Raw genomic sequence first — 288,358 nt, 5'->3', positions numbered from 1 at the left:
TCATTACGTTATTTATTATTTCTGAAACCATAGATTTCTCAATGAGGTGTAAGTTATTTGACGGCAAACAAGTAACACATTTAGCCCTAAAGTTAATACACTTGTAACCCGTCAACCTGTTTATAAATGTATAATAAATTAGTTTTTAATATGACATAATAACTAGGTTTTATTAAAAAGTTCCCTCTATTAAAGAATGCGATGACGCGAACGTAAGTAGGTATCTAAGTGCTTTAAGGATCCGAGTATAATAAGTAAGTAGAGAGCCTTTTTCATAAGGAGAGTTTAATATTTGAAAGTTAATTTCGCGAGACGGGAAGCTGCTTCTGCGCTTGTTTTCTCTACCTAGTCAATATGCATTACTCTTTATATTAATAAAGAAGCTACGGGCGATCTTTAAGGCGTTTTCTACAATGTAATATATATTTATAAACTTATTATATATTAGTCGATCTAAAACTTTTACTAATTATTTAGCAATATTTATGGTGACTAATGGTATAAACATAGAACATAAAAAACATTTCATCGTCACCATCTCTTCAGGAGAAAGACGCGTATACAGGCCTCCTTCATAAATTTCTAATAGAATCGGTTAGAAGCGGCTTGCATTCAGCATCTTCTAAGTAAAGGTAGCAATTTATATTATCAGGTATATTGCCACTGTATTAATATCTGGATTATGACTTGCATACTCTCTTAACGACAGCGGATTCTATTCCAACCCGCTATTATTAAACGCATTACCTACTCCTTTTTTATGGAAACCATTTGAATGATATTTTTAGTGGGACATAGCGAAATTATAGCAAAATGTCTCAATAAATAATACAATAATAAGTTTTATGATTTTATTAAAAAGTAGAAATTGATAGCGTACTTATTTCATAGGTTTCCCAAAAAAAAAAAAAATACGTCTGTCATCGATAAATGTAGATTCGGCGGATCGCGAAATAAAAATCACTGAGGAGACGCCGAGAGGGCTGGCACGTTACGGGATTATCTCTCATTAGCACGCGACGCGGGGTGCACTCGTGCGTGACCCCTGACCCGTGGATAGGGGGCAGACGCCTCTAGTTTCGCGCATCAGTATTTTGCGCGCAAGCCATTTAGTAAAATTATGAAAGAACAGATTGATGAGTTAAATAAAAGAGTCAAAGTCCATTCTAACCGTTTCAAGGTTTAATTTAATAATTAAATTATTTATTAATCATTGCCGCAAGACGTTCACTTCCAACATAGACTTCCTTTACCATTAGTACCAGTCCGAGGCGGTTTTGAATCCAACGTCTTCTGACCACCTTAAGAAGGTCGTCTGCTCATTATAGATGGACATTCTACACAGCAATTGATGGTCTGTGGTTTTCACTCCAGAACCTCATGGCCCCGGCGGCTATTTGGCACGTTACGTAGCCTGCCCGCTATCAATTTAATATTTTCCTAAAATAAAAACTCTTTTTTACTTTACACTCCTTATTTATTTGTACATTAAGGCTTTTAAAAAAAATAATTGATAAAAAAATTTGGTTCACAAAATTTATTTTGTGTACATCGACGTTCAGCTGGCTTTAGTTAGTAATTAAAACAAAATAAGGATTTTTGCGACAGTTCAGCCGAGATAAGAAGCAGTCGGAATAACTCCCCACGTCCATTACACCGTACACTTGCGCACAATACGCTACTAATCGCTCGACAAAAGAACGGTTTAGATATAAATACAAATCGTGTTGTTTTCGGTCGGCTCCCCGGAGCGTGCCCTCTCTGATTTAAAGACCCTTGTACATTGAAATTTTGAGAATCAACTTTAACAACAGTGAGGTAATAATTCTGAAAATAAAACAGTATTCGCTCTATAATTTTATATTCTGGATTTCTCTACTAGGTAAAATCAGGAGCTAGAAGATCCATAGACGGACGAAAGTAACCGACATAGCCCTTCGGATTAATAAGTTGAAGCAGCAGCAAAACTTACAGGGAACAGAACAAATTTCCGTGAGACGTTCTGAACTGGAGACAATGGTAGGCAAGCATCTTTAACATTCTCCTACAAGGTGGTAAAATAACTTTGTTAAAGTGAAAAACTTGAGGCCACTTCAAATCGGACTTAATGAAAATCTATGGTAAAGCCCTTGGTCTGGTAGCAGAGGTCCGGCGGCTGAAATAATTATGTTGAATATTATTCAATATGTGTGGTAGCCTAGCTTTCGAAGATTGAGACTTGTGATCATACGTCGCGGGTTCGATTCCCGATTATATAATTAAGATTTTGTGCATTAATTATAAAGGATTGCCACTGCTTATAAACAAGTTTCGAGATGATGGGCAGCAACGTCCTCTGTGTATGATAATATCACACTGCAATCGCTAAACCGCATGCCAAGTGTAACGCTTATTGTTGCGGAACTAGCTCATTGAAATAAGTTGATTCAAGACAAGATGTTCCATATTCTCTGTACATCAAATCTAAAATTTTAACGAAATTCGCGTGATTTATAATAAATGTAAAATTGCGTCATGTAAAAGGACTCTTACAGAACTATAGAGCAGTGAGGGCGAGAGAGCCGAGATTTTTATTGTGCGCATTTGATCGGTCCGTGCGTCGGATTATTGCAGAGCGGCTGAATAAATTATTGCCGTTTTATTGGGGTGTTTTCGTTTAACACGTTTCGAGCGAGGGTGTGAACTTCACCATGTACACGAATTTTTCATTTGACTTAGTTTCTGACAAAAGTCTTGTATTGTGCACTTTTATATTGACAGTTGACGTGAAGTCAAGCCAAGCTCAGCGTTGAACGTCCTCGTACTAGGTAGATAGATGACTTTGTGAAGGTCTTTGGGAGACACTGAATGCAGGCCGCTTCCAATCGTTCCTATTAGAAATCTGGGGGTTGGTCTACCTCCAGCAGTTAACGTTCTACGACAGAAATGATAAACATGAGCCGGTAGACGAAGCATTGGCCATCCCCTAGTTGGACCTTCGACAAAATTAAGGTCGCAGGAAGTCGCTGGTTGCGATCAGCGTAAGACTGGACATCATGGCGATTTTAGGGCGAGGCTTAGTATATTATTATTTAGTATCTATATTTCTCCGATATATTTACAAATGATCATAAAGCGACAACACAAGCTCATTTTTTGTAAGTTCAAACGACTTGTGATTAACGGTTCAGTGACACCCTGAATTTTCATATATTTTATTAAGTTCGCTTTCGATGATATTTTTTTAGTAAGATACTGACTTGGCTCGTGTTGGCATATTTAATAGAGGTGGCTATATATGTTCGTGTGACATATATACAAACTGAAAGGTCTTCGAGTGATGACCACTAGCCAGTAGATGCTGCATGGGTACGCCTATACCTTGCAGTGGGCGTCTATGCTGCTATCATCATTTTATCAGCATCAGCAGATATGACGACGATGATCATCATATCTAGGCGAAATGTTGTAATGTACATAACAGCAGTATATAAAGAGTCTAAATTGTATGAATAGTAAAATATGGATGAATAAGCGCCTTTATTTTTAACATTTCTATTAAAATGTAATTATATAAATCTAAACAAGATTGTAATAATTGTGTTACGCTGTATGGTAAAAAATTTAAATTAGAGGCTTTTTTGGTGTTATGAATGATTTGTTAATATATTTTTGTGTATACTAACTACATTGTCCTTTAGTACAACAAAATAAAAATTATTAATAGTTACCGCGTACCAAATTTTGCTTGATATTTAACCCATCTTTATTACAGTTAATCGAAGCGCAAAAATCAAAATGCGCCGCGGAATTTTACGCATAACTGCATCTAGTATGATGTTTCACAACACTATGAAGCCACGGGCGCACATGGGCCGGGCCCATAACCAATAATGCCGCTAAACGGTAGGGCGGGAACAATGCACGTCACTACGCGCCTGAGGCCTTTCGGCTTACTGTTAACCCTAAGGGATGTACATCTATAAACAATTTATTATTTTGCTTTCTATTCTACAGACGAAAACATAGATTTTATTTATCGCTGCCACAGATTTGAGTCAGAATTTGTAATATATTTATATTCCTTTTTAATAACATCAAAAAACATGATAACAACCATATTTGGTGTGTATATTTTGTGACTAGAATTCATCGAGCTAGTAAATCTTTCTATGGGAAATACGTATGCTTTTATAATATGATTCTGGAAAACGTTCAGAAAACCTCTATTACTATTAAAAAATAATTGTCATAGAACGTTTGAGTGCTAATGGTTACTACACTGTACGTGTTCGCTTTCAGGTTATCATTTTGATGTTTATTAAATATATAATATAATATTTTTAAAAAAATTTATTCTGTTTGAGTTTCCTTCGCCAGTTTTTTTTTCAGTTTTATGGCATTTAGAAGTAATCTTTTTGTATGTAGAAAAAAAAATAATTTTTGTGATTAACAATTTAAAAATAGCTTTTTAGTTTTAACGGCAATTTAAATGGTCTATATATAGCAGTTTCTATTTTTTCGAGAAAGACGACTCATTATAATTGAATATTTTCTAAGCTTTTCCAAACTAAAAGAAAATTAACAGATGGTGTAAATAAAATATTTTTTTTAATAATTTTTAAGTCTATTAATAAAAGTATGAGTGACGTACAATTCAGTGGTGAATTTTTATTACAGTTCTAAGTCGAATTTGATCCCTCCGTACATATCAAAGCTAGCCCTCTGGGCGCGACCGACACAGCTAATACTCCAAATTGACTGACAGCCAGACTTAATAAAAGCAAGCTGTTATGTCAGACATATGGCGGGCCCTCCCAACGGACCGTTAATAAGATCTTTATTACTCTCTTGCATTGATTTGGAAAATGTCGCATTGTCAAAGCTTAGTCAACATTACTTGCACGAATATACCGCAAAACCTTTTAACAATTAATAAACATTTCATAGTAGTACTGACTGTTTGGCAGTATCTATTCAGTTATTTGCAGTTTTACCTGTTCTACTGTAGCTATGGGATGTAGTCAATCATGTAAGCTTAATGCGGAATTATATAAATATCACATATCATTGAAAATTTTGGCTAAGATAAACTAAGAAAATGTTTTCGTAACTACTAAACTCATTTACAATAAAAAATTGAATAACGATGTTATTTTAGCTTTATTTTGTACCATATAGTGTACGTGAATATAGATATATATGTACATATATGTTTATAATTAATATACCTTAACCTACTTTCTTACTTATTTGCATGATAAATATTGTACACGCTTTAAATAAGTAGCTGCATCAAAATTCTTAGTTGTTACGTTAGGTTAAATATATTTAATCGTAATATTTTAATTCATCTGACTTTTATGTGCATGAAATCTGTGATATGTATTTGTGATGCCAGTTACATAATACGTAATTTAGATATATACATGCGTATTGGTATTGGTGAAACGACGGATGTAGTATTTTTTTAAAAAAATGTGATTATAGTAACTCTGGACATCACTAACTTTACTTCGATAATTACTAGACGCTTCCAATACAACGCAGTTCCAGAAAATCCTTCCAACAAGCACCTATCTTATATTCTTGACAATGAGGTATTTGCAAATTATGTGTCTTCCTCTTCTTTTTAGCTAAAAGACACTGCAAGCTTCTCCCAAAGATCGCCACGATGACCGGTCTTGCGCTGCTTGCGTCCAGCGATTTTCCGCGACCTTAACTATATCGTGCGTCCATCTAGTACCTTTCTGTAATTCCGTTCCGCAGTTAGTAAGCGTCCGCAATTCGAGAACCTTTTGGCCCCAACTGCCATTGTGTCTTATATATGTGTCTACTCCACAACAAACAATTTTTAAAAAATTTACAACAGGCTTTTGTACGGTACATACACATTTTGAGTGTCTTCTGTAGACAAACCTTAAACAATAATTTTTTGTTTATCATCTACCTTCAATATAATCAAGAAAACATTATAATATAATAATGTAATTTATTCTTTTTACGTCGATGCAGTCAAAGTACACAAAGAATTCAATATAAACGTTCCTTTTTTAGGGCATTAAATAATTCAATATTCAATTTTATTGTAGAGGGCTCATGTAAGCGGCAACAACAAATTGTATACTCAGGGGCCCAACTGTACCGCTCCAGTCACGCCAGGGGCGCACGATTGTCTCTCGGGATCACTCGAGTCACCGCGAACTAGTTAAAAGAGTTGACATAAGCTTTAATTATTTTACTTGCTGACTACATGACTGGATTATTAATCAAAGGGTTACCAATGAAGTAAGACTTGTGACAATGAACTTTGTAGAATGTAGATATATAAACTATATGCAAACATATCATAAATAATATCCTCTTTATGATCTGTGTACATAAATAAAGGATAAACAAAATGTATTGAAAATAAGATACGACTCGATCATTGCGGCTGTTATTTTCATATTTTTATTAAGGGACGAGAAAGGTTGTCAGGAAGAGAATAAATAAATTAATATTGAGAAATGTTTTGCTCATTCCATACAGAGTAAATTAAATCACCAGTCAAGAATTAGAAAACTTATTTTTGTCTTTTCTATAACATTGCGTCAGGTTGGAAACGAGGTGTATCGTCCTATTACCTATCATCTTCCTATAACTTTAACAAGGAAGACCTAGTAGCGTTTTAAGCTGCGCTTGCCACTATGTGATCTCCACGTCAGAATCTTATACCGGCCATTTGTTCTGCGTAGTATGTATAGTTACATTCAAAACAGTTGAAGACATTTCTGGTCAAATCAAAAGGGGACAAAACAATTAGATTAGACATTGGTAAGGCACAAGTGGTGTGACTGCGAAAAATCGAGCCATGTTTTTGCACCAGGCTTCTACTTGGAGCTGTCAATTACTTTTCTCCCTTATAAGGCCAAGTAAAGCACGCACGCATTTATATAACGCGTTCGCTTTAGTTTAAGCAAGTACTAATAGCATAAGTCACGAAGAACCGATTAAACCTTTTTTATAAACATTAAAATATTTATTTACGAATAAAAACTCTGTAAACACTTGGTATACTGTTGAACATTGAACTTCGATTATTGATAACGAAGATTTTTTATAACGTTTGTTGGAAGCGGCTTGCATCCAGCATTTTCTACCGACCTTAGCAGACACCTACCGTCATTGTCATCAGATCCTTGAAGCAGCCGTCCTTTAGCGCGCTATGTTGACTGCCCATTGCCATTTCGCTAACTTGCCAATCCGCTAGGTTTTGTTGCTTTGTTTATTATAAAATATTGAGCTTTCGTTTAACATTTAAAAGCATTTAATTAGAAATTTTATAGGAAAACTAAAATTTACTATCGCATAGAGTTATTATCAACAGATTAAATTTGCTTATTTTATTACGTAACATGAATAACGTGAAATAGCGGTTGATGTAATTGAAGTGGTCACACTATAGACGAGGGTGCAAGCTCACGGTGCAAGTATTGGGCAAACGTCGCCAGATGGCGTAGTGTTTACTCGGTGTGTTTGAGTACAACTTTGAATTTTCAACTATTAGCCGTGGCTCGATTCCCCATGCCAACACCTGTCGATGTTTACCACCGCAATACTGGTCTAAATACTTCGCACAAGTAAATTGGAACAACAAACTATCGTTTTCGCAAAATTTTTGCTGCGAAAGTAAATTAAACATGTAAAGTCTTGTATATTTGAGTATTTTTAAAAACATTAGTAAACTACAGTAGATAGAAAATGGATGGACTAATTCAATAATTCGAAATCCTGAAATACATCCATCACTTAATGGCTCTATTCGTCACCATTAAGGAATGGACACATTTTTTTATTATGTAATCTAACGAAAATATCTATTAGCATAAAAACACCTGTCTGTAGCAAGCATGTGACGTAAAAAATAAAGACATCGGGTTGGAAATAAAAAAAATATACATTAATATTTTTTAAGTTCTCTAATGCTAAACTCAAAACCTTTAATATATGATAAATATTATAGAACATTCAAAAAAAATGAAGTGTTGTGTAAATGCAAAATTTATTTATACAACAAAAGGTATTACCAATTACATTAATGATGAAATAATTGAAAGATTCTTGCAGACCTACTTGTAACATGAACAATTTAAAGAATCTTTGTCTAATTTAGTTTTCATGTTTAATTAGTTACATACAGGAGATTAGTTAGGTTACAAGTGTAAAATTATTTAAAAAGTGAATGTATGGCATATATAATAACACATTACATATCATTTACCCTGAACAAAGTCATCACTCTAAAATATTATAACATTAATTTATGGTTTCTATTGGAATGCGACAGACCAATAAGTTCATCAGTTTGAAGTCTGCAGTGATAGATAGTAAACAATAATTAATTTTAATATGTAAAAATCTGAATTTTGAGTGCTTTTTTTACCATATTATCATTCCTTTATTATTGTTTCTAAAACCATTGATATTTAGAGAAAGTGTGCCATACGCTCCTGAGCTATGGATTTACACTAATAACAAATTACTTTGTTTAAAAAATTATAGTATTTTTATCCACCAAAAGTGTGTGCGCAAGCTACGCTCAAAATGAACAGCCGATTGTCTCGATTGTCAAAAGTGTTAAAAGTGTAAAAAGTGTTTACAGATTGTAAAAAATGGTTACAGATTTGGAACTAAGTTTTATTCATTTCTGTTGGCCAGAAAGACATTGGTGCAAGTAAAAAATTATATCATTTATTTTTTGTTTATCGAGTGTCCGCGTAAAGGATATAACGTTAAAAAATTAAATGAATTCCATGAATTAATCACTGTTATACACGACATTAGCCCCCATTTAACTTTACACAACCTTTGTAATTGTCTGTGCTATTAAGTCGTATTGAACGGTGTCCAAGTCAAAAGAACCTTGACTCTTTAGAATTAAGCACTGATTTTTATATTATAAAAGAATCCCAATCTTAAACGAGACGAATTGTGTTTTTGGACAGAAAGTATCAAACAACTGATGAATCATTATTATTAAATTATTTTTTAGAAATAAAAACTCGTTTAACAATAAACAATTTGTTAGTCAGTTAGTTCTAGTGTTTAACATGATTCTAAATTATTTCAATAATTTTGCTTTTTTAAATTAGTTAATCTGTCTTCAAATATCTTAAAGAGAGACATAAACATCAAACTAAAAGTACTATAATTAAAATAAGATTTTAGTCGTACGGAAAATAGATTGTTTATGCTGATTAATGTCTATTTAACAACACTTTAATGGTGATGATATTTCATTTACGTCTTGCGCTTGGTTTTAGAACATAGATACTTTTAAAAAGGAGTGATTTATATGATTGAAAAGAGATATTCAAGAAGTTCTAGCCATGTTTTACTTGAGTTTCTTTTAGCCACCAATATTATTTTTAACATAATTTTATTAGGAGTTAAAGGGAGTTACAGCGTTTGTTACATTTACTTTCGCGTTGCAGGTTGCACGCGATGCTCGAAATTGCCCGCGCACTGTCTAGATAACGATCACGTCACGTGGAAAACTTGTCAAAAGGACGTAATTTGTTCGTGACTTAATGTTTGCCAACTTCAGCTGCGCACAGGGCGTTCGTCGACCCATTATCGATATAAATGCGCTCCATTACCTCTAGGAGTTATTCAAAATATACTTCAGATTACGGATTTGATTAAAGGATTTTGTTACGTCATGATGCGTTGTATACTCAATGATATTAATTTAAAGAAGAATTGTATATATATTGTGTAAAGACAGTAAAAAAGACAATCAAAATATATCTTTTACAATATTCATCATCATTATCATGTCAGCTGATGGACGCCAACAGACCTTGAGCTGCACTCATTGTCTATTGTCTCATGTGAAGTTTTTGCTGTTAGCCTTACGGCTTTTACAGCTTCATAGGAAACGAGTTCACGGAACGGAGGGGTCCGTGAACTATATGAAATTAAAGGATTCGAGTTTCTGAACCCGTATCAGTACTCAACGGGGAGACGAGGAAGTCACAAAAGTAGTGGCCGCGAGATAGTAACAGCGGGGCTCACCCAGCCAGCCCTTGAGGACACAAACCCAGCGCGACCTAGCCGGCCGGCAGAAGCTGCTCTCATTCAGCGACTTCCTAATACCTTGACTATATTATTGGTACACTTAGTAGGGGACTTACCCATGCTGCTTCAGACGAGTTCCAAAAACATTTATGACTTCGTCTCTCCGCCTTAGGATGTACATCGGCCAACGTTGCTCGTATTTTGTATCTAGTCCCGAACCTTATAACCTTAGCGGCCAACAATTCTGCATGCATATACATATCGGATAATTAGTAAGTTGTGATAGTATTTATAAAAAGATTGGTGTCAGCTTTGCTGATATTACTTGTTAAAACAGTTAAACAGTTTGGGAGTTACCGCAAACTATCACATTAGTTTGTTGAGAATTTTCCTTTATTTAGCTTAAAGCATAACAATGTCTTGAGAGACTCAAACATACTGCAAGTTCTATTTTTTTATTAATTGTAATTTGTATCGCTAGTGTTTTATTTACAATTTTTTTTTTCGCTTTTACTAAACGTAGACAGTTGGGAGAGAGTTGCCGCTATTTGATATGGATCTTTCTTCTCCCAGCTGCAAGGCACGACAGCGTTTTATAATTTTTTACAATTTTTCTTACACAATTTTCTTTTAAGTGTAAATACAGTTAAAATTTATACATATTAACAATACAATTTGGAAGTTTTACTCAATTATATATTAGTTGGTACATTAGTTTATTTCAAGTCGCTGCCCAAGTGCTACCGACCGTTAAATGCCTTGTGACTTAGGACAATATGCCGGGCCAACTCATCAAAAGATTCTGCTGTAGATTTTTTTTCGAGAAGGTCCGGTAAGTTCTGGAAGTCAGGGGAACTTCTAGTGATAGCTCTGTCTGTACGGCCAGTACAGTTATAGTTTAGTATACTTTTTTAAAAAGTAAGGTTGGGCAAATATAGATTAAAATTGATATGGATAAAATTTCCATTACCACTTCGCGTACAAATGTTTCTTTTAAAAAACGTTAAATCACATTTGAACTACACACCACATAATTTAAATTCGACTGTATCTTTTAATGTAGCGCCACAGAAAATAATTCATACGTATTAAATCACATTATTGGAACAGACAAATAACAGCACATATTCGTAAATCAATAATATTATATAAAGGTAAATTTAATTTTCAATAAATTAATCACATATTATATCACGTTTTGCAAAAAATATTGTTATTGACACAATATCGTCGCTTCGGTACGTAGCCTGGTTTTTATTTACTACAGGAATAAGTCAATAAATTTTTATATATATCGGAGAAATAGTGCCGGTTGAGTTGTTGGAAAAAATGTCGTGAATTTTGCCGATGTTACTAATATAGTTTTTGTGATTACGAGAAATTTCCAATAAAGACATTCTTTAAATCTTCTTAAAAAGTTCGTAACAATATTTTCTCAAAGTTAATTTACATTTAACTACAGTATAAAGGTGCTGTTTCGTTCGATGTCTTTTTGCCACCTTGTAGAAAGTAATATGCCGCTACTGTAGGAATTTTGGTTAAGAAAACCCGATAAGTATTTTGGCAATCCTCTTGTGATATTAACCTGATATTGTCTAAAGGCTTCTGAATAGACTGAAACAGTTGTAAATCTGAAGGTACAAGGACAGATCGCTGTCCGTTGGTGTCTTGAAAGATCCGAACGCTCTGGAAGTTTATACGATAACTCCATGCCGCCGGTGACAAAACATAGACATTATAAAGACTTATAAGAAATTTTTGACAGTTAGTTGGTTACAAAATAACGAATTGCATTTTAAATAAGTACAGTGTACATTTAATACTAGGTTATGGTGCACCAGAAAAACCTTCCTAAAGCAGCAGATTGTTGAGAAGACATGATGAAGAGGCGTCCGCCATCTGAATCTCAATAATAGCTGTCGAGAGCTCTCCAACAGGCTCCGCGGTAACGTACACCACAGAGCAGCGCTTTACAGAGCATCCGAATATTGCATAACATTTTTTTATTTCGAATGAATATTAATTTATCTGTGAGAAATTTAGAATAGCGTTCTGATATTAATGTTCTATCATTAATATTTAATCTAGCTATAAGTTTTCAAATAATAATAAATGTAAAATATGATGAAATTGATACCTAATATTTATTATTATAAATTTTCATTTCAATCTCTCTTAAATATTTTTGATTAGTGAGGTAATCCAAAATTTGTATGTATTATAATTTTAATAGATCATTTATCGTCGTTGATTATTCATATTTTTATCATGCATATTTTTTTCTCACTATATTTTCATTACGTTATTTACTATACTTAAAATAATTTGCTTTTGGACAGGCTCAAGACTATATATATGTTACGTATATGTTATATATATATATATATATATATATATATATATATTATTTACTAAAATTTAACATAATATACAATACAGTTAATTTAATATAATATAATATTAATGTTAAATTACAAAGAGTATTGGTTTTATTTAATTTAAAAATTATATTTTACGTTACATTTGTTTTATTACAAGAAGAAAAAATATTTATTTTGAAGTACATTACTCTGTGGCTTAGATCGACCGCCGAGGGATTTAATATTAAAAATAAAATAAAAGAGAAGCGATTCCGTGTAGTGGCTCGCATTGTGTGCACTTTAATAAATGCCAAAATCGCCATGAGCACTTTGGTATTTGCTGTTATTGCAATATGGCGTTGTTTTCTCTACATTTTGTAGGTCCGTTTTAGAATGAAGTCATGAGTTAAAGTGATACGCTTGTTAAGTAAGAACAAAAAAAAATATATATATATATATATATGTATATATAAACAAATCAGCTATAAATAATCCGAAGACGTTTCGGGTTATTTATAGCTGATTTGTTAATAAAGTATAATACAGAGTGCTTAAACTATGGTTGGTGAAGAAGTTAATTATAGAGATCGTAAGAGTGGAAAGTTCTGGAAGAAATCGGGAAAGATGCAAGAGATATAAATAAATAACTGAAATAGTTGTTACCGAACAAAAGCTTTTTTCTTATTTATCTTTAACCTTTTCTACGTGTTGAAATGTATAATTGGCTTTAATACCCTTTTTCGTATACGTAGGCAATTTCTTCCAGGCAGCCATAGTATGAAAACAGTAGAAGCACGGGTATTCGACATTGATATCATAAGATAGTTTAGAATATGATTAATATATGATTACATACACGGGTCATTAGTTATAGATGTAAAAGCTTTAAAAGAGGTAAATGCATAAGTACATTGTTGTTAATTAATCTATGGTACATTCTATACCAAAGTCAATAGTTTCACAAATAATAAATGAGGTAAGAAAGAAAATTATTTATTGTTTACGATCTGTTCTAGAAGACTTTATATTTTTATATGACCCTGTTTTAGGGGGCCTGTCATTTCCCCTATCTTATAGCTATAAGGATTTTTTGTACAGTCATTTTTCTATATAATTGTTATAAGAATTCTCTCCTCACGCCCTACGAAATTTCTTCTATTCTATCATCTTCCACACATTACATTTTCTTACATTCTCTTTTCTTTCATTCACACATTATCTTTTTCACACAATGCCTCTCTTTTTTAGCCACTATGTTTAGTTTTATAATTTTCGGTTTTTAATTTTACATTTTTATTCTTATCTCTATTTCTATTCGTATCTCTATTATAGCATAACTTTTTGTATTAACATTAATTTCGTTTCCGATCTTTATAGTCTTGAATTTTATTTATAATTTCTTTTATTATTTTTTGCAAAATTTAAAAATATGTGCCGGCATGTTATGTCTTCTATTAGGATGCCTAGCAAACTTTATATTAGCTTTATTTTAAGAGAAGATATTGGTTTGTCGCAATCCAATAAAGAAAATTGAATAATGTTTTCATTTCAAAGTGATCTTTTTATAGAGTGAATGGGTATAAGGAAAAGGAATGAAAGAATAAGAAAGTTTTAAAGTTTTTTTTATACCATAACTAATCGTTCCGTATATATTGACTTTGAAATAGCTTTGTAAGTGTTACTCTTAGGTATTCAATTTAGTAGATACTCAAATGAATATGGTACATAGATATTAATTACATTTCATGTATCATACACAGTAAACACTCACGTTTAAACCGCAAAAAAGATGAACGGATAAAAGAAAACAAAAAGCGACGTTCGCCATGCGGAACCACTTCATGAATAATACATAAAAGCTTTAACATGAAAAGCCATGTTTCAGGCGAAACTGCACCGGAGACAATTTCATCAAAGAGGCAATGGCACAGTGTACGACGGCTCAGATCAAAGGGCGGTTTTGTTTGTGATGCCTCTTGATGATGCAAGCCTTTGGTTAAGGTATTGATTCATACCGGAGACCAGCCTACAGGCCCCAGTAAATCATTTACCTTGATTACGAACAACCTCACATACCTTTGTTTGCAGAAAACAGATTGTATTTTATCCAATCTTAAAGTATTTGTACAAAAACATTCTATTAAAAATTTTATGATTATCTTAAGCAGGCTTTCTCGGCCGACTTCGTACTTTACATTGTTATGACTATGTTTTGATCTCTCAGTCAGTTAAAAAAGTAAACATATTTCAGAGTGATCAATTTATATTTTGATTCAATGTATTAATAATATATAAGAATTATTTCGAGCACTGGAATAATTAAAATCTTAATAATGTGATTCATTGTATTCTAAAGCTCTTTTTAGTCTAATTGAAGTCGAATGTTTTATAGCTGGGCCCGGTGTTTAATTTATAGTTGCAGTTTATATTTACATCGCAGTTTTCTCTTCATAAGAGCCTTCTTAGCGCCTTAATGAAAATATGAATTAAATATCCAAATTGTTGGAGCTGCTAGTAACACATTTGACGATTAATTCTTATTAATATACAAAATAAAGTCGAATTGAAATCCTAGTCACTAGATCTAAAGACTTATTTGTTATTTATGACTTATTGTTGACGTATTTGTTATTAAAATAAATTGAAATAATCAAATAATATTATAGTAAACGAGATATCGTTTCGAAATATTTACTTTGATAGGTATTGTCAAAATTTTATTGTTAATATTATATTTATTACTTTATTACCTCATATATTAATGTTTATCTCATCCTTTTTTAATTTCGCATCTGTTATAATATGATCAGTAATCCTAAACAATATATCTACACGACTTTAAGTTATAATTACAGCTACTTCATAAAACTTTAATGAAAATGTACAAGATGATCTCGGAGTGGCCGTACGTAGCTGGCTTCTATTATGGAGCGTGTATATTTTCAAGACGGTGCAAGGACGTTATTACCTGCAAGGAAACGTGAAGACTGGCATCGTAAAAAGCATTATTGGAGTCCCGTAACCAAACAAAAGCATCGTGAGCGCCCGAGAGTGGAGCACTTCTGAGCACTTCCTTTGTGAGTGATTAGCATCGTCTCATTAGAGATGGCAAGTGGATTAGCACCTTGTTGCACTCACTTATTGAGAGAGCGTGAGCATGTGATAAAGGCTTAAGGACTTTAAAGCATGTCAAGGAGGAAAACTGTACGGGCTGTCACGTGTTTTCTTTATTTTTTCGCAACATTTTATACGCAATACCAAACGATAATTAAATCCTTCATTACGAAATAAAGCATTTAGTATTATAACTATAATATTGCTAAATATTTTGATTAAATTTAAATATATTGCAATTGTCCACCTGCGATGATTCTAACATAGCCTGGCTTTACATCACAAGGTTTTTCGTATTAATAACAAAAAAAGTCATAGACAAGCAATCTGTAAAGTACGCATGTTACCTAATATTAATTTTGGAAAAATATAACTTATCAGCATTCCATGAATTCGCCATCGAGTTACCAGGTCTATGGCGTTGTAGTACCAGGCTTAAGCAATCTTTATTGCAACCCTACGGCGTTTACTTCGCCCACCAAACTCCTCTTCATATCTAACCAAAATGTTAAATTATCCTAAGAATGCTTCTTTAAAAGAGCGTTCTAAAAATTAATTGTTTTTCGCTGAAAGATATTAAACTAAGATTTACGCATTACTTCGTACCTTTTAAGTAAATTTTTAATTTAAAAATAGCTCAATAGATATTCAAATATATAATTTATAATTTTAATATTATAATATATCCCGAAGAGACGGGAACGGAATTCAACTGTCAGTAAGTCACACGCTCTTCGAATAACCACACAGTGCATACGTTATTAAATACAAAGTTATTCTCTTTCGCTTTCCCTCCGTTACTTAAGATTTAATGTACATTTACAAAACTTGCTAGAGTCCTTTAAATCGAAACTTACTTATTTTAATACTTATTTTCAAGTGTCAGATGCCCACAGCAAGGTATAGGCCTCCCCCAAAAATCACCACGATGACTGATCCTGCGCTGCCCGCATCGTCAATACACCTAATAAGGAGTCTACCCACGCCGTGTCTAACTAACTTGAACTTAAAAAAGATCAAACGATTCGTAAAAAAATAATATAAAGATTTAATCATGGAAACGTTTGTTGTATATCCAATTGATTCTTCACTCACATTCTAAACAGAAACCATGTAAACCTTTATATGTATACGTGGAAGCGGGTAAACATCACCTATAAATGCAGGTGATTTTGTCACTAATATAAAACTCCTTTTGATTAAATTTGAGCCAGAAAGTCTTGTTCATTCTTTACTTAAATTTTTGATATTCATTATTTTATGAGAAACCTAGAGAACTAAGTTATATTTCTATATACACATACATGTATATAGAAAATATATAATTGTATTTATACACATAACGATCTTTACTCTTTGCATAAACAACAATTGTAGCCAGGCTCTCAATAGCAGAGCAATAGTGTCGCATGCTAACGGACAGGTCTCGTATCACCGCCCGTACAAACACAGAGATTACATGAGCTACGTCCAACAGACAAACACGACGCCGCATGGACCTTCGTTCGGAATTCTCAAAAACCGTGCCGTTGTCTCGCTTCCATAAATATTTGCTCCGGCCAGTTATTGGCAAGTACTGTCGCGTACGTAAAGCTAAACAATTTATAAAATGACTTTATTTAACACGTTATTTCTGTGACTGTACACTGTAAGGGTTTTCGATACGATTTTTTTTAAACCAAATTAAAACAAATCACTCAGACAAAACTTATAATTTTTTATCTAATATTGAATATATTAAAATCACAATTATAAAACAATTTTTTTAGGTAGAGCAGTGGTAGCCCAACGGTATGGGACTAATATGTTATATATTATAAAATTCACTTTGTACATTAATTTTATAGCATTACCACTTCCACATATAAGTTTCCAGATAGTGGGCAGCAGTACCGTCTGCATATCATAATACCATACTGCGATCGCCAACCCGCCTACCAAGCGTTGCGATTATTGTATATCCTCTTATCGATATATCTTTCGGGGAGACTTGCTTTACAAAGGGCGTCTATATATATGTTTCGTTAATTATGCCATTGATTTAAAGTTTAATTTTAACGTTTGTCAAACTTTACCTTATATGAATCCTATTTTAAACATCAGTTAAATAAAATCATTGGTGTTAAATCTTACAAATGAGGAGATCAGTAGACGAACGAAAGTATCTGACGTGGTCCAGCGGCTTGGCAAATTGAAGTGGTGGTAAATAGGACATATAGCGCGCTAAACGAATACCCACTCAGGCCTGAAGAAACCACACAAGCGCAGCGTAAGACGCCGCCCCACGAGGTGGACATACGAATCTTTTTTGGACATGTACAATTAAAAATCAATATAACGAATTTACTGAAATTAAGGTATCAAAATATTATTATTAGCTATAAATTTATTGTTTGAGTGGCTATATAACATCTTGATATCTGGAAAACCAAGTTTTAAAAGCTGGGTGTAAACCATAACAGTTCTTAAATCATAATTTAAACAACTTACAGATGATGCACATTTTGATAGATGACTCAAAATTTCATAATTATATTATCGCAATACATAACATCAAATTTATTTGATGACTTTTGATATAGCTTAAACTTCACAGTACGATATCCTCTTGCAATAATCAACAGAACAAAAACATTACGTAAAACTATTATTATTAAACAATATAGTTTATGATTAAGCTAAGACAGTGTAATCTTTTTGAATTTTCTCAAATAAACTTATCATATTTCTGAAGAGAACTGTACAACCAAAATCTTGTCTTATAATAAACTTGTCGGTTTTGGGATAATACTGAGAAATTGAATGAAGTAAATTTTCCATTTTCAGAAACCGGTTTTTAATCTATTTATGACAGATTAATATTCTAACCGCAAAGCTCGTTAAAAATAATTTTAGTGCTTATAATAATTGGTAAATATAATGCAAAAATGATACTGGACTACGCAACTACATAATTAGACTTTGCAGAAGGTATTGAGAACTATAATCGCGGGTTCGATTCTCACGTCACCATATTGTGCATTAATTATATAGGATTACCTCTGCTCCTAAACATGTTTTCAGAGGATGGGCAGCAGCGTCGCAATCGCTAACCCGCCTACAAGCGTGGTGATTATTATTTATCACTTCTAGATATCTTTGGGGGAGGCCAATGTCTTCGAGTAGACCTCTATAGACTGTAATGACGAAGACTTAAATTTAAAAGTAATTATTGAAGTTGTACTTATATTTCACAATTTTAGTATAGATAGTTGTTTATCCAGACTTACGTTACTTATGTCACGCTAAAAAGAAATAAATGTAAAATGCATTATCTTGAGAAATCTATGCAAAAATATATAACCGGTATCAGAATCGTTGAAAAATACATTTAAAACTTCAATTAACATTTGACTTTATCCTTTGTAATCATGTAAATATTAAATCAAGCTCACTACTTTATAAATAAAAAAAATAGTTATCTGTTATTTTATACGTAAAAATGTACAAAATTGAAAAACGTTATGATATTTAAAGAGATTTATCAACGATTCTTTCTCTATTTCAATTACTTAATTTAATTATATTAATACAAAATAAAGAATATAAGTTGGTAAAAAAACGAGAATGGGGTCAGATATGTGGAACGTGTAGTACATACGAGCATACTATTACATACATATTTCTCGTTATGCCCAAACATCGTAAAGTTGCGCGGGTTTCCTCGAAGTGTCACGTCGTTAGCGCCTGTGTGTGAAGCGGACTCGATGTGACAACGTCGAGCTTTTACTTAAAATCAGTCATCCTCGATAACACACGCAGAGTAAGGTACAATTGAAGTGGCCTGTGCCAGGCTATAAGCAATGTATAAATATTTTAGATATTTAACGAAAGTTCCATCAATTCACGATCCGGTTTCATTCACCAGGAGGCAGTACACGAAGTAAACATTGTGATAAAACCAGCATGCTCTACAATCAATACTTCGGAAAACCCGTACAAGATCCGTGTGATGATGGTCACCAATTTTTCTCTGGGAGAAGGATCATATTCAAGCAGCCGTCACATGAACGTGAAATTTGTGTTCGTTTTTGAAACAAATGTATGAAACAATCTAAACACAATCAGACATTCATTGACATTAGAATCCATAACAAAGAAACAAACCCAAGACAAAAAATTATGAAAAAAAAGATAATTTGAAAACGTAATAACAGAAACCGTCCACTATTTTTAAAAGATGTGCATTAGATTCCTTAATTTCTGACGTAGTTTATGTTCTCAAATTACGCTTTCAAAGAATTAATTTTTTTTTTTCACTACATGATTAAATAGGTTTTATAAATATCGTGGTTTGTAATTAAGGATCCTGCAGGACACATCAACGTAAAAGACAAAAAGAAACTATTTCATTTATACAAACTTATAATAAATGTAATATAAATAAAAGTGAACCAAATGACTTGCATCTAAATCATCAAATCATTAAAACCTAGTGAAATGAATCCTTTTTGAAATTTTCTAAAAGTTTCCAGAAATAGTTCCTGGTCAAGCGATGATCAGATGGATTTCGTTTTTAGGGAGATAACAAAGATTATTTTGGGTTATTTCTATGTGTGTTGATATTTGAGAAAGTTGGGTTAGCTACATTTTTTATTTTGTTCTAACTACGTTTATACTTTAATTATCCACGATATACTACTGCTTATATAGTGAAGTAAATTAATAAAAAGAACTTTTTAGAATTCGGAAAAATTAGACCGTTTATTCAGCAGTGGTATCCCAGAGGTTGAGGACTAAAACTCACTATCGTTGGTCACGAGTTCGATTCCCGCGATACTATCTTATATAATTCACACTTTGATTACATAAGATTGCCACTACTCACAAATAAGCTTCCAAAGGATGGGCAGCAGCTTCCTCTGCGTGCCAAATACCACACTGCGATCGGCAATCCACCCACTAAGCGTGGCAATTATATAACCCCCTTATAGGATACCTCTGGAGGAGGCCTATGCCTTGCAGAGGGCGACTAAGAGCTAAAACGACGATTGAGTAAAAAGAACCTTCAACAGTTTATATAATTTATATATAGTTTATATTTTTTGACAAATTTTGTGAAATTGATCTTGATAGCTATATCCAGAATGTTAACATGAGGTATGGTTATTCCGTAATAATGAACATATTCCTATTACACATATGTATTTTTTCTCCTTAAGGTATTCGAAAGTAAAGTCAAACAAAGACATCAGTAACTTTGACCATTGGCACGTGTAGGTTCCAAAGAAAATAGTACAAGATGTTTCTTGTTTGAAATATTGTTACAATTTACTTTGTTACTGAATTTAAATGCGAGTATATTGAATACATCGGTAATTAACGCCGGTTTTACTTGCCTTAATATTAAGAGCTATTGTGTAGAATGAGAACTTAAAGTAACACTTCCAGTAAAGTTAAATGAGAAAATGAGATACAAATAAGAACTGACGGGAAGTGAATATGCGTACAAGATTCTTTAAGCCCGTAGGAGACGTTCACAGAAACATTAGTGTGTCGAAAATTATGTTTTCTAAATAACATTACGAAGTCACGCCATGGCGTAGGCATATTTTAATTTTTAATTTATAACATAATTTTTTTTCCACGTAATATCAGAAAAATAAAGAGTAATGATAGCATAAAAAGTACAATAAGCTATCTTATCACTCGAGCTAATTTGTTACAGACTACCATACTATGAAAACAGAAGAATAATAAGGGTATTTGACGTCGATAACATAGTTTAGAACATTTATTTTATTTCATTTTATTCGTTTTACTTGAAAACCCAACATAATACAGAAAACTTAAAAACTAGTTACATTTTAAGACGACTTATACATCAAGGGGTCAAGTTTCTGCCTTTAGCGTTATTTACATTGTGAAGACGAGCAAAAGGATCATAGTCCTACATAGAAGAAAGTTACTCAATAAACTCTATAGCACATATAGGATGAACAACAGTCTTACAAGATACATATAAACATATACTCACACACACATGATAATATATACATATATGCATGTGCATGTATACACACAAAGGCATACAATGTATAATAAACAAAAACGTTACTATTTTAAATTCGACAACCAAATATAATATATAAGATGGACACTAAAAACGTCAAATTTTAATTCTTCGTTTATTTCATTAAACTTACGCGGAGCACGCAACAAAAATGAGTTATTTCGATAGTTACTGCGACAATTAGGAACAGAGAGTGTCTTAGGATTTCTCTGCTGATAAGATGTAACATGTATAAATAAGAATCAACAAATCAATAAATATGTTCACAAAAGGATAAATACAAAAATACGATTAGTAATATAAACATTATTTTTATGTATAAATCTTCTTATTAATCTTAATTGATTTATATATTAATCTTTTTTGTTAAACTTTGGTAAGGATCGAGAGAAAATTGATCGATGTTTTAAATAAAAATAGTAAAAGTTTAAAAATGGCAGATGAACTTCAAACAAAATATATACTCTCGAAGTTTCATCTTTCTCTCGTATCATTTAATAAGGTAATTTAAATGCTTCTTGACGTAACGGTTACCTACATAGTCGTTTCGGAAGAGGCAAATTCGCAACATATAAAGGAAGTCGAGATGAAAGTGTGATAAGGGACCTATTTTTGTGTGAGTGTGGTTGGCAGCCATTGCGAAATGAGGCTGGCTACGTTAATTCTTAGAGAAGCCACAAGCAGTCTGCCACAGATTATGTAGAATTGAGCCATCTAATATTCCCTGTGTCTCGACTCTGCGCTCTTGTTAGGAGGTATATTCTGATGTCAGTAGAATTACGTCACGACAATAAATACTAACTGATGCAAACGTCTACCATATGATCCATATTTTTTTTTTATATTTACGTAAAATGGTTTTTTGACGTAAAAAATCACTAAAAATATTTAAATTCAATTCTTTTTAATCCTTGTTTTGTACTTATATTTGTAAGATTTTAATATTACTCCAAATTGTTACATCTAGTTTCATTAAATTTTATTGAAATATCAAAGATGTTAGTTTTATAATGCACTTCAAATAATTTATTTTTAAATGATTTTAATTCTTTATTATTAATCAATAAGTTATTTTCTACGAAATTAAAATTTATTTTTACAGTCACACATTTGGATGTATGTATGTTTGTAATGATATAATACTCTACATACAAATTTATAGTAAATGTATTATGACTTGGTATCTATGTTTCTGTAGTTCCTTTCAATTGAGAACATTACAAAATATGCATAGCACCGACCTGATATAGGCGGGTCATATTAGTAAAAAATACAATAAACGTGTTACAAGACGTGTTGAAAATGAAATCACATAAGATTTGTTTACTCCGCAGACTTCGTTGCTAGGTGTAAACCTGTGTTATATCAAGGTCCTCCGTAAACAGTAATTTAACATAAATTTCATTTAGCAATCTCCCATTATTCGTAAGATTTACATATAATGACGTTAAATACATTTTTTACTATGTTTAGTAATATGAGCCACCTACAATAAATCTATGCAGAATTTTGAATACACTTTTTTTTAGTATACGTTATACGTAAGTTTCTTTTTATACGTAAAAAAAGATATACATTTATATTACTTAAATAAAATATATTTGTTAGTACGTTACCGGTTTATATTTACAGACCGATTTAAATTGTAAATTACGTGACACGGAACTATGAAGTAAGAAGGGATACCAGAATAAGCCCCGGTCTGCCTGCGGAGCGGCGTCTTTGATACGCCCTCTCCGCCCCCGCCTCTCTAGTTATATGAGTGCAACGCAGTCGACTTCCACTTAGAGGGAATTAAAATAACATGAGCCCTTGAACGTGACTAGTCCTCTCTTTGAACTATTTTATGATCGTCCAACAGCTCTTCTCAAATATTGTAAAACGGTATACTTTCTTTTAATTTTTTCCTGCTTTATAACATTTATCTATGGGGAGGCCGGTGAAACTATTACGATGTAGTCTTCATGTTCCGATATTGTTCCTAGTTAACGCATGGGTCATACTGACTTATTTAACTATTATTAGATTAGACTCCCACATTGTTGTCATCGGTAGCAAACTTAGGTAGGCTTAACTGGACTAAATTACTTTGAGACCCTGGGACCCTTATATCTCAGCAGTAGATTTTCCGGCAAATCTGAAAGATATGACTTTCTTAGCAAACGGCAGATTACCATGCTGGCATCAATTTTAAAATTATATTAATAAATGTTCATGTGACAACATGTGAAACCAAGTCTTATCGACAATACAAATAATCGCAGCACTGTAGGGAAAATCCCCATATTGGTAATCGGTTAAAAATATCTCAAGCATAATCTATTAAAATACTAATGTAAAAAGAGGCCAGTAATAATAGAAAAAAAACATGATTAGTTTTTTATCTATAATAATTTCCATAATTTAAATTTCAAAACTAAACTGAAAACTTTTTCCTCAAAACAACCTTTTTATGACGAAAAAAATTTTCAATTAATTTTAATTTATCCTTATGTGCTGATTAATAAATTACGATTTTGGACGCACGTGTGCTTGTATAGAATAACATTATGAAATTTTATATAACGTTAAGGAAAAAGTCATACATTACTAAATACACGGCGGAAGATTGAGAAATAATACTCGTCGCGCAGACAGTTCGATTATTATCGAAAGTTGTTGCGTAAACGTAACTTAGCAACTTGACTGAGCTTATTCAAACCTATCGACCTTTACACGCTTTCATTTTCCAATTATTTGATAGTTGAGATGCTGGAATTTCTTCCGCCTTTTCTCCTAATACTAATCGTAGCCGAGGTGAGATGATTACTTTTAGAACAAGCTCTTGCCTTCGCGGAGCGTTATTCCAATCTCCATACAAATTTGTTCAAATAAATAAGGTAACTTCCCGAAGCGAAGCTCCAGAGGGAGCCGCCGTGAAGCTTAACTATTGTACAGACATTTAGGCTAACTACTTATCATTTTGCCTATTACTAAAAAAAACACTTCAATTTTCTTTTTTTCTGTGGATCTTTTTTCTATACAAAAATAGCACTAGCTGTCTCACTCACCCTCAAATGGTGCAGGCCACATTGCCTTTTGTGGGTGTAATTTCGTAAAATCCTTTTTCAATATTTTTAACAAAAGCTTAACTAAATGACTTTTACAAATAAATCTATAAAAAATTACACAGTGACAAAGAGGATTGCTATTGTGAATGTTGATCTATTTGAATATTTTAAACTATGGTTGTTATATTTTTAAATTATCTATAATCTATGTTAAAAAGAGTATTTAATATTCAAATTTGATCTTTTGCTATCAACTTAATGTTCAATTGAAATATATTTACACTCTAAAACATTCATGTTGATTTTAAGAATAGTGCGCTATAAATTATATTACTGGAAGCCGCACAAATCTAATTTTCTTTTAACACATATTCAGCTATGCAAGCTTTCAGCCGACAGATACTGGTCCGTTGTCCTATCGGGCATCGAACCCGCACTATCGACAAGTTTACTATCAAGGTGCTCACTGCACTCGCAACGGCGGACGCAATCACTCTTGAAGTTTATCACGTCGAGCTTCTATCGATTTTACAGTTATACGGTACTTCAGATTATTGCAATCCGTTGACACAGGACAGACAAATATGTGTTTACAACGCCCTGATGAAGTCAAACTCGGCATTAAAGATGTTTAAATTTAAAAATAGAATCAATTTTATATATTTTTAAACATAAATAAAGTTTATGTTTTTTTGTCAAACAAATAAAGCATTGACCGACATAGTCTAGTAGTCTTGAGTTGGGGCCTTCTGGAGATCATCTGTCCACCTTATTAATGGACATATAACCTTATTAAGGTTGTTGGAAGACATTCGATATAGTCCGCGTATAACCGGTCCAAACAGATATCTATACGTGAGACCTATTAACAGCCTAGGACGTCTTAAAGCCAAAATTATGGTGACGGCAACCAGGATTTAAAACTAATGCCCTGGAAGGAACGAAGATTAAATAGTAAATCTTGTGCCCATTGCAAAATATGTATGCATTTAAATTATGTTTATATTGGAATTCTATTGCACTAGACGATGTGTACATCTATTAATATTGGTGATTAGTTAAAGGTATAAAAAAATTAAAACGGCAAATATATAGCTCATTTGTCAGCAAAAAGTTTTATAGCCTTTACGTCTCTACAACCGCAAATAAAGTGATTACTATGAAATAGTGTTATTTTCTATAGGAATGCTACAGATTAATAACTTCTAACAGTATAAAGTTGCACGTAGACATAGTAAGCAATATTTAATAATAATGTGTACTATATATCGGAATTCCGAAAATGCTTTTTCTTAATAATTACTATTTCTTAATATTATTATGTTATTTTTTATTTCTGAAACCATTCTTCTTCGAATTAAGTCTGTACATAGTAGAAAATTTGTTTAAAAAATGTATTTAGCAAAAATATATTTTCGAGTAATGCATGTATTCGTCTTACAAAATACATAGGTAAAACGCTATTTTCCTGAATTGGTGTTTCCTTGAAGCGTACACTTGTCTTTATTTGTTCAACTGAGATGGCAAGCGACGTGGAGACAAAAAACTTCGAAACCGGCTCGCGGACGATTTCGAAAATATTTGGTCTGATAAGCGCGGTAGCGTTGGAAGGCAACGTCATATTTTATTATTGTAAATTAAAATATAAAAACAGTTTTAAATTCTAGAATCGACTCTAGAAAAATATTCTCTATATTATGAGAATCTTTGTCATATATCAACAGTAAAGAGAACAATTTCATACATATAAATATCATATATACACGTACATCTTAAAAAGTATCAGTGGTGTTTTAATCAACTTGATACGTTTGCGTTGCATTTGCATTGAGAATGTTATATTTAACTAATACCGTAATAACGTTTTAAAGATGAAAGAGATAACACTTCTAGTTATTCAAATCCACGTACAAACAACTTATATTCGTCCACTTTCAATAAGTTATTTTTGAACAAAAACGCGATATGTAACAAGAAGTTTTCGTTTATATTTTGAATTAATAACAAATTATGGAGTTATATTGAAGAATAATTATACTATAGAAAAGGAGTTTCCGTTGAAGTTCTCTCACGAACGCATTTTCACTTTCTATCATAATCATCACCATTATGATGATGGAGAACTTGGCGGCATTAGTATGAAGAAATATGTAAAAGAAATTTATGAAAAATTATGTGTTGATTTGTTTTGCAGTCCGTATTCAGCTTGAGGCCTCCAAAAGATGGCGGCGGGCAATGGCGCGGAACGCTTCGCGATGAGGTACGACCTCAGCAGTGCGCCTTGCCTGCGTATACAGCAATATTATATCCTTATGTGTACATTATTATCATGCAGAACCGAGTCGAGTTTGCTCAACCATATATTTAAAATTTCGAAATATTCCTTTGAGCTAGTACGTTTCTGCTATGGTTTGTCGTTCGCTGCTCTATCATATTTTAATACAACACCGGATCAAAACATGCTTTTATTTAAAATCACTATAGGTTAACAGTATACTGCTAATTTTTGCCACCATATGCATGAACATTATTCTCCTGATTCGATTAGTAATCATCATTTGAAACTATGTAAACAGATATTCATTCTTTCTTTGCTAAACTCTTTGAAAAAGTCAAGACTTTGATATAAGGTAATTTTAAATATGTATTATAATACTACATTTTTTCGATGTACATCTTACTTATTTTATTCTTAAAATTTCCAGTACAATTATGTAAAATTTAAAGTTTTTTTTATTTACGTTTGATTAAAATTTCATATAATGGTTAATATTTTAATCAAACAATTTAGATTTACTTTGGTAATGTATTCGCAATAATATACATTTTTAATTGCAATATAATTTATGCTATTACTCTAGAATTATAAAATACATATTATAAAATGATATATGTAGATGGTTAGTCATTGTTAATTTGTTTTTCCATTGCGAACAATCGGTGTCTTACAGCTGGTAATGGAATTGATTCTTTTCTAATCATTTTTTATTGCAGTATATATGATTACCAAATAGTATAGAGCCATATATTGTTAACCACGATTACAATTATATCTCCAGTAGGTATCTAATTTTATTTAATAGTTTAATCGAAGAGTGTCGGATTCATTGTGTTGTAAAGAGAAGAGATTACGTTGCTCGGATATGATGACCGTCCTCGCAATATATTTGCGTCCACCAGCACCGAGTAATTCTCTCCCTACCTGATGAAATTTTAAATTATCATACTGCGAAGCTGATGTTCACTCTTAATAGCCATAAATCTTTCAGCATTTTATACCTCCCGATCCTATCTTCACCGCATACAAAGACGCTTCGAATTTATTCCTACTTCTTTCGTTGAAAGGTCCTAGCACCTGTTAACCTTAGTTGCGTGGTCTTTAAGTATATTTGTTTTTCAGAGAACAGTGACTACTATTAGTACTACACCTTTCAATGTTCTTAAGAAAAGAAATAAGTATGATCTAGACGTAATCACCGCCATATCGTCATGGATTATCTCTATTTGACTTAAAATATCAATGTAAAAATATACTAACTAATTACTCTATAGTATATAACAAAAAATGCCTTCATTTTTGTTATTTGTGGACGATCGAATGTAACCGATAAAGCTCAACGAATTGATAAGTTAAAGTGACAGTGGGTTGCATAGCGAATATATGGCAACTGAATACTTCACTTTACTTGACTTACTTATTGGAGATCACGAAACGGCAAACGCAGCGTAAGCCGTCCACTTATAAGGAATACAGACGACCTTGTTGGAAGACTGCATCCAAATGCAAACCGCTTCCAACCGACCGACTGTAGACATTGATGGTAACATATCAAACAGAGATTTTAAAATGCATTTTTCACATTTTGCCCATATCTTCTGAAAATAAGCAAATAAAGTATTTTAAGTGTCGAACAGAAAAATTATTTGAGAATAACTTTAACGCAGTCTAATTGAAGAAGTATTCGATACTCACGATCCTAATGTTTTTTTTTTTTAATTCATTTATACTAGAATAATTATTTATTTAGTAATATTTAACGTTTTAATCAAATTTAAAAATAAACTAATAATAACCAACTGCAGTTATATTACTTTTAAAATATTAATACAGAAACGATATTCTAGTAAGATCGGCTTAATTAAAAGCGTATATACAATCTTTCACATATTCTGCTGTCATATTGAGAGTCAGTCCGCCCGCCTTTTCCTCCAGATAAGAATATTTACTCGTCGGTTCCGGGATGTCGCCTACCTTATCTAATGGGAACTGATAACAAGGGACGCGATGGGTCTAATGTGACTTCTAGCACTTATTTTTCTTATAAATTATCAAGTGATAATACTCTGCTCTTGTGACATTATTGATGTCTTAAATCACCTCGACGTAGCTGCCATTTTTATGTAATGTTACCTATAAAAACCATTTTTTTAATAAGTAAAAATGAAATATAAGCTGATAAAACGTCACCACGTAGTATAAAAAACTATACATATATACGTACTACTAAATTCCATGTTTGCCTTATTTCCCTATTTATACAGAACGTCTAAGTGGCGGAATCTACAATTAAATTCAATGGAAATAGGCAATAAAATTAAATATTTTTAAGATAGAAGTTGCAGATCATGTAAAACGCATGTGAAGAGAAATGGGTTTGTCAAGCACATTGCATATACAGAAGATTGGTTAAAGGTGCGAAAGCTTTAAATGTTGCTGTCAAATGAACTATACATTCGCCTCTCTAAAGCTTTTACATTTATAACCAATCAACTTGAGTAGCGCAAAAATCACACGTGCACATTCGTGGCACGAAATACTATTATATGTTGACCGCTTTTTATTTATTTAGATCCTACAAAAATGACACAACAATATACATATGTTTACATGATTACTATCTTTACATTAGCTGTCACTGAATCTATAATTACGGTCAACAAAAAATATGATACATGATATGACTACATTTAAATAATTTTCGATTATGTCCTTCTTTTACTGCCGTATTTTTTTCTTCTCTTTTTACGCCGTGACTCTCCTGGATCACTTATTCTCATGATCTTCGCCCAGTGGTTGCCATTTTGGGCTGCGTGGATTCTCCCAGCTATTTGCTGAATAATCATTTTCAAAAATTTTAATGGCATCTTAATGATTAACTTCACAGGCGATTAACGGTCCATGGAAAGGGTTTTAACGAGGGATTTTCCGAGGAGGTCCGTTGACGAACTAAAGTAGTGGATAGGCCACAGTACGGAGGAATGGCCGCTAAAGATTCTGGAGAGGTGACCACAGGTTGTCCCAAGCCCAAGCGCAGAGTAGAATATCTATCCACAATCTTTTCTATTTTGTGGAAGTGGAACTAACTTTTAAGAGATTGTTGTGCTTTGGTAAATGTATATTATCTACTATGTTACAGACTCTCCAATAAATGTATACAATTTTAGGCAAGTCATTGAAATAATAAATAAATAATTGGCCTTGTTAAGGTCGTCGGAAAACGCTGAATGTAATTCATTTATAGCAGGTCTTGTTGGAAATAAATCAGCATAATAAAAGGAAGCTTATAAATTACAGTGGACTTCTAATAGCTGAAATTATGATGATGATGTGTGATAATATTTCATTGCTCCACTGTTAAAAGCGCGAACGTGATACTGTCTTCAAGAATGTACATTTCAAACGAATTATTAACGCATAAAACATGGCAAATAGGTACAAAAAAACAAATAATCATTATTTTGACATTTTGTTCCTGAATGTTAAAACTAATGCAAGAAAATGGAAATAAGATTAATTTAATTTAAAGTCTTACCTAGACCATTGAATGACGAACGCAGAATAAATATTAAGGCAGGTACTTTATTAAACGAACATCGGCCGGAAAATTTAAAAGAAAATTTGAACAAATTACCGATCAGCATGGAGTACCGTCCCGTTGTCTAGAGAGAATAAAAAAGGAAATTTTAAATTCGTCCTTAATTGTTAACAAAAACGGTGTATACGGGAGTGAAGCAAGAAAAGTATTTTTTTTAATTACCTTTTATTTTTATAAGAGTTAAAATTCCTGCTCTTTATAAAACTTCCCAGTGACACTTGACTTAGAGTGTAACTTATATTGCTTATGAAATACTCAAGTTCTGTCGAAAAACATATGAATAGATCGCACTAATATAAAATTGTTTGTTTTGATTTTAAGAAACAGACATTTTCAGAGAACAGATATTGGAGAATGTTAAATTGTAAATAAAATGGGCAAAAGATAAGTAAAGGCCATTTTACCCATAAAGCTAGCTTAAAATTCTAACATTATAACCTTTTCAAGCAACATATATTCTATAACATATAGAACAACAACATATAGAAATGTATTGTGCAATGTATAATACAACAAACAACAAAATTTTAATTTGGTATTATATTTTAAAAAATATACCTTTGTAAATAAAATCAAGGTACCAATTAAAAGAAAAAATTTCGGGGAAATAGTATATACAACATCATTTTTATATACAAACCACAGAATAAATTCACATGTTCTAGCTGTTAAACATTTGACGTCGATCGAAATAAAAAAATTTTGGTTGACATGTAATCAAACAATAATATTGTACATCATAAAACATAAAAATTAAATTACAATCACAATATTATGTAAGTCTTGCAGAAGACGAAATAAAGTAAAATAATTATTGCTATAAAGACAATAAATAAAGCGGTCATTCTGAAATATAGCGTTATTTATCTACTTTTTACGTTTCAACAGACCGACAACTTTTGTAATTTATCAAGTTATTAAGTAAGTACATCAAGATAAATCGATAATCGTAAAATAATTTGAAAATTTTGTCTAGAAAATTTTTATTATAGCTTAGAAATATTCTTATCATTCAGTTACCACCTGTAGTGTTTTAATTATTTTAATTTCTATATTGCTCTATTGCATGGTACTCTTTTGGATTATCCGGACCAAGACGCTCCGTGTCGTGATTAGTCCAGTCCGATTTTTCCGTTCAATTGAACTTATGAAAAGTCCGTCGCCGGTCCCCAACACGGTAATGACTGTTTGATCTCATTACTCAACCAAATCGGAACAAGTTTAATATTCTTGTTCATTCGATAACTAAGTAGAAAGCTAAATCTTGACAAAGGAAAAGTTTTAATATCCTTTTTAAGAATATGCCATGTAATCTTGCTATTATTTTCGCAAATATTTTATATATACTAATAATCCATCGTATAGCGTTCAAATTAAATTATTATGTTATTCTATTATAATTACAATGTGTTCCAAATTATTATCATATAAGGATTTGTAATTGGTGCAAAAGGGATGAATTAATTGTTCATTTCGTAGTCGTTGTCTCAACCAATAGACGCCCACTGCAAGGTCTCCCCTAAAGATACAAGGGGGGGATACCACAATCAAAGAGATATTGCAGAGGACGTTGCTGCCCATCCTCTGGAAACTTATAAACAGTGGCTATTCTGTATAATTAACGCACAAAAAGTTAATTATATAAGATTTGCATCTCGGGAAACAAACCCGCGACCTATGATCGCAAGTACCAGTCCTCTATCGCTTGGACACCACCACTGATTTACTGATAAATAATGTATATCCTATACTAAAATCAATGGTTTCAGAAATAATATATAAAATAATATAGAGTAAAAAAGCAGTCGTTCCTAATCCGGATTACCACATATTAAAAATAATTATTGTTTGCTATCAACCAGAAGTTACATGGCTGTCGCATTCCAATAGAAATAATAATGTGCCATGTTTCGAAGCGATCACCTTATACATGGTAATTTGTAGAAAAATTAGCTGTACATTCACCTTTTTTTTATTCCTATATTACAATACAATCACCCTTTTATTTTAATATTTATATCTATTACTGAAATTCTGACATGAAATAACGTATTTCTTATTAAATATATAAATATCAATTACCACAGTGAAAATAAATCAAGCTAAGTCATCAGATTGTATGTGTGCAAAACAATCTGCAAGATTTTTAAGTTTTCAGCACAGTTCACGCCGGCAGCTTCCAACAAGCATTCGCTGTATTGACCGAGTCTATTGCGCATGCTTGACTTAACAAAAGACATACAATCTGACTAGATGAGATATACATGTATACAACAAAAAAATTGAAAACGGTTATCATTTTTGCGTTATGTAGTATACCTTTTTCACAGCTACTACAAAAAGAATATTTATATTTCAGTTTTTAATCATATTCGTTACAATCTTAATACCGAAAAAATATAACATTGAAACAAAAGAAATTATGTTACTCTCAAAATCGTCTTTTTTCATAAATATGTTGGCTTTAATTCAACGTAGGGGTGTACATACGTATTCCATATATGTCGGAAAAAAGCTTTGAAGCTTTTTCACCAATTTCCATTATATTTAAAGTGATTGTTGTAAAGTATGTTACAATATTTATTTTTTATTTGGAATGCATCAAGCCAGTAACTTCTGGTAATACAAAGTTTGCAAGAACAGACTTTAACTAATAATTAATTTATATTGCTACATTGTCAAGACGTCATTTAATATTTCTGAGATCATTAACTTTTGGATAGGGTGTATCATACATTAATTGACAGTGAAGAAGCTTATTTTCATCTCTTTAAAGTTTTTTCGTTTTGTGTTAACGATGAATTGAGGGAAATATAATAAAATAAACGCACTAAATTCATATTCCTTTATTTAGAAAAACACTTTTAAGTTACATAATGATAAGCATGCAGACATATCTGTGAATATTAAATCTTCCTTAAAAATATTAAAATCATATTTTAACTATATTATACAGAAGAAAGTTTCTCGTACGTACAACGGCATATGATATCGTTTCTAAACGTTTCTATCAATAAATTCCCCCACCGTTACGTACGCATCAAGCACATGGAATTATTACTAAGCTAAACAGTAACAAAGTTGTTTAACGTCACTATATTCTTGATATAATTATCATATATTTACTTAATGACTTCAAAGACTAGTTGTATTATGTTCAAGCCTGTAACAAAATAATAAATAAAATCAATAGGCTATCATTGTTTTTGCAATTTATAACAGATGTGCTGATTCAGCCTAATCATCGTTTACACAACAGCAATCATTGAAATAGCAGCGCAACAGAAAAAGAAACAAAAACAACATATAAATCAAAATGAAGAACAATCCATTAACTGGATCCACAATAAAAAAGAAAGATGGCCGCCGCCGATTGGCGGTTCCGTTGACAGGAGAATCTGATTGGCCGCCGCGTCGACGCGCTGCGTTCAGAAATTCGATACTTTTTAATAATAGCTCCTTTAGCTAATGCGATCGCCTTTTATATTACATCGCCGTAGGTTAGTATTTTATTACATAGACAGCCCAAATACGGCCTTAAGTGGTCGGCTCCGACTGTGGGAAAGGGGATACCGCTTGTTTCGGATTTCTGTCTACGTGTGGTTCGATTAGGTTGGATTGCATGGGATAATCTAAGGGGAGAACTATGACGCTTTATTTCATAAGGTTATTTAAGATAATTATTGGTTTCATTTGGACCTTCTTGTTTGGATGTTCTTGTATATCTGATGTTACTAACGTTATTATAATAAATACATTTTTAGACTTATTTATATTGATTTTATTGTACAAACAATAACTTTAAAAGTTGTTTTAAAGTAGACAGGGTGAACATATAGCTTATTTGTAAGCGAAACACAAAAAAGTGAACACTGAAATAAGTTTACACCAAAAACCAATCACTCTTTATATTTAAAATATGTTCCTTAATTTTTTAACCTTACATTAGAATCTAACGCGTAAACCAGAACGTAAATGAATCTCAATCGAGACCTAATAGATAAAACAAAAAAATCACAAACACAATCTAAAGAGTGAAGCCTAATCACAGTGCAAGCACTGTAAAGCATTATCAAACAAGTTATTGCTTAAATACGCAACATACTCGAGACTCTCTCATTGATGGGTCTGTACAAACAAAAATATCGACTATTCGATAACTGATGCGTCAATCGATACTGACCCCGCACTGATACGACAATGAGCAAATACTAGGTGCGCGATAAAAAGTGAATGTGGTTCAAATTGAATTGGTTCGACTCTAGTGATGTTACATATCGAACACAAAATTGCTATGTAATATTTTATGACTTCGTAAAGCTTATACGTGAAACTGTAGATATAATTTAGCAGATATCTAAGTGAAATGTTGCTATGACCTTTATAAATATCACCGCAATTAAAAATATATTAATAGAACTGTTACCATGCAATATTTCATATGTATTTGTAATATTAAAATTTAGTCGCATGGCATTTGATATTGACTCCTTGATACACAAAACCGTGTCATATATCTGATTAAAAAATAATTTGTTTTTAAGTCGTTTTAATAAATTCTTGACCTAGCATGCATATTGTTATAGGCTCTAATAGACCAGGAAACTTGAGAAATAAAGTTGCAATTCTATTCTGGAGACATTCAAATTTCTAACTTAATTTGTTATCTGATTAGACGAGCTAGACTTCGTGACTTAGCTAACCGACTAAATTATATACTCATCCGGCTTTCTGACAGGCTTTCTTCTGCTGGTATGTCAACACGGCTTTCTAATTTAGTTGATAAAAAAGGGCTCGGGAGCTAAGCTAATGGGTTAAACTAAGTTCACTATTTTCTTGATGTTTTATACTTTGCTTTGTCTTGATTGAGTTTCGCGGTTCCTCTCGCTCGATGTCTATTGGCTAAACATGGAGTTGCAATTGTGCCAGTGGTAACGCGGTGCAAAGATCGTTTGTAATAGCTACGTTTATTTATTTGAGATTACCAACTGACTTGCTATTGCATCTTCAAACCAATAGAACGAGTGGCCAACTAATTTAACTTGTCCCGCTTAATTCGGAGTTCTATATGAGGTAAACGTTAGTTCTATCTAGACTAGATTCTCCAAGAATAAATGGCATCGTGTAGCGAAGACTTGGATCCATTGGCTAAGTTCTGCCATGTTTCCGTAATGACAATAATCTGTAGTAATTTTAATTGTTTTGACGCCCACGAATTAACTCACATTAGTTACAAACTATTTTTAGCATTAGATATAGCGACTACAGTCGTACATACCTAGACAAGCAAAATATTACACACGAGCGGCGATAGCCAAGGTTAAGAAGTAAGGCTTACGATCGAAGGTTGCGGTTATGATTACATGCGCATTCACGATGTGAATTATTAAAACATCGCCGCTATTCGCAATCGCTAAAAAAACGTCACAAATAAATTGAAATATTCAGAGATCAAAATAGTAACGATTTTAGTAACGTATATTATTTTATAATATTCTCGTACAATGTCATACATAGACCTTGATACATGTGTTATATATAAAGTCCAAGAACTACCAACTATAGCCCAGTTCTACAAAAAATATACAGGGGACAAACACCCCCAAAGGGTTTTTTCTGCCACTCCTTCTTCCGGCGCTATTGGTCTCAGCAGTGATAGTAATATTAACCAGGCAATAGCAACCGATTAAAAGAAGTTCTGGCCCTTTCCAGCGCTCTTAAGTTGGAATATTAAACGCGTAATAATAAAAAAATCAAACTTTCTCAAGAAGCTAAAGATCAAGCAATGATCTTAAGAAAACATTAACTTTTAACAACAGAACTCTCAAATTTTAAAATAGTTTCATCCCTTTGTAAGAACGAAAGACTCTATGAAGGGACTTGTTGTTAATAGTAGAGTCACCATCGTAGTGCCGAACAAGCTCGGCATTACGATGGGCGTATCATCAAGTGAGATCTACCTGTTATGAACATATTGCAAGGATAATAATGACACTATTCTTCAACTGGTTTGATATTAATTCAACATTGTATTTAAATGTGTGGACAAAGATAGATTTTGTGTTAGAAATGAATCATCAAAACTAATTAACGTACGCCATACAACTGTTACGTATCAAAGTATTCTTACATTGTAACTAAAGTAGCATAAGACCTAAAACAAACAGGTAATAAATTTCATGTTCTGCAGGTCAAGGACTGAGTTACCAATGTACCGTTAAACATTACAGTGATATGCCATCGAGTGAAGAAAACAATTGAAGTCACATCAAGCAAAACTTACTGTTAGATAAGATATTGCACAAAAACACTGTACACGTATGTACTAAAATATGCGATGTGCTTCCCACCTTAAAAATATCAATAACCAATGTTTATTTGCGGCAGTTATCGATTCAAATTTCGATATTGACTGTCAATAGAAAACGCTTTGTTTTGATGATTCGCTACATTTCGAGTAGACGTTTAATCAACACTAATCAACAGTACAAATATTGTTTTTGTTGAAACGATAGTTCTATTGAAAAGAACGCCGAAAACGATACAATATTTAGTCACGTCGATAAGGCGTACAGTACTCAACCAATTACTACTACGCATAAAGAGTAAACTCAAATATAAATTGCGGTAGGTTTGTTTACGAAAATAATAATTCATAAACAAATTTACTTTACAATAATCAAAATACAACTCAACTATCTATTTATTAATTACATTAACAATTATATCAAGTGTTTACTTTAAGAAACATTAGAGTAATTTTGAAACGCGGACACGGTATACATTTTTTTTTCAAATCCATTTCTAACTTCTTAGACTGTTCCATATACTTACTCTAAATTCCAATGAAATAATTTTTAAAGATTAACAAATTTATATAAAGATTGTGTGTTCGGCCCTCTCGGACGCAGTTGAGTCGGAATGATCAGTTCTTATTTAGTGACAGGTAAAGCCGTGATTCTCGCTCGGACATCCTTGCACTGTGTCTCCATGGAGTGCCTGCTTAGGCTATTTGAGAACTCGGCGTGTTGCAAAAGCCTGAGCCGAGGTTCCCAAAGAAGTCCTCGAGTGAGATAATCGTGTTTCAGGGTACGCGCCTTCTGTGCGCCGCCTCCACAAGCCAGCTGAATCTGTAAACGCTAATAAAGCAATAGTGTAGGTCCAGATCGAAAAATTTGTTAGTTTTTGTATTTGTCATCACAGTGTAGACAGCATGATGCAATCACTTTGATAGCCAATTTTTGTAAACATCTTAGTGGTAATATAATTTTTAAAAGTATACTGGAAACTAAATAAGAACAGATAGTTTTATATTTCTGTTCCTGTGCATTTATATTCTCCATTAGGACAGTACTTACCACTTATCCTGATAATATTTTCAAGCTACATTTTATAAGTATAATAACGATGCAACAGCCTCCATATTCTGCCCAGTTTTACAATTCATTTATTAGAAGAAATAAAAACATTAATTACTTGTTCACGGAACACGTGCTGTTATTGTTAACATAACTTAATATTATTACATTGTTTATTTTCCTTCTACGTATATTTAAAAAAACGATGAATTATAATAAAATTTAATTTTACTTTATTTAAGGAGAGATATGCAGAATGAATTTTTCTTGTTGGCAAAAATGGTCCAAAACAAATATAAGTGTAGTTAAATATATAAAGGTTTTTTTGCAATGTCATGTAAGATTTTCAAATAATAATAATACGAATAGTCTATATCACAATTAAAACAGCAAGTTCTTATGGAAGGCCACGTATCGAATACCATCATATTTTTAAATATAACCAAAATCTATATAATTTAAATTTCCACGATTTATACAATAAATCTTTCGCAGTTTCTTAACTTTACCTTTAAAATTCTTTATTTTTATTTATTAATTACGGTAATTGTAGCGAGTAAAATAAAATCTTAACCAAATTAATGTACTAAAAAAATATTTTTTTAATGTCATCCAATAAATGGTTCGATATCAACTTAACATTCAACAAAACAATAATAAAATGTTTTAATAATTTTAACTTTCGGAATATACATACGCTTCTAACCATTCAGAAATACCTACCCGTTCTGTAGTGATTAACGCCATCCATGATGTAATAATTAGAGGAATACAAAATGGCCGCTGCGAGGTCATTGCACCGAAAAGCGGCACTGCAAAGAGATGAATGCTACAACCAATTCTACACTTTATGAATCCCATGTTAATTAAAATAAATTGTTACGTATATAGATTACCTCTTTAGTAATACAGCTAAATGATTTACTTTACAATAACCATTAATACTGATTACTAAAGATATATACAACGTTTATTAGCTTGGAACATATAAGGCAATGTATAACTTTGTGCTTACAGAGCTTCAAACTTCGAATACTACACAAGTTTATGTACTTACTTTGTAGTTTGACAAGTACAAGAACGATTCAAATTCAAGCAATAAGAATTAGCAATATAATATGGCAATGCAAATTAATATATTAGCATTTTTAATACTTAAAAATGTTTTTTTTTAAAGAAACAAGTGTAGTTTTTTTTTTAAATAAAAACATCATAAGGCCGTAGATCACCAATGAACTTTACTATTTTGTAGCTTCAATTTTATAACTGAAAGCTTGAAATTTGTTTTTAATGTTACTTCTCCTCACCAATCCAGTTTTATGCCCTTCATTTAGCAATTAAAATAAAGGAAATATGACATCAAGTTACAAAATAAAATAAATGTTAGTAGATCTCTTCTTTTCCAGTTAATACTCACGTATATTATTTAATATTTGATAATACCAAAATAGTACAAAATGTAATAAAATATGTGTCTAAAAAACCTATTCTTAATGCTGGGCAGATTACCTGGTTATGGTCATCCGGAAGCACTGGATGCAGACCGACTCCTCTTCTTATTAGAAATCAATAGGGTAGGCCTGTGTCCAGCGGTGGACGGCTAAAATGATGATGATGATAATCTTGACATTCTTAAAAAGAAGGTAATTTCACATACATAAATTACACACAAAAGTAGAATTATAGTTAGTTTCAATATGATTTACAACAATGATATGTAGTTTATTTAATAACACAATTTTAAAATTATATATATAAGGAGAAGAATATCAATTACAGGTAGTGAAGAAGAGGGAAAATCAGTAATGCTCAAAGAATAAAAGTAGTCTTCGACTGAGCATCTACATACTACACAAAAGCTTATATGTAAGTGATCAAAACCAAGTAACAAGGTTCGGACCAAGGGCAGTCTTCGTTCCGGCAATACGGCTAAGTGCCGTCCCGCTGATGGATGGTGTTTGTTCAACAAATAGTTTTCAATTTTACGTCGCCGTCCCCCGGTCCCCCTTCTGACCCTCCCCCCTTCTGTTCAAAACCATCATGCCTAAGGATTTCACTCACGAAATTGATATAAGGGACGTAATCTCGAATATTCCATGCTCGTACTGTGGTCCTGACCAAATTTTATATCCTTTTTACTTTAACACTTACGTCATTTTACTAACTGTATTAAATTTATAATTATAATAAAATTATTTTAATTAAAACTTTAAATTAAAAAAGGGAATAATGGACAACAGAAACATTAATAATAAAACTGTACCTAAATATTATTATTAATAGCTTCCTCTGCTATAACACCACACTGCGATCGCCAACTCGCCCGACAAGCTTATCGATTATGGTATATACTCCTATATCTTTGGGAGAGTCCTTACAGTGGACATCTATGGGTTGAAATGACGACCACCTGATTATTACAATACCTCTTTAATGATTTTTAATATTATATCATCGAAGCATAACTTCTCAACATTTCATAAATTCACTATGTGAGTGCCGGCTCGATCGCGTTGTAGGAAGAAAAGCCAGGGATGAAGTTCAGGGCTAACGACGCTCATACTCTGGACTACATACCACAAAATTTTAAATATCTCCCGCTTCTACCTTCACCGTATACATACCGGCTAAAGAATTTCTTTCTATTTATTTCGTTAATTATGTCGTAGTACTTGTTAAAAAATAGGAATGAGCGCTGCCAAGATGACGCTATCGGGCTATCATCATGGATGCTATGTAGAGATTTCTAAACCTATTTATATATGCTTCGTAAATGTAAAGGAATATTGTACAGATAAAACTTATTACAATGTTTTAAATATTAAATCCCAGACAATATATCAGGTATAGCCGACATTTCATTTAGCACATCGTACAGAAGAGCTTTGTCTTTATGTTTATCTATTCTAACGGCTTGATATGTTTATAAAGTTGTTATTAAAATTTATTGTGCTAATAAAACATTATCATAACATATCCGGTGTGCCAAAAAAACGACGGTTATTTTAAAAGTCATCATTTTAGAAAAAAATCTTAGCATCCGAGGGCACACAGAGGTTCAAAAGTTATGCGAAAAAAACAATAATAAAGACAATATTTTTGAAACCTAGCATTTGTCTCGAGATCGGCTCATTCATCACTAAAATCGCCAACCCCTCTATCATTCTTAATAGAAGCGTTGCCGGAGTTTCTTCTGCACCATCTCCTAGCGCTTACCACTTTCGAAGGGATGACAGCTCAAGCGGAAATCCCATGAGGATAGTAACTCCATGTTGCATCCACCTTAGCGATCTAAGAGCTCTGCAGGTTGACCGATCCGGAGTAATTTTAGTATGTAGCGGGCCAAGCCTAAGGTTTTAGGCTAAACGGTCTTTGTGACTTGTTTTCTAGAAGCGTTGAAATCTTCAAATGCTACTTGAATACCAGTAAAACTAAAAATTTGTTTTGTTACAGTTTATGTTATGTACCAATATGAAACTGTTTGTATATATACCTCTGTGTAATTAAATCATGAACAAGATAACGCTATCCATTCATGTCTCATTTAGTCTGTGTTTGTTGGAACATTGTCACTTGTACTCTGTTAAAGTAAATTACACGCCGAGGTGATAGATTTGTTCATTGTCATTCGTTTCTTCCCTATCACTCGTTCTTTTGTCCAAGTCAGGGACACATTAATTATTGTTTCTCAATGTTTACAGTCTTAGGATACTATCTACATTTTTACGGAGGGTGAGGCAGTAAACATAGTTGTATTACAAAACTAGCCGTTTCTTCACTGGTTTTGCTTAATTTACATTTTTATTTATACAATTAATTTTTCATGTAAAATTTAAAAAAAAATAAAAGTAGGCGGTGTCGAAAATTATTTTGTAACGTTCACTTGCATTTTGATCCAAACACAATGGCAGTGACTGTAACACTAATGGCAACGGAATCCAAGCCCGCGTTCGAGTTAAAATTCTATCGCCTAAAAATAATTTAAATCTAAAGAGTATTATTATGATCGAAGTGGCTAGTAATACGGAATGATGTCACATGAACACAATTTTTAGGAATTAAATGAAAAACTTTTTAAAAATACATTAAATTTCTTTTTCAGTATTATCGTTTGCAATGAAGACAAGATCTTAGTTTGTCGTACAATTACTGACGTAATTTCTAACTTTGAAACATAAATCTCAAATAAATCAAGACCTGCTCACTTCTGTACAAGATTTTAGCTCAGACTGTATAAAGAAAAAAGACATTTCTCGTCAACTTTAACATGGTTTTTGGGGCTTAATAAATTGTTTTCAGATTTGTATTAGGTTTTTTAGCTTAGTTGTCAGTTCATATTACATAAGGAGTAAAAATACGATTAAGTGAAAACGAACAGACATATATTTTGATTTTTGCTATCGTAGCATTTTAATTTTCTATAGAACATAGCAATTCCTTAACACTATGAAAAGTCTGTGCCTGATTTTTAACATTTTCTCTGTTAAGTACATTTCTATTAGGAAAAAAAATACTTAAAACTTATTATTAAAACAAGCTTCCGGCTTAGAAGTATATATTTTAATTATTTCTAATGAAAATAATGGAAGAGGTAGGGATACCATCAAATGAACTTGAGAATGAGACATGATATGATATGAGAGAATCAAAAAGATGCATAAACTTTCTGATTCTCTCATATTCATCTCAACTCAGACATTTTGCAATAAACGTTATTATTCTAAAGATTAGTATTTACAGCCTTTGTAGTAGTATTAAGGAAGTTAAAATATTAAAAATTAGCTAACTTTTAACGTAACGTCACGTTTATTTTAAAAATTAATTTTACAAGTTCGTATCTTATTTATAAACTCAGTAGCTATTTGTAAACGTGTGACAAATGTAAAACAGAAAGAAAGAATCACAAAACCGTTACATCGGACAAAGAAAGTGTTTCGTTTTTATTATCACACGAAACACAAAGATCGACGCGGGGCCTCTGACATAATATCACACGCATCCACACAAGAAAAAATGTTACAACAAAACGAAAACACAGAACCGAATGCGGACAAGCGAAAAAAAAACATAAAAAACGTCAAGTGATTCACTATAAAACTCACAAATGAACCACTCGATCGATACGGGCCAATAAACGGAATAAACACAAAAGTAGTACTTATTAGCCGGTAATAAAGACGTGATCACTTAATTGTCATGTTACACACCAGCAGCGCAGCGACCGCCGAGGTATTTGATGACTTGTAAAGACTGTATGGTCGTTATCAATGTGTTTAGAGGAGGGACCAAGCCCAGTAGCTCGCCCGGTAACGAGCTGAATGGAGCGACACACAAAATCAATAAATGAATATAAAAAGTATCGCCCACACACTGTGAGATACGTTTCCATTGTATCATCTTAAACGAGACATGTTATACTATAGAGTTATTAATTAAAGTTTTTTTTATATCTTAAGGAAATCTAAATTGTACAGCCGTAGGACGTCCACTGCTGGGCATAACCTTCCCCAAAAGAGTTCCAAAAGAACTGGTCTGTATCCAGTGTCTTTCAACCATACCAAAACCGCCTGTCCACCATGTGAGTGAACTCTGCGCTGCCTGTTCGTAGTTCCTTCTCCAGAAACATAAGGTCCCAGCGGCCATTAATTCTGTGCGCTGGGACTTCTCCTCTTCCGCTTCAATTTGCAATCTGCTGAGCTATAACAGGTTATTTTTGTACATCTACGGATCTTCTCATATGCATTTTGAGCTTAGTCATTTCCATGGCTCATTAAGCTAGAGTGGGCTACCCAAAAATAAACCTTTGTAAATAATGAATTCTAATAAATTTTTCCAGTTATATATAGTAGTTTTAATATTAAATATCAACACTTAAAAAGAATGACTTTATCAATAGAAAATATATACACAGGCGAAGAGAATATGTAACGTATTATTTCAGAACAAAACTTTTACGAAAAAAAGGTTTGTTTATTTAAAAAAACCAATCATGTATTGTTTGTCTTAAGTTATATAACTTTATTATCTGTGAGATCATAACGACTACGCTTATATTGTAAATTGTCTTAGTCCTCCTAAGAAAAATAGCTGACAAGTAGACATTTACATAATGACCTTTTCAAGATCTGAAGTACAAATTCACCAGTATCATAAATTTCATTCAAAGACTAACATATTACTGTTAAATCACAAACACCCGTGTCAGGTTTGTCAACGGTCGTTTACATAATACAACTCTATCATTAAAATAACAAGACTGGCAGATGACACTAGTAGAAATGTTTTCTTATGTGTCATTTAGAGAGAAATAATTGAAACGTCATCTTAGTCTGAGTTCATTCGATTAGTTTTAAGTCGATCCTCATTTATTGTTCCATACATTTAACAGTTTTATATAAAAGAATAACACAAATAAAATACGGACTTACTGCCAGAAAGCATTCTAGTTCAATCTATCTTTTGGCCGATGTGTAAATTAATTAAAATTCAATGCCTCTGCACTATAAATACAGGGGGTGATTTGTTATAGGTGTAAGAACCTTAAAAGAGTGTAAGTAGTAGCCCATTTGCTGTCAATTAATGTACGATAAATACATTAATAGTTTTGGAAATAATAAATTACGAAATGATAAGAAAATGGGAAGCTAAGAAAAAGCGTTTTCAAAATTAGAACTACAATATAGTAAAATAATTTTCCCTGTAGGCTTTGAACTTCTAGAAGTTATTGGTCTATCGCATTCCAAAATAAAAAATAACTTTATATAACATTATTCAAAATAATAGCATTATACAGAGTGATTGAAAATAGGTGCTTTAAAGATTTTCTCTGACAAATAAGCTATACATTCACCACTTTAAGGCTTTTATATCAATTATCCTATAGATATTAATAATTCTTACTTAAACGCTTATAAATAGATGTTGTCACACGTTATCTATTTATATTTTAAACAGTGGTAGAAGATCACAGAACTGTTCATAAAATAATTTAATAAAAAGCCTGCAACTTTTTGAAAATATAACACAAATATAACAACGGTAAATTGATTATATATGTTGTAATCTTAAACGTACATCTAAATTTTGTTCTCAAAAAGTTAATAAATCTTTCATGAATTTGAGTTTAATTATAAAACGCTGATTATCATAGGTCGCGCGTTCGATTTCCGGAATACAATCTCATTTATTTCACTTTCTATGCATTTATTACATAGGATTGCCTCTGCTTACAAACAAATTTCCCGAGGATGGGCAGCAATGTCTTCTGCGTACCATAAAACTACACTGCGATTGCCAATCCACCTGCCAAGCGTGTTGATTATGATACACAAACATCTTTAGGTGAGGTTTAGATATCTTTAGCCTGAAACAACGACAACGGCGAAACATGAAATTGAAAGTATATTATTAAATAAATGATATCGTAGTATTCAAGAGTTTTCAGTTTATCGAAATATATGGAACTTGGTTTTGTTAACTTATTTGCTAAATTTATATTATAATGTATCCTTCAAATATTGTCAAATTTCATTTAGATAAACATACTGATGGGTTTTCGGCCAGCTCTTTTAAGCAGATCAGCATTTCGGGCCAGTGGTAGCTAATTGTAATGTTAAAATAATTGACGATCCATAGAACGTGTAAATACCTACTTAAATAAAGATTTTTTTTAGAGCAGTTGTTATAAAATGTTCCAAATCGTTTATAATTAAAATTTCTTAAATACTTACTCCTAGAAACGAATAATTTTCCTCCATTATATTGTCACACAATAGTATAGTAGTCACATCGGAAGGAAATCGTTCTAATCTATTTGGTTTTGGCTAATATTATTAAAGTTTTGATAATTATTGTTGTTATTATTTAGCTAGTTTATTTGATACCCATAGATTGACTAACAACAGATGAGTTATTAAAAAAGGAACATTTAACAATGAAAATACGCCATTCATACACGCGTAGAAAACGACAGTGGGTTTGCTATGGAGTGGTTAGTTTTATGATGGTTATAAACCACCCGCGGAGACACAAGTAAAAAAAAACTTAAAACCTCCTTGTAAAATTGTACTGTTCCCTTGCATCAAAATAAATCTAAATTTATGCAAACATTTATCTTTTAAGATTGATAATAGTTATATTTTCCGAATGTACAACAAACAATATTATTAAGATCATCATAGAAGAACCGATGAAGAAAATTTTTATTTTATTAAATTAGGATTACAAATAATAATGTTAAAATTTTGTAGAGTATATGTAGATGCATATGTAATATGATATGCCATATGACAGTGATTTGTTCACTAAAACAAGGAAACCAACGAATAAGAACAATAATAATTTTTTTAAAGTAAGACATAGTAGGCGTAGATATATTAAACAATTATTTGTGTTAAATTTTATATGTATATAAATTATTTTCAAGAAAAAAACATTCCCGTGTCATCTATTTATACTTTCGATATATTAATAAGTTTAAATAAATACAATATTAATGTAAAACAGTTTAAGATTAAGATCCGGCTCTCCACAATATGAATGAGTTCTAAGTTATTTTAGCCACATCGCCCGTACACAACCATTTAACTTCTATAACAAGCTGTAGGCTTCTATGTTACTGTAAGCAAAGTAAACGGTAAAAGACCACGCGATCAACTACCCGCTGATCTGATAAAAGCAACTCAATAACTAGACTCTGTATTGTTACTGCCTTGATGACAGAAGAGGATAGAAGAGTACGGATTGAGATTCATAAATTAAAAGGCAACCGAAAAGAAGCAGAAGAAAAATATTTATAAAGCAAAAATAATTTAGACGAAATGTTAACAAGGAAAATTAATGCTAATTGAACAAAAAGAATTGAAAATTAATTGAAAGATAAATCAGTGTTAGAACAAATTCCCTACTTACCGAAATTAATATTTTGATCTATAACAAAAATCACGTTCAACTATGTTACGTCTGGATATTAAAGATTTTCTGTTTCTCATTTTATTTATGCTTTTGTCTCTAAAATAGCAAATAAATAATCATTTCGATGATTTTCATATTTTATTTTGGTATTTTTAATGAACATCCTATCGGTTATTGTGTAAAGTAGTTAGAAAAGTTTAATTTTGTTACTAAAAGCATAAAAATTAAATTAATTGCAGATTCTTCGTTATTTCTTAATTGCAAAATTTTTTGAAATATCGATCGGATCTATATATAAGAGATCCTTTAGCAAGGATCGAAATAAGATTGCAGAGATGCATTCATATAACTGCCAAATTATTTTATTCTTCTTACAACTTCATAATATCAATGCTACACGAGTCTAGATAAAAGCTTCTGGTTACCAGAAGTAATTATAATTTATTTGTGGATAGAAGGTAAATCCAATGTACTAACTTTATTATCTAGGAGAAACAGATGTTCGATAACGAATTGTAAAGAAAAACTTAATTAGATTTATGGTACAACTGTGGTAGATCAACTTTGTACATTTTACTTGTTGGATGCAATAAAATATACAAAACCACCCGTTAAATATGTTTATCAACTACTTCTTTGTGAGATGTACTTAAATAATAAAATTTACTTAATATAACGTGATATTTCAGTTCCTTTTGGATAGCGTAAAGATAAGAAAACGTTGGCTAAGTCTTCTATCTGTTCAAGGCTATTCTTTACTACCCAGATACGTACGAGTAGCTACCTCTCGTCCATATTTAATCTCGAAACTTTAAATTTATCTTATTACGCTCTGGTGTTAAAATAACAAATTTGCATGAGTGTTTATTAGTGTCACCTAAAACGCCATTCCTACTTCTCGGCGATGCCGATTTCTACCGACAAATTAACACCCTGGTCCACGTGTTAACCCTTTTGTGTTGCTTTATAGTTTTATGAGCGTACACTGTCGTGATAAACCTTCGGCGCGGTCGACACTTACGCAACGTGAAGCCGACAAAAGTGAAAATGTCCGGCAGTAAAAGTTGCACAGATAAGCAATTTTTTTTTCTTTAATCTCAACGGCAAGCGCCGACAGGTATGCCCATGTTCGTTGTGAAAGGGTTAAAAACTTTTTGGTTTTGACAAATCTCTTTATAAGTGTTCTTTGTTGGTCACAATAAACGTTTCTTTGTGTACACCTAATAGTAGTTATTATTTTCAGTCCTAAACAATTTGAATCGTTTTCTTAACAAATAAAATTTTACTAGCGGTTGGAGCTCATTGAGGAAGTACATCTTTTAATACCGGATAGGTTTATGAATATTTTAACTTTAAAAACTTCTGCCTAATTTAAATATTTTTACATGAAAGTCTTTGACAAATAAATCAAAGACTTCTTTTAATTTTATAGTACCGAAGAAAAAAATACCATATATGATAACAGATAAAGAAAACAATGCATTTTTGGAAATACTTAATTTTATTAACTCTGTAACTAACAGATGATATATAAGTATCCTATCCAGATTCGAGTAATACGATATCAATATGTATTTATAACTACAAGAATGAATTTAGCATACTTTCTCTTACATACAACACATTAAGCATTTTGGCAAGCGTGCGAAGAGATATATTAACATATATTATATTAGTTTAAATCATTATTTATATGTTATTCGTATGTTTATGTATAATTAACATACAAAATTAATATTGTGTTTAATAAAAAAGTAATCAATTAGGCACTGTTCACTGAATTCAATGCGTAAATTAACGTATTGAAAAGATTATTTCATTGCAGTTTTTAATTGTTTCATGATTCATGTAGGCAACCAGAGACCTGGATGTGTTAGTAACATAGCTTAAATTTTAACAAGTCAACATCAATATAAAAGTGCAGTGGACTAAACGATTCTGTCTAAATTTATTTATAAGCAAATAGTCCGCACGCTCACCAAACAACATTCTGAATATTGAAAATGCTAAATTGAAACTTGCACATAAATATATATTTAAATGGAATGTGCGAAAGCGTAGATAGGAACCTATCTTACACCAAACACCATGTACTTAAAATTCATTAAATTTACCTTAAAGTCTATATATACAAAAGTTAGCTATACCTATGTGCGATGGTCGACAGAACTATTATTCCATTTCGCCTATCTAAATTATTAATTATATATATTTTACATATTTGTTATACACAACAACATTGCACTGTTAAACGGTCCGAAATGGGGACACCCTTCGCTCGTGTATACCAACTCCATAGGCTTTCTCAATCTTATTTATTTATGTATTTAATTTTCATGTTTACAACTAAATGTTATTTGTATACGTAATTAAATAAGAGACTGTATAATAACTTAAGTTTCACGATTATAGTAAATGGTAATCACTTATAATTTATCTTAAATAATTGTTAGTTTTGTGTTACATGAAAGATATTAAATAATTTAAAATTAGCATGTTTTTCACAAACTTGTCTTTGACTTAGGGTTTATTTTATTAATTTTTCTGCGTCAATTTTAGAACTTTACGATTAACGAGTTACTTATCAACAGTTTCGATTGTATATTGTAAACAATATTATGAAATCAATCATTGTTTACTGAATACAAAAGATTTCAACGCGTGCTATACAAATATGTTATCTGGACATCAATAGATAGTGACCGATAACCGTAACTTATTGATCGTATTACGGCTGATATTATGTCATATAGATGCTTTGGCTCGAGTTGTCTATAAGAGAAAGCTTTTGCCATTTATACAGAGTAAATGTGTTTTTGTATGTACCATCATTACAGTAATAAATAAACCAGATTTAGAAATAGTTAGAGTTGGTATACTAACGAATCGCCGGAGCAGGCCTCGAAGTGCACTTCCAGAAGTGCTAGACACAGTTTAGGCCTACCGCGCCGTCGACCGGGCGACCACCACGCCACTATACTTACCTACTAAGAGAATGCACAAAACGGACTTTGAAAAAATGATCGCAAATATTTACACAATATCTGTACAACGCCCCGGCTTGCTTCGTCCCGATATCACAAGAACACATCACGCTCACACTGAGTCAAAGGTTTGAGATTATCGCTTTCGTTTCGCCGGCGGACTTACCCCCGGCGCGGCCATAGGGCGCTCGGCGCCTACGCCAGCGGATACTGTCACAAGGGCGGCTGGGCGTGGGCGTGGGCGTGGTGGTGGTAGAGCGGCGACTGGTAGTAGTTGTCGGTTGGTGCGTGCCCGTAGCCGTAGTTGACATCGTACATCTTGAGGTCGCTCTTGGTGTCGGCGCCGGGTAGCAGTCGCGTGATGCTGAACGGATGCGGTGCCGGCGCGTATCCTGTAGGCTCCTGTTTCAGCTGCGCGTAGTGCTCCAGCGCCAGCGGCGTGTGTTCGGGCAGACACAGCTCAGGCGCGGCGTGCAACTGTGCCAGCAAGTCATCCCGCATCTCCTTCTCCTCCCCACCGCCCGCGCTCGTCTTCTCGTGCCCGTGATCTCTTTTCTCGTGTCCTGAACTGTGATGTCCATGTGTATGAGCTGCCTTCTGCGCTTGTCTTATAGACTCCTTCTTTTCATCTTTAAATCTCTTTTGCCGCCGCAAGAAACAGCCGTTTTCAAACATGTTCCCGCTGTCCGGATGCAACGTCCAGAAGGAGCCTTTACCCGGCTTGTCGGGCGTTCGCGGCACTTTCACAAAACAGTCATTGAACGAGAGCGAGTGCCTTATCGAGTTTTGCCACCGCTGCTGATTCTGTCTGTAGAAAGGGAACAGGTCCATGATGAACTGGTAGATTTCCGAGAGGGTGAGCATACGCGACGGGTTGTTTTGGATGGCCATGGTTATTAGAGATATGTACGAGTAGGGTGGCTTGGCGTGCGTGTAGGACCGACGGTACGTTTTGTCATTTCGCGCTCGTTGCAAAGCTGATGTTGGAGAAGCGGCCTCTTGCTCCCGAGGCAGGGCTCCGTAGGGCACGGCGCCGCCGCCGCCCATGCAGGAAGCCATGGTGCTGGGCGGCGAGTAGCCTACGCCGGGGGAGCCCATGCAGGAGCCGCCAGCGACCATGTTGTTGGAGTAGATGTTCGGATACGGCTGGGCCGGCATGCATCCCATCCCGTTGACGTAGGGCGGCGCGAGGCCCGGCGACAGGGAAGACAGCGACGCGGACGTCGGCACGTCGCCGTACGATAGCTTCTGCGAGATCATGGCTAGCGCATCACCCGCGCGTGTACGCCGGCCAGGGGCAAACACTCGCACTGATTGAAAGAGTAAATAGAGGACAGGGGCCCGGGCTCCCCTCCACTCGCCGGCCATGGGCGCAGAGGGCGTGGCTCGGCGCGGTCCTCCCGCTGTGCGCGCGCACTGCGCCCCCCTACTCACCTCCCCTCTCTCCACCCCTCCCCACCTCGCCCGTCCCCCTCGCGCAGAGCCTCGCGCCGCGAACCGTCGCTAATAATACCGCAGCTCGGAAAGATAAAAATATTGAATAATCATAAGTGAGTTAGCTGGAATGTGTACTTGTGTGAAGCTTTCAAACTCATTTGATGTCGTTAGATTTATCAGCGTAATTGTTTCTATTTCCTCGTAGTTTTAAATTAAATAAACATTTGACTGGCCTTCATTTTAGTGCGGTTTTTTCATATCAAGGGTTTTTTTTAATTCACCTTTAATGAATTAAAACACCGTTATTTATCAAGATAGTTTTATTACAGGATGATTGGCTATATAGGTGTAAAAGCTTCAAAGGGGTGTTTAAACTATAAAGTGATCACTTTCAAATACGTTACATGAATCTATTTTCTTCCATTAATACAGATTTTTAAAAATATTAAATTTTGATATCTTATAATACGAATTTAAAAAACGCTTTCTTATTACATTATCCTATATATATTATTTTTTTATAAGATTAGAATAAATAAATTTTTTTATACGTTAATAAACTTAAACTAAATAAGATTTCAAAGAGCTATAATTATTTAATTAACTTAATAAATAAAATAAAATAAAACGTGTATTATTTTCCAGTAATAAGTTCGTTTTTATACTAATGCAAATATTTTGTGATTTACAATGTAACAACTGTTAAAAAATTACAAAAAATATTTCCATTTATTGCAATTTCTGAACACTCTTTTTTTATTTTTCGTCATGATCATATATATCAGAGCACTATAAGATACGTGTTATCCTTCTATTCGTGATAAGCGTTCGTATGGAATAACCGTTATTCTATCTTAGAACATATATATATTTATATCACGTTACTAATATAAATAATGCGAATATAATACGAAAAATATTGTATGCTATAGTTAAATCATTATGAATTTGTTCAACAAAATATTTGAATTATTATTAAACTCATTAACAAACTCTCTCGTCTAAATATCCCTTAGTTACATCCGTACAAAGTCTAGTAGTTGGAACATGGTTTCCAAATCGTGTTATTTATTTATATAATAACTGTCTGTGATTAATAATAAATGACTTTAAAAGCTAAGAGATTTTTGAGTCACTAATGTTGGACATAGGGCTCCAACGACGTTTATAGTCCACGGCAGAACCTTAAGGCCTAAGCTGCCTTCTATTCTTCCCGTTTGAATGAACAACAATATCATTAGAACATATATAATGCAGTTACTTTTTAAATATCCTTTATTCTTTCGAGACATTTGTCATAGGTTACCTGTCTTATATTGTTCTTTTCTCTTTTAAAATATTAACTAGTTTCATCAACTTTCATTAATTTATCTCTCATTGCAATAATGGTTAACATACCAATGATTTAGGCATTAAGTTCGCCGTACATTGTATAAGAAATGAATAAATAAATATATTTATGATAAATATTTTTGAAATTCATAACACAGAGTTCCTACTCGCTATTTAGGCCTAATATTTTGACTACATGATATATTATGACAGCCCAATGTGGTTGGTTTTCTTTATATATATGTATGTTAAATATGCTTAGTTGAACGGTTTTGAACGATTTAAACGAAAAATGTAAATAAATGTATATAGATAAAAGATTCACTATTTTCCTTCGTCACGCCATAACTTGGGAACGGTTTTAATGCTTTCATTCTTTTTTTATACTTTCCTAATACTTTGTTGAAGGTTCTGTTTATATTTTTTATTTTTTGTCAATTGGTAATATAAAATAATCGATAAATAAATCGCATGCGTTGTCGACGATTAGGGCGGCTTTCTATCTTTAAAATCTAAGTTTTTTTAATAACCAATTTTATATTTCCTATTCCTGCATTGGAAACATCAACGTTATTTATTTACGCACCTAAAATAGCACGAACAGTGATATGTATCAAAAAGTATTATAATAAACAACTTATTTTTAAGTACATTTTTATTATAATCGATTGTCTTTTATTGATAAAAGACGTCTCACGGGCCATCCAGTACATACCTATATGTATATATAGTTAATGTATCAAAAAAATTATAATAATAAGATATCGACTGGTGATCACAAAAATTAAAAGTAATCATTCGCCATTCGACAGCGGGCGAAAAAATAAACTATTCTAGCGTTTTATAAATATTTTTTATAAATTGTTATTTGCGATTTTTTAACAATGGTCATCATTTCAGCCGTAGGATGTCCACAGCTGGACATAGGGCCTCTGCATACATTTTCAATAGGACCGGTTGGAAGCGGCCAGCATCGAGATACTTTTGACAACCTTAGCAAGATCGTCTTTCCACTTTTTGGGTGAACGTCCTGTGCTGCTCATACCCTGGTCTACATCACAAAAACTGATGTCCTTGGATGTCATCAGTTCTGCGCAATATGGCCTGTTCATTGCAACTTCAACTTGTCAATCCGCTTGACAATATCGTTTTCTTTTGTTCGTCTACCGATCTCCTTATTCTCTTCTCTCTCCATACCTCAAAAGGCGCGACGAACGATTGATTGATAAAGTTTTTTAGACAATCCGGGGCAGTTTAAAAATACTAAAGTACGTCACGCTGCATGTATCATTGTATGTAATTAAGCATATGTATTGTATTTATCGCGTTGTTAATTTTAGCAATAAGGAAGCTGCGGATAACGAACTGTAAACAAATAAAGTGCCACTTAGCTTAATAGCTTCCAGTAACTCGTCAATGCTTGGTACAAACAACATTAATGAGATATTCCTCCATTGTCCTTCGGATAACACGAGATCCTAAAATTAGCGAGGCAATCATCATAGAAATGTGCACTTGGAATCTACAGAATTACTATGTCATTAACGGTCTCGTCGCGTCTATTTTTAGTTGTTACATTTATTTATTCAGCTCCTTGTACTAGGTGAGAGAATTGGTCTGGGTGTATATCAAAATGTGTTATAGAATGTCGTTCAGCTCAATGTGTGAATTCACGAGCGTATTAAAGAGACACCAAGAGGGCTATTTCTCTACTAGATCGAATCTGAAATGAGGTAATGCGCAGACAAACGAATGTCACCGAAATAGCCTAGCAAATTAGCAAGTTGAAGTGACAGTGGACAGATTACTGCTGGAATCTTCAAGTTCTGGAGTGGAGACCACAAACAGACAGACACAAAGAACATCTTAAGCCAAAGACTTTCTTAAGCCGGTAGTTGCAGGCTGCTTCCATTAGGTTGGTCCCATTGAGAATTTATAAGGCTGATAACCTCTAATAACATAAGCAACACAATTCGCGTCAACAATAAAGTCGCGGTTTTAGTGAGTATTGAGTAGCAGTACATTTGCCGACAATTTATTAATATTACTTTAACGTTATTACATTTATAACTCAATTTAACAATCACTTTCTTAAATTGTATTAATTTTTTTACCACTATCAAAAATAAATACAATTGATATTTATATTTACGTAAATTATACCTATTCCTTATCATAGTAAGGAGACATATAAAACTATAGGAAAAATGAATACAATTTATTCAATCAGGTTACTAGCAAGAGCTGCTAGTTGTTGCATCATCCAGACGGAGATAAAAATTGTTCGGTCGTTATTTACTTAAAGTTAATTATCATAATTAACACGAATTAGTTAATTAAAATATGTAAATAAATTTTTAGTTACAGTTGAAGTGGTTTTTATTTATTTACATTGTATTTAATTTTATTAAATTATCTCAAAAAGAATCATAGCAATTTCATCAGAATATATTTCTGATGAAATTGCTATGATTCTTTTTACATTTATAATACATAAAACATGCTGTCAACCGCCCGCTTCGCAAACTTGGAAGTCCCTTCAACCCCCCTTGCGGATAAAGTTTAGTAAAATCCGTTCTTAACTGAGATTTACTTAGTGAAAGAAATATTCATACCAGATTGTCTCCAAATTTTTGGTACCAAGGATATCATGATGAGTCAGGAGATAAGTGAAAATGTTTTACATATATTTTATACAGGGTGTTTGGCAATAGGTATAAAAGAGTATTGGTAAATCGCTCGTTTGTCAGTATAAAGCCAATCACTCTATAAAAACTGATCACTTTGAAAAATTGCATTAATTTATTTTTTCTATTGGAATGCAACCGACCAATACCATCTGACAGTACGAAGTCTGCAGACAGATATTTAGTTTAACTGTAAATAATTCTCATTTTTCAAAATATTATTATCATATTATTTAATATTTTGTACTACTATTTACCATTGCTTTTTGGATAAGGTGTAACATACATTGATTGTTTGAAGTATACATTCAACTCTGAAATTTTTATATTTATGACCAATCAATCTTTATACAATAAAACAACTTCACGATTAGCGTTGTGAGTAAATGATTACATTCTTATCTGATTCTAATTATAAGGTGTAGTGTCAATGAATTATTATTCAAATATTTATTAATTCATTGTGTAAAAATTTAATGTATGCAAATTCCATGCGTATACATATAAGTATAATTAAGCGTTCTCCACTTTATAGATTTTATTCATGCCTCTACTAAAATATATGAATAAATGTAGACGCCTTATGGAGAATCCAGGCCTAAGGGACCTCTAGAATGACAACGGACTGGATTGTCACGTGTTTAGCATTTTTGGAGAACCAGGAAAGCCGAATTTCGGCTGGATCGGTTGCTATATTTGAACCTTTATAGGCAATGGTTAAGATTGTAGTGAATTTAATAATATTACAATAATAAATGGCTTTACTTTTGAAATTTTTTTTTTAGATTTTTTGGCACTTTAGATTGAATATTTTTTACATATTGGTTACACGTGAAGATGTGTCCCGAAGTCCGGTGACTGTTTCTTATCTTGTGAGTGTCTGCGACAGTGTCTCGCTTTTCCGGTAAATTCCCAAAAAGATATTTCTAAAGTATACTTTTAACTATAATCATGACATGATGATTTTTACTTAGTGGGGTACTACCGGCTTGTGGTTGTTAAATAACTTGTTAGTTTGACTACGAAATTCTCTAATATCCTATGCTAATATTTCAATATATGTTAAACTTATATAGTGGCATTCATAATGGTTAAACGGTGGAGGCCGCTTATCGTCTGTAACCCGACACCGGATCTCGGTTAATGGTATACGCTTGTCCCGCGCCCCCGCTGTAACTCGAACTCCATATTGGCTGCATGGAGGCGCTTGAGTTAATGTCCTCAATAGATATCATATAATACGAGAAATACGTTGCCGTGCTCACTCATATTATTAGGAATATTAATGTCTTACATACACTTGCGTCTACATTTAGGGATATAGTCTTTACTAAAATGAATGGAATTGCGACGTATATAAATCGTAAACTTCAATTCCTAAATCGAATTTCGATTTTCAAAAAAAATGTTTTATTCCAAAAAAACAAAGTTGCTTTATTCTAAATATTAAAAAATAACTATTGCGTGACAGTTTGTAATATTGTCTTCATCGTTAAAATTTAGTATTTTCACAATCAAGTGTTTAAACCTCCTTTGCTAAATGTTTTTTTTTCTTTTAACATTAATTATTATTGACAACGTATATGTTGAATTAAAAATGACATTGATTTTATGATTGTGTAATTTAATGACACAACCATGGTACTATTATTATTTACATACATATGTTATATATACATATATGTTATTATACATTAATTAAATCTTTTTTTTAATATAAATAAGTTGTTTTTAGAGCTATATTGATATGTAAACATTTGAAATGTCAGAGAGAGAATATGATACACGAAATAGCAAATTCGATTAAAAATGTTCAGAGTAAGTAAATTGTGTTGCAAGAACCATCTCCCTAAGCGAAATATGTTGTCGACTATTAGTAGTCAATTCGAGCTTTAAAGAGAACTGTCAAACGTGCGAATTTTTTACACAAGAACCTTTTACAAAATTACTTAAGTAAAAAATTAAATCAAATTAGTAAATACGTTCTTAAGTTGTGCCGTGACCAAGGTAAATTGAGATTGATTTTTATTTACAGGGTTACATGGTTATAGCAGTAAAAGCTTTAAAGGAATGTATCACCAAAATAACCATGTTATCATGTTATTACCATTTCACTCTGATTAATGAGATGAGGATATGCTGAAATGCGACAAGCATATAATTTCAAGCAATATATAGTCTGTAGGTACATATAGTAAATAATAATTAATTTTAAAGTGTAGTAAACCGAATTTTAGAAAGGTTTTTTTTATTATTTCTGAAGTTCACAACTTTTCGATAGGGTGTATCATATATAATTGGCGTAGATGAGCTGTACATTCATCCCTTTAAAGTTTTTCCGCCTACTTCTAATCGTCGTGTATTGAGTATAAAAATAAAACATAGAAATAAAAAATGCAGAAAACTCATATTCATTTATTTAAAACGCTTTTTATTACTGTGTTATCATTACGCTATTTACTATTATTCTTAAAACCATTGATTTTTGGTTGAAAGCAAATGAGCAATATAGTCGCCCCTTTAATATAAAAGTCAAAGTGTAAAAGACACTGTAACCAATCATTACGTATATTGATTTTCTTATTTGTTAAACAAAAGATATGATCTACCACAAAGAATAATTCAGAATCAATGGATTGATATTCCGACAGAATCGTTTCAACACGCTGATACTAGTATCTGCTCATTGGTACCTAATTACGTCATTAAAGAAGAACTTTAGTACATTGTTAATATCGCATTTGTTTGTGTGAGATTATAGGGGCGCACTAATTAACGCTGTTTGCTCACAATTTGAAGACATCGGGGCTAAATGCGAGTTCGCCTAATTAATTGTTTAGTTTATTGCTGATAAACGCTTCTTATCAATTGTCAGAAGCATTTATGATTTGAATAATGCTTTGTTGAGAGAATAAATCACAAATACTTGTGCTCAGGTCGTTTTATAAAATTATTTCTAGCATATGTCTTTTTTTTAGGTATTGTTATTTCAACTATGTGTTCCAATAGAAATAATCTTAATTAAAAGTAATGAATTGAAATTCAGAGATGGACAGACAACCTTATAAAAATCGTTGAAAGACGCAGGATATAGGCCGCATCCAACTGATTCTATTTGAAATCAATAGGGGAGGCATATGTTTAGTATTGAACCTCTTATGGCTAATATGATGATAAAGTGAAAATTTTTCCAATATTCTGCAGTGAGGCACTATCAAATCCAACTAAATAATCGTTAGGGAAACTAAGAAACTGCACGTCCAATATCCTTCAGTGCCTTAACACGAAGGTGTAGAACCAATATATGACAGTAGTAATGACAAAGTAGCGAAACTAGAAATAGGAGATTATCACTCGGACATCATTAGCAAGATCACAATCACTCTTCAAGCCATGGCAACACCATCCTCGGGATTTGTCTACGAGATCGAATCAGGGATAAAGAGAACTATAGACGAAAAAAAATTTACCAACAAAGCTATAGGCTAGACAAACAACATCCAACCAGTCCTATTGGAAATCTAATTTACTAGAATATAATAATGAAATGATTATGAATGTAAAATGTTATACAATAAGAGGTGTAGTATGCATCGCACATAGTGATCTCCATCTATATGTGTATATATAATAAAAAAAGAAACGACAATAAGATTTAAAAACAATCGCTAATCATATTTGCTCTTTTGTGGTGGATTACATATGACTTCCCTCTAAGGCGTGTTTTATTTCCTAGCAGGAATCTTGAACAATTCAGTTACTACAAAGTTAGAACAGAAATGACAATTCTATTTAACAATAATTACATTTCGTGAGGCGGCATTGTAAATAAAAATTAATTACATGTCTTGAAACTTCTGATTATTAAAAAATTAATCAATGGTGAACAAATACTAGTTGTTTCTTGGTGGTTATAAATAAAGACAAAACTACGGTACAATGGAAGAGAATTGTCTGAGGACATTGTTACACTGGAATGATGATGCATTGAAAATGTGTTGAAAAAACCGTAATAATGTCAATGACGTTATAGTTTCTGACCTTGCACTTTTTAAAATTAGTACTGTTGGTCTTTTTCCAACATATAAAGTATTTTTAAAATACGTTACTTAATTTGGTAAAACTTATTATATGCAAGCTAACGAACGTTCAGTGAAAAGAGCTTTCATCGAATTAATAAAAGAAATAAAATTATCAATCTGTCGCGTTTCAACATACGATACGAGTACTAATTTTTTGATCATCGTACTTCGTGTCATATAGTTTATAATAGACATTTTGTCGGAGTTCCAGAAAAGTCTTGGAAAATAAAATAGGAAAAATTAAAAGTTCATCAATCCTCTTCTAAATTGGTATAGTCTTGATCACTTTAATACTATGTTCATGTGTAAGCCACGCCCGTAGTCTCTTATCTCGCCTTTGAGATGATTCTATGCGGTCTTACCAGGACCGTTTTTTATCCAAGGAACAGCCACCTAGCTACCCACGCGACAAAACAATAAATAGATATGGGATGCTCAAAAAAGTCTTTAGTACAGCAAAGAACGATTATCGAAAAAGAAATCACAATTTTGCCAAATAATATTATTTCGCCATTCCGTTTGATGACAACAATTGTCCGGACATAGGTAACCGGCAGTCACAACAAATCACATAATTTCATTACCGCAGATAAGACAGGTAAGAGACGGTAAGCCGGCGACGCACAATAGCATCACGTAACACTCTAACCCTCTGCGGTGTTCATTCAACTGTCATTCATAATTTCGTTTTTGTATCAATTGTCCATTGTTGGAAGATCGAGCTGTATCTGACGTGAGAATTTGCAAAGACGAGCATCGGAACTTCGTAACTAATTCGGATGTAGCGTATTAGGAAACGGAAATTCTCCCGATAAGGAAATAACGGTGTTTTAAAGACCTTTAGACGATGAACCATGTCATAATTTCAACCGTAGGACATTTATTGCTACACGTAAGCCTCCTCTATAGATTTCGAACCAGTTCCAAGCAGCGTCAATCCAACCTCTTGGCGTCTTTCAATGCTGTCGATGTTTTTCGCTGCGTTTACCGATCCGTGGTATCCTCGACCACCTTAAGGCCCCAGCGGCCATCCGTTCTGCACGCTATATGGACTACACTCGATTGATGTCAATACGACCTGTAATCAAAGATGCGAAACATTGTTCGCTGGTGCTGTATGATGTAACCGGAGAGTATATTATATCAGGCAAATCAAGTCAAGTCTTATTACAACAGTTTTATTATCTAAGATCATTATAATCGTCAACTCAAAATTAAGTTTACGACAATTCGTAATGCGGCTTCTACTGAGAAATATTAACAAGACGCTGTGGGATTGGTAACTTTTTTGATGATTGTAGTAATATTATTAAAACTATGAATGCACACAGAACTTAATTAATGAGTTGGTGGCGAAATATTGATTATGATTCTTCTGTGGCCATACTGAGAGCATCATATGCGCTCTGTCTATTATTGTCTGTCTGTATTACGAAACTTTGGCTTTGCCTAATTCGGTTGTCCCAGCAAATTTGCGTAGTGAAATCCTATATATAGCCTTCTCCGTAGCGTCGAGCAACGGTGTGTTAGAAAGAATAAACAAAAGCTAATTTAATTAAAAAATCTTTGTATATGGAGCATATCTTTGTAAAATCATCTTATATCTTCTCTCTATTTAACCAATAGATGCCCACTGCAAGCCTAGGCCTCCTCCAAAGATATCTATGGGGGATATACCTTAATCACCACACTTGGCAGGTTGGTGACGAAAGTGTGGGATTTTGGTACGTAGAGGATGCTGCTACCCTAGTCTGGAAACTTTTGAGCAGTGAGAATCATATATAATTAATCCACAAAATATCAATTATATAAAATAATCCCGGGAATCAAACTCGCGACCCACCATCGCAAGTCTCAGCAGCTAGTCTACTGGTCCTATATGAGAACACTAATATATAAAAAAACAAGGTGGCATAACCACAATATCAAGCATACAGCATTATTTTCATGCTATACAATACTGTCCCGATAAACTTGGTACTGACAAAAGTTATTGGCCTTTAAATAGCATAGTTTGTTGGTTAAATATTAAATTAATTAATTAATTATGGTAGCTGTTATGCGATAATATACATAACTCTGCAACGCGTGAAATGTCTAACGTGCAAAGTTCATAGAATTGATGCACACAGTTCCAATAGTCATTATAATTTGTGTTTTATAAGTTTCTGTGTAATTGTTTTTTTATAAAACTTGAATTAGTGTTATTGGTTCGTTAATTTTAATACCATGTGCAGTTATTTAGTCGGTGTGCAAAGGTTCAGTCAAAACTAAAATTCTTTATTAGAAAGTTAAATTTCGCTTTTAGATATCAACGAAATATTTGGAAATAAAATACAACTTAAAGTAACAAATATTAATATTTAATTACTTCGCATTCATAATAAATATTAGTAAGTTTTGAAATCGAAATGTAAATGTATATCCTTTTTTATTGGGAAAAGGCGATTGTATTCATTATATACACACTTCGTATATAAATTTTAAGTAAAATGCATTAACACCGTCGTCTTATGTCCAAGAACATAAGGTATGTTGACTCGGTGACTTGAATTCGCACTCTCAAATCAACATTCAACTTCCATGCCTCTCATGCGATATTACTCAGATTCCTGAATAATTATTTTTAATGTAATACACTTTTTGAAATAGAAATAATTAATTGGCTTCATTATAAGGTTTATAAAATAGTGACATCAATAAAAATAAATACCTAAAGGTTTATTATCTAATTATAGTTTTAAATAAGTTAAAAGCATTACGAAAATAACTTTTTGTGTGTAACAAGTAAAACTTGATATTAAATGTTTGTGTAATCTCCGGGTCGTACGGATGTCACACACAAATTATCCTTCGCGATTTGTTGCAATAAACACAAAATATTTTCGTGTACCATAATCGACAGTCCTTAACTAACAGGATTTCACTGCTTCAAAAGAATAAAATCGGTAGTGGTCAAAATAATCCTTTGTATTTCAATTCGATTAATTTAATGTATTTATTTCTCTAAAGTAAATATTAAGTTAGAATTGATGGCATAATAATGTAATAAATATAATTAAAAGTGATGATCCTCATTAATTTATAATAGCGGTGAAACTAAATATTAAAAAAACAAAATTTGAATTTTATATAGGTATAAAAGCATTTTAAATACTTGTAAAAACAAACGTTGGCTTAGGTTTTTTTTCACAAAGTTAGGACTTATTCTATAAGCACGTTTTAACGTCGCTTAGTCAAAATGTTATTTCATTATCATCTAAAAAGGCAAAGGAAACAGGCTCTCGAGGCCAAGGAATAATGGAAGGAAAGGGAAGAGGGGACTTTCATCGCATACCTGTGCGCTTCATACCTGACCTAGGAAAACAAACATAACGCTTAGATTTATCATAGGGTGGATAAGACAAAAATATTGTTCAAAGAATTTTATTTCTTTTGATTGCAGAGTTTTCTAAGTCTAAAGATCTGAATAATAAATTAACGCAACAATTTTTTTAAAAAAAATCGTATTAATATATAAAATTATTAAGTTTTTTAATGATGTATCAATATTAGTATAAATACTGTTTTAAAAAAAGTTATCTACATTAATGTATACAAGATTATTGGTTACAGGTATAAAAAATTAAAGATGAATGTGAAGCTCATTTGCGAACAAAAATCTTTAAAGCTTTTACACGTATTACCAATAACCCTGTATAAAATGATTACTTTGAAATATGTTACATTCATTTTTTAATGCAATGTACGAATAACACGCTAATAACTTCTGGCAGTACAACGTCTGTAGGGACATATAGTGAACAATAATTTATTTTAATATTTAATAAATTTTAATATGATAACTGATTATCAAGTACAAACATACGGACGTGATGCTACAATTACCACGACAATATTAACATATAATTCATAACATATTAAGAAAATTTGCTAAGCGAAATACACAACCCTTATATAGATAAGTGTAAATTTTCTTTCTATACTAATGCATAAAGTATAAAGTGTTTATAAAGAAATCCGCTTAAGAATACGTCCTTGGCATATCCATAAAAGGTACAACGCTTTACGTGTAATATTTTCATATTTTTGGTAGTATTTTTTTCGTGACACGCTAAGTGGCATGATGCGGACCACCCACCAAGGACTCGCTTCGGAAAACCCGAATTGTTTATAATATTTTCCATTCAAAACAAATTGATTCTGCGTTGGTATAAATAGACTATAAAAATATAACATAAATCTTTTGCGAAATATTCAAACGAATTGGAAACTAACAATTATAACAATTAATAATTGCCACAAACGCTCACAGACATAAATATATATGTATATGTAATATTAACTATTTTTTTACGATTTGAATAAAATCTACGAGTGACTTAATTAATTGCTAATTATGCTTCCTGGCTCTATATCAACGTAAAACAAATATTTATTTGACTCAATTACGTCAAGTGTGAAATAGTTTCTCAATTTTCATTTTTTTTATTTTTCTATTTTTATTGTATTTTAACTTACAGTCTAAAGGATAATATAATTTGTGATTGATATTAGAGTTTTACGAATGTTGTGCATATAACATACAAATGCTAAATAATAATTAAAAATACTCTTTGTTAATAATATATATTTATTTTGTTTGCATGACTCCTAAACTATAAATACTCGTTTTAATTATTAAACATCGCAAGTGCCGTGATATCTCTCTAAAAATAAAATATTAATATTTTAAATGTAGTTGAAGTAACCATTGGCATCATATTATCAATAATATAAAAGTAAACAGTCTCTTTCACTCTCTAGACTTCCGTTACCAAATATAGGAAGATTTTTTCCAAGTTTGCCCCTTTGTGAAGCTGAGCATCAGTATTTAACTCAAGGACTCTTAGCACAATAGAGTTTTAGTATTTCTCATAGAAGCATCCCACAACCACCCTCGCATGCAGCGACAGTGTGCACGCACTTTATAAACAATTAAAGTTATGCCGGGACATAGTTTTAAGGAGGGTTCACATGACGCTATTGATATTTTTTACTTTTTGAATTATTTTATTTCTTACTTGATAAAATTTCACTCAATGCTGTAACTGTTACTGACAATAACGTGTAATAAAACATTGTAAACCTTAACTATTGCCAAAGTTACGAATTATGTATTGGTTGAAACATTTCATGTTTTGTCATTAAACTATTAGCAACGGTTAGATTTTGCAACATGGCAGCGGTTTCCTAGAGCCATAGGAACGGCGTCGGCGTTTACCATGTCACATCGACACGCAACAAGCTATAGTTCTGTTACTAAAGGAACAGTAGAGCTACTTGTTCGTTGTCTACATCTGTAATAAAAAAGTTTTGCATGTAAACCTTCCCTTAGCTCTCGATACCCGTCGCAAATTCTGGGCATAGTCCGCAAGCGCAGCGTAATCCTGGACAAGTGGCCGCCTCGGGGGATTCCTGGGAACTTTATTACCGTTGCTTGTTTAATTCCTGTGTATTGGCGGCTTAGGCCGGTACCGCGTTTAAAGGGTTCCCTCTGTGGGAGTCTGAGATTGGAATATTTAGAAGCTGTAATGCGAAATTAATTTGTGATCGCGCCGCGGGCAAAATGCTTCGCTAATCCGGTATATTAAGGTTATTGTGCGGCAAGTATTAGAACAGAAAATTGATATAGTAAGTTTACACATTATTTATATGGTATGTATTAGACTTTATAAAAACATGTATAATATTTTATTGTTTATAAAAATTTTGAAGGAATCAATATACACCTCATTTGTCAGCATAAAGCTTTAAAGCTTTAACATCTATTTCTAATCACCGGTACAAAGACATGTCTTCGCAACTCTATTAGAATGCTACAGATACAGAGAGTAAACAATAATTAATTTTAATATGTAGTAATCATGTAGTTATCATTATTTTATTTAATATTTATGAAACCATTGATTTTTTACTTAATGTGCTATTTATCCACCCTTTAAAGCTTTTAAGCCTATAACAAATCATCATGTATGTAAACTAACATTAATAAAATCATTTTTACATGATGACAGTTTTAAAATTTTTAAAGTCAGATAATCGTGTACCAGGGTGAATCAAAAAGTTCTTAGAAGTGCATATGTATGAAATCTTTTTGGATCAAGTACGATATTCAAAGTAAAGAGTGTCTATCACACTATATTTATGCAGACTGTCACTTGATTTTGTCAGTTCGTTCGCATGTATTAAATTTTTTTGTGCAACGAGTTGCTAAAAAGTCAAAAATATGGATAAAAGTGAGTTACGTGCGGTGATAAAATATCTCAGTTTGAAAAAAATGTCTACGAAGGAAATTTTTTTGGACATTCAGCAGACATTAGGGGGTGATGCTGTACCCTATTCTACGGTTGCGTACTGGGTGGCTGAATTTAAAAGAGGTAGATCAAGCTGTAAAGATGACCCGCGTTCTGGGCGGCCTTCAACCTCCGTTACAGAAGAAAATGTCAAAAAGGTTGAGAATCTGGTTTTGGAAGACAGAAGAATGACTATAAAACATATAGCTGAGATCCTAAAGATATCTCTTGGTAGCGTTCAATCTATTTTAATTGATTCACTGGGGTTCAAAAAAGTGTCTGCAAGATGGGTGCCACGAATGTTAACCGATGAAAACAAAAAGCGACGTTTGGAAATTTCCAAGCGTAATCTCGAAATGTTCCAGCGTGATTCGGATAATTTTTGCCGTCGTCTTGTCACCATGGATGAAACGTGGGTCCACCATTTTGATCCTGAAACTAAAAGACAAAGCATGTCTTGGAAACGACCATCCTCTCCATTTATTAAGAAATTTCGAGTTGCTCCTACCGCTGGCAAAGTTATGGCCTCTGTGTTCTGGGATAGTGAAGGAATCCTTTTTATTGATTACATGCCAAAAGGCCAGACGATTACTGGACCCTATTATGCAAATTTAATCCCGAAAGTGCGTGAAGCGATTAAAGAAAAACGTCGTGGAAAATTGTCGTTGGGCGTGTTGTTCCCTCAAGATAACGGTCCTCGATCGGAAGTTGCGCTCAACGCAATCCGCTGTGCTGGCTTCAATCTCCTTGACCACCCACCATATTCTCCGGACTTAGCCCCAAGTGATTTTCACTTATTTCCAAAATTAAAAGAGGAAATTCGTGGAACAAAATTTCACGGTAATGACGCGGTTATAGCTGCCGTAGAGGACTTTTTCGAGAGTCAAGAAAATAATTTTTTTTCACAAGGAATAAGGAAGTTAGAAACGCGTTATTCTAAATGCATTGCATTGGAGTGAGATTATGTAGAAAAATAAAATATTATTATTTAAATCATTGCATTATTTAATATTGATTCCAAGAATTTTTTGATTCACCCTCGTACGTCATTACGAATCCGTTAAATTCATATTCTTTACCAAACGAATGAAAAAAGAGTTCTGACCGAAATTACTTTCGAAGAGTAGATTAAAATCTTTTCATAAAAATTTTAATTATGTATATGTGACTAATAAATTACCTAAGCGAACTTGAAGCGATCTAAAAGGTCGGTCTCCGCGAAAATTGATGAAATTGTGGTGTACAGCGGCTGAGGCTTCTTGAGAAGCTCTGGAGCATCGCTACTTGAAAGAAGGTTTCAGGATAAGCGACCAGATTCTGCAAATAAAGAAAAGATAAAGAGACCAAAATCTCCATCAACCCCTGCATAATTGGAACGTTCCGAACTTCTTCGGAACTGAAGACTTGCCATCATTTAGACACGATCTTAATCCGCTTTATTATTATTTATAGTCAGTTGCAATGAATATGATATGTCCTAGAGGATGAATTTGAAGTCCTCGTAGCAACCTATTATATTGGCAATAAAGATTTATGTACGAAGTTCGGACATAACTCTATTGTTAACTGGCTTTAACGTTTTAGGACATCTTGAACAGACCCAACACAATAGAGATAACAAACCCAATGGAGATTATTTTTAATGAGCTTCATATATTTTAAATGGTATTATATTAATGTATAAACTAATGCACAAGAACAATGAAATTAATTGTTTTTAAAAGAGAATTTTTTTTGTGTCGCCTTTTAGGTGGATGCTTCTTGGGTCTTCGCTTGACATCACAAATTCGCGATGATCGGAGTGACGAACCAAGATACGATCGATTGATTTTATCGCATTATAAATGAAAAGAATAGTAAACATTATTCTATTATTGGGTCACAGTTTAATGCTGTTAATACGTTGCCATCTACAGTTTAATAGGGTTGAAGGTGGTTTTGCCAAGAATCACATATTTTAACTCTCTCTACAGTTGCTAGGCTTTATGGTCCTAATCAACGTCCTTATCGCTTGGGCCGACATTATTTACTACACCGTATTTAGAGACAATTAATCTCTTAGGTCACTTATTAGGCTCCGGGTCCCACCAGCAAATTTACTGACACTCAACGAGCCATGAAGAGATCTATGCTCGGGATTTCCCTATGAGATTTATACAGGAATAAGGAGATCCGTAGACGATCGAAATAAATCAAAGTAAACCACAGGATCACAAGCTATAACGTCCACCTTAATTGTATCCTTTCGTGTTTCCGGCCCACTAGACACTAGGACAGTTGACTTGGTTGAAGTTGTGTGAAGACGCTGAACGCAAGCATATTTCAGCAGTAGACATATTTCATCTGTGATAATGATAATAACTTTAATATATTACTACTAACTCACGACTGAAGTTATTACTGATTTTAACTTATGTTACTTAACTAAGCACGTAAGATGTAACTGTTACTCAAAAAGCGTTGTACATTCTAATTCGCTGGTACCAGAGATGGCGACACTCTATATCATGCATCTAAAGCGAGTGTTTGCCATATGTATCGCTGTATAAAATCACAACCCTGTATCTACTAACCACCAAAATGCACGCGGCGGGCACAGCGTCGCGGGGTGGATGCATCTAATTAACGGGCGGGGTGCGCGGCGAGAGGGGTTTTAGGTACACGGTAGCCGTGTCGGGCGTTAAGTGGCTCTCGCAGTAAAACCATCATAAACTTGTGTCTCGCTATAACGTGTACAGGCGGAGGAAATAGAGAACTTTACAATTCTGCCATCCTTACAGTTGTTATAGTAAACATGTAATCTTTATTGATAAAAGCTTGGAATTAGCGAATTTTATATTATCTTTGGCTACCACGAGCTGATCTGGTGGACCGACAAATTGATCAAGGTCGCGGGAAGTCTCTGGATACGGGCAACGCGTAACCGGTCATCATGGCGAGTCCTTTGACTGGCAGAGAGCGTCTACCGGGTGATATAATGATTATATTATGTTTCCAATCAAATAAATTTCAATCTTAACTCACTAAAAATAAAAGCCGAACGAACATGGAAATTAATAAAAATTATTTGAAAATTATAATGTAAAAGGAGACCACTCATGATAGGGGTTGAATGAGGTGCCCCAAAAACGGGGCTGCAAAAATAAAAAAAAACATCTTTACTTGGCAAATTGAAATTAGTTTCTGAGCTTTTCCTCAATGTTTAACAAATAAATAAAAATAATAATTTACATCTCTTCGTGTCCTCGACTCTTAGCTATAAACAAAAACATCTCGTTGACCCCTGGATTCAAGCAAATTAATTAGAGTCAATAAGATTTTATTGAACGTGTTATAGTGGGGTTGTGTAATTTATATTCTATTTTCTGATGAATTACTTTTTAATGTCAAAAGCAAATAACAATAAATTAAAACAAAAAACTCCACCTAATACAATAGCTAAAAAATATATTTAATAAATAGACCAAATTCTGACGCACAAACATTTCGTCTTTCTGTACCGGACCACCCGAGCTCAAGTGCTCTCAGTCTATCGACTTGTTATGCCTCCCAGATACTTTTGTCTGCATCAAGCTTCACCTGAAACTATGTGAAACCTTAAAATTACGGTCTTTTTAGATGGGACGCCACGGGTACAGCCTGAATTATATTTATTCTATATATTTCATTATGGACAACTAATGAAAATTAAAAATAATTATTTTTAAGAATTATAATATTATGTTTTTGCTTCATCGAAGACACTGGATGCCGGCCGCTTCCAGCTGGTCGTCTTATAAATCTATAGGGGAGCTTTATGTCAAACAGTGATCTTTTTATTGCTGAAATGATGGTGACAATGATGTAGGCACTTAGGGTGACGCTTGTCTGAAAACTTGTTAAAAATGTATACATTCATTGCTTACTCCATTCGCCCCGTCGTCTCAAGAGGAGTTTGCCATATTGTCGACAGTACCAGCGCTAGTCGTTGACAGTTTGTCTAGGAAGCTATATGTACAAGTAAAAAAATGCCTTCACAATTCATAAATCAAAAGTGTATTTATATTTTCATACCTTTGACCGACATTACTATCAAAGGTATAAAAAATCAAATCTTTCTAGAACAGTCGACTAAAAACCTCCCATATTTATGACCACGTAATCCACAACCCTTGGGCGTGTGATAAAGACCTGCCCCAACAAAACACGCGTAGGTCCAAGAAGAGGCGTACTAATAAATGTTTGCCTAGACAATTAAACGGCGGCGGAGCAAACACAACGTGGGTGGTCTACTCGTCCGGCCGGACAGCTCCGAGTTTGTTAAAATTCACATAAGTCTCTCCGAGGTGATGATTTTATATACGTCATAATTAGAAAGAATGTTTCGGCTTGGTTCTTTTTTTTGAGTAGTCGTGATTTTTATTTATGTGTGAAACCTTTCTGTTATACATATTATACAGATGTAATACCTTCTGAAGCTTTCGAAATAGAGCGAAACGTAAACCGGTTATTAGAAAATAAAATTAAAAACACAGTATTTTTTGATCTGGTATTACATTATCTAAAATATATAGCGTGATTGGTGACAGGAGTAACAGCTTTAAAGAGATAAATGCATAGCTCATTTGCCAGCAAAAAGTTTTAAATCTTTGACACATGTTTACAATCACCCTATTTAAAGTAATAAAGTAGTAGTAGTAGTAGTAGTAAACTCTGAAATAATTAACATTTTTATTGGAATGCGACAAACTATTAATTTTCGGTAGTACAAAGTCTGCTAGAAACATATACAATAGTAAACAGTAAATACTTTTATACAGTTACTCTCTTAAACTTTTTACACCTGTAACCAATTACGTCATGTGTATATATATACATATAAATTTGAAAATGGTTTTTACGTATCTATTTCGATTATTCATTTTGCTAATATTGACTTTAACAACCACAATTAAGATAAAATACATGATTAGTGAAACTTAATTAAATGTATACAAATAAAAGTACTTGTACTAATTGAAATAAAATAAAAATAGATCCGCGTGGCGGCGTTGGAGAGCCCTCCATCGGACACGGATGACCGATCACGGCGTCGCACGCGTTCTGTTTCCCGCGCAAAAATATTACAAAGTTATACAATGTTATTATTGCGTTCCATCAAATGATCCTGTGCTTTAAATGAGCCATTTTAAGGTCGAATATAGCGCGATAAGATATAAATCAAATGAAAGAGTATCTATTCTAATAAAGAGTACGATGCGCGTAAAAAAATAACCTCAAAAAGGGTCACACGGCCTATAATTGCACAGGGATTTGTTTATATTGGGGTCTCAGACAGATAATGGAAACTATTGAAACTCAAGTACGTGGTAAACAATTGCAATTAAGATTCTACTATATCATGAATTAAAATTCCCACATCGGATTAAGAAGATTAAAACAACATTATATTTTAACATGCTTTAATTGATTTTTACTTATTTCTTCAAAAAACAAACCTAAAGCGGATGCGTTAAAATGTACATTAAAGCATTACAACAATTAAAAATTCTGATGCACCTGCATGTTTAATATCTATATCATATTCACAGTCAAACGCGTAACCATATTTATTATATTATAAAACAAAACGAAAATATTATATATAAATCAACTTTAACAAATGCATCGATGCTTCTTTTCGGAAGCTGCATAGCGCATATACGAAAGATATCGTGACCGCGACTTATAGTTGAGATCATTGTACATTCTGCACATTCTAAATATAGGAAAATTTAAACCTGTATATGACCTGGACAAGCTCGTAGGTTCTTTTAAATAGGATATCTAAGCAATCCGCGTTGAACAACAGGTGGAACATCAGAGATATCAGTATGGTTAATAATGCGTCACTAATTTATAAAGAAACTTCAAATCATCTTCTAGTCAAGTATAAATACATAATTAATTTGAAAAAATATCGGCTTTGTTAATTGTTAGGAAATTACTTAATTTCAAATTATTAAACAATTTAATCCATTTTAAAATGAGTATAGATATATAATGAGTAAAAAAATTGTCGTCAAAAAACCAATTAAATAATTTTAAAAATTTACAACATATTTATAAATTAAAAAGTCAATGCACACCTGCCAAGCGCAATTTGGGTGTAATAATCACATTACAGTCTCATCCTATTACCACCGTCAGAACCCTACCTGGATTCTCTTCTACCCTCATTGCTCCCACAACGCCCTTATATTAGAATAATACTTGTAAAAATATAATTATAATCACATGCACACGTCATTACTTCCGTTCGTTGGTTCGCTATTTCATGATTAGAAGGGTGAATATAGTTACCATGCAATCAACTTTTACTGGATAATTTAGAACGCTTCTTTTGTTTTAAATTATATTATAATGCGGTTGAAAACTGTGACTTGCGAAGTAGGTCACTGGTTCAATTCCAGAAGTACAGTCGCATATAACTCACACGTTATGCATTAATGATGTAAGATAGGTTCTGCTCACAAACAAGTTTTTAAAGGATTGGTAGCAGCGTCTTCTGTGCACCACAATACCACACTGCGTTTGCCTACCCGCATGCCAAGCGTGGTGATTATAATATAACCCCCGAAGATATCTTTGGGGGAGACTTAAGCCTTATAGTAGGAATCTGTGAGATGAAACGGCGAAATCAATAATTAATAATACATATATACACACATACATACATATATATATACATATGTATATGTATTATATATATATATATATATATATGTAGGTATGTAAATATATGTGTGTGTGTATCTATTCAATAGGAATTATTTATTTGATTTTTCTTGGTATTTATCATCATCATTTCGGCCATATAACATGCTCAGCTGGTCATTAGCCTCCTCCATAGATCTGCAGCACTGGTAGGAAGCGGCCCGCAATCAGCGTCTTTTATCAACCTTAACCCTGCGCTCGCGGTCAGAGGTCTCCACTCTAGAACTGTTAGACCTCAGTGGCCCCACTGCCAATAGCTGGCAACTTACTAATCCGCCGGGCTATCTTTTACTTTCGTTCATCAATGGATATCCTTATACCTAATTCAATCTCGTAGATATTTTTTCTCATAGAAATCTCAAGTATAGCGTTATGGCTCCTTCGCACACTATGACTATTATAACATTATGATAATTTACCTTTTATCACAATTATTCTTTTTATTTTTGAGGGATGCATGAAAATTACCGAGTCTGAAATGCCGCATCAAAATACTGGTCAACGTAGCGGCGATCGACGGCTGTCAGTTTAGCAGCGCGCGTTTTTTAATGTTGCCAGTATTAATATGTAATTTGTCGGGATGGGCATTGTGATAAGCGTGTTCGGAGGGTGTTTGATTGATTAAATAAGCGTGTGCAAAACGGATAGATGGTGATTAGATCGTTTTGAGTGATACGCGATCTACGAGATGCGTTGGGGTAAGTAAATTTTAAATATCACTTATATCCGACGTTTTTTTTTACTTAATAAAATTACCTTATAATTCGCCTCAATTTCTATATACTTTTTCCTCTTCGGCTATAATTTACTTTTTGTAGATATCTTTTATGAGATTTCGGCTATATAACTGTCAACATAGCGCCTAAAGCTATTTTTCTCTAAGCCGCTCTAAGATGACAAAGAATCGTTGCGGATTCGAATATTGTTGCTGAATTTTGTCATATACCTCAAGATCTCTGAATATATCATCAGTCTTAAATTTACTATTATTGACTTTCTTTTATGATATTTAGTTATTTTACCTTCCTTCAGTAATTTATCTCTGCATTACAGTAATGGTTAACCGGTGGAGAATGCCTTAGATATTTATTATGTTCGTCGTTTAAATTTTATCAGTGTATAATTAAATAAATAATTCTGTAGCCTAACATTATATGTGTAAGCATTATTTATACTTGGGCAGCGTTGTTAAAGCTCCGTAACCCCTTCTTGTCCAAAATACTGCAATGTTTGAAGACGTAATTCTTTGACCACGTGTGTGTCGATGATAACATACGGATCCGAGATGTGATCGTGATGGGCCTCATAACAAGGCTCATGATAACCCAGAGAGCATTGGAGAAGACTGCTCGGAGTTTCGCTGCGAGATCGAATCAAAAATGAAGATATCCGCAGAAGAACCAAGATCACTGACGTAGCTCGAAGAATTGCTCATTTGAAGTGGCAATGGGCGGGGCATATCGCTTGTGCAATCGCTGGCCGTCGGGGCCGAAAAGTTCTCGAATGTCGAACACGAACCAGTAGACGCGGCGTGGATAGGCCCCTCCACTAGCTGGATTGACCACACTGTTAAAATCGCGGGAAGTAGCTGGATGTAGGCAGCGTAAGACTGCTCCTCGTGCCGATCCTTGTGGAAGGCGTAGACCTAGCAGTGGGCATCCATCGCCTGAAAAGAAGAAACATTATTTATAAGCTCTACGAAATTTTCTCAAATGGATTTTATCAATCGATTATTGGGTATGATTTCAAAAACAACATATTTTCTGCCTCATTATATGTTATGTCAAGATATAATGTGTAGATGAAAAGTTATCTCAAGGATTATTATTAATAATGTTGTTATTTAATCATTACATTTGAATAATGTAAAACAGACCACCCTGTTGTAGACGGATGTCGCTAAATGCAGACCTCTTCTAACAGTTTACTATGGAATTTTATAAGCATCAGTAGACATCTTACAACTGAAATGTTTATAATGAATGAAAAGGTTTTAAATATAATTTAATAAATTTTTATTTATTTTATTTATAGTATGTCCTCCAAATGATTCGCGAGAGACATTAATCTGATTCAGGTTAAGCTGCTATTTGCGCTAATTTTTCTTAATTTTTTTTCCATATCATCAACATAAAAGTAAGAAAGAAATCAAACCTCAATCTTAATTCCGTAAAACTTTGAACAGATATAGATAGAGTTCTCTTCATCATCCTGGTTGCTAAATAGTAATTGTAATTAATTTTACACAAGTGGGTACGTCTTGCCAAATGATGGCTGTTCACTAATAAAAAAGTACAAGTTAACAGATCAAGTAAATATATATGATAAAAGAAGGCTGAAGAATGGTATACCGATAATGAGGTGTGAAACGCGGTCTCTCACTTCGAGTCTCGTTGGCAAGCTCGCCGTCGCTCAACCAGCTACGAGGAGATCTATGTCCGGGATTTTCTACGTTATCTAATGAGAAATGAGATCTATAGATAAACGAAAGTAACCGATATAGCCTATTCGAAAGTTGATGTGGTAGTGAGCAGGCCACATGGCGCGCAGATGGCCGCTAGAACCTTTAGGTCCTGAAGTGGAGATTATAGCAAGCACAGAATAGGACGTCCCACAAAGTAGATGTGGAAGCTGTTTAGAAATCTATGAATGATCTTCAAATTAATGTCCATCAATGGACAGCCATAGACCGAAATGATAATGATGATAAACGATATTGGTTCATTGACTTCAACAACAAACTCAAAGCATGTTTCAATACAGATTAAAATAATTTACGATAAAAATTTAAAGGAGTAATTGTATATCTCATTTGATAGCAAAGGGTTTTAAAACTTTTACACCTATTTCCAATCAACCTGTATAAAGTGATCACTATGAAACTCTACTGGAATGCGACAGGCCAATAACTTCCCGCAGTAGTCTACTGGAACAGCCAGTGAATACTAATAATTCTATTGTATGTAATAATCCAAAATTTAACACTTTTCCTTGCAATATTATTTTTACATTTTTTTAAAGCTATTGTTTTTCTGATAGGTTGTACAATAGTTTAAGTGACAACTTATGCTATACATTTGTAGTTTAGAACGCTTACACCCATTTGCAATCACTCTGTATAATAACAAAGTAGTCTTGTAAAATAGATTCGTCACAGAAAAGTTTCGTTTATGTTTGAGGAATGGTCATCATTTGACGCGAGTACACAAAGTACGAGTTAGTTTGTATAGTCGCGAGCGTACGCCGCCCCTTTCCAAGCCACTCACACAGGTGGAACTTAATCAAATTACACAAATTGCAACGTACAATATTCATGGCGGTAGGGCTGCGCTACGTCGACACGATGTACAATATATGTTGATGCAAAATCAACTATTTAATAAAGGAGGTAACGAAGACCCTATACAAGCGTAGCGTAGTATCTCCGTTCACAAAGTGAATAGACGACCTTGTTCAGGTCGTCGAAAGACGCTGGATACAGGCCGTCTACAACCGATCAAAAATCAATAGAGTACATCTATGTCCATCACCGGCCATTATATGGTTGAAATATGATGATGAAACGGAATTTTATAAAATCTTTTGTTTGAAGATTATTTAAACTAATAATTTTACTTTTGGTTTGCATCTCTACTGACGAAATCAGACGCGCAGTCTTCCTATAATGGTATTAGCTGTGATTCTACAGTGGATAGGCACGCTTACGCTAACAATAATTATGCTTTCCCTGGTGATGATGTTACATCGTATGTACATAGTTATAGATAGTTTCTGTTGACGACCTCAAGGGTGACAGTCATCAATCAGTTTGAATGTACTTACTTTGTCGTACCTTAAGACAATCGGAACTAGACTTGTTTTCATAGGCATGGTACTATTTAAATACATGATAACATTTCTTTGTGGAGCAGTGGTAGCCCGGCGGCAAACTGAGGTTTGCGATTTTCGGTCACAGGTTGGTTTTCCCAGATACAAACTTATTCAATTCAAACTTTGTGCATTTATTATACAGGATTGCCACTGCTAACTAGACAAGTTTCCAAAGGATAGGTAGCAGTGTCTTTTGCGTACCATATTTGCACACTGCCAATGCCAAACAACGTGTCAAGCTTGGCGATTATTGCATATCCCCCAAAAACATATATTATTTGGGTGAGGACTATGCATTGCAAAGGGCGGCTATGGGCTGATAAAAAAAAAAACAGATATTTACTCCACAGTTTAAATATGTTCATTTAAAATAGAGCATTAACAATGACATATTTTTACCGTATTTATAATATTATGAACTAGAAAATTATTATTTATTACAAATCAAAACTATTGCCAATTGCTCTCTAAACTTTTAAAACTATTCATGTTGTCAAAGTTATATTGTGACAACTCTGAGCCGCTAACGCCTTAAGGTTTTAGAGTGGAGACCACAGACTAGCAAGCTCATCTTTAGATCCATGAGGCAAACAGATAAGTTTGTTGAGATCGTCGGAAGACATAGGTTATAAGCCGCTTCCAATCGTTCTCGTAAATATAAAAGAGGTCTATGTCCAGACATTCCACAGCTGAAGTAATGATATAAATTACACACATCTAGAAAGATGTACAAGTCGTTAACTAAATAATAATGTAAATAGATTTATAATGATATATGTAATAATTTTGATTATATTACGTTACTGCTTTCTAAACCGCAGACGCTGTGCACGTGATTATACGTTTCTTACGTAAACATCGATACATCGATAAATGTCGAGTCATCACTAGAGGACAATCGACAAGTGTGATTAATTCATGTTCTATAATAAGGTCGAGCTTTTTAGCGCTCGCCACGACCATCGATTGATTTGTGCCCAATTTGTCGCGTTGCGGTTTGCCTGAATATTTGATCGACTCGTCTGCTTGTCCCGAACGTAATATCGAGAATACAAATGGATATTGTTTATCAGTAATGCGCATTACATTATATTTAATTTACATACTTCCTTCTAGTTGTACTAACAAGACACGCACTTAAAGAAAGAAAAGAATAATAATATAGATGTAGGGTCTTCTCGATTGAATCAAATTTTCGAACCGGATAGTAACATATGGACGAAATAGAAAAATTGGTGTATATATATATATATATACACCAATTGTTATATATATTTATATGTATATACATGTATCGCCATTCAATGCAAGGCATAGGCCCCCCTAAAAATATCTATAGGGAAATACTATAATCGCCACATTTAGGAGGCGTGTTGGCGATCGCAGTGAGGTATTATGGTACTCAGAGAACGTTGATGCCCATACTCTGGATTTTTTGTGAGTGGTGACAAACCTGTATAATTAATTAATACACAAAGTGTGAATTACATAAAATTGTACATTGGGACTGGAACCCGCGACCTACGATCGCAAGTCTCATTCCTCTACCGCCGAGCTACCACTGCTCGTGTATCTATGTGTAACCTGTATATTTAAACGTACATTGTATTAATGTCATTGTATTAATGCAAAGCCTGTTCGAAAAAATACACATTTTTTTATTGTTTTTTGGTGGACAATTGAGAAAAGGTTAATTGAAAATGCGCTATAATATTCTTTTTATATAAACTGACTGCTTTGCTCTGTCAAATATTTTATTAAGGTATAATAAAATATTTTTTATCGAGACCCCATATGCTGTTGAGTGCCAATGTAGATCAAATAGGCTTTAACATGCATAACTAATCATCCTGTAAGAAGATGAAATATGCACTAAACATTTTACTATATTTATAAATTTTCTATCCACAGTTTATTACTAATATTTCACCGAAGAAATAACTGGCGATTAAGCTATCAAAAATTTACATTATGATTAGAAAATACGTGTACAATTACAATGACCATTGTTCCCACAATGCACCGCAGTGCACACCTACGGAAGTTCCCACCCATCACGCAAGATGGCGCCGGCACGCGTCCGCCACGCGGCAACACGTGTCCCGCCGCGCCCTTTGCGCTTTTACTGTTTTTATTGAAAACGCTCAAAAATAATAGAAACAATACGCCGCTGTCCCAATCTCGAATAAATTAGACTCGGAAGCGTGGGGTTAAAACGTAATTGAACTGATCATTATTAACGCGTTAATAAATTCAAACCACCGACAGCAATATTGCTAAAAGTACCACTGGCAAATAAAATTTTCTTTATTCTTCTTTATTATTTTATTCGATACTAACGGCATGCCCGGTTTTTAAGTTCTTATATAGAAATTTACTGCAAATTAAAAATTAGTAAAAAAAATCAAAATTACACAATATAAAATATTAATTTATATATGTTTAAAAAATTATACAAAAATATTCACTTACCAGTAATGCAACATATAAAATAGCATAACGAGCGCATTTGAAATATAAGTTATGCTATTCCTGTTACACACGTGTGACATATTAAAGTTTTTGTAATGCTTTTTTCAAAAAATATAACAAAAATGTTTTATTTTTATATCGACGCCTCTCAAAATTTGGCGCCACGGGCTTGTGTCACGCCTGCCTACCATTTCAGGAAGGTCGTACTTGCTCTGGTAAGCTTTGCTGGCAAAGCAGATCTCTCTCCTCATCGGTTGAGCTTCTCATAAAATCTTTGATAACATCATACCTTTGCTATTTTGTGATTTCATTGCGTTGTTCTTGTAAAAATTGCAAGCTACACAAGTTTCATGGTACAAGAAACAGCAAGTTATTTATGTTATTTTTCTGCCTCGAATCGAATAACATCTCAATCAAGATGAATACCTCTGTTGTATATCTGCAACTAAATAATGGCGCATAAATAAATGTTTAATTAGGTTTGTATTAATCCACAGATAGTGAAATCACTGGACTATCGACAAGTGTCATCAGTCTTTTGGAATTGCTTCCAGCGTGTAAGTGAAGTCTCTACTCCTTTTTTCTTCTACATTAACGACTATTATATAGCAGAGGCATATGCGTCGCCAGATTTTATGAGCTCGTCTGTGTTTTTTTGATTGAACTGTCACTGATACCTAAATGGCACTTGGTGATTCCGCGAGTTTAAAGTGACAAGGTGCAGAAGGCACCTAGCCTAAAAGCTCTTATAAAGTAGCGAAACTCGAGAACTTTCGGAGGAGCTTCAGCTTGGACCGCCTTTATACATATTTTATAAAATTCGATCATCCTCGGGAGGGATGATGCCGAATTACAGATTGCTACAAATAAAAGTCGAAATACATAGTAGCATGGCAATTTTCAAACAAGAAACCCGTTTTGAAAAACTACTAAAAACAAGTAGACCTTCTCATTAATGACGATCAATATTATTAGGCCTAAGACCATTTTACGTTTTTATATATTTTTAGTCTTTATGTTATTTTTCCAGTCCAAAAGAGAATGTCGCTCGGGGTTTTTTTTTAAATTTATTACTAGAACTACATACCGGTGGGTAGTTTTAACCACAAAACAGGAGGGGTCGCATGGCAATGTGCAAAGGGCGTCATAATTTGTGGGGAACCCTGGGTTAAGCGATTCTCTAATCATTTGATGAAAGCCTTGATCGTCTAGTCTCTTAGACCTGCTGTTCTATTCCGTGTATTCTTGTCCGTCCAGCCGTGGTTAAATCTACACTCTTTTCTTTTAAGGGGGTTGGAAAAATCTGAAATTCGGGCCGCTTCTTAGTCTGATTAGAAATCTATTAACGAGGCCAATGCCCAGCAGTTGTCTTAGGACTGAAAGTACGATGATTCTTTGAAATTGACTTGAATGTCACTTAATAGAATAATAAATAAAAAGTCTCACTATAAGGATTTATTTAAAAATAAAACAAATTTAGTAGTTATTTTTATACTTTATTAAAAACCCTTTTTATACCAAGAATTGTACAATAATAATATGTAAAAGATTTGAGGCAATCGCTGCATTCCAATGAGTATTATTATATGAAATGAAAAAAAAAACATGGCGCCTGCGTACATAACGGTAAATTTAAAAAATATATGAGGCGATATTACACGATGAGAATTTACAGGGTATGATTATTTTACTTTTATGTTAAGCATTGATATATGCCAGAAAATATTCCCAAAATTCTTATTTTATATTATAGTTGCTGTACAATAAAAAATAGGACAATGTAAATTATCCTAAAGCAAAAGGGATGCGATTGTCAATGTTTTAACATATTCGATACGAAAAAATATTTATTTTGCTTGCCGTGTTTTGTCCTTCAAAGAGCTGCGGTTGTAAATAAAGCTTAATGAAAATCTCTAAAAATAATTTTAATTAAAAATATTGTGTGTAGAACGTATTTAAAATTCGATTAATACCAAGAAATCTAAAATAAAATTAAATGTCTTAAAACTGTATAATTAAACATTGATATAGATTATTTAGATATGTTTACTAAGATATAATATGTACAATATTTAAGATAGTGTATCAGTTTTTTATCAAAAGCAGTACCTGGATATAATTGAAAGCAATAAGCAATAGACTAAATCCGAAATTAATTGACGTGAATATTTCAATGCGACTATATAAACACCTTGACACAAGCAAGGTATATCATTAAAACACTGAAGTAACATACACGCGAAAATCGCAAATGGCACGAAATAATACAGATTGAACGATTCTTACATTTCTTTCGCTAAACGGGCGGACAAGTTACGTATGTAAGGCACCATTTTTTTAATTCTCCATGTCAACTAAAAACTTCACAGATAAAAAATATTAACAATGATACACAAATAATGTTAAATAAAAAAAATTTCAACTGTTCACACATTATTGAAACAATTTAGATTTTCACTTACACAACTTATTGGCATAATTTTGCAGATTTCGTTACATAAACCAAAAAAAAAGATAAACGCTCGCTTTATTGGCATGCGCTGTCATTACAATATATTTTATCTTCTAAGACGAAAAATTAATGCAAAAATATAAGTTATCGATACGTATGTATGTATAACAATCGTTTTATTGACTTCGAAAGATTATCATATTGAGATAATTAATCTCAACCTTAATTTAGATATTTATTCTAAATTACCTAGATAATTAAAAAATACGTTAGGTAATACATAGAAAAAATAAAATAAAAATGCGTTTCATTTTTGCATTTAAATTCCGTCTTACACGTCGATGAGGTTCAAATAAGTTACAATTACAATCAAGTTAACCTAAATTATCATAGATTAATAGCTAAAATTACAATTTGGTATGTTACTTAAATATAAAACAATAAATTAGTAAAATCAGTCTATGCTAGATGTGACGTCGGTGGTTAGTAAAAATTTAGGCCGAGTGTTCGGTGTCGGAGAGTTATGCCCTAATAACGATTGCTCTTACCAGGGGCTGAAGTTGAACGCTTCATACGATTTCTGTAAAAAAATTGAATGATAGCACCTATTTAGGAACGGTAAAATATATTTTATTTATACTAGAGTTGTTTATTTAATTGTTCATTAATAATAATTGGGGTTTTAAGGCTGTGGTGTATAAAACCTCGAACGGGCAAGCGCAGTATACGTCCGACGAGGTGTACAGAAAACAGAAAAATAATGCTTGAGTGGCAAAACTGGTATACATTAAAATGATGTCACGACATTCTTGAAACATTTAACAACCTATTTAGCAACCCTGGGAGTACCTTTACAAAAGCACATGTTCTTTGGGATAAGAAACTTGTGTGCAGCAGTAGACGTGCTATGTCGGATAAGGTGACGATTTAACTACATCTTAATATGATTGATAAAACTATATAAATAAAAATGAGTATCATGTCCACAACAAACATATTTGAAGCATAGAATTGTTAATATGCAATAAAAGTAGTTAGAAAAAAACAATTTAAAATTAGTATACAATCTTACGTCACTGTTCCAAACGTTAATTCGAATAGTGCATTAATATAATATTTACACTATCGTTCGTTATAATTCGTGTCTTTTTCAATATTTTACTGTAAAATTAAATACAACACTGTGATCAATAAATACGTAATAAATAAACACTGTGTAAGACATTGTAAAATCACATGTTTGAGCCATTGAATTCTTAAGTACATGCACGTGTTGCATAATCAAAGAGAATTTGGACGTATATGATGACATCACTCGACAGAAGTCTAAAATTCACACTTTGTTCCTAAAATGATCAAGGATGAAACGTAGCGACAGAGAGCGTTCCGTTCCTAACACTTGTTTAAAAATTCGTAACATTAATGTTATAATGACACAAACACACAAATGTAAATATCAACTGAACTTGAGAAGCAGCGTTACGAAATGTTAAGGTGAAACGGCAACTAGCGTGAAAACGAACTAATTACAAATCAACTCTAAATTTTATGGGACATTTATATGATATATTAAGTTATAAAAGTTTAATTATTTGGTAATTAAGAGGGTAATATAAGGCTCTCAGTAAAGTCCTTGGCTTGTTATTTTAAAATCTAATTATTGCTAATGCAATCTACAAACATTAATAGCACTTTTTCCCGTGTATATATTGAGAAATATTAGACACAACAATGAAAAAATGATTAAAAAAGTAGTCGTACTTTCACCGATTTGCGTTTTCTTATAGAAAACCTTTAATAACCAAGCTGTCGTGAAGCACCCACGTACCACGTAAGCAATCAATCAATTATCACATGTCCAACAAAAAAACAAATCGTGCGAAAAAACACATACGTTAGAGAATACCATATAGCATATTGATATCGTGGTAGAAATAACATGCTAGACGTAACACATGCAGAAAAATTCCTAATTAAATATTCTTAAAACTGGCAATGATTTAAAAATAAGAATTGTATTTAAAATACTTGAAAAGATTTTCGGATTTAAAAAAATTGTTTATATCAAACAAGAACATTATTAGGTGCTTTTCCGCTAGCCGGGCGTACGTGTTACTAGTTGAGAAGCAAACAACATGCGAATTCTTTTTAAAAAAAAATGTTTGATCAATAATTGTTTTCTTTAAATAATCGCATTTTGTACGCTTTGCCAATATACTCTTCTATTGAATATAAGAGACTCCATCTTTTTTTGTTCTAAATCCAAAATTTTCATCTTTTTACACCAAAATTAAGGCTTAAGAAAAAAGAAAACTGCACTTTGTTTTGAATGGAGTTTGGCAATTTTTTACTTACGCCCGGCTAAATAAAAAGTACCAATAACTACATTTACCGTCCGTTCGCGTTAAGAATGTAGTAAAAATTAAAAAGTCATGTTCACAGTGATCAGTTGAAGGGATACGTTCTAATGCAACAAGACATGGTAAGGCTGATCATCAATAATGACTATATTGCATTACTAACGCAAAGAAATCCTTCAAAAATAATCTTTTTTTTATTCCAGCTTATTTATATAGGCTAATAATAAAAAAATTAAAGAGCGTTTTTAACATATTGATATAGAAGATTTGAGTTAGGCAGACTAATTGGTGTATTCTGAGTTAACATTGCGAGTTCAGAGTTTAGCGCCAGTAACCGTTAAATTAGACTTTCAAAAAACATTGACGAAGTGTATGTTATTAAAGTATAACAAATAAATTATGATAGTATAAGGTGTCAAAAGCGAATTAGGTGAAAATTGCAAAAACCAACAACGTATAAGCGAGCGCAAGACGAATCACTACGAGAATAAATGCGTCGGTAAATAATAGCATAGACGAATAAATTATGCAAACGATACGCAATGATGATGAGAATGTAACATTTTACTAACATTTAAAACATATAAGTAGCAATAAACATACAAAGTACGGAGTACATATAGTTATGAGCACCTCCAAATTAAGTAAATAATTTTGAGACCACAAAAATCACAAGCATTGCGCAAATAGATGAGCAAAAATCGACCTAACAACGAAACTACCAGTTACAATTTTTATAATAGTTACATACGATATCTACGTATTATGTTTTAAACAATTGTTTTTACATATGAGATTCATAGACAACTATAGAGTAATAAACACGACTACGTATTTGTCTTTTAAACAATGAACTATATTTAATGAATTTTTATGCACTAAAATCACTGTCCGATTTCTCAACTTTAATTCACGTCGTTAGGATTTCCAATTGTAAAATTTCACATTAATGGGAGTACACCAAGGCAACATGTTAGGTTCGCTGTTATATAATACACGCGTTTAGAACATTTTGTGGTAGATGGACGACAACAAGTCCGTTGTGAGGGCATATAATATCTGGCCCAGTTCCGTTCGCTACAAATCGGTTACGGGTCCAAAGACAACAGTGGAATTGTTGCTCGAGTTGCCGCTTGTACGGCGGACGCGCGCGTTTGCGTCGTGCTCGGGTTCGCTCGGGAGCGAGTCCGGACCGTTCGACGATAGCTGGAGTCCGCTGAACTTGGAACGTAACTGCGTAACTAGACGTTCCAGTCTGGAATTGAATCGTTCTTTAACATCTCTCACAATCCGCAAGAAACAAATGTAACAAGCTGATAATAACTAGCCAAAAAAGCGAAAAAGGAAATTTATAAAAAAACTTCTAAGATAAATACAAGAAAATTTTAAAAAAATTGTATAACTTCGAAATAACTAAACATTCAATTTAGTCGTAAATTACAAAATTAAAGTCTTCATATCGATTTGAATTGTTAGAAAGCATGTGTCATAGGTTTGAAAGCTGTTAGAATACATTTATACAAACAATTTCCCCATAGAAACAAATATAGACCACATTAATACTATGATAATGATATAACATGAAAGGTTAAGGTTTAGACAAAATATTAATAAAACTATATTAATCTATTTTAAATACAAATAGAATGGTTGCTAAGTAATATGGAATAATTTAAGAGTAAGTTTAGTTAACCAGAGATGTACTCACTGAACCACAAAGCTAACTTTATTTTACAAAGAACACAAGGAAATTGAACAGAAAAATTTAATAGATAAATTAGCAAATAAAAGCTGAAAAAAATAAAAACGTATACCACAAGATTTTACTGTTAAATAAATTTTAAAACTTAAAAAAGTATTTTAATTGCTTAAAGATAATATTATTGCAATTAAAGAAGGTCCTCACTTGAGCGCACGTTCCTCTGAATTCTGCTTCGCTTTGCGTATGGTGTCAACCTCTTTGCGCAAACGCACGCATTCCGACTCAGAATCTTCGTTGTTGCCATTCGTTATTCTATTCTCAATTGAATCAAACCTGAGAAAAAGTAAATTGATACACCGATATTTTCCCTTTATGGTTTAGATATTCAATATCCGTTAACATTAATATAGTGTTCTTGGAAAGTATATAATTGCATCCAGGAATACTATAGTTATGTTAATATGTTGAATTAAATGTTGTTATCATGGACTAATTGTTAAACTGTGTTTCAAAAAAGCAACTGTTGAGTTTCTAGCCAGCTCCTCACAGCAGAACTACTTTAAGAGCCGGAGCTAGCTTCCTGAAGGGACAATACTGACATTTTATGTTGATCGACGTTTCGAAAGCGCTTGTAACAGCATATTGAACTAAGAATATTTCAATTTAATACTAAAATTATTTTAACCTTTTCTAGGTTAATAAAAGTAATTATTATCTGAATTCATTGTCATTATTTATGAGGAATTAAAAGTCATAATAAAGATATTAAAATGGTACTCTTCTAACTGTCTATCTAACCAACATAAAATTGTTTTTTGTTAGTTGGTGATATTTGCGCCCTGTTAACGGAAATTTATCATTAAAATTTGGCAGCGATTTTCATATTAATTTCTAACCGTTTATTACAAGTCATATTTGTCAAGTAGAGAAAATTTGGTAATAATAATGGTGTTTATAGTAATATTTGAATTCTCTTTTGTCCATTATTAACGGCGGGAATTGTGCGGCTCACAAGTCGATATGTTAACACGGTCGACTCACTCGTTGGCCCTCAAGGCGCGTACATCATCCTCCAGCTTAACGATGCGATCCATCATCCGGCGGCTGTCAGCTTCCGAGGCGCGCAGCGAGCTCTGTAACAAAGAACACGGTATCCTCGTGACGCAAACAATTAGCTGATTGAGCCCCACTGCCCGGAACAAACTGTGTTTTTTATCATCCAGTAACAGTTTTTTTTCTTCTATAAACACATTATGTAATACGTGCCAGCAATTTGCTCTGAGAAGATAGATCTAATCGGTTCTATGCGAAAATATTTTACGATTAATATTTTCTAATACACTGAATGTATAATGACGTGTTTATATCAAAATCACTAAAAAATAAAACTTTGGCTTATCTTTAAAAAAATCTTTTGACATTTTGTAGTTTCACTCATTTTTATTATCACCAACAAATATTCATGCAAAAAGTAAAATTTGTTGAAAGATAAAACTTATTAGTGACGTAAATACACACACACCCATATATATATAATAGATTATATATAAGTGTATACACGCTATATATAGATATCATTTGTCTTCTTTATAAGATTCGCATTAAGTAGAAGGTTCTTACGGGAAAATAAATAAACTTGGCACTTGTAAATTTTCAGAAAATGCTATGACTATGACTAATAACGTTGTAAATTAATGCACCCGTGCATTTGACGTAGTAAAGCTTTAAAAGTGTATATATATATATACACATTACAATGAAAATTATGTCATATTATAACACATATTTTTGTAGGTAATCATTGTCAATTATCTACACATGAAAAATAAACTGATCACTGATTTTTTTTCTTATTATTTATTTTCGGCAGCGACGGGCAGATAACTTTTGAGAGTACGAGGTTTGTTATGGGAGCTTATATGGCACATTAATGCATATCTTTGAAAGAGTTCCGACGACAAGCACGTGCGTGCCTATCCGTCTTTCATATCAGGTTGCAGTGGCAGGCACGTATTTCACGGGCCTTACCGCAGAGTGGCCGGGAAGCCATTAAATGTTGGGCTAATGTATTCGCGAACACGGTGTGCTGACCGTGCACCTTTCGCGGGCCGCTAAGATGCCGCTCAATGAGTAATAAATAAAAAGAAGAATCTATATAACTTATGAACATATTGTTTTGTATGATTCAAAATATAATAACGTTTTCTTTAGTATTTAAGGTAAGCCGCATTTGAAACGAAAACAAAATAAAAAACAGAAAAGAGAATTGAATATATCATCAATAAACACGCATAATATACGAGTACAGGTTGATTGGTTATAAGTGCAAACGCTTTTAAGGGGTGAATGTATAGCTTATTTTCCATGTAGGACACCATATTCAAAAATGACTAAGAATAAAATAAACTAAGAAAAATCGTATTTTAAAACTTGGATTACGACGTATTAATTTTTTTTATTTTTGACTATATATCTGTCCCTATAGAGTTTGTACTGCAAGAAGACATTGGCGTGACACGATCCAGTTAAAAAATTTAAGAGCGAGCCCTTTATACAAAATGATTAGAAATAGACGTAAATTTTGTTTACAAACCCATTTGAAGCTAGTTAGGAGCAAAAACCTATAAATAATCAACATGTATAGAGTAATATTTATATTTATTTATAATTACTTACGTTTATAAAATCTTCATCTACAATATTATTGACCTAAATCAAAACAATTTGACTGTAATCAAATGAAGACGAGGCTTAACAATTTAAATGTTTATTTTCTATCGTTATTGCGGAGATATTTTTAAAGTATTTACATCTTAAGTCAATACTATAACAAAATCAATGGAATATTAAACATTAATTTAATTTTAAATATCAGCGGCATTTTAGCACACAATCTTCAAGTAGGCCAGCTCAGTTACAATGTGAACATCTGATACATAATTAAAGATTTCCTGTAGAAATTAAACAGCTTGTCACAATCGGGAAAAGCGATACATTAATTTTAGTAAATCTGCACTAATAAAATTTGTATACTGTTTAATTGATTATGGATTTAAAAGCTTATGTAAGCACGTTGTAAAATAGCTTTATTGTAACAAAAATAACTCATGGGGGTAGACGAATGTTTGTAAGTCCAGATGATCGGAAAGTTTATTTCAATCACCAGAGCGTTCGTACTTTTTAACGTTGTTCATTGTTACGCTGGTGGTCGTATAAGAAGGTTCTACAAATCTGTGCTTTATTGTAGGTTTTTGTAATCATAAAATTATGGTGACGTCAAAGCACATATCTTTCTTTAAAAATTCACTACATAAGCTATTTCTCCGATATGCACAATGTGATTGGTGTATAAACTTTAAAAGGATTGATGTATACCTCAATCGGCAGCAAAAAGCTTGAAAGCTTTTACACTTATTTTTAAGCATCCTGTACAAACTAATAACTCCGTAATGAAAATAAATTAATAAAAAAGCCTTTAACTTTTTTTACAATTACATTTCTTTTAATCGATGCATGCACAAGTTAATTTGCTTTTTGCTGTTTTTTTTTTCATTTCCAACTTTATTAAACTATTTGTATGAATCTTTATAAAAAAATATTTTAAACTAACTATATATATAATCGTTATATAATTATTAGTCTAATCTGATTATTTAATCTACTGGAAACCTCGATTGGTAAAGGCTTCCTCCAGTGATACCCATTTGATATTTATATTGGGTATCATTTTTCTCTGTTGGTGTATTAAAAAGTTTTGGTCATATTCTTCCACGGTGACCAATTAGATTGGAAGATTGATCATTCTGTATTACGTTACAATAACATTTTCTTTTTTATTAGCATGGAATACATTTTGAAATTGGTCTATGACGTTCGGAAATCTCTGAAAATTTCCCACCTCTATTCTCGAAACTAAATAAAGGAACCGGTTGCAACCTGCTCGTCAAATTACAAAAAATATACCCAAGGTTGAGGGTATATAGTTATCTAGGTTCATCAAACATAAAACCACAAGGGCGCATATATAAGCAAGGTTCCGTTGCCGTGCATACACGAGTACAGGCGGCGTGGGCGCACTGCCAAAGCGGAGTTTGTCCGCCTCATTAGCACCCTTGCGGCACGCACTGCCCGTAATAAGCTAATTGAGGTGCAAAAACATATCCCGCCGACTCGCTTAACACTATCGCTTTAATGCCCCACGAAGTACGCTAAATGCCATACGAATAACTACCGTCTAACTAAGCATCGGCACAGCCACGCTCTTAACGGGACGCTTGAGTACTTTGATATTGGGATTATGTTTGTGTGATTGGTTAGTGGGCGAACTTTTCTACTGGGTTAAGTGCGGCCACTTTTAACTCCGCTAACGATACTTCTAAAGATATATATTTTTTCTATTTTCAACCATTCTTTACTGCACTCACTTTCAAATGAGATTACTAATAGCCAGTTCCATTTCTGGAAGCATTGTAAACTTCGAAGATAAGTTTTCATAAGCCCACTTAGTTGCATATATAAAAATGAATCGCCAAATGTCTCAAAAAAACGAAAAACTTGACATTAATTTGACCTGTTCAGCTACATTTTTATGACACGAAAAAAATTATAGAGAAAAAAGGCCCAAAGGATTGTGGGATAAAACAAAATAACACTTGTTTTCCACGACAACTACATACATACATGGAAAGATATAATCAAACAAAAATTAAGTGTACAATTAAGCATTACTATGAAATTATAAACAAATTATTATTAGAGTCTTGCCGTCTACGAAATGGAAAAGTTATTTTTGTACGTTATCCTTGTGATTTTAGAATTAAATCCACCTGAATGAAATTTCATTTAAAAAAATTTCTATTGAATTGCGACGGACCTATAAATATTGCCAGTAAGTGTGACTGGGCAAATGGTAATTGTCAAAAGCAGTTACTAATAAAAAAAAACAATAAACGATAAAACATCTGAAGGCATGCCAACCCAGGTCCCGATTTATGCGATTGCAAATATATTTCGATCATACAGAATATTGTAATTCAAAACTCTTGTCACTGTGTGAAACAAATTTAAAAATAAAAAGCAACCTGATTAATCCAAGAAATAAGTTATTACTTCTCTTTTATTTTCTTTGCAAAGAAAGACGAATAAAGAGACAGAATATAGATTATATAAACTGGAAACATCGTCCTTTATATAACTTGAAAATTTTACATACACTAAAAGAATACAAACTTTAGTAATAATACGATACATGACCATACGAGTAAGGTTAGCAACACGTGATACCAAAGAGAAACATTACCTTTCTCGTTTGCGAACGTGACTATACGTTTGTCAGTTTCCCCGTACAATAGCGATTGCAGCTAACGTACCAGCACACGGCACTAGCGGAACAAACAAAATTAGCTGACGCGTTGTCTTGTTTGCCCGCGTGCGCGAACTCAGTCCGTCTCTTAGCGACATTAGGTCGAGGAGATTGCGAACGGCTAATTAGAAGTCCTACGCAAGGATATGCATCGACGCACTTAGAACGCTAAGCATGTACTGAACATATGTAAACAAAAACTTTTAAGACTAATTTCTCAGCCTTACAATTACCATGCGAGTGTCGGATCCATTGCGTTGTTGGAAAAAGACCAGTTCGGTGCTCGGGGCTGACAACCAGCTAGTTCATCTTCACCACAACAGACCCCTCTCTGTGCTTATCCAAATTTAATCATCCTACTAACGCTGCTTGGGAAGCTCATTCTAGAAATAAGCTGTTCGCTTTTGTCGTGTCCAAATCCTTCACCAGGATATAGAGGGGTTTTGCAGCGCCCCTCGCTCTCACCTCCTATTAAAATAATGACAGAAACGAAATTATGGCAGCAAATAAAGCAATTTACACTCATCCACTGGATATGGGCCTTCCCCTACCTGGCACAAAAAAATTAAACTAGAATTTGTCAAAAAGCGATTAAAAGAAATTTGACTGTAATAAGAAAAACCTCTGAAATAAGAACTTACAAACAAACAAAACATACAAAGTAAATGACAAAAGACAAAGTTAATAGATGCAGTCGAGTTCGTACCGACATAAAAGTGGCGTTAGGCAAGACATCTAGCAAGATACAAGGATAAAAGATGGACTCTAGATGCGACAACGTTGGAGGGCCTAGTGGCTAAACAAAAAAGAGGCAGCCAAAAAAAAACAGACGGAGCGACGAATTAAAAAAAATGGGGTATAGAATGGAGAAATAAAAAATATAGTCTTATCATGCATAAAACTAAACACAAGTCTCCGTAATTACCGTCGTAATTATTGTTATAACATATCAGATCAATTGAATTAAAATAATTATTGCAATAATAATAAGTAAAGCGAACACATAACATTAATAGGCATGTGGTACCCGTTCGCAGAGGTGGGATTATAAAATCACCGCGAGTTAGACAAGAGCGGCACGCATCGATTCAACAGAACGCGAGGGCATTCGGCTGGTGGGATGAGACCGCGTATCACACCGAACAGAATTATTAATAACTAAAATTTTCATTTATAACATCTTCGCAGTTTTTAATGTAAGCGTTCAATAATGTGAATAATCGCGGTCGTAACAATCATATAAAAGCTTGAAATGGTATTTAATTTACTTCAATTGTTACCACTGATTTGATTTTAACAGTAATGACAACTAAGACATTAAACGAACTCGATACGTATTTTTATTTAACGTTGCTTGAGTTTCTTTTACTTCTTCTTTCCCCAGCCTTTCAAAGTATCCGAAGTGATAGCAGCTATAGAAATTGTCTGCACAATCTCATAAATACAACATCAAAGGACCGAGGTCTAGCTGTATCGGTCCTTCGAGAACAGAGCGACTCAGGTCCCACAGGGAATCGCGTCTATGAAGCATTTGCCGAAGATTGCCAAGAGTCTGGCGACTTTCAAATTTAGTAAAAAACAATGTAATGTCACGAATCGAGGTCACTGAAAGAGCCTCCGCTTAGTTTATTAGTTAGACAAGTAAAACTAGCTTGGGTCATTTCGCTTTTTTTCACTATGAATTTGACTTGACGGATTACTAAATACAGAAAACAAGTCCTGCAGCTTACTGTGTCATATTAACGAAAATTCCGGTTATCATTTCATTTTACCTATTTGGTGTCGATGTATTTAGGATTTCTTTCACGCCAGAAAAAAAAAAACGATTATTTAAATTTTAAGCCTATCTTTTAACTTAAACTCAGGGAATTGGCAAATTAAAGAAATTAAAGTGGCATTAGGCAAGTCATATATCGCGCAGAAGCTGCCTCCTCGAACGTCACGGTTCTGAAGTAGAGACCACGTACTGGCGCAGCGTCGGGCATCCGCCCACAAGGTGGACAGAAAACCTTGTTAAGGTCGTTAGAAGACGCTAGATGCAGTCCACTTCTAGCTGGTATTTTTGAAATCGAATAGAACATAGAAGGCTAATGTCTACCACATAGATTTCCATATAGTTCTCCCTCAAGTATTTATGTTTTTCGACTTCCTATGGCAGAAATAGTGATAAACTTTAGTTTTAGATATAATGATCGTCATTGCATTTTATTACAGATAACCCACGTGTAAGTTCAGTAAGAATATTTTAATTAAAAATTATACTACACAATAATAATAATACGGTGTGATGGTAGGATCGCACAACTCGGGTATTTTGTAGTCTTTATCGTGCTCCCCACATCCGAGCATTTGAAATATGAACGTGTGCGTGGCGGGGCGGGGTGCTGGGCAAATATTGGCAGATGTAAGTGGATGGAGCTGCAGCGTGGCGCCACCCCAGCCGTGACGTCACCGCGCGGGGTTCCAATGCTCGGTAATTTGTGAACCGGTATGACATTTTAAAGTCAAATGTATACCTCCGATTTACATTACAGCACTGCAAAATGAAAACAATGTCTCGACGAACACCTCGCACAAATCAAAAATACCTACAGCCATATTACATATACAGATTGATTGGTTCTGGGTATTTTTACTCTCCAGAGACATGAAAATGCATCTCTAATTGATATCCATGGTTTCAGAAGAATAACTTAATGATTACATCGTAAGAAAAAGCGTTTTTAAAATTCAATACTTATTGTTTACTAATTACTACTTAAATAATTATTGTAATCTATCTGTCCCTGCACACTAAACAATAAAGAGCAAGAATCCAACAGAAAAAATAAGTTCTTGTAATTTCGGAGAAACCGCTTTATACAGGAGGATTGTAAAAAGGTTTAAAAAGCTTTTTTTCTGACTAGGAATTCAACTCGTTTAAGATTTTATACGTATAAAATCTTTAACGAGTTGATTGTTTAATCACCATGTATACATGTGTTCGACAGAACATAACGCTAAAAATTATTGCAAAGAAACTTAATTTCATTTATGGTTGTGTATGTCTTAATGGCTTTTATAGGAACTTAGCTCAAAAGCTCTCTGTAAAGAAGCATGGTCGGTCGGGCTTCCTTGTATTGTAACAAAAACTTTAATAAATCCAAAGAGTAAGTTCGTAAAATTATTCTATATTTATAATTGATTTCGCTAGCACCAGTACCTTGGCGATGGACGTAAAAATAATAATGCAACGATCGTCCCTGTACATCTGCAACGTCACAATGTATATAGTGGGCGTTTCCAGGGTAACCACATATTTTTAACGGACTTAACTGCGGTGGTTATAAAAAAAGTTTTACCTTTAATTACGTATGTTGCTAATTACAATTAACCACAATTAAGTATATAGGTTTACACTGAACAAAACTTTTGTCAGATGTAATTGAAATAAACGTAGTATCTTAAACAGTTATAATACACTTAGTAAAAAAGCACAACTTCCAAAATGTTAAAATTACAGAACTGTTACTAAAAAATTTTTAGGATTTGCCCAGCTTTGTCAAAATGACAAATGACGCCTGCGGATTCCGTATAAATAACTAAAGAATTTTGAAAAAATTACACTAATTGAGCAGTGGTAGCCCAACTCATTTTTGAACGTTATTCAAAGCTTATACACCCATAACCAATCACTATATAGACTTGATCGTGACTGAAGTGACTTGAGTGAAATGAAAGGGCAAATGTAGTAATTGTAGTATTTGTCAACAATTGTAAAAGAAGTATAAATATTCTTCTACATACGACTTTTTTTTAAAAGTGCTGAAGTAAAAATTGTTTTCTAATATCACGGTCTCCTTTACAACTGGCGCTTGCACCAGGAATCTATTTTCTATGGGCTCGGAGCAGCGTTAGCGCACGCTAGACAAGAGGATTGAAATTTACGATCGTAGGTCACGGGTTCGATTCCTGGGATACAATCTTAGGAAGGGCACCAGTGTCTTCTGCATACCCTAATATAACACTGCTATGCCAACTTGCCTGCCAAGCGTGGCGATTATGGTATATACTCCATACATATATTTTTATGACTTTACTTAGATTCTAAGCAACTTGTTTGTCTTTCAGTCTCTGAAAGTGATCCTTACCAGCTTCCTCTCCTTTGCCCTTTGAACCGCCCTGTGTTTATTTATGACTTCTTTGGCGAAAGCCTAATTTTCGGCTTCATATGATAAGTCAGGAAAAATATTTCAGCTTTTCGGTGTGCTGTCAAGTTCATTTTTCAGATGGAGTCAAGTTTATGGAATGTTCATTACATTGGTTTACCGTATTAATTTTATTTCGTGTACTAGATATATGCTTATGAACCCGATCTATTTGTAACCCACTCACTTCAATTGGCATTACTTTGCTGTCCCGCGAATATATTGTACTTAAATATATAATACTTAAATACAGGGTTATCCTTGCAATATTATATATTCCAGTAATAATTTAATGTTATTTCTGTATATTCTAATCGTAATACAGCAAATAGTGTTAAAATTTAAATGATCTTTCTATAAAACTTATTGCATACTTATTTTGGCATCACCATGGGTTAACTGTTAATACCTATTAGACATTAAGTTCGCAATAACACAATATGTAAAAATAGTGTATAAATAAATAAAAATAAAAGAATCGATTTTACGGATTATACACAGAATATTGTACATACACATTACCAGTTTCCAATTCAAATGCATACTTATTAAAATTTATTTTCGCTTGTTTCCTTATTAAGGTATAGTTATATTTACTACATAACAAGAGAAAATATAAAAAAACACAGAAGGCAAAAATCGAGAAAATCCTAATCATAAATATATTCTTGGATAACCTAAGTTTCGCGTCACATAAATAAACAGGTACGAACACTAGGTGTGACGCAAAGGAACGGGGAAGGCGTCGAGAGCACTCGAAACGGACCACCCAGGTCGCAATGCAAACAGTGTTTAATAGCACCGAATCGAGGTAAAACGCAAAAAACAATCTACACACGCGGATATTTAACAGCCTGGTCCGGAAAAACTGCATCTAAATACGGAAAGATTACTCAAAGATAAATAAGGAAAATTGTGTGATTCAAGGTCGTTATGTATCAACGTAATATACATTATAGTTAAAATAGATACCATAACGGCAAGGAATATTAATTGAGCACTCATTTTATAATTAAGGATTGCTTTGTATTGGTGTCAAAGCTTTAATGGGGTGAATGTATAGCTCTTTTACTTTCAAATGACGCATGGCACATCATATCCAAAATTCAATGGTTTCAGAAATAATAAATAACACAATGATACCGAGTAACTACATATTAAAATTAATTGTACACTGCCAGAAGTTATTAGATTGTCGCTTTCTAATAGGAAACATAAAATAATGTAACATATTTCAGAGTAATAACTAAATACAGGTGATTTGAAACAGATGTAAAAAGCTTTAAAGCTTATACCTGACAAATAAGCTACATCATACAGTATATTAACATAAATATTTATTAATATTTAACTCAATTAAATACTAGTAAATAGTCCTTGTAACATTAGTTTAAACGTTATTAAATAAATCTAAAATTACATAGATTAAATTAAATAGTAACGATTTAGCTTAATTATTTTATCATAGACTAAGTTTAACCGGTTACAAATATGGAAGAAATAGCATTATCACTCAAAAACTATTGCTTTTGAAAATTGTTTTTAATTGGTTCATTTTTCATAGCTGAATTGACTTTTACGCCATCTATGTGGCATTAGATATAACTAACGCATTTGAATATTTTCAAGTGAACGTAATGACAAAAAACTCGCGAGATGGCACTATAACTTAATTTTGAGAGAGATACAATAGATGGCGCATTAAGCAAATAGCTTACCTTAATATCTTCAATTGTTCTCTCCGATATTTTTGATTCGGTGGACGCCAGGCTATTCTGTAAATAAATTATAATATAAACATTTAATCTTTATTAATTTGCATGATTCCGTCTACGTACATTTACAAGGTTGCGTAATAATGATAGTGTTATCAATTTTATCCAACATTGTTACAGTGTAGTAAAGTTTATACATTTATTACATGTTATGACATTGCTAGTTACTTAATTTATTCCTTGAAGGTATTAATGCTAATATATAATATAATTTATTTTATAACTAATTCATGTGTATAACATATAACACAAATATAGTAGAAACAAAACAAGCATAAAGTAGAAACAAATTTTAGGTATTTTGAATTTGAATATTGTACAATTCGGGCATAGAATACACATATGATTCTAAAATTGGAAATCTATGGTGAGGCTGATATCCAGCAGTAGACGTCGATGATGATAACAATGAAGCCGCTACTAAATAAAAAAACAACAGTTAAGTTTTTTTTGGATACATAGGGGACATTAAATCAATTTAAAATCGCTATAACTTATAAGCCATTTTTACACATACGGATTTCTAAATGTTTTTTTTTTAATACCAATGCACTACAGCTTACCAATTCAACTATATATGAAATCCTGTATCATTATACATATATATACAATAACGTATCTATATACATAAATAAGCGATTTCCACCTGTGTACTGACTCATCACGATATCTCTGGAACCAAGAGGCCAAGAGACTTAAAATTTGGTAGAAATATTCCTAACACTAAGCATAGGTCAGTTAAGAACAGTTTATATGACATTCTGCCAGTATATTTTGAAACTATATATCATGGATCATATTACCAAGAATGGAATTTTTTAATTGTTAATTAGTTATATTGCATTAGATCCAAGTTGAACAAAACATTATCATCGACCAATTATTGGCAGACGTACGTATAGTGTTGTGGTTACATATACTGCGCAAATGTCCCAGAGGCGTGTCAGAACAAAATTCTTGGAGTACAGCCAACATACTTTGATATTTTGCTGCCGGATAACAAAGTTAAATATATGCGCAAAGGTATTTTAAACTGAAGAATTTTATTATCAATATGTTGTGTTTCGTCAATATTTTTACTAAGCATTTTTTTTAAATATCTTTTTAGTTGTAGTAGTGGTAGAAGTAGTAGAAGTTGCTGGTAATAAATTTTATCTTAAGCTGTACTATTAAGAGCAATGCTACGTATTTCTCTATGAGGTCGTATCAGGGAATGAGGAGATACGACGAAAGTAACCGTATATCTCGGCAGACTAGCAATTTGACATATAGTATGCAAAACAGAAGCTGAAGCGTTACGGTTTTGGAGTGAAAACAACAGTCTGGTGCAATGCAGGACTACCACAAAGTCCCCAAACAACAGCTGTAGACGTTTTACAATTGACACCATTATGTACCACTATAAAACATCTAGTGCGTTTGCAAAAACACTTTCGCAGGGACGAAAATTTTGAAAGACTCAAATTCTCGTTGCAATCTGAGGACATAAATAATACACAAAAGTGGTAATATCTGTCAGTCTATCATTTTAAAAGGAATGTAAGTAATAACAGCCGATTCACATTATTTTTCTCCTAATTTTGGGACCTCTTGACCCTTTCTTGTTGTAGGACACGGTTTTATATTTTTTAAAGATTTTTTCACTTTTCTTTCTTTTTATTTCTGTACTTCTCTATCATTCTACGTATAAACTATCTTTACTTTTCTTTCATTCTACAATTTTCTATTGTTCTTTTTCATACTTATTGCCGTTTATTCACCGCCTCACTTCCTTCGCCTCCTTCCTCAAATATCACAGATTCGGGTTATATTACATTTATAACAGTTACCAGTTTTTATTTTATTTATCTAACATTATACTGGGTTTTATATTAGTTTTTCCCAGTTCCTTTAATTCTAGTTTTATTTTTCTTTTCTCTACCACCTGTTTATTTGGTTGCTTATCTACTTTATTTCTTTTTATTGCGTTCTCCACTATCTTTCTGCAACATTTGAGGAACGGATTTCATTAGCGAGGCGATGCTGTTCTCGCTAATATTTTTGCCTAACCGGCATTCAGATGCAAACCTAGGTCTCAAATTATATTTAGAAATATCGATTAGTCTATTATTTACTACCATTACATTATTAACAATTTTTACCACATAGGATACCTGTCTACGTCGTCACAAGTATATGAAAATAATGTCTGCAATTTATAGAAGCCGTCTTTTAATCGACGTGAGGTGGGCATATGGTTGTGTGATTAGCGAATATACGCAATAAAGATAACGTCCATTTATTCAACATCGGAACTCTTAATAGAATTCTTATTGATCGTGAACTTATTATTTTTTTAATCTATTTTAATTTTGATTCTACTCTGTCTCGCTAAGTGTTATGATTATCTTAATAGCCTTTCTAACGTAAAAACTAAAATCTTATTTGTGTAAAGGATCTTTCAAGTAACAATTATGATTTCAGTTGAAAGTCCAGTGCTGGACATAGGCCAAATGACAATACAGTAATGAATAAATTGCTCTATTTTATTAGACACATTTCTGTTTTTGTGTTTATAAAAAAATTACTACTTTACTACGGAATCTTATGTTGCAAACAAAAACGCGTTTGGAATCCTCCTGGTTTTATTTCGAGAAATGAAAAGGAGCTTAATTTGATACTAAGACTCATCGTTATAATTTAGTTTATTAAGAATGAATAAATAGATTAACATGAAAATTACAAGGCCTAAATAACCACATAAAATACTGATATTCGTAGCGGCAATCAACGGCTGAAAGTTTGGCACGGCGCTTTATAAAAGTTGCCAATAATAATGTTTTTGGTAGGGATGTGAATTGTAAAGTGAACAAACGATATAAATTATCACAATACTTAAACACGTAGTTTTAACGATTTAAAATTAAAGCCTACCCACAACTTACATCGATCCTTTCCAGCACCATTGCTCTAACTCTGGTATACATAGCTTCTTCTCTCAAGCGGGTAGCATCACGGATCTCTCGCACCAGATCCGTAAGAAATCCGGGAGGATATTGCCCGTTCAGAAGACCTGCGGACATTTCTATCATTAAAACTATAATTCTGCATTAACATACAGGTTGATTGGTTATAATCGTGGAAACTTTGAAGGGAGTAAATGTATAGGTAATTTATCAGTGACAACCTTTAAAGCTTTTACACATATTTCCAATCATCCTGTATAATGTGATCACTTTGTAACGCGACAAGCCGATAACTTTTGGCAGTACAAATGTGCAGGGGCAAAGAGTACACAATTTATTTTAATATGTAGTAAGTAATTCTTATTTTGAAAACGTATTTTCTTACAATAATATTATTACCAAAAGCGTTAATTTTTGAATAGGGTGTACTGTACATTAATTGACCGCAAATAAGCTATACATTCACCCCTTTAAAAGGTTTTACACTTAATCATGCCGCATATTAAAGTTCGCGGATTATGATTTAGACAGAGATGTAAAAGTCGTGAAGTTCATAAAAGATAACCGAAAATGTAACAATCTTAATATCGCTGTTAAATAACTATTACGCCTACTTATTTTATCTTATTAAACATAAAAAGATAAGAGTTATGGCGTAAAAGTTTAAATTAATTAGATTATTAAAAGTTCAATGTTTTAACTTGATTGTCCTACTTACAGTAATGATTCACTCCTTAGGAATAAAATCCATTCTTCTGTTCAGAGAAGAATTAATTGTATTGTATCCATTCTTCTTTGAAGAGAACAATTCTTACCGTCGATATTAGTATGACCAAGAATCGGTGCGCATTCAAAGCGGAAGTCCAAAAATCACAAAATTGGCTATAATTGTAATATTATTCTTATTATAAAATATCAAATATTTGCCTAATATTCTTAAAAAAATATATGTAGTTTTAGCCGAGTTATATCGTCTGCCAGGTCTGAGGCATTTATTAATATGTATGTATGTTGAATAAAGGATTATTTTTAATTATCTATTTATTAAAATAAGTATTTGATTATATAGTTTGTGAGCTTATTCTAAATTTGATGGCGTCATAATTAAATATTATACACCGTGAGTACCTCTTTAGGTTTGGCCTTTTTAATACCTTATTTATAATCTATTTTTTTCTTTAAACATATCATTATGAGTTTTTTTATTACACCTATGTTATATAGGTTTAACTGGTAGAGAGTGCCTTCGACTTTAAGTTCGCCTTTGTACGTAAAACGTACGTACAAAGTGTGAAATAAACAATTGAAATTTACAATAATCGACGTAAAATACGTAAATACAATTTTTATGCAGTGAATATAGACCGCGTAAAATAAGTCTCATTTAGAAAATAACTCAAAACCCTACAGACAAATCAGAAAGGAATGAAAAAAACAACTCACAATAAAAAAAGCACTAGTTAAAACAAACAAAATTAAGATAGTCTGGTGAGCAACTATCATATTGGCAAAACAACGAACTTGCGACCTAACGTGACACAAGTATATATCTGTTTATGTTAATGCTGCAAGCCCTGGAGGCTTTTGCAGCTTCATCGGAAGTGAATTTGCGGTCCACGGTAATATGTACATATCAAATACCGAAAAATGTAAAAGGCCTATCAGAACTAGTAATTTTTTTTATTGATATTTTCGTCATTTATGATCCAGTTTATTAAAATTTTCATAAATAGCATGAAAACAGATGAATGTTGTACAACAATCCCGCAACATTTTTTAAAAAATTCTCACCTTCAAAATATATCAACTTCTCTCAGGTATACAAAAGAAAATCATGAAGTAATAACAGACATAAAACGGGAAAGAAATGGAAAGCGACAAGGAGTCGACGCCGTAAATCCGAGACGAGATCTACCGGCCACTAATTTGGTTTGGTCGGAACGTTTTTTTCTTTGCTTTACGCTTTAATCTATCTAAATTTTAACGGTTTATTAAAGTTGATCGAAAACCGTTTCATCGAGAAATATTAACGAAAGAAGCAGGAACGGTGAACTTATTAGAAGACGAAAAAAGCACGACCGTCATTTATATCTGATCGCATTCATTAGAACCTTTTTATATTACACTTGAAAACGAAAGAAGTGAAGACTAAATAACACGGAGGCCCAATAACACCCGACGAACTAGTATGAGCTTTGTTAGGAATTTTGCTTTTGAAAAGTCCGTGTAGTAATTAAAAATAGGCAGTAAAAGCCTTAAAGGGTCCATTGTGCATATCTCAAAAGAACCTTTAGTAACACGTAAAGAATTTAATAGTACATATATTTACGTAATTTTTAAATATATGTATCCGTTTTTAAATTTAAACTTACAATTACAATGCTATAACCAATTCCGACAGTTCGTCTATGTAATAACAAATAAAGTAATGCAAAATTATCGCCGTTTCTGCCCATAGACGCCCACTGCAAGGCCTAGCTTCCCCCAAACATATGTATGAAGGAATATACCATAATCACCACGCTTGGCAAAAGTTTTGGCTATCGCGGTGTGTTATAATCGTAAGCAAAGGACGCTGCTGCCCGTCACCTGGAAACTTGTTTTGTAAGCCATGATAAACCTACATAATTAATGACAGTGTGAATTATGTAAAATTGTATCCTGGGAAACTAACCCGCGATCTACCAACGCAACTCTCAGTCTTCTACCGCTGAGCTACCGCTGCTCGACTTTAAAAATAAAATTATCTACCGCCGTTTATTACTTTTACTTACATTTTTACTAAATATATTTAAATTTCTTAGGTACTTAAAACGCTTTGCTCGTGGCTTCCACTATACTGACGCATCGTGATTTTGTCTATTGTCTGATGTGAAGTTTTTGCTGTTAGCCTTGCGGCTTTTAAACCTTCATCGGAAACGAGTTCTCCTTACATTCTTCACAATTTCCTACATTCGTCATCGTCGAAAGACGCTGAACCTTATGTTCAATAGTGCATTTCCTACGATTTAAATGAAGGTGATTGTGTTATATCGGTCTTCTTATAAGAAATTACTATATTTATTGGAGCATAAAAATGGATAAAATATTACACACGAGTCTGAGATTCTTTTTATTAATTATTTGATTTTTATTATTAAAGTATTTAAGCAGTAAATTAATCCGATAGGTAGTCTTGTAATCATTTTTTGACCTCACCTATAAATATAACTCAAGATATCACACAAACAAACATACAAAGAAATCTATGTTCCAAGTCGGTTGGTCACCATGGGAGATTATGACCATAAAACTGTGCCAGGGAATCAAGAAATAATTACTGAAAGTCTGCACCAAATCAAAAAAAAAAAATATCTAACAAAACTAACATCAAGGAATTTACGTTAGTAACAATGTTTAAAGTGTGATTTTTTTTTTGGATTTAGGATTAAATAGCTTTTCGATTCAATCAATAAATATAACAATCGAACCTTGTTGGTCAGAAAACTCCATTTTCTGTAGATTGCGTTCGCCGTTACCCGTTCCACCAATGTTACAGATTATGTTCGCGCCGCCAACAGGAAAATTCACTCTGAGCGCGTTTAATCATCCTCAACGCAATTATTCGAAATGATTATTACGCGTACTTTTTGCTTGGGAATTATTAATACCGTACATTCCTCCAACCGGTACGTTACCACGACAATCTTACGGAGCCATACCGCGTACCGTAACGTAAGCAGTGTTTTTTTTTACGTTCAATGATTTCTTTCATTGCTTACACATATAATTTTAGACGATTTAATTGGAGTCGTGAAACCAAATTAAAAAAAAACATATATCTTTATACTTAATTAAGACTTCGTTTTTCAATTGAGTAACAAGCGTATTAAATAAATTTCTGTATTCAGGATATGTTTATAAAAAATAAATGTAATGAAGAACTTTATTTAAAAAAATTCAAATAGTATAGATAATTCTAAAGCCATTTAAAATTCAAACAAATTGCTAAAATTTAAATAAAACTTTTTACGTAAAACATCCGAAATATGCTGTAAAGAAACCGGAGTTATCTTCACAGCATTACATTGCGAAAGCGACCAGGTACTGTATCCAGGGCTGACGATTTTTCACATACAGCGACCCTCTATCTACCCAAAATTTCAAAAGACCTTGTCTATGCCGCTTTAGGAGCATGTTCGGCACGCTTAAATCTTTCAGCCGGTTATAGAAATTTCGCCATTATATCTCTCATCCCTATTTTCTCCGTACATAAATTCACCATGAATTTGTTCAAAGTTATTTTCTTGACAAGATCGTAACAGATTTGCGGTCTTTACACGTATAGATATAGGTTTCAATTGGAATAAAAAGTAGTCTACTAGTCTAGAAGCACAGATTACCACAATCGTACGAAAAGTTTTTGTATCTGTTTGTTCTTATTGTAGCGACACGGGTGCAAAGTACGCGAGGTTATCCCACTAGGTCACTCGTTGCACGCAAGTCTCTGTTTGTATTAATTAAACGAAATCGGATCATCAACGATCAGTTTCGTAACAAATAAATTGAAAGATTTTTTGCATCGAGTTAAACTTTTTTTTATTAACAAATGCAGTTTGCTCACTCGCATTTATAGGTTGACCAGGTTTATGGTCGCATAGCAATGAACGGGCTAGGTCTAAACCACATAACAGAAACCATAGTGCTACCGACACCGCTGTACCGCACCATAGTTAGTTATACATGCAGCGAGACGGGAGGAGTATCAGCCGTTTCGTTACTTCAATTCGCCGTCAATACCAGCAGCGTCAGAGCTAGAAAACAATATGTTTTTTTTCTTTACTCCTTCACTTTTCTTTCTTTCTTCTTTGCTATCCTCATGTTCTACAAGATTTGGAAGTAGTCACACTCTTAGGTTACTTCGACGGACGCAGCATAGAATATCTACGTATTAAAGGTATTGAGAAAGGGCCTACATTATCACTCTATAGTCGATTTATATTACAAATCATAAACATTGGACAAATTAATAAAGATATCTACTTCTCTACCACGAACTCATCATCTGTTATCATCACCCCAGTGCAAGATATAGGCACCTAAAGATCGATACGATGACCGGTGTTGCATTGCTCGCATCCAAGACTTCCCGCGACCTTCACTATGTGGGAGCGGACCAACCGAGGTCGCCACTCGAGTACCTATCAGCCTTCAAGGTTATCGAGTGATGGGCCTCGCCCACTGCCACTTTAAGCGAGGAATTCTGTTCTGTTAAATTCGCAGCATAGCACGGACTCGAAAATTTGCTTTAATCGAACAAAATGTTTAAATATTTAGGTTTTGTTCTTCATGAATGGTGTGCGAACGGGTTCTGAAAAAATGTCGGTCATTTGCTGTTCTTTTTTATACGTTCGTAATTTAATTTGAATTTACATTGTTATTGTAACAAGTGAATAAGCGGCGGAAATAATGGTACTTTCAAAAGAAATGGCGGCCGTGGAAAAAAATAAACCATTGTTGTAGCACAATCCATATAACGATTTAAATAGAAAAACAAAGGTTTGTTAAGCAAATATTTTTTTGGTTGGAAGACTCTTATCTACTAAATGACTAGGCGATGCTTTAAAGGGGTGAATGTATGGCTCATTTGCTGGAAATTATTATATGGTACACCCTATCCAAGAATGGATGGTTCCACAGATACTAAATAAATTAATAATAATATAGTATTAGAATAAACGGTTTCAAAAATGTTAGTCATTGTTTACTATTTGTTCCTGCATAATTTGTACTGCCAGTTTATAGGCTTCAAGTTTTTTTGCTGACAAACGTGCATTCACTCCTTTAAAACTTTTACAGCTATAAATAATCAACCTGTATATCAGTTAGTTAAATGAGGAAAAATACTTTTACAAATTACTTTAAGGTCTTAAAAATTTGTTACTTAACATTCATCTGTAAATATTATTGAATTAGTCAGGACATGCAAAATTATAATTACTATGTTATAATTAGAACTAATATATAACATAAGTATTTTATTAAGATTTTTATAGCATTGATCTATCATAGCAATCGTTGTGCCACAAACTTTACACTATAAAGAAGTCGATAAAGAAACTGGTACGTTAAAGATTATTCATTATTCTCAACGCAGAGAAAGTACTCATTCAAGAGTCCGCAGGAAATAACTTAGAGTTTAATTAGCTAATTCAATCGCTTTTTCAAAAAGAATTTTACTTATATTCACACAATATTTTAATGAATATAAAAAGCAAAACATTTACCTATCAGGTAAACCATACAGATTATAAATTTAAAAGCCTTAAAGGTGGTGAATTTTTAGGTCATTCTTCAGGTTTCACGCCTATTTCCTGACATCTTGTATTAGGTGATCACTCGGAAGCATGTTACATTAACTTATTTTTTCTGTTGGATTGCGACATGCCAATAACATCTGCCAGTATGAAGTCAGTCAAAGGTAAATAGTAAACAATTATCAATTTTATTTTGTAGCATTGGTATTAGAATTTTGAAAAAACTTTTCCTCGTTTTATTATCATTAGGTATTTTTTTTAAATCACCCTTTTTGGATTACTTTTACAATACATTAATTGACAGTTGATGAGCTATACATTCATACCTTTAAAACTTTTATACCTTATAACCAAACGTGCTGAGTAAAATAAGTTTTTTGTTATTTTATACTATGAACAGGAAAGCGTACTTTTAATTAGGCCAAACAAAAATAAATGGTCATTAACAATTTCCTTGTCTCTTTGCCACTCTATTATACGTCGTAAAATGATAAAATTAAAGAACGTGTTGCCTTGCGCACATACCATTGTATTGCGTTATTTTAACACAAACTATTTTTATATTAAATTAAATACATTTAAAGTTTTCTTGTCTCAATTGTGAAGTGGAATTGTTTATTGAAAAATAATTATTTTACGTACGATCTTATGATCAAAGTAAATCCAATATTTTTAAGTATTAAATAGATAGATAGTTTAACGGAGTAATAGTCATTTAAAATTTACAATTTTATATTGCAGTAACAGATATTTCCTGCCTTTTTAAAATATAAAAGTCCATTTAAAATTTATCTCATAAGCACAAAGCACAAGGCCAATGTTATTAGAACTAGGACGGTAATTTGAAATACAGCGCATAGAGCGAAAACTGAAAGGACTTTAGTTGGTAGGAATCTCACATAAACCTATTCTCCCAAGGGATACCCCGTAAATATTGTTTGTTGTATGTTTCATCCAGAATATTTCCTTGGAAAAAAGAAGGGAAAGTTTGTTATTGGCGGCATTTTGTAGCAAAGAGAAAAATACAATATTTATTTATACAAATATGAACTCTAATAGATTCGTGCTTGTCATTTGTAGATAAGATACAAATGCTCTCACCTCGTTAGCCCAATTTCGCTAGACATAGTGTTCATTTTATTTAAACAACATTGTTGAAAGAAGGCAATAAAGTTTTTAATAAGTGAACATACATTTAAAGTCAGAACTGTTTGTGAGTTGATTGACCAGGATCCTCTTCCTCTCGTAATTCCTCATTACTAGGATTAGTGACTGTTTTTGGAATGTTTGTGGCGCACTATATAAGGCCATCTGTGGCAGTCTTCAGCTGCGTGTATTGCTTTGGCTACTGTGTTATCGAGCATGATCGAAACAGTGGCATAGGGCTGAAAAACTCAATAATCCGCCTTGCGCATGTAGTGGAAAGGCCAATGGAAATTAGTTTTAACTATAGCTGCTTATATACGTCACGATAGTCAGTTTACAGTTACAGATTAGGTTTTTATAGCATAGTAATTATTTTAATGCGTGCTATCAAAATCGTACTTCTACTATAGAGCCTTAAAGATTTTATTAACTAGAAAGTGTAGAGTAGAGTGTTCATTATCATCATTTGAGTCCAAGACATGCACTAGCCCTTCTCAATAGATATTTTTCTTATTATTTATAGCCTCGTTTTAAGGCCTCTCGTATTATGTGTGAGCATATATCTTTTTTACAATATTAGTCTTTTCACTTAATCTTTTGTTTTCGTGATCATCTTACATCTTAATTAATGTCACCCATATATAATTAAATACGCACTTAAAATGTATGCATAAATGTATTGTACAAAAAATAAAAGCTAGATGCGTTTTTTACTTTACCTGATAATTCTTTAAGATTATCAGTGATTCTTTCAGACGGAGGTTAATTAATATTGATTAGTGTTTGAATTTTCCGATTTTTTTTAAATATTATAATAAAAAATTAAAAGGAAACTCTAGAGCTAAAGCCAAAAGCCGCACGTGGCTCACGAGCCGTATGTTGGCCACCCTTGGTGTATAACTTTGGCAATTATTACTCATACTGTTTTATAGCAGAAATATACACTGCGGTGATATAGTTTACCCAGAAACTTACCATATGTGTTTTTATACATTCACAGCACATTACACAGTTCAAGATGATATTCTCTGCATATACAGTTTTCCTATACTCTACTTCTATATAGTCTAGGTTTTAGTTCATAGAAATGCATTACAATGACTAATTGAATTGGAGAAATCTTAACGATTGCAGTAGTCATAAATTTAATTGACGCAAACGCTCGAAACGTGGAAGACATCGACGGACATTTACGTAACTAATATGAGAAATTGCTGACTATTCCTAATATCTCCTAAAAATCATAAATCGATAATAGCCTCAATATTAATAGTTATGTAAAATAATCATTACAAAGCGATTTCTACATCACGTATTTCAATATCTTAGAATTTTTAATACCTTAACAATTAGAATAAAAGTATAGTTTTAATATCAGTTTTGTTTGGCAAATATGTAAATATATTTTAAGGTGTTGAAAGTTTATATCATTGTGCTATTCAAAATGTATTGTATACTATGAACATTGTTTAGTACTCCACCGGCTTTGTCTAAACCGCGTTACAGTGACTAAACTCAATAGATCCCTCGGGAGGTATTCAGCCAAGGGATTTCGGCGATTGATCCATGTAATTTGACGTAAGGGACCTCAAGAATGGACCACGACTTGAATTGTCACTTAACCTGCAATTACCTTTTTGATAATGGGACATCATCGAAGGCCGGTAAAAGGTGAATTCGATATCTCATATATTACTAGCATTAAAAATAAACAAAGTGGATTATTCGCCTGCTAGCAAAGTTACTGCAAGTGGTTATAATAGTATATATAATAATACAGCGCTAATTTTTTCGTATGTAACGCTATATATGTAAACCAAAATATAATGAATATTACAATACTGTAATGCTACCGAAACCGCTGTACCGCCCCCTAAGTATACACACGATACTAGGGGGAGTACCTACCGCTCAACGTCTATGATCGCGGCTATGGCGATCATACTCTTCTTTTCATTGTCCCCCACCTCACCGCGCTTTTCTAAGGCGCAGTACAGCAGTTTCGGTGGCAGATTAAAACTTGATTAGCAAAACTTTTCTCAGCCCTTGAACTATCAATTCTGGTGTTTTTATCACTAGTTTTTATGTTGTACTTCATTACAAAGGAACTCTTTTACTATTAGTCAAGGTCACAAGGAATTACAACCTCATAAACCTTAGTTTGTTTTTGACCGTTAGGTTAGTCAAAGTTAGGTTAGATCCCCGTGTGGAGTTGCCAGACCTTCCATCGGGCGCGTCCCCCGGGTGGCGGATGGGGGAGCGCCACCCAGATGTGGGTGGTATTGGGCATGTTCCGGCGTGGACCAAAACTGGCAGGGTTAGGGGCGTACCATCGGTTCTTCCCAGAACCGAGAAACGGCCAAGGACTGAACAGTCCGAGAGACGAGCCGCTCAGGCTTGCGGTAGCATCCCGTACCCATCTTTAAGAGATGGGACAGAGGATGTGACCAGTGCGGTGATGTGCCAGGTGCACTCGGCTTCTGCCGACACCGGACAACCCGTAATCCCAGTAGGGACCGGGGGCTCCGTACCTGTACGGAGCTGCGAGGAAGAAAACCTCTTCAAAAATAACCCTAATCCCAAGGTTGGACCGTGCCGACGGGATGAATGGCTGGAAGGGAGTTCAGTCACAAGCGCGAAGGGACCTCACCCTTAAAAGGAAAAAAAAATAATGGACGCAGTTAAAAAAACAAATTTTCCCCAGGGTGGTACCAGCGATGCTGGAGAATCCACCCCTGGGCCTTGCCCAGGCAGCCCCGCCGTATCTGGGGGGGGCAAAAACTTGCGTCGCGGCAACGCTTCAGCGTCTGCCGCTGGGCCCTTAACATCCGGGGCCCAAAATTTTAAAGAGCCGGAGGTGCCGGGCCGTCCATCAGGCTCGGTACGTGATAAGCGCGGGCGATCTATGCGCTCCGCCGGTTTGGCGATTAGTACGGTCGGAGAAAGCGACGGCGGATCAGACGCCTCTCGCGCATCGGTCGGCCCTGGCGCGTTCTCGAGGGCCGGTAAGAGAAAGGCCAAGCCTCCGAGCCCTGGTGCTGTGGCCGCAAAATATGCGGCTTATTCTGCCCAGGAGACCGAGGGCACGGAGACGGTCGGCGGAACCGACAGTGACGAGGAGGGACTCTTCGACCCCTCTGTGCAGCCATTGCGCACTAGGTCGAAGAAAGGGCTCCCGAGTCAGGAGCAGTTGGCTCGCGAATTGCGAGCATGTGCTGATCCCCGGCAATATGCAGAGACCAACCTCCTGGCTATCGAGAAGGTGACGGACCGGTCCAGCAACCTCAAGGGCACGTACGTGCGTAGCCTGAGGCTCGCTGCGCGGAACGTCAAGGCAGCATTGGAGGAGATGTCGCGCAGGACGGCGGGCGACTCCACCGTCGAGAAGTTAGAGCAAGAAAACGCAGAATTGCGTTCTCAGCTTTCCAGCCTTTCTGCGAAAGTGGAAAGCCTCACGATGGAGCTTCGTCGCGTCCGTAGTGCTACAACGGAGCAGGCCAAGGCAGCTGCCCCCGCGCCTCCGCGGGCCCGGCCAGCACCAGTGCCAAGGACGTCCGCGTCTACCGAAGAGGGGCTCATGCATCGCATTGGAGCCCTCATCGAATCGAAACTGGCTGCCTTCGAGGCCAAACTGTTCCCCGACAGGGCAATAAGGCCGCCGTTGGCCGCCAGTAGGACTGGACCGCGTCCGACTCAGTCGACCGCCCCTTCCGAACCGATCGCACCGCCGCAGCCTCCACAAGCACCGCCGGCATCGCAGCCGCCGCGACCGCGGCGGTCTAGGCGCCCCAGGAGGAAGACTGCGCCTCCTCCTGTGCCGGAACTGCCTCCAGTGACAGCACCGCCTCCGGCAGCGTCGGCGATCACGACCCGGAACACCTGGGCTGAGGTTGCCCGAAAACCCAGGTCGGCGCCACGGCCCGTGCCTCGTCCGAGTGCTAAACCGCCTGCCGCACCCAGGAGCCGCGGGACCAAGAAGGCGAAGCGAGCTCCCACTACGGCGGCCGTGACGGTTACGCTGCCGGAAGGCTCCACCTCCACCTATGCAGAGGTAGTAAAGGCGGCGAAGGCAAGAATACGGCTGGCGGACCTCGGCATCGAGGCTCTGCGCCAAAAACGTGCCTTGACTGGAGCGCTCCTCTTGGAGATCAGTGGAGAAGACTGTGGCCGAAAGGCAGACGACCTCGCGGCGAGGATGCGTGAGGTCCTTCGCGATGTGGCGGTTAAGATCAGCCGCCCCGTCAAGACGAGCGAAATCCGCTTGAGGGACCTCGACGACGCCGTCAGTCCGGGCGAGGTCGCGGAAGCAGTGGCAGAGGCGGGCGGCTGTTCGGTGGACGACGTCAAGGTCGGGGACGTCCACCGAACAAACACGAGCATGGGCACCTGCTGGTTGCGGTGCCCGGTCAAGGTGGCCCATGCTCTGGTGACTGCGGGGCGCGTGCGTGTGGGTTGGGGTTCGGTGAGGGTGGCACCCCTGGAACCCAGACCCATGCACTGCTTCCGGTGCCTGGAGAAGGGACACGTCGGCGCCAGGTGTCCCAACTCTGTAAACCGGAGCATGCGGTGTTTCGCATGTGGCGAGTCTGGGCACAAGGCAAGAGAGTGCGTGTCATCCGCACTCAAATGCCCTCTGTGCTCAGACCTTGGATTGCCCTCCAACCACCGGCTGGGTAAGAGGTGCGGCCCAACGCCGGGTAAAGGCAGGAGGAGTAAAAAGACTCCGCCTGCGACCACCAGCACGGCGGCCGCAGCGGCACCGACCGCAGCGCCGGGCGTAAGCTCGGACATGGAGGTCGCTTAGACCTCTATTCCCGCCCTTCAGAGTCCTCCAAGGTAACCTGAACCATTGCCGGAATGCTCAGGACTTGCTGATGCAGACCGTCGACGAGTTTCGGGTTGCCTTGTCAGTAGTAGCGGAGCCCTATAACGTGCCTGACCATCCTCGTTGGTTCGGCGACGACTCAGGGTCCGTAGCTTTCTACTGGAGGGGCGGAGAGGGTACCCCACCCTGCACCTTATTATCCAAGGGACAGGGCTATGTCGCCGTTAAATGGGGTCCCTTGGCCATGATAGGCTGCTACGTGTCTCCCAGCAGGTCTCGCGCCGACTACGAGGAGTACCTGGATAGGGTGGCGGACTGCGCTGCGGCCTGCCTCCCCTGTCCGTTGATCGTCCTTGGAGACTTTAACGCCCACAACAGGGCGTGGGGGAATACCAGGGACGATCCGAAGGGAGACACCGTCTTGGAGTGGGCGGCCGGACTGGATCTCCGACTTGTCAACAGGGGATCCGTCAGCACATGCGTGCGCTGGCAGGGGGAGTCGGTCGTGGACTTAACATGGGCGACTCCCGCTGCAATGCGTATGCTTTCGGGCTGGCGGGTTGCAGAGGAGGTGGTCACTCTTTCTGACCATCGCCACATCGTTTTCGATGTTGCGATCCGCAGGCCCGTCGCTGACTCTGGCGGCCGTGACGGCAGCACTACGCGACGCTGGTGTTTGAAGCGGCTAGACAAAGACCGGCTAGAGGCCGCCGCCTGCGTCGCCGATTGGCCGAACGCCGAAGAGGTTCTGTCCGAACCGGAGAGGGGAGCGAACTGGTTCCGGGAGATATTGACGCAAATTTGCGACGCGTCGATGCCCCGGGCCGGTCGTCCCAAGCGCAGGGCGGTGCACTGGTGGTCGGCGGAAATTGCGGAACTCCGCAAGGTCTGCTTGCTGAGCCGCCGCCGGTACACCCGAGCCCGAAGGAGGCGAAGGCAAGCTCCGGAGGAGAAGATGGCCAGACTGTACAGGGAGTACCGGGCGGCTACAAAGGCGTTGCAAAAGGCGGTAGCTGGCGCCAAGGCTCGGTGTTGGGTCGAGCTCCTGCAGGGACTCGACAGGGATCCGTGGGGGCGTCCATACCGAATAGTGCTGGGAAAACTCCGGCCATGGATGCCCCCGACGACGGAAACCTTAGAACCGGTCTTTCTGAGGAGGGTAGTAGATACTCTTTTTCCGGAAGATCGGTCAAGTCCCTCCGCGCACCCCCCGGCACAGCCGTGGGAGTGGACGGATGAGACGAGGGTAACGGCGCAGGAGCTGGATCGAGCCGTGAGCCGTCTCAGAGCGCGAAACACCGCGCCGGGGCCCGACGGAATACCGGGTCGGATCTGGGTACTTAGTCTGGCGTCTTTGGGGGGTAAGCTGGCGGAGCTTTTCACGAGCTGTCTCCGCCGAGCAACGTTCCCCACGCCTTGGAAGGAGGCACGATTGGTCCTCTTGAGGAAAGAAGGCAGGGCCGTAGAATCTCCCTCTGCGTACCGTCCCATATGCCTGCTGGACGAGTGCGGCAAGCTGTTCGAAAGGATAATTGCCGCTCGTATCGGCGAGCATCTGTCTCGCGTCGGCCCCGATCTTGCCGACAGCCAGTTTGGCTTCCGTCGAGGGCGTTCGACCGTGGACGCGATCATGCGCGTTCGGTCCTTGTCGGAGCAGGCCGTGTCGCGGGGTGGTGTAGCGTTGGCGATAAGCCTCGACATCGTCAACGCTTTCAACTCACTGCCCTGGGATGCGATAAGGGAGGGACTGATCCAGCATGAGGTCCCTCCCTGCCTGCGAGGCGTCATCGGCGATTACTTGCGAGACAGGTACATCGTGTACATGGACCAAAACGGAAGGAGTAACCGGAGGGAGATCAAGCGCGGGGTGCCGCAGGGGTCGGTCCTAGGACCACTCTTGTGGAACCTCGCGTACGATGCGGTTCTGCAAGTCAGTCTCCCCGCCGGCGTGAGCGTCGTTTGTTACGCCGACGACACGCTGGTAGTCGCCAGCGGAGACAACTTCGAGAGGACCAGGGAGCTCGCCGAGCTTGGGACGGAAGTCGTCGTCGCTAAAATACGCGGGCTGGGGTTGGAAATAGCGCCAAACAAGACCGAGGCGCTATGGTTCCACCGGTTGCCTCGAACGAGGGAACCTCCCGACTCGCGCGTTCGCGTCGGTGGGCACGATGTCACGGTGGGGCGGTACATGAAGTACCTCGGCCTCACTTTGGACAGCCGCTGGGGCTTCGAAGAGCACTTCGATCGCCTCGTCCCCCGGATTGAGAGGATAGCGGGTGCCATGCATAGACTGCTGCCTAATCTCGGGGGACCCACGGAGGAAGTCCGCCGCCTCTATGCAGGGGTCGTACGGTCCGTAGCCTTGTACGGGGCGCCCGTGTGGGCAAAAAGGCTGGCGATTCGACGCTGTAGAACTAAGATCTACAGCGTCCAGCGGAGGATGGCCATACGGATCGTACGCGGATATCGCACGATATCGTTCGAGGCGGCGACAGTCCTGGCGCGCTTTCCGCCCCTGGACATTCTAGCGGAGTCGGATGCGAGGGTCTACGACCAAGTCCGCACCCTCCGCCGAGACGGCGGTGGCGAGCCGAACCGTGTGCTCGAGGCGGTCAGACGGCAGGAACGGCGCAGGGCGCTTGCGACGTGGCGCGCTAAGCTCTCGGAAGAGCGCTATGCGCGCAGACGCGTCGTTGGAGCGATCCTGCCCGTCTTCGAGGCCTGGATGCAGCGACGAGACGGAAGGCTCACCTACAGGCTTACGCAGATGATCACCGGGCATGGATGCTTTGGTGATTACCTGTGTAGGATTGGTCGCGAAGCGACGGCGAACTGCTTCCATTGCGGAGGAGCCGCCCAGGATTCCGCCTCGCACACGTTTGCGGTCTGCCCGGCGTGGCAGTCGGAGCGGCGGATTCTGGCGGACGAGATCGGACAGGACCTTTCCTTGCCAGCAATCGTGTCGGCGATGCTGAGTGGGTCATCGGCGTGGAGGGCCGTGGCCTCTTTTTGTGAGACCGTCATGGTCCAGAAGGAGGCAGCCGAACGGGATCGGCAGAGGACAGATCCCGCTCGGAGACGACGCCGTCAGCGCAGAGACGTGCCTCGCGACGGCCCTCCGAGGAATGGTGCTCCCCTACCATGAACGGGGCCTTCGGAGTCGCGGGAGTTTAGGGTGGGGGCCCTAAACTCCCATTAGCTTCGGCGACTCTGAGGCGGACGATGGTTCGACGTGGTCCCGAACCATCGTGATAGTACCACGAGGGTTTCGGGGGTAGCGTATCCACGCATACCCCGGGACGGGCTATCGAAAAATAGCAAGGCGCAAGGGAAGACCGCGTGGCGATCCCTGACCGGGAGATACCGCGGTCCCCCGTTTAGCGCAGAGGGCGACCACCGGGGGGGGTTTTAGTGGGTAGGAATCCCACATACCCCTGTCCTTCCCCCAGAGGCAGGGCATCTTGAACACCGGAAGATTTCCCCCACCGAAAAAAAAAAAAAAAAAAAAAAAAAAAAAAAAAAAAAAAAAAAAAAAAAAGTTAGGTTAGATCAAGAATTAATATTGCTTCTTTAACCCATTAACGCCCAAAATGAAACTGCAGTATATTTTTCTATTGTTTTTCTATTTATTAGTCCATAAGGGATAAAATATGCTATATAAGAAGATAAAATGAAAAAAATACATTTACATATCAAGTTTTAGGGGTGTACTCAGCCGTGTACAATGGGCGCTTTAGGAGTGAAATTGTTTGAAACAAGGTCGTTCAACACATAGCGTTTTCAAACATATTTCGCAACGCCAGCGAATTCTTTGGTGATAGATAACACATCGCAATGGGTTTTCCATCCGTTCAGGATTATGACCATTATTGTTCCGACCCCCTAGTGCCGCTGAGGATGACGGACGGCTCTTAGTTTTCGTTGGACGTAAATAAGTCCGTGCAATAATTCGTCTGAAAGATAACTGGTCCATGTAAGTTATCTCTTGTTTAGTTTTACTGAGCAAAACATGAAGTCGCCAAGCATTTGATATCGCCATATCTAACAAATAGGTAAATATAACCCACCACCACTTTTTTCCTTTTATTGAAATCCGATAAAGGCTGATAGACTGATCCATTTGGTCAACTCCACCCATTCCTTTATTATAGTTGACAAACATTTTAGGCATATTTACGTCAACCTTTTGCTTTCTGATGTTACACCATCGTTTGACTTTGCCCAGAGGCTCTATGTCATCAAAATTAGTTCCCATTGTAACGACATTATTGACCTTCCAACGTACCATAGTTATCTCATTCTTTGTATCAAAACTATAATCATATTCCGCCCTAGGCTTCTTCTTCATATCATATCGGTAATTTCATAAGTAGAACTATAGGTTGGCTGAGTTTTCCTCCATACAGGTAAATGTACATCACATTTTTTGGCACGTTTTGCAGGAATAGGTCTTAGCGGCTCATCATCACTGTCGCTCAATTCCGAAACATCGTAGTCAGGATGACGCCGACCTACCTCAATAGTCCCTGGAACGTCCATAGGGAATCTTGAAGCCGCCAAATTATCTTCATTACCTTCTTCCTCATCACTCACCACAGCCGGATCTGGTGGCACTAATACCATATCGTACTCTTCATCATTGCTTTCATCAGCCATAATTGATTCCAAGGCTTCCTCCAGTCTCTTATAGCTGGTAAATACGTTCCTATTGGCTATTTCAACTTATAAGTAATACTGTAAACAAAACGAAATTTTAGTACGAATCTGCCCGCTGTACCCGCCTGTGTACAACAAATGAAACAAACCCTACTTTACAAGTTTTGTAATAAACTTTAATTCTTATGTTATTATTACCAACACAAATAAATAGACTCCATAAAAATAAAAAAAGAAGTTGAAATATTTCACTATTTTTGATAAAAACCAAGAAAATAATCTTACCTTGTATGTCGTGTCTGGACTCCGTATTTTCTTACAAAATAAGTGACATTTGTTTTCGCGCCACCGCCTATTTTTATTTATTATATGGTAACTAGTGTCATCTAGATTTGTAATTTCTAACTACTTTCAACACTTACCACAGATAAAATACATAATTTATCGATTAAGTAGTTGTACCTGTGCAGGTACAGAGGGCGGTAATGGGTTAACTTAGGAACCGAAATACATTTATGTTATAATTAACCAAAATACCTAATTTCACTATGATCTATAGAAGGTAAATATTGTAATAATTAACAATTTTTTACTTTAGATTCAAGCTCTATTTGGATTTAATAAAGTCCAACTGTTCTGTTATGAAATAACTAGAAAACATTTTTATTGACGGTTCACTGTTTTACAGGCATTTACATATTAGAGGCACAGAAGGCGATTAGTCTCGACCGCGACTCAAATCGCTCTTTCAAATTCAAAATATCTTTATTTAAGTAAACATTTACATGCACTTTAGTCTCATCGATTCGGAATGCTGATATGCTCAAAAGATCCTGCGATAGAATAAAAAATTGCTGTTTTTAAATCAAATTTAACAATTGCTTATATGAATATTATAATATCAACCATATATATAAGTCAACAAACCTACCACGCTGCATATAACATTACTCAAAAATTCTGTGACAATCTGCTAAAAAATTTATGTCATAAAAAATATATACTTTCGTTAATATATATGACACATATACACACTTCTAGAGTTTCTCTCGCATTAAAAATATATCATATCATTAGATCGTGTTATCTTGTGTGAAGATAGATAAGGCCACTTGTCGAATATGTTTCGAGGACGAATTTTTAATACGAAAAGAGACTGTAGCAAAAATGTATCGTCTTACAAACAACATTTTTGCTGCTAACGTCTCATAAAAAAATTATATGCGCCCAATAGTTTTAATGTATATTTTTTATGATTTAAATATATATTTTTTTGTATTTAATAACCAATAGATTAAACCTATACAAACAATGAAACTAATTAAGAGAATAAATTCGTGTTCCATGAAGCGAAGCATGTACGTACACATATTACAATGTTACTACATTCTTCGGTACAAATTACACACACCAGGCTAGACCAAAATAAATATAGTTTGTTAACAATAAAATATGTGAATTAAAAATAACATGTCATCAGGCAGACGTGTTGGACTCAAATTAGATGTCGATTTATTATCAGGTAAAATACGTGAAAGTATATAATCGAAAAATTAGTTATATATTTTTAACATTGGATTCAAAGTTTTTTTTTTTCACCAAAATCAAATGTATTATAAAAGGTGGTGTTAGCTTAAGTAAACCAATACACTTCTTTTCTGAATATATGTATGAGAGAACATACCCTAATCGCTACGCTTGGCTGGCAGGTTTTTTTATTAATTCTATTTTGTATCGCTAGTGTTTTTTTACAATTTCTTTTTTTTCGCTTTTACTAAGCGCAGACAGTTGGGAGAGGGTTGCCGCTATTTGATACGGATCTTTCTTCTCCCAGCTGCGAGGCACGACCGCGTTTTATAATTTTTACAATTTTCTTACACAAGTTTCTCTTATGGGTAAATACAGCTAAAATTTATATATATTAACAATAAAATTTGTAAGTTTTACTCAAAACTCATATTAGTTGGTACATTATTTTATTTCAAGTCGCTGCCCAAGCGCTACAGATCGTTAAATGCCTTGAGATTTAGGACAATGTGCCGGGCCAACTCATCAAAAGATTCTACATTTTTTCTTGAGAAGGTCCGGTAAGTTGAACGGAGGTATATTAAGGTTTTCACATAAGGTCACGTGATTGCGTCTTTTGGATTCGAATCGGGATCGGGAATCGGTAGTGTCTGAGTAAGTCATGAAAAGTCTGTACTGTGGAGTCGTCACACGGGCGAGTCTCATTATCGATTATTTTAAAACGGTGCAAGTACTGCTTGCAGTACCCGTGCCCGCTTAGTAGTTGTGTGAGATGGAAAGATGTCTTGATGAGTTTTCGCAGTTTGTTTATGTCGGTGAGTTTCGAAAGGAGTCCAATGGTATGTTAACCCTGAGCCGAGCTCTCGTATCTAGCCTGCCAAATGCGGTTGTGTTCAGAGCGGATTGCGCTCTTCATGAAACTCATTGGGAAATAAACATAAGCCGGTGCAGAGTGCATTGCGGCAGCGCTCTTTGCTGCCAAGTCGGCTGCCTCGTTACCGACGACGCCTGTGTGGCTTTTGACCCAGGTAAAGTGTAATGTAGCTGACGCGCGTGCGTGTATCAGAGTGTGAATTTGTGTGACGATGGGGTGGGTGTTGCTTCTATTCTGCAGTGCGGCAATGGCCGATTGTGAGTCCGTGTGAATAATTGTGTATGTGTTCGGGTGTGTTGAACTGGCCCACGAGCAGGCTTTCAAAATGGCAAGAAGCTCAGCTTGAAAGACCGAGCAAACCGAGTGAAGTCTGTGTTTTTTAGAGGCAGTCTAGCGGCCTTTCAGGAAAGCAACGAATGCCGCTGCCATGGAGGAGTCCTCTAGCTTACTACCATCAGTATAGATATTCAAAGCATGGGGATAGGGTGGAGTGTAATTACGATCTCTAGAGGGGGAAAAGACAGAAATGGATACTCTAGTAGCGGGATGCAATAATTTGTGTGGTGGTGTAGGGCGTTCTAGAGCTGTATCATAAGGTAAAAGATGAGAGAGACCGGTAAATTTTGGTGGGGTGAGTTCTACGAGCGCTAGGGCGACTGTGGTGGATATGGCAGGCAGATTAGCGATCGTATTGTGATACGCAGAAGACGCTGCTGCCCATCCTCTGAAAACTCAATGGCAATCCTATGTAATTAATAAACAAAGTGTGAAAAAAGAGACTTTCACATGAATCGATTCCGCGATTTACGATTTCAAGTCTCATACCACCACCGCAGGGCTATCACCGTTCCAACGATATTGAATAAAAGCCTTAACGATAGTCAATGACGGAACCCTAAAACTGCGCAGTCTGATTTTTGAGGTTATTTTTATTGCTTAACGGAACCGGAAAACGAAGTCTATATGAAATCGGCCATTTCTGCTATTAATATACAATCAGGGATAAAACGGTGAGATTGTTCGATTTTGCCTTATTAACAATTTCTTGTTGAAAAACCTGTTTTAAATCTTAATTATTCTTAGTCATGCATTTAAATGGAAATGTGTGTCCAACTGTAAAAAATTACTTTACAATTGCACTTCACGTTCATTTATTGACGGCGATTGATTAGTCACATCTGCAATAATTATACTCACCATTACTATTGAGTGGTGCCGCGCCGCCCAGGTTTGTGTTAGAGGCGCTCTGTATATATGCGTTTTGATGCCGAAGAGTCTCTAGCTCAGCTGAAAATTATATTAATTTAAGTAAATATTGATCTAATAAATAAAATACAATTTGTATGACAACATTGTAACAACGAAATCATTATTTATATTCATCATCATGTCAACCGATCATCACCATAACCGGTCTTGTACATACGGCCACTTCCGGCGACCTCTGTCATCAGTTCACCTAGTGGGGTGCCTGCCTACGCCGCTTCTACCTGCTCTTGTTCGCGACTCGAGTAACTTCCGGTTCCAACGGCCGTCGTTGCACAAACGATGTTCTCTACCCTCTGCCGCTTCTTTATTGGCATTAATATACACATAAGATTATTTACAGTAAAAATTTCTGCACGAAATAAGAATGCTAGAAGAACCCAATTTGATAGGAACTAGAATCCAATTGTACTCCTTAAATTGACATTCTACAAGTTAAAGATACGAAGGCTTCAAATGCGCATCGATCTGAAAAGAGCCCGCTATAAACTCAGTTTTTTGTGGGTACTTCTACAATATTCTTAATACAGCAGTAGAGAAATTCATTCCTCATTATCAACCCTAGATGCGATAACGATCCGCAAAAACTAATGATGCAGATGCGGAAGTAATTAGAAAAGGGACTTAGGTAAACAAATACATAGATGCAATAGAATGCAACCGTGATAAAGTTTGTAGAAAATCATTAAAAAGAAGACATCGGTAACAGGAAGAAAACTCTTATTCAACCTAAAATTAAGGACATCAGACAAATCCTGTTATTCCTTAATAACAAAACTTTTAAATATACTAATAAACATCCAAGAATTAAACAGTATTAAGGTCTGGTACAGGTCGCGGGAAGTCAGTCGACATTAATTTTTTCTTTAGCGAAACAAGCTGAGAAAACAAGATAAAACATAGTTTATTACCTATCTGTGAAAGATCCGTTAATAAACTAGTTTTAAACAAACAGTTTGATTCCAAGTAATCAGCAAATGTTAAGGAAAATGACTTCTAGAATATAAAAAATAACGCATGTTAACAATGCAACTTTAAAAATTCAACTTCACAAAAGTGCGAATAAGAATATAAGCGTAAATTCTCGGAACTCTTTCTTCTAAACTCGGCGCGTTTTTATAAGGTATTTAGGGCACATTGCCAAGCTCACGGTCGCTCAGCGGATCATAGAGAGAGATCAGGACCGAGGACCTCCATGGAAGAACGAAAGCAACTACATATAGCTCAGCAGATTAGCAAGTTTAACTAACAGCGGGCAGGTCTCATATTGCGCAAAACGACTAGCCGCTGAGGCCTTAAGATTCTAGAGTGGAGACCATGGTCCGGCAAACGCAGCGCAAGACGGACACAAAGTGAAAAGACGACCTGGTTAAGCTCGTCGGAAGACGCTGGATCTAGGCTACTTTCAACTGGTCCTAATCTACCAATGGGAAAGGCTTCTATGTCCAGCAATGGACGTCATACAGTTAAAACAATGATGAAGACATTTAGACCTTTTGGTGTACTATGTATGGCGGACCCTGCACATGTGGGGAATGAAATCATTATAGATTATATCTCACAATAGACCTAAAAGAAATAGCTGCAACCAGTTCATAAAAGGTTTCTAGAACAGGTAAATAAAAAGCTCAACTTCTATTATCTTTTTCTACTAATCAAAATGATTAAAATACTCAAACATCCTATGAATCCACACTATAGAACTTCTGCTAGATTTGGATTGGCAGAAAATCTGTAAAAACTCAAATTTATTTGGATACTTTTCAGATCAAAATTACTTTTAAAAAATAGAAAAACCATTTGCTATCTACAACATGATGACTATCAAATTGGGTTCTTCAGGCATTCTTTTCATGACTTACACAAGTGGCATTATGTGTGAAGAGTTTTGTACACTTAACAACATTCTTTTCTAGCACAAACAAAAATAAATTTCATACCGAAAGATTACAGCCAAGTTATAAAAACTGACACGGCAGTATGGACATACTGGAACATCCATTATCTGGATAGATAGTTTCTACAAAAAAAATTACTGGAATTTCTTATAAGTATGCTATTTTTTTAACCTTTATAGGCTAAGCATTTGACCTCTGTCTCACCTGATGATAAGTAATGATAAGGTCTATGATGATACATGCTTGCCAAGAATCAAAATAAACAATCTGTATGCACTTAGAGTTTATGGCAATATTGTAAAAATAATTTAAGACATGTCAGCTAACAATTATTATATTGTACAGCAATATTGTGGAGTAAAATATATAAAAAAGTATGGAGATGACAAATACTTATGTACAAATATCATGAGGCAATGTCAGTCTTTGTTTTTAATTATAATTTTGAGGGGGTTTTATTTAAGACAATCCCTCAGAACACCACTTTATAATGTACAAATATGTATAAACCAATAAATCTTTAATAATAGCCTATGTATTGACTCATCACAATATCTTTACAACTATAATCCTTAGAGCCTAGAAATTTTGCAGGAAAAATCCTTTCGAAAGGCAGAGTTCGCCACACAACAGTTTTTATGAAATTCCAATCGCCGGGGTATTTAGGATGAGTTGATTTATTTAATAATGTAGGCGGGGACAACTATTCTGTATATGTAAAAGATTTCCACCTATGTTGTGACTCATCACAATGTCTCTAGAACCTTAAGGCTTAGAGATTTTAAATTTGGTAGGAATATTACCTTCCCTGAGGGTCATGTGGTCAGGTGAAGGTCAGCAATGGATTTTATGAAAATTCACTTCTATAAGTACTTGAAAGAGCATTTGCTAAGTTTGCAAAGCAGGCAGGGGACAGTTTAGGTTATATTTTTCTACCGACTAACAAAAGAAATCACAAACAATACAGCAAAAATGTTATAGAAACCTAAAATATTCATTGTTATGTGTTGTATATATATTCCAAGCTATTAAATAACATTGAAAGTGTAAAACGGGCCATCCTTGAAGCAGTTGTTTGTGTGGGCATTGAAGCGTATATAGAAATGATATTTGAATATTGCTAACATGTTATTTTAAAGTGGGTGGCAAGGTTATAATCAGATTGGATGTTTGGATGCATATACCTTCTAATTATAATGTTAACTTATTGTCAAATGACAATGACACCCCTTTAAAACCGTATTGCACATGGGTAAGTGAGACAGGTATCAATACCTGCTTATGTAAATGAAACAACAAATTGCACCTGCTTTTGTGCAGATTGTAACTCAAAAAATGATTATGATATTTATAAAAACTAACTTTAAAATCTAAATAAATTTAATTCACTTCAATTGTTTCAAATGTGATCTAACAATAATATATAAATAAAATGTTATAAGATATTTTCCTATTTATTTATTGCTCTTCTAGTGAGAATTGAGAGTTACAACATTAAAGTTAAATGATTTCAAATGAAGTATTTCAAAATTTACCTCTTGTCTCATGTAGTTCCTTGTTGAGTTTTTCATTAATAAGTTTTAAGGAAGTAATTTGGTCAAGAAGACAACTTAACAATTTATTTCCTACTTCATTCTCTGAGATATCTGAACTTTCTTCAGACCCTGATTCTATATCACCATTTGCTGGCCTTGCTACATCAGGTAAACCTCGCACACATGGATCACTATATCTACGTGTATTCCCTGTTTCCTCTTTATCGTTTGCATTTAATTCACTAGTTGAGTTGGTATCACCTGTTGATGTAACTATTGGTGGTAGACTGGCAAAGTCTTGGTTGTCCACATTTTTTTGTTGCAAGTAACTCATATGGCTTAACACGCTCTCATTTTCCATGGGGGCGCTGGAAACTTCCTCGACTTTATTATCATTCTTCCGCCGTAACCGCGGTCTTCGTGAAGGTTCAGCCTTCGGGTGATGTACACAACGATGTCCGGGATTATAGGTTGGATGAATATGAGAATTATAATATACAGAAGGCACAGTAGATGTGGGATCTGGCAGGTAGTCATACAAACTGTGTTTGAATGGTTCATGGCTAGCGCCAAGATGTGAAAAACTTATCGGCCAATTCATTTGTGGAGGAACGTAAGAATCATAAGAATCTAAATTTGCTGCAGACTCTTGTATTTGACGCGTTGTTTTGTCCAGCCATTTGGAGAGATATGAACTTTTATTGCTATGGGATTTTTTTCGGTTCCCTAAAGAACCGCTGTTTGACGATGGAGCATTGTTTTGGTGTTTCGTCGTAGATGACATGATCAGCTTTCACTAAACACAACCACTTACTTAGAATAGGGCACCAAGAAGTTGTGTTTATCTCATTTTAAAGAACAATAAAACAACCGTTTCGTTCACTCGATCGACTTGATTGACTTGACTGGCTAACGAACGTAACGAACCGGAATCATGAAATGCTACAACTGACATTAGTTACTAAAACATTACTCGATTTCGTTATCGATTTGATTCTCACCAAAACTCTTTCCGTATATTTTATAATACTTTGAATTTAGCATAAGATTAATGTTAACAGTACTTTGAAGCATAGATTTAACAAAAAAAGTAAATAATCAAGGTAGTTATTGGACATGCATTGGATTTTAATTTTTAATTCTGCATAGAAATAATCAGACATAAAGATTCAAGGTGTTATTAAAAAAAAATTGTTCTAGCTCATTGTATTAGAATAGTGTGATATTGTAATTAAATAGCAAGAAGATGTTAAATTTAAGTTGATCTTTTTTTGGTATCTTTAAAAGTTATTAAGGATGGAATAAAATTTCCAGTTTTAATCATAGACAAAATGTAACATCGCTCTTGAAGATACATTACATCACTAGTTTGTTTCAACCATCTGTCATTTTTGTTGTAACAGATTCAAAACAAAATAAATCAATTATTACATAAGTAATACTATATTTCATATATTTTATTCAAAATTAGTGCATTGATTACAAAGTTACATAATTTTATAAAACTAAGAAGGCACAATTTTTTAAATTTGAAAATAGCGCCATCTATTATGGCAATGGCAAATTATAATTGTGGGATATCCTAGACAAATTTTACTTATATTATTTAAATGAAACATACCGCTGAAAGTATGTGTGTATCTTTAATATTTAATGAAGTTATTTTTTTGGTCGTGTAACATAATGTATCTTATCTGAAACTTTGCTAAAAAAATTATTGTATAATATTTATTTTACTTATTGGTCTCGTAGATCGTTCGTTTTTAACACGATACAATTAATAGCTTAGCTTAATATTGTTTATGATTGGGGTTTATATTGTCATAATGAAACCAACAATTACATGACAGAAATTTATTTTCAAAATATATAAAAGTATATGATTCTGAATTTACAAATTATATATCAATATAGAAACAATACTATATCGAAGCATTAATATTGATTTTGAAATAGTTACCTCATATTATATATCCAAATAAAGAACAAGTCAACATTCTATGGCACATTACCGATTTTCGAAACTCCATTATGATTAAAATAAAGGTTACCATAGTATGTAACGTCAAAATATAGATATATGCTGTATATTGGCAGTATGAGAAAAATGTGTACGTTACAGTAGAAAGCATAATGATCGACGTGAAGGTTACATCTACCTACCTACTTAAACAATTTAAAAAGTTCAACATACTAATGTATCTGTGAAACAATATAGTTAAATTTTATTTTGTGTTCATGTTTAGAATAACAACGTTAACTTATAATAATTATTAATAATAATGTAAAATAATCTATCGAGATTTTATAAAACAAAAACAATTGCATTTATAGATGATATAATGGTTCTTATTAATTGAACTTAACTTATATTGTACTTAGCCTGTACGAAACAATATTAAACCATACAGTTACGAATTAAAATATCGGTATACAATGAGGAAAATAAATAACAACGGGGAAATAAACACGTTTATTCGAGTGAGTAGGAAAAAGATACTTTTAGGTACACGAAATTATTGAATAGTTAACAGTTTTAGATGAATCTAATTTTAGTTTAATGTATACTATTGAAGTTGATTTTAAGAAAACAAAATTATTTCCGTTAAAAATAATAACTAAATATTGGAATACTTGAGGCAAACCATAGAATACTTAAAATGACTTATTTACTAACGAGTATATAAATTTTGATCAATTATACACATAATCGATATATAAAAATTTCGAAGTTTGCGTCGCAGACTCAGTGATTATATTGTTATTCAGGGCCGGCTCCAGGGTTTTAGCGCCACGGACAAAACAAAATTTGGCGACCTTTCATATGAGACTACAATTTTATTCCAAATAAAACAATAAATTGTTGCAACAATTTATTGGTTGCTAAAAATATCGATGTCTCGTTCAATTCATAAAATCTAAAAAAAAACAATATATTTTTACATAGGCGTCACAGGCAGTTGCCTGGTTTGCTTGCTCTTTTATCCCGGCTCTGGTTACAATAGTGTATAAAAATAAACTAATTAGTACCAAAAACCAGACATATTAACAATTATTCTTTTCATAACGATGCCTAGATCTCCATAACCTTATTCTCTAAATAAACAGATATTGTAAATGAAAATGCTATAAGGTTTCCTCAAAGTTTTTATGTTTGCTTATACATTATCCATATACTTTTTACGTACTTAAATTACAACCGCTCTAACGACTACATCAAAGTAAAACATATATTCTATTCCATATTATACTACATCGTGTTGAATCCATTCTAAGTCACATAGTTGTATCACCTGCGATTCCACCCAAAACCGTAAATAAATAGATTTGTTTCTTATATATGATAAAATTCACTTTGTGTATATATTGGACTAAAATGGTTTGTATTGTTCTCACATGATATTGGTGTAGGTAGGTAACTACGACAGAATTTGTGTGGAATCCCTTTGGATTTTATTGTTTCTACCCTCTTCGACCCTGCTTTCATTCGAGTGATTTCTATTGGATAGAAATATTTGGCGTAAGAAATATATTTCGGAATGTTTGTGCGAAGATATGAGTTTAAGTCATTCGATACGAATTATTCATTTCACGTTTGTAATTATTTTATCGTATTCAATACTTCCAGAACAGTTCCAGTGCAGTCCGTAGAAATCACTCTTGTATCGTACGATATAAACGTACTAAACTAATTTGACGTCATCGAAAGTGGTGAGCAAGTCGTTTGTGCCTTGCATCATCTCGGATTCTCCCCAGAAGTCGGTTGAAGATAGCGACATGTTGGAGTCCAGGAGCATGTCCGTCGACTGCATCGGGAACCCAGGGCTCGGCTGCATCTTGTTGTTTAAATACGGGTCGTAGCCGTGCAACATGCTAACAGGCGAGAGAATCCTGCTAGGACTGTATCCTTGATTAAAATTACCAACGGGTGATAGTGACTGAGGCGTGGAATAGGGACTCAACATATGGTCTCTCTGAGCCGGACTCATAGCCGGGCTGTTGTAGCTGGATGTATTAGGGCTGGGAGGTAGGGAATACATCGGAGAGTTTACTTTAAGAGTGAGAGGGGACATCGGGTTGCTTGGTATCGGCGTGCTTGAGCGCAAATATTTGGGATTCTGCATCATATTGACGACAGGAATAGGTAGTCTTTGTGCATTCATTACTAACTGCTGATAGTTTTGCGGCATTTTTGGACTGATTTGCTGTGGCTGTTGCATTTGTGGCAAATCCTGTAAAACACAATAATAATATTTTAGTACAGGAAAACAATATATAAAATAACTTAAGTTATATATAACTACGAGAACTGATGCACGTTGATTAAAAGCATGCATGGAAAGAATATTAGCTTTAACCTTGACTTTAAAATTTTAATGACAATGACCGGTCGTTGTCAATCGATTAATTATCAGCTGGCTGAATTAAACGATTGCTTTTTGTTTAATAAGCAACTTCGTCTAGCGTTGAATGTTGTATTTACAAAATATTTATAACAAAATTAAACTCACGTTTTCACATGACTTAATTAATTAGAAAGAGCATATATACCTTAACGGCTTTAATAATTTTCGTAATATTCTATTGAACCAAAAATTTACAATTATTTTTTTGTCTAATTTATTAATTTTTGTTCTTAAAACTTATTATTTAATTATAAGATACGTCGGAAAGTTTTCCTTCCTTCATTTTTACGCACATTTGTGTTGCTTCCGACTTAATTAGTTCGGTTAAGTGTATCGTCATGGAGCCATTTATCTCGGCCTGTAAGCCCATAGGCTACATTTAAGAGATTCCAAGGGTTTCTAGAAAATACCACGGCTTTTCCACGAGGTTTTTTTCATGCTCTCACTAAGTATATATTTATTATTACTAAGATTAAGCAGTTTCATATATTAATCTCTAGAGCGTCGTACGGATAATTTTTACAAATAACGATATGTGATATGCGTTCAACGAGATTTGACACAAGAACAGTGCAAATAAAATTTAGAAAGATTATTTGTTAAGACATATTTTTTTAGATGTATATATGAAGTGCTATTTCTCCAACGTTATATTTTAAAAGATATTTGAGATCCAGTTTTAGAGAAGAAAATAATAAAAAAGGGGCCGCAATTTCATCTCTCGTGTCCCCAATAATCATGCTGATAGATAGCATTACCCGCAGCCAAGTAATTGACGTTTCCGTTATGTTGGGGCTCCGTTTTAGCGATCCCGGGAGAGACGGTTATCAAACCGGGGATTGTGCGTGGTCTCGTAAGGATTGTTCTTAACACAAGCTGTTCATTTCAATTGTTGTACTGAACCAAAATTAAGTTTTACATTTACGTATTACGACTAAAAGGAAATTTGATACTTGTTTTCAAAAAATCACGTAAAATTACTTGTTTTTATGCAAATTTATCTATAATATCGCTTTAATGCAAGTAATTGTCTATTTTTGCCTGATTCGAACCGTTAAATATGTTTAATTTAAGATTGTTGCTAACACAATTATAGTGAAGGCTATAAAAGGCAAACATTTTTTTAATTTATGCAATGTTGGCATAATTAAAATAAAATAATTAGAATAACCATTAACTAACTAACAATAGACAGAATAGTTATTAAAATTATATTGTTGCCATTTAAAGAAATTCTTTAGAATATTTTCCTTCTAAACTTATTCAGTCTCGACGGAACATAACTTCTTAATTAAATTTTGCGAAATAATGCAATATTTTTAAAACTTTTGTTGGTTCACTAACAAAGCTATTTAAACACATATCGAGTTCATTGACCGGGTTCAAAATATATTTTCGAATAGAAACAACGATGTGGTGATTGGTGATCATATATGTTACATAACATCGTTTCTTATTACAACCGGTTATGGCTGGATTTTATTTTAATGTCAATACAGTTTATATCGACTGCTCTAACAGCTTAAATATTTTTTTTTTCATGGCTATTAATATTATTTTTATGTAATATGAGATTTGCATTTTATTGTAGGTAATTTATAATTATTTATTACAATATTTGTATCAATGTCATTAATATACATGTGTTTTTGTATATTGTAGTTAGAAATAAGAAGAAAACATAGTGCCAGTTTTTTCTGTAATTTTATGAGTATGTATAAGTTAATACACCAAAAAAAAAATTATATTTATTTATTTAATGTTGTATAAGTTACTAAAGAATAATAATTGAATAGGAATTTGCGTAATAACATTATAATGAATTCTGATAATGTTTAAATTAATTTTTTTTTAAATTTTGTTAGTATTTCGCATAAGAGAATGCATATCTTCGTATAAAAAAAGGTTAAAGCTAATAGTTCGTAGGAATAAAGGATCGGGAACAGAGGAGAAAATGAAATCAACGTGCACAGTTTAAATTTTTTCATACCGTCACTTTTAATGTTTGATATATTTTTCTTTTAATAAAATTGATTAGGTTTTTTTTTTTCGAGAAAAATATTTTTTCTTCCTAATTACACATCGTCCACTTAAACTATAAAGTCATGAACAACATCGTATATTTATCTCTACACATACATATATAATATAGACTTCTATAAACATCGGTTTAAATTCAAAATTTATAAATGGCCGAGTACTAATACGTTATTCTACGTAGACAATCTAATAGCTGCTAAATATTCAAAAGTCAAAAAAGTTAAGTATTTCTCAACACTTCGATAACAAATATAACTACTTGATATAATGTGTATTTAATAGTATTTTCAATAGTCGAAAAACGAACAAAATTTATTATAAACACAACACATTTATATATTTGGCAGTGAAGTCACTGTAAACTGCATTTATAAGTTTCCTCAAAGTGCTCAAACATACTACTAATAAACTCTAAAATATAAAACCGGCTTCTCCGCTGATTGCGATCGATACTTTCGCTTCGATCGAAAAAAAAGGAACCATACACGTTACTGAGAAGTTACCCCTAATAATAAATAAATAGAGTTCATTTTCACTCTTTCGTATTTAAAAAATCCTACAAAACTACCAACATAAGACGGAGCGCGCGGCGAAACCCCCCATTCGACAAAAACGACAAAATTAACCTAAGAAAAGATTCCATTGTCCATCACATAATCACAACGATATGCGTACGTTAAACTTAAGCACTAAAACGAAATTCTACTGATTTTTCCCATTGCTTATTTCATTTAGTCTGTATATGTATAGAGTCAAATTCTAAACGTACAGAATTCATTTTATAGATATAGTACGGAACGGATGGTTGAAGTCTACTGGAAGAATAGAGCAAGGTTCTCTAGATAGAATCGAAACCAAACGTTTACATTTAAAATCGATATGGATAATGGTTATCACAACACTGACGATACAATGGGAAAAATGTATTTATTTTTATGTTTCCGGCCTAGACCAATTGCTAGGAGACACTTATCCGCTGTACACTGGACGTCCATTATCACAGTTATTCCATAAACAACTCTCATCAACTCAAGCTTTCGCTTTAGAGCGCGGGCGACATTGCACCATGCAAATGTAGCCAGCGTCTACGTCGCAGCCGCTCACCAGGAGGTTCATCAGGACGCTCGAAGACTGTGAGCTTGGCTTGTGAGTCACGGGAGTTGGAGATGGGCTGCGTTTCACACGCTTGGCTCTTGGCTCCTCTTCTTGCTTTAATTCCCTCTTGACTCCCGTATCCCATGTCGAAACACTCCTATTTGGAATTAGACCTGTAGAAAAAACTTATTTTATCGATCGAGCAACTATACGAGATGTATCAGAAAGTGAAGTTTTTATGACATGTTACCTTGGTCTGAGTAAATGTTGGTAATGAGATCCTGTGGTGGAGGTCCCGTGGGTGTCGCAGCGAGGAGGCGCTGCAACGCCGGCGCGGAGGACATGACCTGGGGCTCGGATGGCTGGGGCCTGGCCAGACTAACGTTATCGGGTAATGCACCCCACATAACTGCCGATTCCAGAACCGGTAATTCGTCGCTAGTTGGGATGAATGGGGAATTTCCATCCTCGATGTCATTATCTGATCTGCCGCTATCGAACGCATCTAGCTTCAATTCTGTTAATAAGGACGACTGTTCGCATGATGATTCAGTTTCCTACAATGAAAAAAGGGGATGTATTTTTTTTAATTATTTAAAATATGTAAGTTATTTGAACTGTATGAGACTTACTTGAGGATCCGGGGAGGAGAGAAGTGAATCAGCTGTAAGAGAGTCAACCGGCGATCCAGTTGCCAAGTCGTCGCCGAGTAAGCTGCAGTAGTTGTCATTTAAAATGAACTCGTCGAACATGTCAAAGGGGCTGTTCTCGAGTGGGATACAAGCGTCGCCGGCCGTCGGAGCCAAGTGTGTTAGGTCTTCAGGCTCGTCTTTAAGCACTGTAACGGATGTTTATGATAGCGTTGCATTTCTTTCAACAAAGATTCAAACTGAGTACAATAAAGCAAGCAACAGATACCTAAGCTGTGGAAGTTCGTGTGCCACTCACTTGTAAGTCCCTCGTCTTGGGAGAACATGAGAAAGCCTTTATTCATCTCTTTCCTTCGCGGTGCGAATATCAGTTCTGTGACGGGTATAGGGCGCTCCTCTTCTGGGAGGATCGTGGCTACAATGGCGCCGTTTCCTGCCTCCGGGGCCGGTTGGCAAATCGGCACTGGCGCTGCCTGCGGTGCGGTTGGAGCAACTACAGGCTTCAAGTCTGCATGCTGCACTTGGTGTGCAGCAAACACCTCACCTTTGCACTCGATACCGCTGCAAACAGAACAATGCACATGCCAAGAATTTTTAGATAATTAAATCTACCGCTACTATACTGTACAAAGACTAATAGTAATTCTAATTTGATTTTATAATTAAAGATTAAATAACTATATTTAATAAGAAATAAATTAATTATTGATGAATACCAACTTTTTGATAAGTGAAAACAATGTATAGTATAAAGTTTTGCAAGTAAATTCTTACATAGAAATCTCAATACTACGGAGCTACGATAATACAAAAGATGATAATGAAACCGGTCGTAAGTCAAGAGCATTAAGTGTTAATTGAATTCGCAAACGTGCCTCGGAACGTCAATACGATATGTAAGTATAAAGTGTACGAGCGGCGTCACCGGGCCGTATGATGGAAATGAAATTGCAAGCAATCAGCCAACAATACTCAAGGCCAATGTACAACAAGCCGCCGCCTAGACTGGACACTAGAAGATACATAAATTAGAATTGAAAAAACTTAGCCAACTGGATACGAAACATCTTCTATAATAAAAAAGGGGCAAATTTTACCACAAAATTTGTGTAATTTGTTTACAATCGTTAAACATTCCGTGTTATTATAAAGGCAAGAAATTATAACCGCGGCTATTATGTCATAGAATAAACAACAAGATAATTAACACGAAACAAGTGCAAATTGTACATATTGGTCTACGGAAATAACATCTAAAGATATATGGACATTTTCATTACAAAGTAACTAAGTTGACCAATCTGGAACAAAACCAATAGATCGTTTGACTCAATTTATTTTAACACGTCACGTAAATCTATGCATAACATTCATTATAAATGTCAGACCAGATAACCCGCGCTGTGGTCCTACGGGAAGTATTTGCGTCAATGATCTTCACTTAATATCATTAAATCTCTTGGCACTGCTGTACGATAAGATGATGTTATTAAGTTTCTAAGGTTCACGATTGTTCTAACCCTATAGATTAATACGGGCGCGTTAGTATCTTCCGCAAAACATCTATCAGATAAATTTAAATGGATTTCTAGTGCAAGTATTTTTTAACATGAATTTTTTTAGAAAAATCTAAAAGTACGCATTTTACTTTGATATTATTAACAACAGACGCGTAAGTAACAATTGTAATGAGATTCGGAAGGATAAACAAACCTGATGCTCTAATCCGAATGACAAGAAACAAATTAACAACGTCCGATTAACAGTCTTCCGTGTGTAGTAATGACGCAACCAAAACAAAGCCATCGCAAAGGTATGTATCAATGGTATAGGTACAGCTCGGAGGCTGTTTGGATGCACAAATGCATAACATTCGCAAGAGGAATCGATCCGAAAGAGACGGTGAGATAGAAGTGGTGTAACAGCAAGAGGGACAAATGGAGGAACGTAGTGCGGCCTTGCGGGCGACCTTGCAAATCCCCAACCCTCGGCGCGAGGAGTGCTTGGTGCGGCCATTCACTAACGGGTTCAGCTGCGCGCGCACCAACAACAACCCGGTGGGGTGGGTATCGATTGTTTGAGATTTCAATGCGATACTCGCATTTAAACGCGCATACATCAAATCTTTACCACAAAGACCTGCGTTTAAAAACTACTACTTCACTATTAAAAAAAAAAGAATTGAATATCATAAATTTATTATCTATAACTGCTAAAAAGTATATAATAAATCATGAGTTCTTGAAAACGGAGTCATTGGTTACAGATTTTAAAAAAAGGATTAAGGGGTGAAATGTAGAGCTCATTAACAAAAAACTTAAAAGCCTATTTCCCAGCATCTTGTATTATATTGGAAATGCGATAGGCCTATAACTTCTGGCAGTACAAATTCTGCAGGGAAAGATAGTAAATAATAATATTTTAATCCGAAATTTTAAAAACGCTTTTCCTGGCTATGTTATGTTATTTATTATTTTTGAAATTGATTTTTATAGGGTGTTTATTTGATGGCAAATGAACTGTAAATTCACGCCTTTAAAGCTTTTACATCAATCAGCCTATATATAATTTGGGTCAAATAACTGTTTTGATTTTCGATATTTAAGCCCAATGCTTGCGTCGGTATTCATAATAATGTAATGGCGTTTCCTAGACATGGCAGCTGTTGGCTGCGACCTTGGCCGTGAAACCGTTCGACGGTAACGCAATTCAACAATTACATCTTCGCACGGTCGAGGGCAAATTACGTCATATTATCTTATTTGATTGTGAACATGTATTTTTTTATCATTAATATTGAATATTTGTCGTAAAAATGCGAATTGAAATGTGTATTTGTTGAAAATGTAATTAATATGAGAAAAATTACCTTTCAGACAGGCTCAGTGACTATTAGAATGACGAATGACTTATTTAAATATTTCTTAGATAACATAGATAAGGACTAATTCGTTTTAAAAAAGTTAAAGTTTTTTGTGTTATTTTCTATTTAATTTCCGTTTTTCGGTTAAGGCAAAGTAATTATATATATAAAACTTTTTAAATTCCGAAATGAAAACTGCATCATTGTTTATAATTATTAGTAATAAATATTCTATTTAGTGTACGAAATAGATTGAACATTATTTTATCATAACTATGCCTGTGAAAACCATATATTATATATATATATATATATATATATATATATATATATATATATATATCAATTCAATTATATATTCCTACATTTATAAATAACGATAGTGAATAGCCGTTACATATAAATAACGCACTGTGAACACAACGATGATCGTGTTAAACCTCATTATCTATTAAAATAATGCTTGCTGACGGAAAATTCCAGAATAGTTGTAATTTATTTTTAATTTTCACTGATTTGAACAGGCTGTAAGGCCAGGGCTTGAAATATTCTTTACGATAAAAGAATATGAATACTATAAAATCTAAATTTTTATTGTATCCTTCTATAGTGCATACCCGGAGAAACTCCTGAGCAAAATTTCATGAATATTTAACACAACAAGCAAAAGTTATAAATATTATTTTATAGGAGATCGAATTAAAAATTGTTGGAGATAAAATACAGATTAAATTTCAATATAAGACAGGCGACAGACAGGCTTTTCGTAAATATTTACAAAATAAATTCAAGGCCGATACTGATAAGATTTCTTTCTTCACATATATTTGACACTCCAAACAGCCGAATAAATTTACAAATCTATATATAATTTTAAATTAATATTCAACACAATTGACATTTACATTTCTTATAAAAATGTCTTTAAATAACGATGTATTTCAAATAAAATTTTAAGAAATTCTTCGCGCCATAAAAAAAAAAACTTTGAGTAGTTTTTGTTCGGCAGCAGATGTTAATTTTTTATTAATTAACAAATTCTATAGGAACATATGCATCAGCGAAAGATAAATTTTCAGAGTGATTTTGCTCATGCTATGTGAACAACTTTTGATTCGAGTTTAACATTTCATTGTAAAATTCAGCGTGTCATTTTTATGTTAAGAACATACGTAATGGAACAAGTTTGTTTATCGAGATAATGGCAATGCATTAATGTGGGTAATGGCGTTTAAAAGTTGTATTCAAACGCACAGTAATCAACGCGGCTAAATTAAAATTCCTAAACATTTTGCTAATGCTAGTACTGTATGAATATAACTGAAGTTTACTGTTTCATTGCAAAATACCGCCGTGTCATCTATATGTTAAGAATGTTCGTAATTGAACGAGTTTGTTTATCGAGATGATGGCGATGCATTTATGTGGGCAATGGCGTACAGAAGCGGCGCGGGAGTCAAGGCCGGCGTACTGTAGTTACGTAAGTGAGGGGACGGCGGGGGACGCATTCGCTAATTTTAGCGGCTCTCGAAAATAAGACAATCGCAACGATCGTGAACTGAAAACGCATCTCAACGCTGCAACATCAACGCAACTAGCGATTATTTGGTCACAACACCCACACCACTTCACTGCCAATACGAGTTTGAATGGTAATTTTTAGTAGGTAGACAAATGGCTTATTATAAATCAGTTTGTACGTACTACGTACGCTACTCGAATGAGTTTAAGAAACAATATTATCACTATTAGTTAATAGGAGGCGACCGACCGGTAAATCGACACATGTATGACACAATCACTATGTTTGCACTGTACACTGTCCACAGGCACTTTATCTTACCATGATGTGATTAGCTTCGCTCCGATGTAAGTTTAGTGTAATGAATTTCGTAACGCAAAACAGCTGATCGTTAACGCGAGTTTCTGTGGTAGGGGAGCACGAAGAGTGCGCTCGGTGAGAAGTCGACGGAGCGAATGATACGCCGCGCGACGGCGGCGCACTCGTGACGCTAGTGTGCCGAGCACATTGTATGGCGCAGCGTAAAAGATAAATTTTGGAGGGTTGCCGCTCCGTTCATTCGGCGGGCACGCGGCGACGAGATAAGAGTTCGCGGCCCACCGGTGCCCTATCGGATCACGGTCAGGTTAACGAGACATCACTAACACGCGAGTGATACTCACGACACTGTAACCATGCCTCGATATCGTAAATGTAGGCAATGTGCAAACAAGGGTTTGTACATTGCCGACATTGCACATTTCATTTATAGTCCCAATAGAACACCTAAATATAGATAGTCAAAATTATTTTCGAAACTTGTCAGGTTTTTTCGGTACAAACGAATATTTAAAAAAAAATTAAGCTTCACTTACACTTGAGATTGTTTTTCATACTAACTCAGATAGTCAAGCGAATAATTACAATAAAATAGATACATTTCATTACGTTATGCTTATAACAAACGCATACATATTTAATTAATGTTTATTAAGCAGGAGCGTAGTGTTTTTTCCATTATTGCAACAACAATAATAGCATAGGTATTGTAATTTAAAATTCCATTATTTATTTGCATGCCACGGAACAAAACAATCGCAATGCATCAATCAAAACGGGTCAGTGTGTTTAGTGTAATCTGCGACAGCTTTTACGATTTTACTTTACTCGTTAGCAACATTTTACTATAAGATGCTAAATTACGATGAGAAGCTAGTTCATAGAATTTAGTAAGAAATCTTTATTTTTACTGTAGCGTTCACGAAAAAACGCTCTGTATGGCCACTACAACCACAACACTATTTATGTTAAATCAATCTTGTGTGTTCGAATTTGTGTGGTCGGTAATTTTATATAAAAAACACCCACCCGAGTTGATATTGTCATAATATCTAATTACACTGCAGTTGATCGACGCAGGCTAGTTGCACTACTACTGGTTGTGAGTTATAGTCATTAAACCACAAAAAATACAAAGCCAAGAGACTTTGTATTTTTTTTAATTTATTTTAATTTTAAATTTAGTGTTCAATTTTTGAATTCTTAATAATATTATGTGTACATGAAATTTAACAATAAATTTTACACTTATAGTTGTTCTATATGTTATGGCTTCTGCAACTGAACTAATGTTTAACTTACTCTTTTATTACTACAGAGATTTTGTTCTGAGGTAATTTCTTAAAACGTTAGCTCTTTTTATTACGTTGAATAGTATTATTCGTTACATGCTTTATAATAAAGCGATATCTTTGTGGAATTTTATTAGCTAACTTATAATAAGCCATTAATGCGAAAATGATTGTCTTAAATAACTGTCAAAAATTCTGATTGAATCGTGAAAATGAAAAAACCAGCTATTTTTAGCTAGTCAATCAGATTTATATCAGTGAAATGACCTAAGGTGTCACAAGAATCAATCGCTTTCAATTTTTTTTAAGACGACAAAATTGAATAGAGAATTGAAAATGTTCTATCTAGCTGGTATACACATTATTCTAAAAGAGAGTTGGAAGAACCCCGTAAGACAATTAAAAACAATCAAGCCAAATTTTTTAAGATGTATAACGACAATGTATTATTAATGAGTTATAGCTACCGCAACGTTGTCGTTGGAGCATTGGAATAGAATTTTCTAGAACACATCACTGTACTTATTGGTCCAATTTATTTATGGATCTGCACCACTTCAGTATAATCTGCGGTGCTACGACGGAGGCGCGCGGGAAGGCCGTTATCTGATCCGTCTGTACGAAGCCGCGTTGTTCCACAATTTAGCCGCGTAATACTATACCGATCTTTAATGGACCTGATCTAAAGTCGTAGATTAAACGTGAGGTTCATACTTCTTATGTTTGCTGTACTTTACATCTCTTATACAAGTGTCCTATAAATCGCCGTCAAGCCAAAATCGGGAGCTGTGAATCCCAGAAAATAGTTTTTCCAATTTTTCTATAAATTTAATCAAATGTAGTAAGATGTGGTAATAACTGACTACATATATTGACAAAAGTGAATTTTTTTACCAAATTAGTCCATTGCAATGAACTATTGCCGTACAAATAAAGTTAACACGAATGACAAAAAAATTTTAAAAGTAAAAATTTAGTCGCCGCACAAAAAGACATTTGGTGCAGAAAATTGATTTGTTTTTGTTAATGGCAATAATTTTGAAAATGCATGTCAAACATAAAAAACCTTTTTAAAATTAATTCTCTGGATTTAAACAGTACATACCTCTGTCACCAGATTACAGCTTAACATTGATTTATGAGAAATCTTGTATATCACCTCAATTAAAATGTTCTTTTACGTTATATAGTATTTTTTTATAAATAAATCACTTAAGTTTTACAATAAATAACTTAAAAAAAACTTGCAAATGTGTGTAACTATCCGTAGCTTTACTGTATAGATGAAACGTTACTCGTGCCTCGTACAGGCAAACTGACATTATTTCATGCGAACTCAACACGGACCCGTGACTAGGCTACATACGTTTGTTGCACAAATTTGTGTAAGTTCAAACTGATGTAATGCTTGTGTTATCTTTTCTGATGTATTTACATAAAAACTTTATAAAAAAAAAACTTATATATGATGCCTGCAAAGAAAGTCATATTACGTGAATTTAATCAGAAAAAAATTGTGTAATGACTTCCGTGATTAAGGAAATTGATTAAAACTTTACTTAATAATGCAAATTTATGTGCACATCGTATGTATCGCAATGGAAAATTCGATAATGTTCATTGTAACAAAAAGTGACCTTACATTTCTAATATATGCAACAAATTGCGCCAAAGACGCTGTGCTTTTATCTTATCGAGTCATCACTTACGATGACATGATGAAAGATGTTTGAAATTAATTTCAAGTATCTCTTCACGCTATCTACGTAACCGGTGCCAATATAGCGTGATCCATTGGTTAAGCGGGGAACACCGAATGCTTCTGGCGCCATTTTGTCTCGTAAAATGATTTGCCCTAGATGCCACTTTTTCAAATATTATACCATTCAGTTTGTCTTCTTATAAATACCAATGATTTTAAAAAATAAAATGTACTTATTTACTCTTTCTATACAATAGAATATTTAAGGAAATCATATGTAATGGGCAACAAAATTAAGTGTATAGGGCAGTTTATCAGAAAATTCTATTCCTTTCAGACAACCATTGGATATAGTTGATTTATACGGAAATTAGAACAGTCGGTCAACAATCAATAGTGGGTGTTCGTAATAGATTTTCATACGTTTTACAGATTATGTATATTTATGTATACTATATGTATGCATACTATTATAATACAGGTACATTGGTTAACAAGAGTGAATGTCAGTAAAAAGCTTTAAAACTTTTTTTACTCTTTCCAATCAACAGCCCAATAATTTTCTCGCAGTACTAAATCTGCAGGGATAGTGTAATAATAAATACTAAATCGTTAATTAACAAATATTTTCTTACTATATAACCATTACGTTATTTATTATTTTAGAAACCATTGATTTTTCGATAAGGTGCATTAATTCATAGCAAATGAATTGGCTTAATATTTACCCCTTTAAATTTTTACACGTATAACCAATCACTCTATACCCATATGTTTAGTGTGAAGAAGTAATTAGTTATAGATCTTTACTTGTCAGTGTTGTATATAGAATATTTGTTAAAAAAAAGTTAAAACTAAAATCTTTTAATTTCACAATTAATATATGTCTATTTATATGTACTGAATAAAAACAATATTATTAATTTTAAAACATAAATCTTTAACGAAAATACTTGCCGACGACTGATACGTGAACAGCGTTTACCAATTTTAGGTCAGACGCAGTTTGCGAAATACAAGATTCAGATCGCGGACTGCAAATCATTATGCAATTAGGGCCGCATGGGCTGGGTCATCGACCCACGACTACACCCCCGGTTACCTCACAATATTATGTACAGTCACGTACACTTTAAATATAAATTACTGAAGAATAACAACGTACGATTTTTTGGAGTAAGGCAGGAGTTACGTCATATTATTTTTTTTAATGCACTAAAAATTACATTCATACCATTATCATCTTCATCATCATATCTAGTTTTGCTCTAGCCGCATTCAGAGACTTCCCGCGACTTTAATGTAGTCCGTCCACCTGGTTGTCCACAAGTGGAAGTCTAACCACGCCAAGTCTACCGGCACATGGACGCCACTCAAGTAACATACCATGTGGTCCACCCGTTAGGGAAATCAACGACATTGTCGCGGTATATATTAAGGAATAGTCATAGTGTACTTTTTTATGTCAAATAATATAACCATTCATCATGAAATTTACAAAAAAATGGCGAAAAATAAAGACTGACTTGTACGTGACTTAAACAACGTTAACCAATCTACGAATTCCTTACATCATCTTCATGACAAATCGTAAAGTGGTTTAGCGAGGCCCATTTAAAACGATAGCGTCATGCTGCGACCAATTCGAGCCAATACCGGCATACAAACTGTTCTACGAGAATGACTATGCGTTTAATCAAAGTATGTTTTAAAATTTCAAAAGAATAACTTCCCATACCTACGTGAAGTGAGATAACTTTTATAAATTAGCATGTTCCTATTTAGGATTTTCAATTGTTCAAATATAAGTTACGAATTGAAACATTCAAACAATGTATTTTGTTTAATATATACAAAAGCATATAGAAGCCTTAATCTTATTATTAAATAAAATTCTTCGCAAGTTTAGCAGCTTTATATAAAAACAGTACCATGACGCAAAACTTTACGAAAACTATGAAAAAGAAGAGGCACATGTTTGGTATGGATATTTAGGTTGTAAGACCATAAATTTTCATCGATATAATAAACAGGACGTGCACCCGACGGTTTGGTACGCCTATCCAATAATAATGTCCCACGTTTAACAAAATAAATGTACGACAATTTATATACCTTCAATACTAAACTTAATAAATAAATGTAATGAAAAGTGCAAGATTGTAACATACCAAAAATTTCATTGTTTAAATAATCAAGATAGGATTACTTATTGTATTTAAATAAGTTTTCCTGGAATTCGTTTAGATTTTTGAGAATTGTAAATCGTTAAAATACAATAGAATATTTTGTTCAAAATTTCCTTAGTTAGTTCGGTTCATATTACGCGTGGAATATATGAATATGTCGGCATTAAATACAGATAAAGGTTACGTGACCGATTACACGCAGCTGCAGGATTCGACGAACTGCAAATTTCATTCAAGTCGATGACGAAAGGCTGCGTGATAGAACGCAGGTCGCAGGCAAGCTCACTAACGGTTAAATAGCGAAAGCGTTTCCGCCAAGTAACACGAAAACCGTAGAAACCACAAAAATTTTACATGCCCGTATACTGCCTATGATTCACAGTACATATAAATTAGTCATTCTAAATAAATAAGGTACTAGAAAATTCTTTGTCAAATGATAGCTAAACAAAATCTTTGCAAGGAAAAAAAATACTTATTAATAATTATTGGGACATAATTTCGTATTGAACAATTTATATTATTATTATTAAAATATAAACTGATAAATGAGGCCTAAGTGCAATATGAAAACGTTTAGTAGTCTTAATGGAAACGTGTATAATATTTTATTAATGACTTAATCTAAATTCAATTTGAACATATGGCGGCTTCCCAAACGGGAACCTTTTATTAGGCTCGATAACGACACGATGACAATTTAAAGCACCTCCATTACCAAAAATATAAATGAATTAGACGTGTAAAATGTACGGAATAGATCTATTTCAATGTTACTTAGAAAATGATATTATTTGAAAGGTTTTTTTGGTATCACTACTTAAATAAGATTCAAGGCCTATCCAATAAGGAACACGTCCATATTAAACGCAATTGATATAACAACCAATGCTATCTTTCCGGTAATACAATTTTTCTTTAGTATTAACGAAGATTTCAAACAAAATAATAGGTAAGACTGAGTGTAAAATTAACTAACATAGCGTATTAAAAATACAAAGATAAGAATATATTTGAATAAGTAATAATGTAATAATAGGTACAAGGAAAAAATTGTGGAAGAAGATAAAAGTGGAATAAGGATTTATGGCAATTTAATAAAAACCGTATAAAAAGAATTCAAAGGTACAGCTATTCCGGCGGAAAATTCCGTTTAGTAGCTCCAAAAAAGAATTTGAGAGACATTTATTTGGGTGGAGTTTTTAGACGGTCCCGCGATGCCCCGTTCAGGACAATAACCGGAATATATCCCACGCTCCTCGTCTAACTTGAAACGAAAACAGCAATGTTCTACTTGTACTAGTATTGCATGAAGGGTTGAATGAACTCGAAAAGGGTGCAGTGCATTCCCCTGGCGCAGAAACAGACCGACGACCGGGCAACTGTAATATCCAGGCGAGACGGTGGGTACAACTCCTCCGGCGCTCTTTGCTGCTATCACGTGCAAGTTCGGGAAGTTAAATATATTTAAAACATTTAATTAAATATCAGATCTAACCAACTAAATCGAATATTTTAAACCCTTATTCCTAATATCTAAGGAATCGATAATATTTCTATCTAAGTCAATATGATTAAAGGAAGCATAAATTAATTTCCAAAGTTTTTACTTCGCCAATCAAAATTCGAAATGTTTGACAATAACAAGAAGCATTATACGCTTTGTATCCTGTCAGTCATTCTAGATACTTGGATATTCTAATAAAAACAAGCCTGCTATTGAAAACGTCATAAAAGAACAACTAGGGCATGAATAACAATAATTGATTAAAATTTATTCATTGAAACGCTGCATTACCAACAGCGCGCCAGAGTTGGACGACCCGGCCGCCTGAAGTATCATTTGTTGCATCTAAACAATCAACATTTATTTTATATCGTTGTCATTATTTTTCATCAGTCACGTCGTATTTTGGAATGCGTGGTCCGTACCATTATGTAATAAATCATATAACAGTCGCAACTGTGACTCTTATAGCATTGGGAGACGTGCTATTATTGCTTGAATTAAATTAAGGTTGCCCCTATAGCTAGCGCATCACGCCACCACAGTAGTTTATCAGCAGATTGCATCGTTATGTTCCGGATGGGAGTTATTGACTCAGCTGTCATAGTGTCTTATCACACAGAACATAGGAAACAATACAACTGCAGTATAGTATACTAAAAACTGTGTTAGATAAATGTGTAAATCTTTAATTATCATTGTCATTTCAGCGACAGGACCTCCACCGCTTGACATAGGCCTTCCCGTGTGACCGGTTGGTAGTTGCTTGCATCCAGTGTCTTGCAACTACCTTAACAAGGACGACAAATCTTTATTATTACCATTGATTATGATTGAATAGGTACCAAATAAAAAATTTCAAACATTGCAGAAACTTTGTTCAGTTCAAATTTATGTTACTGTTAGTGGTTATTAAATATACTTTTATTTGAAACAAAATAGATAAAGCAACATTAGACGTGAATGGCTATTACAACGTTTTATTATTTAAAATAATAAAGACTTATACGTTTGTTTTGAAGGTGTATACGATACATATTAATTTAAAACGATTAGTGTCGACCAAGACACGATTGATATCTAATAATAAACGAAGTACGGCCCTCCGAGTGCTGTGGATAAAACGTGTGTGCTGCATTGACCCACATATTGCTTGAAAATAAACGGCATTGCACACGGGAGCAATTGCAAAGCTGTGTTAGGGTTGGTGCATAAGCTTCGAACTTTAAATGCAACAATTTATCAAATGCCTTCGTTTGAAGACAGACAAATATACAGTGGCAGTAATGTTCTGCAAGAGCCAGAAACGAAAATCCTATGTTGATACGTTAGGATTTTTCTGTTCATCAGTATTATTAGATAGAAACAAGAAATGTTATTGAAAATTAGATTAAACTTCTTCCGACAATTTTTCTTGAAGCTAAAAGACTGAAATAGATGATTTTTATTTTATGAAACAACTTATGTAATTATTAACTAACGCATAACTAACTTCTAAAAACGTAATTAATGCCGGGCAAAAGTAATTTATAAAATTATCGATCCCTACCGGGACGTCACAAAGGTTATAGTTATGACATCTTTGAATGGATTGAAATTATAATGGAGGGTGTTTTTACCATAATGTCATAAAGACGTGAATCTTTAAATTTAGGATTATATTTAATCAGGCAACCCAACCATGACATTGGAGCTACAGTTAACTACATGTGTAATAAACAATTCTTCTATTTATCATAGATATGATAATCCGGTCAGCTCATGGTTATCCCTTTTACCATTCGCTGCGTTTATAATTCCATAATAATAACATGTAATATATCATTAATTCAAGTTATTCTGATAACATGTTGCACGGTTAAATTGGAAAGTTAGTTTCACAAGTATACTAATGCTTTCTATCACAGTACAGGGTTCTTCAATAAGCTTTTTTGCGGCAGATATATATCACTGACTTGAAGTTTCACCATTTGTCATATAGCAAAAACCTACTTTATTGCCAACAAAATATCACAATCGCATAGTTTGACTTCCCTGGTCATACTATATAACATCGTTGGATTATTTTTAAAGGGAGAAGTTAGTCTTAAAAAGTAATTATAACTTTACTGAGTAAAATAGATTGCATTCTAAAACTCAAAGTTTTTGACGTCATTAATGAAAAACACCTGTTTACTTAAATATGATGGAAATTTTCGATCACATTGGCATATGAGTGGTGGTACATTATACATATTTTTTCATATATCGCCACATTGTATTCTCTCCAATACAAAAAATGTGAGATCTTCACTTTGAAATATTTTTATCAGATAAAAAGTGTGTATTAAAAAAAAAATCACTTACTACCCAACACTGGCACTGAGATAGAAATTTTTCATATTTTTCTTTTTCATGAGGCTCTGTTATGGACGCAGATTCCAATATAAAATCTTTAGCCTGTGTCACAGGATTTACGATATTCGTTGATGATTGACACATATCCAGATATATTACAGTCTCCAGATATCCACAGCTGTCCACATTGCCTTTTACGTGTGTAATTTCATAAAATCCTTTCTTAGTAATTTTTAACACGTCAAAAAATATTCTGACTAAGTTTTATAACTATAAGAGCTATAGTTTTAAAACGTGATTTTTTAAAGAACTCTCTTTCAACCCCCGTGAGTGAATTAATAAAATCCGTTTTCTTAGATAATCTCTACTCAACGAAAGGATTATTCCTACTACATTTTAAGTTTTTAAGCTTAATGGTCCCAGAGATATCTTGATGAATCCGTACGTAGTTGGATTTCTCATACATATATACGTATGAGATAGATATATCGGCAATTATTTATTTCATTTCAAAATATGTCTCAAAAACCCTCTTTGAAATAAATTAAACATAAATTATAACAATTCGGGACCATAAGAAAGTAAGACGTGATAACCGATGCCATAATTTAATTAAGACAACGCTGTTAATATAATAAATGTAATATTCTTTAACACATTAATGCCGTGAACACTCGGCGGCGGCGTTACTTTCCGTTTATATCTATAGGCAATTATGTTTTATAACTTTCGATAAGGAGACAGTGATAGGCGCACGTTATCCACGCATGACTACAGATTGCCATCAATACTGTTTGTAATGTTTAATTCACGTTCATTTAAAATGTCCTATAAGACGAATTCAAAATAATTTTAGCTGTAAGACGTTTACTACTGGACATATCCCTGCTTCACAGATTTACAATCGGACCCGTTGAAATCAGTCTTCATATAACATAATAACATGTCTGTCCACTGTCTAGTTTTTACTCCTCGAACCAAATAATATTAACGTATTGTGATGATAAATGGATTTAGTAATATACTAAGCAAGGATGAAAGAAATAGGCACTATTGCACACATATATATACGGAATGGTTATTTGTTCGAGTAGCATTAAATTGATACTTGAATAATTAGATGATAAAGGATGAACGGAGACATTATTAAAAATGTTACAAAAGGAAGCATAGCAACGAGCTATTCAGATAGCCCTAACCTTAGCTGCATCTGATAATAAATTACGCCCTGATGCACTTAACACGCCTTATCTATAGTCAACAGAGATAAGATAAATTTTCCATTGAAGCAATAAACAGCCGAAGCCAGATCATTTTACTTACCGCACAAACGTCTGTTACATATGTGATAGGCATATGATGATATTAACATGAATATTTTTATTAAAAAATTAAAACAATTATAGAGGCATATTAAGCCAAAAGTGTATCCTCAGACTACTTGTAATAATAATTATAGTGTGTTTAGTATTTGAAATCTACAACGACAAATTTTTTGATTATACATCTGATTGTAATAGATGTAAAAACTTTAAGGGTATAAATGTATACCTCAATTAATATACAGGAGAACCTATCCAAAAGTCAATGATTTCTGAAATAAACAAGGAAATGATAATATAGTCACACAAAGCGTTTTCGGATTACTACTTATAATTGATAATTGATTAATATTGGCACTTATATAGTTTTAAATAAGAAGAAAAAAATTAATTAACGTAACATATTTCAGAATGACCACTCTTAACAGGCTTACAGAGAATTGGAAGGAGGTGTAAAAGCATTAATTAATGCCTTTTGTTGACAAATAAGCTTTACATTCTTATCTTGCATCTATTTCTAAACATCCTATATAATATGAAATATACTCTATGTATTATACATATTTCATATTATATAGGGTGTTTAATTTATTTTTAAATTTACCTTAGGAAGTTAACAGCGCGTTTTATTACAAAAAAAACTTTTTGAAGGTAAATTTCAACGAATTTTAGTCATTGTTCTCACGGAAATTTAACTAAAATCCTCATTACGTGACAGAAAACTTCATCATTGTCATCATGTCTGTCGATAAATGCCCTCTGTTAGGTATACCTAAACCAAATATCGCCACGATAACCTGTCTTAGGCTTCCACCACGAATTCCCGCGACATTTACTATGCCTTGGTGCACATAGCTTTTGGTCTCCACTCGGGAACCTTCTCACCCCATCAGCCATCGGTTGCACGTGCGATATGCCCCGGCCACAGTCACAACAGACCAACAATTCTTGTTCAATATAATACTTATATTAATTTAAATATATATTTATTCCCTGTAATTAATCTTCTTCAATATCATATTTTCGATAAATACGTACTTTATTCAACACACACACACACATTGCTTACACTATAACCGAACCATACAGCACACATTATAATTTATCTTTAGCCGTTTCTGTATTTGTATATTACATTATACAGTTTAATGTACAGTTACACCCCGTTTAATCAATTAGTAAATTCAAAAATCGTAATAATTTTTAACGAAATTTTTACCTTGTTTTTATTTAACACGGCTTGGTTTAAAACAGATATCATGCCAAATGTAGTTTATTTACCGCTTATGTATATCCCTGAATTGTGTCTTAAATAAACAATTCACTCAAAACAGGCCACTTATTAATTATTTGCGTGCACAAGCGTGTACAGGCTACTGAGTTCATACGGGCAGTGTTGGAAATTATTCAGAGTGGTTTACAATTGCGGGCTCTGGTGAATAACATTTAGTATGTTAAATTAAGTAGCGTGCTCGCTGCATAAAACATCGTTCAAAACAGTAAAAGTTCAGATAGTTATTCAAACCCACATGGCCATTAACATATTGGTTCGTATTGTTATAACATATATGTGGAATTGATACTCAGAGCATTGAAATTAAATAAAAATAACTGTGTTCAACATTAGACGAAGAGCACAAGTTGAACATCACTTGGGCCTCCTGTCCACGGAACGTTTTTCGTAACTGTTTGACATACTAGCTGTACGATTAGGAATACGTGCAAGTTTTTTACTCGGCAAGGCTAAGTTACAGTTTAAGACACCATCCAAGTGTCGAGTTGGTATGTTTCTGTGTTGAGCCACAGATGTGCTCATCATTAATCCTTACATGAAAAAGATTATCCTTCTATACTTTATATATAGGTAAAGGTTTAGGATAAATCCGATTTCATACGACAGCGGCGCTGTAAAGTTTTTAAACGTACTGTTTTTTTTTTAAAGCTCTAAGCTAAGTAGAATACGTACGATAAAAATACTCTACGTATACGGTTCAAATAGAACGATATCCAAACGTGTTAAAATAGCATTTAATTTATGCGAAATTAAAAAGAGATGTTACGAAATAAGTAATTGAGTTACACGATGGACTAAATCTTAATGCTCCATCCTGTCTCGTTCCGAATTCAGCAGTATTTATTATACCGGAATCAGGTTACAAATAAAGTTCCTCGAAGTGTAATAAAATGAGTAAATTGAAAGGTGTACTCGTCGTCAAAGCGAAATTTTACTGCGACGCTATTACCATTTTATTACGGCCACTCTTTTACACCGCACGCCATTTCTGGGAAATTAAATCAATTGCGAATTGAACGCTATCGTAATATTTGGATGTTCAAGTATGACATAATGATGATATGTTTAATGTCATATACACTTTTTATATCATTTTTATATTTCATCAAATATATTTTAACAAAAGTTAAAAAAATTCACCAGCCCAAAAATAATACGTATTTACTATTTTATTTTGAACAGGATAAAAAGTTTTATTTTTTATGTAGTGATATAGTTTCTAAATCTAAATATAAATAAAGAAAACGTAATACGTTAAACTTTACATTTATATTAATTGTTTCAAAGACAAGATTGTATGTTATCTTGGTCTATGAGATACTTGCTTTACCGTTTCGAATAATATTTATAATGATTAAAAAGTTTTTCCTGACGATTCTAGATGATTGTGATGATAAACATTTTTGAATTTGACTTTAATATATAATGTTAAACAAATATACTACTGCCTAATTTTATTGTTTACGTCGATTGACTAGAATTTTGGAACATTACAAAAATGTGTTAAAATAATTTCAATGTCAAATATATTGATACTTCTATTTTAGAACAAACCGTTTCTGTAAGTACCACGTTAGAAGCTATTTAATAAAACTATAACTAGAAAAATAACTGGATAGGTAAAACATATAACGAAACTTCAAATAAAAATTGTACGAAATAACACAGTACTGCCGTGAAATTATTATATAAAAAAGGGGTAAAATTGTAATGCTGTCATCATCAATGCTGTTAGCTAAAAACTACGATACGATTTAAGTGAAAGACAGAAAAAAAACAAAGGGTAAAATTAAGAATTTTACGTTAAACGACTAAAGATCTTATTGGAATGAAAATCGAATTTTCCTATAATTTTTTATATACTCGATATTAAACTGTTAGTTGTCGACTTTTGAACACATCTGCACAGTTTTTGCCGTAAAACAATTATCCCCTATGCATTATAGTTTTAAGATTAAGAGAACAAACAAAAAAAAAATCTTTTTAAACAACGCATGAAAATAATCTTTGTGTTCAAATACACCACCGGTTAATAAAACTTGTTTAAGTCAAAACTTAATTATAACGAACCAGTCAGTAAAGGAAACTGTTAAGTATTGCGTGTAGAGCCAAACAATGTTTACCCTTACTCCGTTTGATTTCATATTTATCAGTATACAAATCTGAACTCCTATCAAGACATAGGTCAAGGGCACTTTTATCAAAACATATCCAGCGTTGGATAGGTTGATGTATCTAAATATAACTGAAAACAAAAGATAGTGACGCAATATTTTTTCGTTACAGCACCGACTGATAAAAGAGTTTCGGAAGTGTGAATATTTGTAGTTATAAAGGATTCCTTACAAATATACGAATGCTATTCTATGTAACTGGACCTTTAGTAAGAATATCGTCACGTACGGACTATATTTGATAAAAAATGGCATAAAATATATATAACAGAATATTGGATTTCCATTATTATTTTTGCGTTCTAGCTGCCTTTACAGACTTGGTACACTTTATTTATCGAACTAATATCCTAAAACACAACGATTACATACAAAAAAAAAACCACTAGTAAACATGTGATAACATTTTCATTTCAATGCTTTACACGAACTCAATATTTTTTTGTTCAATAACATCTTAACATGCGTGTTTTGTAATTTGAAGCGACTGTACGGTAGAATAAAACTGTTTTTTTCCTATTTTCTCGACATTTATTTTTTTCTCCATAAAAACTCTTCGCACCTTACGGCTATTTTTTATGATTTAGCGCTTTAAATGGGGTAAATGTATAGCACATTACAATGACACTGTATAGAGTGATCACTGTGAAATATATTAGATTAATACATTTTTTCTACTGAAATGCAATATGCGTAAAAATTAAAACGCTTTTTCTTACCACGATATATCAGGTAATTTATTACTTCTAAAACCAATACATTAAAAGGAAATGAGCTATACATAAATCCTTTTAAAGCTTTTGCATCTATAAACAAACACTGTGTTTAGATTAGTAAATTGGTTTTTAGCTAATATTAAGAGATAAAATTAAAATTACTTTTTGATAGGTATCACCCAAACAAATAGACGTAACTCAGCCGTTGGCCGTATGTATGTTCTGAATGGGATCTAACGAGCCGTTATTGGCTTTGGTGCTGTGATTGAATATTTCAGTGTCCATAACTAGGGTCAATTTGACGCACTCGAGCGTCAGCATTGAACCGTCTGATATCGTAACTTGTTGTGTAACGTGTTTATTTAGTCGTCAGTAAGATTAATGTTTTTAATAAGAACTAATAGTTTCATAAAAACGATGTGATATTGACATGAACAATTACTTCGTACATAACATAATATATGAATAAAGATACCTATCTAAAAATTTCGAGACTAGATCTAACGATTTCAAGAATCAACAACATTTTAACAACAAGTTAATTATTGTTTACCATCTGTCCCAGAGTTAATAGTTTAAGTAGTTGTTTTTAAATTATTGTTCCGACGCATACATATAGAAAAAATAAAATAATATATTTCAAAGTGATCACTTTTTACAGGGTGTTTTAGAGGATTGGAAAAAGGCGTAAAAGCATTAAAACTATTTGTTTACAAATAAGCATTACCGCTCACTGCCATTTCAGACAGACAATTCTTCTTCAATAGCACACTTTTATCAATTTAAAAAAATATCTACTTAATTCTACATCAATTTTGTTTTACTTGCACGTTGTTTACACTATAACCAAGCCTTACATTATTATAATTTATCTTTAACCCTTTCTATAATTGTATATTACTTTATACATTTTAATATACAATTACGCTCTGTTTAATTAATTTGTAAATGTTTGAATCATATTATCAGATAGATAATCATTACATGCAATGGCTGTCTCTAAAAAAACATCAACACGTGTTACATAAAGTACCTTTTAAATCAAGTTAATGTCAAGTGTGGTTTGATAAAAATTAGAAAATTTCTTACTAAGTCGATAGCTAGTCGAAAGGTCGAAATTAAGTTGACAATAGTAGGTCAATGTATAAAATTTTATAACAAACTACCCAACAACGTGGGTAATTTATCTCTATGTAAATTTAAGAAATTTATTACGAACAGGTTTTGCCGAAAGGCTTATTACTCTATTTCAGAGTATATTCACGATAACGATGATTTGGTAGATGTGTTTATTTTGAAAAAAAAAAATATTGACTAGTTTTTTGTTAGTTCTTTTTAGGTTTGTTAAGAACTAACGTAAACTTTATTGTACGCTGACAATTATAATTGATTGTAATGATCTCATATAATAAAGCTTAAATAATATGACCTTTAAAATTATTATTGAAAATATTATAAAATTAAAAAATTAGCAAAGTAAAATAAATGCTTGGAAACACAGAAAGCGGAGTATAAATAATTCAAATATAATTAGAAATAAATATGAAGGTATCCATTAAACAAATAATAAACCTTCTGTGAAAATAATTTACTGTGTAGCTCAACGAGGTCACTTGTTCGTTAGTATCATAAAAACATATAAGTATAATGAAACTTTACGACTTCTTTGGTGCGCAAATTTATATAATCCTGTAAATAAAAGTGTTAATTATGATGGACACTATATTTACATAGACGTTATCATTTTGGTAGCCTAGATGGTTAAACTACATTCATAACTTTATGGCCATGTTTAATCTTAATGCTTCTTTAGGTATAACACATTCTAGAAAAAAAAGATAATCTTAAACCACCTGCAAAACAAGATTGATTTTAAAAGCAAATATTAACAAAGTTGTTTGCTCTTTGGCATTAGGAATTAAAGATTCTTTTGGCTTATTGACAAATTCTGTTTGCCCATTGGCAATTACAACTTCTCCGGTTTTGATTTGACATAGCGATAGAGGCAGTTAGCCCAAACCTCTATTTAGTAACTATGTTTCAAGGATTCTTTAGGAACCATCGTTCGGGTATATTACATTATTCATTTTACCGGGTTGGTAGATCCTAAAACTTATAAAACGCTTAACTGGGCGTAACAGCCCCTGAGAGGAGATCTCTGGGCTGTAACTCGAATCGAGTTTAACTTCCTTATTTATGTCCGGAAGAGCCGAACCTCAGCTCGACCTATTGCTGTTTTTTAATGAAAGCTAATGCTAATACTAACCCGTTCTTTTTTAATCGAGAATATCTATAATCGCTAATAAAAAATTGGAGCTTATTGAAAACTCAACATCATTATTCCACGTCCACTGCTCGATAAAGGCCTCCTTATAGATTTCTAATAGGACCGGTATGAAGCGACCCACATTGAGCGTTTTCCTTGTATCATAAGCATGTCTACCTTGTAGTTGGACGTTCTCCACTGCACTAGCCGATCCGTGGTCTTCACATCAGAATCTTAGAGGCCTAGTCATAGCCATACGTCCTGCGTTCTATGTGGTCTGCCCTCTATCACTTCACCTCGCCAATCCGCTGGACTCCATTTTTGATCATCTACTTATGTCTTCATTCCTGAATCGATCGTAATATTTTTCGATGTCATCGATTCTAAGTTGTTTTATTATTGATCATGTCTAACGTAGTCATGTTCGTAGTTGATTATAAATGTTTATGACCAGACCGCGTATTAAAAATGATGACTGTGGTAGTTTTTTTTGTTTAATTTACTTACAAAACATCAAAAGGTTTACATGTTTGTATATTTCTTGAATATGTATTTGATTCTGGCGAATATGAATAGAAGGAAAAAATCCAAGGCTTAAATACAATAATAGTCGATACGCGAATCATTTAAGGTAGCGACAATAACATGGCAAAATGACTGTATTTCTAAAAATCAAACACCAAATAATAATACCATCTGTGTATCAGAGATTTATTCGTGGTTCTCTGAATTGATTTTAAAATAAGGTATAACGCACCTTAACAAAAGCATTTTAAACAGCTCCGTCATCATATGTAATTTAGGGAAGTTAATTTAAAAATGTTTTTATAAACCTCTTTACTTTTACGACAGAAATTGTAACTAAAAGGTCGTTAAATTTTAGGTCGATTTACATAACTTAATAACATAATTAAAATACAAGTAATCTGATAATACTCTATCACGCGATATTAATCCAATTTCGATAAACTACACTTGCACTTTAAGTTAAGAATATTCTAGTATATTACCCAATATTAAATTAAACTATTCGCTTAAAAAATAAAAGAATTAAAACGTGTTGGAATAAAAGCAAATACTAAAGCTGTTTCTGCCTAAAATAGTTATGAAGTAATAATAAAATACATATCGAACAAACGACGTTTCAAACACAAATATAATACATTTATTTAACTTCAGTCACTTATACGATACTTAGGCCCGTACCAATGTAAAGTTTAATTAATTACAAGATTTAGTTTTTATTTATCTTTATTTAAGAAAATAAAGTATAGCATTAATATTGTAACTAAAATAAATTAAATATTTTTAAAACTCATAGCGGTAGACTATAAAGTAAATTAAAAGGAAATTATAAATAAAATAAATAAAAATGTGACTTACCTTTTCCTCTTCAAACATGCATAATCCACAGTTGAACGAAAATAATAAAAATACTGAAATCAACGTAAATTTCAAATAAACCGCGTTTGACGTTTAAAGCTAGACCTACCTGATCACGTAGTTGACGCAGACGACGCTGATTGGCTTCTGTTGTTTGTCTGTGATGACAGTGGCTTGGGTTTGGACCCAGGCGAAGCCGCCCGACTTCGCCAGGAAGCGGTACTGTCCGGTTTCGCATTGTCCTTTGGAGAATACTGCAAGAAAAATGAAGGACTCTTAGATAAGCGATTTGACAATCAGCAGACTTTAGATACCAACTAGTTTACATGTGAATCGGGTGGGCTGTTACTTTTTCGCATTAATGATTATTAAATCAAAACATTTAAGTTTAACGTCTTATATTTATCGTTTATATGTTAAAATAACTTTGCTTTGTAATATAACATAGTATACGAATAGGAGATATCTACTTAGAAGATATCATCACGATATCTCTGGAATGACGCTTAGGAAGTACAAATTTTGGTCGGAATATTCTGTTCGCTGAGTAAATGTTCCGGTAAAAACAGATTCTTTGAAATTTCATCTGCAAAGGGATTTAAAAGGGTATTTATTAGGTTCGCGAAGCGAGCGGGGGACGACTTGTGTTACATAATGAGTAATTAAATTATAGCGCAACCTTTAGTCGTTACAATTTAATAGTATTGTCACGATTATGAAATAACTATTTCGCCTTTAGGTTCGTTTTGACAACAACCATGGTGAGTACAATAAAGAACATTAAAATTGCGTATTAAATTGACATAAAAAATTACAAAAATATACTTTTGGTTTAGTTAATATTCAATTATAATAGTGAGTAAACATTTTTGTTTCGGTTTTAAGAGGAAAGGAGCTTTCGTAATTATTGGATTAATGAAATGTAAGGTGACGAACGGAAATCTATCGCTGCTAAGAATTTTATATGTCAAAGCCCTAAATATCACTTAATTTGTTAAACTGTTTGATGATTCCTTATAATTAAAAAAAAACGTTACTTAATGTTAATAAAAAGATGTCCATTTGACGTTATAAATGTAAACAATGGTAGGAATGATGTCTATTTAAAATTTAACATATATTTTATACCAAAACTAAAGAGAATTTGATTCAAAATACGTGTTATAATTCTTCATTAAACAGCTACAATTATTTTTTTTTTAAATTCATTGACGTTTGTAATTGACTTATAATAATGATTTTTTTTCATTATTACTTTTATATTACACAAACCAGAAAGTTCAACTTAAAATATAAAAAGACAAATTAATATTAATTAAATTTTGAATATATATTGAACATAAATATTCAAATGGTGAATAATATTAAATAAAAAAAATTAAGTAAAGTTAAAAAAGTATAAAATTGAAAGATAATATTATTTCACTACACAGAAACTCCGGGTATGGGAGTGGCAGGTGCCCCTATGCAAACAGAGACGTTGCTGCATTTACACACTATACATACTTGAACTGTCATCCAAATTTTAGTGGACGCCGTGATATTTTTGTACGCGTGGCTTGAACTTTAGAAATTCAACAGCGATATAATTTTAGTAATAAAAATCTACCTCTTGATTATTTGACTTACAATAAAAAATACTGTTTTTAAAAACTACTTTGGGAATTTTCTACTAATTAATCATTTGGGCGATGTAGATATATATTGCTAAAGCTAGGTAAATAAAGAAAAACGATATTATAAAAGAGCGAAAAATAAAAACTAAAATATCATAAAAATTGACGTGCATATAAATATAATAAATAATACATAATAAAGTCAAGTTATTGCGATCATTTTATCAGCTTCTCACGCAACAGTCAATCCTATACGAGGGAGTGGTCATCTTAGAGAAGGAAAAATGGCATTGGGAATGAGATATGAGTAGAGTCAGAATTTTAAAAGAAACAAGTAGAAAGTTTTTCTGGTAACGAAGTGTTTTTTTTGTACACTAGCCGTACACATCGATATTCGAACACAGTTACCATTACGTAAATGAGGAGATTAATACAGCAATAAAATAACGTCTGTACTGAGTAAGTAAACAGTATAAATGTTCTGGCAGCATCAAATACTATAAGAAAAAAAAAGTCGGATTTTAAAATAGTTTGCTTCGATAATCCTTCTAATATAACCCATAGCCGATAATTTATTACTATACATAAATTACCAATATAACCATTAATAAAATTACACAGGCAAGCGAAGGAATGTCGGAACTGGTCCTATACTTTAAAAGGGCCCTCGCTTTGAATATTATAACAGATAATTAATTACATAATTTATATGACATGTTATAAAAGAATGATCTGCTTATTTATAATAAGGAATAAAAGCACATTAGACTACACATATAAAACTTGTAAGTAGTATTTCTAACATAAAAAAATTCAATACTTTCAATCGATATATTCTCCTGGAGCTCTACGGATATGGTCGTCGCATACTTCTATAGGTGTAGTTTTCTCGTGGAATTATTATGCGGTGGGTTCTTGCGTCCTTCACTGTCAGACTTTTAGAGTCATTTAGCTTTTCTCGGCCCTGTACTTTGTTCTTTAAATAGCGACGAAGTTGTCGGGTCACTTGGCCACTGTCCGATAGTTCGCGATGTTTTACGGCTGGTTTTAGTCTCTCTCTCTCACCAACCATAATTCTTTATCAAGTGGTACTGGCACGGTGGAGGATTTTGTCCTGCTAGATGCCTTTTACAACTTCCCAGGAATTGCGGCAGTGGTGCTATTCTTCAAGGTGGACCCCAACACCATACGGGGTAAGTATCGATTTATAAATATTTTTTTCTGCATTGAAATCACAACCACTTGACTGATTGGATCTAACCGAGTTTACTTTTTAGTTAAACAATACAACTGTTTCGCATCCATCGTCAACATATTTTAAGTTATAACCGTACTTTGTTGGGGCGTTTTTCAAAGTAACATACCTTGAGTGTTAGTGAGGAAATTCCGAATTCTGATTTTCTAATTCCGTTCCGTATGTTCAAACGAAACGGAATTCTTGACAAAATTAACATCGTGATAAAAAATTAAGAAATTACACAAGAGATTTCGGAATAGAAATAAAAGTTAAAAAATAATGATGTATAACAAATGTGATGCGCTGTTTTATTTTTTTTTAATTATGTCAATTGTACACGATTTGGAGCATTGAAAATACAGGTCTTTTTAAATTATTTAGAAAAAAAACTATATTGCGGTTTCGTGACTGGCGTGAGTGCCTAGCGTGTGTGCTCGACGTATTTTACTCAATAGCAGTCACGCAAATGGCGATAAGAAAAGACGAGTTCGATGTCTGATAGAAAAACAAAATTGTCGTTTCATACGTCTGTATTTGTTCAAAGTGGGTTGCAGAAATTTAGCATTTGAAGTTTAGTTGTTAACTCATAATTTATATGAAATTTGGAAATGTTTTTACTTTAAAGGTAGCTAAATTCTTTACGTGGCTAGCTGATGTGGCAGTGGCAATCCACTTGGAGCATAGAAGAGATGGCCGCTGAGGTTATAAGTTATGGAGCAGAGACCGAAGACCGGCACGCGCAGCGAAAAGCGTGCGCACACAAGGTGAACAGACTACCTTATTAATTTTACTATGGTAACCTTCCGAAAGACCTCACAGAAGGTAGTTGAATGCAGGCAGCTTTCAGGCGATTTTACTAGAAATCTATGGGGAGACCAATCCATGTCCATTAGTGGACATCTTTTGATTGAATGATGTTGAATCAATCTACACATTACAAAGTATTTATGTATACATGTAGTAATATTAATAGTAACAATTAGTTTTCCAAATGTTAAATATGGCGTGCAAATGATAACTTTGGTGAAAACTTTAATCAAATACACGGTAAGACAAATATCCAAGCTTTGTTTTCAAGTTCCAACAAATCGCGCCGTTTGGCACCTCGCCAGTTATGCGGGTAGCAACATTGCGATAAAGATAAACAAACGAATAAATTTTATTATTACAAGTTGTTTTGTTTTATTATAACGTTACGCAATGCTCGCCAACGGATTAGCGACTCCGTTGGGTTTGGCGAATGCTCTGACAGAGAGTGCTATTCAGGCGACCTATAAAAATGCATCATTCTTTTTTATAAGAATATATAACAAGTATGTCCTACCTTCTTAAGGTGGTGCCTAGCAAAAAGAATCTGTAAGATTTCAGATGCCAACGCGTCGAAAAAACTAAAAATAAATATCAAACTATTTACGCCTTATTTAAATATTTTTTTCAAACTAAAAAGGTTATTAAATGTAATAGTGTACAAAAATTGTGACGAATTGCATACCGAAAACATAAAAATGCAAATCACGGTCATGCCGAAGGTTAATATAATATTTGTACCGGTAAAAACTAAACAAAAACCGAACATTCAACCACGACGCAATACTGTGTTTTCAAGACGATGAAATTTTAGTACCTTCGAATAAAAGTTACACTTTCTATATTAGTTAATATAACATAGATTCCAGTGGTTTAATGAAAATAGTTCAATCAACTCTTAATTAACCTACTTTAATAGAGCTTTAAATTAACAATAACATTCTAGTATCTATTGCATACAGGATATCCCTTGTTTAATATGCCAACGTGTTTTGCATCCAGTTTAACATTTAATAATAATCTTGTAAAATATAACATATAGTAGGCACACATTTTTATTGCGTAATTATTAGTTTTCGCAAGAAATTGAAAATATCTTTCGCGTAGTCTGTGTTAATTTATTACAATTTCATCGAGTACACGCACATAAATAATTTAAACCTATATATATATAGTAATATATATTTAAGACTACATTCTAGATAATTCCACCAAAATATTTTGTTTGTAATGAAAATATGAATATTTATTTATTTCGTTAAAGCGAGGAAATAGCCACAGAAATTTTCTGAAGAACGCAACCGAATGGCAGATCTATTTAATATTATATAATATTCCTGGCATTGTAACTACGGTGATGTGATAGTGGTCTCAATAGATCTAACTAGCCAAATTGAATGCGCTTACGACGGTCAGTCTATTAAAAAGGCATAAATATACATTTGCTTTAGTATTCATAGTCAACAGAGCCAAAATTATTACTTTGAGTTGTTAAACTGCAACAACATAAATAATATTAGAAACAATTCTGATGCCCATAAAATATTACATAGCCGCAAAAGTTAGCCATTTAATGCTTAGAGGCACATGGCTGGCATCTTTTCATAATTAAAACTTTGCTTTTAAATTACATATTAGAAAATACATATTTAATATAAAAACATTCAAAAAGTTACTTTCACTTCAAATTGCAGATTTATAATGACCAATATTTAAGATGACATATGAAGGCTATTATATAATAGGAGGCAATAAATTAAAAATTATAACAATTCTATAGGTTGAAAATCAATACGCATTTAAATATGAAAACAAATTTTGTAAAAATGAAAATAAAATGACTGCGACGAAACGTTTGGAAGCGGACGCCAAATCATGTCACTGCATATTCCTGGCTACTTTCAATGCATTCACATTCTTACTAAATGGCAAAAATAAATATGAATTACAAGTGCATTGACCTACCAGAAATATACATTCTGATGTAAAAACATAAACTTTTCAAGAACTTCATAACGAATTTAAAAAGATATTTAACATAAGAATTAACAAATATTAATGTTTTGGTGCAACATAACGTTTTATTCTATAAATGAATTATTGGAAATCTATGAGAGGGCCTATATCCAGCTGCAGACTTACTACGGCTGAAATAATGGAAAAATCGGGTATTTATTCTTTTGACAAATAAAATATCAAAGAGGTTACTTATAAAAAAATAATCTTAGAATATTTACTACAAATCAAGGGACCCATAATCTTATACAATAGCCAAATAAAATATAAAGAACAGTAACAATTTCTTCCTCTTTTTAGCCCAAAGACTAGCCCATTGAGAAGCATAGGTAAGTCCCAAAGATCTGTGGGTGGATGTACTCTTTTATGATAAAACAAAGTAAAAACGTATTATTGATGAAGTGAACTCAATTAACAGGACGATATAATCAAGATGAAACTGTGCAAAAATTAGGTTAAGTACTTTTAAACAAACGCTTCAATATAAACTTGGAATTGGAACGGGAAAACGACCCGAAAAAGGTCGGAGTAAAATTTAATTTACAGTAATTGTTGTAAGTTTATACAATTGTTAAATAACGTCCTCAAACAACGTGATATTTCAGGGGACAGTTTATGTTTTGTTAAAGTATTGTTTTATTTTATCTCATACGAGAATTATTACGTTAATTTTACTTTTTATTATTTACGCTTTGAAATTCTTACGACGTAAGATATTTTATAACCTCTTTGACAGAATCACACGTTGTGTAAAAACGAGTTTACATAACACGAGCCCGAAGCGAAAATAAATTGGGGTGTGGATGTTTATCGTCACATTAGCAGGGATGCGAACGGGGTTATTCTCAAACGCGTTATAAATATTAAACGACCTTTAAAACAAATTATGTAATCTAAGCTACTTTTACATAGGCGGGATTAGATAGCGGGTTAAGAGCCGAGGGTTTATCTGAAAACTGTAATAAAGAACTTATGTAAATGAATGTTATCTGAAGTGTTAAATTTTATATTTAATTGAAATTATTTTAACAAAAATAAGGTACTTAACGTTTTATTTCATTTATATTATATAACAATTTGTATTTTAATATTTTTTAGAAACGAAATAAACTTTTTTGTGACCAACTATGTACTACGAGTGGATGTGTAATATACCGATGTATTATATTCTATTAATACACTCATATAGTATACTTGTGTTAATCATCATGTAATAAATTTTAGAAATGTATTAAGCAAAAACTTAAAACGATTCTATTAATGGTAAAAGGTTATATAAGTGATAATAAATCACCTGGATGGAATGCTCTACTACTGTATTAAGCATGTTAAATAAAGTGAAGAATGCGTAATATACCCGTTTGCGTTTATTGTGGGCTCTTTCAAGATTAGGGCGCGTTCAGAAACCTCGTAGTTTTAAGTTGAAAGATATCAACCCAGGGATGGTCAATCTGATTCCAGATTCTATTAAAATAAGCTCTCCATCTTCTTCAATAGACTTTTTGCAGTAAATATCTATGAAATCTAAAATTTCTACAATACATTGTGGAAACAATTTATTACATTAACCTAGTGTTAATGTATTAAGAAGTATATAACTAAGCGTTTAACTTTTGTATGTTCGTTTTTTTTCGCGATGATCGGTCTTGTGCCGCTTGTATCCAGCGACTTTCTGCGACCATTGTTCCGCCTACCCCGTGCCGCATTTTCTGGTAGTGGTCGCTTCTCTAGGACTTTTATATTATAATTATATTATTCGATTATGTTTTTTTCTTTCAAAACTATTATATCGGTAGTTTTGATTGTTTCCACTAGTGATCTATTATGAAACTCTCAAAAAATAATATCTGTATTAAGTTATATAAATGTATAAATTTCCACTTTGAAGATCGTCGATTTAAATCAGTTAACCCAAAAGTTTCCAACTTTCAATAGAGTGCTGCGGAGAAGAAAATTTTAAATTGACTTTTGATACAGTTGAGCACTTAACATTCAAAATATTAATCGACTACTTTATTTCAAAGAACTTGTATTGAATATAGTTAAATCTAGATGTAATAATCGGTACGCCTGGACTTTAAGACATATAAAATACGATACTGCAACACTGCGAACACGATGCAAAAATGAGAAAAGGGAGTGTGTGTTTTCTGGTTATTTGAGTAATTTTACTTAATATATTAAGTAAATAACATTTTTAGCACTTTCAAATATTCTGCAGCACATAAGTATATATCGGCTTTCTAATTAAAAGTAAACTTAAACATGAAATCATTTAGTGAAATTTAAATTTATACCTTTCATCAAATATGCAGTCCAATTAATTTAGTACTTTTTGATAAAATGAGCAAAATTTTTAGAGACATCAAAGATAAAAATATGAAATGTTTTACGCAGTTTTTACTTACAATGTTATGAGATAAAGAAATGTTTTTAGATATTATAGCATAGATAACATAATTGATAGATATAAGTTTTAACACAAAAATTGTACTTTGAAAAATATATTACGAATATTTTATTACTTGTCTAGTATTTGCCATTATTCCTTATTAGCTTTGATACGATTCATACAAAACAAATATTGAAACAAAAGCTCTTTACAAATCATAATCCGCAAAGAAGGCTTTCAGTCGAAATTCTTGCCGAGAACTTAGAACAGCAATATTCCTAGATAATTGTGTCACACAAGAATAAAAAAGGTCGTTAGTTTTTCGATCCGCACAGAATGAAGAAGCGGTTATAAAAGCGGCGTGGGATATTAAGTCTAAGCCTTTAATCTTGTTATCTACTGTAAAATCGACATGGCGATCGTACCAGTTGATACAATTGGTAATTCCCTGATGTACGCGGAGAATTGAGGCAGTCAATTTTTATTACCTTTTATTGTCGAAATAATGCGACCGTTTGTTACTAAAGTCTTTTTCTGAAATAATTTATTATTTCACATCTTATCAAGTTTCAGAAGCATGTTTTAATGCTATAACATCTTAACAAAGTATTCTTAAAAAAATTTAGACAAGGGAGTTTTTTTATTAAGTGATGTTTCTGCCAATTTACTTTTAAAATCCTATGTTTCAGCTAAAAGATGTCCACAGCTGGACACGGGTCTCCTCCATTAGGGATTTCCAATAGGAGCGGATGGGAGCAGTCTGCATCCAACGTCGTCCGATGACTTTAACTATTTCGTCTGTCCACCTTGGGACAGGCGTCATTCGCTGCGCTTGTCAGTACGTGATTACCACTCCAGAGCCATAAGACCCCATAGGAAATATTGCCAACTGCCGCTTCGACTTGCTAATTCGTTGAGCTATGTCAAATACTTTTGTTCGCCTACAAATCTCCTTAGTCATTAACCTATATAAAAACTTTGCGGTTAGTTCAGTGCGTAAACCGGACATGATTTTGTACCAAAAGCAACGGTTTTTCTTTAGTTACAACAATACTTTATTTCTTATGTATGCTAGTAACTAGAATTACAAAAGTTACATCTTGAAAATTAAAAGTGGGATTAAAGGTCAATTTCGGACTTCGCCGACCAAATTCAGATTACATTCATATCGAATAGTTTCGGAATAAAAACTTCCACAGCCATCTCTAAACTTCGCTCTAAAAACACAGAGTTTTAGCCACTAAAATCTTATTAACGTTTACTACGGTCATAATCACACGTACAATATTCTCGGAGCCCAGACTTTAATTCTATTATTCTTACCTCAAGTGTACTCTTGCATACGAGACGTGTGTAATGTTGTATTTCAACGGATATTTTTTCTAGTGAAAATAAACAGTTGTCACGGATGGTTCGAATTGAATTAGTAGATTTGGACAAAAATGTGGTTGAAACGGGTTTCGTGACAGGGCACACGTATTGTAAAAAAGTTGTCCTTTTCAAATAAAAAAAAGTAGCGCACAAAATATCCGAACGTCGTTTCACGTCGTTATAACTCGTCGTCTAAATTTCGAGGCCATTTGATATTTAGAATTGAACCATTTTCTTGCCGTACTTATTGAGTTTTGCGTGTGAATAAAAATGAGTTTTCAAAGCGCTCCGAGAATCTCTTACTTGGATCGAGGCCAAAGTGAGGTTTTATGCAATCTTAGTAATCATTGGATTAATGTTTTTAGTTACAGGTTTCATTTATGATTACAAAAACTGACAAATCGATTAATTGCTATTGAAATGAGAATAACGCTTCGACTTGAAAACATTCATCGATCCTCGTTAACGATTTACTGATGCGGTAATAACCATCACAAAGATATTATTGTATTCATCTATAAACAAGTTCACTTATAAACTTCCGATAAAAAAAGAATATATAGTATCCGTATTTTCTTTTTGGAAAAGGTTGAATTTTACCTCATACTGTTATTAATAGATTTTTAAATAAATAAAACAGGACTTTGTTTTTAAAAAAATCTTTGACTATTTAGTCTACTAATCTAAACAATGGCGGAGAATACAATCTTCAAAGGATAAAATATTACTCAAAGAGCTTATGACCTGGTTTCTAACTTCTTAAACTTAAATTAATCTGCGACGTAATTTTAAGAGATAAACATTATCACTTTAGACGAGCAGTAGTAGTCAAGCGGTAGAGGACTGTGGCTTACAATCTTAGATAACGTGTTTTATTCCAGAGATACAACATTGTATAATTCAAACTTTGTTCATTATTTATATAGGATTTCCACTGCTCCATGCGTACCACAATACTACACTACGATCGTCAACCCATCTGTCCAGCGTAGCAATTGTAGTATATACCCCCATAAACATCTTTGAGGGAGGCCTATGCGTAGCAATGGGCATCAAATAGCTGAAACGGCGATATTAGACAATAAAGATAAATATCTGGTATGTAAATAACATGAATTGTCCTTTTGGACTAAATAAATTGGTTTGTATACACAATATGCTTCATTACAATTTTAGTCCTTATTCTAGAAGTGTATTTTGTCATTATCGAATACCTATTAACATTTAAAGCGAAGTTTTAGTGCTATTGCGTGCACACGCACATAATATATACATGTGGTCTTAAGGAACATGACCAATATAATTTTATTTAAACAATAAGTTACATAACGTAAATGTATTATGTATCAAAATTTTATTTGATTATAAATTTGAAGAGTTTAGTTTGTATATTGCACATGATATACAAAATTCAGCCTAAAACAACAATGATTTTAGAATAAAAAATTATGAACATTAAAGTTCTAGAAATTACGATATGTAAAACGGGCACACTCCAATTCTTATGTCACTATTGACGTATAAATTAATTTCCGTTTTAAAAGCGTTATGAACATTCATTAACGAATTCGACAGATTATATAAATTCCGTGCCGATTATTATCAACGTAACTATGCCGCGAGTGAGGGCCGTATTTCGTCCGACTCGCAGCGGACGTTCAAGTTCAAGGCAGTGGAAAAATTACGATCCACAAATGCAAGAGACGAAAATAAAATGCTAATGCGGTGTGAATAGCGGCGGCGCCGGGCAAACATCAGTGTGACTCCGAATTAGTTGTACGTCATTGAGATTCAGATATGAATACTTTATCCTGTAGTATGCAGTTTGTTTGTTATCACTAAAAACCATGAATGACATACACGTTGTAGATCTTTTATGGTATTTTTTTTAAACCTAATTTGTGTCACGACGGTGTTTTTCTATTCATTTACAATATAATCTTTCCTTACGTTTGTTGAGCGCAAATAATTGACATTGCTATTTGAGTGCAAACATTGATCTTTCTTCTCCTACCAGCGAGTCACGCGACCGCCTTTTCTTGTATAAAATTGTATTTTATTATGCACAGTACAGTAAAGTGCAATTAAATGTAATTATTTACAAGTGAAAACTTAGATTTTAAATTTTATAAGAAGGTTCATTGCATTAGTTTGAACGCGAGCAATCGTTGAATAAGCAATTTAATATAATATGAATAAGTTATATAACAGGTTTTACCATGTCATATAATTGACTTTACTTCTATATTCAATAAGACAGTACATGATACAGTTATGATTGTTGCACGTTACAGTAAATTCAGCTGCACCGTTTACTTTAGGTCATCATTAGTCAAACCATCCATCAATCTTTTCTTGACAGACCCATGTCTAAATGTCCATCCGCATTCAAACCGCGAAGAGTTTACCATCTGCATGTATTTTCCAGTCATCTCATACCCATGTATACTTCTAATGTTTGAAACAAATTTAGATAGATTATAAATCATTTTCAATAATTATGTTCTAACAATATTGAAGCACTTCCCTTCGGGATTATTCTTTGAAAATAGAGTCAAAATTCAACAAACATCTATTAACAACACCCATTTTCGTTTCAATAATTTAGTAAAAGCAATAGAGTCTAATATAAATAGCGCGTTACATTAGTAATTTATACGGATACTTAAATGCTTTTTTCTGTGACAAGCTATTCACCGAAACAACATATAACCGAAATTTATTACTATTTAATATATTACGTTTTAAAAAAATAATGTTGAAAATTGATATAAATTTATTTAGGCTAGTTCTTTTGTCATTTTGTTTATCAAAAGAAAATTTAACATAAAGTATCCAAATTTTAATAGATCATGAAATACTTAAACGTAATTAAATCTTTCAATCATTCCATCATCATCTATTTTTGAAAAACCGAAATAATAATATCACCAAATAATTATCTAACACAGTTTTCATTAGCTGGTTTTGTACCATAATTTATTGGGATACGTGTCGCGGGAAGGTCAATAATCGAAATCAATGCCTAAGTTTACTTTTTAACACATTACTACGCACTTACGCTAATAGGAATCTAACTAAAAACTTTTTTGACGATCCCACCTAGTTTTCATTCCATATATATATATATATATATATATATATATATATATATATATATATATATTTCTGGGATTCAAAAAATTAGTAACTCTGTGGGTAACTGTATACGGTATTATAATACCACGTAATGTCTTGTTAGGTAAAAAATTTAAGTACATTAAACAAAAACTTGTAAAAAGAAATTACTATTATTGTGTTAATGATTTTTTGAAATGATAATAAACCATATATATGTATTGTAAAAATGATCACAATAAGCCGTCTGAGTTTATAGCAGTCTTTTTTCAGATCAGGGCGTATTTGGAACCCTCGTATAAGTTGAAGGACGGCAATGTACGGGAGTTCAATCTGATTATAGTTTTTCGTTCATGAAATTTAGTTCTCCTAGCATTCTTTCCATGATGTGCATATGTGGGTGATAGTATATGATCCTATGTAGATAGTAATGTGAATAAAGAAATGATTTTTTTTGTTCTATCAGGTATACGTCTAGATTTTTCTGAAATTTTTATACGACTTAAAGCCGACGCCAACTATATTAGTATTATATAAGACGTGGTTTCAGCGCTGGACGAATTTTCACAAATTACTGGAGCTGTTTATATTTATTTAGTCATATAAATAGCTTTAGCAATTTGTGAGATAATATTTACTCGGAGGTGCTGTATACCGGCCTTTGCATACCGCGGTAGCGGAGAATGTGCCAACTTAGATGAGGTTCATAGCGGACCGCGACCTTGCCCATCGTGCGCTGTGATAGATTATATTTTTAAACGTGGGTCATTCGTTAACATCGATCAGCTGGCTGCCCACACTTGTCACGATAACGAATACGCCATACACACCAGACTAATATTTTTCGTCGCATATTTTACATGGATTACATAAAAATTTCGAATAGTTTTTTTAATTACTGGCCGTTAACCGCTACATCTTGACTATATTTTTTCATTAACTTTTACTCACACCTCTTTGCCAAAGGAATTTCATAAAATCCGTATTTAGTTGACTTCTACTCGGGAATAGTTCTATGAATTTTAAGCCTTAAAGATTTTAAAATTTAGAACCATATGGTTCTAGTCAATTGTGATGAGTCCGTACGTAAGTGGAAATCTTTTATTATAATATAGTTAGATAAAAATATAATATTAATTAATATATATTAAAGGATATGGTGATACTGATAAAAAGAATTTCCCTTCTTTCAATTTTTGTTTAATTTGGAAAGCCCTCATAGTTAGTTAATTTTGTTTTAAGGATACCCTAAAGCTGTCGCTATAATAAAAGCAACTTTCTGATGTGTTTTGGCGTAGATTTCTACCTGTACCTGTCTTAATTTGCATTCCTTTGCAAAAAAAAAACGTAATTTAACAAACATTTCTTAGTTTTATTATCATGCGCGGCGCTGAATGGGGGCATAACAATTAAAAAGGATAAATTCGTTAGGAACTTAATTTATGCGCGATTAGAGGTCGTTGTCAACCATTATATATTTTCACAAGCAGGCGTTGGACGCACGAGCGGCGCGTGACACGTGTGCACTTGTAAATAACGTGATCTGTTAATGTTTTGTTAAATTAAAAACAATCTAACAGCCTTTTAATAATTCAATATTTTTTCCATTATTCAGCAAATCTTGAAGATCAAAATCAAATCATAATAAAATAAAACTAAAGGTCATCATCAACATAATTTCAGCAATAACACGTTCACTGCTGAACATTGGCCTACCCCCACAGATTTCCAATAACACCGGTTGGTAGCAATCTAAATCCAGCGTATTCTGACAATTTTAAAGTAGTCTATCTACATGGTTAGATTCATTTTATTTAAGTGGCAATGTATCCTACTCTTGGCCAATAAATACATTTTACAGTTAAATGGTACTTATCATTTTTGTAAATACCATTAAAATTATGATAATATTATGATCATTAAATTACTCATGTTACAAAGACACTTGTTTATTTTTTTTATTTTTTAATAGCATAAATTACCGCGATGGGCAAAGTAAATTTTATAAATACCCTGTTATTGTTATTACTTACAATGCTGTATTACTATAATAAAATATTCATATGATTTTAAAGGCCATGAACATCATTTCAGACGTAAGACGTCGACTACTAAACATAGGCCACCACATTGATTTTCAGTAAGAGTGGTTGGAAGCGGCTTACATTCTGCGTCTTCCGGCGAACTTTATTAGGTAGTTTGTCTGTCCACCTTGTGCACTGGTTTTGATTTATTGTATTTAATAGTGATAACAAAGCAATCACGGCCTGTGCGATTTTGCAAAAAAAATATAGTTAAATAACGATCAAGAATAAAATAAGTTCAACGAATAATTATGATACTAAATTATACGTGTAAAATTGTTCCCTTACTTTACTAGAATAAAGTAAGAAAATGTGTTGGGATTTTATTTTATATTATTGTGTCCTTATGACAATTAATTATAGTCGGATCGGAATCCCTGTACCGCACTTTAGGAAAGCGTGCATATCTGACTCGCGATTTTTTTTCTTAGTCGTCATCTGTAACCTCTAATGACAGAGTTTTTTAATCTAGGATATAATGATTTTATACAGTTTTTTATATTTATATATATTTTTTTTATAAATATTATAAAAAAAACTTATGTCTAACTTATTCTTAGTATTCGGCCTTTTAATTTTAGCCTAATTGACATTTTATTTTATGCTCTACTATTTATTTTGTTTTACATTTTAAAACACTTATTCTCTAATTTATTTGCTTCATCGGTGTACATGCACTCTATTTAAGAATAGAGTGCACTGTGTACACATTTAAAAACTATTGCTTAATATCTACCTTCGCGCAGTACAGCGGGTCCGGTCACCCTACACAAGGCCGTATTATTATCTAAACTTTGTATTAAATCCGGCACAGCTATCACACTTGTGCTAGCCGCGTTATGACATCAACTGTTACGTCTAATTACCGAGGCAATTTTATTATTTGTGTTACTTGTCAGTCGCACACTAACACTTTTGCTTGGCTGTAAAAATAGGCACGGAAGTATATACAGAAGGCCTCTGCGAGAATTTTCTAGGCATCTCATCACTCATCGCCAATAAATCTGTACTCAGAAATTTGAATAGTGTTTCCAAATGAAGATAATATATGGTAACACTTACTTGCAGTTTCACATCATAATTATGTGTTGAAAATTTCCATGACTTTAAATTTCATTACACATTTCTAACATGTCTTGACGAGTGCTATCTCAAGATAAATACAGATAGAGATTAGATAAAAAACACTACTAAGCAACAATTGTATTTTGTTGGTGACCATAGAGATAGTACACAAAGAAATGCGTAGTTTTATTGGTACGTCATTATCATCATCTCAGCCGTATGACGTCCACTGCTCTCACGAGAGACTTCTACCTATATACTTCTAAATGGACCGGAAGTGGCCTGGTTCCAGTGTCTTCCGACCACAATATTGTAGGCGGACGTCTTCCACTGCGCTTGCCATTTCGTGGTCTCCATTCCAGAACCTTAGAGTTCAATATTGTACATCATGAGCTCAATAATTATTCCTTAAAACTTTAGCAATAAACACATCGATCCTTCTTTCACGAAGCTCGCTACAGACACATTGCGGGTTCATTAACCCTACACATAGGATTTTTTATACCAATTTCCAGATGTGCAACTCGCCTGCAACTACTTTTTTCGAAACGAACTGTACAGTTAACTTTGCATTACTTCAACTTTTTTTAAGGTTTTAAATCATTCGTTCATTTACGAATATACAAGCTGATTGATTACAAATTTTAAAGGGGAGAATATGTAGCTCATTTGACCCGTTTTCAAAATTCGGTTTACTACACATTAAAATAAATTACTGCTGAAAAAAGTCATTAATCTGTCGCATTCCAACATAATAAAAATAATATTTACATGTTTCAGAGTGATCACTTTATATAAATTATTGTAAATAGGCGTCAAAAGCTTTTAGCGCCTTTTTGCAAAAATTTAAAAACAAATATGTTTGTAATACATTACACTAATTTCCGATTAAAAGTAGAACATGATTAAAAAAAGACGTAAGCGCATTCTTGACAGCTCATTGTAACAACCAAATTACAATACAAATTCTTATTAATCCGCATTGGCGATTTATTGCTACCTACAATTCCAAGTATTATTTTGTAACAATTAAAGTTAAAGTATGTATAATGATTAAGAAATGGCATATTGTCGGAAAACATTCTTATTAAAAATAGTGAATATACATGCTTGCCAAAATTAACTTCTGTAGGTGGTTTTACAACATTCAATTTTTATTATTAGCGATACGAGAAGATTTTCTACTAGTCAACCTGTGGTTTTGTGACGAGAAACAGGCTGGCTGTTCAGTGCCAAAAGAATTAAATCCTCACATACATTTCTCAAGGTCATACTACGGTCGATTTTCCCGTCATAATTACAAAATACGTTTGGACAACATAACAAGAAATTATGTAATGCTCCTTTATTGTCATAACTTCAATATATTTTTAAAGAGAAAACTTTTTATACTTTATCTATTTGACTGTTTCTTTTTATGGATATTTAATATTTGACAATTTATATTTTATACATTAACTACCTGATTATATATATTCATTCGATTGTTATTGTGAACATAATCTTTTAATTAAATAAAAAATAATTAAAAATGAACTAGACTGATAATATTACTGCTTTTACATTTTGGAATGTAAGGCTTACGTTCCAACTTTTTGTGTTAAGTATTCAAGTAACTTATTATTTCAGAATATTATTTTTTACCCTATAAAATGACTTATTTTGACTGGAATCTAAGCTTCAACGACAGAACTGATGTTTATACACACATGTTTACGCCGCATGGGATAAAAACTATAAGAATAATGAAAAAGTAAAATACATTGGTAAATACAATGACGTCATTAAGACTTCGATACAATTTTATTATAGGAACATTCAAATTATAATGGTTATTGCTGTGATACGTAAATACTTATCTTATCTGAGAATAACAATAAAAAAATATGCACTAGAATAATTAAAAAAAATACTACTGAATATTTTGATTATTACGTGTGTATGTTTAAGTGAGACATTCTTTTAAAGTGTTTAGAAATAAAATATTTAACTCGTTTTATCATAGCACGATGGAGATAACGTTAAATTTTTTAAATTCAGTCGTAAAATAATTTTATTTCTTATATTAAAGGTTCATTTGTTTTTGGTCATTGCAATCTATGTAATCTAATATAATACAAGAACAGTCCGTAGTATGAGTTTTTAAAATAGTACTTAATTATACTCATTTTATGTCCTTAAGTAAATAAATAATTGTATTAATTTAAGTACTGCAAACTTGAGCAGTTCGTTATTTAAATGCAAGTAATTTAAGAAAGATATACCGTGTTAAAGTTTATTTTAGGTACGAATCGACTTTCAAAGTCGACAAAAAATTACATCAAACTACGTAATAAATTTAATGCAGAATCAATAATTAAATTAATATACAATTTATTACATCCGTATAATAAAGGAGGCTAGGCGCATGGATTATATTTTAACGCTATATTATTATCAGAAATCCATTACACGTTATCAAGTCTTACACAGACACGATGCGTCAAAGTAACTCTAACTTCCTGCTTTACTATCGTCACTTCAAAACTGTTTGTTCAACAATAAAACAATAATAAAAAAATATATTTATCTATACTTAGTCTTGCCATAAATGTTGTTAAAAGGAAAACATTATTTAGTGTAAAAATATTTTTTACTATAACAGTGTGGTAGTGTAATACGTCAATATAAACATATTTTAAATATATAAATATTAATTAAAGAGGTATCCATGGGCTGCAATACAAATTTAAACGTAGCGGCCAGTTAGCTCTAGCAGCACACACTATAAGCCTCAGAGACTTGAAATTTGGTGGGATTATTACTTTTGCTGGAAGAGGTCAGTTAAGAAAGGATAACGCGAATTTTTCGCAAGACGGATTAGGGGATATTGTTTATTTTCACGACGATGGCAGGAGACAGCTAGTATTTTACATGTATGTAGTTGTTTGTCTGTCTTCTTTTCAACCGATAGACGTCCACAAGGCATAGGGCTCTCCCAAAGATCGCCACGATAACCGATCTTGCGCTACCCACATCCACTTATTTCGCTCGACCTTGATTATGTCGTCGGTCCATCTGGAAGAGACCTAATCAAGCGGGGTTTACCGGGGGTTACCGGTTCATATTCGCCACTCAAGAAACATGGTTTGTATGTTTTATTTAATACTCATTATATTATCTACATATTGCCAACGTTTAATATTCATATCATTAGTGTACAGTGAATTATTTTTATTTTTAGCTTTATCACTATGTTTCTCTAAAATGAATAAATTTCAAGGGCTATAGAATGCTAACAAAGCAAAGATTATAGGTACAAGAAAGGCATATAGTTATAGTCAATTGAGAGATGGGAGAAACCCGTATAAGATGGTTCCTCGACTTGAAAGATTAGGGTGCATTTGAAACCGTTGTATCTTTAAATTGAAGTAAAATATTATTAAGCTCATTCCGATTTTAATTTCAATATAATAGAAATCTTCTAGCATTCTGATGACGTATGATCATTATAAATGATGAATGAATAAATTTTGTCAACCTAAGTGATGAAAATCGTAAAAAAAAGTTATTTTAATGTCTTATTATATGTATTAGTACAATTAAGTAAACCAAGAGACGATAAAGCAACTATTATCCCTATATTCTAGACAAAACCAGCTATGTTGACGTTATTTGTATTGGGAAACCACAGATTTGTGGTCTCTATTTCACTTAATAAGTGTATTTTAACTGAAATATAGCATAATGCTACTGCGGTTCACCATAAAATTATAATGTTTCCCCATACGTTCAAATATAATAAATTCATTCAACATTAAGCGTCCATTGTGTCAGTTATAACAGGCGTATAAAGGCGTTACTGCCGCGCACTTACAGTTCTCTGTGGGACTGCACGATAAAAGCCTTTATCACGAGACGCGTAAAACTTTACCGAAATTGAAGTCGGCATTTTTAATGTTACGGTTTTTACCACAATAAGTAGTACTTTCATTATCAATATATTTATGTGATTGTTGAAATTTAAATGAATGAAAGCATCTTAGAATGGACTACATATACGACCTCCTCATTACTATTATAACATGAGATTCTAAGAAACATTGCTGGTGTTCGGAGTAAGCTCTCTAATAGAATATAAACAGCCCTTAGACGCCCACCGGAAGGCATAAGCTTCTCCCAAAGATACCAATGCCTTGGCAGGAGGGTTAGCGGATTGAAAACTAGTTTGTGAGCCGTAGGGATCGTTTACATTTAATTATAAAGTAATCGAAGCCACAACATTCGATCGCTAGCCTCACTACTTTATTGCAAGGCTACCACTGTCTTCTATGTTTTTTTTATTTATGGTCCATTAATGCTCTAGTGTTATACGAGGCCTGTATAAAATGTATCACGAGTTTTGTTTTTCTTTTTTTTTTTTCAAAACAAATTTGTTTATTCATGAACCTCTTATTTGTCGCCTTGAAACATTAGATAATATACACTAGTGCCAATGGTTTTTTTTAATCCCGGAAGCACTTCACAAAACATTTTTTGTCATCTAGTTCAGCTCTTCCTTTGAAGCCGTGTTTATCTCTTTAATCGTAGTGTAGCGTCTTTCTTTCATGGGATAACTTAGTTCTGGTTGCAGGGGGCCAAGCCTGGAAACTGCGGTCGCTGCAGGGGTAATGACCCCTTGGTTTGGTATAACGTAATGGTTGAGAACTTTGAGGACAATATAAGCAACAAATTTAGTAATAGGCGAAGAAATGGGCCTTTTTCGGTGTGAGAGTGATGAGAAAGATAAATATTAAGATATTGTAGACGCAATAATTGAATAAAAATAGTCCTTTTCGTAATTATGTCAATTTTGTAAGTAGGTTAAGAAGAGTTAAACAAAATATGTATAAACGTAATTAGTTTGTTATATAAAGTAGATATTACGCAGAACAAATATAAAGTTCATACATTACGCGCTTAATGGGCAGATAAGTCGGGGATACCTACGCGGTCGACGTTAGACGACATGAAACGACTAGCGTGCCTGGAATACTTGATATGAGATAGTTAAGTTTTATTAGAAACGAAAAATTTTGTCTACATTTATTTTTACTCTACTTGGTATAGTTAAGAAGCGAAAAAGCAGAAGAATTAAATGTAAATATAGTTATTGTATATCATCATTTCCTCCGCAGGAAGTCCACAGCTGGACAAAGGCCTCCTCTATACATTTCCAATAGCGCCATTCCGCGACCAGCATTCAGCGTCTTAACAGGTTCGTCTAGGTGGACGACTTACCCTGCGCTTGCCGGTCTATGTTCTCCACTCCAGAACTTCAAGAATTTCTCGAAATGTATTATAAGAATATTCGTAAATCAGGACAATAATTCTTTAATTTCATTCCTATTAAATCAATTTGAGCTCTTTTACCATTTTAATGACGTTCACAAATAATTAGTAAAAATATATAAACTACAGCGCATTATATCAATAAACGTTATTTTTAGAAAAGTTTATATATTGTTCTACGTATAAAGTTCAAATCCTGCCTAGGTAGATAATAATAGCGTCCTAGATATGATCCGACAAACAGTTTAATTTAGCGAATGGCAAAACAGTGTAACGCGTAATCAGGGAACTGTATAGATTTGAAAGCAAAAACATGTCCAGTATTTTGGAGCTTACTTTTCAGACAAATAAACGTTTTGTTTTCCCCGTGGCGTTATGAAAGATTGTAATCTGGCACAAGTAGGCTTCATTCTTCGGGTATATCTGTGTTAACCCCGAGATTAAAACTGCGAGAGATTTCGATCTTTATCTTCGACATACCGCATTGCGAGGTTAGAAAAAGAACGTGGAAAGTTGTAAAGTAAAATGTTTTTTAAATATATTTATATCCGTATGGCCTTGCTTACATATGGTATGTTAACACATATATTATTAGTAATAACAGTTTACTGAGCAATGGTGGTAGCCTAGCGGCGGACGACTGCGACTTGCAATCGAAGGTCGCGGGTTCGAATCACGGGAAACAAGCTTATATAAAATTCACACTGCGCGCATTAAATATACTATTACCATCACACTGTGATCGCCAACCAGCCTGCCAAGCGTGACCATTATGGTATACTCTCCAATAGATGTCTGGTGGACGCCTATGCCTCGCAGCGGGTGTCTATAGGAACGACGACGACGAATCATAGTATATATAACCACTTTGATGTAAATAAATGCTACAATACACTTAACTAAATTAATGGAATGCATAAAAATTCAGATAGTTCTCAGTTGCTTAGAAGTCGCTACGTGGATGAGGACTAAGCAAGACCGCTTACCAAGGCGATGTTTTGTTTTAAGATTTTTATAATGACTCTTACACTATCTTATTCTTAGGAATCAGACTTTTTTGTTTTTAATAATATATAATTTCTTTTTAATGTCATTCCTTCTATCGGTCTTGATATTATCATTCATTCATTTTCTATCATACATCACAAAATCTTTCATTCTCATTTATTCTTAATTTCCTTCCTTGCATCGCCTCTCATCCTCTTCCCTCAATTGTCACAGTACAGGGTTTTTATAACAGCTTGTCACAATATTTCTTATTCCAACAATTTAATTTTTATTTCTATCACAGATGTTACATTTATCACTCGTGGCGATGTTTGGGGGAGGCTTGTTCCTTGCAGTGGGCATCTATTATATATATATATATATATATATATATATATATATATAATAGATAATTCTATAGAATCGTATTAATTATACTAGGCTAACTTATATTGGTAACTTCTATTACATAACTTTTCATTGCGCAACTGGTATAAAAGTATTTTTACTAATGCAGAAAATATAAAAAAAATATTATGTTTCAAAAGTGTTGGATACTACTAGTTTATGACTTACATAAAGTTTAAGAACGCCCTTCAGGTAATAATAAATTCAGCAGTATAGAGCACACACGCTGTCTGTTATATGGTAAAATTCCATTTTTTTTCTTACCTCTATATATTACATATGGCGATAAGCCAAACGCAAAAATAACCGTAGCACCGTCAATAACCTACGTATCACTATTACGTGACTCTGAATTTCACATTGAGCAAAACAACTCACTCAAATCATTGACATACCTAAGTTAAATTATTTTTATTTTCAGCATTCACACGTTAATTATTCCCTTGTTATCTATTTATTTATTATTACAAAATATACCGGGTAATTGGAAAAATATAGTAAGCTTTACATGCGTGATTTGATAGGCACTTCATTTGCTAATTAATTTATGTCGCAGCCTATCAAAAATAATTATTTCTGAAATAATAAATAATGTTATGATAATATAGTAAGAATAACAGATTTTAGAATTTTAATTACGACATATTAACCTTGGTACTGACAGAAATTATTGGCTTGTCACATACAAAACACAAATTATTATAACATTATCACTTTATACAGAACTGATTTGAAATAGACGTTAAAGTTTTTTAATGAAAAAATGAGCTGTTCATACCTATAAAGGTTTTACACCTATAACAAATCATCTTTCATAAGATATGTGCTGGATCTCAAACGAAGAATTAAACTTTATTGTTATTCAAAACGTTTCTCTCCCCGATTTAATGCCCGCTATTGAAATTCCAGATCAGTAACGGGTTCTACATTGAATAAGGAATTTCAATAGTGGAACTGGTCACGGAATAGCTATCCCTTCCGATCCTTTCGCTTTACCTTTTTTGCGTCGACCCTATAAAGGATCTTCTTGGATTCAAAGAATCATTTATTTCATTCTCAAACTAAAAATATAAAGAAAAGTATTCAATTTCATGTATTTGACATGTAAGATCTAATGTAAGCCATTATGTATTTTAGTATTCGTAAGTAAATTTAATTTATGAAAAAAGTTTAAAAATTAAGAAAAAATACGAATGAATTGAGGAATAAGATATTTAATGAATATGTTAGTATTTAGTATGATATTTATTGTAATAGCTGTCTATATATTAAATATCGTTAAACCTTAAATGATTCGCTTAATTCAGGTTACGTCGACATGTATTGTAAGTTAACAACTTTTTTTTTAAATATTTTAGTATTTTCAAAAATGTATCTGCCACCTAGCAGCTATTTACAATAACTGAAATATATTGCATGAAACATAGATGGCGCCAAGTACACGGATAAAATGAAGCAGTTCAGTACTAGAGGGCGCTCTTTTTAAAATTAAAGCGTGATATGAAAAGAATTTTGATGGACAGTCACAAATGTTTGATAAATACTGAGAAAGACGAAAATATATTATAAATTCTTTCACATAATACAATTTAATAATGAATTACAGGGTGTCCCTCCGACGACCTCTGGAAGTCCTTTATCTATGACTCCAATTAAATGCAAAGTTTTTGATAATTATCGAAGAAAATTTCGTATTTAATTAAATTTATGCTATTACCTCTACTTTTTGTACCGATTTGGTGACATTTCGTGCAAAAGTACGGCAAATTTTGTTCGATGTAATTTTGTAAATTAACAAAATAAATCAAAACTTACATGACTTGAACTGCTGTGCTAAAGATGCAGTGTCAGCTGCGTGATGATAGTCGTACACAGAACGACCAACCAACTCGTCGGGTTCAAATCCCAACGTGTTCATTAAACTGCAATAAAAATAATTCGATTATACTTAAAAGTCTATGACTTCCATCCAACTCACGAGTTAAAAAGTTGATAGAAGTTCTCAACAATTTTGACCGACAAGTAATTGCAAGGCACGCAAATCTAGTAGATATTAATTAATAATAGCATTCAATATGGTGTTAAATATTGAGAAATGTACTATTATTTTTGTACAATGTTTTACAAATCTCTAAAATCAAACTCAAAAATCAACAAAATTGCTTATCATTGCACTGATAACGTGATAAGACAATCTTTTCAAAATAATGTTTACTATATAGTAGATTCCAAAGGTCATTTCTCCAATGTGACCTAGAGTTCCCATGATTTAGGTTATGTTTACCGGTATTTACACAGTTAACCTTGAATGACCTACCGTCGTCCTCTCTTTGTTTATTGTCATAATGGTTTAGTTAACTTTTAAATTGTCAAATTACATTAAATATATCTTAATAAAGCTCATTCAAATTAAATAGAAAAATAAGAGGCACCTTAATAATCATTTTTTAAAGAAGCCGCAACTTTCTGAACTTCGCTATATTATTCAAATATCGCTTTTTAAAACAAAATGCTCCTTAATTATTTACTATCACACACTAACACAACAACAGAATCACTTTCCACTAAAGCATTGATTCACTAAACATTTATAACACTCGTAGTTTATCGCGAACTGAAGAGCGAAGACGCGAAATCGCATCATGTTTAACCTACAAAATACATTTGAAGGTGATATTTTTGTTGATATAATACAACCATGGTTTGTGAGGCGTTGCAAAGGTCATAACATACTGTTTAAAATGGTACCTAAATTTTGCCTCTTTATACGTTATAAAGAATTGTTTACAGCGCCATCTTTTGGCAGTATTATATACCTAGTATGACAGTTTTCACAGGTGATTAAATGACATTAAATTTTATTGGATGGGGAAAAACATTTCATTATTTCATTTATGCAAATTATTAACACTATTGACTATAATACATTTCCATCACGTTAATCTGATAGTAGTGACAATTTTCCTTTTTAACGTAAATACTAATGAAAACTTTTTTAGAACCTTAATAACTATTAGGAAACTGAAGTAGAAGTAAATAAATAGGATTAATGGTTGATTACTTTTGGTAATAGTTTTTTTTTTGGTTTATTATAAGACACATCTTATATCTTCTTATTGCTCATAGATTTTTTTTCTTAAGGATTATTGTCCTACGCACTTGAATATAGATTACGCAAAATATCGAGAGGGCACTGGGTTGGTATATCGTTAATAAGTATCGTACATAATGTTTTGATGAATTTATAAAAATTCACAATCACCGCAAAAAAAATAAAACTTGAGATTGACTGTACATTCGAAAATAAATTTAATGTTGATTGATGGATACGATTTTCGCAATGTTTTAATTTTTTTATATTGACATAATGGTTATTAATTTATAATTGTTTTATTTTTGATTTTAAGTGTATCTAATTCTTAGTTTAAGACTTTATAATTATATTGATAGATTTTAATGGTATGTGATGATTTGTAATTTCTGTTTTTTTTTTTACTTTTACGCCGAATTTCTTTTATAGTTACTTATAGTCCCTAGTTTTAAGTCATATTTTGTGTATGATTGTAATCATTTTGCAACTGTCGCTGGTCGAGCTAAATAACTAAACAAAAATATTTAGTTGAAAAGACCAAAATAATCCTTTCCATCTTTTTAAAACTACAAGAACATATGTCTATTTAAGTAAAGATATTTTGAATTTGATTTGGAAATAACTAAAGGAACTTACCCTTCATCAGTATATGTGAATTTCATGTCCAAGCTATGTTTGGATAAAAAGGTCTTGCTATCAAGAGGGATCTCTATGTTAGATGGATGGGGAATTGGTCTGCCCACTGCAATGAGAGATCCGGTCTTCTGTTTGTTAACCGCCCCAGCATCCTTTTTGTCTTCACCTTCAAAGTTGCCTTGTTCTTGCTCATTTTTTAAATCATTATCATCGGAAGGCGACAGCATATGTCCAGTAAGATGAATGACCTGTGTAAAGATTACCAAACTAAATAGCTTTTAAAAACATTTTCTTGCTTTAACATGTTGATATTTCTATAATTTATTTTCCGGACACAGTCCATTAAGCATTTTTTCAATAACACTTTTAAATGTTAGTGAAAGGGGCAGATGATTTGAATGGTTGTTGACCATTTTAAAGACATGAAAGCGTGTTTACATGCGGCTGCTTTTTAAAAAGCCGTGCAATTATCACTTTTTTTTACTTGGTTACCGAAAATGCTGTCTCTGGAGCATGGTTTTCTGATGTAAAATACATACCGGACAACAGATTAAATATTAATGTCACTTTACAGGTTAAATAGAAATAAGTCGAAAGCCACGTTGTAGGGTACACAAGAAAAATAACATCATAAGACAACGCATCCGCTGGTTACAAACAAACTACCGATGCATGCACCATCATCCTTACCTTGATATTAGAAATAATAATTTGCACACCTTTTAGTATTAAGTCTGTCTGGAAAAACGGTATTAAAAGCAAAAAAAAATAAGCCAGTCTTTATGGTACACATACATACAGCTGTAATTCGCGATACAACACCCCGTAAGAACCGTATTGAGATTTTTGATGGAATTTCAAATTGTCTAGTAGAGTAATTATGGTGTTACCTATGGCGTTCTGGCAATGAAATACATTGTAAATATTTTCAATACTATTTTGTAAATACCGACATAAGGATATACTTTAGTTATGTTCTTCAAAACATTAAAGGCTATTTACAAACATTTAGGAAAGTTTTGTGTTATTTTATAAGCACCTTAGTCTTATTACCTTGACCACAAATTAGAACTAAAGCTTTTCATAGAACCGATAACAGATTAAATTGTAAATGGGGATGATTAACGGACTACAATGTTTAACTTTTTAAATTGTTGTGGAATACTATGACATTAACATTAAAGGGAGGTGTTCGATTTTTTTGGCAAGTAGGTGGTGGTACTTTGAAGGTTCCTCTTGTTTATTGTGCCCTTATTATCTTTATGCATTATTAGCATCTTTATGTGTTATATTTATTTTTTGTGGTGTTTATTTTTGTGTTATTTATTGATTTATTCTCTTTTCTGTCTCTTTTCAGCAGACAGATGCCAACTGCAGGGCATAGGTCGCTGTTGCCCATCCTCTGAAAACTTGTGAACAGTGGGCAATCTTACATCTTATGCAGGTGTGTGTTAATTAACAGTGCATACCGAGAATCGGACCCGCCACCTACAATCGCGTCTTAATCTTTTACCGCTACACTACCACTGCTCTATTATAAACATAATAGATTTATTAAGGATAATTAATAAAAAAAACATTATGTACCTCTGTTATTAGTGTATGCACTAGTTTTAAAATTTGATTTACTGTTTTTCGTGTTTGTGCTTGCGTTGTCAATATGCCTTAAAAATAATATAAAGAAGATTGTGGTGAAGCCTGTGGTCTAAATCGTTGTCAAGTTGTCAATACGTTCAAAATTCAAACGTTCTATATAATACACATACATCAATTCAGTATTTCCTGATTGTTGAGAATAACCCCTTCTATCTTACTACCACTGTGTGAATGCTTGTCTACCGGGGACCAATACATACTTAATACAGTGGACTTAAATATAAAATCATACTAGTATTTTTTTTTATTTAATATCTATTTAAGCATCTCGTATCGCTTAAAAATTTGATCGATCGCGTCCGACCATCCCTTTAAAAACGAAACATATCAGCATTGTTTGTTACGGTTTATTTTTTAATGTGTTACTATATAAATGATTCTAAAGAAGTAATATATTCTATATTTTACCGACACTATACGAAAGTACGATACATTACTGAATTAGATTATAATATTCATCGATTTAATCATAACTATTTGAATTATTATTTTTGGCTTCTTGTATTAACAAAAGGATGAAAAATTAAATTTCCAAAATTAATACAGTCGTCACAAACATATTGCCATTATTTTTTTCAGAATATATGCCAATTTAATATGTCATACTATTACTTATTGTTTTAGTTGCATATATTAATTAATAATGAATATATAATACGTATTAATAACAATATATCAATCAATAATGATGAAGATTCAAATTAGGAGTTATATATATTTATTAAATACCAATATTTAAAAAAAAAGTTTAAAGGCAAAGTAAACTGCCAGAGTTTACATCACACTTTAAACATAATTAATATTTTTTGATTAAAATATACATATTAAAGAAAACAAGTGCTCGATAAACCGTCTGGCTAGACACTAGCAGCTGACACATTTTGTATCCAACCATTATCAATAACGACGAACATTAAGATTAATCGCACTGACGGCGTCTCGTTTCTATTTATCTGTTTGCCTAGATAAAAGTCGTGATGGCCGATTTGTTTTTCTAATCTAGGTCCATAGCGCGTAATGCCTGATACCATTTCACAGTGAAGCCACTACAGGAAAAAGATAAAACTAAAAAGATATGATTTAAAAAAAATGTTTAAAAACAATTATCATCATAGATTTCTGCGACTCCGTAGATTTCCAATAGGACTAACATTAACAAAATCATGAGCCTGCTTTGTGGTGAACATCCTACGCTGCGCTAGTCGGTCTCTGGTCTCATAAAATCATTGAAATATAGTGTCTCACTTCAGGCCACCGCAGTCACTCAATAAGCCATGGAGATGCTATACTATGCACAGGACTTCTCTAAGACACAAATCAGGTGTAAAGAAATTCATAAGTAAATCAAAATAACCGTTGTATTCCAGCGACTTAGCAATTTGAAGTAGCAGTGGGTAGATGAAATAGCGCAGAACTAATGGCCGCTGGAGGCTTAATGTTCTCTCTCTTCTCTGCTAGGTATAAGCTTCTACCAAAGATATTTGTGTGGGTTTCAACATAATCGCGTCACGCTTGGCAGGCGGGTTGGCGATTTCAATATGATATTATGTTATACAGAGGGCGCCGAATAAAATCTAGAAGATGGACAGCAATCTAGTCTAGAATTTTGAAAGCTGTGGTAATCCTTGAATTATATAGGACCGAACCGATGATCTGTGAACGCTAGTCTCAGTTCTCTACCGTTGGGCTACCACTGCCCAATTATTTCTAGGGTGGTTAAAAAATCCCAATAAGTGGGTATAAAGAGCTTACAGGGATAAGGTAAATATGATAAACATGCGGTAACAATGTTTTTAAAATATTAATGTCTTATGTTATATTAACATTACAGCAATAGTTTGCGGTCGCCATAAATCGCATGGTTACATTATTCAATGTTTTATAACATGATCTTATACGATACTAAAAACTGGATACGGGTATTTACCTTTTACTGATTGCAGGTAAATATCCTACGGATGAAATATGACATATTTAAGTATAGATATATAATTAACTTATGGATAAATGCTAATCCAATTATCAATAAAAATAAAATAAAAATTTGCGCCTGCGTTTATGAAGTCGATACCTGTAGAAACTTCGTAAAATCTTTAGTTAAATTTTCTATTCCTCTGACTTTTCTAATTAATGTTGAATTTAATAAGTAAACGTATGTTATATACATACGTTGTCATTTTCAATTTATTAACGCGATTATCGATAAATAATCTGCGATTATCTAAAAAAAAATTAAACAATAATATATTTTTTATTTTCTCTCGTGAAGTAACCAGATTTTATTTATGACCAACCAATATTATATCGACGAACAAAATTTTAAACATATTTTATGCTTATACAAAGCCGTTCCGTTATTACCTCACTTACGCCATTTTTACACTGTTTTGTTAGGGAGTCTATCAAATTACTACATGAAAAGAATTACTACGGGTTTATATTTTAACACCGTGTAGCTTGTGCAGCGATCGCTATCGGAATTAAAAGGGTATAATATATTGATAAACCCTTTTTCTTTAGCTTTTTTTAACTTTTAAACCTTTGACCATCTTCACGATAACTGCATTTGATTTAATTTTTAACTACCGAAAATACGATCTCGAATTTGAAATTTGAACTCAAATGATTGCCGCCTAATGCAGAGTGGAGAAATTTGCGAGCTTAAACTACTTTCTATACTTTTGTTATGTTTATTACTCGCCTTTTTACTTAATCCCATACTTGCAATTTTTTGACTGAAACCATGACAGAAATTTACGATGTTAATCTTTTATCACTTTTTCCTTCTAACAATTTTGACTTGGTTCTTTTTCTCATATCTAGAACGGCCCCACTTTGCAAAAAGATTTTTCGTTCAAAGAGAAGGTAGGGGACATTTTCACACATGCATTGTTATATCTTCGTCACTAGATTGAACGGTAAAGAATGCCGATTGGGCATTAACTCCGCCGTTAAAGAGTAAAAAGTTTACATTTATTATAATTTCCTTTAAAAAAAATATATGTGGCGCTTTTATTTACAACCGTTTACGCATTTGGTAATGAATAAGAAATCGTCAATCCTGATAGTGTTTAATCACTATTTATTATTTCGAAGGGACAATTATAGGGTTTATATGAGATGCCATGTCTTTACAAGGTTATATTGTACTTGTATCCAATAAAATTACGTCGGTGGTTTAACTCTAAGCTATAAATTGATTCCGGTAAGCTATTATTAAGTAGCACAAAGATTCTCGAGTGACGATCACGAGCATTTCTTTTTTTGTATCGTTTACTGACGGAGCGTTTGACCTCAGTCTCGCTTAATATTGAGCGATGGCGAGGCCTAAGATGTTACATGCTTGCCCAGAAGAAAACATTATTCACTCTTGTCTTGAAGACTCTTAAGTTATAATTGTCTAGAAATAATGACGCGGGCTATTATCGGTAGACACAGAATGGGTAGCCCCTCTCTAAGTGGACCGAAAACTTAGTCAAGCTAGGAAATCTCAGGATGCGCGCAGCATAAAACCGGTCATCGTAGCGATATTTGGGGGATTCCTATGCGTTAGAGTGAACGGCTACCGGCAGACCTGATGATGATGGTTGGTTGTTCAAGCTATTTATGATATCCTTGCTTTGACTTTAAATAAAGATAAACTTTTGATTTTTGTTTTCAACTGATACCTTGTAGGACGCTGATTTGATATGCACGTTTCTTCCTTTACTGGTGAGGGTACATTTGAGACGCAGCAGCAGATCACGTCGCCCAGTAACGTTGAAACGTAACGCCTCGCGGATCTCTTCGTGGTCGCACGGGTGACTGAACTCGAACACGCTCTGGCCCATTATCTCCATCTGAATTCAAACAAACGAACAGGAATTATTTTTTTTTTGTTTTTAGGACTTAAAAGAGCCTAGCCTAGAACAAAACTGTTACAGAATATCGTAATACAAAATGCAAAGCACCAATTAGCGCTTTCCATGTTTGTTCTGCTCTATGTTTGTCAGGTTGAAAATGCACATCTTATCTCATAGGTTACTCATAAGGATGCTAAAATGGGTTTACATGAATGTATTTTTTTAGTGTAGAACGCATTCTCTTCTTATGCTTATTATTACTGCTTTCACTACGAATATTTATGACGGCTTTCTATTTAACGCGCGATTATGCTCTTTCCAGTTTATTAAGTGACTGTTTTCGGACAACGATGGCAAGTACATCGTATAAAAGTATTAGAATATAAATTGTTAGTCGCATAACTTTATGACAAATTTACGTACTTATTTGTAACTGTATAAATGCAAATTAAAAAAAGGAAGTAGAGGCCTTAATAACACAGTTATAGATTGCAACTTAAAAATTTACGTAGATATATAAGATCTAATTTTAGAGACAAAAATGTATGCAGTTCCAATTTTAAAAACATCTGTTTCGCATAAACTACAATCTAGAACGATTAGGTTCGTTTTATAACGGCGTGTTTAGAAAACATTTCGAATTGGGTTATTTAGGTAATGTGTAAATTACATAGTCGAGCATTGGTTTAATATTTCTTTAAATAACAGATTTTAAACAAATTAAAATTACTAATAGATACAACAATAATATTACTTAAAGACGGTATGTGATAATAAAAACCTAACATGCAAAAATAACTTGTAATTTATGTTATGTTCAATATTTATTTATATTTCCAAGACGAACAAGAAGTCGTGGAAAACTATATGATTGGGATTTTTGTAGTGATCGAATCAGAAATGAGATCAGTTGATAAACTAAATTAATTACTCGACGAAGCTTAGGGATTGACAAGCTGAAATGGGTCAAGAACATAGATCGCAAAATAGATGACTGATGGCGCCTTAATGTTTTGGATTCGAAACTAAGGAAGCAAGCGTAGCAATAGACGTCTACGCACAAGGTGGATAGAATAACTTGTTGAAGTACGCATCTCCTAATTGGTCCTATTAGAAGTCGCTATTGATGACCCATGTTATTAATAATAATGAGGATGTATTTCATATAATAGTAAAAAGGTAGAGATAGGATTTTAAAAGCAAATAGGCTGAGACCGCTTCGAATCGGTCTTTTTAGAAATTTATTGAAGAAGCGTATGTCCAGCTGTGGGCGTACTATAGCAGAAATAATGATGATAATGGCTTAGAGTAATAGTATATGAGCTGTTAACATTTTTTTTTATATTTAAAATAAACTTTAAATTACAAGTGCCGTCGATGGTCAGAACTGTCTTCCTAATAGATAAGTAAATTTACACCGTATGGAATATTTTTAGTAATCTCTCATGTCACTGAGAGAAGATGAAATGAGAGGTTGAGATAAAAAAATGTATCTTTTGACCGATATTTAATTCGTTCTTTTCTTATCAATTTTCACTCAAAGAAATTCGAATTCGTATATGTCGAGAATGATTTGTATTATCACGCTTACTTCACCAAATACGTTTTATCTGACTGAAATATCGAAATTTTATTGTATAAGCATGATTGCACGAATATTTCCATTTAAAGGTCATGATAATGTTCGCGGATATTTTTCCATCAAGCGTGATGTTTATATCGCATCAAGTGTTGACGTATAATTCTATCAATAATATTTTTTAGGTGTATAAACGTCTAGGCATGTTCTCAAACATTTACTCTAAATTCGTGTGAATTTCATCGTCATCATTTTAGCACGTCCAATGCTGGACGCCTGTCTCCTAAATTTCTAATAAGACCCGCAGGAAGCGGCTTGCCTACAGCATCTTCCGACAATCTTAACAAGATCGTTTGCCCACTTCGTGGAACATCATACATTGCCAGCAGCCATTTGTTCTCTAGGCTATATAGCTTTAAAAGATTTAAAAAGCCTTTATCTGACAAACAGTAAAAAGCAAAGAAGGCTGGACCGCACCATAATGGACTCTGGAGCTATTCACGAAGGAGCTTCCAGTCCAGAGGCAAATGGGGAGCGTTATAAAATACTACTATTTTCTATTTTTGGTCAGAATTAAATACTTTTATTTTGATGTTTTTGTCTATGTAATAATTTAATATTCATGTCCCTCTGCCGCGACAGCGTAAAGCACAACTAGAGAGAAAGAGACAAAGAATTATTTTTTAAATTGTGAATAATATTTTTATCTTGAATAGGGTGGTGAACCTTATTAGTATTTAAAGCGTCCTCTTGTTAGAAAAGAAAGTCTACGTCCATTTTAATTACATTTCATATATAACGTATTTAGTAACATTTTTATGAATGTAATACAAATACCTAGAAATAAAAGTTTGATTCATTTGAAATTATTACCTGCGTTACTCCGAGATGTTCAGCGATGTTCTCGCTGCAGTAAACGATGTCGCCCTGCTGGGACAGCACTAAGACGAAACCGTCAAGAGCCTTCATGTACGACAACTCCGATTGAACTTCTTCCAGTCCTTTCGGACTTACTAGTTTCGGGGGCTCCGAGTCACCTTCGGGTACTGAAAAGATTATAAACACAAATGTTAGTAAAGAATTCTGTTAGATAAATACATTATACACCATAAATAACTTAAAATATGTTGTAAAAATAAAGTGGATCACTTGGCGAGGTTCGCTGATTACAGGTGAACACAAAGGGTTATAAAATTGACGACAACGAGGTTCCAGAGCGAGAGGCAGTCCTAATGCCAGATGGGCTGACGAGATCGTGGCTACGATAGGTCACGGCTGGCTCCAAGTTGCCAAAGATAGAGAAAAGTGGAAAGCTTTGGAGGAGGCTTTTACCCTAAGGGGGAGCATACAAACTTAGTATAATATTATCAAAAATTACTGAAATTACTTATTTAAAGTCATTTGTATGGAATGAAATAAAGCTTTATTATTATTATGTTATAAAAAGACAATGTTTATTTTAATAAAGTTTTTTTATCGCAATAGTTCCGATACCACAGTTTATACCACATCGAAAGCGACTTTGTTATACTAACGTATATGTGCAATTTATATCCTATAACTATTAAACAATAGAAGATATACGTACTGAAAGGTCTTTTAGTGTCGTTCTTTTTTGTGCGGAAAATTTTACTGCGATTTTGAAGTTGTGCACTTTGTATTTTAACCATATTTTTATGACCCAAGCATACATAAAGGTTTTTCAGGAAGCCCGCGAATATAAAGTCAATTTTGGAAAAAAACGGAACGTATCCCTACTTTTTCAAGGCAAGTAGTCTTTTTAAGATTGTGATATTGTATATGTGTGATATTCTATATGTTTCTGTAAAAAGTATGCACTGCATAAAACGAGACCGTAAGGTCTGTAAAGTATTTAACCTATTCATTTAACAGACCACGGTAATTATAACTCTCTTGCACTTTTATAGTATAGTTATTTCAAATCTACAGTTCATCAGTATCAGTATGTAAACGATTTCCTTGGAGTTTTAAAATTCTTAAAATATCCAAAAAGGCGGCTATCAGACTAATTAACGAATGCTTGTAAAGTTTGCACATTTTAAAAATTAATTCCCTTTGCGTGCTGTAAAAAAATTTAGGGATACCTGAACAAAGAATTTCTCAGTGGATCCATTGAACAAATTTCTCTTCATCTTCGTTTTAAGTCTGCAAATTGTTTTAATTTGGAAATTTTTACACGATTTTTCCGCGAACTCATAAACAAGTTTTGCTACAATGATAATTAATAATTAGTTGTAATAAAAATTAATATACGTGAATGTTGCAATGATGTAGTTAATTTTATAGAAAAACATTAAATAAGAAAAACCATTATCTCTCAGGGTAGAATATATTAAAAACAACAAATTGATAAAAATAAATCTATTCACAAATTATGATAAATGAAAATATGATGTTTCATAGTTATAATAGAAATAATAAAATAAATACTTTAGTCAAATATAATAAAAGTACGAGGTTTAAAAATTAAGCCATGCGGCTTTTTATTACGGATTAACAAATAACAATGTTAAATATTAATAAAACATTACAGCAAGCGAGGTTACAGCGAGAAGCGTGTTTGTAAAGCAAATCACATCAAACACGCTGCCACTTAGTGTTGCAAATTTAAGGTAAGATATAAACTCATTGACGTCATTTTCAAGTCCTAAGAGAAGTTAACAAAATCCGTAAAAACACAAAACACTTTAAAGATAGTGTATATATATATTTTCCGTACATTAGTAGACTTTGTATTTCAACTGTTTTTAAGTGCTGAAAAATTATAGATACAGAGAAATTTATTATGATAGATTTAAAGATTTATAACAATTAAAATATTTTGCAATTTAATTGGAAATCAATACTTAGTTTACTAGAAAACATATTTTTTAGCAGTTTAAAACAGCTCTTTGCCTTATAGAATATACAGCTTCACCAGGTCAGAGCCAACCTTTTAATAATTATTAACCTAGAGAAGTCTTTTGAGTTAGTTGAGATTAGAGGGCCGACGGGTCCTTGAGAAGGAATCAATCTCAACTGTCCCTCAAGTTACAATTCAAATACTTCAAATACTTCATAAAGATGCCCGAGAAAGCAAAACGAACCACAGCTATAATGACTTCTATTACCGAAACATAAATTTAGAATTATCGTAGCCAAAAGACTATAGAAAAAAGTAGCGTTAATTTTAACTATAAACTTAGTAAAGTTAGATATATAATATCAATTCATAAAAAAGAATATTACAAAACGGTTCGAATTTAAATCAAATACAAATGTTCTGTCTTTATTAGTCCTTGAGACGCAACGTTTGAAAGTTCAAACGACACCTTAAGAATACAATTCGGCGCCAAAATGTGACGCGTGCCAAAGTTTCTAATGAGAGGATATTTGCGGTCGCGCAAGTCTGCGTTGAGGAAAATGCAAGCCGATTGTTTTCGAAAACGTGAACCTTCGCATACATAAATATCATTGCTGTCGTCTGGGTATAATGTTAATATTAAATTTATTGAGTCTTAGGACGCCATCTACAACGTAGACAGATTACCTCGTTAAAGTTGTTTTTTTCAGGCCGCTTCTAACCAATCTTTCTAGAAATCTATGTGGGAACACTTTGCCCAGTAGTGGACATCCTACAACTGCAGATAGTTATAAATAAATAGAACTTGTTTAACTTAATACCACTAAAAATATTTTTACTGTTCGAATATTAGGAGACATATTTAACTAAAGTTGTTATAATTAAGGAATATTAAAACGTCTTAAATAATTTACTTATAGATAAATTAACAACATAAATTATTTTCTTGCGCAAAAACAGGAGTAATGTTTATTTTAGTTATTCGCATTCCACATTTTTTTCGACAAAAACACTAACAAGGGTATTATAAATTGTATAAATAGGGCATTAGCTTTGACAGCGTTTTGACATAGGTAAACATGCATCTGAATGGTAATATGAATTGTTATATCATATACAACGTAGCATAGAACCATATCTCGAAATCAGTAGCTAATTACAAAAACAAAGCTTTAAAATTAAAGAAGATAGCATAATTGTTTCTAAAAGACAACAAAAATTTAAGATAATTCTCTAAACTGAACCATATATATGTCCATGTTTTTGTGCTAAAATTCCCATTATCGATGAATCAAACAAAACCACTTCATTTAACCGCATTAGTTATCCTTATTTACAAAATTAGCAAGCGTGTCTACTAATATTGAAGAATTTCGTCACCTCCTCTTAAGAATCATTCTTTTGGGGAAGTCCAATTATACGATAAATACAATGTATTGAATAATACAACGGAATGATTGGGATGTAGCTGTCAAAGTTTAATGATGTATAGCTTATTATTAAACAAAAAGTCTTAATTTTTTAGTTTGTCGAATTTGTAACGTATTTTGGTAATTCTACTGAACGGTCAAGAATGCTCTTTCGATGGCTTTTAAATCGTGTTTTACTTATAATCAGAAATATATTTCAATAATTATGTAAGTGTTTGTACAGCTATTTTTACTGTAATATAATTCGGGCAGTATACAAACTTTGTTCTGCCAGAAATTAGTAGCCTGTCGCAGGGACAGATAATAAAAACTAATTAATTTTATTTGTCGTAATTCGAATTTTAAAAATGCTTTTTCTATTTCTTTCGATTTACTAATTCTTAATAATTATTTTTGAATAGTGTACCATACATTAAATGACAGCAATGAGCTAGTGTATTCGGTTTTTTTCACATCTATTTCCAATCATCCTGTAGGGTCACAAATACATGAAATATTTATCGAAAGGCGTTGTATAATGAGAAATTATAAAAATAAGTAAACAAGGATGTTAACGAACGAATAAATCATTAAAATCGCCGACGGCCTTCGATAAGTGCGATAAAGCAAATCGTGATGTATGCTACAGACGAAATTTTCTTCCACGAATCGTCTCTGTACTTTCAAATACACGGTATTCTACGAATTTCTTTATCTAAATGTATTCCGAGATTAATTTAACCAATGTGATTACTTCAAGAGAACCTTCGAAGCGAGTTTAGAATAAATTGTTCAAGACTCGTATCTAGTAGAGATCTCTTGTTTACACGGTATGCTTCATTGTTCATGCTTCAAGGCTTCCACGTACAAAATGGGCTGAGAAAGTGTCATTTATATATATCACGTAAGTGATGAATTATTATTCATAAGTTAAATGCATTTACACTAAAATGACAAAGACATTTTTAATATGGTAATGAAAAATTGTTACGAATAACTTAACAAAGATATTAAATAATAATTCATAATTTTTAAAATTTAATTTGAAGTCTTGTGACTTGATAATATAATCCTACACAGTTTTATATCGATATAACTGCGTAAATTATTATCGGGATACACATAACGATTACGTCTCCCAAGCCATATATGTATTTCTTTTAGTACATCCGCACTGGATAAGTTGCCGTGAACCATGACTGTTAATGATTTATGGCTTTGAATTTTAAATAGTTAATGGTTGGCACGTACATTAATTTGATTTTATAACTCATTGTTTTTGAGATTTGAAAAAGGAATTAATGTGTGCAATAATCTTAAGATTTATAAAAAAGAAATTTACCGTGTATTAATTTTGCTTAATAAAAATGTACAACTAAATATTTAACGTGATTCATCTAGATAGTTTATTATTAAACACTTTATTTGTAAACCAGTATTTGTGGTAAAGTATTATCATTACTATTTCAACCGTTAGACGTCCACAGCTGGACATAGATTTCCCCCATAGATTTTCAATATGACCGGTTAGAAGAGGCTTGCAAACAACATTTTCCGACGACTTTAACGATATTATAATTAAAGATGTTATGTGCACATTAATGAAGGCATAATTTCAACCTCCTCCGAAGGTATCTACAGGGAGACACCATAATCGCCACGCTCTGGCGATCGCAGTGTAGTATTATGGTATGCAGATGACGTTGCTTGCCAACCTCTGGATACTTGTTTGTGTGCAGTGGCATTCCTATATTATTAATGCACAATGTGTGAATTATATAAGACTGCATCCCTGGAATCGAACACCCGACCTATGATCGCTCGACTGTCACTGATCATTAATGCAGTATGAGTTTAAAATCATCACGTAGACACAACTGTTTGCACTTGTAATTTATAACAATGTAAAATTGTTAATACTTCAGGTGTTATTTTACATCAATTATGGTTGCAATAAAGAAAATTTTATTATTTCCGTTATAGCACAAATATAAACAATAAATATATTAATACCTAGCTGCCAAGACATACTTCGTGCTGGCAAAAGTCATTGAGGTTTAATAAAAAAGCAAATATGCAGCTTAATTAATGTTTTAATATATGCAAGTAAAAAAAATAAGTTTTACATTTGGTCACATTGCAGGACATGTTTTCATTGCAATGGGTTCAATGCAATTATGGTACACCATTTTTTTTTATTTAATTATTATTTGTTACCACCTTTTGACGTAAAATTTTTAAAAGCTAGGGAAAGATGTTTTATTTTGTTGTGATTTTAAGTGGAAAAGCACTGTTTTTTTTTTGTTCTCTTCACCATCATTTCAACCATAGGCCTTTCACTGATGGATATATGGCTCTTGTAAATTTTCAACACTTATTTTTTTTTTTCTCTTTAAAAACTTATCTTAATATTATATATATATATATATATATATATATATATATATATATATATATAATATGATATTATATATATATAAAATATCATATTAAGATGAAAGTTAGATATATATATCAACCGGTTATCGGTTAAGCCGAAATTTTTGCGCTTAGCAACACATCTCACACTCATCCTTATTTGTGAAGTACGCTTTCATTACGAGGCGACACTTGATTTGATACATAAGACAATACTACTTCAGAAACCAAGACGTCGATCACATAGAATTACGTTACGCGTGACAATGATCGACTTAACTGATTTCGATAAACATGTTTCAACTAACAATTGCTAATCCCTGCAGTGTTGTGTGATGAATACACAGACAGATAATTTGTATGGGCACTAAATCTCTAGTTATCTTTAAAAGATTGAATCTTGTTGTACTCTATTGTACAGTTTAAAATTAGTAGAAATAGTGAAATGATAATTAATTTGAAAAAAAAAACGATCTTCCTTTTTACGTAATGTGATTATATCTTCATCACATATACAGGATGATTAGTAATAGGTGTTTTGGTGTGTCGGCAAAAACGTTTAAAACCTATTTACACTTACTTCCAATCATCTTGTATAAAGCGAGCACTCTGAAATATTTTTCATCAATTCATTTTTTTATTGCATTACGATAAGGTCAAATATTAAACAATAATTAATTTTACTTTTTAATATTATTACTTACTACATATGTTACCATTATTTTTTATATGTAAAACATTTGTTTTGTATTATAGAAATACTATGCATTAATTGACAGTAAATAAACTAAACATCCCTGTATAAATACTTACTCATAATTACAATTTGAAGTCAAAACTTATAGGCTTCGAGAAAATGTTTGGTTTCAATAATGTAATTATTCATGATAAATATTCAAAAGAAAACTATTCAACTGTCCGAACAATGGTCGAGAAAAACAAGTAGCTAAGTGATTACGCAACAGCAGGGCCGCGGTCAACGACCGGTGTGATAAAATGGCCCTGCATGTCCGCGAGAATGTCAACGTTTAAAAATATAACGCATCGGGTGTAGCCATATGTAATGTGTCAACTTATGAGCTTATTGCGTCGCATGTGTGCACGCTAGAGCTTATGGACTATCTGCGCTACTTGTGCGCATGTGTGCGTATGTTTACGTTGGCGGTTCCCGAATGGTGATATTTATTTCCGACCATGTTTACTTCGAAACACAAATAGTAGCTGTTAACAAGTTAAAGTGAACTATAGTCTATATTAACTTGTTAAGTCGTGATTTTGTTACTACTCCGAGAAATATTTGGAAGATTGAATCAAAGATTGAAGATTGGTCATTGAACTGATTTAAAATCGGCGGATTATTAAAATCACTCATAGATAAATGCTTCTGTTTGAGCCTAAAAATACTTTGATTTGTAGTAAAAAAAACTAACTTCAGGATGAACAGCTACTTTTATTAGCCCAAAAAATACATGGATAAAGAAAGGAGAAATTGTCAGCCTTTTATAGCAAAATTTACTAGACCATGGTCTAAAATTTTAGCTCTTTATTTTAATCTACAAAAAATGATTAAACCTTTTTATAAAAATATATTAATCTTCCAAGAGTTTGCAGTGTTGCTTAAAAGCATAAAAACGTGTATGATTAAAGAAAGGTAACGATAGCGCATTGATGCCTTGACAATAAGGAGTTGGGTACGAAACTGAAACGTTACCCATAACGTTTTATGATTGCCCTTTAACGATTCCTGAGACGTCCCCTTTAATGATTCCATTCTATAGGAGCTCAAGATCCCACAGCACCTCTTGGTATACGTTCAATCTTAAATTTTAAAGAATGGCTACGTTATGCGATACAAAGGTCGCCCTATGGGATGAGTTCTTGTCTAGGTGAACGGATCAGCTTATTCAGAAATAAAAAGATGCTTGAAATGGTGAGAGAGGTCGTAAATCGATCCTATGTCTAGAGCATAAGGTTCAATACAAGAAAAGAATAATGTGATTAATAAAATGTTTGGAATCGGGCGTTATTTTGCAGAAGTCCATCCTAAGTAAGAAAAGGACTAATATTTAGCCACTTTCGCACATGCAATGGTAGTCGTGCAACAAAGTGCACCGATTAGTGCCAACAGTTGACTCTGTGTTTGGCATTAATCGGTGTAACATAACTCCTGAAGATGCCCCGTGGAGGGGTGAAACACGTGTTGAGTGATTTATCGGTGGTAGTTGTGTAATTCGCATTGTTTGCCGCATGCGCATTTATCAGCGGACTGGCGGGCGTTGCACTTTGTTGCACGACTACCACTGCATGTGCGGAAGTGGCTAAATATTGGTCCTTTTCTTACTTAATAATAAAATGATAATGATCCGTGCGTAGATGTATAATTAGTTATCTAGTTTACACCCTCACAATATTGAAGGTCGAACATACAAACTAGTATGATTATTTATTGGTGGGGACAGGCACCTTCCCCGGAGAGCTCCGCGTCAAGAAAATGCACACACGCAAACGTTAAAGATCATTGATTTTCCGAGAACTAAATTAAGGAAAGTACAAAATTAATGCTTTGGAAATATTATTATGAAATAAATTTTCTTATCGGTGACTCACTTGTCGTTGTCGTTACAGCCCACAGATTATTAAAAGCCGTTTTAAATGCACTATGTAGGTTTATTTACAATTGCCTTAAATGTAAAATAAAGTTCAGCTGTGAAAGCTTTAACGTACGAGAAATGCTTTCTAAAATTTAAAACTTTTTTCCCCAATACACAATATTTTATTTTCCGAAAAGAGTTAAAATAGCGCTCTTTGAAATGGAGGTTTTTATGTGAGAGGGATAAAAGATTATAATGAATATTATAATCAACAATATTAAACAAATCTAGTGATGTTTTAATAGGTTTGAAAAATGCTTTTCAGAAGGTGCGGCAATCTTACATAAATAATAAAACTTTCAGTCATTATTTCCACAACGTGTAAATGACATATGCAGCCTGACATTTTGCTCCTGTGTAAACACGTCCTTACCTCATTATCAATTATCAATGTGACAATTTATGCATTTAATATACATATAAAATATCGTGAATTAAAAAAACGCCGAATGTATGCCGCTGGGGCCTTAAGGTTCTGGAGTGGAGATCACAGACCGGTAAGCGAGGCGCAGGACGTCCACCCAAAAGGTGGGCCGACGTCCTTGATAAATCTAGAAGGTGCTAGATGCCGCTTCCAATTGATCATGTTGACAATGTATGGATGGACGTTCTTAACCTGAAATTATGATAATGATGAATGTACTTACGCATGGAGACGACATCACGGACACGCAGGTAAGAGATGGCAAGACGCATCACGGACGCCTTGTCCAACTGCTCTACTTCTTCCTTCTTGGCCGGCAACGCTGCGGTCAGTTCCGCGAAGATTTCCATCTCCTTGGTTCTTCGGCAACGCGCCGCCACCCGCGACTTTTCCTTCCTCTTCTCATTGTTCCTAGAGAAATTCGGTAAATTAATAAAAACCCTCACTAAACATACATCTTGTCTACAGGATCACTCAGGTTTTGTGTAAAACATTTAAAAGCTTTTAGCCTATTTACAATCATCCCGTGTAAACTACCACCCGTGTACCACTCTGAAGTGTGATACATTACTTTAGTTTTTCTATTTGATGGCGACAGGGTAATAACATCCAGCAGTACACAAAATCTGCAGGGACAGATAGTACATGATAATTAATTTTAATAAGCAGTAATCCGATTTATAAAAGCTTGTTATTTAATCATTACGTCATTTATTATGTCTACTGCACTACCTATACATTAATTGACAGCTAAAGAGCTAACATTCAGCTCCTTAAACCTTTAATAACTAATCACCCTGTAATACATATACCTCCTTATAGTAAATTGAACATCAGGTTTAAAAATCCGATGATATAACATTTATGGAATGGAACTTTCTTTATCTAAAATACTAGTTAATGTAACTTACATAATTAGGAAAACAATTGCTTGAGGGTCATAATAAAAAATTGTAATATTTTAAAATTACTTCATATTAAGCAAAATTTAATTTTTTCCTTTCTATGGAATATAAAATAAAGTCTATCTTAACAAAATTCCTTCATTATTATGACGTTATCAGTTACGGATACTTGCTTGATTTAAGATTAAAACAAATCTATTGTTAATTTTATAAACATATTACTTTAAGTTCACAAAACTATACCATTAACCTGTGGAAATGTTTACAATAGAAATAATGCCAACTTCGTAAAAACTCAAAGTAAGACGAGATTTGTAATGATAACATATCATTAAAAAGAGTTTAAAGCTGTACCTAGCATAATTATGATTGGAACTGTGTACGCCTACAATAGACAAACATATTTAAAATTATGCAATATTATATAAAACATAAAAATGTACTACTGTTGATGCCTAAATGAAATAAATAAAAATCAAGCACGAAATGTATTGTTAAGCGTAAACCTCAAAATCAAATTTACCAATTAGTTAAGAGACGAAAGATTGATATGAAAAAAAAGTAAAAATTTCAAGGAAAATAGGAACGACAAGGACGTTTCCCCATATACAAAAAATGTGTGCAAAGTATTACAATGAAAATTTAATTAAAGTCTTGCGGTATACTAAATTAAACCTTCCCTTTGTTAATTAAATATTTTAAAGTAAAACTTTAAATCAATATGGTGATCACTTTGAAACACATTTATTAAACTTATTGTATTGAACTGCGACACACAAAATTGTTGACAAAGTCTATCACAGCCGCCAATATACATTGTTATCGATTTTAAGTGTAAATGCTTTAAAAGAGTAAATGTATTTATGTAAGCTAATATATGGTACAGTCTATCAAAAATCAACAATTTCACAAATTCTAAAAAAACGAGACGATAATGATGTAGTAAGAAGTAAATAAAAAGAAAACGCTTTTTCAGATTTACTGTATTTTAAAATAAATGTTTACAGTCTCTGCAGACTTTTTTTTTATTGGCCCCCGCTATTGGGGACTTCTAGTACCCTTATTTAGTTTGGGACAGGGTACTTTACTTCGTTCCTCAAATATCACTGATATAGTTTATCACTTTTATTTACTTAGTATATATATTATAGTTATTTACCATTTTAAATGTTTAACTTGCTAATTATAGCTATTCATCACAGATTAGTTTTTTTCCTAGTATACCGGTATAGTCTGCAGACTTTGTATTGTCAAAAGTTATTGGACTGTCGCATTTCAATATTAATAATTAACGTAATCAATTCCAGAATTATCATTTTATACAGGCTTATTGCAAATAGGTGTAATATATTCAACTTTTAAAAGATTTTACATCTGTAATCTATCAACCAGTATATACAAACGAATCAAGTTTGAGCATTTAAATATGGTATACAGCAACCAACGTTGCATTTTACTGTAGCTAGAGAGCCATGAGGTTATTGCCTAATAATGATAAGCCTGTCGCTCTAGCGGCTATAACGTAATAAAATTCTGACGCGCCTATATTCGTATTAGATTTACAGTACACTAGCACTTACAATATTTTTACAAGCTAATATCCGCCCATAAAAGTCCTGATGATCTTCATCAACTTAATCTAAGGAATGAGAGTAAACGTACTAAACACGCTATTACGCTCCACAAAATGTCTCATACATCTGTAGGTCAATGTATAATAGGATGTTATAACATATTACCAAACGACGCACTAAATTTACCTGTTCGTTAATTCAAGAATTTTTTTAAACACAAGTTCTGCCATAAGATGTATTATTTTTTAAGAGAATGTTTGCGATAAACTTGTTTTGAAATTAATTATTTTATTTTTAAGAGAAAAAAATTGTTTACATACTTAAATAAATTAACAAACCTTACTGACTTTTTGATAAGTTTTCTCAGTAGGTTGTGTGTTACGAACGTTAGTTTAAATTTTATGCTGATTATTATATTTATAATTTAATTATCTTATACAATGAAGTTATTTGAACTTTAAGCTATTTTGATTATATAAAATTTAAATATAAATGAATATAAACACAAGGTAGTTAAACACATCGTTAATAGACATAGCATACTGAAGCTGCAAGAACGGATGTGTGAAAAGACAGAGGCTTCGCTGGAAGCCCACTTATCCTTACAGACATAAAATATCCACTTATAGTTTTCAGATTGGCCACGGATTTACGCAGAAGAGAAAAAAAAAACATTTATTATAGAATTTAAATATAAGCATTCCCTATAAATAATCCTTTTAAATTGTATAATAATTAATTATAAAAGAAAGCGTATAAAAAATAAAACCTTTTAGACACAGGACACATTTTCAGATTATAAAGTTCTAAATCGGACGATCCCAGTAAACACATAGTTGATATAAATCGAGAAAAACTTCACAGAGCACATATATGGCAACAACAATGTAAATAACGAGTATTAATTAATAGTGATAAAAGACGAACGCAACAAGAGCCTGTCTCACAGCAAGTGCCTCACAAATATGACAGCTTGCAATCACAAAAAGTTAATGCTATTAATTTGTCATTAAGTTAACTGTCGACGTTATATTTTATCGGTTGCTCTAAATAGCATATTTAACAAGTGCGTCACATAAGCGATTTCAAATTACTAAAGCTTATGGATGTTTATCTTAGTCTACCGCAGTAGCTGGCGTGTCTTTCGTTGTATTATTAACTATAACTTTCTTGCTGAGTGATATTATTTTTGTACCTCCACCGCTATTATACAATACTATCGCTATTTACCAGAGTAACGATTCTAGAATCCAACTCTATAAAAATTAAAGAATGATACAAATTTAAAAATTCCCAGGTTTCCAAATTAGACGGTGTAAGTATTAAATTCGTGAAATATTAAGAGTGTGTGTTTGTAATTGTGTGTTTAAGTGTTAGTGCGTGTGTGTAAGTGTGAATGAGAGGGTTAAATTACTGTATTAATGTGAATATAACCTTAATAAACAGAGCTTCGCGATATTTTCAGTCACCTGATAGCCTAGACCAGGGGTAATCAACCTTTTAAGTAAATGGGTCGGGCCGTACGTAGACTGACACATATTAATAATTTACAAAACTTTATTTATTATAAACACTATAACAATAAAACATAATATTTTAAAAACGGTTAAGATTTCATATACAAATTCAAAACAAAGAAATTTCGCAGACGCGTCGCGTTTGTATTTAAATTTGTACAAGTCGCCGACAAATGAGTAGCTCGTCTCAAAGAAACTGTTTCGCTTTAGTATGTATTACCATTTTATTAAAAAGAATTTCAAATGTCCATGACAGAAATTTGACAAATTATATTAAATTTACGAAATGTACGTGGGGGCACATAAACGAGTTTAACGGACCGCATGTTGATCATGCCTGGATACTATGAAGTACGTCACTGACTCTATGAACTGTTAAATTGTTTAATATTATAAATTCAAGCTACAGAGTTATAGATCACCAAGTTGCAAATACAGGGGAATATTTTGTCAAATTTTGATTTCGCAGTAATAAAAAGCAACCGGAGAATACGTCTATCACAAAGGTTAGACAGGATTCTAGTTTTAGCCTTCTTTTTAGTGCTTGTAAATATGCTCACAAAATATATTAATAGATGGCCAACGCATAATACCTTTATTTCCTCGTATAAGTACAATACGTATATAGCGTAATACAGAAAATTTAAGACGACAAGACAAATAACAATTTCTGTTCCGTTTTTTATACTTTACAAATCAGTAAACAGTGGAAATAAACTAATTAAGTTGGAACATTCGTTAATGTACAATTATTAAATACATGTTAATTAACTTATGATCATTACTGTTTGGACCTTAGATCATTATGCAAGTAGTCGATATCAAATATGTAAGGTGATAAACTGATCAATATTACGTGTAGACATTTAAACAACTGTACTTACATACAACAATAATTTTTGTTTTTTTGCATTCTATAAGTTTACATACCTTCAATTATATACGGTGATTTGTTACATGTTTAAAAGCTTTAAAGTAATGAATGTTTATCTGTCAGTTATTATATGTTACTACACCTTTTCAAAAATCAAAAATAATGTAATATAGTAAGAAAGTGTTTTAAAAATTAAGATTACTATATATTAGTCATTGTTTACTATTTGTCTTTTCAGACTTTGTACTGCAAGGGCCTTTGGCCTGCCGTATTTCAAAAGAAAAAAAAATAACGTAACATATTTCAGACGGATCACTTCACATAGAACTGATTGGAAATAGGAGTAGAAGCTATCAAATGAGTTATAAATGTATCCATTAAAAGCTATACTGAAGCTAATAGCTATAAAATAGCGATTTACAACAAACACATAAAACATTATTTTCACACTTTAAGCCTTAAATATAGTTCTTTTGTATTTAATATATTTAAATTACGATTGTTCTGTTTTTGTTGTGCAAAAACTTAACTTTAATTAAACTTTAATTATTTCAATTATTTAATTCGTACGTAAACCATCAATGCTTATCTAAAATTACAGGAAATATCAAAATGTTAATCGTTTTAAACATAGATAACATGTTTGTTAGCGATAAAACTTAACAATGGAGCTGGTAACAATGTTTAAGGACTGAAGCACTGTATTGTAGTTCTAATGGGCCGTTCCAACAGAATTGACGCACAGCTTCGAGGCGTGACCAAACTCTGAAATAGTATATTACTAGGAATCTAAACACGTCAAAGCCGTGGAATAAAAACCGATGAGACTACATAGTAACTTAAATATTTACATAGTATAAAGACATACAGGGTGATTGGTTATAAGTGGAAAAGTTTTAAAAAGATAAATATATAGTGCTAATTTTTCAGCAATAAGCTGTTAAGCTTTTACACTTATGATCACGCTGTGTAATGTGGTCACTTTGAAATATGTTAGATTATTTTGTTTTTCTATTACAATGTGATAGGCCAAAAACTTGCAGTACAAAGTGTGCAGGGTATTTGTCCCTGTAAAAAATAATTCATTTTTAATATAAGATAACCCAATTTTGAAAGCGCTATTTCTTACTATATTAACACTACATTATTTATTATCTCAGAAACCATTGCTTTTGGATAGACCGTCCCATATATTACTTGACGCCAAACTAGCAATACATTCACCACTTTAAGGCTTTTACATCCAATCAAACTGTATAGAAAAGTAGGAAACTATTATTCATTTTATTCGCAAAATAAAGCAAATTTCTTTAACTTCAATAAAAATAATTAAATGCAAATATTATACAACAAAAAAGACAACTTATGTTAAATATTTACATAAAAATGTTTCAATTTATTATTAGTAGGTAATAAGATGGTGACCGTATAGCGAAGAACTATAAAAATGAGACGAAGAAATCGCAAAAAACACAACGTAAAAATAAAAGGAAAAAAAATATTGTTATAACAATACGACAGAGAGATCATCCGTACGAGAGATTGTCTATGTGTGTGAACTCGTTCCTGGATGCGATAAAAATGAAATTCAGCGCTAGAGATAAGGACGGCAAGCCAACAGTGAATGCAACGCATTGAGGAAAAATTTACCGAGCATCCCGCTTTCTGATCGTAAAGTAAAAACATGTTACGATCCAGTTACGGCGTTAATTTGAAGTCATCGGATAGATACCGGTTTATAAGTATCGATTTAATTAACTTACGAGAGTCAAACGTACTTTGACATATATCAATACACCTACCACTGAATAACTCTCACAACAGGTTTTTGTTGCACATTAAAATTATAATTTAAACTAAAAAGTTTAAATTATAACTAACAGTACACTCGTGCCTATTTTTGTATGGTATTTTATGCGGTATATGAAAATTTTAATCAAATCGGATAACAATTGACGACATCGTCATAAAAAAATAGTAGGTTTGATATATACATATTGCATCACCCAAAAAATAAGCTGATGTGAACAAAAAATGTATTTACCATAAATTTTTTAAAGTTTCAAAAATATTAATATAATTCTTTACCGGAATCAAAACAAATTGTGCTAAGCTTGGCAAACACGAATTTATAATATCACGAAACAAGCAGGTGTTAGACAAAACCAAGTGCGTGCCAATACAAAGTTTACTGGATACTGGAACCAAAACAAATTTTATTGAGAGTCCACTTATGTTGTTAACAACATAAGTGGACTCTCGATAAAATTAGCATACTTATGTAAATTGGCATAAAATTTCCGAGAAAGCATATATATATAATAATAGAAAGGTAATGCTTTTGTCTGTTTACAAATAAACGCGATCATTTAAGTTCATCAAATGTTTAGAAGACGTCTGGATAAACAAAGATGACAATCTCTAAAATTTGAATTGAATTCTATTTTTAAATTTCAATTTAAACATACCCTAAATCTCTAACATCTAGTCACGTCTTACAGTCATGTGCAATAGTGTATCCATAACCTAAACTCAACAATTGACGACGATTGCGAATTGCTCCCGTCCGACAATATGAGTTGGTGTGACGTGCGCTTTGCCAATTTGAATGTCCGTTCGTTATTGATACGGTGCTAGCTAGCAGCTCCCTCGCTATTAAGGATATATCATGGCCTCGTTTCATAATAAAAATGTTCCACGTATATTCTTATTACGACATTGCTCTTATTACTGCATATTTTTTCATCATCGGGTTTCAGCTGAAAGCCCTAAAACCTTCACCTCTTTTTACAAAAATAAGTGCGATATTTTCAATAAATTACATAGCCTGCAAGGTAAAGAGATCGTCAAACTGTCGCTTAGAATGGTCCATAGAGGACTTGGTGCACAGGTCCCCGAGGGAGATACTCGACTCGATAACCCATATCAGATAATACACGTTTTTCAGTTCAATTTGTAGGACGAACCTCAATTAGATCGTTAGCTCAAATATTTTTTTTTTATTTGAATCATGAAACGTCTGATGAATAATACTGTAACAATGCCTAAGAGTATAGAAAATAGTAAAGAAAAATAAATATTTTATTTTGTGTCGCCATATTACGTTTGCAAGTTTTGTTTGAATACAATTAATCACTTATAATTCTTAAGTTGCAAAGTCCACAAATGCAACGGACGGCCGTTGGTGCCGAAAAGTTCTCGAGTTCTCTACACACAAGTGGACCGACTAAATATACAAGTTTGCAAGATATCGCTGCGTAAGATGCGAGCAGTGCAAAACCGGTAGTCTTGGCGATCTATGGGGGAAAGCCTATGCTTTGCAATGAACGTCACTCGGCTGATATGATGATGATGAAAGTCCATTACAAGCACATTAAAGAATAAATATGTCTCGTTTATTTTATATAAGTAAGATTTTCAAATAAAATTATATGACCATTAAAACATCTGTTATTACAAAACGACTTTTTAAAATTCGTCTGATGAAATCACTTTACTCAAAGCGATTTCACTTTTAGTGCGAAATATTTGTTTAGTATTAAAGCCACACGTAGACGAGGAAACTACAACCTAGCTGAGGTAGACTTCGGTAGCTTGTTTTAGCTGCGGTTTTCTATTCAATAGTCCCATGATTTCATTATTATCTCAATGCATCATTAGTTCTGATTATCAAGTATTATAATAAAAATTACTTGCTAGTACCGAGATTCTTTTAACGATGAACTTGATGCCGGTTACGTTCTTTATAACTAAGAAAAATGTACTTAAGGATAACCATGTCTCTAATCATCTATGCCAAGCATTATTAATATTTTCTATTACCTCCTTTCCAGTTAACGTAAACATTAAACTGCAACATTGATACATTCCTCTGTACAATTAATAAATACTTGAGTAATTTGAAACCGGCAGTTACATTGTAATTGAAATGTTACCAATTACGGTGTAACTGTATTTACGCAAACAAAAATAATACGACCAAATTTTCTTAGGAAGTTCATCAACGTCATCGTGTTACTCGATAGATGCCACAGCAAGGCATAGTCTTTCTCTAAACTTCGCCACGATGACCCGGTCTTGCCTTGCCCGCATTTAGCAACTTCGTGCCACCATGACTATTTATTATCGGTGCACCTAGTGGGGCCACCACCACCACCGCTCCAATGTAGTGGGGACTATCCACGCCGCATCTACTGGCTCGTGGTCGCCGTTGGAGAACCTTTCGCCCCAACGGCTGTTGGTTAAGGTTGGCAAGCAAGCAATAAATTAAAACATTACTTTATTATTTTATCGATGTTCATAATTTATTTTAATTATGTCCACATCTATGGGTTTTACATTTATTTTATTTTTTTGTAATGAGATGACTTGTAATAAATATAAATGTAAAGTTTTAAATCGTAAACTCCTTTTCTATACATACATATTAAGTTCTATAACTATACTATAATAAGTTTTGAGACTTAATGTACATAACTTTGATCGTTTCTGGACTAATTTAGTTAATATAAGAAAAATAATGTTCAGTGAAAAACTAAGGATTAAACATAACCATTAAGATAAGATGACAATTTTAACTCTTGTTTTTGGAGATATTTTTATTCTTGTTACTTGTAAAAGGTCCTTTTTTACGTTATCTCCCCCTAATATTAATTTATATTGCGCAGTTTGCTGTAGAATTGTGGTGAACTTCAATCCTGAAAACAGGTATTTTTTATTGAAAAAATAAAGAGAGGGAGAAAAGAGTGACTACTCACTTCTACTACATACATCCGGTCATCAACATGAAAACGTTTAGGTGGGTCTCTGAATGCGACATCTATTTATGCCGTAATCAGCAGTGCGCAAATATTACTTTGTTCCGGTCGGATACGGTAGCCAGCGAAATAACTGAGATGTAACGTTTTAAATCTCAAGGTTTATAAAGTTGTCAACTTGCCTTATAAAGTACTCCTTATAAGTTTGAGCGTCGAGCATACAACCTTCATAAATTTTCTACCTAGGTGCAATTCCATTTGGTGATTAATCTTTAATTATCTGGTCATTATTTTTTTTTTGTTTATCTTAAATAATCGTGTACCCTTTTATAAAGCCCCACGGTATCTCTTTGAACTTAATTACGTATTTAGTTTTTTTATACATAGTTGTAATGGAATAGGCGTTTGTCTTCCATCTCATCTGATGGACAGTGTAGATGAAGACGATTTTTCTTTTAATTCTCGTTTTTCCCTAATTTTTTATAATATTATAATTGTTAATATATAATAATAGTTGTTCGGGTCTTTTTCAAAATATAAAATAGTTATTTTAATTCTTTTAAGTTATAAGTTTGTACATCGACATAAGAAAATCACTTAGAAATGTCACTCACAAAGCAGGACCAACATCAAATTTTAAGGCAGCTCAAAATATTTATATTATCTTGTTGACATTCACCGCCATCATGATTATTTTAGCCGTGGGATGTTCAGTAGTGGACCCTATGTCCTTTCTCATATTTTTAAAATAGAAATGACTTCGACGACTTTAACAAACTTGTAAGCCCACCTTGTGAATGGAAGTCATAGCATATGCTAGTCAGTCCGCGGTTTTCACTCTAATGTTTTAAGGGCCCAGCGAGAATATATTCTACGAGTTATGTGTGTGTGTGTGTTTATCAATATTAAATCATATTAATACATTAATGAGTGAATATTTCTAGAGCCTAAGGTCTCACCACTAACAACTTTTTAAAAGAATATTTTACTTATTGACAACATCAGAGAGAATATTGTAAAGTCTGAAACTATTATATGTCGTAATTGGTACTAAGTTCGTCGTTATACATACACTGTATAAGAAGTGTTTATATAAACAAAAATATATAAATAATAAGCATACAGTATAAAATTATTCTTTTTAAAATTTTCCAAGAGCTTATCATGTAACCTATAGTTTTAATCTAAAACGCTTTATAATAACTGTATTAAGTTCCTACTGAGGTATGAAACCGGATCCTTTAGTTTTCCTTAATCATTAAGAGTATATTTTGCTGCAAACGTTATTATAAATCCATTAAACTTTAATTAATCTACTTCAGATGTGACACAAATACGATTTGTTTAGTGACCTGTCTTCCGATTTGTCTTCGGACGAAAGATCTTTTATTGACATTGTAATTATTCACGTTTTAATGTACAAACTTGTTTGCTGTCATTGGGTTTTGTCAAACTGTATGCCCGCAAAATAAAATGATTTTAAGCAGGAAATTATGAAACTATTGACCAACGTATTTTAGGAAAAGCAAACACTGCTTATGGTCAGATTTACAAAATACAAACGATGATAGAGCATTAAGTTTACCGAACTATAAATAATTACAGGTAGAGGTATCTAATTAATCTAAATAGGGTTTCATTTAACACATTTAATGGCATGTGGGCCATATACGACCCCCGCTACACTTTCCGTTCAGACCATTTGCAGTGCATTAAAAAACAAAGGATTCTTAAAAAATGAATTGTAGGATCGTATCTAGCTATCTTCACATCACGTATGCGCCTATGTAAGGCATATTAAAATTTATAACTTTTACACGGTAATCATAGCTTTGCAGTATTGAAAAAGTGTAAAGCATACGTCTTAAACGACACTTTTAAATTTTTAAAGGGGGTCGAATACGCCCCACACGGCCTGAAGACAATCTTAAAAATTGTCGTGGCACGGAACGTTTTAATGGTAGCATAGGTAATTTATTACGTCAGTTTTATCACATATTACAAAACGAAATTAAAGTGTGGTGTTTATTGTACTGTTTTATTTTTGGCTACGTCTTGTATCCCTCCAGTCTTTAATTGTACATTATTTACATAAACACGATAAGACCAAATAATGCTTTTATTACAGCAAATTTTCATTACACACTGATGATAACAAAACGTAGAACCTTATGCACGATTTTTTATAGGTTTACGTAAATTGAGTATTGTAATAACTTTAAATTAAGCATCGGTAATTGAAACACGTAAAATTCACAAAGAATAATTTGTATTGAATACATAAGGAGAAGAATTGTTAAAATTTAATGTAAATATTAAGATTACAAGCACATTGAAATGAAACGTAATTATTTCTTTTTAATTATTTTAGTAGTGAGTTATCTGTGTAATAGTTCCTTCGAAAAATACGTTTATTTAAAATGTCTTGTGGCAAAACTACATATTAAAGTTAAGAGAAATGCGTGTTATTGCCCAATTGTTTTAAAAATAACCTTTCTTTTATTGTAAAAACCGTTATGATCCTATAATCATCGACTTTTAACGAATTGATTTTACTGATCGCGAGTCTTCCGTACGTCCCTCGATTAATACTACTTGCTTTGATGCGCCTGGAAGATACACCTGTGACATGGTAACAAAATCAAATTGTTCCACATTGACTATCATATTCAGTAAGTAGACCATTAAGTGTTTTTAATAGTGCGGTAATTATATCGAATTAATTATACTCGTCCAGTTGATAAATTTATCACACCATTTGGTTGGCGCAGCAAAGTAGTAAGGTTATCATTCAATACACACACACATGTTAGTATACTGGCTCGGTCAATACAATAATTTCTTATTCTCAGTATTTGATAAATTTATAATTGTAAAATAAGAAAGACACCCTGATTATTTATTATACCAATATATTTAACCACTATCTTATTTTTGTTTCGGATATTCATCAGAATTATAAAACATGATTGTCCCGGAATTAAATGTTTATATTAAAGTAATTTAGGAATCTTTATAGAGACAATACGGTTTATTGCTAAGCTCATTAATAATGTAACATGTTTAGTATGTTTATTATTACGATATGTTTTTTGGTCCGGGTTGGACAACATATATTTTTTGAGAATAAATTTTTAAATGAATATATGATCAGGAAATTTTATTTGTCGTTATTACAATAATTTTAGATAAATGTTTAACGATCGTAAATAAATATTACGTATTTTAATTTTACAAAAAATCTATTTATAAAACTTACTTACGCGACATTCAATTTGAATTATCGAAAACTACTTTTAAAGAAAACATTAAACTTTAATAATCACTATAGGTTTGAACTACTGCGTGTACTCGTATATATGCTTTTGCAAATGAATAATTTCGACGTATTAAATCACTTTACAGGTGCTAAACGACATAGTCTAATCGTATTATTTTAAATAAATACAAATAAATTTACATCATCCAGTAAAACTGGGTGCAGTTTTTAATGTTACGTTCAGCATTAGTAATACTTATCTAGTATTCACCCTATTCAGATTTTATCAAAAAAAAAAAAAAATTATAGATAGCACATCATTCTAATACATTCTAACACTATTCATTACGTTCTATTGAATGTATAAAATGCCTAGATCTCTTATTCTAGATAGGTTAGACTACCCAAAGATAAAATATAGAGTTGGATCTAGGAGAGACCACCGATATATTAGTGACATTGTCTTAATAGATTTTACTTTATGACTACAATTTGCAAACAATTTTGCTTATTAATTATACCAGAACAGTGCTTCTACTTGCGTATCTGTTATAATATTTTAGGACTCAAGCAAATTATTTATATAAAGATAATTTACTAAATGTTCATCAATAACTTTATAATAAAAAAATATATTACACAATGGGATCTACAAAGGTGTAATTCTTGAGGAAGGAAAATATGTTTCTCCGATATTTTATTTTTAACTAAACCTTATATGTTTATTTACGATATAAATTTTAAAATTTGAGCAAATTGACTGGAGTTAAAGTGATAGTGCGCTGGGTGCACAGCGCGCAGAACAGATGACCGCTAGCGCTTTTTTTCATTAAATCACCTGAAATCCTCTCCTGCCAAATGACCTTTTATATAAGGTAAATTATTTTTGCAATTAGCTTTTGTTTTACAATTTATGTCAGTATTTACTATTCTCTTATCTGTTCGATCGTTCAACGCGAGCTTGTTCATATATTCCTGCTTTACTTACTTATTTTTTACTAGGTTGCTTATAATCAATTTACTATTTATATATTACTAAATATTTGCTCGTGCTTATCTTCCCATTATTTTTATTTTATCTTTATTATAATCGATATTTACAATTTATATGCATGCCATCTATTACTCAAATACATGACAGTGAGGCACACAGTTCCGTTCCTCTCCTTAGTTCTTAATGTCTGTTTTCTATTTACAATCTTTGCTTATTCTATGTTTATATTCTAATACCATTACCTTGACCGCAGGGCTTATAGCTACTGGAGACTACGGATCGGCAAGCGCAGCGTAGGATGACTGACCAACTACAAGTTGGACAAATGACCTTTTCGTGACCTTGAGGTCGTCGGAAAGCCCTGGACACAGGCAGCTATCAAAAGGTCTTATTGGAAATCTAGAATCTATAGCGACCTATGCCCAGTAGTTCCCGTTCTACTGTCGAAATCATGATGACGACTCCTAGAATATTTTTTAATAAAAAGTTGTATGTTTGAACTTGTACAACTGAATATTTACTGTGTATGATAATATGATTCAGTATTTTATTAATAGCGTACTTCCCAGACTATTGAAACGTAACTCCGGCTATTGCCGCCTGTTAGAGTCACAAGGTTGCTGGAAAACTCACGTGGTTTGATCAGCTGATAAACTCTACCCTGGCGTTCTTCCAGATTGAAACGCTTAGACATGCTGAAAAAAATATCTGTCAGAATTTCAAACTTACGATTGGAGATGCACGTAGCCTCTACTTCTGAATTTAAGACATGACTAAATTAGATTATGCAGTGTTAGTACTAATTTAAATCTTTAACGATCTATTTATTTAATATAAATATAATTTTATGGCTATCGTGATAATTGATTTTTTTACTTTTGCATATAACAGTATCACGCATTTTAAGAACCATGATATCGTTTAGGTATTAAAAATTAAATACCTTTTTGTATAATCTAACGTAATTAGAACATAAAATCACAACAAAATAGCTCTATTATACGAGATCATTAAAATCATTTATATTCATCAATTTAAAAAAAAATTATGCCAGTTCATAACGTTCATGAATGTGTTAAGAAAATTCCTCTTTTCTTGAAATATCGTCAACTTACTCTGAATTAGCGCAATCCACGTTTTGGCGGAGCCAGCGCTTTATAAATTTCTTAGTCTTTACAAAAAGATATATTAACCGCGCCGTTTGATTTATTAATGAGAAATCATAAAATGATTAATAAAAAGAAATAAAAGATTTGAATTCCTATCTTGGGAGTAATACGTATTTACATTGAAGTCTGATGAGCTATGTACTATATTATAATATAATAATTATAATGTATCTTGTTCAACAAAATACATAAAATTGTATTATAAGGAAATCTTTCATGCGGCCTTACATCATATTTTGAACAATCGAATCAAAATTGATTTCAAAAAACTAAGCGAAAATTATTTTCATAGACTCGTATATATCATAAATAATAGTAAAAAGATCAACAGTGTTATCCCAACATTGGAATAGAGATCTTTGTCGGGACCATCTTCTTTACGTAACAAAAACTGTTATAAAATGAGTTCAAAGATAAATCACCTAGCGACTGACAATTTTAACAGAAGCAATAGGTCTGTATTTATCTCGCCAAGTATAATAGTTATCAGATTGACTTCGACACTTTGAAATCTTCAAGGATTACCTAGTTGGTAAAACCACTGATACGTAAAAATAGTTTTATTTAAAAAAATATTTTTTCTTTATATTACACTACACAATCGACTCACTAATCCAGTGATTCCCAAAGTGGTATATATCGACCCCTAGGGGTCTATGACAACCTGCAAGGGGTCTACGTCAGCAAAAAATATTTGGGGGTCCATGAAATGACAATGGGGGTCCACGATAGTAGATCTCAACACATACACTGATAGTACCTATTTACTTACATCATACTATCCTATAATATCAAAACATTTACATTATTTATAAAAGAACCTATGAAGTAAAAAAATTATTATATATGTTTATAAAATTGTGTAAGTTGTAGGATGTTGGTATTCGCTTTGTGATCGCAATTCATTTTGAACTAGTAAAACCTGAGAGTCGAAGTAGAGTAGAAGTAAGGGGTCTACCTAACACGGAAAAACATGGTAAAGGGTCTACGACACAAAAAAGTATGGGGAACTCTGCACTAATCTAACCGCGTTGTTAATGTAATGAATTATTTAATAATCATCACTTTTTCTAAATTATAATAGTAAAATATTCAATTCGTTATGAGTAACGTATTATAAAACCATGGCTTTTCTAAATTGCGTTAAGGATTAGTTTATTTGTGATAAGGGACTATTTTTCGAGTTTTGTTTTTCGTTTTTATTCAAACCTGCAATCGGCCCCCCACCAATCACCCATAATCTGTTGTATGTACTTATTGCTCTTTATTTGGCACAGCATTCCATCAAGCGCTGAAAGACCTTACCTTAACCTAAAAGTTCTACTAAGAGTAGTAGAACTTTTAGGTTAAGGTAATATGAAGGATTTTGTAGTTAACGATAAAACTTCGGAATGAATTCTCCTCCAATTTTATACTTCTACTATTATATTGTTAAGGACATTGTAAAATTATCCATATAATTAACATATATCCATACAATAAAAAACCGACAGAGTACGCTGTGGCGTCCTCTCAGACCAGATCAGATCATGGGGAGTTTGGAACTCTCGTCGTTTTAAGTTCAATGATGTTATTATAGGAAATTTAGAGAATTTAATCTACCAAATGGAGTTCTAGTGATTCTTCTTATGACGCATACAAGTGGTCACTTGGTCAATAAATAGGCAAGGTTTATAGTGTTGAGATTATGCTGTTATATATCTCACTAATAATATATATGCTTCTATGCTAACTTATTCATTCTTCTAAAATTGAATTCACTACAAATATAACAAAAAAACACAATTTCTTAAAAATGTAACAGTATAAATATATTGTGTTCGAGACTTAATTAAAATATTTTTTTTTATTTGCAATACCAAGATCTGATGTTTACATCACTTGTATTTGAACAAAGCCAAAAAAAAAACGGTTCAGGTTGATACTGGTATAGGTATATAGCAAATCAAAACTAGATAACCAAGATGAAAATAAATATTATTTAATATTAACCGTAAACAGGTTTACTCTGTAACTTACATGAAATCTTCTAAGTCGACGACATTAGTGTATTGACAGGGTTGACCCCCGATGTCGTAACACATCGAGTTGTAGTCCCACTGTAGGCCTTGACAGGGAACGTTTATTAGCGGCATTGCGTACTCTGCCGATTGTTGTACTAGACTATCATAACTCCGGGGGGTATTTGCACTCACAAAATAGTTACTATTATGGTTGGACATTTTTGTATAGGGATCGCAATAAACACCATAATTACAGATATCGTCTGACGGCTGCTTCAACCGCTGGAATGCCATCGGACACTGCGCACTCCATCGAGTGTCTTCATAGCTTCCGACCACGGGACACTGGACAGGGAGACCAGCCCCGTTCACCCACATATTCGCGTCCGTTAAACTACAGTTCTAACAATAAAGTATACCATCTGACTACATTATCCATCAGCGACTGATAGCGATAGATGTTCTTATCTCAAACAGCAATACGAAGCGTGGTTGCGAAAAACTCGATTATATTTATAAGATAGTGAACAGTATTATTTTTGCCCCTGAACAGCATACATTGTAGATTGTCGTTGCCGTGAATTGATAAAGACAAAATCCCAAAATTAAATCGATCATAAGACAACGTTTCTATACGCACCAATAGATAAATAACATTTACAAAAATATATTCTTTAAGATTGATTTTTTGTTTTATTGAAATCGAAAATACTTGTGTCGCCGGCTACTTTCAAAAGCGAAAATCTAGGAAACCGTAAAGGAATTAGGACAATTTGTATAAAACGAAATTAAACTATTGTGATAGGTGACGTCAATTTAATAGCCACACGTTTTTTGGCGGTAAATGTTTGTGTGACTACGAACAGAAGATAAACGGTGTTGGATAACGTTGGATGAAGGTTGCTTACTATCGGTTCTACCGGAAATCTATCAGGAAAGCCTAAGTCCAAAAGTGTACATACTACGTCTAAAATGATCATGACGATAAGGAATTAGATAATGTCCTACTGATGGAATGACGATAATGTTGCAGAGGGGTATGTGCAATAGGCCACTTAAAGGTCACCACAGTAAATATCAATGTAATTCATCGGTGTAAAGTAAGCGTGACGTTGAGCAGTTTTTGACTCTTATTAGGTTAGAACAGGCTTTGCTGGATTACAATAAAAAACAATTCGCAAGTCAATCGCCTAATGAAAACGGTTATAGCTTGAAGCACCGTATCCTATGGCGCGCGCGAACTGAAATTCCCCGCAACCCGAATGCCAACTCTAGCCAATGAAAATAAAGTGTATTGTCGGTGTATATCCGTGACCTGGTTTGACGGGCAACGTTATTACTGAAACTAGTTAATGGAGCCGTACTATCCTATTTCAAGATTTCAATTACATTCATTGTAATAAGCAAAACCTATATAACCAGGTGACTACTGAACCCGTAACTTCACGGTGCAAAAAGTCTATAGAGAAACCTCATTAATCAAACAGTCATTTAGCAAATTTTTATCTACTTTTATAGTACTTCATTAAGATAAAATTTATCAAATATATACATTACGGTTTCATTTGATACATAATACATATGTTTGAAAAAGTTGTCAAGGTATTAATAACCAAGCACCTAGAAATTGTTTAGCATTTTGTCAGTATGTAATATTGAATTACTGGTATTATATTAAAATATTGTTTACGAACCAAATAGGGCTTCGTATAACGATGTTTCTTCGGATGACATGAGTTATTACATCATATTCTTTAATAGCGCTATTATTGTAAAATATCCAATCATTCAAGCGTTTTCTGTTAAAAAAAAATCCTGAGGAAAATTACTGACTGACGGGTATCGTCATTGCAGCTTATAGATGCCTACTGTAAGAAATAAAGTCTCCCCTAAAGATGTCTTGTAAATGGGCCTCGCTATTGGCAGCCTCACGCACTCCCCTATCGTATTTATGGGACAGGGCATTACAATCTTATTTATATTATATAATATCCCTAATTAATATAATAGGGGGACCGGAAAGTAATATCGTTTCTGGCGACTTATTTTCCAGAAAAACTAATACATTTTTCACACCGGCATTAAAATTTGTATAGTAGACGGCAAAAGGTTGTTGATAACGAAGGTAATTATATTTTTGACTAGAAATAAAAACTTGTTGAAAATGTAGTCTTGTGAATTTAACTTAAGAAAGCGACTTTACTTTCCGGTTCCTCTGATACATATATATCATATTTTATATACACATTTTATTACAATTAATCCATTTTTGTTTATTTTGTTTACTTTCTGTTTTAATTATTTTATTTTTACTTACTTCACATTACTGTTTTACTATTCCTTCTATTCCTTTAATATCTTACCCAACCTGTAATATTTTCACCTTTATTCCTATTAATTACCTCCTCAACTATCTCTGCAACATTTAATAAACGCAGGCCTGTCTTCGTCACTGTTTGTCAGTGAAGCGATGCTGTACTGTAAGGAGTTCAGAATCGCATGGCAGCACGGGGGTTGACGATCGCAAATTGTCTGTGAGCAGTATAGTAGTATTCCTATACAATTAATGCACAAAGTGTAAATAATATAAGACTGTATTCCGGGAATCGAAACCGCGACCTACGACCGCAAGATTCAGTCCTCTACCGCTGAGCTACCACCGCTCAACATGGGTATGGTACATTAGTAAATTCTCAGTTATTGTTACTACCAAATTATCAACATGTTTTCAAAATAAAAACACCTTTAAGGAACATTTATTAAGCCAACTGTCGGTGTTTTTAACGGAGATATAGAACAATAATAAATAATAATAATTACTCTATTTGTTACAAAAAAAATTTCATTATTTAGTTATTATTGATACCTTGTTTCATTAACGTTTAAATATAAGCTAACATAAGGCCCGGGCAATATGCTCCTACATAGACCAACATACGAGTATTTAATTTTATACTACATTATATTATACTAAACAAATATAAACATATTGTTATACTGTTATGTGCCTATTTACAAAAGATAAAATAAATATCCACTGGAAAATTGTACTGTATTAAAAAATATACGTAATACAGAAATCCTGTTAACATTGAGAGAGTTCAAACACCTTTCGAATAATCGTTCATATTGGGCGTAGTTTACACTCACACGCAGGTTCTTGTTTAATCAATTTTAAAACTTTAATTGGTCTCGTTACAAGTAGTAATTTGAGGTAAGAAAGACGCCAATAATGAGTAATAATCCAGAACTAATCACAAATAACCTTATACAAACATATATTTTTTTACATAAACAAAAACGTGGGTAATCTTCAAGTACAATAATTATAGAAGAATCCATTTTACACAAACTTTAAAAATGATAATATTATTTGTTCAGTTAGACGAAGTAAAATAATTCCGACCACATGCAATAAACTTAAATATAAGTTGCAACGTCATTAAAATAATTATCTGTTCTCGAATATTCTATACTTTGTTATGGACATGTTATTGTGAACTTGTTACATAAGAAGCAAAGCTACCTAATATAGATAAAAGTTTTTGTTTTGTTCAATTCTAAAAGCATAATTAATTTTGTCGTCGTTTCGTCCCTTAGAACCCCACTGTATAGGCATCCCCTAAAAATATCTATGGGGGGATATACCATCGTCAAGCTTGGCAGGCGGGTCGGGGATTGTGGGTGTGTAGTCATGGTGCGCCCAGGACGTTGCTGCCAATATTCTGGCAACTTGTTTGTAAGCAGTTGCAATCCCTATAATTAATTTATAAAGTGTGTTTATATAAGATTGTTTCCCAGGAATTGAACCCGCGACCTAAGATAACAAGTCTGTCCACCCTACCGCTGGGTTACCACTGCTCAATAATGTTTGCCTAAAAAAATGTATGAATTACGTTAGAGAAATATAACCATACAAAAATTATTAGATGCTTCATTTAGATAATTGAACAAAGATTTTGGCCGCTGAAGTAAAATTATCAATTATTATAACATACACAATTTGTTTTACATACTCTAAACTAATACTACTAATGTAGTATCATTATTGGAACACTGATAAAGACAACGATCTACAAATTAGATTTCAGCTGATCTTGGCTGTGTCTTACTCTATAATCAGATGTGAGAAACCAAATGATTATACATATCATCGCGGTACAGTATTTGACTGTACCGCGATGATATGTATTATATTCGTTCATCAATTGGCTCTATAAAAGATTTGCACAGTAACAATTACTTGTAATGTTACTGAAATACCGCAGTTTTAGGTGATCAATGCGAAAAAACTGGAACCATTCCGTGAAACGCTATGGATTTACGCGATGTTTTTTAATTCTTTTTTTTTTTGAAAGTCGTACTTTTATTTTTGAATGTAATGATAACATTTATTACCCATATAGGAAAAAAAAACAGGACTGCCAAGACGCCTAGATGTTATAATTGAAGGGGCTAATGACCTCACGTCGCCATTATGTTTCGAATACGCAAACCACGTGCGTTACTGCGAAATAAACGAGGAAAATCATTTACACGAAATACATTATACGTAAAACGTTAACTTCAGGAATTTTTTTAGTTAATCGAAATTTATAAAAATAGTATAAATATATTGAAAGATCGCTTCTAAGTTCAAAACCTTTACAGAGTGAACATATAACTCATTAGGTGTCAATTAATACAAATATATAATATATAACACAATGATAATATAATAAGACCGAAAAACCGTATTCTAAATTCGAACTATAACCATATTAAAATTATTTAACAGAATAAACGTTTTTATATTTTAGAGTGATCACTTTATACAAGGATAGTTGAAAATAGTAGTAAAAGCTAAGAAGGTTTTTGATAAATAACATTTTACATTCATCTCTTTAAAGCCTTTACACCTATAACCCACCAGCCTGTATACATAGAAACATTCAGTATAACAACAAGATGAACTAAGCATTAACTTGGAAGCGATAAATAGACCTTGACTGATGGAGATTGTAACATTATAGAACAGTTTATACACGTGTATACTGTAAGAGCATACTACCAATACTCAGTTATCAAAATTAATTATATTTATATAATTGAATCCCTAATATTACACTCAGTCACGCTATAATTTAAATAAGTTTTCTTATACATTGTACATTCTGTAAAAATTACAGTTACCAGTTCCGCTTGCATTTTCAATGTCCGTCAATAAATGGAAAGGGCAGTCGTTGAATGTTTGTGAAATCAATCTTGCAAATACATTTTTTTCCACTAGGCCTTTCTTTAACTGTTTCAAAGTTGAAAAAGCATTAACATTGTTTAATTACGCATCAAATTTATTTACTAACAATGATATGTATCAAAAAGTTAACAATATTAAAATAAACAATATATTTTTGTTCGTTGCCGGCAATCTCTCAACATGAATTATTACTTTTAAATCAATAAATATATTAATAAATTTTGTTTGAACTGCTGTACCACTCCTTAGGAAATCGCGGCGAGATAGGGGTGAAGGTTAAAAAGAGCATAAGCGTCGATGATAGACTGACGGAATACTCCGATATTCTACCCAGTCTCGCCGCGCCTTACAAGCGCGCGGCTCGGTACAGCAATTTCACTGAAACATGTTGCATTGGAATGTCTCAAAATAATATTTCAAATACAGTCAAACTAATATATACAAATGGTCTTGGTTCATCTATTTTAATACCAATAATCTTCTATGACGCAAATAGTCTGTCCTTACAGGACGAGAACACGTTAATAGCAGAAGCTAGTAATAAAATGAAAAATTGCCCTCTCGTTGAATGATGGCGTCAGAGACAGGAGTAACTACGCAATGAAAACATTACGTTCAATTGTTGCTACTCTGCGTTAGACTCAGTTATGTAACCTTTATTGTTAAGCGAACGATACGTTATTAAAATGGTGAATCGGGTATTCTTTAAAAGGATACCATAGAACGTTATACATTTAAATGTTTGTTTTTTTTACAAATGTAATATTTAAAGTTTGTAGAAATTCATAAAACATGCATCGATGTCTCACAAAACCAGCCAACGATACCGGTTCCGAATTAATCATGTTTGTAATATCTTACATGTGCATTCGGTTGATACTAAATTGATTTAATCTTATTTTCAAACCTATAAACTCCTCTGAACGTTGAAAGCGCTTATAAGGCAATAACCAAATTTTTGGGCTTTGTCAATTATCTATAATTGTAATTAATATTCTAAAGCTGTTTTGGTGTATAAAAGGAAAGAATATAAATACAGAAGAAAATAAAGACAATTATTTTATGATGTACTTGGAGCGTCTGTTTGTAATATTAAAGTGACCTCTATTTTCTACATATGAATATATATATACGATACATTTACCAATATTACACTTTTTCACTTCATATTTTTCTGTCAGTCTGTTCCGTCTAATCTCTGAATTGGCAGAACCGATTTTGATGGGACTTATACTGGCAGGTAGTTGATATAATAAGGATTAACTTAAGTAGTACTTTCATTTTTCAAAAATTTTTAAACGAGAAAAATCAAAATTTTTTTTTGCAAATTCCTCGCGGACGAACTTGCGAGCACAAGTAGAACACAATAAAATAAAAATATGATCGTTTTTTTACACAATTATGTCTAATTTTTAATAATTATTAATAATTTTACACTCTTAGTCCACATACAGAGTTATTAGGAATAGATGTAAAAGTTTTAGAATTACTAAGAATAGATGTAAAAGCTGTAACTCCTTTACATGCTATCAATTAATGTAATAGACCATAATCAGAAAATCGATCGTATAAGATATTTAACATTAATATTAATAGTAATTATTTGGATTGCTACTACTACTACATATTAAAATTAATTATTGTTTAATGCCTGTCACTGCAAACTTTGTACAGTTAGAAATAATAATTGACTTGTCGCATTTTAATAGAAAAATGAATCAATATGACATTTTTCAGTGTGATCACATTATATACGGTGATTGGAAATACGTCTTAAATCTTTAAATGGTTGAATGTATAGCCTTATTTGTCAAATATACACTTACCTCTTCAAAGCTTCTATTATCTAGTCACCCTGCAAATACCACAATAAAATAATTCGAGTTATATAAATGTAAACACATGTTATTGATTGCCTCGCCAATAATTTTTTTCTGAACATTTTACATAATTTACTCTATGTAAATTCCCATTTTAATATCACAACTTAAAATTTAGAACTTATTATTTAAATGTCTAAAAAAATAACAAAATTAAAATAAGATCACGGTCAACGACTATTTCATTATGATGTTTTTGGAAAACAAATGTTTGTCTCTAATATTCTATAATTTGAATCGAGTCGTTCGTTTATCTCATTCTTGTTTTGATAAAAAAGTGAGTAATCCACGGCATCCGCTTGAAATTGGAAAAGTTGTTAGACAAAGGTTGTCACAACCTCTCTCAAAATATGAATAAACGTGGATGTGCTTTGAAAGCACAAAACAATGAATTTAGAACATCTAAAGATTTCCACCTATTGACTCATTATAATGTCTTTGGTATCATAATAGATAACCTTGTGGAGCAAAGCAGGTCACATTACGAGATTTCACCTGCAAAGGGGTTCAGAGGGTCTTCGTTAATTAAACGCATATACGTATATGTGTCCATATACATGTGTGTATATAAATATACACACATATATATATATATATATATATATATATATATATATATATATATATATGTGTGTGTGTGTGTGTGTGTAAAAATGGATTTTCTGAAATTGCATTCACAAAACACATCGCGACAGGCAAACCGGAAGGGCGAAAGCATATATAACGTAAATGCAAATCCAATTGTTTATCAAAATTGTTCCAGAAGTCGACCGCCGATAGCCCTCACGCTGACAGCGATATCGCGAATACGTCAATAAAATAAATAGTGCATCTCTTTAGCTTTTGAAAGATAAATGTTGTTTTCGTCCCAATGACATTGTCATATCCTTCTGTTGTAACCGTAATAAATAGTTTGAAAAATGCAAAATAAAGAATCAATGCAATCAAATTTACCATTTCAATAAATAGCATATTTTCATATTCATATATCTTAGTATGTAGTAATAATACATTTACTGTTTCTTTGCACAGATTACAGCCACATGTTTTTTTTGTTATCTACCGATTTTTAAAGAATTTTATTTATTTATGTTTACCATTTCCAAGTTCTTCGTTCAATGGGCTATGCTTAGGATTTTTTTAAAGATCGAATCAGGAATGAGATCTGTAGACGAACGAATGAAACGTGGAACACAGCCGCTGGGGCTTAAAGGTTCTGGATACTGGGAAGTGAAGCTCAAGTCGTCAACACAAGACGACGTTGTTAAAGTCATCGTAAGATGCCACATGTAGGCTACTTATATTCGGTTATATTGAAATTTATAATTAGAAAGCTCTACTGAATTTTTTCAGTTTGTTGTAGTTACAGAAGTTTTTAAATTAATTCAAATTGTCATTGAATGGTTTTAATAAAAATATGAATAATGTTAAAAATTTTCGAAAAAGGCTGCGTTAATAACGAACACCGATAAATAGCGTCTTTAAAAAAGATATGTTTTATAAAAAACATTTACACATTGTATATGTTCATAGACAAAACTTGTTATATGTAAATAATATTTAATATGCAAATTGTTATTAGTTCATGATTGTAACACAAGCGGATATTTTGACGTTTAAATGAACGAGGTATCTACTACGTAGATAAAACACGTACCTGTTTTCAAACTAGATAGAGATAACGGTACCGGCACGGCTGCGGCAGTGCGAGGCCTTGAAAATAACTATTATGCGTTGCAGGCTACATATTTATTTTCGTCTGCTTTATTACCCTTTAACATGTACCCTGAATTTAGTCTCTTTCCTTATAACATTTTTTTAAAATAGTGATAGACGGTTTCAATCGTTACAAACAGAAATCTATAAATTTTGTCAGGATACTTGTGTGTATTTGAATAAAAACTAAGAACTTTCTGTGTTATTCTTTTAATAGTAATATAATTTCTTCGTAACAACATATATTTATTTATTGATTGACTTTTTTACAGGTTGTGTAAAGGCGGACTTAATGCCGTATAGACATACTCTACCAATCAGCTCAAAATCGGCAAAAGAAATAGAACAGAATATATTTTACCCGGGTCTAATGATAGTCTAACCCAACAAGAGTTAGCAACCTTAAAAGCCATTCAAAAAGTTCGTATTGAAGGTGGCAGGGTAGTGGTGCATATCCTAGTTCGAAAACCCTTGGACATCTGAACAATTGATAAATTATATCTTACTTAAGACATTATAAATAAAAAAAATTGTATGATTATGAATTATTTTCAGGAGGGGCCTAGCTTTCGAGAGTTAATACTTTTTTAATCGCAATAAAAAGGAGTTAAGTATAGTGACGTTTTCAGGTGTCGTAAAAACGGCACCTAGGTACTTGGCATAAAAACAGTGCACTGTGACCAAAAGCCCGTAGGTGCGGCATATGTAAGCTCTCCATTAGGTGGACCGGTCATAGTTAAGGCCGCGGGTAGTCGCTGGATGCAGATGATGAACCCTTATGTTTGTGATCTTTAAGGGTGGCCTATGCCTTGCAGTGAGTGAGTATCTGCTGACATTACAGCGCATTACATACGAGCCACATTGCAAACGCAGCAAATTGAATTGCAAGATAATAATATGTCTAACGCCCGCCATGTTGGATACGTGTTATTATTGTGTCGGTCCACAAATTATGCGCATGAATTTGAAACGAACGGAAAATGTTTTTCCACTCGATTTGAATTGCACAGCAGCAAGTTACCGTATCATTGAATTGACTAACAAATTACTACTATGTATAAGGAAAGATCAATTTTATTTGTATCTATTTTCAGTAAATAATCCAAAGATATTATTTAATATTTACGTTACCCTTATGATTGTTTATTTATTATGAAATTATTTTTTGTAGTTATTTGTGAAACATTCCAAAAAGGATACCACGTAATTTTTTTAATTCATATATGTATATATTTGTAAGTTAGCCTAGAAAATAGACTTCAGGTCTAATTTAAGACTTTTTTAAACTGTACAGGGTGATGGGCTTATTGGTGTAAAAACTTCTAAGGGTAAGTAGTACAGGCTTTTATACCTTTTATCTAATTACCCTGCATAGTTATTTTTTTCGAATTCTGGTCTTCGCTTGAAATATATATAATAAACAATTCTTTTGTTACAAAGGATTTATTTAAAATATAAAAGCGAATATTATAAAGGTCCACTCCACACTTTTTAACTATATAACGTTCTTTGAAACAAACAAAACATTGCGACCATCAAATTGTAAAACTACGTGTTTTTATAAAAGAAAAAGGCTCTTCGACACATCGATTTAAATGATCTAATGACGTCAAATGCATCTTTTATTTAAAAAAAAAGATGTTTCTGGAGCAAAGTGTTGATCTTGCTTGAACACTTACCCAATTGAATAAATTTATATTCAGTCTTAAAATTTATATTCACGCCTGTCGCAATAATAAAAAAACATATGTATGTAAATTACATTATATATTTGCGAACAGACGATCAAGTTTAAAAGTCATTGGTATACTGGACGAAGGCCGCTTCCTACAGGTCCTGTAGGAAATCTATGGGAAAAGCCTGTGTGCAGCAGAGAACGTCCTATCGCTGAAAAGATATGTGTAATTATTTTTACGTACTCACGTACGTTTTCACTAATTTCTACGTTACTGGGGGGGCATGAATACATGAATACATTTAAAGAGTATATATGTGAAATGTATACAATAATTTTTAGAAACATTATTTAAATAGATTGTTTGATTTTTGACTTGCATTATTTGTATTTGTAATGTCGCACGAAAAATTTGTTTTTAAAATCATCAATATACATTTTAAGTTTGGTCTTCAAAAAAGGACACGGTGATTATCTAAAATGATCTGTAGCATCATTGACGATGATTGAGCGTTTCTCTACCGTGCCTTGAATTAATTGTATCTAGCTATCAAAAGGTTTAAGCGCCGCGGTCAAGGCGAGTTGTTACGGATCATTTTTTACAATGTCAAAAGCGTATAATTTTAAATATATCACATTATTTTTATAGTATGTATATAGACTGAAATATAAGACGTGCTAATTCACTACCTATTTTTAAGAAAATGGTTAAGAACTGTTTATTAGATCTATGATTATTTATCTGTTAATTCATTTCTTCTTCTTCCTGTTTCTTTATTCTTTCTGAGGCAAGTGCGATCCAAATCAGTTTGATATTTTTTTATTTATTACTATGTTACATTTATAATATGTATTATACCTTATTTATTATAAATTTTTATGTTACATACAAATGTGTGTACGTCTATATATGTTTATGTACATTTGTTTGTATATATGTCCACCACCATTATTTGTGCTCCTTCCTTTTCCACATTATGTTCGTCTATAAGATATGCTTCATGTGATAAGACCACCCATTGTACTTTTTTGTATATTATTGTGAAACTATTTAAATGTATCCTTATGTGTACAATAAAGAATATATAAATAAATATTACAGATCATACAAACTTGCTGGTATTCCATTAATTAACGTACATAGTATGTATCAAGTACATATGCAGTGGATAATGTTTAAAAACATCAAGTACAAAAAGAAATTTACTTCTACATCTAACTTTAACAGACGGTTTATCAATACAGTAGAGATTGTTTAATTAATATCCTTGATTTAGTCATTCACTATTTTTCATTTTAGTTCCCTTTCAGTATTTTCATTTACCTGATATAGCCCAGAAGATGAGAATGCACCAGTGTACCTTTGTATACATACATTGTACTAAATATATATAATGATTCTTGTAGACAACAGTTTCCTATTTCAGTTAGAAGCCTTTGTGTATAGAATACAAAGAAATTTTTTTTTTGTGTTTAAAAAAATTCAACTAACTTCTGCTATTAGGTATAACAAATGGAAATTTTTCAAAATAAATAATTATTATAATAAAGTGATGTTTACATAAATCTCTAGTTGAGTAGCTAAATTATGGAGCAATGTCGCAAATTATATATTGTTGGCTCAGGGATGGCATGTGATGCAAGTCACAAGATCTGGGTGTTACGAGTTGAAATTTATGTGTCACTATGCTAATTGGTATATTTTAAATTAACCTATGACTTCATCAATCATGTGCTATTTAATAAGAAAAATTGTTATCCAACTATTAACATTCCTATACATATTTACTAGATGTTATAAATAAGTCACAGGAGGTTTTTATGAATTAAATGGGTATTTGTTTAACCACTGGCATGCTTAAGAAAAAATAGGCAATAAGTCTTAGCTAATAACAATTTGTTGTATAAATAATAAATTTTAATTATGACACACAACTTTCAATAAAAATTGGCTTCGGAAATACAAGTAGGAGAGATTTAAAGAATACATTGAGTCTAAGCCATTTTTTTAAATTATTACTTGTTGGGAGCTGCAATTAAAAACGTATGTATAAAATAATATAAAAAGGGATTATGAAAATAACCAAAATTTAATTATTGAAAACATTAAAAACACAAAGTATATGAATTGAATTTTAATTTCATATTAAAATACATTTATTTCCCTTTTTTGGGTAATTCTTTAAAATTGAGTGAATTATTTGTGACTGAAATAATTCCTTCAGATTCTGGTTAGATCATACAACTGTTTCAACATTTGTAAATATAGTATTTTAAAAATATTGACACATAAACCCAGATACTCTTTTTTACCAAATTTATCAAGAGATACAAATAATCCTCAATGAGACTCTTGTATGTCTCATGTGGCTCACGAGTGGCAAGTGACTCCACCCTCCCTCACCCATGCCATATTGCTTAAAAAACTATATTACAATAAATCAGGTTTTACTAAACCTTTTTCAAGGTTACTTCAATGTGATTTACTGCATGAGATTGGATGTGAATTATATTGAAGTAATAAAACTGTGTATTGTGTTTTATGAAGCAATAAATTTTATTGTAATTTTAAAATTAGAACAATCAAAAACATTATTATTTTGAAATTAATTGCACTACTACATTTTCAATACAGGTTCACATTTATAAATTCAAACCCATAGCAGAATTTAAATCCTTTTTATCTCTATACTCTAAGGGGGTGGACATAAGTTGTAAATTGATTTATTAAAGAATAATGTGTATATTACATGTTTTACTGAAAACTTATTGTCGGTATCAAAATTTAAGTAACAGTGTAAAATATATGATAAATTATCATTAAATTTGAATAACACATAAATGAAGATGAAAAAACAATTGTTTAACAATTTGATATTAGTAGCATTAATTAACTTTAAAATTTAATATATAAACAATACTAGAAGTGAATTTAGTGCCACAGGAAATTCTCTCTAAATTCATGTTTAAAAATTTTAAATTTTACAAGTAAAATTTTATTTAACTTTTAAAATGTAAAAAAACTTATAAATTATTCTTAAGTGGCAATTTTATCTATGACTCAGTTGTTTTTGCCATACCTATGTTATCTACATTAAAGGTTGCCATGTAAGCAGATCATATAACATTCATATTAGCATTGTATTTCTAAAGTAATGTGTGTTTCCGTTGGTACTAGACATTTATATTTGGACACTTGCTTTCTATTATAACAAACCAATATTTTCAACCTTAACCAGAGTTACTGAGGCACAAAGGCAGTACCATTGAAACTTTATTAGCAATAAATTAATTAACATTCATGTAGTTTTAACCACAGGCATCATTAGTTGGCCATGGGGTTTAATCCTATAGAAGTCCATCACCATTTTGCTGTCTCTGCAGTACAAGGATATCTTATGTAGATTTTCTCTTAAAAAATATAAAGGTCATACAATGAGTGAAAAAAATGTCTGAAGCTAATATCTCTCTTTTTCTTGCTATCTCTGTAATGCTCTTTCATATGTTTTTCATTCTTATTATATTTTCTATAATCTTTTTCTATTTTTCTATCTAGTTAGAAGTCTTAGTCCCATCAAAGTAAGAAATTTTCTTATGTTCTATTCAAATGCATTTGTATATTTTCTTGTATTAAGGTTTCAATGAAAATATGTATATCCTATTAACAACGCAATTAAAGTTATCTAGCACATGTACATAAATTTTATAAAATTGCAAAAAAAATATGAATACATAGAATTTCAAAGAACACTTTCTCATTACACACTTAAAGTAATCTTTGAATAGTACTAAAAAATAAAGAAGTGTGTGAGTGAAAAACAAGAAACAAAACACAAACACAATCATGACTTTTGAAATATTAAAATAACTACATAATCACTTCAAATATTAATCAGAACAAAACATGAAACAATTATATACATCTAATGGCCTATGTAAGACTTAATTTGTTGTAATTTTAAATTGGAATACATTATTATTTTTTTAGAAATCAGCTTGTGATTTATATTTCTATACCATCTTTACAGTCATTCATTTTTTAAATGATGTGGCTTCATGCTGATTAGAAGATTTGTCAAAAAATTACACCTTAAAAAAGGTTAACAAATGTCAAAAGTTAATTAATTAATGAAGATTTAATTATGACCTAAGGTTGATAAAACTAATTCTTCTGGTTCTTATCAATGTAAAAGTAATATATTTTCTACACAAAAGCATTTATGTAATAAAAACTGTCAGTTCATTGGTGATATGAAGTATTATGCTTTGATAATTTATGCACATCATACGCAATCAAACGCATTTAACACGTCAAACTTTTCAATTCCATGCACACCTATCCCATGCTTTAAAAACAGAAGGTCCAAAAAATTAAACACTTAAAAACCACATGTAAATATATTGTTTGTATTACAATCATGTGGATTGAACGTCAAAGAGAAAGTCAAAAGTGGGGATTTGGCACCTAATGAGTACAAGGAAAAAACATTTATAGGGTTAGCCTGAAATAAAGAAGTGTAAACAAATAAATCATATTAATACATCGTTCTCATTCAATGTAATAACTCACCTCCTTTTCTGGTTTACAGGTTTAGGAGACATTTCAGATTTTAACATAATGTCACTATTATGAAACTTCGCGATATGAGCACAATCTTAGAACACTGCCAAGGAGAGTATCATATCGCTATTCACGACTTATTTATTATGTTGTTTTTTATTTAACGTTCACAAAGTAGTTACACAGATCACAATTTAGGTCATCTTACAATGCACTACACAAACAAAATACACTTTGTTGTCGTGAACTTGCACAGTGGTATTTAGTAGAAACTCGAGCTCTAGCGGACGGATCTTATTCAAGTGCTGCCACACTACGACACAAAAATAGCAATTAGAAGAAATTAAAATAATAAATATTAAGTGCTAAAATATTCCAGTAACAAGCCTATCTAAACAAAAAATATTTTTGTTAGTAGTTTAAATTGTTACAAAACATTTAATTAAAAATTTTATTTTGACTAGAAACACTGTATACTAAAGATTGTATACAAAACTACATTGTTATCTATCGAGATATAAATAGGAAGGCAAATCTTTTGAAAACTGCTAGAATTTTTTTAAACATTAAATACATTTCTCTACTTAGAGATCAATCATAAAAGATCAAAAATATATAAACATAAAAGATTGGTGTAGTTTCTTATTTATACTTTTAAATAAAAAACTTTACCAACATTTAAATAAAAAAATAACGATTATTTCATTGTTTATAACAATTCTTTGTTTTTATTTACACTATTGTTCCTTTGTACATAATACTTGAGTATTTTGAAATTAAAATTGCCGTCTTTATTTTTCTTATATTATTAGTAGTCTTATATTATTAGTACATAATCTTATTATGTGATGTTTTAAAAATTTATATCATGTTTTAGAAAATGTATTAAAAGTTAGTAGTAAATTGTCAGCAATAACTTTTTGGCTGTGAAATATATAATTTAATTATAATAGTGTTATTTTCATAAATTTATATTTATATTATTATGCAAATTGATTGCATACTTCAAATAAAGATAAAAAATATATTTTAACACCTAAAATTTCGTGGATATGTTCATTATTATAGTTATTATTATTTAATTTTCAACTGTACTACCAGAAAATAGATTTTTTGTTATTGAAAGTGAAGCTAGTATTATTTAAAAGAAAATTGTACAGACGAGATCAAATATGATAAGTTTCATAAAATTAGTGTTTGGTAGCATTAAAGATTTACTTTGTATAAAAATTATCTTGTTCACTCAATTTTATGGCTTATTTATAAACAAAACGATAGCATTCCATTTTAAAGTTTCTATAAATATTTATAGCGCTTAAAACAACATATTTACTAGCAATTAAGCTGCCCGCCTTAGTGGCGCCTTTGTTTAAACGAGTGATAAACGAACATTGGGATAAGTAATAGATACTAATTGCTTAGTGGAATTGTTAATTAAAGTTTGAAATAGCTTAATGGGAACAAGCTGTACTATTATAAATTGCTTATAGTACTTATTCTTGTTTGTATCAAACGAATTCTTGAAATTTCTTACCCATTTTTATTTTGACTGAATATTTACATTTAAAGAACAAAACAAAATTGTACAACGCCATCTAGTTACCTTTAAATAAGCTTTTGTGACTTGAGTCAGCACAGGTATGTACACTACTTTCCGAACGAAGGTAGAGCTTGGCCCAATTGGCCGTTCTGAGTAGCTATTAGTGAGTTGCTGTCCCTATAGTTTATCCTCTGCGACTATTAGAGGCCACGCGGTGTATGCATCGGTGGAAGAGCTGTGCTCGTAATTCTCTGTCGAATTATGTTCGTCGGTCAAGTCATAGATCAAATCCGCTTCCGTGGGCTGCGCAGGGTATTTATGAGGGCTCGCTCTCTTGGTATCCATGGTCTCTGAGTAACTTTGGATAGTTCGTTGCTCTTGTTAAGGCCGACAAGAAAGGAACTCTAAGTTACGGCACGTTTTTACTTGGGAGGAGAAAAAAGTATGTTTCGCCCTAGAGAAGAGACAGCTTGCTTGGATCGCTGGTACAGTTGCGGATGTTTGAAAGTGTTCAAGGGACTCAAGGAACATAAGGAAGGTTAGATTCTACTCTACATCAAACAAAAAAAGTACACCGAATTGTTGCTTCAATTACTAGACTACTGTGAAGTTTTTACTAAGGGGCAAACCTATTTTTCTCTTTGATTTTTTAAAATTGTTTATCCTTTTCAGGAGTAGGTAGTCGGCCGGAACTTCTTCTCAACAGCCGAGTAAAAACAACGTTAATAACAACCGACAACAGATATACGTTTAGGTAATACCGCCCGACGTCTGTAGCTAGTTGTGAATATTTTTAAAAACTTTTTGCTCGTGAATTCTGGGTCTGTGACGCGTTACAGCTTCATCGAACTCAGGATTTGAGCTGAAATAGTTTCTACAGCTTCATCTTTTAGCGTCGATAATGCAGTATATTAATGAATGACGCACAGGTCTATGGGAACGCTTTTGTACAAATTCTCTCTATCAACCTCTATCCTTTTGCCGAGTAAAGGTTACCTAAGAATGTTCCGAAATTCCATCCACAAGAGGGCTTAAAGACCTTTCGTTAAAAATGCGTTCATTTAAACTTCTTTAAATAACACGTTAAAAATGACTGTTATTCATTCAACAAAATTACGTCTACAAAATGCAATGTGAGCCACGCGAAAATGGCTGTGTACAGCCAATTCCAGTATAAATCACAAAGAAAAATAATTGGTTTCCTAATATGTTAAAAATGATGCTGTTTGTTACAACAGGTTCCATAGCATTTATCTGTTGGTTCTAAGAAACAGTTATTTGTAAGGCACGCAGGAAAAACATAAATCAGAGGACCGTAATCTTATAACAATCGTAAGACTTTTAGAGTTCAGATCGTTTCAGTAAATGATCTAATTAATCTTGTCTTAACACGATATCAAAAATATTTTAATCAAGCCCTTTTTTATCTTCTTAGATTATTTTAACAACAGCCAAAGATTTATTAACGCATTACGTATTATGAACAATAAAATATTGAGCTAATAAATCGTCATAAGGTTAAAGTCGAATGGGAACTTGACGCTGCTGATCTTCATCTTTGTCATTGCATTACATGTTTTTACTTATCATATTAATAAAATATAAACATTACATGCACATTCCAAGAACTCCATATTAATTTCTGGAATATATGTTAATAATAATTTTTGTTATATAAAATGTATTTAACTTCAATTTTAAAATGTTTTTGTGGTAAAGCCAAATAAATCCTCGGGTAATTAATAATGAATATTAAAACTAATTACTGGTAGAAAATGCCTTCGGCATAAAGTTCGCCGTTATGCATATATTGCTTAAGAAGCGTTAGAATAAATAAATAAATGTTGAAATTTTTTTTACTATACAGGGTTTATAATGTAATAACACAATTTTTTCTTTTTCAAGAGAATATATATTTATTCTCGCTGCTATATGAAACATGGATTATTACTGAAAGTTTGGAGTATGTTATGGTTACGCAAGCAGTTTGCGTTTTTTGATCAAACCAACCCGTAAGTCAAAATCCTTTTTTTTCGTCATATCAGTCGTAGGACATCCAGCAGTGGATATACATTGGCCTTCTTCCTAGATTTCTAATAATACCGATAGAAAGAGGCTTGCACCAAATGTTTTCCGTGGATCTTAACAAGGTAATTGCACTTGCTGATCCCGAAAAGTCATTTAAAGATTTTAACGAAACTTATTTAATTATTCTCCGAATGATTAAAAATGGCTTTTGGATCGACATCTTCAAAAATATCCCGCCTGCCATATTAAAATAGCAAATATTTATTTGACGTATACATTGCAAAACCCTTTTGCTAGGCGCTTATTATTTTTTGTCGAAACGGGTACAGTTTCTAAATAGTATTATCGTAATGAATTACATGTTCAAACTTCTTATTAAATTGGGAAACGAAAAACTTTTTCGTAAACATTTATTCTACAGACCTTATACGTGATGTTTTATTACGCCTTTAATTACGTACCTACGCCTAATCGATAAATGCGTTGACTGATCTGTTATAGATTACAATAAGCAATTTTGTTCCTCACTTTTAACCTGTGGAATTAGTGTTAACCCTAACTATTTGTATTTCACTTTATCGCCTCCGAGATTAAACAGAATATACATAACTTAAATATAAGAATCCAATCTCTGATGATGTTTTTTAACGTACACTGTCTTTAACTGTTTAACATCTTCCCCCATCGACATTAACTCATAAGACAACTTTCCGAGAAGAATTTATATACAATTCGACGTAGTTAACGATTTTTAAACTTTTGTATTAATATGATGTTGCGTGACAGTATGTATAGTGATCACAATAAAAAAATCGATCGACTATGTTTTGGTTTTTATGTCATTCTTGTCTTGACGTACGCAAGTAATAAACTATAATTGACTCTAAGTTTAATACAAAATGAATAAATAAATAAGAATCGTAATATCATCTGTTACCGTATTTTCTAGATTTTATTTGATATCTAATTCTATGGTCGAATAGTTATATACGTAAACGAGTAACAGCTTTTTATAAGAAATCTATTTTTAGCCGCGTGTTATATGATCTAATATTTTTACACTGTAGTATGTATACCATAGTATAAAAAACTCTATTCTAATCAAAATAATGGTTTTTAATAATACATCTAAACCATGCCGATGCTTTGCTAGCTTTTGAAATATGAAATCTTGTGGAGAATTGCGTTTACGTTTGTCACCATAGATGGCGTTAAGAGTGGAAAATTCCATTAATTATCTGTAAGTGCGTAAAAAATCCTGGCATCAATATTTTCCATCTAGATAACCTTTTGCAAATGAGATATGTAGGACTTTCATGTCATCTTATGTTTCAATTGACAGAGTAAATTTTTTTTTATGTCTAAACGTGATGACAAACCCATTTTTAACATTGGACAGGTGTGGGCGAATCGTAACGCTTGTCAACAGACGTCTTATGTTGTCTTCTGAATAATAAATTCTTATATATTTAATGGAATCAGGCGTTACCATGCGGAAGTCCTTCCTAAGTAAGGAAAGGACCAATATTTAGCCACTTCCGCGCCGATGTTGTTTTTTTATGTTACACCGATTAGTGCCAAACATAGAGTGAGCTCACTCTGTATTTGGCTGGTTATAACTCCTGAAGATGCCCCATGGAGGGGTGAAACACGTCTTGTGTGATTTAACGGTGGCAGTCGTGTAATTCGCATTGTTTGCCGCATACGCATTTATTAGCGGGCGGTGCACTTTGTTGCACGACTACCACTGCATGTGCGGAAGTGGCTAAATATTAGACCTTTTCTTACTTAATAAATTCTTTTGTATATAAAAAATTAAGAAAATTGTCTTAATTTAGTTTACTAGTGTTTTTTTTTGTATAACATGTAGAGCAGATATCATATTAGTATTTTTCCCTAATTTGTACAGTATTTAATTATAAAAATTACTTTCCATAATTAATTTGGAATGTACCTAGAGTTCGTCAAGCCCATTTTGTCCTTATAGGTTTATTTTACAGCAATTCATCATTTTGACGTCGATCAACAGTTAATTTAATCTTCATACTATAATGATCGCGGGTGTTTGTGTTGAATAAGGATTTTTATTTAAAGGTTCTTTATTAAAATATTCATATTGTTGACAAATATAACTAGATGCCCATTTTAATTATATTATTTTGAACAGATTCGTGGATTTCATTTCTTACAGGCGCTTAATTTATGCCACATATAAAAATATCTGAACTGAAAAAACTTTATGTGAAGACCAGCATGTTTTTTCATGATGCTACTGCACTAAAACCTCGCTAATATCAAAGTCGCCATGACAGCATTGTACATTCGTATAAATTATTAGTATTAAGGATGTATTGACAGCAAAAAGAGTTGGATCTGTACGGCTTCGATGATGTTAGTGCCGTTAGTCTGGGGGGCTTTAACAGCTTCATCTACATGAGTTCACGGAGCGGAAAGGTCTGTAAACTATACTAAAAACTAAAGCATTCGTGTTTCAGAGACATTTGACACTTCTATGGAGGTGGAAGCAGTAAAGACGAAGCTTACCTGGTCGTGTCAGTATTGATGTTGGTGTGGAGTGAGAATTAGAAGGCAGCTTGGATCACTCGGCAATCTAAGAAAGGATTCATCATCCTATTTGGGATCGCCCACGCTGTTCGAGACGACGGGGTCGGGCGGTCGACGCCGTTTGCGTTTCTGACGGTGGAGTGAGTGGACCACAGAAGAGTTGTTTTAATCACTGAAGCGTCGGATCTCTCAAGATGCTATTAGTTAAATATATGATTATCGGAAATTGTATTGTAATTCCCAAAATTTATATTAGTGGTTTCGGCATTTTTTAAATTGCAAATTTTTAACTAATGCTGTTAAAAATTTGCTATTGCTTTGCTTAATAAGGCTTTTTTGCGACATATATTTATATGTAAATGATGTTTAATAATACGAAAGACGTTATTAATTACTTTTCACAATGAGCCTGCGTTTGACCCATTGTTACACTCTACTACTCGAACTGGTTGTCGTCGTTTGATCCTATAGAGCTCTAAAGCACTGGCTGAAGGAAGGTTATCGTGGGCAAAGGGAATATTAATCTACTTCGACTATCTGAATCAGAGATAATGATCACTGCGTCTACTTTCCCATCCTCCGCGATTAAACACCCACGCCACAAACCTATCATTAACAGCATCTACAGCTGAATTATCGACAACTACGAAACCAAAGTCCTGTCGAGGCCTGTTTCTGAAAGATGAGAATAATATTTAATTACGGGTCTCCTCATTGAGGTTAGACGTACCAAAGCGACCCAGGGGATTGGCAAGTAGACGTGGCGAGCCATTTAATGCGCAGTACAAGAGTGTTGACCCTAGTAGAGCCTTAAAGTTTTGGAATGGAAACTTCGGCAGGCGCAGCGTAAGACGTCTACCCACAACTTGAACAAACAACCTTGTTCAGGTCGACGAATAACATTGGTTGCATGCCTGATCTAACCGGTCTTATCCATGGTGAAAGCCTACCTATAGTAGTAAATGTCCAGTTGAAATGATGATGACTCGGTCTCCTGGTCCTTTTTGCGTTTGATTTGGGAGCTTTAGGGAACCTGTTACTTGCCTTGTGTTAAAAAGTCGAGTAGTTATATGCGCTATAGGTTCCGGTTTCTAAGACATTAACGTATTGTGTAAACGTTATCAAGAATTTGTCGTCCTGTAGGACAGTTAATACTGAAATTTTATGTTGATTGACAATTCGAAAGTGCCTATTTGAATAAAGAATAGTATGATTTTGATTTTTAAAATTTTTTAACTTCTGTCGCGTTCTAGTTTGTATCTGACAACAACAAGTAGGAAACACGAAGAACATCGAATAAAGGTGACTTCAGTTCTGGCGTAAATTCGCTAAAATAGTTTATATTTACACTCAGGGGGATCGCTCCTTTCTAACAGAGTTTAAAGCCAACTCTTGGGGAATTGCTCTTTAAACCATATAGTACAAAAATTGGCTTTCTGTATCATTTAAATTCTGAATAAAGTTGTTTAAAAAACGAAGACTTTTAAATTTGATTATATATTATAAAAGGTTCGTCTGCAGCATAACTTCGGTTCAATCGCCCGTGTAAAAGAATTACATATAAAAGTGACCAACCGGACACGGAGCCTTGAGTGGGAAATACGACCGCCAAGCATCCGTCACCGTGGCGAAGGCAACAAGTTTTTGCTTATTGCCATAGTATTCCTTCGTTCATTATTCAGCCAGTCCGAAAACTTCTACGCTAAGAGAAACACGTCTCGTTTGCTTGAGACGCTTTTATTCCGATCGCTAACTAATTTATTTTTTGGGTGTTTAAGTTCGGAACCATAATCTAATAATTTTAATAAATATACTTTCTTGTAATGTGTAAAAATAGTGATATATTCGGTTTAAATTAAGTTAAGTTACAAATTGTTTATTTTGTGTTGTGTAATGGTGTGTAAAGTCAATATCGGTTTCTTTTTAACTTATTAATGCAATATTAGATAAAACGGTAGTAAAAGTTGTGTTTAACAAGATGGATGATGTTTTATGTCAAGTGATATTTTAGCAACAAGTATCTTCTCAAGGATTTATTTTTATGAATAGTAGAGGTTTCTCTGCGATAAAGATATTGAAGAAATGTCAAAACCTGGTGTTGTAATTACATGAAAAGATGTTGGAATAGAATGGATGTACCGTAGAATGAGCGTTCGGCGGGGATTAATATATTTAACACTAATTTTACCTGCTGCTGTCTATGCAGTCATAGGAATTGATGGTAAGTTTAAAAATATTTTTTGTTTTTTGTTTCAAAGTAATTCTATACTACTACACAATTCTGCTAAGGAGGATATAATTTTTTTTTTTTATTTATATTTTTTACCCAAATATACCAATAATGAATATTGCAATTTCAGCCACATACTTTTTTTTTACTTTATTTCATTATATTTTTGTATGTATATATAGGTATATGTGTGTATATATATACATACATTATTTATTTACATATACATGTCTTTGTGGCAATCTTTGGGGGAGACGTATTTGTTTTTCCGCGGACATGATGATTATGATCAAGATGCTGCATGCTTTTTAATATTTTATATTTTGTTAGTAAATATATTATGCTATACCTTCATACTTTTTCAACACGACAACCGACGGATGACTGGCCATGTGAAAAACAAAGACTTTTGATGATTTCTTTATCGATATTGCTAAAAAATATTTACGACTAAACAGGCCGATCTAAGTGCATTTTTTTCTTTTGAAACTGGTAAAATGAATCAGTATTAATGAAATCGTCCATCGTCCGTGAGTTATTGCGTTGCTAATAGAAACTAGGTATTATATGAAAGATATGTGTGATCCGCCAGAGGGCTGTTATGCATGGCCAATACTTTCGGATCCGATTAGTAAGGATATTATTAGTCTAATAACTATAACAACATTGGTTCTCTATTTAGGCCCTTTGACAAACCGAGAAGCCTTAGAGGACGGTAACACAACGCTTTATTGCGACACTACTACAGCGGTTGGTGATGACGAAGTCATGTTACTCGTGTGGTACAAAGGTGATGAATCAATTTACAGGTATAAACTATTAACTAAATAAACTTAATCTGTAATATAATCTTTTAGACGAAGTCAAGAGAACATACGTACATACATGTACTTTTAACTAACCTACAAATTTATTGCAGAAGCATTTGTCACTTTTTGACTATAGTAGCAATGGTAATAAACTCTGTTAATTACAGGTACCGCTATTAAAAAAATCCTATACGGAATTCTTTAATGACGCTCCATCATCTCTTTCACTCTAGCCTCACACTTGCGTCACACCTCTCCTTAATAATAAATTTATTTCTGGTATTATTATAAAATCTTTCTGTGTGTGTACTTTACAATTTACAAATATTTATGGGAATTACTTCATACAGAGCTGTTAATACAATAAGACATCGTATCATGTTTATAGTTGCAACTATGGGGGTAATATAATTTTATATTACACTAGCTGACCCGGCCACGCGTTGCTGTGAAAATTTAAAAAGTGGAAATAATTGAATTATTCGGTATTTCGTTCACTACAAAATAAATTTAATTAATTTTATAGCGTCAACAACACGTGGTAATTATGCTGTTAAAATGTAGCTTATATGACACGTTCGTAGATTTACCATAGCAGCGCCATCTATTGATTACTTACTCAACCCAGTCGAAAGGTATCGACATCTGTTAGAATCATTTGGAGTTAACAGATAATTGTGACTGTCAAAAATTAACAGACAATAATTAGCAATAAATTAAAATTGCGACTATAATTTGAGATTTAAACTATCCTATCTCTCAAGTTAGATCGAACTGCACATGGTGTGCGAATTTTATTATAATCGGTTAAGTGGTTTAGAAGTCCATTGAGTATAAACATTGTGACACGAGATTTATATATATTAAGATTGTCAACGCTCGAGGCGACGGCGCTTTTGCTCTTTTTTCCTCTCCGCCTACTTCGCCATGCTCTTTGCTACACTCTACATTTCGGACGACACAATGAGCATAAGCCATAAGCGAATAAAATCACGACGATATCGCCATATAGAACATTTACCCTAATAGGTAGAAGTGTCCTTAGAATTTCTTCAGTCTCGTTGTTCACCCAGCGCTAATGCATTTTGAAGTGTGAGTAATATTAGCCCGACGAAAGGAACCAAGTAAGTCGTGGTTTCACTCGTCTCGAGATCACTTGTTTTGAAATGAAAAATCCATGTTTAGTGACAGTACAAGCTAAAAGCCCTATGTTTGGCTTTTGGCTCCTTTTCATTCCATTTAGCAACCAAACGTTTACCAATTTTTTTGTTAATAGTCCTCAGTGACGTAATAAAACGAAATAAAACCGGATAAGAAGAAGACTGAATTGTTACATAAAAAACTAGAAACATTAAAAATAATATTAGAAAAGAAATATTGAAGGAACATAAATAAAAATAAGAATAATAATAATTATTGGAAATGAAAATAATAAAAATCTAAGAAATGTGGTGAATAATGGCAGGCGGTATGTAAATAAAATATTAAGCAAAAGAGAATTTGTGAAATATGAAAGAGAGGGCGTGAAAATGAAATTGTAAAATGAAAAAATTATCGATAATTTTTATTATAGGTAATTTTCTTCCACTGTCCCTAAAATAAGATAAGCGAACCCGAAGTTCCTAATAGCGTGGGCTATTAAAATAAAATAAATGTAAAGTTTAATTACATTTAATATAATGGAAGATATTCTAGTAGATTTTAATTTCCAGTTACGATGCCCGAACTAATACGGAGTGGTCTATCCAACAATATAATGTGAGTTCGAGATTAAGCATCGATAGACACAAGCGTCCTACGCCATTGTTTATTTCAGCTCTAAGAGATGATGACCAAGCACTTTATCGATGCAGGGTCGAATTTTTACTTTCTCCAACCAAATATACTAAAGTATTATTAACCGTCATCGGTAAGATTTACAATCTGATAATAATATATCACATTATTAATAAAGACATTGATAATGAATAATTATTGATAGATATATTAATGCTTTCAACATGTTTATATTTTTTTTCAGTACTTCCAAGTAAACCGTTCTTTTTAGACGAAATGGATAATAAAGTGGAAAATAAAATTGGACCTTATTTCGAAGGAGATACGTTAGTTCTGAAATGCCTAGTTATTGGAGGTGGGGTATTTAATAGTGACTTTATCAAATTTCTTCGTCATTTATAACTTGAACTTGAAAGCTTCTCGCCATAAAAGTCGTATACTTGTCAATTTTTTTCCTTTAACTACTTCCTACTTAAGTAACTGTGATGAATAGCAATAAGGTTATTTACGAGTACATTAATTGTTCGTGTGGCATTATTATTTATGATTATAAAAAAACACAGATCGAAATTTTAATATCAATAGCTATTTGAAGATTTTTCACTCAGTACCTGCAGTAAAGCCTGCGGTAGGTGGTACATAATCACTATTATCATTTCAGACGTAAGACATTCACTAATGGATATATGTCCGCCCATAGATTTTCAATTGGTCTGGTTAGAAGAGGCCTGAATCCAGTATCTTCCGAGGATCTTAACTAGATCGTATATTCACCTTGATGTTCTCTGCTGCGTTTGCTCATTTTTAGTCTCCTCTCCAAAGGCTCCAGCGGTTATCCATTCCACACGCAATGACATGCCTTCTGACACTTTAAGTTGCTAGTATGCTGGGCTATGTCGGTTTATTTTGTTCGTGTACCTATCTCACCATTCCTAATTCGATCTCGTAAAAAAATCCCGAACACAAATAATAATTTATCTTAATTACTTCCACCATGCGTGCATGTTATCGCTGTCATTATTTAAGTTATTTTTTTACTTATACAGTTATTAGATAGTGTGACACAGGTTGTATAAAATATTGTTTCAGGTCGACCTCCGCCTCAGATAACCTGGTATTCTGGAGATGTTCTTGTAGATGCGTCCAGCGGTGAAAGCGATATACCCCACGTGAGGCAAAACGAATTGTTCTTACCATTAACAAGAGATAATACAGATAATCTGTCTTGTAAAGCGAGCAATACAAAGTTGTCACCACCTATATCTTCCAAAGTAGATATAGAATTATATTGTAAGCATAGATAAAATAAATCTTACAAATATTTCTTCACATTGACATCGTATTTAATAAATGTTTGGTTCAATTTATAAAAAACGATGTTACATTAGAAATAAATAATTATTTTAGTAACAGCAAGTAAGGTTTCAATTGATGGAATTCAAGAGAGTTTTCAATCCGGTAAGGCAGCTATCGTACAATGTACAGCGTATGAGGTATATCCTGCTCCTGACATTTCATGGTGGCTGGATCATAAACACTTAACACAGTATAGTAATCAGGTATTTAAGTTTTACTTTACTTTTAGTTTGTTTTCTTTTCATTATTTGGATTTTTTTCACTCTTTCTGTAGTTAGTGTAGTTTAGTCCTTGAAAGACGTTTAGCCCGAAAATTGTCAGTGTCTGTCTGTGATATCATCAAAATGAAATCTCGTCAGTGGAAAACAGGTCGCATTGCCTTCTTACAGAACATATTTATTTAATCTATGTTTTTTTTTCAACTTTTTATCTCTTAAATAAATTCACGCTTTCGTGTTCCGTTCAAAACGTAAATCATTTGTTCCAACCTGGAAGTACATAGCGGCCCGAGCCGATGCTTCTAAGCCGAACTATCCCACAAAAACGAAGTTTTGGCTACGAGCCTTGTCTTCTCAAACCTGAGGAATCCTTAAATGACCATCCGTCTACAAAAAAGAAATCATTATTGATAAAAAATTGTCAAAATGTAAATTATGTCTTTAGTATTTCCAATAATACGGGTATTATAAATCGACTTGAAAAAATGTTTTCTTTACTGTATAGTTAAAAAGATATAATAGATGTATATTTTCGTTAGTACTATTTTTATCACAACAGCATATCTATTATATAGTACATCATTTAAAATAAATATTTAATAGTAAATTTTTAGGCTGTGTGACTATGCGGATATCGTAAACCTTTCGAACATAAAATCAAATAAAAAATATGCAAAACAGAAAATATCTTCGTTTCTTCTTACTTCTGTTTAAATATAAGCTAACACATAAATAAGTTATTAACATAACGAAAAGTTACTTTAAGTGACAGTGATTTGTTGATTCCAGATAAGCAAACATGGTTATATATAATAAATTACATTTTTAACAGACTTGGAATCACGCTACGAAGACGTCAATATCATTCCTTCAACTGAGTCTTTCGCCGGCCGATAATAATGCAACGTTGGCGTGTGTGGCCACAAACCCAGCGATACCATCAAAAAATAATTCCAAAGCAGACATTGTAACTTTGAATGTCACATGTTAGTAGGTACTTATTCTAATTCCTATTACATTTCGTTATAAAGTTAAAGTAGTATCTCTATTTTTAACGATATTTCTTATTATTATATGACTACTAAAACTCTTATTTATAACAATAAATATAGTTATTTAAACAAATTATATTTTACTTTATAATTGTCGCCGTCATCCACATTATTAAAGCCGTAGTTAACTGCTTGCGATAGGACAGCACCATAAATTTCCAAAAGAACCGGTTGGAAGGGGCCAGCATCTACCGTCTTCATACGGCCTTACCCAGGTCGTCAGTCTACTACGGTGGGCACTATTACTTCCTCCGTTACACTTACTGGTTCATGGTCTCCATTTCATAAACTTAAGTCATCAGGAGCCATTCGTTCTGCGCGCTTTGTGGCCTGCGCACTTTCACTACAACATCATTTTCTGGGCTCTACCGATTATTCGATAATCTTGCAAAATTATTTAAAAGAATCCATATTTCAGATGTTCCAATAGTAGAAGTTACTATGCATAAAACCGGATATTTAAATGGCGTTATCGAAAACGATATCCTTCATTTAACATGTGATGTTAACGCAAATCCCCCTGTTGAAGAATTTCTGTGGTACTTTAATGTAAGTATACATACGTAAGTATGCTATGTATCTTTTAGAGAAACAGATTTATGAATTAGAAACACCAATTTTACGAAAACTTTTTATTGATAAGCGTATACATCGCGCTGCAGTTATGGCCAATAAAAAAATAAGTCACCTATTTAACTGTCAAAAATATTTTATTAATCTTACTTTAGGCGGTTTTAGTGAACATAAAAAGTCTAAAATATGAGCCATAAGTTTTTTTTCTGGGAAATAAAGGATTACAATCTATATTTAATAAAAATGTGCATTTTTTATTTCTATTTCTGTTAAAGGACTCCAAAATTAATAAAACATTTGGTTGGGATGATAATGTATATTCCAATAATTTAATAATCAAAAAAGTCAATCAAGAACACAAAGGGCAATATTCCTGTTCAGCAAAAAACAGCGTGGGAGAAACCAAGTCAGAACACATTGATGTAATGGTATTTTGTAAGTTATATTGTTTTTACGTTTCTACTATTATCATTATAAGAAAGACTAATAAAACACACTCTTTATTCTTATAACAATACTGTGTACACCACCACATTACCACTGATTGTGTGAAATACAACTATTCCAAATCTGAGTACATATATAGAGCTATGTTATTAGGAGTTATACTATTGTAACATACAGGCTGATTGATTATAGGTGAAAAAACTTTGGAGGTGTGAATGAATAGCTTATTTCCTATAAAACAAGTATTAATACTATTACAATCTATTAAAAGAAAGCGTTTTCAAATTTTGTAGTCAACGTAATAAAATTAATTACATAACAGATTTTATAATGCTAGAAGTTAATATCCTGTGATATTATAGAAGAAAAAAAGTAACAATTTTATATTGTTCACTTTATACAGGATGATTTGTTGGTATAAAAGCCTTAAAGCTTTTTTGTGGTGATTGAGCTATTCATTCACTCATTTAAAGTTTTAAATCTATAAGCAATCACTCTTTATATTATTTTTTTTTAATTACAGATGCACCAAAGTGTATAGAAAACGGTATCACGCAAGTGAATGAAACTATAATTTGTAAAGTCACTGCTATGCCTGAACCGAAGGTGTTTACTTGGCTAATAGAAGCAGATGAAGACGTTCAAAGAATCACCTCAGAATCTGCTTTTATACCACTAGCTCAGATCACTGTGTCATTAACAAAGACGTTAAATATAACTTGTAAAGCGAATAACGACATCGCAATTCAAGAAAAATCGTGTAATAAAAATTTTACCTTCAAACATTTGAGGCCCCAACCGCCTCAACAGTGTGATTTAGCGTACGAAAATCGACAATTCCAAATACGATGTATTCCAGGTAATTTATTAAATAAGACGTTACTAACATTAGCATTAGTTGAGCTTATATTTATTTTTCAGATTTATTTTAGTACTAAAAACTTATTTAAGATTATTGTTTGATATGTTTTGCGTTAAAAATAGTTAACTTCATTAATAACTTTTTAAAAACCTTTTCTGTTTAGCTTATTTAAGTTTATTATTAACCAATTTCAAGAGACTTCATAAGACTATCAAAAGTTTTTCAACTAGATGGATCTATAAAAACTTTTTGAATTACACGTTGAATCAATGATTTATTAATACCTCCATATTAAATTATCTTTCCAACGATCGATATTACCTTATTTGTCATTAAGTTTTTTTTTGGCCTATAGTTTTAATTAGGACAATGTTTTGTAGTTTAAATAAAGATTTTGTGCACATTTATCAACAACGCATGCACTAAATTTAAAATTTTCTGTAATATTTTATTGTACTATCCAAAATCAAAATTAAATCTTCTTTAAACTATGTAGATATTGAATTTATTATAATTAAAATGTTCCAGTGTAAACGTGAATTAAAAAAAACCCTTAATTTTCTAGTCAAAAATGCAACACATTACGAAGTCACTGTTTGGCGGAAGTCTCCAACAAATGGATCTTTAGTACTGGACCATAGAAGCGTAATGGGTTTCGGTGGAAGTCAAACTCTTATTTTAAATGTGGATGGTATTTGGCGAATAGCTGAGCCTTTAGGAATACTTGACCGAGGCGATGAGGCGGGGGCAGCCGCTTGTAACAAATTTGGATGTTCCGAAACATTACTCTTGAGGCCTACTGAGAATTTGTTAAGTGCAGCTAAAATTCAATGGTGGCATTGTAAGTTATTTTGTCTGATACTGACACGTATCTTGAGTATAAATAATGAAATTACATAATCTATAAGTAATATTTAAAAAGTTTTTCTAGACAAAGACGTCGGGATTTCAATTGGTGGATCATTACTAGTTATTGTATTCGTGATATCGTCTATATTAGTGATCTGTGCAGCAAGAAGGTCTCGTGTGAAACAACCGGCGCCTGTTATACAAGTGTTACAGATAGACGATGTTACTCGGGAATTCATTAATAGTACAAAAGGTAAGTGATTAAATTAAAATAAGACAACTGATGATCGTAGTTCTGTAGTTCTCTCTTGGGCTCCTATTAGAACTCACAACTAATCCACTCATAGTTCCCTTTCGTAGCTCCCAACGCCCAGTTACTTCAGTTAATGATTCGTGAAAAAAATGTCAATTTTTAACTGTATATAGGTTTAAACTAAAAGCTCTCCTCGCTTTAATGCCTCAAAAATAAAAAATAAGAACATTTAAATGTAAAAATGAAATTTGTAGAAAGTCAAATAAATATTAATTCTATTATGCATCATAACTAACTTCATAACGTTTTAAACGATAAATACTTTATACATTTAAATTCACGAAAATTATAAAAAATAATGGTTAGCAGTCAAATAAATACCAGTCCATAGTCAAATAAAAAACCAGGTAATATGACTGGCTTGACTTTGTCATAGGTCTACCACTAGGTCGATCGATGACACAATCAATGTGGGCAGCGCAAGAACGGTCATCGTGGTGATCGTTGGGAGTGGCATTTGCCTTGCAGTAGGGATTTATCGGCATATCTGATGATGATGGTAAAAATTGAGCAGTAAAATGTTCAGAATCTATGGAGTGAATGTATCAAATAATTGTCAAAAATGAAAATTAATTTCAAAAAACAGTAGTGGTGTATCGTTTATAAAAACGAACGTTAGTGTCAGGAAGACACTACGGGTAGACAAGTTTAATTAGGCACTTTGTGGCACGAATTGCTACAGGTTCTACGTTGAGTTTGTTTAAATAAAGTGAATAAGTACCAAAGAGTTTTATTTCTTAGTATTAAGAAGGTTTGCAGAAAATCTATCTTTTCAAATATCATCTCTATTTTTTCAGCTTCTTGTATCCTAGTAAAGTTTTTGTTTTAATTTAAGAGTCCATTTAAAAATATTGAATGCGCTATTGCTCTTGGTTGCAGACTTAAAGGCGCGTTCTAGTAGCACACTTCGTACGCGCAGCCGCGACTACTTAAACAGCACGGACGAACTCTGTTTGACAAATTGGCGCACTCCAGTACTACACGACGTGGATCCTCCTCCCGATGTCACTCTTACATTGCATAGGGAGAGCGCAGTGTGAATTATAAATGTTGTTATTGAAAACAGCTCCTGAATAAATGTGTTGTGAAATATTGTTTTGTTTTAAATTTATTTTCTTTAAAAATCTTTCCTTGTAGGCAGTGTCATCGTTGACAATCGAATGATCTATTACAATAGTTTTTATAAAACAATTCTACTCAAATAAAAGTTTCCACATAATATAAATTAAGGCTACAAATAAATTAATATACGTGTGCAATACACGTGTGTCTCAGGAAGAGTCGGGTATGAAATGTGTTCCGTATAAGAATGGTGATTTAGACACACGGCACAGGTGGATATCTCCTAGATAAGATGACACTTACTTATGTCCTAGGAATAAGAATTTATATTTCTATTGGTTTTATGTATATGGGACAAATTAACAATTTGGCATCACATCTAATCGATGTAATTTATCATGTGAACTATTAAAAAAGTTTTCTGGACTGAAATACGATTTTTATAACAGCATAAAGACATATGTCACATGAATTCAAACTTACAAGGTCCGAACAGTTGTTAGACTTATATGCGGGAAATTCCCGCGCGTTTGTTTACATCACCATATCATTTGATCACCGTAAAAGATCTATAGATGCAGAAATGATCAAACGTGTGTTAGACTACGTCAAGTCCGTGGAAACCGGTTGATTCACATTATTTGTCACAAACACAGTAATAAACTTCTATTTTGATGGCTCTTAAAGTTCAAATTATGCAAAGAATGGTATGATCCATCTAAATATGGTAATAAATGTGAGTCATTAAGGCTATATAGGATTATAGTAAACAAAAATATTAATTTATCATTTCACCAGCCAAAAAAGAGCAATACCATGTTTGCGTTTCTTTTAGAAACGGTTCTGTGACCCCTGAAAATAAATTCTATGATTATATAGTCAACAAAAATCAGGCTAGATCCTTAAAAGAAAAAGATAAACGTGGTTCACAAAATGACACGAAAATATTCTGCGTTTCTTTTGATTTACAAAAAGTTTTGTTGTCTCCAATTAGTACAATTAGTCTATTTTATTACATAAAAAGGTAGAAAATACATAACTTATCAGTTTTCGATATCGGGGAGTCAATTGGCACCTGTTAATAATGGAATGAGTAAATTTCAATGAAGGGATTGAACAAAATAGCGAGCAGTATTTATGATATCATTAAATTAAAAAATCAAGAAGTTTGTGACAATTTTAGATTTTAGTCAGAAAATTGCGTTGGCTAAAACCGAAATATGATTATGTTAATGTATGTATCCGTACGGTGCTAAACAATTTTAAATTACCTTGACATAACGTGAGCCCAAATATGTGCTGTAATTCGAATTTTGAATTTTTTTAAGAATTTTTTCTTAGTTTGTTATCATTACGTTGTTTATTATTTAAAACCATGGATTTTTAGATAAGGTATACTAAACTACTCAAAACAAAATAGGGCCCACCGCAACTTTGTCTCTAATCGTGTTTATAAATAACTCATATACTAATCATTGACAGAATGAAGCACTACCACTTCTAGCATACATGTTTATTAGTTCATAATGATGTTTTAAAAGTTAACTTTTTTGTTGATTTCAAGTGGGTAGACGAAAAAGTAAAGTGCTCAAAATTTATCCATTTCTTAAATTTTCAATCGTTTGTGTTCTCAGTCTTGCTTTAAGCGCAATACTTTGATCACACTTTGTTTAGCTGTGTTTTTTTCGTTTTGGCATTATTCTCGATTACAATGCCAGGATCTCGTCGTCAAATGGATGTGGAAACTTCGACAAGGGCAGTTCTTTTGCTACAAGAGGGAGAATCGCAAAGATCGGTTGCATCTCGCCTTGGTGTGTCACGGCGAGCTATTCGAAACGTATGGGAGCGGTTCCAGGAGACAGGTAGTGTAGCTAGAAGACCTGGATCAGGAAAGATTCGAGCCACAACTGCTCAAAAAGACCGGTACATTCGATTGACTGCGCGCCGGGACCGCACGACTACCGCCCGGACCTTGCAATCCCGGCTAAGGCAATCTACTGGCACACGCGTTAGTGGTCAAACCATTCGGAATCGACTCCACGAGGACGGGCAACATTCTAGGATGCGTGTTATTCGTTTAAAATTAACAAGGGCTCACCGGGCAACACGTTTGAGGTTTGCGCGTGAGCATTTGGACTGGACCATGGACAATTGGAGGACAGTACTCTTTTCAGACGAGTGTAAAGTTAAGTTTTTTAGCGATGACAGACGTGTACGTGTGTGGAGAAGAGAAGGAGAACGTTTTACTGAACCATGCATGCACGGTACTGATCGTTTTGGGGGCCCGAGTGTGATGATATGGGGCGGTATAAGCTTGTTAGGCAAAACAGAGCTGGTGATCTTGAACGAAGGGACGGTCAGTGCAGCCAGTTACGTCGAGCAAGTAATCCGACCTTATGTCATCCCATATTCACAAAGAGTAGGTGATAATTTTGTGTTTATGCAAGACAACGCTCGTGCGCATACAGCTAGGGTCACTCAGAGGGCACTCTCTGATGCCAATATCTCGGTTTTACCTTGGCCAGCAATGAGTCCCGATCTCAACCCGATTGAGCATTTATGGGATCAATTGAAAAGAAGTCTTAAAGAGACCCATAGCCACGTTAACAGCCAACAGGACCTCATAAACGCGCTGAAACTCTATTGGGAACGAATACCCGACCAAAACATCACTCATCTGATTGTGAGTGTTCCAGATAGGCTCAGAGAGTGCATACGGAGCAAAGGAGGTCCTACTCGATACTAAAGAATAGCTCCCGGCAAGTTTATTAAAAACAAACAGTGACTATAAAAGTTTTTATTGACAGTCTACTTAGTGCTCATTTTCTCTAAAAATGTGTATTTGAGTGTACTGCGATAAAATTAAACAATGCAAACGTTATTTTGTGTTTACTTAATGTGTAAAACCCTAATTCAACATCGACTAATTGTAAAAATTTAATAATCATGTATGCACATAAATTAAGGGGCAAAATGATGGTGGGCCCTATTTTGTTTTGAGTAGTATATATATTGACAAATAAGTTATACATTCACTCCTTTAAAACTTTCACATCTATAACCATTCACTGTATATAAGGTAGATAGATAGTATTATATAAAAAGTAGCTTATAGTTTATAAAACCTGAAACAATTTTTCTTGTTTTAGCAAAGTACGTCTCTGTTGACAGTTTCTTTAAAAACAAATTTGTTCCAATGTAGAGTACACGCGACGGCTCTAATGACAAGACAATGATGATCACACTATTCCCATCATTAATTTTCGATTTACATGCCGAATGGTCTCGGTTCTCAGAAACTAAATTTAATTTTTTTATACTATTTCTCGGAACGCAGAAAGCATTACAAATGTCTTTTTTATTCTGGTTTCCTCTTTATTCAATTGATTTTTATAACTGTCAATTTTTTGTCTGTGCCAGATTGGTCACGCAGTTTTTATATGATGCAGACACAGCAATTCAATTACTAAAGTAGGATCGTCTATTGTTTTATACATAATGGCCGATTGGTTATAAGTATTAAAGGGTTTAAAGGGGCAAATGTAGAGCTTATTTATAGATAACCAATGATTTCAAAAATAATAAATGACGTAATGATAGTATAGTAAAAACAAATCGTTTTCAAAATTTTGGTTACTGCATTTTAAAAATTAATTATTTTTTACCATTTGTCGAGACTTTTTACGATCAGAAGTTATCGGTATGTCTCATTCCAATAAAAAAAAAATAAAACATTTTTCATAAGGATTCTTATAACAGGTTGTCAAATATCTCCCTTCCGCTTTTTTGCTCTTTATTCAATGCTTCATAAAAAGTGTTACAGTGATCGGATTTAGTTCAAATATGCGCCGTTTTGTTCGATAATCTGTTTCCATCTAGACGGCAACTTCATAATACCTCCCTCGTAGAAGCCCCACTCCTTATTTGCGAAGAACTCGGACAGCCACTTTTCACAAACCTCTTTTGAGTTCAACTTTACACCACCAAGGGCGTTCGCCATGGACAGGAACAGGTGGTAATCACTTGGCGCTATGTCCGGGCTATATGGTGGATGTGATAAAACCTCCCATCCGAGCTCCCGTAGCTTCTGACGAGTCATCAACGAAGTGTGTGGTCTGGCGTTGTCCTGGTGGAACACTACACCCTTCCTGTTGGCCAATTCTGGACGCTTCTGGTCGATCGCCTGCTTCAAGCGGTCCAGTTGTTCGCAGTAGATGGTAGAATTAAGCGTCTGGCCATATGGGAGCAGCTCATAGTGGATGATTCCCTTCCAATCCCACCAAACACACAGCAAAACCTTCCTGGCCGTCAATCCCGGCTTTGTCACTGTTTGGGACGATTCACCGGCCTTCGATCACGACCGTTTTCGCTTGATATTGTCGTATGTGATCCATTTTTCTTCGCCAGTCACCATCCGCTTCAAGAATGGGTCGAGTTCGTTCCGTTTCAGCAGCATATCGCAGGCGTTGATTCGGTCCAGAAGGTTTTTTTGCGTCAAATCATGCGGCACCCAAACATCAAGCTTTTTTTTGTATCCAGCCTTCTGCAGATGGTTTAAAATGGTTTGGTGACTAACTCCCATCTCCTGGGCGATGTCACGAGATGCCACATGCCGGTCTAACTCGATGTAGTCCATGATTTGATCGGTATTTGTCGTCACAGGTCTTCCGCCGGCTGGCTTATCCATGGTGTCGTTTTCGCCGGCTCTGAATCGTCGAAACCATTCCTCCGCGGTTCGAAGTGATAGAGTACCATCCCCCAAAACACCATTAATCTCACGGAACGTTTCTCTAGCGGATTTGCCTTTAACGAAGGAAAACTTTAAAATAGCGCGAATTTTGGCGTTAGTGAACTCCATGTTTACACGTCTATAACTGTTGAACACAATATCCAAACTAATCATGCATAGCGTCGTTTTGTAGGTTATGTCAAGACCTTTCAAATTATGTATAGTATTGCCAGATACGAGCTCTGTAGCGCTTTGTACATAGCCGCGAAATTCAAAAGACAAAAAGGCGGAAGGGAGATATTTGACAACCTTTTATACATTCATTCCTTGATTTAGATTTTGTAATTAAATATTAATTTAATGTAGTTTTAAATAGTTACTCTGTGGTAACACATTCAAGATCGAAACGTTCGAGATTTGTCGTGAAGTATCCCATCGAGAGGCATTTTCGCTTTCACAGCCGATCGCGATATCTCTAAGCAATTTGAATATATACTTAAGTAACTGTTAAAAACGAGGTCAGATCAAACTAAATATGGAACATAACAATAACAGTTTGAAAACCAAATGTCATTTGTAAATTGCTTTTTTTGCAATAACTTCTGCGTGAGTGACTATTCAATAACTTATTTTAAATGAATTTAAATTTATTTTACTATTAAATTAGAACGAATAAAAATGTTAATTAACTGTTACTTGCGTAAATTTTGAAAAAGTAGCGGCATGTAAATGCACCTTTAAATTTCTTTACAAACGACACCTTCCAAAGTAAGAACTTATCAGGTTTCATGCCTGTAGAATCAGGCGCCTGTTCGGTTAACAAACGCTAAATCTCTGCCAGTTTTCAAAATACTTCACTATATATTATTGTAGTGTTTTTTTTACATAGGGTTGTATTCTTTTGCTCATCACAAGAGATGTAAATCGCTATTTGAAATCCCTTTCGAAGTCTTTTCGTACTTTTTCAAGCGCGTTATGATGAGAGTGAATTTTTAAGATGCTGTACACAAATTTTTTGATGAAAATACACACGAACACCAACTTAAAATACTATTTTTTAATATTCATTATTAAATTGAATAAATGATAAATATTTATAAATTTAAACAAGCAAATTTAATTAAAGCTTTTTGATAAAAACGAAAAGTGATTATTAAATTAAGAAAATAATAAATATTTAGAAATTTAATAAACGCAACCTTTTTAATTCATTACGATAAAAAACAGAACGAAACGCGTATCGAAAGTAAGATTTTTCATTTCGATTATAGAAATAATATTTGAACTCCAATGGTGATTCTTGACCTTAGTTATATTATAATCGTTGGAGTTGTCAGACGAGAGGTCAACGAGTCTATTGGTTTTAAATTTCGACATACCATCGAGACTCTTGTGCTTTTTACTTTTTAAACCATATTAACTTACATGGATATAAGATATAAAATCGTCTGAGGCGGACGGTACATTGACGTGGTTTCGATATTACACAACGATTACTATACATACAATAACAATGGTTATAGAAGTAGCGTGACCCCACACGCTGGTCTCTATGACGACCGCAGAGGGCCACCACCGAGGGAGTCCTAGTGGATACAAACCAATATAACCCGATTTTGACAAAACGTCATAATAATCCTACGAAATCCATAAAAATATTCATATCCCTACAAAAGTATAGATATATAAATGCATATGTAGGCGTGGAGCCTAAACCTACTATAACGATTTGTAGAGAAACAGATTAAGTACCAATAATCATAGAATAATGAAAATACAGTTTCCCATAAATCAACGTCAAGTGCTAGGTGCTATCTTTTGTTACTTGCCAATATTTTATAACACATTAGTTTATTATACGAGTTAATTGTTTAGAAAATAAGTAATCTATCTGAGAACATGGTTTTAAATCAAGCCTAATTATGATTTTTTATCTATCTGTACATATATTAATAAGAAAATAATTATTTATAGTTATGATAATAGTAAGACCATCACAGAGTACATAAAATTCATTAAGATTTTTGTAATATATTTTTTAACTTTTAAAGGTTAGTCAGCTGCCTAATACTTAATATCGACTTTACGTTGATTTATGGGACATCTGTATATAGCATAAGAAAACTCCAACACTCTAATGGTTTATTGCTTCACAGTCACATCTAATTATTAATTTGACAGCTTTAAACTTTACCAACGTATCTTTCGGATGATAAATTTGTCATAATGAACCGCACAAATCTATAACTATTTTATCTAATAACACACCGACGAAATCTTTATTTAAATGGCTTCTAAGCAAACACGTGTTAAATCGAATCGGACAACTCGTTTTTAATTGAAAGTAATTTGTTAATTTCACCGTTTGTCTTAAATTATTTTTAAAAGAAACAGTCATGTAGGATCTGTTAGTAAAGGACGTATATAAAGTTGATACTTTTTATAGCCGTTCTTTATCGAAATTAAGTAGAAAAAGCTGCTAAAATTGAAACTCAATAATATTTCATTCTAGTGTATGAAAAGATTTTTATCATATTATAATGAAATGTGACCAGTATTTGGATTTACGAAATAAAATACATATTAATATAAATATGACATATATTGGGCGGCTCGACGATATAGTTAAGACTGCGGTTAGTCGCTGGATGCGTGCAGCACAATACTGGTAATCGTGGCGACCTTTGGGTAGGCTAGGCCTTCCTGTAGGCGTATATCGACTGAAAAGAAGCATTTTTTTCTAAAGTTAAACCGTTATTGGACATAAATTACGGGCGTAAAATATCTACGGGACAGTACCACTAACGAACGTGATATATCAAAAGAATCTAAAATTTAAAAAATTGTATGAATAAATTAATATAATTTAAATATCAGCTAGTAGCTCGGTGGTTTCAGCGTTGTATCGAGTGACACATTAATCTGACAAAGCATCGGACCGTGCGCCATAGATACAAGAAGGCTGATACTGAAAGCATTGATTGAAATGCTCGATTAAATATATTATAACCCTGTTATGTTTTTAACATGCTACCGCTGTAGATATATGCTAATTACTTTAAGCTTTTTTTTTAATTATCATTCCAGCGTTCACTATAGAACTCTCCATATTACTATTGGCCACTACAACCACAATATTTTAGGTTAAATATGATCGCACGTTTGAATTTAAAATTTCTAATACGCCAACAGCTGCCACTCTATGTGTGTCAAAATCATGATTTGTAACATAAACAGACTCTGTATATATATATAATATACACATGTCATCGATCACACCTGGTTTTCATTTCCATCGCATTCGAAAAAGGAATAAATACTTACACCAGAACACTATTCATAATGGTTAAAATCAATTATTTTCCGGTGTTGTATTTTAATATTCTATTTCGGACGTAGTCAATGTTAAATCTTCTTGACATTTATTGGTTTTATTTTCTTATGTAAGAGTTGTAGCATGTAGGCCTGTTGTTATACGTGAATAATATTTTAGAAAACACAGAAATATTGTTGTGTTCATTTCGGGAATGTCTTAGGTCGGGAAAACATAGAGCTGATACACACAAACGTTTAGAAAGTGAGAGTTTTAATACCCAAACTTTGCGATCATCATATTATTATGGCCGACTTCAGCCACTTTTATCGAATTTGAATTAGCTGAACGCTTTCCTTAGACTTCTTTATAAGGTGATGGTTTACTAAGAAAACTTCGCGCGAACTGTTGGTCGGGCCAGTGTCAGGAATTGTATCAGCATAAACAGTCACCAAGTTCTTAGGTCGGTTATTCAGATTTTTAATGCGGTTCAGACTATGAAAAGAGAATTCAATTTTAAATATTGATAATTTCATGTCAGTACAAAATTGATACGTTTTCATCGCATCTCTGAATATGAAGGAATTAAGGCAATTATTCTAGCGGGGTCGGTTTCATATTAAGGTAAATTAATTGTTCAGGGCAGAGTTATGTATGACGTGGGTTACACTACATTTTTTAATCTTTGTTTAGTTTTATTAGATAGATTAAATGACCATAAGCTATATGGTCTGAGTTTAAGATACGGTACATAAGTATGGTCAGTTGTATTAATTGCATTGTTTTAGATTAAATTTGAAGCTACATGATTTGTTTTATTAATTATTATACACTTTCTGTTATATACCGTTTATTATGTAACATATATTACTATATGTTACATAATAAACGGTAAAGGAAGAGGCATGTCTAATGATATTGGCTATATGTTTAGTAGTTCGCTAATGGATATAACAAATAAAGTTATTATTAATGTTTTAATTAACAATCGAATAATTATTTTATAGTAACTGATAACGAACATTGGAATTAAAACATTGAAAGATAATTAAAAATAATGAATAGTTGTAATAACTGTAATGCATATGATGAATACACTTAATACGACACGTACATAATGATTGTACTAGAAAATATCATACAAATAATCGTTTTTTGTACCTATCTTAATAAAACTATCATTACACACTCTAAATTAAGCTTTGTAAATCTATATATAATTAAAAGTATTTAAAATAATTTAACCGTTACATTCTTAATGAATAATATATCAATTACTATAACTAATATATTATTTACCTCTTACTTCTTTTATTTCTTTAATAAGGTTTTTATAATGTTAAATAGACTAACTCCAGATTAACAATAGGCTAAATTAAACAAAAAAGCTAAACTGAGAGTTAAGAAAATATATTCATTTTTGTGACCAATTTAAAATAATAATTGTTATAATATTTAAAATCTCATTTAAAACACGTTAATTCTATAGGAATTTGTTTCCATTATGTCTTCAATTTCAACCTTTGAATAAGGCCTTGCAGCAACTGATTTAGTCAGCTGTTGTCCGACAAAAAGTAATTTGTATCGATAGCATCGTAAAAGTAGTTAGTTATTAATCATTAAGGCCTTAAGGCGATACGTACAGAACATTACCTGCTTATTACAGCACAAGAAGTGTAACTGATACTCAACAAAGCAATGAATCGAAAGTTTTAAGATTTCATTGTTGGTAGACGTGAAAAATAAGAATTAATGGTGTAGAAGTTGTTGATTATATCACGGCGGTTTCAATAGAATATTGTGAAAGATATTAGAGACTTTATTGTGTTAAAACATATGTTACAGTGCTACTAGTGTAATGATACTTTATACTAGAAAAGAGTTTTTATTACTGTATCTTTACTTATAAAAAATCGGTCAAATAGTGGAAATTTACATATATATATCTATATATGTCAACGTCGCCGGAAAACACTGGATGCGGGTCGTGAAATCTTTGAAGACGCCATTGACCATTGACTGGACATACCAGTAATGGACGACCTACGGCTAAAATGATATATATATATTTATTTATATATATTTACATGTATAAAGCTTCTCTATTTGATAACGACTATACCCATTCTTCTTCTCTTTTATTCCTTTTACTTTGTTAAAGATATTTCGAAATAAAGATAGAAAAATACAAAGAAACTATTGAACATTTACCTTCAAAATCCGCGCGTTTAACAATTCAATAATTACATAAAGTGATCGGGTGATACATTAGCCTGTCGCATTTCAACTTCTGTCACGTACAAAGTTCGAAGCTAGTCTTTGGTAAAAAACGTAATAGATTTATCAACAAAATAAAATGAACATCACAGTACAAAACCACGATTATATATTAAGACGAGTATTTTCAAAATATTGTATGATAATTGATTATATAACAGTCACAATGTGGTTAGTCAATTACAAGCACATGGGGTTATGCGTGTCAGATAGCTTGGTCATTAGGTGTCATCACGGCATGTCATCAATGATGACTTCATCACGAAACATCTGTCTTTATTGTTAATGGTTTTTGATTTTGAAAATATATATCAAGGTAAAATATTTACATTGCTTAGTCACGTTTTATAACAAAAAGCATGACATTATTCGTCACAGATATTGAAATCTAGATATTTAATTTAAAATCAATAGCTGTGATATTACTACAGCAAAAGAGGAATAATGTGTCTAGTAAAAACAATTTTTTTACTAATAAAAAGAAAGAGAAATATAATTAATCGCTAAATAGAAGTTGAACCATAGAAAGAGTAAGATAAATCAAAACGTCGAGCCACCTCGTTACTGGCTTACACTTCTTTTCAAGTAGCATTTGCAGATGCTGCGGGTTCAAGGAAGAAGGTGGCAAAGGTTGCTTAGTCTAAAATCTCTTTTAAGTTTTAAGTAGAAATTGTGAGACCGCAATGCTTTTTGATCGTGTAGGCAGACGCGTTGTGGAATGTCTAGACCCCTAGTAAGGACCTTGGTTTGAAGGGGCCGAACAGGGTGCAAAAATCTTTTACTTTTTGATTAGGAATAATATTTTTAATAAATTTTTGGGATTAACCATTATTAATCCTTTTACCAGATTTCGGCTTAATACTATTTTATAGGACACCCATATATTGGCAGGAGTCGCACTTTTCGTATGATGTCATTTTTTACACTGCCTACGAGCTGCTCGAGAGGTCAAAGCGCGAAAAGGCGCTCGCTAAGTCTAAAACATTTCTTAAAGCTTCGCCAGATTGAGAAGCCGCCCACCTCATTAAACGCTTTATCATTTGTCTCAAACATGAATGATCACTGCCGAAATTCGACCTCAGTTTCAAAGCCACTTATCCGTTGATTGATAATAAAATAATGATTAATTTCTTTTGGTTAATGCGTAAATAATTCAACGCCTCTGCGCCTCTGCATTTATAAAAATTAGTTAGTCTTAGCTTCATGTATCGCAGGTATATTAAATTCATTCAAGCGCAAAGGTTTGCAGAGTAAATAAACTATTTTGACGTTGATGAGAAAATAATTTCAAAGTACATGTAAGCTTCGTGTGGTAGTCCTCGCAAACTTATTACATAGTTCTCCAATAAAAACTTATTAATCAAAAAATTAAATCTCGAAGTTTATATATAATGACTGGCTTATTACTTAACGGTGTGCAATTTTACATTGAAGCAAAACCTGTGGAACTAATTATAGACATATTTTGAATGGGAGATTATCTCGTTGAATATTGTCGAAGACAACACTCTTGTGAATTCTTTTATATTAATCTTTTTTTATTTCATTCCTCAATGTATATTTTTTTAATAAAAATGAATGTATTTTAATTAAAATTCCTATAGTATAAAATCAAATATTATGGTTGAAATATTTTATAAAAACAAATAATTATTTCAAATGAACAAATTGTTACATCATTTAGTTCATATAATTTAAAGTAACTCAGTATTTTTTGAATTGTTTTAAATTAAAAATTTCTTTTTTGTGGCTGCAACTTGTAAAATTCACTCACTTTTTTGGGCCGGTCGGTCAATGCTGCCCAAATGGCATTAGTAGATTACGGGGGTTGGAGATGGAAGGCAAATAGCCTAAAACCTCTTTTAGTTGCGAATTTTAAAGGCTTCCGGTGAAGGTTTGGCGTGGGCCGCTCCATACAACTTTTTATATATTAGGAGGATTAGGCGGCAGCCGATGCTCGTAGATCACTTCGGTGAACGCTTCACGGAGCTACTAGGCACAAGGACTTACCTACTAGGGGACCACGGCTTGCGCTGTCAGTCGTTGATAATACCCGCTTTGTATTCGGATATAAGGGCGCCTGAGAGGGCCGACACTCGGCTTTTCCCGTTGCTCATCAATTTCCAAAAATGGCAAATATTTTTCACTAGTTATTAATTATTCTACGTACATCGCTTCGAACAGACTAAAGGTATTCGAGAATGTTCGCTTTAGTGTAACAATAATATTCACGTATGGTTCTGTTTACGTTTGTTATGTTAATGTAAATAACTGAAGAGCAATCCTTTAAACACAGAATGTTGTGTACTTTGCACAAATTTTTATTTATTGTAAACTTGAAAATTGCTTTTGGATGAAAATATTTTATCTATTTTTGTAAAAAGTTAAGGGAGTGTAAATCTATGTATAACAGTCAAGTATGGGGTTAAAATAAAAAAATGTGTCAATTTTAAGTCACTATTACAATGTATAGCTAAGTTGATATTTATGCTATATGGTAGATTACTTCGCGCCGTTGGCAAATAGTAATTTCTGCGGTTAAACGCATTAAGACTAACAAAAATTGTAATTTTAAAAACAATCAGGCAAAATTTACATGCACCTACTTTATATATTCTAATAAATCCAGTATTATATTTAAGTCACCATCTGGAGAAGACCATATGTCTTGTAGGGTCCGCACCCAACGATTCACCGCCACCTTGACTGTTTATCGTCGGTCAACCTTCTGGAGAGTCACCAACGCCACATCAACTAGTACTTTTCGACCACAACGTATATGGGCCATATATATATGTCACATAAGATTTACTTTGCTGGATATTTTCATTCGTACATACATTAAAAGTGTGATTCGTAAATAAATGTAATTTTTTTGCATTAATTGCAGGCATATAGAACAATTTTCATTTTTTTTTCCAACAAAAAACATAAATTTTGAGTTTAGTTTGTGAGAACTTTATTGTTGCGGATCATGGTTGAAGGTCGCGACTGCCATCTTTAATAGTCGCACATGTAGTGTAATTACATGACATTACTAACAGTTATTATACTTTATTAAAAGCTGCTAGCATTGTATTTATTTATTTAACACTATTTATTGTATATGTAACATAGAAGTACAGTTTTTTTAAATTAATCTTTATATCAACTTTCGCCGTTTCAGCCCATAGATGACTACTACAAGGCATAAGCTATCTATGGAGGAATACACCATAATCACCATGCTTGGCAAGCTTGTTGGCGATCGCAGTATGTTTTTATTATAGCCAGAAGACGCTACTACCCATGCTCTGAAAACTTGTTTGTTAGCAGTGACAATCCTATATAATTAACGCACAAAATGTTACTGTATCCCTGGAATCGAACCCGCGACCCACAATTCGAAGTCTCAATCCTGTACCGTTGCGATACTATTGCTCATATCTAATATCGACTTTATCATACTAGAACAGCACTATCGTCTTAACTATGCTTAGCCATCTTCAAATTCCCATAACAAAGCATTAGACGCTTATTGGATTTGCCGTATGAATAACCAAGTTCGCAGTGTCGCGCCTAATAATTCTTTGTGATAATAACTAACTCCAGCTTTTGCCTAAATGACGAGGCACTGCACTAACGCCATTGAAAATAAGGTAGTATGAGAAAGTGTTTTTATGGTCTTGACAAAAGTTGTCACAGAAGACTGCTGTGTTTTAGCTGGCAAGAGTTAAGCGCGACCATTTTGTTGTCCACGCAACCCTATGTACGATTAACCCACGAAACAAATAGAAGAGATAGCCTCTGTCTTAGATATTGCTTCTTTCTGTGACACAATCTAATATTACATAACTACGTTTCTTATCATAAACAAAACATTATTTTCCATAGAAAACTCCGTGTAAATTTACTATAAATGCTAATACTATTTTCTTTATAATCACATACGCTACACTTTTTATTACAATCCTAAAATTACAAACTACAACTTTGTTTTTTAGATCAGATCGTCATTGTTCGCAAATGGTTAATAAAAACAAGGCAGATAAATTGTTACATGCCAGGACAAAAAGTTCGGAGTTGTTTTACTTTGCACTCGATCATGCATGGTTCATGGCCTTACTTATAATAATAATAATAATATAATAATAATAATAATAATGTAGGTGTACTGTATTTAGGTACACTGTGACAAGTTCTTTAGGTGAGTAATAAAAAAATTTAGATCTCTTATCTTGGAATGTCGCACATTATACGTATAAAACATACTGATTTGTAGTTTAACATGTTCAACTGCGCTGCTAATTACGCTTCAACGACTCGGAGATCGTAAATCTTAGTATGAGTGAAGGAGACACAATTGCCACCATTTTGACTTGTTGTTAACAGATTTAAGTAATGTACAAAGGTTCGTGTTTGTTATGTGTGATAACTTTTAAGATTTTTTTATTTATTATTCTGTATTATAATGGTTGTACCATTTATATACCCTAGATTACAAAATAGTGTTATATATTATTGTTAATTTAATTAGTTGCAACTAATTCTTTATTATTAGCAATCAAAATTACGAAAGCAAGAGAAAAAGGAAAGAATATTCGGTGATAGCGGGTAATAAATAATAAAAGCGCACGCGGGGCTGGAGAGGAATGAGAGAGTGGACCAACAGGCCAAAGACGCAGCCCTGAAAAGTTAAAAGAAACCAGAGCACGAGAGATGCCCTGTGTCATTCGTCAAGCGACATCTTAGGCTGGACAGGCTCAGTGAACGAAATACGAGGAATGTGGAAGGCACGACGGCTTCGGTGCGATGCGAATGTTTTTCCCGAACATCGTCTCTTCCTACCGTGTGCGTTGACGGTTGGATCTGGACACATTTCTGGACTAAATGTTCACGAGGCACGGGGGATTCGCTGAGTACCTGCGTAGGTTTTACACCACTCGAGTCCCTCGTCTACCTGTGACCCTGCGGTGAACCATACCGTGGCGCAACTACTCACCAGTTGTTTGGTATTCGGCGCGCTGAGGGTAAAATATCAGTCTCCTCGCTGGTGGATAGCCGGGATAGACACCTGGCCTTCCTGGAGTACTGCAGAAGGGTTATATGAATAAGTATAAAGAGAAACAAATAGGCTGAGTACAACTAAAAATATGTTAGAACGAATTGTGATACGTTGCAAAACGTGATATGTGATATAGTGTAAGGAAAATAAAATGTAAGAAGTAAATAAACACAATATCAAATGTATAAATTCTATAATAAAGCAATGGAATAAATATGAACCAATTAAACAAAATGTATCCTATAGTTATTCGTTGAGGGAAGGCGACGTGGTGGCAAGGCAAGGTGTGAACGAAAAACAAAGAATGAAATAGAATGCAAGAATTTGTGACGAATAAAAAAAGGAATGAATGGGTGACATTAAGAAAGAAATAAGAAGAGTATGGCAATAAGAAAATTTAGCCAATAAATTTTTATTGCCAGTGTTATCCCTGTATACCACGGACAGGCAAAGTTTGAGAGGCTGCCAATAGCAGAAGTCTTAAAAAAACCTTTATTATTAAATACGATGTTATAATAGCTAAACTATTTGTTTATCATTAGTTATCTAACTGCTTTGCGTAATATACGCTCGTGTGCAGCCGAATCGACTGACCCATACAAAATAGACAAAAAGTGTGTTTTTAATTAAAAATTTTAAAAAGTATCAACACATCGGTTGGACGATCGCTCCTGTTCACCGACGAATGTAGAGTGTGTCTGCATGGCAGTGACAGGGAAACTTGAGTCTACCAGCGTCTAGGCAAGCGATTTTTGAAATGTTGTTTCGCCGAAACAGTGTCCTGTGGCGGTGGTTCTTGTATGATGTGGGCAGGCATTTCATTGGAAGGAAAATGGGCTCTTGTTTTCATTCCATAAAGACAGCACTCGAAGAGGAGTGGGAAGTTCTCCCTCAAGATCTGGTAGTAAGGGTTATCATGTCGATGAGGAACCGTCTTAGAGCTGTTATTAATGAAAGATAGGGCTAATTATTAATTTAATAAACTTTACATAACATTTTGTTTTCATTTAATTTTAATTATCCTTTTTTTTCAACTAATACAATTTTTGTAACTCTGTAATTAGAAATCGATTTAATTCAATATATTTTTATAGTATATTTATACATATATACACACACATATGTATATTATTTATATTTATTAAAAATGTAATGCACCCTATATCCATTTTGTAGGGTGAGTCGATTCGGATGCACGCGAGTGAATATCGATCCATAATTAATTCTTGCCAATAGCTACGAATGTTGGTAACGTTGGTATCATTGACTAAAGTAAATACGTTAACCACAAACAGGGTAAGAAGTCATCGCGACTGCGGCTGGCCGCAGGACAGTTTACACGAGTAATGCGAGACGCATATATTCTAACCGATTGGCTCTTAATCCTACTCGTATCATAACTTATTGACAATGCAGTATTTTTATTAATAAATAATTGTTATACAAAACCAATTTTAGAATTTATTCTTGAGTTCGCTTTGGTATTTACATTTGATTTGAATTGAGATGCATCCATAGAAAGATGGTTAAAGTTGGAAAAGGTAGAATTGGAACTTTTAATTTTTATGCTAAATGCGATGGAACATGAAAAATTACTTATTATTAATAAATTCTATCACTCTATTCAATAAACCTCTTATCTTATATATTCATGGCTGTTGGAAATTGTATTTACTATCAACGTCCGTTATTATTACTTGATTTCATGGTTAGAGATAAGTTAGTCACTTTTATTATAACTAATGGACTATATTTATAGATGTCATCTTTGATTTGGGACGACGAAATCTAGTCCAACGATCTTGTCATACAAGAATTTTCTCTTCAAAATTAAATATTCTCATTAAACATTATAATATTTATTATTTATTACATTTCCTTAATTAAATTTATTATTTATCTCCGATCTCCGATTCTTCATTAAAGCATAATCAGGCAAATATGATTATTAGCATAGTAATTAAGATAAGAATAAATAAAGCAATTATAATGTATGCCTAAGAGAATTACGATATGAAATAGATAAAGATTGCGCAATATTTAAAATCTGTACATGTATTTGATAATTTTTAATCTATTAATCATAACTAGTTTTTAATTAAGACGAATTGTTTTAGGCCTTTTTATACCTGATACTTTATTGGTTATAATAAATACCGCGGGATTGAAAGAGCAGAGCTCAGAAGGCTTTTAGCGTAAACCTAAATGGCTTCTTTTGGAACCGTGGCTCGTGTCACTATATATCACTTCATTGTCAGATTTGGAGAATGCCGAGCTCTTCGATCGCCTATGCGTGCGCTTCCTGGAGGAACCTGAAGCAATGGCACCTGATAGGGAACCTCGGCCGGGTTTTAGGCCTACAAACTTATTTAAAATTCTATTTCTCAAAGTTATAATAAAAGATTATTTTTAACATGGTAACTACAAATATTTTCAAATGAATACCTCATCAGAAGACCCGTATTTGAATTAGATAGATGTGATTGATCGAATAACGAAGAAATTAGAACACATATTTAAAATAACAGAAATTCTCCGGTAATTTGATAACATAATTTAGTTTACTAAAATTTCTGTTTCCAATCTGTCCCTGCAGACTAAAATTCTAGAAGTTATCGGCCTGTCGAATTTTAAGAGTTCTAGAGTGATCACTATACATCGTCTTATATTACAAATGAACCGTATATTCACCCCTTAAAAACTCTTTCACCTATTACCAATAATTTATACGATAGTATGTATATACTTCTATATAGAAGCCTTAATTAAATGTATTTCGCTCTCTATTACCAAAATTTGGGCCAAGCTGTTAATATCTACAGACTAAAAACATTTGTTAATGACAGAGAAAAACGTAACTGATTGAAACGATTGAAACTTGAGAAACGAACTTGATACTAAGTATAGTGTGTAATATAATTAAAATTATTATATTTACGCATACATTATCATGTATGCGAATATATAATAATTCCTATAATGAAAAGATTTTTATAATAGTCACTTAATGATAAGAAATGCTTATGTTTCATTTTATCGCGTTTATTTCAAGGGGAAATTAATACTTAGATAAATGTAAATGAAGGTTGAACATTTATGACAACAGTCCATCAACAGTGAAAGCAGGTAAATGTGGAACAGTTCTTCTGAAGTCTTGGATGCTACAACAAAAGCTGTAACCTCGAGTTACGACGTCGGGTTGCCAACGCAGCCAGTTAAACGCACTGTTATTGCGGCATTGGTCCTTGCAGAACTGGAGACGATGGGCTTCGTTCAGCGTTATATGTGGATTGTTGATGCCAATAAAAGCGGTACCTAGGCGACGTGCTCGGTCGTGCACTACCTGCCATCGGGAAATAATATTTATATATTTTTTAATCTTTTTTAGTCTATTTAAATATTTTTAATATTTATAGGTAGAACATCTCTATGACTGAAAGCATGTATTTTATTATAAATTTGTTAGTTTCTTCTTACGAACAAAAGCTGTACTAATTAATAAGGATATACATTTTATTTTTTGAGTTGTTGGATAAATAAATAAATGAAATATTATCATCATCATTTCAGTTGTAGGATCTTTACTGGTGGACATCCTCCCTTTTAGGTTTACAATAGAACCATTTGGAACCGTGAACCTTGACGTCATCTGTGCTGCGTTTGCCGGTTTGCGGTCTTCACTCCAGAATCTTAAGACCTCAACGGCCATATCTTCTGCAAGCTTCGTGGTCTGGCCACTACCACTTCAACTTGCCTATTTTCGGAGAAATATCGTAACATTCGTTAGTCTACAGATTTTCTCATTCCTGATCCGATTTCATGGCTTATGTAACTGTGAAACTCAGAGATTCCGAAAATATACCACAATTACACACATTGAAAATCAAATTCGCATGTTTCATATTTAAAGCTTACTAAAACAATAGTTGAAAATTAATCTATTTTACTATATGGTTCCCACTTTACCTTATAGTAGTACAGAGGTACCGGAACCTGCCGGGTATCGTTTCTATGAGGGTTTAAGTAAATATCGATAAGATTATTGTCTTCATCGAGCAGTTGGAGCACTCCGTAGGTACCAGAATATACAATAGTGTTGTAGCCGGCGTCTCCAATCCGTGTACGTAAGCTCTAGAATTTTTTTTAAATTACGATTAATGCGCATGCACCTATAAATATGAGATAAGAGATTGCCGCCTATGTATTGATCCATCACGATGTTTCTAGAATCAAGGCTTGGAGACTTCATATTTAGTAAGGGTGTGTCTTTCCCCGAATATAAATAAGCTGAGAATGAATTTTATGCGATTCTATCTCTCAGGGTGTTGAGGGTCAGTCATTAGGAGAGCATTTGTCCAAATACATCCGTATGTTTTGATTATAGAGCGAATAGCTATTTAACACTCGCCTGCTCGAGTCCGTTCCAATTGCCGTTGTTAAAAGACTGCCATTGAGGAGCTGAATTTATAAAATAGAACGTCGCTCGCTGACCGGTCGCATATATAAAATCCGTCTTCGCCGCGAGATGTCCTCGTGACAAATATTGACTGTTTGTAACATACTTGTTTGCCAAATCATAGCCTAAATAATTTTCTATGGTTAATCTTTGTTGATTTATTGTGTAAAGTTTATTAATGTCCACGCCTGGGAAAAACTTGTCAGCTGAAATTGTAACATTTGGTTATAGATTAATATACAATAGAAATGACAGAATCGTTTTAGGGCACAAGTTTCTGTAAAAACAGTAAGTCAAACACAATTATAGACTTTCAAAATAACAATGTTTTTCACATGGTATAAATGTGTAATGCCTGTTCATTAGAATAAATACAATATTTTTTTAAGCGATTGCTTTTTTATTTATTAAAGTTCGAATTGAATATTCATAGCTATGACACGTCAACGTCTATATACACCGTATATTTATCGCGTGAGTTTAAAGTATAATTCGCACCCCTTCTTTAGTATTACAGAACTATAAAGAATAAAATCTAACCTTAACTAAACGTGTGCTTGATTCCTTGACAATACTAACAATTACTACTAAGTTACTTTCCCTTCACATCCCTGCCTCGTATAATAGTTATAACATTTATGATGTAAATTTATTCCTACACTAATAGGAACAACTAAATCGAGGCACAAGAGAGTGTTTTGACCAGCAATTACAACCTTTAAACCAGAAAAGCACTTATATTATTCTTTGAATACCGAAACAGACTTTAGTGGTGCAAACCTGACGAGATTCTCGAAGTAATTTATTAAAGAAATAAAATTACATTACCTTTCCAACTCGGCCTTTCTACGTTTACTTGGTGAATGGCATTAGATGGGTTCTGGTCATACCAAACATATAAAACCTCTAACTTTTTTTGATCAAAACAAGACCAGTATAGTGGATAGAAAATGTTGTTAACAGTATAGCCGACTCTGTAAATAGTTGTTGAAAATCAAAAACTCTTTTGGCTGCCCATTATTGCAGCTTCCTCCCTTTGATGCAAAATTAATTAATGGTATGTTAAATAGTGTTGTCTGGTGGCAGATTTAAGTTTTTAAATACAACTATTTAAAAAATAATAAACGATTCGGATGAAAGCTGGTGCAGTTGAAATTACTGACCGTGCGAAATTTTCAGTCACGTGTATATTAAGTTTACTTTGCACCGTAACATTTAAGAAGGGTGTTGCTCAAGATAGGCTTAAAATAGTTTTTTTATTTATATATACTCGTAAATATCTGAGAAGGAATTTTGTTTCACTTTCAATATTTAAGTTACGGGGCGATTTAATAACAGATTGATACGCCAGACGTATACTGTGTATATACATTCTTCCAAAAATCAATTCCAAATTCTGGTCATTTAAAATATATACCGTATTGAAAAACGGATCGTTACTTCTATTCAGTATTATTTTGTGTACATAGTTTGACATTAAGTGCTATTCGTATTTATTTTTCTGTCGTTAATAGAAACAATGAACAGATTATTTATATTAATAAAAGAAAAATTAGTTACCGAATAACAACATTATTGTTAAAACATCTATCAGAGGTAAGCACAGCATTGTGGTCGGAATTGGAGGAGCAAGTGAGATTTACAAAAGCACTTTTCCCTTCTAACCAACCGGGGCCTGTTACATAGGCATTGCTTTCGCATCTTGCAGTCTAAAAAAATCATTTTTTAAAATGTTTAGTGGCCTTTTAAAATACCAATTATGTCTAAAGTCATATGTAAAGCTACATATTCATTTATTTAGAGAAATGACAGTAGTTCTAAAAAACGTCATCGTTTCAGCCCAAAGACGCCCACTGCTAAGCACAGCCCTCTCTCAGTGATGTTTATGGAGGATATACCATAATCGTTTGAAGGTTGATTAGCGATTGCAGTGTGGTATTATCATGTGCAGATGTTGCTGCTGCCCATTGTCTGGAAACTTGTTTGTGAGCAGTGGCATTTCTACATTATTTACGTGTAATTATAATCGGTTCTTAATTTTTTTTAGTATTGTGTATATTCCCAGCCATTTTTAGACTTATCACGATATTTTTAGCACCATAAGGTTTACAGGCTTGAAGTTAGAAGGAAATATTTGCTTTGCCAAGAATAGGTCAACTATGAAATAATAATGCGAAAAACCACCTGCAAGGCGAGTTAGTTTATTAAGATCGTGTTTAATAATTCTGTAAATAATGATCTATAATTGAATCTAAAACTAAGTCTGAAAATACAAAAGAACTTACACCAATGTCAACGGAAGCGAAAATGTTAGGATGATTAATTTTCCCCTTAGAGCCGGTGCAAGCGATAGTAACTTCCTCTCCTTTTCTTAACTGAATTGCCCCAGTGTTTCCGATTGGAGTTAAATAATCGTTTTTGTAAATATACACTGGCTGTGGTACTCCTAGGTCACCGTTAACTTGTATTGTGCAACCTGTATTATAAAGACAACTGTAAATTTTTATCCTAATAATAATTATAATAAATTTGTGCAAATTTGTTAATATTTACCAGCTTATACAAACGACTAAAATAAACCTAGCTCTCACTTTCAACATTTCAATGCAATATTTTGCAAGAATACGACAGTTAAATGATAACGAATAGTAAACAAAGAAGATTAAAAACGTACCACTACTCCGATGACTAGTATGTGAAATGCTTTTATATCTGCGTTCAAGTAAGGCATCCAAATAATCTTCAAATTCATCCTCATTAAGGAATACAGCGAAATTTTCGGAATAAGTAGTGTTAACTGGTAAAGCAACTGTTGTTACAACAGCGTATAGAAAGAAAAGGAAAAAATACATTTTTATCGACAACATGGCAACAATTTTATCGATGAGATACGTAGAGCTAATATACATGCGACTAAATGTCAACAGTTTTGTCTGTCCCTTCACTTTATACCTTAATACTTTGACTTTTTTTGAAAACGATTTTATCATAGTCATTCTGATAAAAAGATTTACAATCACTGTATGAAATTTTAGTACAAAAGAGATAAGATTTGGTTGGGAAACTAACACACTGATGTTTACGATAAGTAAAATAATTATGAGCTCTGTAGCAAAATTACCCAGGTATTAAGTTGTGCTATAGATAATTTACTTATCTGTAGTCAAAACACGAACATTTCATATTCATTTTAAACACGACGAAGTAATTCTCTGTATTGAAATCAAGAAGTTTACTGACAGGAATAAACTTAGTTTATTTTTAAATTATAAGGTCATTCCTTTTCACTGAAGTTCATTTAGTGGTTTTCAAGTTGCTCTTTTACATCATTATTCGCAAAGATGTTCATTGCTGCATATAAGCCTCCTCCATAGAATGCCATTAAGATCTGTTAGAAGCGTTGTTTTCAGTAAACCTTAACAAGGTCATCTCATTGGGACTAGGCCATGATTGTTGGTCTATTGTCCCTACTTCAGAACCTCAAGGCTCTAGCAGCCACTTGTTCTGCCCACTTCGTGACTTATCCCCTGCCACTTTAACTTCCTTCTCTCCTCTCTCCTCTCTTCTTTCTAGGCTAAGTCGGTAACTTTCGTTCATTGAACACAGCCGACCGAAGATGCTGGATACAGATCGCTTCCAGTTGGTCTTATCTGTAATCTATGGATATCTAGCTGTGTGTATGCTCTATGGATAAAATGACGATGATCATTGTAATAATTTGACGAACATATTTAAACGTTACATTACATTTGTGACTTTATTATATTTACACGGGCTTTTAGCACTAAAGATTCTCAAAAAAAACTCGCTTCATGTGACAAAGATTCTTAATCATTATTCGTTGTAACAACCTGCTACATAAACTCTCGTTTTAAAAGATTGATAATCAAAATAAGTAAAATATGTATCTTTAATTCAATTAGCTTCTACCGCTCGTTCATAACACCGCCCGTGGTGCAAGCCGAATTCTCTGAGTAAACGGGTCGTGAGCTGAATATTTATGAATTCACTTTATTATAGTCACGACAGACAATGATATTACAGAAGAAGAAAAGCGATGTTATTTTTATATTCCTTTTACTTAGATCATTCCATTTACTGATAATTGTTTTCTTTTATTACGAGTAGAGGCCATCTGAGTGTAGTGATACCAGAAACGCTTTACCAAACTTTAGGAAAACGCGGTAAGGCCGGAGCTGGCGGATATATTAGGACATACTAATTCTTATTACAAATCGACGTACACGCGAGCAGCTGGATGACTAAACTTTATGTACACAGTAATAGTGGGGGCGATCACATACTATCAGTTCAACTCACTTCTTTAAAATCTAATGAGGTAAACATCAAGCTAAAATTTTTAACATGCAATAGATATAAATTACATCTTTTTAATTTTTTGTTAATTTATATTTAAAAAATATAATTCAGTTGATGTTTAAATAAGTTAATTATTACGGTTATTAAACGATGTCAGTTATATTTATTTAGTTTGTCAATATCTGATACATATGAGGAAATTTTACTTATTTATCAATTCGCGTGTAATAGATAATGTGCCATTAGTAGTAATTATTAGTCAGAACGGAAATAATTCACAAGAGTATTAGGATTTTCCAATTTTTTGATAGCCTGGATGTTATCATTATTAAATGAAAGCATAGTTACTTGAAAACTTTCTTAACAAATATTTTACGCTAGTTGATTTAGTATTTTTTTAGACATTATAATTTTAACCATAAGACCAATCCAAACCAGGGACTGGAGGGAAGCGGGCTGCATCCAGCGTCTTTCGATGGTCTTAAAAAACTCGTCTATCCATCTTGTGGGGGAAAATATTACAAGGCCTTGGTTGGCTTTAATTCTATATTCCGAAACTAAGTTAAGACGATAGTGCTTCAAAGCTTGTTTATAACATAGAAATTATTATTTCTGTCAAATAAATATTCTGTGATTTCTATATTAATATGAATAATCATATCATTAAGAAATTACATTGTTTCAGATGATAACTTTTCCCAGACGTACATTAATAATCATTACACTAAAATCCAACAAACGAATAACCATTGAGAGTTACCAATAGTACATAGCCGCTCGGGAATATTCGGCGCGCTGTCTGGCCTGCCTATTGCGAATTCAACTAACCAATTCACTGAGTTATTTTGATTACTTGCGTTCATCTACGAATGCCCTTATACCTGATTCGATCTCGAATATAGATCCACAGTATTTTTAATTCATATTAATGGAAGATTATTTGTTATAATCAAAAGCCTTATTTACAGTTTTACCTTATTTGCATTTACAGGTTCTGCTAGCGTGAGGAGACATGACGCAGAGGGTGCATTGCCTAAACCTTATTTACGTAACTTACCTCGAAAGCTCCATCTAGAACCTCGGTACGGGCCGTTATATCCCATGCATTACTACTTGGTTGCAACGCTACTTTTCATTTCTCCAGAAGAATATAGATATTATGCAATAATTGAAGACACCAAATATTCTATTCAATATTGTCTTATAATAGCTGTACAAATATTTTTATCAATATCTATAGCGCTTCAAATACGAAACAATTCTTTCCATGGTCCTTGTTCGTTACGCTTTAAAATATATAGGCCTATATTGAGTATATTCTAAGTCGTAAGCCTTTTTGTCACGGTAGCGTTATAATATTAATAATAAATCTTTTTAATAGATATCGTTTAACTGTCACTGTTCAGTCTATTTCTATATCTCAACTGTATTATACGGAATACCTTTGTAAGAGGCTGTAGCTTATGAAGTTACAATTTGCATACGCCATGTTATTACGAATTATAATAAAAAACCTGTTAAATATTCCAATTGTTTTCTGAAAGATTTTATAGTAATAATACAGAACGGGAATCATTATCACTGTCAGCCGATTGACCACTGCAAGCAATAGGCCTTCCCTAAAAATCGCCAATGTGATCAATCTTACGCTGCTCGCATTCAACAGCTTTTCGCGACGTTGACTTTATAGCCTGTCCACCTAATGGTTAGTCTACCAATGTCAAGTCTACCGGCACGTGGTCGCCTTCGTTGCATGACCGATGTGCCTCTGAATTACCTCAACTTCTGTATTTAAGATATTTGTGAATGTGACCACAAAAAACTTGGCACAATTTCATGTGGGGTATTTTCAGACTAAGACACATATTGAACCCTCGTAGCTTTAAGTGGAAGGATGCTGTTAAAACGTAGCTCAATTTGTTTCTAATTTCGATTATATGTAGTCACTCGCGCTATATCTTTAATACAGTAGTGTAACAATTCATTATCAAGATTATTTAAAAAAGTTTTTGTTTAATTAAATTCCTAAATTTATTACATGATAATTCAGAAACACAAAATGTTAGTGTCAGTACACTATTCCAATAATACCGCACACAGTTGCCCATAAAATAGTTATTACTTTTAAGAAACCTAGAGAAAGGTATAAGCTTATCTTTATTTCTAGTGCTTACTTTCTGTACATTGATACTACGTTTATATTTATTACAATCTTATGCACATAGGCCAGATTATCATATCTATGCATCAATTACGTATCGTCATAACATTTTCAAATAGTTATCTCTTTAATAGGTCATCATGTAGGATATCTCGAATCTCGCTGTTTTATGATTCAAAAAGTTATTATATACAATCTCAAAACATTTTGTGATTAACATTTCATCTCTTATCATACGATGATCGTAAGAATATAAATGTGACGAAGCAAAAATAAATAAACACATAATGATCGTAAGCAAATTGATTGAGGTCGTGATAAAAGCGTGGCTTATGTTGAGAGAAAATTCGATGTAATTTAATGTCGCAGCTGGTATTAATGACTTGCATTCTCCATTGAAAACATAATGATGCATAATTAGTTATCGTAGCTTAATAATAACTTACAAACTGGGACACTGGTAATGTTAAACAATAGATTTAAGATAGTAATCAAATACAAAAGGAGGACGTACTTGTGTAATAGTTGTCAACATAATTAAGGCCTGAGGAAATATTTAGAGATAACATTTATTCCGACATGTTATAAATGTACGGAATGTGAAATCATTTCCAGCAATGATGATTATTAATCAGATCAGTGATTATTAAATTAAAAAAATAAGACCAAAATTAGCTTAAAAAAATATGACTACACTAAGTAAATTCTTTACAACAATTTACGTAGTTAAAATAAATTTACCACATACATTCAAATTATTAATACCATTTTCCTTGGATTTTTTAAATATAAGTCATTTGAATGTATCATTTCTGTAGTATAGTTTAAATTTAGTACTGCCGCCAACGACATACTTAATATAAATTTATTGTTACTTTTAATTAATAATAAATAAATATTTCTAGTTACGTGCCAGCAGTTCTTTCGCCCCTCTCTTGTAATAGTATATTAAATGTGTTACGAGTGATAAACCAAGCCGTGGTCCACTGTTTTCACTTATGATCTTGCGAGTTTTGCGTGCTACTCCTCGGAGTGTTCACCTTGCTGACCTCCTAATCCGTTCAAATCATAGAACGATTCTAGCCTTCAATATAGTTCCTTTATAGGTAGATAGATACATCCTATATAGATCCTGTACCAACATACTGTTGATCTTTACAGTAATTTTTAACTTCTGTCTCATTAACATTTTCAGAATCCTGAAGTCCAGAAATTTTTTCAACTTGATCAAAGAATTTCTTTCCACACGTAGCTAACGCATCTCACTATATTCGTCCTTTCCTCTACCAGTAAGTGGCGTTCAAGGAACGCCCTTGCTGATCCTCTCTCATGGGGTTCCACAACCTACATACACCATCAGCTTCGCCGCAGATAGGACACGGCCCGCGCAAAAATTACCACTTAAGCCACGTCACAAAACTCTCCTCCTTAAGTTTATTGCACCGACATAAAACATGTTACGAGCTATTTTGCGCTCAGAGGATGCTTACGTTAAAATTAATTAACTCCAAGCTTTTGCTCACTGGTACAATAAATAGTTACACATATTATTTGAATAACATGCAGCTCCCATTTCGCAAGCCTTCGCTTCAGACGAAGCTATAAGAGCTATTAGGCTGACAGCATTGCAATCATACAAGGCTTTCGTGGAAACCCTTGTGCTTAATTACTGTAAAGAGGTCTAGACGAAGCGACCTTAGCGCTCTAGCATCCCAAACCGTAAAACTTAAAGCTGTCATAAATGTTGGTTAGGAAATAACGTTTTTTTTTTGTAATAAATTCTCGCATTAATAATCCTTCAAAAGTAAACGTCATTTAAAAGATTTAAAAAAAAAAATTTTTTTTGAAGCGGAATTAACATCTTTTACAATGAGTAGGCCTCCCACGTCGTCAACCATAACGCACGATCCCAAGCCATCAGTGGTAGAGCAGCTAATTCATCAGGCGGCAAAAGCCAACAAAGCAACAGAAATTAATCAGCGTACGTTTAGGATAAATTACGACGCTATTAGATTTATCTTCACATCTTTAAAACTGTGAGTTAATAAGAGTATGTATTAGATACGTGTATGTTTATTGGAATAATTATATTCGACCTTACTAAGTAAATGGATCGTTTATTTTTATACAATATATTGTAATATATGTCATAGCGATACTGAAGAGGATATTATTGGCTGCTTTAAAAGTTAAATGTGTAATAGCTTACCGAAAAGAAAAAATTGTTCTAACTTGCCAGTTCACAGCAATAATTAACGAGGAACTGTCAAATCCGCTTAGTAAAAAGCGAAATCTTAAACGCGCGTAGTTCATAGCGAACTACTAAAAACACGTAGTTCAAAGTTGACTGTCAAACGCACGAAGTTTAAAGCACACTGTCAAGCCCGCGTAGTTTACAGAACTTTGTCAAAATTTCGATCGGCGTTATATTGTCTAGAATAAGTCAAATTTTTTAAAAGTTTTTATTTTTATTCCATGACTGTAAAGTAAATAAAACTTGATAGAAAAATATAAATGATATCGATTAAGTCGATCTCAAGTTAAGAAGTGATCAAGAGAAAGGGGGTTTGTTTATAAATATAGGTTTCACAAAATGGTTTACCTAAATAATTTATATATAGCATATTTCGACGTTAAGTTTTGTCTAAAATGTCTATAGTAAATTAAGGCATGTATCTAAGCCAAATAAGTACATTAAACTAATAGGCTATCCAAAAATAACTTTTTTCATTTAACTTATGAATATCTTGGCCAAGTGGTTTTAACAGATGATTTCATATAACACACGTTTGATATATACAACTCAATGAATTGAATTCGAAATAAATATAATGATGGAATAGTTACACAAAATACAGTTGTTAATTGCTATATTAAAAATGATAGGGATTCTGCAGCTTTAAAAACTAAAATCTGTGACGTGATTATCAAGGAAGAACCGCCATTTCGTCAAAATGTGAATGAAAATTCTAATAAAATAATCAATATATATATGCGCGGTCATGGTGGATATATATATCTGTAATCATTAGTTACTAGACGTTATTTTTAGAGGCTGGATATAAGCCACTTCTAAACGACCTTATAGGAAAACTCTGAAGGAGGTATGCCCAGCAGTGGACGTTTCACGGCTGAAATGATGGTGATGATGACGGGGATTTATTTTCGTAATAGTCAAATGTCATATTATCCAATAAAATAAACAGCTAAATTATTTTCGTCATTATACAAAGTGTTTGGTTAAAGGTCTAAAAAAAGCTTTAGAGAAGTGAATGTATAGAAAATTTTTCATCAAAAAGTTTCAAAGTTTTTACACCTATTTCCAAAGAATCTATATAAATAAATCACTCTGAAAAATGTTACATAATTTTTTTCGTCTTTTATAATGCGACAGGCCAATAACATCTGGCAGTATAAAGTTTGGAGGGATATAATCTTTACTTGAAATCTTTTAAGCGAAACCTGAAAATACTTATAGGATCTATCGTTCATTAATTTACTAGAAATGTGCTTCTCAGTAATTTTTACATCTATACCCATCTTCTTGTATATGGATTTGGAAATAAAAGTTCTTGTTGAAAATAGCATACGCATAAAACATATTTTTTGTTTAAAAATAAATAAATCAATAAACTGACTACATTGAAAACACACCACGCATAAAATTTTAAAGCATAAAAACGGGTTTCAGGTCAAAGCTTTCAAAGTAATCTATACGATTTATAACACGCTATAAAATCGTGTGCCCTACAATTTTAGAATTAAAGAAACCGGTAACATTCAATACATAATGTATGAGTTTATAATGGTTCAATACACTTACTGACCAATTAGCCGGAATATATTAAACGTTACAAAACATCTTTCGTTCCCAGAAATTAACAGGGTGTGATATTTTAAAAAAAATTGTGAGATAGACAAATGAGCTTAATAAAATTTATGATCAGACGAAAAAAAGTATAGTTTTGAATTATAATTCATCCTTGCCGTAGATGCTTTTTGCAAAGCATATGTTTCCACCCCTCGTCCGCTAAAGATATCTACAGAGGGGTATACCACAATCGCCACGCTTGGCAGGCGGATTTGCTAACGCAGAGGGTTATAATGTAAGCAGAGGAAGCTGCTGCCGATCTTATGGAAACTTGTTTGTGAGCAGTCGCAATCCTATATAAATAATGCATAAGTATGAATTATTAATTGTGTATTGGAAATCGAACCTACGACCTACCATCGCAAGTCTCAGTGCTCTACTGATTGGCTACCACTGCTTTATTATTATAAGTTATATATACAAAATAATTTTTAAATCATAGACTAAGAAATCGGAAAAAAATATATCAAGTGATATTAATGGTACACGTGCATATGTACATATACTGACCTACTAATACAGAACGCTTTTCTACCAGTAATTTGATGCCGCCCACATTCATTTATCAAACTAAACATAATTTTAGCAGTAACTTTCCATCATGAGAGTATTCTGTTTTGTTTATTATTATTTATTATTTTTATCGTGTTTCATCATTTCAGCCGTATAGGACTGGTTAAAAAAGTCATACATCTAGCGTCTTCCTAGCCTTAGAAACCGTGTTTGTCTTGTGGGTGGACTTCAGATGTTGCACTTGTTGGACTGTGGTCTCCTCTTCTAGAACCTTAAGGCCTCAGTGGTCATTTGTGTTGGTACCGTTGGACTATGCCAGATCTTCTCATTCTTAATTCGATCTTGTAGATAATTTCTGTTCATTACTTTCTCCATAGATAGTTGTACGACAGCGAGGTTGAAAACGAGACCCATGCGTCATACATCACCGCCATATTTTTACGAAGTTTACTAATACTCTCAATAATCTAATCAAACGATTTGAATCTGGTAATGACGCGAATGAACTTATAAATTGATGTCTCGTATTGAATCGGAAAAGTAACATTTAAGAAATTCCCTGTAAGTAGCAAGTATAATTTTACAATTAATTATAATTAATGACGGGGTTAATGAGGTTTGCTAGCAGACGCCGAAACATTGGGGGTCATTAATTATAATGGACCATGAATTCCAGTGAAGGAATTAACGAACTACGAATCTATTTTCGTTAGTAATCCGTGACACTTTTTAATTACCTTCGACAGCCGTTGACAGATGGCCTACGGACACGTGGTTTGTTCAATATTTGAGTTGACGATCAATTACCCGGTTTAGATTATCGGCCTTGTATAAAAATAAATACCTGCAATCAATATAACGCACATAAAGCCGCATTTACAATTTTAGACTCCATGCTTTCTAGTAAAGAATGCTTAAACAGTTTTCATAATTCAAATTCAAATTTAATTCAAATTTATTTTCCTATAAAAGCTCTGTAAAGAGAGAATTAAATCTTAGCTTCAATTGATTTCATAAATATGGTTCGTGCCTTATTTTATTACAATTTAAAAAGCCGTTATATAGTTTTTCAGTTTTTTTGTTATTTATGAACTTTTAGATATTCAAACCCGTGGAATCTGCAAGTTCCATTTGAGCAGCAATGAGAATCAGATAAAAAAATGTACTTATAAGCTAAATAATTATAGCCTGGGCCTTGCACATTGGTGATACATCATTATATTTAATTTTGTTTTGTATGAAACGAAATAAAAGTTGTAATCTTATATTAGGTTTGGCTGTTGGCGTGATTGTCCACGGTAAATAAATCAATATTTACGTAATTACTAAATCCTAAAATTTACAAGTGGAGCTAGCTAAATGATTATATTGCTAAAACAATGTTTATCTTAAAAAAAAAAAAAATTATTCAATCCAATACCTATTCAAGAATATTGCTTCTAATTATATTGACAGGCGACGAAATGTTATGACTGTTGAATGCATTCAAACCTCTACAGTACGTTTAAAGTGACAGGTGTGTTGGCTTTGGTAGATTTAAAACATCGCTAACGACTGTTCAAACTTATGTATGTGTCAGCTAATAGGCGATAGGTTTAAATTACGTTGAAAATAAATCTTTGTTGTATTAACAATAGCTGTTGATTGTTTTCCGATTTAACTTAAGGTGCTAACTACAATACAAATAGATTACTAGATTGAGGTTATTCGTTTTTAAAATGACATCTTTAATTTGCAGTGTAATAGAAACGAATTGTTTTATATCGAGAGTTTTTAAGGTGGCCTAAAATAAAGCAGAACTACTCAAAGAGCAGGAAATTGTATGTAGTCATTTAAAAAGTATAATTGTTTTAAAAAAAATTAAGTTATTGAACTAAGTACCAAATATTATTGATAAAAATATGACAAATTTGATGAGTTATCGTGGTCGTGAGAGTTAGTTGTAGGGTCTACTGTACGTTGTCTCTCCTGTATTAAGATAATTACTTGAGGACTTTTACATCATTCTTTGAGAAAATGGAGCATCTCTTCGATGCGTGAGCTATTCACTTTTATGCATTCTAGAACAAATATTACCACAGTGCCGTTTTATTTGTGCTATCAAGGTACATAAAAATTTGAGAGTGAACGATTGCCAGGAAGGCGTACCTTAAAGTAGAACTTCTAGATTTGAGAGATAAAATAATATCTTTATTATTAATTTCTCTACTGCACTACATCACTAAGGAATCAATGTTATCTTTTCCTGTTTATAGTTCACGTTTCTGTTCCTTTAAACAATGCCGGATCCAATAACGTTTTCTATTTTTTTGTTATAAGTACAAATTTTAGGTACATGTCAAGTGAACGCTTTCAATAGCAGAATGAATAAACTATTTATTTGGCTAGCGCGGTTTACTATATATAAAAAGCAAGCCAATTAGATACGCAGCGATCCATCTTGCCCCAATACGTAGAATGTGTTGACCATTGAGTTAAAGGGCGGTAACTCATTATAAAGTCATGACCGCTGCTTAGAAAGTTCAGTCAAAAGCGCGTCGGGTTCTATTTTGTCGGTAATGACGACTTAATCGTGGAACGTGACTTGAAAATTTCCGGTAATTTAAACGCATTGTAAACATGCGTACGCACGGTTCTATGGATTTAAGTTTTGTGCTCCAGTAATTATTACGAGATTATTTCAGCGGCGATGAAAAGATAAAGGTGTTGAGTCATTATCTCCATTGTGTAAGAAACTGTTATCATCAATGCCTCATTATGTAACAGTCTTTATTTTATAGCAGGCTATTTTAGAGGTCAACGGATTCCATACATCGCTACCTCAGCTAAATATCTTTTAATATGATTATAGTTCGTATGTATGTATTTAGAGTACCTGAACTGTTCCGGGATCATTACATACGAATTTAAATCTTAATAAGCTCAACCAGAGTTTTTGTTTCTAGTTGCTATCTAAATAATGCTTATTAAGTGATGCCTTTGTAAGTTTTAAATATTGATCAAGCAAATGATAGAATCGTAACTTTTCTACCGTTTTTTTACCTGACATTCGAGTCGCAGGTTCGAAGAGTCAGGGCGCATAGGGTGCTTAGTCTAAAATTTATTTTTCTGTTCCTTCTTCATGGGTTTGGATGCATATAAAAAGCGACACAAGATATTATAGACTTTCATTTTCTACATTCAATGTAAAGTTTAAAGTATAATGAAACGTAAATCGTAATTCAAAATTTTTTCATTGTATGAAATGTGTGGTCGAACTTGGTTTGTTGATTCATTTACATGATTGATATTATTTCATTAAAAATAGCAACTGTTGAGTTTCTGGCCAGCTCTTCTCGAAAGATCAACGTTCCGAGTCGGTGGCAGTCTTACTACTTATATAGTTAAAATAAAAGACGATTTAAAGCGCATGTAAATTACTACTTGAATAAGGTTCAATAAGGAGTTTGAATTTTAAAGTACCGAAGTTCGAGAGCTACCTGGAGAGCCTTGACTCGGGCTGCTACATACTATAATTTGACAGGATTGAAGATAATTTTATGACTTTTTGCCCCAGGAATATTTACTCACTTTCGTGAGAATTAGGCATTATTTATTTAAACCATAATTTATAATAGGTGCCGCAACAAACTATTCGTTTTAATAACATCTTGGAGTCTACACTATTTTAATGGATAGGTTACTTCCAATAAAAGGACCTAAATACAATGTTATGTAAAACTGTCGTATAAGTAGAACCTGTTTTCTCCATGTTCGAAAAACTATTTTTTGTTACTAAAAAGGAGTTAATTTACAAAAATTGCCCATTTTAGTGATAAAACTTATTTAAATAAATTTTGCAACACTTTTATTGATTACGATTGAATTTATTGTCTGAACCAGTCGGTCACCGACTTTACGGCAATAATTTTGAATACCAAATGGATTTTTTGACCTCATTGGGTAATTTTAGACAAAGTTTAGTTTATTATTTATTTTTAAATAAGTATTTTTTTATTTAATAAACGTCTAACAAGAGCCATCTGTATGACAGAAAATAAATTTTGGATTTTGTTTATGAGTTTTTTTTTATTTCATTTATAGGTGCTTGTATACTTATACATAATACATTGAAATAACTAAACATCATAGTGTCACAAAATAATTATACCGAAATACAATTCGCATCGAAAAAATACTCATCACTTTAGGACGTCCCACGATGCGCTGGCCTATCCGCGGTTTCCACTTCAGAAACTTAAGATCCTATGGCAATCGCTTCTGCGCGCCGTGTGGCCTATAGGTATTGCCTCGAAGCTAAGCAAGAAAGCTTTACAGACGAAAGTTTTGCTTTAACATACAATTTGTTCATTCATTTTCATTTTGACGAATTTTAAACAACAGGTTTTAAATAACAAGTAAGCAATAAAAAAATAATAAAATTTAAAGTTCGAATACTGCATCACGTATCTATAATAACGGAAGAGATAATGCAACTAAAAGAATTGAACACAAAAAAGTGTAAGTTGATTTATCAAGAGAATTTTAACTCGAGGGTTAAAAGCTAATAGCAAGATAAGATCTAACTACATTAAACCATTATGGTACTTTAGAACGTTTACCTTTTTTGTTATCAAGAATAACTTATACTTTTTGTGGCAAATCTTTCTCAATTTCATTAAATTTATTCTTCCTTTTTAATTTCGTAGTAAAACAAAAGAAAATCCTTTTGTTACAACCGTTAAATTAACCGTTAAATTTATATTAGTCACGCCAAGTCTTTTTTACAATTACATTACGAACAGTACATTAAAAAGTTATTTGCGAAACTCCGGTTTTTAGTTACGCCATTCACAAACGTTTTTTTATCGACGAAAACGCCATGGTCAGTTGGTGAACTACTTCTTTTCATCCGCCATATGTATGGTTATTTTGCAAATGTTGTAAGTGTATCCTTAATTTTAGAAAGAAGATGACGCTCCTTATTTTTATGCAGATTTCGTTATTTAATTTTGAACCAGGAAATTCTCTCATATCATTAGGTTATTTCGTTGTTCTTTAATGTTTTTGTTCCTTTATACCGTACGACTTCGCGTAAATTCGCACTGATATCTATTTAACCTTTCATCGACGTCTTGGTTTCAGCCTATAGACGCCTATACCTTGCAGTGCATATCTCTGGGTGGAAACGATGACGACAAAGTGCACAGTATTCGTACATTTATGAGTCAGTTACAACTATTAACTATTTTTTTCCTGCTTCTGTCAAGCAAAATGTCGAATGCATTCCTGTCGATTCTTAGAACTGTTACTAATGTAGCTAACCACTATGGAATGTGTGAGCTATGATTCAGTTAAAATCTTTTTCAGGCTTTTGTAATACGAATTGTTATGAAAATTACAACATTTAATTATATTTCTTTTCAAAATAGAAATAACGTTGAAATATTATATAATACGGTGATTGGTTATAGGTGTAAAATTTTAATTAGTAAATATTTGCTGTCAACTAATGTACGGTACAAACTAGCCAGAGAGATATAAAAAGTAACGTTATAATGATAATATAAGGAAATAGTTTTAAAAATTTAGATTACTACATGTTAAAATTAAAATTAATTGTTTACAATCTGTACCTGCAGTGTGTGTACTGCCAGAAGTTATTGGCCTGTCATATTCCGCTACAAAAAATAAATCAATACAACTTATTTCTGATTGGTCACTTAATAAAACGTGGAAATAGGTGGAAAAGCTTCAACGCTTTTTGCTGACAAATATAGCTGTACATTTACTACCTTAAAACTCCTAAACTTATAACCACTCATCCTGTATAATGTTACCATTATTTTATATAAATCTCTTAAAAATTATAAAGTTTGTTTGATTGAATTAACTGCTCGCTCTATATGCATAAACCTCCTCAATTTTATCTAAAATTTAAAGTACTATGTTGTAAAGGTAAATGGATAAAATGGAAAGAGAGGCCACGGGGGGCGATAGACGCATAGTTTAGTGATGAATGCTCCACAGGAGGTACCACAGTCGTGGCCTGACTTAATTTAATTAAAAATAAATATTTTACATTTTGATCGTAACAGCTTTTATTTTCGCTAACGCAACGTTTGAATTTTGGTATTTTATTTAAGTAATATTCGATTCAATGAAGAAATTATTTTATTTTTATTTAGTTGTTTATTTTTTATACTACAATGACATTTAGAGATATACTATTTTGATTTCTCGTATTGTATTTCAATCAAATGTATAATACTTATTATAATAGTATATAGTTATTTTTTTGTATTTGTAATATATGGTAAGTATTTTATACTATAAGTAATATGTAATATGTAAGTACATTAATATTCAACACTTTCAATCACTTGTTGACTACTTAGTAACTCTTTATTAATCAAGTCAATCCAATGGTTCTTCATCTTCTTCTTTTCAACTGTTAACTGTTAGATACCTACTACAAGGCGTAGACCTTCCTCGAAGATCTCCACGATAATCAGTTTTGCTTTGTCCGCATCTAGCGAATTCCTGAGACCTTAGCTAAGTAGTCGGTCTACCCAGTGGAGGGCCTACCCACGCCGCGTCTACCGGCTCGTGGATGCCACTCGAGACCCGTTCGGTCCCAACGCCCAACGGTTGCACGAGCGATGTGTCCCGCCCACTGCCATTTCAGACGTGCAATATTGTATTGTATTGTTTCTGACGATGTTAATGCTGTTAGCCCTAAGACTTTTACAGCTTCATCGCTACTGAGAGATAGACGAGCAATATTTCGAGCAACGTCGGTAGCCTTGATTCTTCTGCGGATTTCATTTCTGATTCGATCGAAACTCTGATCTCTCTCCATTGTTCTCTGGCTGACCTTGAACCTTCTTTTACCATTGAACATTCTTGGCCCACCGTAAGGGTATCACATCATCCAATAGATGTCTAAAAGGAAAGAAGTAAAGTTTTGCAATGAAATTGAAATCAACCATTGTTTTTAATTATTTTGCCTATCACATGTGATTTCTTTTCATCTAATGGTATATAATAAAGAATACATTAATAAGTATATTTTTATTTGTCAATAAAAATATATTTATCATCATGGGCTTTGATAAAGATAAAAATAGTATGCTTTAACTAACATAACTTGTTTCAAATACTTTATGTGTTAATGTTTGCTGCAATAATTAATAAATTATACGACTAAATATAATTGATGATGATTTATTTTCTAATAGTCCGAGCATTATTTAAGCGGCTTTAGACAAAGGTGGTTATCTTTTACGAGCAATAGTACTTGACACTCCCTTTAGGGGGCAATAAAAATGTAATTTAGAAGCCGATCGAAAAGAAATAAATTGACATATGGGGAAATGCGTATAGCCGATTAACAGTTGGGTTATTCATTATACAATGTTTTCTAATAAATAAATACTAATTGCATTCGTTATAAGCAAAACTATTCTTTTATTTTCTTATTGAAATTTACTTTTACTAATTGTGTTTTCGAACAGTGGTACCAGTGGTAGAAGATTGCGGCTTGCGATCGTCGGTCGCGTGTTCGATTCACGGTATTTTATATATTTCACACTGTGTATTAATTAATCAAGCAAATTTTCAAAGGGTGGGTAGCAACGTTATTAACGTACCATAATACGACACTAATCGCCTACCCGCCTGCCAAGCGTGGCAATTATGGCACATTTGCCCATAGCTATCTTTGAGGGTGGTGAATGCCTTGCAGTGGTCTAAAATGATTGTATAGTTTACATCTGGGCTTTAATGATGACCATGAACCTTAGTACTGGATCGAAAACTTCGATCTGAAAATTTATGGGGGAGGCCAATGTCCAACAATGAACTTTTTACGGCTAAATTGATAGTGAAAATTTGTTCATTTATGAACTATATTGTATGAACTATTGGTGTGTTTTGCTGCAAGATATATAAAGAATGTAATCTGGAATGTGCAATCGTAATTAAGATCTCCTCGAGGAGAAATATAGGAAAAAATATACTAAGGAAATGAAGGATCTGATGTCATAATGAGCCAATATTTTTTAATTTGTAACGAATGATTTGATTAGAATGGCATTCATAGCTTCAGTAGATTTGTGTCGACCCAGTGCTGGGGGCTTTAACTAAATATATTTAAGTTAAATATATTAGACAGTTTGTGTCAGTGTTATACTAGATTAGGATGCTGCAAACTCCTTCGCTTAGAGAATTCCTCCATAGAATAACTGGATGTGAGAAATATGCAATTAGTATCTCGATTTGAAGCTTCCGAGAGAGACGACCCATGGCTTATGATGAGGAATGTAGTGTCGAACATGTCAAAGCATTGGTAACTTGTAGTGTGGAATAAACTCTCGGTGCCAGTATTTCGAAGAGCGATGGTATAGAACGTGACGTCACGGAGCGCTGATATAACCTACTGCGAAAACAGAATATGGCAAAAGTTGGCTGCGGAGAGAGAGTAAGAAAGAGCAGATCAGGGCTTCTTATATTCATTTCAATAACATGGTCTTAGAAGAGGATTAAGGGTGGTCGCTCGTATGTACTGGTTTCGTGGCGGTGTGGGAATTAATTTTGATATATGATAATGCATGGCGAGCCCAAGCACTACCCTTAGACTTTGAGGTACTAAAATAGCACTATTGACAATACGGTAGTATGTGAAACTGTTTGGTTTTAGCTCATAAGAACCTGGCATAACCCTTTCGTTGTCCCCATAATGAAAGTTATCTCACAGACAAAATATGGCCTGAGCATAGATGCTGGTGAATATATATGGAATAGTTACGTCTCTAAAGCCGTTCACATACATGGCTGTAAAGTATTTGTAAGTTAACGATCTAACTTTTATGACGCAGGTGCAGGAGCAAGCAGTTCAGATAGACATCAAATTCAATTGACCCTTGTTCCTTTTAAACTCTAAACAACATTCCACTATAAATTTAATGATTTTCTCAACATGTTTGTGTAACTAATTCTTACCTTGTATGGAATATAATTATAGTAATAAAATACAGATTAAAGTTTTACAAACTTTTGTTTTTTAAATTCTTCTTGGTTTAAGCGGAGAAATCTTTAAATTGTAATTTTTTTATAAACAAAACATGGACATGCGATTTTAATTAAGAAAATCAAGTTCCAGAGTTTTTTTTTATTTATAACAACTGTTAGGTGCCAATTTACTGCGTCATTTGGTTTATATGGAGAGAAAAAACATTTGTTTTGCAACAGTTGTTCTTTGGGGTTTTTCAGTACAGCATCCTACACTTTAAATAATTTATTTAATTAAATTATTTAAATGTACGCATAAAACACGTGGCATATTAAAATAATTTATTTATTGGAAAGGACCAGTTACTATTATTATACGTTTACTAACAATCATGTAATACTAGATGTACCTGTTGATGCGTTGGTTTTTTATGCATCTAATTAATCTGAACAAAAGGCAGTTTTGATATTCAAACATAAACTTAAAAAAACATTAAAACATCTTTCCGGGAATATAATTTGTCAAATTTTCCCGGCGTTGGTTTTTTCAGTCTATTGATTTAGAAAGATTAGATTTATTAAGATAAACATTTGTTTTACCGCTTCTTTAATGCAGACATCGGCAGCACCACTGATATCAATCTTCATTATCATTTTACCTGTAGGATGTTGACTGGACATAGGCCTCAGCAATTTCTAAAAAGACCGGTTAAAAGTTGCGTTTATCCAGCATTTTTCGAAGACCTTAACAAGATCATCCTCCTACGCTACGCTGCTATTTCGTGGTCTCCACACACCTTATAGCTTAACGATCATTTGTTCTGCGTGATAAATGGCCTGCCTACTGCAATTTAACAATCCAATTAGTGATGTCGGAACAGCATAAACTTAAACAAACGCTTGAGAAAAACTAACTATAGTAAATGGACGCATGTGGACATTTAATAAAATTAATATTAAATACGAAATATAAAGAAATTAAAACAAAAAAAAATACTTAAGATTAATTGTATGAAACTAAGTCTCTCTTGAACCCAAATATATCTATAAAGAGATGTATCATAATCGCCACGCTTGGTAGGCGAGTTGACGATCACAGTGTGGTAATAATACCTGTTTCCTGATCCTATGTTTACTATAAGGTACCATAAGGTAAACAGAGGATCCTGTTGCCCATCCAGGTGTGAATTATATAAGATGCAGGGAATCGAACTCGCGACTTACAATCGCAAGTCTCAGTCCCCTACCATTGGACTGCTATTGCTCATAACAGTTACGAACTAGGGGAATTCATTAAGATGAAATAAACAGTATAAATTGCAAT

At 33.3% G+C, this 288,358-nt stretch overlaps 5 protein-coding genes across 9 annotated transcripts; 1 reads left to right on the top strand and 4 right to left on the bottom strand.

The window, feature by feature from the left end:
* Positions 1-48,247: 48,247 nt before the first annotated feature.
* On the bottom strand, positions 48,248-51,131 carry fkh (fork head). The gene has a single exon (XM_068762811.1). It carries the CDS (start codon positions 51,114-51,116, stop codon positions 49,962-49,964), a length of 1,155 nt encoding a protein of 384 aa, XP_068618912.1. The 5' UTR covers positions 51,117-51,131; the 3' UTR covers positions 48,248-49,961.
* Positions 51,132-80,881: 29,750 nt separating this feature from the next.
* LOC137919625 (uncharacterized) lies at positions 80,882-124,424 on the bottom strand. 2 transcript variants are annotated; one of them, XM_068762738.1, is made up of 7 exons: positions 123,505-124,424; positions 120,003-120,092; positions 99,461-99,588; positions 96,480-96,536; positions 86,254-86,345; positions 85,417-85,545; positions 80,882-81,730 (listed from the first exon to the last, which is right to left on the bottom strand). In XM_068762738.1, exons 1-7 carry the CDS (start codon positions 124,286-124,288, stop codon positions 81,679-81,681), a joined length of 1,332 nt encoding a protein of 443 aa, XP_068618839.1. In that variant the 5' UTR covers positions 124,289-124,424; the 3' UTR covers positions 80,882-81,678. The 2 variants fall into 2 exon arrangements, with proteins under 2 accessions (XP_068618839.1, XP_068618838.1); XM_068762737.1 differs by lacking the exon at positions 80,882-81,730 and adding an exon at positions 83,769-84,765.
* A 2,666-nt stretch (positions 124,425-127,090) lies between these two features.
* Positions 127,091-229,964, bottom strand: LOC137919990 (hypoxia-inducible factor 1-alpha-like). 4 transcript variants are annotated; one of them, XM_068763227.1, is made up of 12 exons: positions 229,689-229,964; positions 197,783-197,970; positions 188,668-188,840; positions 186,042-186,212; positions 180,718-180,965; positions 178,806-178,912; positions 154,690-154,834; positions 131,964-132,256; positions 131,678-131,883; positions 131,296-131,602; positions 131,055-131,218; positions 127,091-127,736 (listed from the first exon to the last, which is right to left on the bottom strand). In XM_068763227.1, the coding sequence occupies exons 1-12, from the start codon at positions 229,733-229,735 to the stop codon at positions 127,188-127,190; spliced, it is 2,598 nt and encodes an 865-aa protein (XP_068619328.1). In that variant the 5' UTR covers positions 229,736-229,964; the 3' UTR covers positions 127,091-127,187. The 4 variants fall into 4 exon arrangements, with proteins under 4 accessions (XP_068619328.1, XP_068619325.1, XP_068619326.1 ...); XM_068763224.1 differs by lacking the exon at positions 229,689-229,964 and adding an exon at positions 214,628-215,014; XM_068763225.1 differs by lacking the exon at positions 229,689-229,964 and adding an exon at positions 214,628-215,013 and having other exon boundaries at positions 131,994-132,256.
* A 7,916-nt stretch (positions 229,965-237,880) lies between these two features.
* LOC137919846 (muscle M-line assembly protein unc-89-like) lies at positions 237,881-247,352 on the top strand. Its single transcript, XM_068763057.1, has 13 exons — positions 237,881-238,033; positions 238,725-238,851; positions 240,564-240,760; positions 240,872-240,982; positions 241,717-241,917; positions 242,035-242,186; positions 243,034-243,187; positions 243,672-243,802; positions 244,102-244,261; positions 244,797-245,132; positions 245,701-245,976; positions 246,058-246,237; positions 247,177-247,352. The coding sequence occupies exons 1-13, from the start codon at positions 237,946-237,948 to the stop codon at positions 247,335-247,337; spliced, it is 2,274 nt and encodes a 757-aa protein (XP_068619158.1). The 5' UTR covers positions 237,881-237,945; the 3' UTR covers positions 247,338-247,352.
* Positions 247,353-265,816: 18,464 nt separating this feature from the next.
* On the bottom strand, positions 265,817-270,030 carry LOC137920053 (uncharacterized). The gene is made up of 7 exons (XM_068763285.1): positions 269,853-270,030; positions 269,464-269,654; positions 268,739-268,887; positions 268,007-268,152; positions 267,131-267,384; positions 266,689-266,853; positions 265,817-266,065 (listed from the first exon to the last, which is right to left on the bottom strand). The coding sequence occupies exons 1-7, from the start codon at positions 270,028-270,030 to the stop codon at positions 265,817-265,819; spliced, it is 1,332 nt and encodes a 443-aa protein (XP_068619386.1).
* Between the last annotated feature and the right edge of the window lie 18,328 nt (positions 270,031-288,358).

The sequence above is a fragment of the Battus philenor genome, unplaced genomic scaffold (genome assembly GCF_028537555.1).
Source record: "Battus philenor isolate CCGP_79_NKW_IND1 unplaced genomic scaffold, ilBatPhil1.0.hap1 SCAF_17, whole genome shotgun sequence".
Lineage (NCBI taxonomy): Eukaryota > Metazoa > Arthropoda > Insecta > Lepidoptera > Papilionidae > Battus > Battus philenor.
Note: the sequence above shows the minus strand (reverse complement) of the source record. Positions and strands in the feature narration are given on the sequence as shown.

Coding starts and splice junctions, on each gene's coding strand:
- fkh (XM_068762811.1), bottom strand. CDS start 51,116: ATGGCCGGCGAGTGGAGGGGAGCCCGGGCCCCTGTCCTCTATTTACTC.
- LOC137919625 (XM_068762737.1), bottom strand. CDS start 124,288: ATGTCATCTACGACGAAACACCAAAACAATGCTCCATCGTCAAACAGC. Junction 120,093..123,504: donor GGAACTACATGAGACAAGAG/GTAAATTTTGAA, acceptor TATAATTTTCAG/CTGAGCTAGAGACTCTTCGG. Junction 84,766..85,416: donor TCAGAGGAACGTGCGCTCAA/GTGAGGACCTTC, acceptor ATTCAATTCCAG/ACTGGAACGTCTAGTTACGC.
- LOC137919990 (XM_068763224.1), bottom strand. CDS start 214,989: ATGTGGGTGAACGGGGCTGGTCTCCCTGTCCAGTGTCCCGTGGTCGGA. Junction 197,971..214,627: donor GTCGACTTAGAAGATTTCAT/GTAAGTTACAGA, acceptor GAATTTCTCTAG/GAACAATGAGAAGAGGAAGG. Junction 154,835..178,805: donor AGCACAGCAGTTCAAGTCAT/GTAAGTTTTGAT, acceptor TTTTTCTTGCAG/TATTCTCCAAAGGACAATGC.
- LOC137919846 (XM_068763057.1), top strand. CDS start 237,946: ATGTACCGTAGAATGAGCGTTCGGCGGGGATTAATATATTTAACACTA. Junction 245,133..245,700: donor CCAAATACGATGTATTCCAG/GTAATTTATTAA, acceptor TTAATTTTCTAG/TCAAAAATGCAACACATTAC. Junction 245,977..246,057: donor TAAAATTCAATGGTGGCATT/GTAAGTTATTTT, acceptor ATATTTAAAAAG/TTTTTCTAGACAAAGACGTC.
- LOC137920053 (XM_068763285.1), bottom strand. CDS start 270,030: ATGTATTTTTTCCTTTTCTTTCTATACGCTGTTGTAACAACAGTTGCT. Junction 267,385..268,006: donor AGAAAGGCCGAGTTGGAAAG/GTAATGTAATTT, acceptor TTACAATTTCAG/CTGACAAGTTTTTCCCAGGC. Junction 266,854..267,130: donor ATTGGAACGGACTCGAGCAG/GCGAGTGTTAAA, acceptor AAAAAATTCTAG/AGCTTACGTACACGGATTGG.